This window comes from Salmo salar, chromosome 26 (assembly GCF_965601325.2).
Source record: "Salmo salar chromosome 26, fSalSal1, whole genome shotgun sequence".
Taxonomy (NCBI): Eukaryota; Metazoa; Chordata; class Actinopteri; order Salmoniformes; family Salmonidae; genus Salmo; species Salmo salar.
In genome coordinates, this window is record NC_138316.1 from 36547501 (window position 1) to 36785000 (window position 237500).

Below are 237500 nucleotides of genomic sequence, written 5' to 3' on the forward strand. Positions count from 1 at the left end.
CAACGAAGGTAGAAGTTCATTGCCCCTCACTCCTCCGCTGGCAAGAGTCGATTATGCAGGTCATCCAGAAAATAAATGAGCCTCTCTGTATTGTAGGGGCCAATGAGTGGTTTGTGTAACAGCAAACCATCATTGGACAGTGCTGCACACATTGTGATATTGCTCCTCTCTGGCCTGGGACATCCACGGTTGCTCTCTGTCCAATCACATTTCTTCCCCTGCGGTGTGTTTTTGACAGGTTGAATCCAGCTTCATCCACAAAGATGAATGTATGTGCAGTTTGCCTGACTTCCATCTCCATTACTCTCTAAAATACAGTAAATCCACAGTTTTACAGTACTTTACATTATGCATAGCTGTGTATGTACCCTGTTTGGTAACGAGACTAAAAACAGGACACTTGAGTAGGCTTTCAGCTAAAATTGCAATCAGCTGTGTTTGGAATGATTCAATATTATGCTGAGATTTTCTGTGTTTCAATCTGCAGAAAATTTGCCATCATTCTGTTTTGAATGTGTTTTTAACCGTTTTGGAAACAGTGTGTTAGGATTTGAAAAACAAGTGCTGAAAATATATAGTTTTGCAGGTGGTGGAGTATGAATGAGAAAATAGTTCATGAATTTCAGAGAATGTGTGTGAAAGCAATGAAAAATGATTCACAGTTTGGTCCACCTACACTTCTGTTTCGCTGACTGTGTGAAGAGTTTTGTCAATGTGACTTCAGTTTTGACCAATGCATCTTAGCAATTGAAAAAGACTAAGTTAAGCCGCCTACATATTTCTGTACTGAATGAAATATCACTACCTCTTTTAAAACCATGTTGATCTTTATTTCCCAAACACAATTCAACACAGGCACAATCGCTTGTCTTTTAATCATTTTAAGCATCTTTTAACACAGGCTTAACACCTAACAAACACTGTACCCTTTAACACAGGCTTAACACCTAACAAACACTGTACCCTTTTAACATAGGCCAGGCCCTGTTGTTACCTCATATCCCAGCGATAATGCTTTGCATTACTTTGCATTACACCTAGGAAGAAAACACGTACATTTGCTTAACTTGCCATTGGCTCAACTTACCCGAAGGCAAACATTTTAAATTTATTAGCCCACACAGATACAAGGATGCACTTTCATGCTAGGTTTAGGACCTCATATTGAAGCTTATAGAGAGGCCAACTGATGTATAGAACAATCTTTAAATTATCTACTTTAGTTTAGATACAAGCATCATAAAAATCTTATTTTTTGGACATAACTTGTTTACCGCTTTGTCCATGTTGTTTCTTCCTTCACAGACTCCATGAAATTATGACCCTCTTCCTAAATGTTTGGTCAAATTCTATATTTTGTGTATGGTTTCCTAGAAACAAGAGTGGCTCAACTTACCCCTTTGGCTCAACTTACCCCAGCCTGCCCTACCCACTGAAATCCCTGGGCAGAACATTGAGTCCTGATCATTGAGATATATGGCCTTATGCATTAAAGAGGCTAGTCAGGATCTAACACTACATGAGTTGTTTTATTCCTTCCTTCCCCCTGAGCCTGGTTCCTCTCTAGGTTTCTTCCTTCTAGGGAGTTTTTCCCAGCCAAAATGTTTTGACTTTTCCTTCTGCTTTGCTTGCTCTGTAGAGGTTTAGGTCAGGTAACTGTAAAGCACTTTGTGACATGTACTGATGTAAAAAGGAATATATATAATCAATGTTATTTAATTGATTGATTGTTCTCTCCCAGCTGGGTAGCATCCGTGTGGTCTAAGTGTTCCACTTCCTGTGGGCGGGGCTGGAGACAGCGGCAGGTGTCCTGTGGGCAGGTGGAGTCGGGGGGAGCGGTGAGGACGCTAGCGCCATCTGTCTGTGGGAGGAACACGCGGCCTGCAGACAGACAGGAGTGTACCTGCGACAACTGTCCAGCCTGGGTTACCAGCCCCTGGGGAAAGGTACAGACGCAGTCACAAACACACCCACACCCGCCCCCATACTCGCACACACACCCGCACAAACACACACAGACACTCATGGATAGACGCACACGAACAGACGCACCCACACCCGCACACACAGACCACACAGACACACACAGACACCACACAGACACACACAGACACCATACAGACACAGACACCACACACACACAGACGACACACACACACACACACACACACACACACACACACACACACACACACACACACACACACACACACACACACACACACACACACACACACACACACACACACACACACACACACAACACATACACACAGACACCACACAGACACACACAGACACCACAGACACACAGACACACACAGACATCATACACCACACACACACAGACACCACACACACACAGACGACACAGACACCACACAGACACCACACAGACACACACAGACACCACACACAGACACACACACAGACACCACACAACTATACTGCTCAAAAAAATAAAGGGAACACTTAAACAACACAATGTAACTCCAAGTCAATCACACTTCTGTGAAATCAAACTGTCCACTTAGGAAGCAACACTGATTGACAATAAATTTCACATGCTGTTGTGCAAATGGAATAGACAACAGGTGGAAATTATAGGCAATTAGCAAGACACCCCCAATAAAGGAGTGGTTCTGCAGGTGGGGACCACAGACCACTTCTCAGTTCCTATGCTTCCTGGCTGATGTTTTGGTCACTTTTGAATGCTGGCGGTGCTTTCACTCTAGTGGTAGCATGAGACGGAGTCTACAACCCACACAAGTGGCTCAGGTAGTGCAGCTCATCCAGGATGGCACATCAATGCGAGCTGTGGCAAGAAGGTTTGCTGTGTCTGTCAGCGTAGTGTCCAGAGCATGGAGGCGCTACCAGGAGACAGGCCAGTACATCAGGAGACGTGGAGGAGGCCGTAGGAGGGCAACAACCCAGCAGCAGGACCGCTACCTCCACCTTTGTGCAAGGAGGAGCAGGAGGAGCACTGCCAGAGCCCTGCAAAATGACCTCCAGCAGGCCACAAATGTGCATGTGTCTGCTCAAATGGTCAGAAACAGACTCCATGAGGGTGGTATGAGGGCCCGACGTCCACAGGTGCTTACAGCCCAACACCGTGCAGGACGTTTGGCATTTGCCAGAGAACACCAAGATTGGCAAATTCGCCACTGGCACCCTGTGCTCTTCACAGATGAAAGCAGGTTCACACTGAGCACATGTGACAGACGTGACAGAGTCTGGAGACGCCGTGGAGAACGTTCTGCTGCCTGCAACATCCTCCAGCATGAACGGTTTGGCGGCGGGTCAGTCATGGTGTGGGGTGGCATTTCTTTGGGGGGCCGCACAGCCCTCCATGTGCTTGCCAGAGGTAGCCTGACTGCCATTAGGTACCGAGTTGAGATCCTCAGACCCCTTGTGAGACCATATGCTGGTGCGGTTGGCCCTGGGTTCCTCCTAATGCAAGACAATGCTAGACCTCATGTGGCTGGAGTGTGTCAGCAGTTCCTGCAAGAGGAAGGTATTGATGCTATGGACTGGCCCGCCCGTTCCCCAGACCTGAATCCAATTGAGCACATCTGGGACATCATGTCTCGCTCCATCCACCAACGCCACGTTGCACCACAGACTGTCCAGGAGTTGGCGGATGCTTTAGTCCAGGTCTGGGAGGAGATCCCACAGGAGACCATCCGCCACCTCATCAGGAGCATGCCCAGGCCTTGTAGGGAGTTCATACAGGCACGTGGAGGCCACACACACTACTGAGCCTCATTTTGACTTGTTTTAAGGACATTACATCAAAGTTGGATCAGCCTCTACTTTGGTTTTCCACTTTAATTTTGAGTGTGACTCCAAATCCAGACCTCCATGGGTTGATAAATTGGATTTCCATTGATTATTTTTGTGTGATTTTGTTGTCAGCACATTCAACTATGTAAAGAAAAAAGTATTTAATAAGATTATTTCATTCATTCAGGATGTGTTATTTTAGGATGTGTTATTTTAGTGTTCCCTTTATTTTTTGGAGCAGTATATTTGTCACAACATTACCTTTGTTATCATTGACATACATGCATGATGTTTGCATACTGTGTAATTGATGTTCTGGGATGAAGTTTCCTCTATATGCAGACCTAGTATCAGCTTCTCCTTCCCCAACTTTAACCTTTAGTGGGGGGATATGCTAAACTGACCCAAAATCCCTGTCTAGGGCCAATTGGCTTCTACTTCAACCAACGCATTACTACAAAGAAGTCCTGAATAAAGTTGCAGGCTGTGAAACGTTCCTTGTTTCGTATTGTGAAAACATGTTAATTGCCCACAGTGCTCGGGGAAATGTTTGGGTCCCACCCTTACAGTCCAGAAGAGGTCGGTGATATGTAGACATTTCAACGGCACCACACACCCTGACTGTGACCCCAGAGAAAGGTAAACACACACCACAGGAGGTTGGTGGCACCTTAATTGGGGAGGACGGGCTCGTGGTAATGTATGGAGCGGAATCAGTGGAATGGTTTCCATTCCATTTGTGCCGTTCCGGCCATTATTATGAGCCATTCTCCCCTCAGCAGCCTCCTGTGACACACATACACACACACACACACACACACACACACACACACACACACACACACACACACACACACACACACACACACACACACACACACATACACACACACACATGCACACACACGCACACACACACACACGCACACACAAACACATGCACACACATATACACACACACACACAGTCTAATTTCCTCCTGTCTCGTTTAGCTGAATCTGGTCATGAATAGCGTGGTTGTTGAACAAGTTGAGGAGACTAAAATACTTGGTGTTACCTTAGATTGTAAACTGTCATGGTCAAAACATATTGATTGTAATGGTTGTAAGATGGGGTTGAGGTCTGTCCGTGATAAAGATATTTTTTGACACCACACTCCACAAAGCAAGTCCTGCAGGCTCTAGTTTTGTCTTATCTTGATTATTGTCCAGACATATGGTCGAGTGCTGCAAAGAAGGACCTAGTTTAGCTGCAGCTGGCCCAGAACAGAGCGGCATTTTTTGCTCTTCAATAATATGCATGACAGTCTCTCTCAGCTAAGAGTTGAGGAATAACTGACTGCATCGCTTCTTGTTTTTATAAGAAACAGGAATTTGTTGGACATTCCTAATTGTTTGGATAGTCAACTTACACACAGCACTGACACACACACTTACCCCACCAGACATGTCACCAGAGGTCTTTTCACAGTCCCCAGGTCCAGAATGAATTCAAGGAAACATACAGTATTATACAGAGCCATGAGTGCATGGAACTCCCATCCTATATAGTACAAGTGAACAGCAAACCTGGTTTAAAAAAAACGAATAAATCAACACCTCACGGCACAATGCCTCTCCCCATGTGACCTACTTATTGTGTGTATGTACTAACATGTATGTGGAAATGAACAAAAACACACACACACGTATGTATTGTAAAGTCTTTTGTCTGTAATGTATTTTTTGTTATATGTCAGATTCCAGTAAGACTCGCTGTCTCCATTGGTTCCGGCTAAATGGGATCCTAATAAAATCAAATCCTTCCCTCTATCTCTCTTTGTCTCCCTCAGGCCCGTCTCAGTGCGTAACTGTTCGTCGGAGCTATGTGACGTGCACTGGCGCGTGGGGCCGTGGCGAGCGTGCACGGCAGCCTGTGGCAGCGGGTTTCAGTCTCGCAGGGTGGACTGTGCCCACCGCAGGAGTGGCAGAACCCTGGCAGACCAACACTGCACCTGGCACAGACGCCCAGCCACCTGGCAGCACTGCAACGCCACCACCTGTGGAAGTGAGTGTGTAGTGTTTTTACCATGTTACCATGTTACTCTCACTGCCTTTCCTCTGACTTCTGAAGCTGTGGAATATGTCATTGGAGTGGCTTGGCATATTTTTGTCAAAAAAAACACCTATTACAAAAACGGTGACTTCGCACAAGTAAAATCGCACAAACCCTCTTTTTAAACTGTTAAACTGCTTTTTAACAGTCCAGACCCAAATCTATATGGACATTTACACTGATGTTGAATTTTAGCCCGAATTTGACGTAATGCCAGACTCTTTGCTTTCTGCTACTTTTTAATGGAAATATGGCAAGCATTCTATTCCCTATATAGTGCACTACTTTTTACCAGAGTCCTATAAGAGCCCTGGTTAAAGTAGTGCCCTATAAAGGAAATAGGGTGCCATTTGGGACATAACCATGTTCTTCTGTGGGGAGAATGAATGTTATTTTATGCCAAAATGTAGAGTTTCAGCATTTAACACTTTCTATGTTGTCTCTGTGTGTCTGTGTCTCTGTGTAGGTGAATGTAAAGACACCACCCACTACTGTGCCGTGGTGAAGAGGTTAAAGCTTTGCCCCATCGACATGTACAAGCAGAGGTGTTGTGAGTCCTGTTTACAGGAGGATGGCTCCACCTAGTGCTCTAGGAGGAAGTTGCCCCTAGATGCTGGTCTTGGGTTAGTTTTGCATTTCCTCCACTAGTGGTTAAGGCTGGGAATGGGGAGGAGAAGCTGATCTTAGATCTGTACCTAGAGGAAACTTCACCCCTGAGCTTTGAGACACCGTGTGGACAACATAACTCTTGGAATCATGGATGGAGGGATAGATGGATGGATGGATGGATGGAAGGAAGGAGAGATGGATTGAGGGAGGGATGCATGGAAGGAGGGATGGATTGAGGGAGGGATGGACGGAAGGAGGGATGGATTGAGGGAGGGAGGGATGGATGGATGGATAGAGGAATAGATTGAGGGAGGGATGGATGGATGGATGGAGGGATAGATTGAGGGAGGGACGAAGGCTTGGATTGAGGGAGGGATGGATGGAGGGATAGATTGAGGGAGGGATGGATGGAGGGATAGATTGAGGGAGGGATGGATGGATAGATTAAGGGAGGGATGGATGGATGGATGGATGGATGGATGGATGGATGGATGGAGGGATGGAGGGAGGGAGGGAGAGATAGATTGAGGAAGGGATGGATGGAGGGATAGATTGAGGGAGGGATGGACAGAGGGATAGATTGAGGGATAGATGGATGGATGGATGGATGGATGGATGGATGGATGGATGGATGGATGGATGGATGGATGGATGGAGGGAGGGATGGAGGGATGGAGGGATAGATTGAGGGAGGGATGGATGGAGGCTTGGATGGATGGAAGGAAGGAGAGATGGATTGAGGGAGGGATGCATGGAAGGAGGGATGGATTGAGGGAGGGATGGATGGACGGAAGGAGGGATGGAATGAGGGAGGGAGGGATGGATGGATGGATAGAGGAATAGATTGAGGGAGGGATGGATGGATGGATGGAGGGATAGATTGAGGGAGGGATGGATGGAGGCTTGGATTGAGGGAGGGATGGATGGAGGGATAGATTGAGGGAGGGATGGATGGAGGGATAGATTGAGGGAGGGATGGATGGATAGATTAAGGGAGGGATGGATGGATGGATGGATGGATGGATGGATGGATGGATGGATGGATGGATGGATGGATGGATGGAGGGATGGAGGGAGGGAGGGAGAGATAGATTGAGGAAGGGATGGATGGAGGGATAGATTGAGGGAGGGATGGACAGAGGGATAGATTGAGGGATAGATGGATGGATGGATGGATGGATGGATGGATGGATGGATGGAGGGAGGGATGGAGGGATAGATTGAGGGAGGGATGGATGGAGGCTTGGATGGATGGATGGATGGATGGATGGATGGATGGATGGAGGGATAGATTGAGGGAGGGAGGGAGGGATGGATGGAGGCTTAGATTGAGGGAGGGATGGATGTCGGGAGGGATGGATGGATGAATGGATTGAGGGAGGGAGGGATGGATGAATGGATTGAGGGAGGGATGGATGGATGGAGGGATAGATTGAGGGAGGGATGGATGGAGGCTTGGATTGAGGGAGGGATGGATGGAGGGATAGATTGAGGGATGGATGGCGGGATAGATTGAGGGAGGGATGGAGGCTTGGATGATGGAGAGAGATTGAGGGAGGGATGGATGGATGGATGGATGGATGGATGGAGGGATAGATTGAGGGAGGGATGAAGGCTTGGATTGAGGGAGGGATAGATGGAGGGATAGATTGAGGGATGGATGGATGGATGGATGGATGGAGGGATAGATTGAGGGAGGGATGGAGGCTTGGATTGAGGGAGGGAGGGAGGGACCATGTAACATGGTAGACTGGTCATAGCCTGAGACTGTTTGGAGTTCAAGTCTGCTTTAAAGACACTACCCCCACAACATTGAGGAAATCTTTCTCACTTCTTCGTCACAACCTAAATGGATATTCCTCCCAATAATGATGCCCCAATGACTTGATTAGACTGAGAAAGAGACACGGGGGGTGTTTGCCGGAGACCCTTTGGTGAAGACAAGCGTGCACAGATATGGAGTGAAGGAATTTTTCAGGTGGCCCAACCAATGTAATTTGATGCAAGCCTCAAATCTGGACCTATGGCCTTAGAAATGTAACACTTTACCAATACTAGCTATTATCCCAATGACACATGTAACAAGTGAGCGCAAAGGTGTGTGTAAAGTGTGTGTGCTGTTAACCCATTCCTAAAGGAGAGAGCAGTCTTTAAATGGCCTTGTCATTGTTTTCCACGGTAATGTGCACTGAATGGAAGAACAGAAAGAAAGAATGCTCTAGCAACAAAACACCAATAGAAGCAGTGGTTTATGGGTATCCTGTGTTTATTGTTTTTAATTTATAACAAATGAATGTATGATTATACTGTTCATGGTGGTGGAAAAAGTATCGAATTGTCATACTTGCGTAAAAGTAAAGATCCTTAATAGAAAATGACTCAAGTAAAAGTGAAAGTCACCCAGTAAAATACTACTTTAGTAAAAGTCTAAAAGTATTTGGTTTTAAATATACTTAGGTATCAAAAATAAAAGTATAAATCATTTCAAGTTCCTTTTATTAAGCAAACCAGATGACACCATTTTTTTTATTTTTTATTTAAAACACACTCAGACATAATTTACAAACTAAGCATTTGTGTTTAGTGAGTCCGCCAAATCAGAGACAGTAGGGATGACCAGGGATGTTGTCTTGATAAGTGCGTGAATTGTTAACATTTTCCTGTCTCGCTAATAAGCATTCAAAATGTAACAAGTACTTTTAGGTGTCAAGGAAAATGTATGGAGTAAAAAGTACATTGTTTTCTTTAGGAATGTTGTGAGGTACATGTAAAGTACAGATACACAGAGTATTTTTAAGTATTTTTACTTAAGTACTTTACACCACTGACTGTACATGTACATACAGTATACAGTAGGAACTGGTCTGGATGTGTGATGCAGAATCCTATAAGACCATTCACATGCGTGAAGGCAAAGGGATGTCAGATTGTAGTGGAACGTCATTGACATAAGAAAACAACAATCTGAACCAAATCATTTGCATTAGAACCTACTAGTCAGACAGTAGGAGGAAAAGCGGTTTCAAAATTATTTATTGGATTTTGCATATTTGCCATAACAGTTAACATTCAATGTGTACATACATTTTAAACATATTCATCAGAGTACAGTGCATACAGTAGTATGTATTTTGTGAGATAATAATTGTCCACAGAAATGATCACTGTTTGGAATAAATAGGCCCTGCAGTGACTGAGAGAGGTATGGGTTGTGTTCCCAATGGCACCCAATCGTATTCCCTACATCAGGGGTCGGAAACAGGTGGACGCCGGGCCAAAATCTATTCCCATTAATAACAAGAGAGACATATGTGATCGTATCTCAATGTAATCAAGGTATGAACTTATTATTTTCCAATTCAATCTATTTTTCTGCTTGCTTGTGGTCCATTTGCATTGTACACATTTCTATAATGATGTTCCGGGCCCCGCCCACCACCACTGCCCTACATACTGCAGTACTGGTCAAAAGTAGTGCACTATGTAGGGAATACAGTGCCATTTAGAATGGGCCCCGAGAGAAAACATGACTGTCATATTTCTCTGTTTGAAAAATGGGGTCTGTTCCTTTTTACTATTGTTTTGGTTATCCAACCAATGTGCTGCATTGTAAAATGTCTTGTAAATACTGTGTTTTTAAGTGCAATATTGTACATTGAGAGTATGTAGATTTTCTGTGGGACTTTATTTTCTTACCTTATGTAGTTGTCTTAACTCCTGTTTAAAAGACTGGATATAAACCGTACAGTACATTAATAAACACTTGCTGTTGTTGGGTCACAGGTATGTTTAATACCTTTCCCTTCTGGTTTTATTCTCATGCATTTACCTGCAATCACCAATGATTTGTAGAGACATGTCATGTGTTTTGCAGATACATTATCAAGTGCCACTCACTCAAACAAATGCATACTGACAATAATCAATGCTACTGATATTTACGACAACATATCGATAACGTTACCATAACATTGGGTGTTGACATGGATACCGTTTGTAGAATCCTAACTGGATTGAAGGAACATCATGAAGATGTTTATGGAACAAAACATTTAAGTGCTCTAGAAAGACAACATACTAAGATAATAAAGACAGTTTGATCACCTGACATTTTGTTTGGTAATACTCATTATAACACACAGAGGGAGACATGTTCCTAGATTAAAAGCATTGAGCAAAAATTACCATAAGACTCGATCTGTCAGTGTGATTTTATATGAAACTTTTTTCCAACAATGTGCATTATAAAGAGGCCACTATTCTTCTATAGCTTTTTCTAAACTCTAGTTTAAAAATCGCCCCCTTCAAATTAAATCACACTGCAAGATTATAATGAAGTTTTCGGTATGTCTTTTGCACTTTGAACAATTATTTTGGACTATGAAAATTTCCCCTGAAAGTTCTGCATTATGTTTGTGAATTTCAATAAATGTGTGACTGTGGTGACTTTATGCAGCATTTGGCACATGGATACACAAGGATAATTAATTGATTAAGAAATGAAGTGCTTGTTTTAATTACTAATGATTTGCAAATTTGTAAAACAAAGATTAGCAACTATTCAATCGAAACCATCAACCAGAATACAGGGAAGTTTATTTTATAATGGCCTGTTTGTGACTTGTTCATAATTGTTGGTTCCATTTTGATTATCACATCATTGATACTTACTATCAATTACTATACAGGTAGTAGGAAAATAAAATGAAAAACATAACAGACCAAACAAAAGTAGTTTTGCCTTCACACGCTCTTTTTAAGATTAAAAGCATTGGTCACCAAATATCATGGTCATACGTTATGACACCACAGCAACCGCCATGCCGGCGGCCATCTTGTTCATGTCCTTAGATGGCAACTTCCTGTAGAACCTATGTCCCCTGTCGTCGCTGTCCTCAAACACGAAGCCCGGCGGGGAGTCGTAGCTAGCTGGACAAACGCTAATCCTATAACACAAAATCATACCATTACCTGAATGATATACGATAAAATACCACAAAATGATCTATACAATACCTTTATTGTTCGCTCGTGGAAAATAATCTTGCTGCAAGTTCAGCACATCATAATCATCCACAAATTCACAACACTAGCACTTATTAAGCTTGAGGTTATAAAAGTGATTTAGTTTTACATCAGTCATTCATTTCATTCAGGTAGTAAAACAGCTTCACTTTTGTTTGATGTCCCTCCTGGGATGTAACGGCTGATTCCAGGGGACTCCAGACTAAATGCTTGTGGGTTAACTTTGTGTGTGTGTCAAATCAAAATCAAATGTTATTCGTCACGTACACAGTTTACAGCAGGTATAAACAGTGCAGCGAAATGCTCAGCGTGTGTGTGCGCATCTCTGCTGGGTAACTGTGTGTGTGTGTGTGTGTGTGTGTGTGTGTGTGTGTGTGTGTGTGTGTGTTACCTCTTGGGGGTGAACTCTGTGCTGTACATGGTGCCGCCCTCCAATGGGGCATCAGCCCTCATGGGGGCGTGAGCTGGCTTGAAGCTCACATTGGGCTGCAGTTCGTGGGGTGTAAAATGGGCCTGGATAATAGAATACAATCAAATAGAATAGAATTTCTAATAATGGCTTATAAGAATGTGGCCTATAGCCAGAGAGACAGGGGCTCTGCTACACTCTTAGAAAAAAAGGTGCTATTTAGAACCTAAAATGGTTATTCGGCTCCGCCCATAGGATAACCCTTTGAAGAACCCATTTTGGTTCCAGATAGAACCCTTTCCACAGAGGATTCTAAATGGAACCCAAAAGGTTTCTACCGGGAACCAAAAAAAGGGTACTCCTACGGGGACTGCCGAAGAACACTCTTGAAACACTTTTTTCTAAGAGTGTATATGTGTAGATACTTGAGCAGTGTCTCAAAGAACACCCTAAACCCACCCATATCTGGCCAAAACTAGTGCACTTCATGGAGGCGGTACTGAGAACTGGCCGGTGATTTCAGATGGTAGGTACTATAGTATCTCCTATTGTTGTGTCCGTCCACAGGGCACTTAGCCCCTAAAACAGCTCCATAGGTGCTACAATGTAGCTGATCCTGTGCTCCTCCCAAAAGTATTTTTCTATAGGCAGGGTGTGATTTGAGAATTGCCCTGGCATGCCAATGGAAACAAGAGTCTTGAATTGCCTTGAAGGTGGTGAGGTGGTCCATCCGTCCGGTGGCTCTCTGCATCTCCTCAGGCTTCTTGATCATGGCCTGTCTCTTGACCTCCCAAGGCTGGTAGTCGTCCCTCATGGTGGTGCAGACCTGGAGGTAGTGGGGTGGGAACGTTCATTTTGATGCTACGATAAACGTACCCCAAAAAATCCCAACTGACCCGGTTACAGGACAAAATGAGAACGCACCGTTTTGAATGTAATAAAACATGTATATTCAATCATATAATCTCCCAAGAATTTAACAGCATACACTTTAGTGAACAATATAACTAGAATATTACATCAGAACATCGACATCAGTAAGACACGATATCAGTATGGCAATACATATAAGTACAACAACATAACCGTTAAACGATATATCAGCCCAGCAATATATTAATAGGTGCAGTGCATTCGGAAAGTATTCAGACCCCGTCACTTAAAAAAAAAAAAAAAAAATACGTTACAGCCTTATTCTAAAATGGATTAAATACATGTTTTTCCTCATCAATCTACACACAATACCCCATAATGGCAAAGGAAAAACAAGTAAAAAAACCAACTAAAATACCACATTTACATAAGTATTCACACACTTTACTCAGTACTTTGTTGAATTTACAGTCTTGTGTATGACGATACAAGCTCGGCACACGTGTATTTGGGGTGGCAGGTAGCCTAGTGGTTAGAGTGTTAAGCCAGTAAGGTTGCTGGATCGAATCCCTGAGCTGACAAGGTAAAAATCTGTCGTTCTGCCCCTGAACAAGGCAGTTAACCCACTGTTCCCCGGTAGGCTGTCATTGTAAAAAATAATTTTTTCTTAACTGACTTGCCTAGTTTAAATAAAGGTTAAATAAATAAATAAAATAAACTGGGGAGTTTCTCCCATTCTTCTCTGCAGATCCTCTCAAGCTCTGTCAGGTTGGATGGGGAGTGTCGCTGCAAAGACATTCAGAGAATTGTCACGAAGCCACTCCTTCAATGTCTTGGCTGTGTACTTAGGGTCATTGTCCTGTTGGAAGGTGAACCGTCGCTCCAGTCGGAGGTCCTGAGTGCTCTGGAACAGGTTTTCATCAAGGATCTCTCTGTACTTTGCTCCGTTCATCTTTCCCTCAATCCTGTCTAGTCTCCCAGTCCCTGCCGCTGAATAACATCCCCACAGCATGATGCTGCAACCACCATGCTTGGGATGGTGCCAGGTTTCCTCCAGACTTGATGCTTGGCATTCAGGCCAAAGAGTTAAATCTTGGTTTCATCAGCAGAGAATCTGTCCACTCTACCATAAAAGCCTAATTGGTAGAGTTCTGCAGAGATGGTTGTCCTTCTGGAAGGTTCTCCCATCTCCACAGAGGAACTCTGGAGCTCTGTCAGAATGACCATCTATACAGGTAGTAGCAAAATCAAATCAAAAACATAACACCTCCCTGACAAAGCCCCTTCTGACCCGATTTCTCAGTTTGGCTGGGCGACCAGATCTAGGAAGAGTCCTAGTGGTTCCAAACTTCTTCCATTTAAGAATGATGGAGACCACTGTGTTCTTGGTGACCTTCAATGCTGCAAAAAATGTTTGGTACCCTTCCTCAGATCTGTGCCTCGACACAATCCTGTCTCGCAGTTCTACCGACAATTCCTTCGACCTCATGGCTTGGTTTTTGCTCTGACATGCACTGTCAACTGTGGGTTCTTATATAGACAGATATGTGCCTTTCCAATCATGTCCAATCAATTGAATTTACCACAGGTGTACTCCAATCAAGTTGTAGGAACATCTCAAGGATGATCAATGGAAACAGGATGCACCTGAGCTCAATTTTGAATCTCATAGCAAAAAGTATTTTTACTTGTATACATTTATTTTTACTTGTTTTTATAAATTAGCAAAAATGTCTAAATACCTGTTTTCACTTTGTCATTATGAGGTATCATGTGTAGATTCATGAGGATTTGTTTTTATTTAATCCATTTTAGAATAAGGCTGTAATATAACAAAAAGTGGAAAAAGTCAAAGGGTCTGAATACTTTCCGAATGCACTGTAAATATTCAGACCATTTGCTTGGAGACTTGGAATTGAGCTCAGGTGGATCCTCAGATCACTCTGACAGAATGACATTTCACCAATCAGGCCTTTATGGTAGATTTGCCAGACGGACGCCACTCCTCAGTAAAAGGCAGCCCACTTGGAGTTTGCCAAAAGGCACCTAAAGGACTCTGACCATGAGAAACAAGATTCTCTGGTCTGATGAAACCAAGATTGGATGCTTTGGCCTGAATGCCAAGCGTCACATCTGGTGGAAACCTGGCACCATCCCTATGGTGAAGCATGGGGGTGGCAACATCATGCTGTAGGGATGTTTTTCAGTGGCAGGCCCTGGAAGACTAGTCAGGATCGAGGGCAAGATGAACGGAGCAAAGTACAGAGATCCTTGATGAAAACCTGCTCCAGAGCGCTCAGGACCTCAGACTGGGATGAAGGTTCACCTTCCAACAGGACAACGACCCTAAGAACATAGCCAAGACAATGCAGGAGTGGCTTCGGGACAAGTCTCTGAATGTCCTTGAGTGGCCCAGCCAGTCTGGATTTGAACCTGATCGAACCTGACATTTGCCAAAGTTTCTTTGATTCGTTGTTATGGGGTATTGTGTGGAGATTGAGGGAAAAAAAACATTTAATCCACTTTAGAATAAGGCTGTAACGTAACAAAATGTGGAAAAAGTCAACAGGTCTGAATACTTTCCGAAATGCCTGTATCGTCTCATCCATACCTGGAAGGGAGCTGATGACTTGGTGGGCCGATTGAAGGGCTTGGCAGAGATGAAGGGCTGGATGTTGTGTTGGACGTAGTCTGCACCAGACGTGGTGCTCATATCCATGTGCTCTGTGGGGCTGACGTACTGCAGGCTCTTGTGCAGCTGAGGCAGGGACACGGGCCACTGCTGGAAATGCTCCTTAAACTCTGTGCTGCTCTGAAAGGGAACGTCAGACGTCACCTAGGAACAGAGTAGAGTGGAATAGAGGTTTATTGTTCACCCTCAGATGGACATTTGACTTTGGTTTCACCTCAGTAACATACATCAACTCACCAGATAATCACATTCAAAATAAAAACACATGGGACATTCAAACAAAACTACACGTCTATCTTGAATCTGCACTTCAATATAGAGATTTTTTTTAAAACATTTTAGTCATTTAGCAGACGCTCTTATCCAGAGCAACTTAACTCTAATTGCTCTTGTAAGTGCCTTGCTCAAGGGCACATCAACAGATTTCCCCTAGTCAGCTCGGTTACTGGCCCAACCTCTTAACCGCTAGGCTACCACCCAGAGATATTTCATCAGCCACTGTCTACTAATGATCAAATATCAGTTGACGTTGTCACTGGCCAGAAAAGGTAAGTGGAGTTAGTGAGATATTAATCTGGGTTAACCCAGAACTAAAATCATGTGTAATTTGATCAGATGCTCAATTACATAGTCTGTGACTAGTGAGATGTCATTAAACACAGCGTTACCTTTCCAGGGTTAGGCTTATAGCTCTGGGGCAGCTGTCCTTGCAGGCCCTGATAGTCTCTTCGGTTGGTGGTGAGGTCTTGAAGGGGCTGGCTACTGGGTTTATAGGGCTCTGGAACCGTCACCCAGCGTGCCTCCAGAGGGTGGGACACATAGCACTGCTGGTTACTGGTCACCCCATCGAAGGGGGTATCGGACATTTTGGGGATACTGGAGGGTTTGAAGCTCTGTCTGGGGGCAAGGCCTCGGGGGAGGAAGTCGTCCTGGAAGGTGGTGTGGCCGTCGAACTTGGCGTCTGGCGGGTGGTAGGTCAGGTCGGGTTTCTTCAGCTCCCGCTTGCACATCTCCCACTGTCGGAAATCCTCTTGAAACATTAAAAGAGTTGAAACATTAAAAGATTTGTATGTGTTAGTTTTGGTAATAACCATCGTTTATTTATAGAGCGCATTTGTTATTGTTATGATGTAATTTTGATATATAAAATATTCCATAGAAATTGCAACGTATTAACTTTAAATGCCAATATTTCTTATATAATACTAAAATAAGGATCACTGTGTGGTACCCCTTGTAGAAATGTGTCATGTGTAATATGTCATCAAACAACGCAGAATAGCTCACCTTTGTAAGTAGGCACTGTATCCATTTTGTGCCCTGTTGCGTATACCCTCTCACTGGGTCTGGAAGGGGCGAAGGGTTGGACCTCATAAAGGCTGTAGTCCTGTTTGTAGGTGGTCCCCAGATCTATGTCTCCAGGTTTGGGTTTGTACTCCGCCTGCTGTTTCCCCGGTCGTCGAGTCACCACGTAGGGAATAAAGTCAGTCCTAGGGAGAGCGAGAGAGTAACCAGTCTTTTTCATTCATTTGGGATTGAGACCTCTGTGGATAACTCCTAATGAATATAGTTAGTGATATCTACATAAGAGGTTGACTGTGGAATATGGAATCGGCTCGACTTTTAGAGACCACTTAAAAAGGTACATTTTCCATAATCCCCTCAAAACCGCATGGCTTGCATGAGGGGTGTGTGTGTGTGTGTGTGTGTGTGTGTGTGTGTGTGTGTGTGTGTGTGTGTGTGTGTGTGTGTGCGTGTGTGCGCGCCTCAAAGGGCTTTGCATTAAATGAGAGTGGTTGAATAGCAGAAGATTGACACAGTCTCAAATAGCACCCTATTCCCTTACTTTTGGTTGTACACTACTTTTGTCCCCTGCCCTATGTGGCATTCTTGGCCAAAAGTAGTGTACTTGAAAGGGATTGGTGTTTCATTAGGGTGTGATCCATGACTAAGGTGTTTACTTGAATGTAGTAGTTCCATCCATTCTCCCCCGGTCACCGTGGTTAACAGGCTTGGGTTTCAGGCCCTGGGGCGGGTTGTATCCTCCATAGGCGGGGTACTTCTCTGTGTACTCTGTCAGGACACATGTCATATTGGGCTTTCCATACAGAGCTGTGGGTCGGTGGGGGCAGCGATGGCGTCTAGACAGAGGGCAAAGTTCCAAACTTTATTTTACTGAAAGTGCTCTATCTTGAAAACTTGACAGCTGTGCTGACGTGCATTAACAGTGGACATGAACACTATACCAATAGAGTGTAGTATTAATTTACAATGCAATTATGGTGACTGGCAGTGAGTTAGGCTAGTTACGTGGCATGCCAACCTACACAGAGCATCCTCTGAATGAAATAACAGACTAGTCATCTTAATCTTTAATTAAGTGCAGAATGGAAACCAGCAGGCTGGGTGTGAGCAATTATCTACCTGGTTATCCAATGCAATGAATGTGTACTGACTGAGCTTGGTGTGAATTCTTTAAAAGAATGCCAGACTTGTATTTAATCTTAGATTAACAGACATTTAACTCAATATGATGTATCAGCCATGCATTTCTATTGCATCTATGGTGACTTAACAGGCATAGTAGCATAATTAATTCACATGGTCAGACTCAGATTTTTTTTTTATTGTATTCACTGACCTATTTGAAAGGCTTATCAAAGCATTGTGCAACAATCACATGATAATAAACCAAACAAGATAATACCTTACATTGGAGTATTGTGCTAACATAGTATACTTAGGTGGGGGTAAAATGAAGAATAGAAGAAAAAAAACTGAACTTGAATAAACGGACAACTTTAATCAATAGGATACCAATGTCAGAAATAACGGGCTACATTTTCACAATGATTGCTGTGGATTTAACATAGGCTGATATCGTTTCAGGGCAATAAGAAATGCACTAGTGTCTATATAACCAAGGGCGTTGTCTTCACTCAGGACAGGGAGTGTCTGTGTGCAAGTGATAATAGAGACATAGCTAGCTACACAGCATTGTGAGTTATGATAGGCCTACAGATCTAAATAAAACCAGACAAGTCTCCTTGTATTGGTGAAATGACAAATGTAGCTGGACTACGCAAAAAAGCAAATCGCAGCTATGTTCGCACCTATCTAGGATACTTTTAATTCAGTCGGTCATTAGTGCAACAATGTTTTTCTGGGCAAGAAATGTTTTTCCATGACTAGCCATTGGACAACTTGACAAAATTGTCTATTTATTTTGCCACTGAATAGTCATATTATTGTGACAGTCAATTTACAATGCCATATGTTCTAATAATACGTTCTAATACGTTCTAATAATTTCAGCATTGTAGTTTCTAGCTAAAGGAATGCCAAATGGATTGGATAGAGTTTTTACAACAGTGATTCATAATGAATGTCAGTCAATAATATAAATACAGCATTTGCCATTTTAATGTCAACTCCATGCACTACTTGGCATAGGCGTGTCAATTCACTGGTTAGTCAAGCCTAAATTAACGCACGAAAATAATTTCTTCAAACACAAACTTGTAGAAACACTGGTAATCTCATGAATGTCAACATACCTTTTTACTACACTAAATCAATACATCCTCCTTACCCACAGCTGCAGATCTCACATATGCACAGCCGTTTCATGTCTTTGAAGGGGGGGATAGCGTGTTCCGTGGCTCTTTCCCCTGCAATCCCACAAACACCGCCCGACAGCTCCGTTATTTTATACCTCAGTGACAGCTCGAGCTAAAGTGTGCAGTTTTGTTTCTATGGAAGCAGCACGTTACTCTAGCAACCGCTGAGCTTCCTAGTAACGACGTAACGTACCACGTCATTTAAACAGCGGCGTCAACATTTTACGTATTGTTCCGGGCAAACAACGTGAGTGAGTTGTGTCCACGTTTGTGTTTTATGAGACTTTTGTCGCATAATATTGAGATTTCTTATATGATATGAGAATTTATTTTAGGTTATGAATCATATATATATATATATAGTAATATACTACTTTGTATAGAACGCTAACATTGTTGTCCACATTTCTTTTAGCTGAGTGCAGCATATTGTAAAATACTATAAGTTGCAGCTACATATCACGCACCTTTTGTATTGCTGTCATTCAGAATGGTGTGTTGTCTTACTAACTAACTTTGCTGTGTTGAGTGCACTGGCGCTGATCAGTATTTATAGCAGTAGCTAACTAGCTAGGTAATAGTGACATTACTAGATGATATCTCCTAAAGTTTGTTTCCTCGCCTGATGTATTAGCTAGTCCAAAGCAGTCAAACATGGGACACACCAGTTTGGATAAGATCAAAGCACTACAGAAGAATCCTGCCAACGTCAGGAACCTGTGCATTCTGGCACACGTGGACCATGGTAGGTTCCATTGACTTGATTATTGAGAATGTTGCACGGGATAATACTGTACAGGGCCATGATGACAGTTGTTTGCATGCATGACCATTTGTATTGACACTCCATTCATATCCACCACTATCTCTTTTGCAGGCAAAACAACTCTGGCAGATAGCTTGGTGGCGAGCAATGGCATTATATCAAGTCGCTTAACCGGAAAGGTTAGTATGACTTGATCTCAATCATCTGTAGTGGTATTATCCTTGTCATACTACTGTAGCCAGACTTTGTTATTTGGCCCTTTTACTAATCTAGTTGTGTGTCCCTGATCTACACATTGATCTGTGATATGGTCATGTATACATCTGTGTTCTGATGTTTATGAATTAGCTGAGGTACCTGGACAGCCGGGAGGATGAGCAGATCCGAGGGATCACCATGAAGTCCAGCGCTATCTCACTGCACTATGCTGCTGGTAAGACACCACAGTAGGAACATGTTGAGACCTGTTGTGAGGCGGACCGCTTGTTTCCGTCTAAATGACCCTTGCGTGTGTGTGTGTGTGTGTGTGTGTGTGTGTGTGTGTGTGTGTGTGTGTGTGTGTGTGTTTCAGGGGAGAAGGACTACCTGATAAACTTGATTGACTCTCCGGGCCATGTGGACTTTTCGTCTGAGGTGTCCACCGCCGTCAGACTATGTGACGGGGCCATTGTCATCGTAGATGCTGTGGAGGGAGTTTGTCCACAGGTAAGGCAATTACAGTCAATGTCTGGGTCCCAAATGGCACCCTATTTCATTTCTAGGGACCTGGTCAAAAGTAGTGCACTATTTAGTGAATAGAATGGGATTTTGGACACATGCGTACTTAGGTTATAGCCTTGGGGCTCCCGAGTGGTGCAGTGGTCTAAGGCACTGCATTTGTGCTAGAGGCGTCACTACAGACCCTGGTTCGATTCCAGGCTGTATCACAACCAGCTGTGATTAGGAGTCCCATAGGGCGGTACACAATTGGCCCAGTGTCGTCCGGGGTAGGCCATCATTGTAAATAAGAATTTGTTCTTAACTGACTTGCCTAGTTAAATAAAGGTTCAATAAATAACTACCTGTTCTCCACTGGTTCTGCATTAAACAGTGTTTCATGGAAATGGGGCACCAAGCTCACCCACACTTTATCATTGATTGAGTTACTTTTTGCATTTTTAAGCAAATTTCCTTAAATTCTACACATTTCTCAATAGAGCTGAAATATATTTTCTGCAGTTTTAAAGCTAATTTCCAGCAATTCTACTCATTTTGCCTTAGAGCTGAGAGAAATGTGGCAGTTTTAAAGCTAATTTCCTGCAAGTTTATGCGTTTTGCGGTGTTTTTCAAGACTGCCTAATTCATTGTTTTGGGAATTTTCTCCCTTACTGTCTAGCTTTTATTTTCTCAAAGATTATATTATTTGAAAAAAAATCTCTACATACTTTATATCTGGCTTTAGATGTTTCAGTTTACACAAGGTGTTTTTCATCCCGAAAATTACTAATCATTTTTTTTTATATATAAAACATTTTTTATTCGCTGTTTGGACTTAGGCGACCCGACAAAGGCATAGGTGGCCTGTGCAAGGATTTCAATTGCAAAAAACCCTGTCATTGTTTTGGAATGTAATATATTTGTCGCTCTACTTTCTCAACTTCATGGCATTTTCATTTTGTCTTTGTTGACGTGAGACTTGGCCATTTACTCAGAGTATCAGTTTGTGTGTGTGTCCGCCCATCCGTCCGTAGACCCAAGCAGTGCTGCGTCAGGCGTGGCTGGAGAACATCAGGCCTGTGCTGGTTATCAACAAGATTGACCGGCTCATCATGGAGCTGAAGCTCACCTCTCAGGAAGCCTACACACACCTGCAGAAGATTCTAGAACAGGTGAGTCCCTGACCTCTAAAGACAAGTGTCATTAGTCAAAAAACACAAGACAGAAACAGTATACCTGCCATATAAGTAGTACACAATTAATTGCTCCTGAGTGTAAGTTGAATTGAACTGAATGTACTGTTTTTGGTTAAGGAATCGGTTATAACAGAGACATGTTCTGGAACGTATATGATTCTTAATACAGAAGTGGACTATATTCTAACAGTCCCTTTTCCCTCCTCACAGGTGAATGCAGTGACAGGCTCTTTGTTTACCTCCAAAGTGCTGGAGGACCGCGCGGTGAAAGAGGAGCGGGCGGAGGAAGATAAGGAGGAGGGGGACATCGAGCCTGCTGAGTGTCCCGGGTCAGAACAGGTGTACGACTGGAGCGCCGGGCTAGAGGATTCAGATGACTCCCAGCTCTACTTCTCTCCAGACCAGGGGAATGTGGTCTTCGCCAGTGCCATAGACGGATGGGGCTTCAGGTGGGTCCTGGGTTATATGCATTAGTGCACACCGTAGCAAAACGTTTTGCAACTGAAAACAAAAACCAGCGTTTCTTATTGGACATGTTCAGGAGGTAGTCTCTCCCTTTTTGGGCATGTTTGCTCCTGTTTGGTTCCTAGTGAATATGACCCTGGTCCTCTTAAGGTCTTGGGAGTCTGTAGACTTGGGTCTGTTCAGAAGGGCATTATTTTGAATATATATATTTTTTAAATCACATTTACATAAGTGTTCAGACCCTTTACTCAGTACTTTGTTGAAGCACCTTTGGCAACTGGGCCACTCAAGGACATTCGGAGACTTGTCCCGAAGCCACTCCTGCGTTGTCTTAGCTGTGTGCTTAGGGTCGTTGTCCTGTTGGAAGTTGAACCTTCGCCCCAGTCTGAGGTCCTGAGCGCTCTGGAGCAGGTTTTCATCAATGATCTCTCTGTACTTTGCTCCATTCATCTTTCCCTTAATCCTGACATCCCCACAGCATGATGCTGCCACCCCCATGCTTCACCATAGGGATGGTGCCAGGTTTCCTCCAGATGTGACGCTTGGCATTCAAGCCAAAGAGTTCATTCTTGGTTACATCAGATCAGAGAATCTTGTTTCTTATGGTCAGAGTCATTTAGGTGTCTTTTGGCGAACTCCAAGCGGCTGTCATGAGCCTCTTACTGAGGAGTGGCTTCCGTCTGGCCACTCCACCATAAAGGCCTGATTGATGGAGTGCTGCAGAGATGGTTGTCCTTCTGGAAGGTTCTCCCATCTCCATGAACTCTAGCTATGTCAGAGTGACCATTGGGTTCTTGGTCACTTACCTGACTAAGGCCCTTCTCCCCCAATTACTCAGTTTGACTGTGCGGCCAGCTCTAGGAAGAGTCTTGGTGGTTCCAAACTTCTTCCATTTAAGAATGATGGAGACTACTGTGTTCTTGGGGACCTTCAATGCTTGGGGACCTTCCCCAGATCTGTGCCTTGACACAATCCTGTCTCGGAGCTCTACAGACAATTCCTTCAGCCACATGGTTTGGTTTTTGCTCTGACAAGCACTGTCAACTGTGAAACCTTATATAGACAGGTGTGTGCCTTTCCAAATCATGTCCAATCAATTGAATTTACCACAGGTGGACTCCAATCAAGTTGTAGAAACATCTCAGGAATGATCATTGGAAACAGGATGCATCTGAGCTTAATTTTGAGTCTCATAGTTAAGGGTCTGAATACTTATATAAATAAGGTATTTTGGTTGTACATTTTTTTTTTACATTTGCACAAATTTCTAAAAACCTCTTGTCACTGACATTATGGGGTATTGTGTGTAGCTTAATGAGAATTGTCTTTTTTTTAAAATGAATTTTAGAATAAGGCTGTAACGTAACAAAATGTGGGGGAAAAACCAATGTGTCTGAAACTTTCAGAACGCGCTGTATGTGGGGCCATCAATACATGTCTGGGGAGTTGGTCAGGTATTTGGTTATTGATGAAATATCCACTAGGTGGGGCTTTTGCCTTAGCTTTCAGAGAAGGAACAGAGGGTAGAATTCTGCATGACTAACTGATGTAGAATTCTAAATAACCAGCTGAGTAGGAAGAGAACTTTAGCTCTTGTTCACATAACAGTCAAAACATCTCAAACCCAATGTAATGGTATTTCATCCTAGCCAGCCTGCACATTCTTATGTCCCTCAAATCAGGTCAGTGCTCTGCTAGCAAGGTGTTTAATGTTCTCCCCCATGCTACAGAGCAGTCACATAGTAACTACTACAGACAGACTAGACTGTGTGCATTATAGTCATTGTATGTCATTAGTGTGTCTGTTTTATACAGGTGTGTACACAGGACACAGATACCTTGTTTTGAGGGCAGCTGTGGCTTTAGGATCGATGAAAATAACCAATGAAGTCACTGTTATTCAGTGGAAGCCAAGTGTTTTACAAGCGGTGTTGACCAACACCCATTCAAGTGACGCATTGCTATTTTCTTGCCTAAAAAGCTCTGTTTTGACAACTCAACACATCACTGAAACCACTGAGAATTACAAACATGCATAGATATCAAATGTTCAGTGCAGGCTATTGTCAGTGAAGGCCTCTGTCAAACTACAATCCAGAACAAAGATGCTGAAGCATAATGGAGAGGAAATATCAATCACTGTGTGTTTAGCTTTTCTGTCGTTGGTATTTTCCAGCGTTAGCAGCTTTGTGCGTTTTCTTGTAGTATCCAGCAGTTTGCCCAGATCCACAGCCAGAGGATGGGCATCAGGGCTGAGGTACTCCTGAAGACCCTCTGGGGAGACTTCTACCTCAACGCTAAAGCCAAGAAGATCATGAAGGGAGCTCACGTAAGACCAATGCTAACGTTCTACCACAGTAATGAATGCTAAGTGTTGCGTCCCGAATAGCACCCTATTCCCTTTATAGTGCACTACTTTTGACCAAGGCCCACAGTGCTCAACAGTAGTGCACTATATAGGGAATTTGGGACAGTAGCTGTGTCCAAAATCTGCCTTCTACTTACTAAAACTTCATACTGTGTGCTAATCATACCACATACTATTAAGAACGTAATGTTTAGTAAAAACGTATGCAGTAAGCAACAAATATCTACATACTAGGCTCATCATACTGAGAAGGCTTCATCTGATGCACAATTGGTTTGTTCCCTGCCGTTTGTTCATTTATGTTTTCTTCTCTGATTATCATCTGTTGTCAAACACACGTGGGTCTGAAAGGAGCATTCTGTTCCTCAATACTGTGCAGCGAATTCTTCTCCATGAAATGAGTATGACATCCTGGCATTTAAATCCTACTAAGTTTTCAAAATGTCATATACTATAAAACGTTCTGTTTTTGCATACCCAATCAGAGTACTATTTAAAACACAAGTATGGGTATTTGGACAGGCCCACGGACTAAGTGTTGCAGCTGTATGGTGCTAATGGGTTCACGTTATAATACTAAAGCCACTCTGTTGCAGACTCCCACTCCGAACCACACTAGCTTCTGACCCTTCTGGCTGCATTAGCCATTAGCCTTCAGCGCTAGCTAGTAGACTGTGTATAGAGAGGGCAGCACAATTTCCCTAAGTTATAGTGCTGTTTGTTACGTGTTGGCCCTTGAATTGTCCTTATGTTCATTATTAACATCCAGTAGGGACTCCGTCCAAAGAAACCTTTATTTTCAGCATTTGTAATTTGTTGTGTTCATTTGGTCGTGCGGTGGGACTCTGGGAGAGACTACCATAATGAACATGCATTACACACAGACTGTCACATTCTCAGACTATTCAAATATCTAATCAGTCATTAGACGGATCAATATAATCTTTCCTCCACTATAGAACAGAGTAGTCTCATCAAGACACTCACGCACACAGTCCAACCTTCAGTCTGTCCCATTGATTTTCAGTCCATAGAAAGTGGATAATAGAGCTTTTAGTGTAGCCAGTAGCCAGCCCTCTCAGAGAGATGAAGGCACCATATTCCCTTTATAGTGCACTACTTTTGACCAGGGCCCATAGGGAATAGAATGCTTGCATTCAGTGCTATGGAGGTTTGACTCAGTATTATATATTTCAGCTGTTGTTCTACATTCGGTGACACAGGGTCATATTTGGATTGGAGCACTTTTAGAAAGCGAGTTGTTTTACAGTACTGGAGCTGAGAGACTGGATGGGTTGACCTATGCACTGGTGTGTGTGTACATGACTGTGTGCACCTATGCACTGGTGTGTGTGTGTGCGTACATGACTGTGTGCACCTATGCACGGGGTGGTGTGTGTGTGTGTGTGTGTGTGTGTGTGTGTGTGTGTGTGTGTGTGTGTGTGTGTGTGTGTGTGTGTGTGTGTGTGTGTGTGTGTGTGTGTGTGTGTGTGTACATGACTGTGTACACCTATGCACTGGTGTGTGTGTGTGTACATGACTGTGTACACCTATGCACTTTGGTGTGTGTGCGTACATGACTGTGTGCACCTATGCACTGGTGTGTGTGTGTGCGTACATGACTGTGTGCACCTATGCACTGGTGTGTGTGCGTACATGACTGTGTGCACCTATGCACTGGTGTGTGTGTGTGTGTGTGTGTGTGTGTGTGTGTGTGTGTGTGTGTGTGTGTGTGTGTGTGTGTGTGTGTGTGTGTGTGTGTGTGTGTGTGTGGGTGTGTGTGTGTGTGTGTGTGTGTGTGTGTGTGTGTGTGTGTGTGTGTGTGTGTGTGTGTGTGTACATGACTGTGTGCACCTATGCACTGGTGTGTGTGTGTGTGTGTGTGTGTGTGTGCGTACATGACTGTGTGCACCTATGCACTGGTGTGTGTGTGCGTACATGACTGTGTGCACCTATGCACTTTGGTGTGTGTGCGTGCGTCCACTCAGTACGCTTGGTGAGAAACACAGCACTGTGTGTGCCTCTTTCATAATCCCACACTGCAGCCTATTTGTTGGAACAGCCAGCTATTAACGCCAGTACACCACGTCTGTAGTGCACTATATACAGGGTAGGGTGCCATTTGGGATGCATCCATAGTGAAGAAAATGGTGCATAAATCCAATCAATGATTCTCCATCTAGATAAGAACTAGCAATGGTTTGACTGTTTCTGAAAGATCCATTTTCTCACTCTTTCTTCCTGTAATTCTCTCTTCCCTCTCCAGGCCAAAGGAAAGAAGCCTCTGTTTGTTCAGCTCGTCCTGGACAACATATGGAGTTTATATGACGCTGTTGTTACCAGACGGTAAGGGATCTCTGAAGATGTGATCTCTATCTCTATGCTGTTATGGTTCCTTGCAGCACCTTTGTTAAATGTTGAAGTGTGTATGAAGATGGAGTGCTTTTGAGATGTGAATAATGACGTACGTGTGCTCTCTCTCCTCTCAGAGACAAGGAGAAGATAGAGAAGATGATGATGTCACTAGGTGTTAAGGTGATGACCAGAGACTTGCGTCACTCCGACCCCAAAGTCCTCCTCTCTGCCATCTGCAGCCAGTGGCTCCCCGTCTCACAGGCTGTACTGTGTATCCTACGTGTGTGTGTGTGTGTGTGTGTGTGTGTGTGTGTGTGTGTGTGTGTGTGTGTGTGTGTGTGTGTGTGTGTGTGTGTGTGTGTGTGTGTGTGTGTGTGTGTGTGTGTGTGTGTGTGTGTGTGTGTGCTTCCTTAACCCTGTGCCCCAGTCATGGTGTGTGATAAGCTGCCCAGTCCGTTGGACATGACCTCTGAGAGAATAGAGAGACTGATGAGTGTGGGAGCACGCAGGTTCCACTCACTACCCCTGCAGACCCAGGAGCTGAAGTCCGGTGAGACACACACACTCTGCAGTTGCAGAAAAGTTGTCTTGGTCTGCTGTATGTGGGTGGTTCAGTGTGTGGGGGAAGATGATGTCTGTGAGCTCTTCCAAAGCCCACCTGGCATGTTGTGCTTTTACGAAGGCATTTCTGTATCCTGTGAAGGTGTTAGTTTAGCAGACCTGCTAGTCGTTTCCTCCCTCCACCCAGCCCCAGTTCAAGGCTTGCTTCTTTCCCAGACCGCCTGGCTATGGAGAGGACAGTTGGCAGGGCTCGTCTCTTTCCAGCTCTCACCTCATGTTAACGAGATCAGTGTTGCTTTTAATGCACGAAACGGAGGGAATGTTTTTAACAAAATATGAAAAATGGATACATTCAGGTAGTACAGATCACAGTACCTCCAGATTTGACTACCTTGTTTAATGGATAATCAATGATATTCATATATCAATAAATTGCCAGGGAAGCTGTTTGGTGTCTTCACTTGGAAACAAACAGAAGCTAAATGGGCCAAAACGCGTAGATTAGTCCAATAAGAAACACGTGTTTTTGTTACGGTGTGCACTACTGAACATGTCCTAGGTGCCTTTAGAGCTTGGGCTAAAACGAGAGGCAATGTTTGAACATGTTCATGACAACCTCTATAGTATCTGGGTGGGTAAGGAGTAATACAGTATCTATGTTGAGAACAGAGACTTTCCTCCATTTAAAAGGCACATTTAAGCAAGAATGGAATATTATTTACTTTGAGTCAAACTGTTAAATCCTATATTTTACACAGAGCATATGCTGTGGTTTCTGTATATAGTGGTACTTGGTTCTCTTATTGAATTCTAACTATATGCTCAGAAACCTTGTCCTGTGTGTCCCCAGCCTTCATGCAGTGTTCCAGTGATGACACAGCCCCTGTCATTGTGTTTGTGTCCAAGATGTTTATGGTGGACGCCAAGGCCCTGCCTCAGAACAAACAGAGGTAAGTGTGTGTTTGTTGTGTTTGGTCAGACCCTAGACATCATGCAGAGGTACAGAAAGTGAGTGTGACTGTAGGAATGACACTAGATGGCACTCTTGTCTGTCTCTCTGTCTCTCTGTCTCTCTGTCTCTGTCTGTGTACACTCATACATATGTACATACATACGTACACTCACTCACTACTGGTCAAAAGTTTGGACACACCTACTCATTGAAGTGTTTTTTTCTTTATTTCTACATTGTAGAAAAGTAGTGAAGACATCAAAACTATGAAATAACACATGGAATCATGTAGTAATGAGAAAAGTGTTAAGCAAATCAAAATATTTGAGATTCTTCAAGTAGCCACCCTTTGGCTTGATGAAAGCTTTGCACAGTCTTGGCATTCTCTCAACCAGCTTCATGAGGTAGTCACCTGTAATGCATTTCAATTAGCAGGTGTGCCGGCTTAAAAGTTAATTTGTGTAATTTCTTTCCTTCTTAATTAGTTTGAGCCAATCAGTTGTGTTGTGCCAAGGTAGGGGGGTATACAGAAGATAGCCCTATTTGGTAAAATACCAGGTCCATATTATGGCAAGAACAGCTCAAATAAGCAAAGAGAAACAACAGTCCATCATTACTTTAAGACATAAAGGTCAGTCAATGTGGAACATTTCAAGAACTTTGAAAGTGCAGTCGCAAAAACCATTAAGCGGTATGATGAAACAGGCTCTCATGAAGACCGCCACAGGAAAGGAAGACCCAGAGTTACCTCTGCTGCAGAGGATATGTTCATTAGAGTTACCAGCCTCAGAAATTGCAGCCCAAATAAATGCTTCACAGAGTTCAAGTAACAGACACATCTCAACATCAACTGTTCAGAGGAGACTGTGTGAATCAGGCCTTCATGGTTGAGTTGCTGCAAAGAAACCACTACTAAAGGACACCAATAATAAGAAGAGACTTGGTTGGGCCAAGAAACACGAGCAATGGACATTAGACCAGTGGAATGTGTCTTTTGGTCTGGAGTCCAAATTGGAGATTTTTGGTTCCAACCTCTGTGTCTTTGTGAGACGCGGTGTCGGTGAACGGATTATCTCCGCATGTGTATTTCCCACCATAAAGCATGGAGGAGGGTGTGGTGGTGCTTTGCTGGCGACACTGACTGGGATTTATTTAGAATTCAGGGATCACTTAACCTGCTTGGCTTCCACAGCATTCTGCAGCGATACACCATCCCATCTGGTTAGCGCTTAGTGGGACTATCATTTGTTTTTCAACAGGACAATGACCCAACACACCTCCAGACTGTGTAAGGGCTATTACACCAAGGAGGAGAGTGATGACCTGCTGCATCAGATGACCTGGCCTCCACAATTCCCCGACCTCAACCCAATTGAGGTGGTTTGGGATGAGTTGGACGGCAGAGTGAAGGAAAAGCAGCCAACAAGTGCTCAGAATATGTGGGAACTCCTTCAAGACTGTTGGAAAAGCATTCCAGTTGAAGCTGGTTGATAGAATGCCAAGAGTATGCAAAGCTGTCATCAAGGCAAAGAGTGGCTATTTGAAGAATCTCAAATATAAAAAAAATATTTTAGATTTTGTTTAACACTTTTTTTTGTTGTTGGTTACTACATGATTCCATATGTGTTATTTCATAGTTTTGATGTCTTCATTATTATTCTTCAATGTAGGAAATAATCAAAATAAAAAACCCTTGAATGACACATACACAGAGTGCATTTGGAAAGTATTCAAACCTCCTTGGCTTTTTCCAAATTTTTTACGTTACAGCTATTCTACTGATATCATTAAAATACAACAAAGGGATGCTGCACTACAGTAGAGCCACCCCAGCACCACATTTGTTCCTCAGAAGCAGATTTTCGCAGCTCCCCAGTGTTATTTTAATGGCCGTGGCCTGTGAAGCACGTGTTGAGGAAAATGTATTGGCAGGATGGGTTATAAGCTTGCCTGGCTTAATAAACCAATAGAAAAGTCCCAAAACTGCAAATCCATCTAGCACTCCAGGCAGACTGAAACAAACACTCCGAGTATTGGAAGAGATGATTGAAGTATTTGAACCCAGGACTGGTTGTAGATATGGATAGTTGTAGGAATGACATATTATGTCACATTTTGGAAACAATTGTCTGACTTGTGATAACATTGTAGTACTATGGTGCCTTCTAACACATCATTTTGAAGGTTACACTTAAGATGATAGTGTTACGTGGTCGTTTCACCTTCCTCTGCTGAATGCACTTATTGTGTGCGTTTCCATAACAGCGTCTGCTAGGCTTAATGACCAGGATGCAAAGTGCTCCTGTGCTGTGCGGCTCCAGGAAGAGAGTGTGGCTACATCCCAAACGGCACCGTATTCCCTTCATAGTGCTCTACTTTGACCAGAGCGCTATGGGCCCTGGTTAAAAGTAGTGCGCTGAATAGGGTGCCATTTGGGATGTAGAATTAGTGTAGTCTTCTCCAGAAAGCTATTATAGTGTGTCCTCTACTGAAAGCTATTACAGCGCCCCCCTCAACAATACACTTGGATAATAGTCATGTTATAATGGGATGGTGACTGTGCAAATGGCTTTGACGGCATACCAAATGGCACCCTATTCCCTACATAGGGCCCTACTTTTGACCAGGGCTCGCTCACATAAAAAATCCTTGTGAAATGTGTATATATATATAATATATATATATTTTTTTTAAATATATATATATATATATATATATATATATATATATATATATATATTTTTTTTTTTTTTTCTGGCGTTAGTGCATAGCCTAAGTTTTAGGGCGCAACTGTACGCTGGCCAAATATACGCCAGTTGCCAAATGCTTTTGGGAACTTGGGCAGAAAAAGTTAACTTCGATCCACTGAGGCAAAAAGTACCATAGAAGAACATTAGCCTAAAGTTTGGGAAAGATTTGGGGAAGTGGTAAAGGAGGATGATGGCAGTGCCGGTTGTGCTGAGCGATTAACTGACAATTCGTTTTTTTACCCTGTTATTAGGCCTAAACAACTATTTGACCGACATCGGTTCAATTACTTGAATTAATTTTTTTATTTTTTTTGCCCAACGCAACATTTTTCTAGAGAGAAATCAAATAATTCAGGAGAGAAATCAAGTCAACTATGTGGGTGGAAGGAAGTTGTAGTTTTCATTAAGCAAATATTCAACCTAGTTCAGTGCAGAAATGTGGTAATTAACTACAATGACCATAATCCTTTTTTTTTTTATAATTAAAAAAATATATAATTATGGCTCCGACAGAGACTGATCAGAGCGGAAGAGGTGACGCGAGAGGTTTCACTCTTGCCAAAATCTGTCCAAAATAAGCCCAATTCGTTTCTACGGGCTTATTTTGGACTGAAGATTTTCTCCTGCCTTCCTGCCTTTGTTAGGGCGGAGACATGAGCATCTCAACATTATATACAGATCTCTGGACCGATACACTTTCACGCCTGCTTCGTTAGGTTAGATACACAAAGACTCCATGAGAGAGGAATCTACACAACGATGAGAGGGACAGAGACAGTTTGTGAAAGTATAACTTATCTACTTTGAAGAAGTAGTGAAATTATTTTTTTTAGACAGCTCTGCAGCATATTTAAGCAGGCTAGCTAAATAGGATGATTAAAGACAGTACAGTATTGGGAGAACAGAGATAATGTTAGATGGTCTGGCTGGCTGACTGCTACTGCCTGAGCAGAGATGAGATCATGACTTAAAGGAATGAAAAATAATACAATAAAATACAAATTAAGTAGTATACACAACTGAAATATTTTATTTCATAGTAATTGTCCATTTTTCTATTGATATCTACCTAGTGGTTCCCAACCTTTTTCAGGTTCTGTACCACCAACTGGATTTTGCTCTGCCAGGAGTACCCCTGCAATACCCCCTCATGTGCATTTTACCTGTAGACCTATGGTCTCATGAGTCTTCTCAAGTACCCCTTGTGGGTAGGCCATGTACCCCCCCGATGGATCCTACAGTAGTGTCCCTGGTTGTGAACCACTGGTCTACCCAATGAGGACCTGACAGAGACAATGGGATATTTTCTATGTTTTGGCAATTGGATGGTCACTATTTTTGGTTTTGGAATTTCTGTTACAAAGCTCTAAAATCATTGTAACGTCATCATTTCACAATGCAAAAATATCGAAACCAAAATCATGATTATTTGTTTAAATAATCTAACCAAAGCACTACTGTAGGCTACTGTTCAGATAGATGGGTTTAATGGGATAGTAGCCTGAAATCTGGACACTGACTGTAGGTCTGTAGCCTAATTATGTACTCCTACCGAAATGAAGTATTTCTTGCAGTAAAATTATTTACCAGATGTACATTTTGACTCGGGAATAGGAGTGGAGAAATATTTATTTATTTATTTAACTTCTATGGGCTAGGTGGGACGTTTGCGTCCCACTCTATTCAACAGCCAGTGGAATCGCGTGGCGCGAAATACAAATACCTCAAATGCTTTAACTTCAATTTCTCAAACATATCACTATTTTACACCATTTGAAAGATAAGACTCTCGTTAATCCAACCACATTGTCTGATTTCAAAAAGGCTTTACAGTGAAAGCAAAACATTAGATTATGTCAGAGTATCCAGCCCAAAATAATCACACAGCCATTTTCAAAGCAAGCATGTATGTCACAAAAACCCAAACCACAGCTAAATGCAGCACTAACCTTTGATGATCTTCATCAGATGACACTCCTAGGACATTGTTATACAATACATGCATGTTTTGTTCAATCAAGTTCATATTTATATCAAAAAACAGCTTTTTACATTAGCATGTGATGTTCAGAACTAGCATACCCACCGAAAACGTCCTGTGAATTTACTAAATTACTCATCATAAACGTTGACAAAATGCATAACAATTATTTTAAGAATTATAGATGCAGAACTCCTTTATGCAACCGCTATGTCAGATTTTAAAATAGCTTTTCGGCGAAAGCACATTTTGCAATATTCTGAGTACATAGCTCAGCCATCACAGGCTAGCTATTCAGACACCCGCCAACGTCGGGGCAACCTAAACTCAGAATTACTATTAGAAAAATTGGAATACCTTTGCTGTTCTTCGTCAGAATGCACTCCCAGGACTTCTACTTCAACAGCAAATGTTGTTTTGGGTCCAAATAATCCATAGTTATATCCAAATACCTCCGTTTTGTTCGCGTGTTCAGGTCACAAAATATTCCATTACCGTACTTAGCAGCATGTCAAGCGCTGTTTAAAATAAATTTTTATGCAATTTTTCTCGTAAAATAGTGATAATATTCCAACCGGACAATGTTGTAGTCATTCAAAGAGGGCAAGAAAAAAATGGCGGTCTCGTGAATGCGCATCTCCAGTCTCTCTGTCCCCAGGCAGACCACTCACAAACTCTGCTCCTGTTATCTGCCCAGAGACAGGAGACGCGTCAATCCGCTTTCTGAAGGCTTTAGAGAGCCAATGGAAGCCTTAGAAAGTGTCACGTAACAGCTCAGATGCTGTAATTTCGATAGAGATGCAACAGAAGGACTACAAATTGTCAGACAGGCCACTTCCTGCATGGAATCTTCTCAGGTTTTTGCCTGCCATATGAGTTCTGTTATACTCACAGACACCATTCAAACAGTTTTAGAAACTTTAGAGTGTTTTCTATCCAAATCTACTAATAATATGCATATTCTCGTTTCTGGGCAAGAGTAGTAACCAGTTTAAATTGGGTACGTTTTTTTATCCGGATGTGAAAATACTGCCTCCTAGCCCAGACAGGTTAAGCATTCTTGAGAGAATGACTGTGCGGTTAGGGACTGTATGTAAAGGTGTTATCTTTATCAGCATCATAAAAGCTGATAGTATTTCAACCACATAAAATATGCATCCAAGCCCAACTGAAATCCTATCATAAACATGTTGGGTAGTTTTCACAGCTTTTAATTCCCTTAAAACCGGTCAAACTGACGTCATTTGGAGATTTTGCACTGAAAATCGCAATTTTTTGGGGGTCAAATCAAAGTTTATTTGTCACGTGCGCCGAATACAACTGGTGTAGACCTTATAGTGAAATGCTTACTTACAGGCTCTAACCAATAGTGTGGGAAAAAAGGTGTGTGTGTGTGTGTGTGTGTGTGTGTGTGTGTGTGGGTAAGTAAAGAAATAAAACAACAGTAAAGACATTTTCAAATAACAGTGGCTTCTGGTTGGGGTATGTACGTACAGTCACTGTGGGGACGACGTCCTCGATGCACTTATTGATAAAGCCAGTGACTGATGTGGTGTATTCCTCAATGTCATCGGAAGAATCCCGGAACATGTTCCAGTCTGTGATAGCAAAACAGTCCTGTAGTTTAGCATCTGCTTCATCTGACCACTTTTTTATAGACTGAGTCACTGGTGCTTCCTGCTTTAATTTTTGCTTGTGAGCAGGAATCAGGAGGATAGAGTTGAGGTCGGATTTACCAAGTGGAGGACAAGGGAGAGCTTTGTACACGTCTCTGTGTGTGGAGTACAGGTGATCTAGAATTTTTTTCCCTCTGGTTGCACATTTAACATGTTGATAGAGATTTGGTAGAACTCATTTAAGTTTCCCTGTATTAAAGTCTCTGGCCACTAGGAGCGCTGCCTCTGGGTGAGTGGTTTCCTGTTTGCTTATTTCCTTATACAGCTGACTGAGTGCGGTCTTAGTGCGAGCATCTGTTTGTGGTGGTAAATAAACAGCCACGCAAAGTATAGTTGAGAACTTTGTAGGCAAGCAGTGTGGCCTGCCATTTATCACAATATACTCTACTTCGAGCGAGCAAAATCTAGAGACTTCACTGCCAGTGCAGCGTACATCCCGCTAGCTGAATATCCATGTCGTCATTCAGCCACGATTCCGTGAAACATAAGATATTACAGTTTTTGATGTCCCGTTGGTAGGATATTTGTGATCGTACCTCGTCTAATTTATTGTCCAATGATTGCACGTTGGCGAGTAATATTGACGGTAACGGCAGCTTTCCTACTCGCCTTCTGCGGGTCCTGACGAGGCATTCGGCTCTTCGTCCTCTGTACCTGCGTTGCTTCCTCTTGCGAATAACTGGGATGTCGGCCCTGCCGGGTGTTTGGAGAATATCATGTGAGTCTTGCTTGTTGTTGAAAAAATCTTTGTCTAATCCGAGGTGAGTGATCGCTGTCCTGATATCCAGAAGCTCTTTTCTGCCGTAAGATACGGTTGCAGAAACATTATGTACAAAATAAGTTACAAATAACGCGAAAAACTCCCACATAATAGCACAATTGGTTGGGCGCCCGTAAAACTGCTGCTATTTCTTCCAGCTCCATTTCCTTGCCTATTGCATTTTCTTCCTGGTCCCTAAATGTCTTTACTGCCCGAGAGAAAGAACTTTACTGACGTCAACTAGATTGAAGCGTTCATTCTACTGATTCATTACATTAGTTTGGTGAGCAAGGGTTTATTTCGTTTTATAAACTGGGTGGTTTGAATGCTGTTTGGCTAACAGCCATGGTATATCAGACCGTATGACAAAACATGTATTTTTACTGCCCTAATTACATTGGTAACCACTTTTTAATAGCAATAAGGCACCTTGGGGGTTTGTGGTATATGGCCAGTATACCACGGCTAAGGGCTGTGCCCAGGCACTCTGCAATGCGTTGTGCTTAAGAACAGCCCTTAGCCGTGGTATATTGGCCACATACCACACCCACTCATGCCTTACTGCTTAATTCTAGGGCAACAAGTAATGACAGAAGAGAAGCTGCATGTATCTAATTATAAGTTGACGGACAAATACCCTACCAAAATGTTGGAAATTATAAGCAGGAACATAAGCCTATCTAAAAGGCCTGTCCAAAAAATTGCTCTGCCATCTCTGCCTGTACAGCGCGTTTTCAAAAATTATTGGTTAGGGTCGGTTGTGGGCCTCAGATTTTCACTTAGCCGGGCGGTTGTGGATGGGTTATTAGCAGGTGCGGGTGAAAAAACAGCTGACCCGTGCATCACTAACACACACACACACACTGCATCGTTGGTATTTCACTCTAAAGTCTACAGTAGTTGTATTCGGCATGTGATAAATAATATTTGATTTGACACACACACATGCATAAACACACCCCCCTCTGTCTGTCAGTATTACTCCCTGTACTCTATCTGACCTGGTATGAGCCTGTCGGTATTACTCCCTGTTCTCTATCTGACCTGGTATGAGCCTGTCGGTATTACTCCCTGTTCTCTATCTGACCTGGTATGATCCTCGGTGACTCTGTGCCTCAGGTCTGTGGAGTAGAAAGAAACCCCCTTGGCAGGCAGACCTCATCTCTCCTCTCAATTCAATTCAAGGGGCTTTATTGTCATGGGAAACATGTTAACATTGCCAAAGCAAGTGAAGTAGATAATATACAAAAGTGAAATGAACAGTAAACATTACACTCACAGAAGTTCCAAAAGTATAAAGACATTACAAATGTCATATTATGTATATACAGTGTTATAACAATGTGCAAATGGTTAATGTACAAAAGGGAAAATAAATAAACATAAATATGGGTTGTATTTACAATGGTGTTTGTTCTTCACTGGTTGCCATTTTCTTGTGACTCAAAATCGGGTTTGTTTTCAAATTCTTTGTGGATCCGTGTAATCTGAGGGAAATATGTGCCTCTAATATGGTCATACATTTGGCAGGAGGTTAGAAAGTGCAGCTCAGTTTCCACCTCATTTTGTGGGCAGTGTGCACATAGCCTGTCTTCTCTTGAGAGCCAGGTCTGCCTACGACGGCCTTTTTCAATAGCAAGGCTATGCTCACTGAGTCTGTACATAGCTTTCCTTTAGTTTGGGTCAGTCACAGTGGTCAGGCATTCTGCCACTGTTTACTCTCTGTTTAGGGCCAAATAGCATTCTAGTTTGCTCAGTTTTTTTGGTCATTCTTTCCAATGTGTCAAGTAATTATCTGTTTATTTCTCATGATTTGGTTGGGTCTAATTGTGTTGCTGATCTGGGGCTCTGTGGGGTCTGTTTGAACAGGGCCCCAGGACCAGCTTGATTAGGGGACTCTTCTCCAGGTTCATCTCTCTGTAGGTGATGGCCTTGTTATGGAAGGTTTGGGAGTCGCTTCCTTTTAGGTGGTTGTCGAATTCAACCTCTCTTTTCTAAATTTTGATAATTAGCGGGTATCGGCCTAATTCTGCTCTGCATGCATTATTTGGTGTTTTACGTTGTACACGGAGGATCATTTTTGCTCTCTACATTCACTTTTTGTCACTCACTCACTCCCTCCTCTCCTCTGTCACGGTACCAACCTGTAATGGCTGATTCTGCCATTACACTGAGAGGAGGGAGGGAGGGAGAGAGAGACCTACCTATCTAGCCTGTATCAGTTCAGCGTGAGATGAGAGAGATAGAAAGGGGGAGAGTGAAGGATGTTAGGGAAGAGGAAACGTGTCATCCCACACACAGTATGCTACAGTAGAAAAGGCCTGGCCACCATCAGCCTAATGATCCAGCCAGGACCCCTTCCTTCCCCTGATGGCTGCCACCTGCTGCAGTAGCACACACACGCTGCTGGCAGATCCCAAGCCACCCATGGACTAGTTGGGGACAATTACTGTACATACCACAGCTTTTCACTCATCAGATCCATACCTTCTCAGCCCAGACATATCATTGGCCACCCATGGACTAGCAGGACCATTGAAACTACCTACCATAGCCTCTTATCTGATTTTTTAAAAAATGTTTAATTTTAAATCCATACTGTATCACCTCAGGCATATCTGTGGCCACCTGGGGGCTAGCATGGGTCATTGAAGCTGTGCACTTCAGGCGTATCTCTGATCCTAGTTTAGCACTCCTAATCTGAGAGACTTGATAAATACAGGCCCAGAGTTGTAACCTGATCAGGAAAACTCCTGATCCCTTATGTTAAGAACTACAAATACCACAGCATCTGTTTCTTGTTTCTCTTGACACACATTTGGGACAGATGTAGGATCACCTTCCCCTCTTCCTTTCCTAACCTTAACCATTAGTGTGGGAAACTGACCATAGATCGGCATCTAGGGGAAACTTCATCCTAGACTGTTCATATTGGAACAGTTGAGTTCAACTCCAGTGAGCCAGCCTGACCTAGATCTTTGTGTACATGCTACATAAGTAAAACTATGCATAATCATGTTCCGTTTACTTCGCCGACTGCTTGGCCATCTTAACGGCTTACAATCTTTCTGGATGTGTTCTAAATGGCACCTTATTCCCTATATAGTGCACTGCTTTTGACCAGAGTCCTATGGGCTAAGATCTGCCTTCTCTGCAAAGGAAAACATACCTTATTCAATGGCCTTTACTATCATCTGTGTCCCAAATGGCACCTATTCCCTACGTACAGTACCAGTCAAAAGTTTGGACACACTTACTCATTCAAGGATTTTTATTTATTTGTACTAGTTTCTACATTTCAGAATAACAGTGAAGACATCAAAACTATTAAATAACATATGGAATCATGTAGTATACAAACTGTTAAACAAATCAAAATATATTATATTTTTTAGATTCTTCGAAGTAGCCCCCCTTTGCCTTGATGACAGCTATACACACTCTTGGCATTCTCTCCACCAGCTTCACCTGGAATGCTTTTCCAACAGTCTTGAAAGAGTTCCCACATATACTGATCACTCATTGGCTGCTTTTCCTTCACTCTGCGGTCCAACTCATCCCATCTCAATTGAGTTGAGGTCGGGTGATTGTGGAGGCCAGGTCATCTGATGCAGCACTCCATCACTCTCCTTCTTGGTCAAATAGCCCTTACACAGCATGTTTTTTTGGAATGAGTAGGTGTGTCCAAACTTTTGACTGGTACTGTATATAGTGATCTACTTTTGACTGGGGGTGTTTGGTGTGTTGTATAGCGCCCAGTGTACAGTACAAATATCAGGTATATTATATGTTTATGAGTAGTCTGTTGCAGATGGTACATGTTTGTTTTACATGAATATCCTTCAATGCAGACACTTCTAAAAATTTCCTTTTGGCTGTTTTAGATACTACAGTATGTGTCTATTTCCCTTCTCGGTTCAACTTAAGGGGCTTTATAGGCATTGGAAACATGTTAACATTGCCAAAGAATAGATAATAAAAAAAGTGAAATAAACAAAATAAAATTTACACTCACAAAAGTTCCAAAATAATAGACATTTCAAATGTTATATGTCTATCTACAGTGTTGTAACGATGTGAAAATAGTACAAAAGGGAAAATGAGTAAACATAAATATGGGTTTACAATGGTGTTTGTTCTTCACTGGTTGCCTTTTTCTTGTGGCAACAGGTCACAAATCTTGCTGCTGTGATGGCACGCTGGTTCACCCAATAGAAATGGGAGTTTATCAAAATTCGATTTGTTTTTGTATTCTTTGTGGATCTGTGTAATCTGAGGGAAATATGTCTCTCTAATATGGTCATACATTGGGCAGGAGGTTAGGAAGTGCAGCTCAGTTTCCACCTCATTTTATGGGCAGTGTGCACATAGCCTGTCTCCTCTTGAGAGCCAGGTCTGCCTACGGCGGCCTTTCTCAGTATCAAGGCTATGTTCACTGAGTCTGTACATAGTCAAAGCTTTCCTTAATTTTGGGTCAGTCACAGTGGTCTCTCTGTCTCTCTCTGTTTCTCTTTCTGAATTAGCTTCAGGGGGTTCCTGGCTGACACTCCTACATGCCTCCACAGCTATGGTTATGCTTTGTTACCATGGCACCCACCATCAATTTAGGTCTCAGTAGTAGTTCTGAGACTGCTCGTAGGAGTGAGGGCAACCTCTCTGTTTCTACCTCTCTCTACACCCCGTTCTTTCTTTCTCCCTCTCTCACCCCTTCATTTCTGACTCTCTCTCTCTCTCTCTCTCTCCATCTGTCTGTGTCTCTGTCCGTCTGTCTGTGTCTCTTCACAAACAGTCTTGACCTGGTGTTTTAAATGTCCTCGCGTCTGATTGGCTGGTGATGTCAGTGGGTTTTATTAATGGCTCTGGGCAGTTGCTCGGCAGAATACACACACTGGCATGCACACAGCCACACACTGAAACATCCCTCTCCCCTAGATGTTCTGTTTCTTTTTATCAAAGCAGCAGTCGTCCTGTAAACTCATTGTTCTGTATGTTTTTAATTATTTCTAAGAGATAGCAAAACATCTATTACAGAACTTGGAAAGAGTTTCATTATGGAACAACAAGGCTGTTGAGTTAACAAATGAACCAGCGAACAAAAGAGTGAAACCAATGTGTTCTGTTTTCATGTCCTGTAGAATCTTGCAAGTGGGACGAAAGCAGAGTTCTAAGTTTATCAAGTGAGAATTCTCGAACAAATGTGACCCAAACATTTTTTTATCCCAACAACACAATAGCACGTGCAGCAAAGACTAAGAAGCAAAGTCAGACTTCAACCAACCATCTAAAGCGTTCCAGTATGGATGAAGGGCTGACGTCAAAGCAGAAAGCAAATACCCATTGTGCTCTCATGACATTTTTATGCACTCCGCCTAAAATGGAAAGACTGCAACCAAATCCTCAGCATGGTATGATGCTGATGAAGATGGTTTCATGAACAGCTTTAGTATCAATATCGTCTCGTTTTCCACATATTTAAACCAGATATATATCACACACACACGCACACAACCAGCTTATAACACACTTAAAAGGCTTGTGGTTTTGAGAGAATCCTACTTTAACGTTGAGAAGCTTGCGAAGCCATTACTTTATAACCACTGCAACGGAGGCCAGAGACCACAACGCATGGCTTTCCCGTTATTGCCCATGAGCGACTGATTTGACCTCATCAGGAAAAACACGGCAGCTCTGCTGTGGTCGCTTTGTTAAAGAATGTAGCTACGCAGTACGCTTATGAATGCAACGGCTTGGAATTGTTGAACGTCCAGGAAATAAGTGAATCTCGGGTGAAATGGAATAAAAGGGGGATGAGTGTTTGTGTTTGCATGAGCATGTGTGCAGTGCATGCAGGTATGTGTGTTGTTTGAAAGAGTGTGTGTGGTGTGACAAATTGCAGGAGTCACACCCCACACTAAAAGCAGAAGTCAGTGGTTAGCAGCATTCCACAAGTAGTCCTTCAGTACAATACATTGTTCCATTTCTCCCATGTTGCGCTCTTCATGGCAAGCCTGTGTTCGTTTAGGCCCGTTTCTGTCAAATTTTTACTAAATGTAATCAACCTACCCCCCCCCCCCCCCCCCCCCCCCCCCCCCCAATAGTCTTTGTGAATCAGCAGAGCTTGTTTTATTGTTTGTTTATATCCCAAATGGCACCCTATTCCCTGTGGGCCCTGGTCAAAAGTAGTAGTGCACTATATAGGGAATAGGGTGCCATTTGGGACGGAACCTAAATTATGGGATAGTTTAAGCGGTCGGTCGTCAGGGAGCTGAACTTGTGTGGATGGCCACTACTGTCAATCATGGCTTCCAGCTGTATCAATGTAGGCACTTTGAAGCACTTTGAAGCTCTCTCTCACACACACACACACGCACACATATACACACACACACACACACACACACATGCATACTCACCGCAATGACTGCAGTGTGCCATTTGAAACGACACACCCACGTGCCATGAGTTTGTGGTGGCCAGAGCAATTTTAGAGTAATTGTTATTCCGTTTTTCCAGCTTGGCCCGGAGACACCACCTATGTCGTCGTAATTGGTCAAATTTAACCTTTGCATATTTTCCATCGTCGGTAGGTAATTAGAACATAGTTTCTCAGTGAGGGAAGTTAGCAGCACAAATAACCATCATGCGATGACAGGACTTGGTAGGATGAGGTACAAACCTAACCTCTTGACTCCATTCTGCATACCAAATGGCACCCTATTGCCTAGTGTACTACTTTTGACCAGAGCCCTGGTTCCATATAACTACTGCTGTTCACACGCTGTCTGGACACACCATGTACACACACATACAGTACCAGTCAAAAATTTGGACACACCTTCTCATTCAAGGGTTTTTCTTTATTTTTACTATTTTCTGCATTGTAGAATAATAGTGAAGACATCAAAACTATGAAATAACCCATGGAATCATAAAGTAACTAAAAAAGTGTTCAACAAATCAAAATATATATTCTTCAAAGTAGCCACACTGCCTTGATGACAGCATTCTTGGCATTCTCTCAACCAGCTTCATGAGGAATGCTTTTCCAACATTCTTGAAGGAGTTCCCACATATGCTGAGCACTTGTTGGCAGCTTTTCCTTCACTTCTCACTTTTGGGTTGAGGTTGGGTGATTGTGGAGGCCAGGTCATCTGATGCAGATCTCCATCACTCTCCTTCTTGGTGAAATAGCCCTTACACAGCCTGGAAGTGTGTGTTGGGTCATTGTCCTGTTGAAAAACAAATGATTGTCCCACTAAGCGCAAACCAGATGGGATGGCGATCGCTGCAGAATGCTGTGGTAGCCATGCTGGTTAAGTGTGCCTTGAATTCTAAATAAATCACAGACAGTGTCACCAGCAAAGCACCCCCACACCATGATACCCCCTCCTCCATGCTTCAAGGTGGGTAATACACATGCAGAGATCATCCGTTCACCTACTCTGCGTCTCACAAAGACACATCGGTTGGAATCAAAAATCTCCAATTTGGACCAAAGGACAGATTTTCACTGGTCTAATGTCCATTCTTGTGTTTCTTGGCCCAAGCAAATCTCTTCTTCTTATTGGTGTCCTTTAGTAGTGGTTTATTTGCAGCAAAATCGACCATGAAGGCCTGATTCACACAGTCTCCTCTGAACTGTTGATTTTGAGATGTCTGTTACTTGAACTCTGTGAAGCATTTATTTGGGCTGCAGTTTCTGAGGCTGGTAACTAATGAACGTATCCTCTGCATCAGAGGTAACTTTGGGTCTTCCATTCCTCTGGCGGTCTTCATGAGAGCCTGTTTCATCATAGCGCTTGATGGTTTTTGCGACTGCACTTGAAGAAACTTTCGCATTGGGTGACCTTCATGTCTTAAAGTAATGATGGACTGTCGATTCTCTTTGCTTATTTGAGCTGTTCTTGACATAGTATGGACGTGGTCTTTTACCAAATAGGATATCTTCTGTATACCACCCCTACCTTGTCACAACACAACTGATTGTCTCAAACGCATTAAGAAGGAAATCAATTCCAATTAGCTTTCAACAAGGCACACATGTTAATTGAAATGCATTCCAGGTGACTACCTCATGAAGCTGGTTGAGAGAATGCCAAGAGCATGCAAAGCTGTAATCAAGGCAAAGGTTGGCTACTTTGAAGAATCTCAAATGTAAAATATATGTTTTTTGGTTGCTACATGATTCCATATGTGTTTATTTAATAGATTTGATATCTTCATTATTATTCTACAATGTAGAAAATAGTACAAATAAAGAAAAACCCCTGAACTAGTAGGTGTGTCCAAACTTTTTGACTTGTATTGTATATATTTAGGACTCTAAAATTGCTTGTGCTGATAGGTATTCATTTCTTTCTTTTTTTGTTATTATTATAATTTTGGGGATTGTGTGTATTGCAAGATATTGCTGCACTGTTGGAGCTGGAAGCACAAGTATTTCCCTGCACCTGCGATAACATCTGCAAAATTATGTACACGACCAGTACATTGATTTTAAGTAGTGTACCAAATATGGACTAGGGTTCCGTGTGGGACACATACTGTAGCGACAACCACAGGCTGATACTCGATCATTTTATTCCCATGAATTATTTTAAATCTCAGATTGGATAGCCGTTGACCATAGATTCCACCTTTTTTAAGGAGCATTTTGCTTGGAAACCTGCTCTTTTTAACTTATCTTATGCTCTTTGCGCTGTTTTAACTTCCATTCATTGTTATGTTGTGTTGTATTCTGTCTGTGTAACTACACAGTGCATTCATAAAGTATTCAGACCCCTTCACTTTTTCCACATTTTTCCCCATCAGTCTACACACAATACCGCATAATGACAAAGGAAAAACTGGTTTTTAGAAACTTTTGCAAATGTGTTTAATATTAAACCCGGAAATATCACATTTACATTAGTATTCAGACCCTTTACTCAGTACTTTGTTGAAGCACCTTTGGCAGCGATTACAGCCTTGAGTATTCTTGGGTATGACGCTACAAGCTTGTCACACCTGTATTTGGGGAGTTTCTCACATTTCTTCTCTGCAGATCCTCTCAAGCTCAGGGTGTATGGGGAGCGTCGCTGCACAGATATTTTCAGGTCTCTCCAGAGATACTCGATAGGGTTCAAGTCCGGACTCTGACTGGGCCACTCAAGGACATTCAGATAATTCTCCTGAAGCCACTCCTGTGTTGTCTTGTTGGATGGTGAACCTTCGCCCCAGTCTGAGGTCCTGAGCAATCTGGAGCATGTTAGCATCTAGGATCTTTCTGTACTTTGCTCTAGTCATCTTTCCCTCGATTCTGACTAGTCTCCCAGTCCCTGCCCCTGAAAAACATCCCCACAGTATGATGCTGCCACCACCATGCTTCACCATAGGGATGGTGCCATATTTCCTCCAGACGTGACGCTTGGCATTTAGGCTAAAGAGTTCAGTCTTGGTTTCAGAGAATCTTGTTCAGTCTTGGTCCAGAGAATCTTGTTTGTCATGGTCTGAGAGTCGTGCTGTCATGTGTCTTTTACTGAGGAGTGGCTTCCGTCTGGCGACTGTACCATAAAGGTTGGTAGAGTGCTGCAGAGATGGTTGTCCTTCTGGAAGGTTCTCCCATCAGCACAGAGGGACTCCATCGGGTTCTTGGTCACCTCCCTGACCAAGGCCTTTCTCTCCCGATTGCTCAGTTTAGCCAGGCGGCCAGCTCTGGGAAGAGTCTTGGTGATTCCAAACTTCTTCTATTTAAGAATGATTGAGGCCACTGTGTTCTTGGGGACTTTCAATGCTGTAAAAAATGTTTGGGTACACTTCCCCAGATCTGTGCCTCAACACAATCCTGTCTCGGAGCTCTACAGACAATTCCTTCGACCTCATGGCCTGGTTTTTGCTTTGACATGCACTGTCAACTGTGGGACCTTATATAGACAGGTGTGTGCCTTTCCAAATCATGTCTAATCAAATTAATTTACCACCGGTGGACTCCAAGTTGTAGAAACATCTCTAGTATGATCAGTGAACTGAGCTCAAATTCAAGTCTCATAGCAAAGGGTCTGAATACTTATGTAAATAAGGTATTTCTGTTTTTTATTTTTAAAACATTTGCAAATATTTGTAAAAACCTTTTTTCGCTTTATCATTATGGGGTATTGTGTGTAGATTTGATGAGGGGGGAAAAAATTATTTAATCCATTTTAGAGTAAGGCTGTAACATAACAAAATGTGTAAAAAGTCAAGGGGTCTTAATACTTTCCGAATGCACTGTATGATGGATTCTTGGCCAGGGCTCACTTGGAAAAAGAGATTTAAAAGTCTCTGTGACTTCTCTGGTTAAATAAAGGATGAATCAAATAAAACAGAGCGGTGCTAGTTGCTAGGCTATGTTACCCTGCTATAAAGACTTGGTTTAGTGGGTTGTTACATTTCTGTTTTGATGTGTCATGTCTAATATAATGTGTATTCATTGGCCCAAACAATGGACAGTGTTCAGTAGGGCACACAATAGCAAAACGTTTTGCAATGGAATATTCTCAAAACATTTTCTACCTACTGAACGTGTGTGTGTGTGTGTGTGTGTGTGTGTGTGTGTGTGTGTGTGTGTGTGTGTGTGTGTGTGTGTGTGTGTGCGCACACAGGCCGTTGACCCAGGAGGAGATGGCCCAGCGCAGGGAGCTGGCCAGACAGAGACACACTGAGAAACTGGCAGCCATTCAGCAGACAGAAAGTGGGGAGGGAAATGCCCAATCAGGAAGTACAACACTGGCAACCACTCCTGGTGGAGACAACACCATAGGCAAGTGTCTCTCACACACACACACCCACCCACCCACTCTTACCTTGCTAGAACCCCAACCCGGGCCTCTTTTCCCCCCCTAGTGGTTTGGAAGCTCTGGCCAGTTCCAATAACCAATATGTTCATGATGATACCACTGATACCAGTGTATGTCTCCATTGTCTTCCCTGACATGCAGGTAGTGAGGGTGTCTCAGGCCAGATGCAGGCCCTGTCTCTGAAGGCTAAACCGGAGGAGGGGAAGGAGACGTTCGTAGCCTTCGCCAGAGTCTACAGTGGGGTGGTCCGCAGAGGACAGAAGGTGTTTGTGATGGGGCCCAAATACGACCCTGCACAAGGCCTGCGCATTGTAAGGATGTACACACACACACACACACACACACAGGCATGTGGACACACACACACGTACACACACACTGCAGAGGCACAAAACACATTTTCTGCTCAATTTGCAATATTCACCAGACAAAACAATAACTGTTCTGAAGATGAACTCAAATGCTATTTGTTCAAAGAGCAACAATCATAAATGTTCTGCGTGTTTGTTTCCATCTCAAGATGTGTATTCCAAGGTTAAAGATAACATTGACTTCTATAATGAGGGCTGTGTTCCTCTGTGGCCTGGGCAACAGTAGTGCACTATATACTGTAGGGAATAGGGTGCCATTTGAGACGGACGAGTTGTTGTATTATTGTTGCCTCGTCCCTCCTGGCTTCAGTAGCAGTACTACTAACTAACAATTGCTTTTAGAATCCAATATCACACAACCAATGTACTGGATGATTGGCTCTGATGCTCTAGAGATCTAATGTTCTCTCTCTGTCTGTCAGCTCCCAGAGGGCAGTACTAGTGTGAGTGCCTGTCTCCCTCCCGTCCCTCACCTGGCCTGCTGCACCATGGACAGCCTCTACCTGCTGATGGGCAGAGAGCTGGAGGAACTAGAAGAGGTGCCATCAGGGAACGTACTGGGTACGTACTCTAACACCTACTTGAAGTGGTCTTTTGAAAGGTTCATGCATAATAGGATATTAACTTGTTATCCAATGTTCTTTTTACTGCACGAATAAAGGTGAAAGTTACATCTTTCAGAGTTCTTTGAAAGGCCCAGTGCAGTCAGTCGTGATTTTCCTGTGTTTTATATATATATATATTTCCACACTGAGGTTGGAATAATATTGTGAAAAAAGATGGTAATGCGTTAGTGTAAGCGCTGTTTGAAAAGATTTCGGCCTGTTTTGGTGGGATGAATTTTTGGCCTTCCATGGTGACATCACCATGCGATAAATTAGTTAATAGACCAATAAGAAAGAAAGTTCCAAACCTCTCTGCCAATAACAGATCGTTTTCACTTTTACCCTCCCCACTCATACCACTTCCAGACAGTCCAAGCAAAATTCTTGCTTGAGAAATTGCACTTTGCTAAGAAGCTATTGACTGTACAGCAGCTGTCTAGTGCCCTTATCATGGAGAAGATGATTTATCATGTAGTGGTCCTGTCAACACCAGGCTACACATCCAATTCATCATGTAGTGGTCCTGTCAACACCAGGCTACACATCCAGTTCATCATGTAGTGGTCCTGTCAACACCAGGCTACACATCCAATTCATCATGTAGTGGTCCTGTCAACACCAGGCTACACATCCAATTCATCATGTAGTGGTCCTGTCACCACCAGGCTACACATCCAATTCATCATGTAGTGGTCCTGTCAACACCAGGCTACACATCCAATTCATCATGTAGTGGTCCTGTCAACACCAGGCTACACATCCAGTTCATCATGTAGTGGTCCTGTCAACACCAGGCTACACATCCAGTTCATCATGTAGTGGTCCTGTCAACACCAGGCTACACATCCAATTCATCATGTAGTGGTCCTGTCAACACCAGGCTACACATCCAGTTCATCATGTAGTGGTCCTGTCAACACCAGGCTACACATCCAGTTCATCATGTAGTGGTCCTGTCAACACCAGGCTACACATCCAGTTCATCATGTAGTGGTCCTGTCAACACCAGGCTACACATCCAGTTCATCATGTAGTGGTCCTGTCAACACCAGGCTACACATCCAGTTCATCATGTAGTTGTCCTGTCAACAGGTCCTGTGTGGCTCAGTTGATAGAGCATGGTGTTTGCAACGCCAGGGTTGTGGGTTCGATTCCCACGGGGGACCAGTACGGAGAAAAATGTAAAATGTAAATATAAGACCAGGCTACACATCCAGTTCATCATGTAGTTGTCCTGTCACCACCAGGCTACACATCCAGTTCATCATGTAGTTGTCCTGTCAGCACAAGGCTACACATCCAGTTCATCATGTAGTGGTCCTGTCACCACCAGGCTACACATCCAGTTCATCATGTAGTTGTCCTGTCAGCACAAGGCTACACATCCAGTTCATCATGTAGTGGTCCTGTCACCACCAGGCTACACATCCAGTTCATCATGTAGTTGTCCTGTCAACACCAGACTACACATCCAGTTCATCGTGTAGTTGTCCTGTCAACACCAGGCTACACATCCAGTTCATCATGTAGTTGTCCTGTCATCACCACTCTACATATGAACATAACAAGTTTCAACAACTGAGACAAACTGAACAAGTTCCACAGACATGTTACTAACAGAAATGTAATAATGTGTCCCTGAACAAAGGGGGGTCAAAAGTAACAGTCGGTATCTGGTGTGGCCACCAGCTGCATTAAGTACTGCAGTGCATCTCCTCATGGACTGCACCAGATTTGCCAGTTCTTGCTGTGAGATGTTACCCCACTCTTCCACCAAGGCACCTGCAAGTTCCCGGACATTCCCTAGCCCTCATCTTCCGATCCAATAGTTCCCAGATGGGATTGAGGTCCGGGCTCTTCGCTGGCCACGGCAGGACACTGACATTCCTGTCTTGCAGGAAGTCACGCACAGAACGAGCAGTATGGCTGGTGGCATTGTCATGCTGGAGGGTCATGTCAGGATGAGCCTGCAGGAAGGGTACCACATGAGGGAGGAGGATGTCTTCCCTGTAACGCACAGCGTTGAGATTTCCTGCAATGACAACAAGCTCAGTCCGATGATGCTGTGACACACCATGACGGACCCTCCACCTCCATATCAATCCGGCACCAGAGTACAGGCCTCGGTGTAACGCTCATTCCTTTGACGATAAACGCGAATCCGACCATCACCCCTGGTGAGACAAAATCGCAACTCGTCAGTGAAGAGCACTTTTTGCCAGCCCTGTCTGGTCCAGCGACGGTGGGTTTGTGCCCATAGGCGACGTTGTTGCCGGTGATGTCTGGTAAGGACATGCCTTACAACAGGCCTACAAGCCCTCAGTCCAGCCTCTGTCCGCAATAGGCTGAGAGTCTTAGCACTGATGGAGGGATTGTGCGTTCCTGGTGTAACGCGGGCAGTTGTTGTTGCCATTCTGTACCTGTCCTGCAGGTGTGATGTTCGGATGTACCGATCCTGTGCAGGTGTTGTTACATGTGGTATGCCACTGCGAGGACGATCAGCTGTCCGTCCTGTCTCCCTGTAGCGCTGTCTTAGGCACGTTCACGCAGATGAGCAGGGACCCTGGGTATCTTTCTTTTGGTGTTTTTCAGAGTCAGTAGAAAGGCCTCTTTAGTGTCCTAAGTTTTCATAACTGTGACCTTAATTGCCTACCGTCTGTAAGCTGTTAGTGTCTTAACGACCGCTCCACAGGTGCATGTTAATTAATTGTTTATGGTTCATTGAACAAGCATGGGAAACGGTGTTTAAACCCTTTACAACGAAGATCTGTGAAGTTATTTGGATTTTTACGAATTATCTTTGAAAGACGGGGTCTTTTTTTTGCTGAGTTTAGTACACTACCGTTGGGCCACCATTGGTGAAGAGTAGTGTACTATGTTGGGAATAGGGTGCCTTTTCGGGACGCTACCCTAAGGCTCCGCTGAGTGCTGCTAGTATGAAGCTATCATCATGTTGTTTATGTGCCGGTCATTACAAGCCTATAAAGAGCAATCAGAGATTTATTTTGTCTGATGAAGAGCCACCCTGCGTCCCAAATAGTACCCGATCTCTTGTTTTCTGCACTGTTTTTGACTGGGCCCGTAGAGCTCTGGTCAAAAGCAGTGCACTATATAGGTAATAGGGATAATGGACTATGCATTTATCGTCCAGTTTAATCTGCTTGGATAATGGACGCTATAGAGATCTGACAATTCAATAATGCTTCTACAAATGCATTGTTTTGTTATGCATCTTAATGTCTGACCAGCTGATCAGCTTTTCCTGACCAAGATGAAGGATTTTCTATCATATTGCTAGGATACCAATGTCCATTCTAGTGTTTTATATGTAATTGTAAACTGAAATTGTAAACTGCTGATTTGGCTGACTGCCGTGGTATATCAGACCGTATATAACGGGTATGACAACATTTTATTTTTACTGCTCTAATTACGTTGGTAACCAGTTTATAATAGCAATAAGGCACCTCAGGGGTTTGTGATATATGGCCAATACCCTCAGGGCTGTATCCAGGCACTCCGCATTGCGTCATGGGTAAGAACAGCCCTTAGCCATGGTATATTGGCCATATACCACACCCCCTCGTGCCTTATTGCTTAATTCTATGATGGACACTATTTTCTTGGACATGGTGAAAATAAATGATCCTGCATTGTAGTATTGTGAGTAATACTGTTTAGTGTATAGAAAATCTAGCCAAGTGACTGATTTATAATAGGACAGTTGTCCATGTGGAAAAACACACACACACACCACAACACACAAGACACACACAGAGTTGGCCATGTGGGAACCATCATGTCCTCTCCTGGTAGTTGAGTGTGGGCGAGGGGAAGAAACCGTTGAAACGTCAGTGTGTAAACTCAGCCAGACTGTGGTCGTGCGCACACACACACACAGGCTGTGGTCCTGATTAGAACCTCCTTATTCTTTGACGGGTGGAAGAGTTCGCTGGAGAGGGGAAAGGACACATACCAGCTTGCCTGCGTCTGATATCGGAGACTAATAATCCCCACCTCATGACGAGACACACACAGTACGACCGCATGACAAAGCAAGCTCTGTGTGTGAGAGACCCACTCAAAGATATCTCCCCTAAACAGGAATCAGACCTATACCACCCGGGTAGAAATCACTACATCTCACACACACACACACACACACACAAAGGGAAAGTAGCGTGCTGTAGAGCCATTGTGTGGAGCTCTCTCCTCTGTTTCCTTCCAGCTGTTGGAGAAAACTGATTCAGGAAATGAAGACCTCCATCACTGTTTAACTCTGACATTACAGTCCACACACCACACCCCTTGCTGATATTATTTCACTAAGTGAGCTTTTATGTTCTGAGAACGTCTCCCTTTATGTCGATGCCATTTCAGAGATCAACGAGCGGAAAACTGCCTCTGATTCGTCTTTGATTTATATCGTGCCCTATATATATATATATATATATATATATATATATATATATATATATATATATATATATATATATATATTTATAGTTATATATATATATATATTAATATAGAAATATATATAAATATATATATATATATAGTTGAAGTCAGATGTTTACATACACTTAGGGTGGAGTCATTAAAACTAGTTTTTCTACCACTCCACAAATTTCTTGTTAACAAACTATAGTTTTGGCAAGTCGGTTAGGACATCTACTTTGTGCATGATCCAAGTAATTTTTCCAACATGTTCAGACAGATTATTTCACTGTATCTCAATTCCAGTGGGTCAGAAATGTACATACACTAAGTTGACTGTGCCTTTAAACAGCTTGGAAAATTCCAGAAAATGTCATGGCTTTAGAAACTTCTGATAGGCTAATTGACATCATTTGAGTCAATTGGAGGTAGTTTACGTACACCTTAGCCAAATACATTTAAACTCAGTTTTTCACAATTCCTGACATTTAATCCCAGTGGAGATTCCCTGTTTTCGGTGAGTTAGGATCACCGCTTTCTTTTAAGAATGTGAAATGTGAGAATAATAGTAGAGAGAATTATTTATTTCAGCTTTTATTTCTTTCATCACGTTCCCAGTGGGTCAGAAGTTTGCATACACTCAATTAGTATTTAGTAGCATTGCCTTTATTTTATTTATTTGTTTAACTTGAGTCAAACATTGCGGGTAGCCTTCCGCAAGCTTCCCACAATAAGTTGGGTGAATTCTGTCCCATTCCTCCTGACAGAGCTGGTGTAACTGAGTCAGGTTTGTAGGCCTCCTTGCTCGCACACGCTTTTTCAGTTCTGCCCACAAATTTTCTATAAGATTGAGGTCAGGGCTTTGTGATGGCCACTCCAATACCTTGACTTTGTTGTCCTTAAGCCATTTTGCCACAACTTTAGAAGTATGCTTGGGGTCATTGTCCACTTGGAAGACCCATTTGCGACCAAGCTTTAACTTCCTGACTGATGTCTTGAGATGTTGCTTCGTATTTCCACATAATTTACCCCCATCATGATGCCATCTATTTTGTAAAGTGCACCAGTCCTTCCTGTAGCAAAGCACACCCACAACATGATGCCGCCACCCCGTGCTTCACGGTTGGGATGGTGTTGTTCAGCTTGCAAGCCTCCCCTTTTTTCCTCCAAACATAACGATGGTCATTATGGCCAAACAGTTATATTTTTGTTTCATCAGACCAGAGGACATTTCTCCAAAACGTACGATCTTTGTCCCCATGTGCAGTTGCAAACCGTAGTCTGGCATTTTTATGGCAGTTGTGGAGCAGTTGCTTCTTCCTTGCTGAGCGGACTTTCAGGTTATGTCGACATAGGGCTTGTTTTACTGTGGATATAGACACTTTTGTATCTGTTTCTTTCAGCATCTTCACAAGGTCCTTTTGCTGTTGTTCTGGGATTGATTTGCACTTTTCGCACCAAAGTACGTTCATCTCTAGGAGACAGAACGCGTCTCCTTCCTGAGCGGTATGATGGCTGCGTGGTCCAATGGTGTTCATACTTGCGTACTATTGTTTGTACAGATGAACGTGGTACCTTCAGGCATTTGGAAATTGCTCCCAAGGATGAACCAGATTTGTGGAGGTCAACAATTTTTTTTTCTGAGGTCTTGGCTGATTTCTTTTGATTTTCCCATGATGTCAAGCAAAGAGGCACAGAGTTTGAAGGTAGGCCTTGAAATACATCCACAGGTACACCTCCAATTGACTCAAATGATGTCAATTAGCCTATCAGAAGCTTCTAAAGCCATGACATCATTTGCTGGAATTTTCCAAGCTGTTTAAAGGCACAGTCAACTTAGTGTATGTAAACTTCTGACCCACTAGAATTGTGATACAGTGAATTATAAGTGAAATAATCTGTCTGTAAACAATTGTTGGAAAAATTACTTGTCATGCACAAAGTAGATTACCTAACCGACTTGCAAAACTATAGTTTGTTAACAAGAAATGTGAGATGGTTGAAAAAATTTTTTTTTATGACTCCAACCTAAGTGTATGTAAACTTGTGTGTGTGTTACCCCCCCCCCCCCCCCCCACTTTCTCTCTCGCTCTCTTTCTCCCCCTCCTTTCCCTCTTCTTGTGGTGGGTGGGCCTGCTCTCGTCCTATCTGACCGTATGGTTCATCACCGTGCCCACTGAAATACTGCTGAGTCTCCTCCATCGGCCACACACAAAACATCCTCCTAATCATTCATGCCCCTGTCTGCTTTTTAATATCGTTCACATCGCAAATGGCACCCTATTCCCTACATCAAGACTCTCCAACCCTTTTCCTGGAGAACTACCCTGTAGGTATTTGCTCCAACCCCAGTTGTAACTAACCTGATTAAGTTTATCAACCAGCTAGTTATTAGAATCCAGAGGGCTAGATTACAGTTGGATTAGCAGCCAGCATATTATTTCATTACAATCCTCCTCACACTCCTCGATGCAACAGTCTCCCTCCAGACCCATTCATTTAATTAGATTTCTCAGCTTCAAAGACTCAGCCACAGTGCTTTGATATCCTGCTAGTATTATAGGATTATAGAAGAATTCAATTATAAGATCTTATACCAAACATACGCATGTATTCGCTCACATCATCGATGGGATTTCTGGCTCATGAATATTGAAACACTGAGGTGATATCTGCTAAATGACTTAAATGTAATGTAATAATGTAATGTAATATTTGAGTGGTAGTAGTAGAAATGCTGATGACCCCCCACAGATTTGAAATGTTTTTTTGCTTTTATAAATGCTTTAAGTTTATGAAGAGTGGATTGTTGTTTTATTCAGCACATTTTGGGGGGTGACACTGTTTTGGTCAAAAAGTTTTGATTAGTAGATCAAATACTGTAAATTGTTTTATTCATAGTTTCTGAGGCAACAAGACTTATTATGAAAAATAGATCTCTCACAGCTCTCAAAATCAAATCAAATCAAATGTATTTATATAGCCCTTCTTACATCAGCTGATATCTCAAAGTGCTGTACAGAAATCCAGCCTAAAACCCCAAACAGCAAGCAATGCAGGTGTAGAAGCATGGTGGCTAGGAAAAACTCCCTAGAAAGGACAAAACCTAGGAAGAAACCTAGAGAGGAACCAGGCTATGAGGGGTGGCCAGTCCTCTTCTGGCTGTGCCGGGTGGAGATTATAACAGAACATGGCCAAGATGTTCAAATGTTCATAAATGACCAGCATGGTCAAATAATAATAATCATAGTAGTTGTTGAGGGTGCAACAAGTCAGTAACACAAGAGTAAGTGTCAGTTGGCTTTTTCATAGCCGATCTTTGAGAGTATCTCTACCGCTCCTGCTGTCTCTAGAGAGTTGAAAACAGCAGGTCTGGGACAGGTAGCACGTCTGGTGAATAGGTCAGGGTTCCAGCAGGTCTGGGACAGCAGGTCTGGGACAGGTAGCACGTCCCAGACCTGCAATAGCCTACATTGAGAACAGGTTGCCTTTCTTCACTTGTATTTCACCATTGAGCAGTCTTTAGGCCTTTTGATCTGTTATATTCAGATTTTTTTGAATTATGCATTTATATTTGAGGAGATATTGCATTCAGTCTTAACCTTCTTGTAACAAAGAAAGTTTATTACCGTCAAGCACATGAACAGTAGCTCAGCCACTGCTAGTAGTACATTTAAACAGTCGTTACCAGCTTCACTCTCCACTGCTGTCAATACAAAACACACATGCATACTTTACTACATTTGACATTTTAGTCATTTAGCAGATGCTCTTATCCAGAGCGACTTACAGGAGCAATTATGGTTAAGTGCCTTGCTCAATGGCACGTAGATAGATTTCACCTAGTCAGCTCGGGGATTCGAACCAGCAACCTTTCAGTTACTGGCCCAACGCTCTTAACCACTTGACTACCACCCAGCCTGTACATTTGTCCAAAATAAATAAATAAACCTAGTTGTGGGATAACGCCATGATTACATCGGTGCCAAGTAGAAGATGGCTTGTGTGTTTAATGTTTATCTAGTTAACGCCAATAGTTTGTCGCTCCGGTTAGAGACGTGGGCAGAATCAAACTCAGACACACACAAACTTTCATCACACCACAATGGGACCCAGCTGTATAGAAAGCTAGCAAAGAAAGAGGGTTTGAAGTCGTCGTCCAAGTAGTCGCTCCACAGGGAAAGAAAAGAGGGAGAAAGCGGCAGTAGAAGGAATAAAGCTGATTCAATGCCAAGCAGCTTTAGGAAAACATTTGTCTTGCATTAGGCCTGAGCCACGCTGCCAGCGGTGAGGGGGGAGACGACTCAGATCTGTTGAGCAGTAGGGAGGGAGTGCACTGATCTGATCTCAACCACACCACATCACACCAGCACTCTGACACCATTAACCAGTATAGTCCAGTACACCCCGGTGTGGGCCAGTCCACTGTATAGCCCAGTACAGTCTAGTCCACTGTATAGCCCAGTACAGTCTAGTCTACTGTATAGCCCAGTACAGTCTAGTCCACTGTATAGCCCAGTACAGTCTAGTCCACTGTATAGCCCAGTACAGTCTAGTCCACTGTATAGCCCAGTACAGTCTAGTCTACTGTATAGCCCAGTCCACTGTATAGTCCAGTACAGTCTAGTCAGTGTATAGCCCAATACAGTCTAGTCCACTGTATAGCCCAGTCCACTGTATAGCCCAGTACACTCTAGTCAGTGTATAGCCCAGTACAGTCTAGTCAGTGTATAGCCCAGTACAGTCTAGTCCACTGTATAGCCCAGTCCACTGTATAGCCCAGAACATTCTAGTCCACTGTATAGCCCAGGACAGTCTAGTCCACTGTATAGCCCAGGACAGTCTAGTCCACTATATAGCCCAGTCCACTGTATAGCCCAGTACAGTCTAGTCAGTGTATAGCCCAGTATAGTCTAGTCCAGTGTATAGTATAGCCCAGTACAGTCTAGTCAATGTATAGTACAGTCTAGTCCAGTGTATAGTAGCTCATTATTAGACCGGTACATTCTAGTTCAGTATAGCTCATTATAGACCGGTTCAGTATAGCTCATAGGTCAATAGTTTAGTATAGCTCATTATAGACCGGTACAGTCTAGTTCAGTATAAACTAATAGTTTATTCTAGTTTAGTATAGCTCATTATAGGTCAGTACAGTCTAGTTCAGTATAAACTAATAGTTTATTCTAGTTTAGTATAGCTCATTATAGGTCAGTACAGTCTAGTTCAGTATAAACTAATAGTTTAGTATAGGTCAGTACAGTCTAGTTCAGTATAGATCATTATAAACCAGTAGTTTATTCTAGTTTAGTATAGCTCATTATAGACCGGTACAGTCTAGTCCAGTATAGCTCATTATAGACGGGTACAGTCTAGTTCAGTATAGCTCTATATAGGTCAGTACAGTCTAGTTCAGTATAGTTCATTATAAACCAATAGTTTATTCTAGTTCAGTATAGCTCATTATAAACCAGTAGTTTATTCTAGTTCAGTATAATTCGTTATAAACCAATAGTTTTTTCTAGTTCAGTATAGTTCATTATAAACCAATAGTTTATTCTAGTTCAGTATAGTTCATTATAAACCAATAGTTTATTCTAGTTTAGTATAGCTCATTATAAACCAGTAGTTTATTCTAGTTCCGTATAGTTCATTATAAACCAGTAGTTTATTCTAGTTTAGTATAGCTCATTATAAACCAGTAGTTTATTCTAGTTCAGTATAGTTCATTATAAACCAGTAGTTTATTCTAGTTCACTATAGTTCATTATAAACCAGTAGTTTATTCTAGTTTAGTATAGCTCATTATAGGTCAATAGTCTTTCAGTATAGTTAATTATAAACCAATAGTTTATTCTAGTTTAGTATAGTTCAGTTTAGTATAGCCCCATATACTACCCACCACTGCGACCTGTATGCTCTCGTTGGCTTAGCCTCGCTTCATATTCGTCGCCAAACCCACTGGCTCCAGGTCATCTATAACTCTTTGCTAGGTAAAGCCCCGCCTTATCTCAGCTCACTAGTCACGATAGCAGCACCCACCCGTAGCACGCGCTCCAGCAGGTATATTTCACTGGTCACCCCCAAAGCCAATTCCTCCTTTGGCCGCTCTGATGCCAATGACTGGAACGAATTGCAAAAATCACTGAAGCTGGAGACTCATATCTCCCTCACTAACTTTAAGCACCAGCTGTCGGAGCAGCTCACAGATCACTGCACCTGTACATAGCCCGTCTGTAAATAGCCTATCCAACTACCTCATCCCCATACTGTTATTTATTTATTTTTGCTCCTTTGCACCCTACTTGCACATTCATCTTCTGCACGTCTATCACTCCAGTGTTTAATTGCTAAATTGTAATTATTTCGCCACTATGGCCTATTTATTGCCTTACCTCCCTTATCTTACCTCATTTGTACACACTGTATATATACTTTTTTTCCTATTTTGTTATTGACTGTATGTTTGTTTATTCCATGTGTAACTCTGTTGTTGTTTGTGTCGCACTGCTTTGCTTTATCTTGGCCAGGTCGCAGTTGTAAATGAGAACTTGTTCTCAACTAGCCTACCTGGTTAAATAAAGGTGAAATAAATAAATACAAATTATTGGTCAGTACAGTCTAGTTCATTATAAACTAATAGTTTATTCTAGTTTAGTATAGTTCATTATGAATCAGTACAGTCTAGTTCAGTTTAGCTCATTATAAACCAATAGTTTATTCTAGTTTAGTATAGTTAATTATAAATCAGTACAGTCTAGTTCAGTTTAGCTCATTATAAACCAATAGTTTATTCTAGTTTAGTATAATTCATTATAAATCAGTACAGTCTAGTTCAGTTTATCTCATTATAGTTTCAGTCCTGGATGCTGAATGTTTATATCAGACAATAAATCACAGGTATGAAACAAAAATACTTTACTATTGTATATATGTTGGTTGCCAGTTTATAATAGCAATAAGGCACCTCAGGGGTTTGTGGTTTATGGCGAATATACCACCTTCTTGGGCCTTATTGCTTAATTATAGTTCAGTATAGCTCAGTACAGTACCGTTTTTACCTATGAATGTGATTATACAGAGAGAGTCAGCAGTTTTAAGTTCCTTGGTGTCCACCTCACCGAGGACTTGACATGGACCAACAACACCGCCACTCTTGCTAAGAAGGCACAACAGCATCTCTACTTCATAAGGCTTAAGAAATTTGGCGTGCCACCCCGAGTCCTCTCCAAATTCTACCGCTGCACCATCGAGAGCTTCCTGACGGGTTGCATCACGGCCTGACATGTAAATTGCTCTGTCCATGACTGCAAGCCCTCCAGCGAGTAGTGATGATGGCCCAGTACGTCCCAACCCATCCTGGACATCGACTCAAAATGGTGCCTGAGGAAGTCCCGCAGCATCTTCAAGGGCCCCACACAGCCCAGCCACGAGCTGTTCACTCCCATACCGTTGGGCAGACGGTATCGAAGCATCAATCAATCAAATGTATTTATAAACCCCACTTACATCAGCTGATGTCACAAAGTGCTGTACAGAAACCCAGCCTAAAACCCCAAACAGCAAGCAATGCAGGTGTAGAAGCACAGTGGCTATGAAAACCTCCCTAGAAAGGCCAGAACCTAGGAAGAAACCTAGAGGAACCAGGCTATGAGGGGTGGCCAGTCCTCTTCTGGCTGTGCCGGGTGGAGATTATAACAGAACCTGGCCAAGATGTTCAAATGTTCATAGATGAGCAGCAGGGTCAAATAATAATAATCACAGTGGTTGTCGAGGGTGCAACAGGTCAGCACCTCAGGAGTAAATGTCAGTTGGCTTTTCATAGCCGACCATTCAGAGTATCTCTACTGCTCCTGCTGTCTCTAGAGAGTTGAAAACAGCAGGTCTGGGACAGGTAGCACGTCCAGTGAACAGGTCAGGGTTCCATAGCCGCAGGCAGAACAGTTGAAACTGGAGCAACAGCACAGCCAGGTGGACTGGGGACAGTAAGGAGTCATCAGGCCAGGTAATCCTGAGGCATGGTCCTAGGGCTCAGGTCCTCCGAAAGAAAGAGAGGGAGAATCAGAGAGAGCATACTTACATTCACACAGGACACCGGATAAGACAGGAGAAATACTCAAGATATAACAGACTGACCCTAGCTCCCCGACACAAACTACTGCATCATAAATACTGGAGGCTGAGACAGGAGGGGTCAGGAGACCCTGTGGCCCCGTCCGACTATACACCCGGACAGGGCCAAACATGCAGGATATAACCCCACCCACTTTGCCAAAGCACAGCCCCCACACCACTAGAGGGATATCTTCAACCACCAACTTACCATCTTGAGACAAGGCCGAGTATAGCCCACAAAGATCTCCGCCACAGCACAACCCAAGGGGGGGCGCCAACCCGGACAGGAAGATCACGTCAGTGACTCAACCCACTCAAGTGACGCACCCCTTCTAGGGACGGCATTGAAGAGCACCAGTAACCCAGTGACTCAGCCCCCGTAATAGGGTTAGAGGCAGAGAATCCCAGTGGAGAGAGGGGAACCGGCCAGGCAGAGACAGCAAGGGCGGTTCGTTGCTCCAGTGCCTTTCCGTTCACCTTCACATTCCTGGGCCAGACTACACTCAATCATAGGACCTACTGAAGAGATGAGTCTTCAGTAATGACTTAAAGGTTGAGACAGAGTCTGCATGTCTCACATGGATAGGCAGACCATTCCATAAAAATAGAGCTCTATAGGAGAAAGCCCTGCCTCCAGCTGTTTGCTTAGAAATTCTAGGGACAGTAAGGAGGCCTGCGTCTTGTGACCGTAGCGTACGTGTAGGTATGTACGGCAGGACCAAATCGGAAAGATAGGTAGGAGCAAGCCCATGTAATGCTTTGTAGGTTAGCAGTAAAACCTTGAAATCAGCCATTGCCTTAACATGAAGCCAGTGTAGAGAGGCTAGCACTGGAGTAATATAATCACATTTTTTGGTTCTAGTCAAGGATCTAGCAGCCGTGTTTAGCACTAACTGAAATGTATTTAGTGCTTTATCCGGGTTGCCGGAAAGTAGAGCATTGCAGTAGTCTAACCTAGACGTGACAAAAGCATGGATGAATTTTTGTAAATCATTTTTGGACAGAAAGTTTCAGATTTTTGCAATATTACATAGATAGAAAAAAGCTTTCCTTGAAACAGTCTCGATATGAGTAACGCCGAGATCCTTCACAGTTTTATTTGAGACGACTGTACAACCATCAATATTAATTGTCAGATTCAACCGAAGATCTCTTTGTTTCTTGAGCTAGAACAAGCATCTCTGTTTTGTCCGAGTTTAAAAGTAGAACATTTGCCGCCATCCACTTCCTTATGTCTGAAACACAGGCTTCCAGGGAAGGCAATTTTGGGGCATCACCATGTTTCATCAAAATGTACAGGACAGGAGGTCTGATACGAACAGGCTCAGACAGCAATCAGACTGCTGAACATTTAAACTGGACTGACCATCTGCACTGACTCTCTGCACCTAAGCACACATGCACTCACTCACGCACACAGTTATGCATTCATCTCCACACACACATACACATTGCCTTCAGAAAGTATTCAAACCCTTTGATTTTTCCCCAGATTTTGTTAGGTTACAGCCTTACTCTAAAATTGATGAAATCGTTTCCCCCCCCCCCATCAATCTACACACAATACCCGACAATGACAAAGCAAAAACTGTTTTTTAGAAGATAAAAAAAGAAAAAAACTTAAATATCACATTTACATAAGTATTTTACTTAAGACACTTTACTCACTTTGTTGAAGCACCTTTGTGAGCAATTACAGCCTTGAGCCTGTAATGACATTACAAGCTAGGCACACCCTGAATTTGGGGAGTTTCTCCCATTCTTTGCAGATCCTCTCAATCTCTGTGGTTGGATGGGGTGCATTGCTGCACAGCTATTTTCAGGCCTCTCCAGAGATGTTCGATTGAGTTCAAGTTTGGGCTCTGGTTGGGCCACTTAAGGATATTCAGAGACTTGTCCTGGAGGCACTCCTGTGTTGTCTTTGCTGTGTGCTTAGAGTCGTTGTCCTGTTGGAAGGTGAACCTTCACCCTGGTCTGAGGTCTCTGGAGCAGGTTTTCATCAAGGATCTCTGTACTTTGCTCTCACCTTCCTTCAATCCTGATTAGTGTCCCTGTCCCTGAAAAACATCCCCACAGCATGATGCTGCCACCACCATGCTTCACTGTAGGGATGGTGCCAGGTTTCCTCCAGACGTGACACTTCGCATTCATGCCAATCTTGGTTTCATCAGATCAGAGAATGTTGTTTCTCATGGTCTGAGAGTCTTTAGGTGCCTTTTGGCAAACTCCAGTGGCTTCCGTCTGGCCACTATACAATAAAGGCCTGATTGATGGAGTGCTGCAGAGATAGTTGTCCTTCTGGAAGGTTCTCCCATCTCCACAGAGGAACTCTAGAGCTCTGTCAGTGACCACCAAGGCCATTCTCCCTCAATTACTCAGTTTGGCCGGGCACCTAGCTCTAGGAAGAGTCTTGGTGGTTCCAAACTTCTTTCATTTAAGAATGATAGATCCCACTGTGTTCTTCAAGACCTTCAACGCTGCAGACATTTTGTGGTACCCTTCCCCAGATCTGTGCCTTGACATAATCTTGTCTCGGAGTTCTATGGACAATTCCTTCGACCTCATGGCTTGGTTTTTGCTCTGACATGCACTGTCAACTGTGGGACCTTTTATATAGACAGGTGTGTGCCTTTCCAAATCATGTACGATCAATTGAATTTACCGCAGGTGTGGACTCCAAGTTGTAGAAACATCTCAATGATTATCAATGGAAACAGGATGCACCTGAGCTCAATTTTAAGTCCACGGCAAAGGGCCTGAATACTTGTGTAAATAAGGTACGTTTTTTTTGTATATAAATGTACAAACATTTATAAAAAACTATTTTTGCTTCGTCTTTATGGGGTTTTGTGTGTAGATTGATGAGGGAAACATTTTAATTCCATCCATTTTATAATAAGGAAGTAACGTAACAAAATGTGAAAAAGTCAAGGACCTGAATACTTTCCAAATGCACTGTAGGTTTTGGATGGCAGGGAGCTCAACCCCAATGATGTACTGTGACATACGCACTACCCTCTGTAACTCCTTGTGGTCGGATGCCAAGCAGTTGCAAAACCAAGCAGTGATGCAGCCTGTAAAGATGCTCTCAGTAATGCAGCTGTAGAACTTTTTGAAGATCTGAAGGCCCATGACATCTTTTCAGCATCCTGAGGGGGATGAGGTGTTATGTGTGTTGACCATGTTAATTCCTTAGTGATGTGTACACAAAGGAACTCGACCAGCTTCAGTACAGCTGTGTCGATGTGGCTCGGCCTTCACTTTCCTGTAGTCCACGATCAGTCCTTTGTCTTGCTGACGTTTTGGAAAGGTTGTTATCCTGGCAACACATTGTCAGGTCACTGACATTCTCCCTGATCTGGCCTACCACCGTCGTGTCGTCAGCAGACTTAATGGTGGTGTTGGAGTTGTGCACTGCCACGCAGTCGTGGGTGAACAGGGAGTACAGGAGGGGACTACGCACGCACGCCTGAGGGAGCCCTCGTGTTGAGGGTCAGCATGGCGGATGTGTTGTTGCCTACTCTCACCACCTGGGGGCAGCCCGTCAGGAAGTCCAGGATCCAGTTGCAGAGGGCTGTTCAGTCCCAGGGCCCTGAGCTTAGTTATGAGCTTGGAGGGCAATATGGTGTTGAATGCTGAGCTGTAGTCAATGAACAACATTCTCACATAGGTGTTCCTCTTATCCAGGTGGGAGAGGGCAGTGTGGAGTGCAGTAGAGATTGTGAATCTGATTGGGTGGTATGCAAATTGGAGTGGGTCCAGTGTGTCTAGGATGATGGTGTTGATAAGAGCCATGAACAGCCTTTCAAAGCATTTCATTGCTACCGATGTTGAGTGCTACAGGGCGATAGTCAATTAGGCAGGTTACCTTGGCGTTCTTGGGCACAGGGACTATGGTGATCTGCTTGAAACGTAGGTATTACAGACTGGGTTAGGGAGAGGTTAAAAATGTCAGTGAAGACACTTTGAGTACATGTCCTGGTAATCCATCTTGGCCCGCGGCCTTGTGAATGTTAACCTCTTACATCTAGATGTTCCGCTAGCGGAACACCTGCTCCAATATCCAATGATAGGCGTGGCGCGAATTACAAATTCCTCAAAAATACAAAAACTTCAATTTTTCAAACATATGACTATTTCACAGCATTTTAAAGACAAGACTCTCCTTTATCTAACCACACTGTCCGATTTCAAAAAGGCTTTACAGTGAAAGCAAAACATTAGATTATGTCAGCAGAGTACCCAGCCAGAAATAATCAGACACCCATTTTTCAAGCTAGCATATAATGTCACAAAAACCCAGAAGACAGCTAAATGCAGCACTAACCTTTGATGATCTTCATCAGATGACACACCTAGGACATTATGTTATACAATACATGCATGTTTTGTTCAATCAAGTTCATATTTATATCAAAAAACAGCTTTTTACATTAGCATGTGACGTTCAGAACTAGCATACCCCCCGCAAACTTCCGGGGAATTTACTAACAATTTACTAAATTACTCACGATAAACGTTCACAAAAAGCATAACAATTATTTTAAGAATTATAGATACAGAACTCCTCTATGCACTCTATGTCCGATTTTAAAATAGCTTTTTGGTGAAAGCACATTTTGCAATATTCTAAGTACATAGCCCAGCCATCATGGGCTAGCTATTTAGACACCCGGCAAGTTTAGCCTTCACCAAAATCAGATTTACTATAACAAAAATGTTATTACCTTTGTTGTCTTCGTCAGAATGCACTCCCAGGACTGCTACTTCAATAACAAATGTTGGTTTGGTCCCAAATAATCCATCGTTATATCCAAATAGCGGCGTTTTGTTCGTGCGTTCCAGAAACTATCCGAAATGGGGGTCGTGCGCATGGCGCAATTCGTGACAAGAAAATTCTAAATATTACATTACCGTACTTCGAAGCATGTCAACCGCTGTTTAAAATAAATTTTTATGCAATTTATCTCGTAAAAAAGCGATAATATTCCGACCGGGAATCTCCTTTTCGGCAAACAGAGGAAAAATCACAAAGACGGCGGCGACCAGTGCACGCGCCTAAGCCCACAGTCCCTTGATCGGCCACTTGAGAAAGGCGATAATGTGTTTCAGCCTGGGGCTGGGATGACGACATTCTGTTTTTTCCCGGGCTCTGAGAGCCTATGGAAGACGTAGGAAGTGTCACGTTAGAGCAGAGATCCTTTGTAATTGAATGAGATGGCAAAGAAGTTCAAGAAATGGTCAGACAGGCCACTTCCTGTAAAGGAATCTCTCAGGTTTTGACCTGCCATTTGAGTTCTGTTATACTCACAGACACCATTCAAACAGTTTTAGAAACTTTGGAGTGTTTTCTATCCAAAGCCAATAATTATATGCATATTCTAGTTACTGGGCAGGAGTAGTAACCAGAATAAATCGGGTACGTTTTTTATCCAGCCGTGAAAATACTGCCCCCTATCCATAACAGGTTAACCTGTTAAAAGGTCTTACTCACATCGGCTATGGAAAGCGAGATCACACAGTCGTCCGGAACAGCTGGTGCTCTCATGCATGGTTCAGTGCTGCTTGCCTCAAAGCGAGCATAGAAGCCATTTAGCTCATCTGGTAGGCTTGAGTCACTGGGCAGCACACGGCTGGGTTTCCCTTTGTAATCCGTGATAGTTTGCAAGCTCTGACACAGTTGACGAGTGTCATTAAAATAAGTCAAATTCTATCTTAGTCCTATATTGATGCTTTGCCTGTTTGATGGTTCATCGGAGGTCGTAGCAGGATTTCTAATGCTTCGATCACACCGACAGCTCCATTGCGTTTCGGTACACCAGAATTACATTAATTTCCAATGAAAGCCTGCAGCATTGCGTTGCAGAGGCAATTGCACTGAGTTCGGTGTGTTGCACATGTTGGATTTATCAAACGTATGCGTAAAACTGTATGCGTAGAAGGCTTGACAGAAATGGTAGCAGGAGGTGAATGTTGAACTTTTGTTGCATACGTATCCAGATCATGCTGCGTACTATTTTGCCCAGTGACGCTGTCGGTGTGTTCGAAGCGTTATAAGCGACCGGATTAGTGTTCTCCTTGAAAGCGGCAGCTTTAGCTCAGTGCAGATGTTGCCTGTAATCCGTGGATTCTATTTTTAATATGTACGTACAGTCACTGTGGGGACGACATCGTCGATTCCCTTATTAATAAAGTCAGTGACTGATGTGGTAAACTCCTCAATGTTATTGGATGAGTCCTGGAACATATTCCAGTCTGTGCTAGCGAAACAGTCCTGTAGCTTAGCGTCCGCTTCAACGGACCACTTCCGCATTGAGCGCATCACTGGTACTTCCTGTTTGAGTTTTTGTTTGTAAGCAGGATTCAGGAGGATAGAGTTGTAGTCAGATTTGCCAAAGTGAGGGCGAGGAAGAGCCTTGTGTGTGTGGAGTAAAGGTGATTTTGTTGCCTCTAGTTGCACAGGTGACATGCTGGTCAAACAGATTTCAGTTTCCCTGCATTAAAATTACCAGCCACGGAAACGCTGACTCTTGGTGTGCATTTTCTTGTTTGATTATGGCCTTATACAGCTCGTTGAGTGCGGTCTTAGTGCCAGCATCGGTTTGTGCTGGTAAATAGATAGCTGTGAAAATATAGATAAACTCTCTTGGTAAATAGTGTGGTCTGCAGCTTATCATGAGGTAGTCTAACTCAGGTGAGCAAAAACATGAGACTTCCTTAACATTTAGATATCTTGCACCTGCTGCTCTTAACAAGGAGACACACCCCTCCGTCTTAGTCTTACCCGAGGCTGCCGTCCTGTCTAGACGATGTATGAAGAAACCCGCGAGATATACTATATTGTCCTTGTCACACGGAGTTCATCCAATTTGTTCTCCAGTGTCTGCACATTCGCCAGCAGAACAGAGGGCAATGGCGGTCTATTTGTTCGCCGACGTAACCTCGTTAGGATGCCGCCTCGTACACAAAATAGCAGAATTGGTCAGGAGCCTGTAAAACGTCCGCTATCCACTTCAGCGCCATCTTCAGTGCGGGCCACCCTGGTGATCTATCCCTGGAGATGATGTCCCAGTGTGGACCATGTCACCCTGGTGATCTATCCCTGGAGATGATGTCCCAGTGTGGACCATGCCACCCTGGTGATCTATCCCTGGAGAGGATGTCCCAGTGTGGACCACGTCACCCTGGTGATCTATGTCTAGATGTCTCGGTTAGACCTTCGCAGGGGTTGAGTCAGGGGTGTGTGTGTGTGTGTGTGTGTGTGTGTGTGTGTGTGTGTCTGTAGCTGTCATAGAGGCATTGAGTCAGGGTGAGAGTAAGTTGTTTTGGCGTGTGAGATGGGCTTGGGGGGGGGGGGGCGCTGTGGGGGTGTGTATATTTCCGCCAGAGCCACTCAATCATCTCTTATTCTACCGTCCTTGATACACTTTCACGACCCAGTAGAAACCCTGCTGCTGCATTCAGACAGTCATCTAACACTTCTCTACTCCCCCCCAGAGTTTATTGACCAGCTCTCTTCTCATCCTCCCATGCACCTTCTCTCTTTACATCTTGCTCTCTTTCTTTCTAGCTCACTCACTCTCTCGCGGTTCCTTCCCCTCTTATTTTCCTCTCTCTCTCACCTTCTCCCTCCTCTCTTCTCACCATCTCCATCACCATCTCGCTCTTTCCCTCCTCTCTCTCCATCTCTCCTGTATAACCTAGATTTGAAACTTTCCTGAAAATGCAGCCTTTGAGGGAGTGTTGTTAAGGATTCTCTTTTTCTCTTTTTGGGAGAGAGATAGCAAGTGAGGGAGTCAGAGAGAGAGAGAGAGAGCAAGAGAAAGAGAGGGAGAGAGAGAAGTTACTGACATTTTTCAACCCTAGAGCTGTTAGTGTTTTTCTCTGCTCCTGGCGTCTTGACCATAGTTTATACACTGTTTTAATCAGTACACCTCTGGTGTGAATACATCATCCTGATGAAGGCACAGTGATGCCGAAACATTGCTGTTTTACCCAATAAATTACTGTGAGTTTATATATAGAGTGTGCAACTCTTGATTTTTATAGCTTACAGTTTATTTGCTGTTAGTCAGCACCTCTACACTAAATAATTTTCTCTGGCTGTGTGCCAGGTCATGCTTTTTATTGGAATACATTAAACCAACATATTTTGGGGGGTCTTGGGCAGCAGGTAGCCAAGCGGTTAGAGGGGCAAGCCAGCAGCAGGATGGTTGCCAGTTCGAATCCCGGGTCTAACCGGAAAAATCGTGCAGAAAGTGATCTGGCAGCTGGAGGGTTGCTGGTACCAAATTCTAAATGCCACCGCCTGTCGTTGTGCCCTTGAGCAAGGCACTTAAACCCACAACAGCTGCTCAACAGGTTCCGTAGTTTGGCAGCCCCCCTCTCCAACCTGTGTGTGAGTCTTTTAGAGAGGTTGGGGTAAAGCGGAAGTCAAATTTCCGTTGGACCTCTACAAATGGACAAATAAAGTGATCTTAGTCTTGGTGCCTAGGACATCTCTATATCTTAACCAGTACTAGAGGCCGACCGATTATGATTTTTCAACGCCGGTACCGATTATTGGAGGGCCACAAAATGCCGATACCGATTAATCGGCCGTTTTTTAATATATTGTTTTTACATGTATTTGTAATAATGACAATTACAACAATACTGAATGAACACTTATTTTAACTTAATATAATATATCAATAAAATCTATTTAGCCTCAAATAAATATTGAAACATGTTCAATTTGGTTTAAATAATGCAAAAACAAAGTGTTGGAGAAGAAAGTAAAAGTGCAATATGTGCCATGTAAGAAAGCTAACGTTTAAGTTCCTTGCTCAGAACATGAGAACATATGAAAGCTGGTGGTTCCTTTTAACATGAGTCTTCAATATTCCCAGGTAAGAAATTTTAGGTTGTAGGAATTATAGGACTATTTCTCTCTATACGATTTGTATTTCATATACCTTTGACTATTAAATGTTCTTATAGGCACTTTAGTATTGCCAGTGTAACAGTATAGCTTCCGTCCCTCTCCTCGCTCCTACCTGGGCTCGAACCAGGAACACATCGACAACAGCCACCCTCGAAGCAGCGTTACCCATGCAGAGCAAAGGGAACAACTACTCCAAGTCTCAGAGTGAGTGACGTTTGAAACATTATTAGCGTGCACCCCACTAACTAGCTAGCCATTTCACATCGGTTACACCAGCCTAATCTCGGGAGTTGATAGGCTTGAAGTCATAAACAGCGCAATGCTTGAAGCATTGCGAAGAGCTGCTGGCAAAATGCACGAAAGTGCTGTTTGAATGAATGCTTACGAGCCTGCTGGTGCCTACCACCGCTCAGTCAGACTGCTCTATCAAATCATAGACTTAATTATAACATAATAACACACAGACATATGAGCCTTAGGTCATTTATATGGTCAAATCCGGAAACTATCATCTCGAAAACAAAACGTTTATTCTTTCAGTGAAATACGGAACCGTTCCGTATTTTATCTAACGGGTGGCATCCATAAGTCTAAATATTCCTGTTACATAGCACAACCTTCAATGTTATGTCATAATTACGTAAAATTCTGGCAAATTAGTTCGCAACGAGCCAGGCGGCCCAAACTGTTGCATATACCCTGACTCTGCGTGCAATGAACACAAGAGAAGTGACACAATTTCACCTGGTTAATATTGCCTGCTAACCTGGATTTCTTTTAGCTAAATATGCAGGTTTAAAAATATATACTTCTGTGTATTGATTTTAAGAAAGCCATTGATGTTTATGGTTAGGTACAGTCGTGCAACGATTGTGCTTTTTTCGCAAATGCGCTTTTGTTAAATCATCCCCCGTTTGGCGAAGTTGGCTGTCTTTGTTAGGAAGAAATAGTCTTCACACGGTTCGCAAAAAGCCAGGCGGCCCAAACTGCTGCATATACCCTGACTCTGTTGCAAGAGAAGTGACGCAATTTTCCTAGTTAAAAGAAATTAATGTTCGCAGGCAATATTAACTAAATATGCAGGCTTAAAAATATATACTTGTGTATTGATTTTAAGAAAGGCATTGATGTTTATGGTTAGGTACACGTTGGAGCAACGTCCTTTTTCGCGAATGCGCACCGCATCGATTATATGCAACGCAGGACAGGCTAGATAAACTAGTAATATCATCAACCATGTGTAGTTAACTAGTGATTATGATTGATTTATTGTTTTTATAAGATAAGTTTAATGCTAGCTAGCAACTTACCTTGGCTTCTTACTGCATTCGCGTAACAGGCAGGCTCCTCGTGGAGTGCAATGTAAGGCAGGTGGCTATAGCGTTGGACTAGTTAACCGTAAGGTTGCAAGATTGAATCCCCGAGCTGACAAGGTAAAAATCTGTCGTTCTGTCCCTGAACAAGGCAGTTAACGCACTGTTCCTAGGCCGTCATTGAAAATAAGAATGTGTTCTTAACTGACTTGCCTAGTTAAATAAAAATACTGATGTCCGATTGTTATGAAAACTTGAAATCGTCCCTAATTAACTGGCCATTCCGATTAATCGGTCGACCTCTAACCACTACATCTCTGGTTGTCTTTCCAAATGCTGTGTTAAGACCCACTGATGGGTCATGGGTAATACCATTTGGATCTGGGAGCGACTTAGGATGGGACTGGATCCTAGTATCTAACATCTGTCTTGTGTACTTAGTCGGGTCACATGGACAACTAGCAGCTCTCGTGGGTCAGTTAAATGGGAGGGAACCACTGGCCTAGATAGCTGCTAGATACTTGCAGGACGAGTTGTTGTCATCTTAGCTACTAAGGCAGATCAGTGGTGTGTGTGTGTCCTTGTGATCTATTGTCTTTGTGTCAAGTTCTCAAGCTAGAAGTTGCCCTTAGCCACAGATCTGGGCTCTGCTTACCATCCCTCACAGCCTACCTTAACCATTAGGTGGTGGAGTACATACTGACTTTAGATCGGTGTGCAAGGCAAGGGTCATTGTACTCTGTATCCCTTCAGCTGTCTCTGCATGTTGCGTCAGCAGGCTAGTAGATAGTGTTGGAGCTGGGCTGGAACAAAGCCTGTACGTTATCGTATCCCCTATTGTGAGCTACAAGGTGCGCTAGGCTGCTCCCTCTGCCAATGTCTTCAACTGCATCCCAAATTGCACCCTGTTCCCTATATAGTGCACTAGTTTTGACCAGAGCCCTGTGGACCCTTAGTCAAAAATAGTCTACTAAAGATGGAAGGGTGCCATTTCAGACGAAGCCAGTGTCTTTGTCTCAGATGGTCTTTTACCGTAAGTGGCGTTTGCTGGCCAGTAGATGGAACCAGAGAGGTGAGTAAAGCCATGCCTCGCCAGGTGGTTGTCTGGCTCTCCCTTCTACATGTTCTGTCAGACAGAGAAAGGACAAATCACTGAGAAAGACAGACTGATAGCAGTTGCAGACATAGATTCGGTATCAAAGGTTTCCGTAGGCCCAGGTAGATAAAGATAGATATATACCGTACCAGTCAAAAGTTTGGATACACCTACTCATTCAAGGGTTATTCTTTATTTTTACTATTTTCTACATTGTATAATAATAGTGAAGAATTCAAAACTATGAATTAACACATATGGAATCATGTAGTAACCAGAAAAGTGTTAAACAAATCAAAATACATTTGAGTTTCTTCAAAGTAGCAACCCTTTGCCTTGATGACAGCTTCAGATCAAAGTGTATTTGTCATGTGCGCCGAATACAACAGGTGTAGACCTTAGAGTGAAATGCTTACTTACAGGCCCTAACCAACAGTGACATTTTTTATAAAAAAATAGGTATTAGGTGAACAATAGATAAGTAAAGAAATAAAAAAACAACAGTAAAAATACAGTGAAAAATAACAGTAGCGAGGCTATATACAGGCACCGGTTAGTCGGGCTAATTGAGGTAGTATGTACATGAATGTATAGTTAAAGTGACTATGCATATATGATAAAGAGAGCGTGGAAGGAGTGTAAAAGAGGGTTAGGGTGGGCGGGACAATGCAAATAGTTGATTACCTGTTTAGGAGTCTTATGGCTTTGCATACCCTTGGCATGCTCTCAACCAGCTTCATGAGGTAGTCACCTGGAATGCATTTCAATTAACAGGTATGCCTTGTTAAAAGTTAATTTGTGGAATTTCTTACCTTCTTAATGCGTTTGAGCCAATCAGTTGTGTTGTGACAAGGTAGGGGTGGTATACAGAAGATAGCCCTATTTGGTAAGAGACCAAGTCCATATTATGGGAAGAACAGCTCAAATAAGCAAAGAGAAATGACAGTCCATCATTACTTTAAGACATGAAGGTCAGGCAATCCTAAAAATGTCAAGACCTTTGAAAGTTTCTTCAAGTGCAGTTGCAAAACCATCAAGCGCTATGATGAAACTAACTCTCATGAGGATCGCTACAGGAAAGGAAGACCCAGAGTTCATTAGAAATACCAGCTTCAGAAATTGCAGCCCAAATAAATGCTTCACAGAGTTCAAGTAACAGACACATCTCAACATCAACTGTTCAGAGGAGACTGCGTGAATCAGGCCTTTGTGGTCGAATTGCTGCAAAGAAACTATTACTAAAGGACACCAATAAGAAGAAGAGGCTTGCTTGGGCCATGAAACACGAGCAATGGACATTAGACCGGTGGAAATCTGTCCTTTTGGTCTGATGAGTCCAAATTCGAGATTTTTGGTTCCAACCGCTGTGTCTTTGTGAGACGCAGAGTAGGTGAACGGATGATCTCCGCATGTGTGGTTCCCACCGTGAAGCATGGAGGAGGAGGTATGATGGTGTGGGGGTGCTTTGCTGGTGGCACTGTCAGTCATTTATTTAGAATTCAAGGCACACTTACCCAGCATGGCTACCACAGCATTCTGCAGCGATTTCCCATCTGGTTTGCGCTTAGTGGGACTATAATTTGTTTTTCAATAGGGCAATGGCCCAACACACCTCCAAGCTGTGTAAGGGCTATTTGACCAAGGAGAGTGATGGAGTGCTGCATCAGATGACCTGGCCTCCACAATCACCCGACCTCAACCCAATTGAGATGGTTTGGGAGGAGTTGGACCGCAGAGTGAAGGAAAAGCAGCCAAAAAGTGCTCAGCATATGTGGGAACTCCTTCAAGACTGTTGGAAAAGCATTCCAGGTGATGCTGGTTGAGAATGCGAAGAGTGTGCAAAGCTGTCATCAAGGCAAAAGGTGGCGACTTTGAAGAATCTAAAATATATTTTTGTTACTACATGATTCCATATGCATTATTTCACAGTTTTGATGTCTTCACTATTATTCTACAATGTAGAAAATAGTAAAAAATAAAGACCCTTGAATGAGAAGGTGTCCAAACTTTTGACTGGTACTACATACATACATACATACATACATACATACATACATACATACATACATACATACATACAGTTGAAGTCGGAAATGTACATACACCTTAGCCAAATACATTTAAACTTAGTTTTTCACAATTCCTGACATTTAATCCTAGTAAAAATTCCCTGTCTTAGGTCCGTTAGGATCACCACTTTATTTTAAGAATGTGAAATGTCAGAATAATAGTAGAGAGAATGATTGATTGATTTCAGCTTTTATTTCTTTCATCACATTCAGAAGTTTACATACACTCAATTAGTATTTGGTAGCATTGCCTTTAAATTGTTTAACTTGAGTGAAACGTTTCGGGTAGCCTTCCACAAGCTTTCCAAAATAAGTTGGGAGAATTTTGGTCCATTCCTCCTGACAGAGCTGGTGTAATTGAGTCAGGTTTGTAGGCCTCCTTGCTCGCACACGCCTTTTCAGTTCTGCCCACAAATGTTCTATAGGCTTGAGGTCAGGGCTTTGTGATGGCCACTCCAATACCTTGACTTTGTTGTCCTTAAGCCATTTTGCCACAACTTTGGAAGTATGCTTGGGGCCATTGTCCATCTGGAATACCCATTTATGACCAAGCTTTAACTTCCTGACTGATGTCTTGAGATGTTGCTTCAATATATCCACATAATGTTCCCCCATCATGATGCCATCTATTTTGTGAAGTGCACCAGTCCCTCCTGCAGCAAAGCACCCCCACAACATGATGCTGCCTCCCCCGTGCTTCACGGTTGGGATGGTGTTGTTCGGCTTGCAAGCCTCCCCCTTTTTCCTCCAAACATAACGATGGTCATTATGGCCAAACAGTTCTATTTTTGTTTCATCAGGCCAGAGGACATTGCTCCAAATAGTACGATCTTTGCAGGTGCAAACCGTAGTCTGGCTTTTTTATGGCGGTTTTGGAGCAGTGGCTTCTTCCTTCCTGAGCGGCCTTTCAGGTTATGTTGATATAGGACTCGTTTTACTGTGGCAATAGATACTTTTGTACCTGTTTCCTTCAGCATCTTCACAAGGTCCTTTGCTGTTGTTCTAAGATTGATTTGCACTTTTCGCACCAAAGTACGTTCATCTCTAGGAGACAGAACGCGTCTCTTTCCTGAGCAGTGTGACGGCTGCGTTCCCATGGTGTTCATACTTGCGTACTATTGTTTGTACAGATGAACGTGGTACCTTCAGGCGTTTGAAAATTGCTCCCAAGGATGAACCAGACTTGTGGAGGTCTACAAAAAAGATTTCTGATGTCTTGACTGATTTCTTTTGATTTTCCCATGATGTCAAGCAAAGAGGCACTGAGTTGGATGGTATGCCTTGAAATACATCCACAGGTACACCTCCAATTGACTCAAATGATGTCAATTAGCCTATCAGAAGCTTCTAAAGCCATAACATAATTTTCTGGAATTTTCCAAGCTGTTTAAAGGCACAGTCAACTTAGTATATGTAAACTTCTGATCCACTGGAATTGTGATATAGTGAATTATAAGTGAAATAATCTGTCTGTAAACAATTGTTGGAAAAATGACTTGTGTCATGCACAAAGTAGATGTCCTAACCGACTTGCCAAAACTATAGTTTGTTAACAAGAAATTTGTGGAGTGGTTGAAAAACGAGTTTTAATGACTCCAACCTAAGTGTATGTAAATTTCCGACTTCAACTGTACATACATTTGGGTATTATTATTTGTAGGTATTTTCTGACTTTGTTGAACCCATAGATACAGAGAGAGAGGGTGACAGTGGGGATAGATATAGGCTGTGTCAAAGGGCTGTCACGTCCTGACCAGTATAAGGGGTTATTTGTTATTGTAGTTTGGTCAGGGCGTGGCAGGGGTGTGTTTGTTTTGTGTTATCGGAGTTTTTGGGTATGGTTCTATGTTTTTGTATTTCTGTTTTTCTATGTTGTGTATTTCTTTGTGTTGGCCTGGTATGGCTCTCAATCAGGAACAGCTGTACATTGTTGTTGCTGATTGGGAGTCATACTTAGGTAGCCCTTTTTTCACCTGTCTTTTGTGGGAAGTTGGTTTTGCATTGCTAGTTGTGAGCCTGCAAACTGTCAAGCTGTCATTAGTTTTCTTGTTTTTTCGTTAAGCGTTAAATAAAAGTTTAAGATGAGCACTCAACCCGCTGCGCCTTGGTCTACTCCCTTCGACGGCCGTTACAAGGGCAGTATGTCACATTGGAACCTATGTTGACACTGTAGACACGTGTTCTGGAGGCTGTGGCATTACCGCTAGACCAGCCAGGCCACCCAGGGTAATGTCCTTGTTCCATACTGTACTGTATGTGCTGTAGCCAACTCTTCTGTCATTCATTGTCATGATACATGACATGTTGGCTTCAGCCCAGTGAGGGATGAGGCTACCTGACTACTATTTACCAGGGAAAAGGGTCCCAGACCTTCAACGAGGAGTCACACTCCAAACACAGATATTTAGTTTTTGTATGAAAGATGTTCTATTCATTGCTGATGGACCTCATCTAGGAGAATTCAATGCCTGGTTATTCTTGAGCAGGGTGAGAACTTCAGTGAGTCATGGTTTGCTATTTTGAGAACATCGGGGACCTGCGTTGACTCCCACACAACATGTGGCTTTGCTTCTGAGTCTGCTCGTTCTGTTCTGTTCATCAGTATGTGATAAAGGTCTTTAAGATTTGAACATCATAATGAAACAACGAACTACCAGAGTTGCTTGTCTCTGCAAACAAAAGAAGCGGCTGTACAAGACACCTGTTTGTAATCTACAGCAAAATGACAAAGACAGATGCCACATTACCATCGGTCAATGTGGTGTCCCTAGCTGACTCAGTGTGGTCTAAGGGAGGGGTTCTCACCTGATGGCCTGTCTCCACACCGTAATCTCTTCTCTCTGAGGAGGGAGGGGGAGAAACAAACAAACAAACAAACAGAGAGAGGAGAGAGGCAGAGAGGAGAGAGAGAAGTGAGACGAGAGAGAGACGAGAGAGAGAGAAGAGAGAGAGAGAGAGGAAGAGAGAGAAGAAGAGAGGAGAGACGAGAGAGATGAGAGAGAGATGAGAGAGAGAGAGAAGATCGAGAGAGAGAGAGAGAGAGAGAGAGAGAGAGATGAGAGAAGAGTGAGAGAGAGGAGAGAGAGAGAGAGAGAGAGAGAGAGAGAGAGAGAGAGAGAGAGAGAGAGAGAGAGATCTGATGATGTAGGTGGCAGGAGGCAGCAGTGTGAGAATGGTTGGCTGGGGAGCACATGCTGGACAGATGCTGATGCCATTAGGGCAACATCCCAAATGGAACCCTATTCTATATATAGTGCACTACTTTTTACCAGGACCCATACGACTCTGGTCAAAAGTAGTGCACTATATAGGGAATAGGGTGCCATTTGGGACGAAGCCAACAAGTAGCGGAGTGCTGAGCACAGCGGTTCATCTCTCTCTCTCCACATGGCTGTTCTGTTCACCAACCCTGTTCTTCCTTTAACTCAAAACAAACCCGCTACTCCAGGGCTCCGTACACACACATGTACGCAGAGACACACTCGTACAAAAGCATGCAAACACACACACACAGGCATGAACACACACACGCATGAATTTATACACACACACTCTGCCTCCTGTCTAGGAACATCTTTTCTAAATCATGTGTCCTGGTTTCCACGGCTCAAGATATATATGCTGGAGCTGTTATAGAAACCAGAGGAAAAAACATCCAGACGTCTTATACAAGGTGTGTGTGTGTGTGTGTGTGTGTGTGTGTGTGTGTGTGTGTGTGTGTGTGTACTGGTTTTCGGGTCTTAGTAGTCCTAAAATAACCCTGGCTGAGGGAGTGCTCCAGTATTCCCTAGGTGGAGAAATAAATGTGGCTCTGATGTTTCTGCCTGAGTGGAAAATACAGCAGGGCACTTAATGTCTGGAGACTTGACTCCAACCCACCGACCGACCTGTCTGTCAATCTATCTACAGTGCTACGTAACAGCCTTATTCTAAAATTGATGAAAAATATATTTTAAAAATCCCTCATCAATCTACACACAATACCCGATAATGACAAAGCAAAAATAAGTTTGTAGAAATGTTTGCAAATGTATTAAAAAGAAAAAAGAAATGTCCTTGTTTTTGAAAGAAAAAATAACATCAAATTGATCAGAAATACACTGTAGACATTGTTAATGTTGTAAATTACTATTGTAGCTGGAAACGGCAGATTTTTTATGGAATATCTACATAGGCGTACAGAGGCCCATTATCAGCAACCATCACTCCTGTGTTCCAATGACACGTTGTGTTAGCTAATCCAAGTTTATCATTTAAAAGGCTAATTGATCATTAGAAAAGCCTTTTGCAATTATTTCAGCACAGCTGAAAACTGTTGTTCTAATTAAAGAAGCAATAAAACTGGCCTTCTTTAGACTAGTTGAGTATCTGGAGCATCAGCATTTTTGAAGGCCAGCATCCCGGAGTTGCCTCCTAACTGTTGATGTTGAGACTGGTGTTTTGTGGGTACTATTTAATGAAGCTGCCAGTTGAGGACTTGTGAGGCATCTGTTTCTCAAACTACATACTCTAATGTAATCATTGCCCCAGTCTGAGAACCTGCTCCAGAGACCTCAGGACTTCATCAAGGATCTCTCTGTACTTTGCTCCGTTCATCTTTCCCTCGATCCTGACTAGTCTCCCAGTCCCTGCCGCTGAAAAACATCCCACCACCATGCTTCACTGTAGAGATGGTGCCATGTTTCCTCCAGACGTGACACTTGGCATTCAGGCCAAAGAGTTCAATCTTGGTTTCATCAGACCAGGGAATCTTGTTTCTCATGGTCTGAGTCCTTTTAGGTGCCTTTTGGTAAACTCTAAGCGGGCTGTCATGTGCCTTTTACTGAGGAGTGGCTTCCGCTGGCCACTCTACCATATAGGCCTGATTGATGGAGTGCTGCAGAGATGGTTGTCCTTCTGGAAGGTCCTCCCATCTCCACAGAGGAACTCTGGAGCTCTGTCAGAGTGACCATCGTGTTCTTGCTTACCTCCCTGATCAAGGCCCTTTCCCCCAATTATTCAGTTTGGCCGGGAGGCCAGCTCTAGGAAAAGTCTTAGTGCTTCCAAACTTCCATTTAAGAATGATAGAGGCCACTGTGTTCTTCAAGACCTTCAACGCTGCAGACATTTTTGGTACCCTTCCCCAGATCTGTGCCTCGACACTATCCTGTCTCGTAGCTCTCACATTTTCTTCGACCTCATGGCTTGGTTTTTGCTTTGACATGCACTGTCAACTGTGGGACCTTATATAGACAGTGTGTGCCGTTCCAAGTCATGTCCAATCAATTGAATTTACCACAGGTGGACTCCAAGTTGTAGAAACATCTCAAGGATGATCAATGGAAACAGGATGCACCTGAGCTCAATTTCGAGTCTCTTAGCAAAGGGTCCCTATATAAGGTATTTCTGAAAAGAATTCTAAACCTGTTTTCACTTTGTCATTATGGGGTATTCTGTGTAGATTGAGGTAAAAAAAAGAATGAATCCATTTTTAGAATAAGTCTGTAACGTAACAAAATGGTCTAAATACATGGTCCGAATGCACTGTATCTATCTGTCTGTCTGTCTGTTTCTGATCTATCGCTCACGCATAAAAACAGGAAATGGAGCCGCTAGGTCTCAGATATTCTAGGGTCAAGAATGTATTTATTAAAGGAAAACCAAAAGAAAGAAGATAAACAACAGGTTGTTGTCGTAGTTGTTGGCTCACTGGTGCTGTGGTGGAGCCCAGCTAATAGATGATAACCGTGGTGCATGTGTTTTCACATAGTTAAGAATGGACTGTTGTCTGTGTACTGGAACTCTACAAAAGTTGAAGAGCCATGAGCACACACATAATGTCGGGCTCATAAACCTTGCCTGTCACTACTCTGCTGTATGAGGGATCAAACTTCCTCCTGCACTCATTGTTCACAAATCATCCCCAGTGCAATCTACTAGTGTTATTTCAGACCTAAGACCCCGCTGTGCGCACACACACAACCGATGATCCAGCCCCCAACCCTTCCCATAGCTCATATGTCCCCAGCCAGCCCTCTCACACAGTGTTGTATGTAACATGATCCAGGGTAGGATTAATATATGAAGTGATTTTATGGTGGTGTTTGATTTAATGGTTAAAACCTCCTGCTTGTTATATCCTGTTTCCCCCTGATCTGATCATGTCCTATACACACACAGAGATCCTGTAATGACTTGACATTGTGTGCAGCCAGGGTTGTGTGCATGGGGTCTTGTAGTCGGTGTGTGTAGGCTTTTGCTCCAGCCCAACACACTAGGTTCAACAGTTCCTATAGTACATTTCCGTTTTGGTTCTGTTTCGTGCCTAATGAACACAGCCCAGGTGTTAGTGCTGTGTTAGTTCTGGGCTGAAATGAAGGCCAGTACTGCATACCTTCAGGACTGGAGTTGCCCACTGCTCTCCTGTTGTAAGCCGTTGTTCGATAAGAGATAAGGTTGCCTGATGCCCCCCTCATTCCCCCTTTATGCCAGGAAGATGATGTTTGCATCCCAAATTGTACACTAGTGCTTAGAGCGTTGGACCAGGAACTGAAAGGTTGCTGGTTCAAATCTCCAAGCTGACAAGGCTCTGTCAATGTGCCCTTGAGCAAGGCACTTAACACTAATAGCTCTGTAAGTCACTCTGGATAAGAGCGTCTGCTAAATGACTGAAATGGAAATGAAAATAGTGCACTGCTTTTGACCAGTGCCCACAAAATTGTTGGATCCCAAATGGCACCCTGAATCCTCATAGTGAACTACTTTGGATCGGAACACACACACACACACACACACACACACACACACACACACACACACACTGCATTTGAGATATGCCCATTGACCCTAAACAAACTTTTCTGTCTTTTTAGATGGTGCTTCAGTATCTGCTAGCTGACTGCCTCCTCTCTGAGCTAGAACAAAGCCCAGACTCTCTTCCTTATAGACTTAGTGTATTTAATAACCCCCCCCCCCAAAAAAAAAAATCAAAAGCTGCCAGTCGGTGTGTGGACAAGTCCTGGATTGGAACTATGCTAGTCAGTGTCTTTCTTTCTGAATTAGTCTTTGTAGGGCTCTGGTCAGAAGTCATATGCTCTGTAGGGAAAATGGAGCCATTTGGGACGCAGACATTGTCTACTTAAACTGAGTGATGTTCCCTGAAATGTCTCCTTCAGTTGTATGAAGAAAATATGCCTGGAGTTTCTGCTGAAAGTGAGGGAGTTTTCCTGAACTTATGTACTGCGTCCCAAATGGCACACTATACAGTGCCACTGACACGGCCCGCTACCAAAGCCTTTGGGCTCTCCTTCTCCGTGGCTAACATGAGTAAGACATTTTAAATGTGTTAACCCTCGCAAGCCTGCCGGCCCAGACGGTATCCCTAGCCCTGTCCTCAGAGCATGCTCAGACCAGCTGGCTGGTGTGTTTACGGGCATATTCAATCAATCCCTATCCCAGTCTGTTGTCCCCACATGCTTCAAGATGGCTGACATTGTTCCTGTTCCCAAGAATGCTAAGGTAACTGAACTAAATGACTATTGCACTGTTGCACTCACTTCTTGGGAACAGGAACAATGTCAAGGATCATATCACCTCCACCCTACCTGATACCCTAGACCCACTCCAATTTGCTTACCGCCCCAATAGGTCCACTGACGATGCAATCGCCATCACACTTGCACACTGCCCTATCCCATCTGGACAAGAGGAATACCTATGTGAGTGATGTTCATTGACTACAACCCGCCCTGTGCAACTGGGTCCTGGACTTTCTGACGGGCCGCCCACCCAGGTAGGAAGGTAGGAAACATGTCCACCCCGCTGATCCTCAATACTGAGGCCCCACAAGGGTGCGTTCTCAGCCCTCCTGTACTCCCTGTTCACCCATGACTCCGTGGCCATGCACGCTTCCAACTCTATCATCAAGTTTGCAGACGACACTACAGTGGTAGGCTTGATTACTAACAACGACGAGACGGCCTACAGGGAGGAGGTGAGGGCCCTCGGAGTGTGGTGTCAGGAAAATAACCTCGCACTCAATGTCAACAAAACAAAGGAGATGATCGTGGACTTCAGGAAACAGCAGAGGGAGCAGCCCCCTATCTACATCGACGGGATAGTAGTGGAGAGGGTGGAGAGTTTTAAGTTCCTCGGCGTACACATCACGGACAAACTGAAATGGTCCACCCCACAGACAGCGTGGTGAAGAAGGCGCAACAGCGCCTCTTCAACCTCAGGAGACTGAAGATATTTGGTTTGTCATCTAAAACACACAAACTTTTACAGATGCACAATCGAGAGCATCCTGTCGGGCTGTATCACCGCCTGGTACGGCAACTGCTCCTCCCTCAACCGCAAGGCTCCCCAGAGGGTAGTGCCACAACCAGCCACAACGCATCATCAGTACAGGTGCATCAAAGCTGGGACCAAGAGACGGATGGCCTTGAGAGAGAAGCTGTTTTTCCAGACTGTTTAACAGCCATCACTAACATAGAGAGGCTGCTGCCAACATACAGACTGAAATCTCTGGCCACTTAAATAAATGGACTTAATAAAGGTATCACTAGTCACTTTAAATAACGCCTCTTTAACAATGTTTACATATCCTACATTACTCATCTCATGTATATACTGTATTCTATGCCATCTACTGCATCTTGCCTATGCCGCACGGCCATCGCTCATCCACATATTTTTATGTGCATATTCTTATTTATTCCTTTGCATTTGTGTGTATAAGGTAGTCGTTGCGAATTTGTTAGATTACTTGTTAGATATTACTGCATTGTCAGAACTAGAAGCACAAGAATTTCGCTACACTCGCATTAACATCTGCTAACCATGTGTATGTGACCAATAAAATTTGATTTGATTTGATAGTGTGTAATGTAATGGCACCCTGTTCAGTGTTTCGTGTGGAATGTAATGGCACCCTGTTTAGTGTGGAATGTAATGGCACCCTGTTTAGTGTGGAATGTAATGGCACCCTATTCAGTATTTAGTGTGGAATGTAATGGCACCCTATTCAGTATTTAGTGTGGAATGTAATGGCACCCTGTTCAGTGTTTCGTGTGGAATGTAATGGCACCCTGTTTAGTGTGGAATGTAATGGCACCCTGTTCAGTGTTTAGTGTGGAATGTAATGGCACCCTGTTCAGTGTTTCGTGTGGAATGTAATGGCACCCTGTTCAGTGTTTAGTGTGGAATGTAATGGCACCCTGTTCAGTGTTTAGTGTGGAATGTAATGGCACCCTGTTCAGTGTTTCGTGTGGAATGTAATGGCACCGTGTTTCGTGTGGAATGTAATGGCACCCTGTTCAGTGTTTAGTGTGGAATGTAATGGCACCCTGTTCAGTGTTTCGTGTGGAATGTAATGGCACCCTGTTTAGTGTGGAATGCAATGGCACCCTGTTCAGTGTTTCATGTGGAATGTAATGGCACCCTGTTCAGTGTTTCGTGTGGAATGTAATGGCACCCTGTTTAGTGTTTAGTGTGGAATGTAATGGCACCCTGTTTAGTGTGGAATGTAATGGCACCCTGTTCAGTGTTTCGTGTGGGAATGTAATGGCACCCTGTTTAGTGTGGAATGTAATGGCACCCTGTTTAGTGTGGAATGTAATGGCACCCTGTTTTGTGTGGAATGTAATGGCACCCTGTTTAGTGTGGAATGTAATGGCACCCTGTTCAGTGTTTCGTGTGGAATGTAATGGCACCCTGTTTAGTGTGGAATGCAATGGCACCCTGTTCAGTGTTTCATGTGGAATGTAATGGCACCCTGTTCAGTGTTTCGTGTGGAATGTAATGGCACCCTGTTTAGTGTTTAGTGTGGAATGTAATGGCACCCTGTTTAGTGTGGAATGTAATGGCACCCTGTTCAGTGTTTCGTGTGGAATGTAATGGCACCCTGTTTAGTGTGGAATGTAATGGCACCCTGTTTAGTGTGGAATGTAATGGCACCCTGTTTCGTGTGGAATGTAATGGCACCCTGTTTAGTGTGGAATGTAATGGCACCCTGTTCAGTGTTTCGTGTGGAATGTAATGGCACCCTGTTCAGTGTTTCGTGTGGAATGTAATGGCACCCTGTTTAGTGTGGAATGTAATGGCACCCTGTTTAGTGTGGAATGTAATGGCACCCTGTTCAGTGTTTTTAGTGTGGAATGTAATGGCACCCTGTTCAGTGTTTCGTGTGGAATGTAATGGCACCCTGTTCAGTGTTTCGTGTGGAATGTAATGGCACCCTGTTTAGTGTGGAATGTAATGGCACCCTGTTTAGTGTGGAATGTAATGTCACCCTGTTTAGTGTGGAATGTAATGGCACCGTGTTTAGTGTGGAATGTAATGGCACCGTGTTTAGTGTGGAATGTAATGGCACCCTGTTCAGTGTTTCGTGTGGAATGTAATGGCACCCTGTTCAGTGTTTCGTGTGGAATGTAATGGCACCCTGTTTAGTGTGGAATGTAATGGCACCCTGTTTAGTGTGGAATGTAATGGCACCCTGTTTAGTGTGGAATGTAATGGGAGGCATTTTCTAAAGTACACATTAAATGAGTCATAATGATTGGAGTGGGCTGGTCCCCTCTATTAGTTAGAGCCAACACCTGGAGATGTTCTGTGTGTGTGTGTGTGTGTGTGTGTGTGTGTGTGTGTGTGTGTGTGTGTGTGTGTGTGTGTGTGTGTGTGTGTGTGTGTGTGTGTGTGTGTGTGTGTGTGTGTGTGTGTGTGTGTGTGTGTGTGTGTGTACGATTGCACGATTGCAGTGCACAACAGTGTGTGTGTGTGTGTGTGTGTGTGCCACCACGATGAAGAAAGTGGGGGGATGACTCAAGTGAGCAGAAAGGTGTCCGGGCAGCCCTTGCCTCATAGGATGCCTGTTGGAGCAGTGATATCACAATGGTTAGAGGGAGGGAGATGTGGGCAGTGACACGGCTTTAGGATCCAAAAGGATCCTGTTCCTCTTGTCTCTTAATACATTTTCACCTGAACTCAACCAGCTATTGTCTTGAAGACCATAGTTGTCTCGAAGACCATAGTTGTCTCGAAGACCATAGTTGAAGACCATAGTTGTCTCGAAGACCATAGTTGTCTTGAAGACCATAGTTGAAGACCATAGTTGTCTCGAAGACCATAGTTGTCTCGAAGACCATAGTTGTCTCGAAGACCATAGTTGAAGACCATAGTTGTCTCGAAGACCATAGTTGTCTCGAAGACCATAGTTGTCTCGAAGACCATAGTTGGTGGAGTACTAACATTAACCCTCTGACTTTTAATCCTCGTGGCCTACAGGCAAAGAACAGTGATGGTTCATTTTTGGGTAATTTCCCCCACTCAATTTTATTTTGCTTTGTTCTTGTAGATTTTTTGCAAAGATAATTCCTATTTGATTGAGAATGGAATGTTGTCCCTGTCTCATAGCGTCCAGAAATCTGTCTGTCCATTTGAATGTATATATTAAAGAGGTCTTTGTCAGTTCGCCCCCAACTACTCTCTCTAGCCGGAGGACAGAAGCTTTAATGTAATAATCAGTGTATTAGTTGGCTAGAGGTACATCCCCTCCTCTCCTGCCAATACACACACACACACACACACACACACACACACACACACACACACACACACACACACACACACACACACACACACACACTACAGAGTCAAATAGGGACTTTCCAGTGAAGGGAGATTTCCAAGGCTCTGGCCTTGTACTTAATAAAACCGAATATACACACATACACACACACACATTTTAGCTATCTCCAGCCGCACATCCAGTACAATACTCAGTGTTTTCCAGTCTGGCTTCTCTCTCCTCTTCAAATAAGACCCATTTCCTTCGTAAGGTGACTGGTACATTCTGCCATATTGTTAGCTTTGAAGTTCCATTTTAGCTTGGTAAAGAAATCCAATTTAGTCGCAAAAGTACATTTACTACTTTTATTTTAATTTTTTTGAGCCTCAGTGGAGCCTGGTGGAGTTCAGACAGGACTGTTCTACTCATGGGTTCACTAGAGCCTGGTAGAATTCAGACTGGACTGTTCTACTCATGGGTTCACTAGAGCCTGGTGGAGTTCAGACTGGACTGTTCTACTCATGGGTTCACTAGAGCCTGGTAGAGTTCAGACTGGGCTGTTCTACTCATGGGTTCACTAGAGCCTGGTAGAGTTCAGACTGGACTGTTCTACTCATGGGTTCACTAGAGCCTGGTAGAGTTCAGACTGGACTGTTCTACTCATGGGTTCACTAGAGCCTGGTAGAGTTCAGACTGGACTGTTCTACTCATGGGTTCAGTTCAGTAAATCTGCATTGTCCCAGGAGGGCAGTTTGTGTGCAGCTTTTAAAAGGAAAGTAGTAAAAAACCTACTTAATATAGAACAATGTGTTGAACCACTTACAAAACATACACAGTCACAGTTCAATGGAGTGTATTTGTCTTGCTATGAATCCCAGTTTGTCTTGTAATAATCAATAAGTGTTTTAATAAAACTACAGCCAACCAACTATCAATGTTTTTTGGGGTAAGGTTTTCCCGTACTGTCCATGGAAGATTGTACATGTTGAAACGGGACCAACTACAAGCAACTAGGTCCAGCAAATACCAACTGAAACTAGGTCCGGCAAGGACCAACTGAAACTAGGTCCGGCAAGGACCAACTGAAACTAGGTCCGGCAAGGACCAACTGAAACTAGGTCCGGCAAGGACCAACTGAAACTAGGTCCGGCAAGGACCAACTGAAACTAACTTACACACCTGGCCAATTAGTTTAACAACCGTCTGTAGACGGTGGGATTGGCTGTAGTTGGATAAATTTGTCTCTCACTCTCTCTCTCACACACACACACACACACACACACACACACACACACATGCACAGCATCTCAAAGCATTTAGGCTAGATCAGGTTCCTGTGCCCTCCACATGTCAGTCAGTTCCTTTCTTTAGCAAGGAAGGCTTTTGTTCCTTAGTTGTATTGTTCTTTGTGTGACTGAGTGGGCTGTGGGTTGGATCACAGGGAGTCAGCTCAACTTCTGAGTCATCAGCTTCTCTGGCTACGTACACATCACACACCAGACCCCCAGTTATATGTCCAGCATCTGTTCCGCTTGAACAAGACTGTGTGTGTGTGTGCGTGCGTGCGTGCGTGCGTGCGTGCGTGCGTGCGTATGTGCATGCTCGATCAACTTCTTATAATGGTGTGCACATATCCAGCTGTAAATCAGTTTCTAGGTAGAAATAAGACAAAGTTAATGCAGACAGTATTACATTTTTTTGTTCAATGTATTTTTTTAAACTATTTTTTTACCTCTTATTTTTATATATATTTTTATTATTATTATAGTTTTTTTTACCCCCCCAATTTGTAGTTAGTCTTGTCTCATCGTTGCAACTCCCGTACGGACATGGGAGAGGTGAAGGTCGAAATCCATGCGTCCTCCGAAACACGACCCTGCCAAGCTGCACTGCTTCGAGAGAGAATTTTAGTTAATGCCACTCCGATAATTTCAAAGATTTTACTGAGTTACGGTTCATATAAGGAAATCTGTTGGTCACAGATACCTTTAAAACAAATGGGCCTCACAATTCGCCTCAGGATCTCGTCTCGGTATTTCTGTGCATTCAAATTGACATCGATAAAATGCAATTGTGTTCATTGTCCGTAGCAAATGCCTGCCCACACCATCAAATCAAATCAAATGTATTTATATAGCCCTTCGTACATCAGCTGATATCTCAAAGTGCTGTACAGAAACCCAGCCTAAAACCCCAAACAGCAAGCAATGCATGTGAAAGAAGCACGGTGGCTAGGAAAAACTCCCTAGGAAAAACTCCCTAGAAAGGCCAAAAACCTAGGAAGAAACCTAGAGAGGAACCAGGCTATGAGGGGTGGCCAGTTCTCTTCTGGCTGTGCAGGGTGGATATTATAACAGAACATGGTCAAGATGTTAAAATGTTCATAAATGACCAGCATGGTCAAATAATAATAATCATAGTAGTTGTCGAGGGTGCAACAAGCATGTCCGGTGAACAGGTCAGGGTTCCATAGCCGCAGGCAGAACAGTTGAAACTGGAGCAGCAGCACGGCCAGGTGGACTGGGGACAGCAAGGAGTCATCATACCAGGTAGTCCTGAGGCATGGTCTTAGAGCTCAGGTCCTCCGAGAGAAAGAGAGAAAGAGAGAATTAGAGAGAGCATATTTAAATTCACACAGGACACCGGATAAGACAAGAGAAATACTCCAGATGTAACAGACTGACCCTAGCCCCCCGACACATAAACTACTGCAGCATAAATACTGGAGGCTGAGACAGGAGGGATCAGAAGACACTGTGGCCCCATCCGATGATACCCCCGGACAGGGCCAAACAGGCAGGATATAACCCCAACCCCACCATAACCCCACCACCATCATGGGGCACTCTGATCACAACGTTGACATCAGCAAACTGCTCGCCCACACTAGGCCGGTTTTGAGGCCCGGTTGGACGTAATGCCAAATTCTCTAAAATGACATTGGAGGCGGCTTATGGTAGAGAAATGAACATTCAACTCTCTGGCAACAGCTCTGGTGGACATTCCTGCAGTCAGCATGCCAATTGCAGGTGGATGGATTATCTTGGTAAAGAAGAAATGCTCACTAACAGGGATGTAAACTAATGTGTGCACAACATTTTAGACATTTCATTTATGCTCATGAAACATGTGACCAACACTTTACATGTTGCGTTTTATATTTTTGTTCAGTGTAGAAGGCATGTGTGACTGAGGTGAAAAGTTGAAGAGTGGCAGGATTTATGTAGTACTCATTCAAATACTATCTGAAGCTGTGGCTCACTGTTCAGCCTGCTGTTTTAAAGAGCCACGCTTAAATTTGCCAGTCTCCTGCCCTGCTGTGTGTGTGTGTGTGTGTGTGTGTGTGTGTGTGTGTGTGTGTGTGTGTGTGTGTGATCACAGGAAGTCATCATCGGTAGGATAAACATGGCGGTGTATTTGAGGCCGGCTGAGCCCCTTAAAATTGACACACAAAGAAGGCCTGTGTCCAGCCTCCATTCTCCATTACAGTCCTGGATTGTGTTCTTTGGGGCATGCGACCGAAAATGTTTTGCAACAGAAAAAGGAAAAACAATATTTCTCATTGGACGAAGTATCTTCCTGTTTCAGTCCGTTTTCTTCCGTTTGCTTCCTAATGAACATGACCCTGGCCTAGCCTGCTCATCCATTCAAGTTAGCTAATCCTAGCCTGGTTGCAGAGCTGTTGGTGCTGTCTGTCTTGCCAACTCCTATGGTCAATGTCATGCCAAACAACAATAGGCATTAGCCATACGAAACCTAGAGATCTGGGACCAGGCTCATCTTACCTCCCAGTTTAATTCATCCTAATCACTATTCAACATCAGACAGTTCAGTTGGAACAAAACATCATCAGAGAATTGAAAATACAGAATGACTAACTCTTTGGATACAGTCTGGTCTCTCAGCTCTGACACGGTAGAATGGACTCTAGAGAGAGAGAGAGAGATAAACAGAAAGGGAAGAAGGAGAGAGAGAGGAAGGGATATGTTCTCCCCTTTGTCAGGAGCCACCAGGCAACCTTCCCTACTCAGCTCTATGGGTAGGTTATGGATAGGGCCCTCTTCCTCTGGTACAGTACTAAACCATCTCCTCTTTCCTCCCCTCTATCTTCCCTTACCTCTTTCTTCCCCCCAGGCTACATTAGCCTCAGTGTTCCTCAGAGCACTGAACCTTCTGACAGCAGGGAAATTACTTTCTCTCCCTGCCTCTCTCTCTTCATCCCTCTCCCTATTTTCCTATCTGTCTCTCTCTTTCTCTCTCGTTCTCTCTCTCTCTTTCTTCATTTCTCTTTCTCTCTTGCAAATTTCTTGTCCTTTTCCTCTCACACAATTTCTGTCTCTCTCTCTGTGATTCTCTCTCTCTCTGTGTTTCTCTCTCACTCTGTTTCTCTCTCTCTGTGTTTCTCTCCCTCACTTGTGTCTGAAACAGAGACAAAGCTAGTCTTATTATTCTCTCCCCCTGGAGTGACTCTCCTCTCTTCTACAGAGAGACATTGCAGGCCTGCATCCTATATGGCACCCAATTCCCTACATACTCCACTACTTTTGACCAGACTACTATAGGGCTCTGGTCTAAAGTAGTGCACTGAAAAGGGAATAGGGTGCCATTTGGACACAGCCTATGAAGGTTAATTTTTAATGAACTGTTCACCATTGAAGTGGTAGCTGCCCTAATAATGACGTTATCTTATCTCCAGAGCCACACTCTGTTCATGTCTCTCCAGGTGTCTGAATTCTCGGAGCAGGAGTTCTGATCTAGGATCAGGTCCTCTGCTGTTCATATCGTCTTGTTCATTATGCCTCTCCTCTAATCTCCTCGTCCCAGCCAGAGCAGGTTCAACTCCCTCTCATGACTCTGGTTCCTCTCATGGTTTCTTCCTACCTAGGGACTGTTTCCTTGTCACTACTGTCTCTCTGATCACTCTTTGGAGGGTTTAGGCTCCAGCTGTTGTCAATCACTGTGACATATGTTTGTAGAAAGTGCTGAATTTATTGATTGATTGATGGATTGATTCCCTAGGTATTGGCGGTCTCGAGGAGTGTGTGTTGAAGTCTGCGACCCTCTCCACCTCCCCTGCCCTCCCCCCTTTCATCCCCCTCAACTTCGAAGCTACGCCCATCGTACGAGTGGCCATCGAACCCAAACACCCAAGTAAGTGTCAAACACACACGGTTACACACAAACACACTTACACCACATTGTGAATTTGTTGAGGTTGTTGCCTGTCAGTGATGTTTTGTTTTTGTCGTCTGTCATCTGTCATCTGAGGTAAGATGCTAATGTTGAGAAGCTAACGTTCCTCCAGCACCCCAGTCAGACGGCCATTCTGTCAACCAACCAGCTAGTCAAACAGTCAGCCACCTAGCCAGTCAGCCACCTAGCCAGTCAGCCACCTAGCCAGTCAGCCACCCAGCCAGTCAGCCACCCAGCCAGTCAGCCACCCAGCCAGTCAGCCACCCAGCCAGTCAGCCAGTCAGCTGGTCCACAGATAGTCAGACATTCCTGCAGCTCTTCTGTGGTGTTCGTTAGTATTATAGCTGAGGGCAACATTTTCCCCATATGGAGGGAGTTAGTCAGTTAACAGTCAGTCAGTTAGTTAGCTAGTCTTAGAAAGATGGCTGCTATTTTAGTTTCTCAACTGTTTTGAGAAGCTTCAAATAGTGTTTGTTTGTTTTCTTTTAAATAGTTGCACTTAGTACTTGAGCTGACCTCTAACCCTGAAAATGCAAACCTTTCCTGGGTTTTGTTCATCAGGGCACTCATCAGAAAGTGTTTGAAAATGTTTTGCGACAGAAAATGAAAATTAGCATTTATTTCTGGATAAATCCAAGTAGTCCCTCCCTATTTCGTGATTTTTTTCAGTTTGATGCCTAATGAACATGACCCAGGTAACGTCAGTCTAAGTTTTCTCAACGAAAGACAAATGTAGGTTGAATCCAGGGTGTATTATGTGCAGTAGGGCCCATACATGGAAATGATTCCTGCTTAGTCTACTAAGAAGTACTTTTCTACAATCTGGTGTGTGTGTGTGTGTGTGTGTGTGTGTGTGTCAAGGTGAGATGCCTAAGCTGGTACGGGGTATGAGGCTGTTGAACCAGGCTGACCCGTGTGCTGAGGTTCTGATCCAGGAGACAGGGGAACACGTACTGGTCACGGCCGGAGAGGTCCACCTGCAACGCTGTCTGGACGACCTCCGAGAGAGGTGAGCCTCTCGTTTTCCTCTTTTGATTGATGAGTTCGATGGTTTATTTAGACAGTTGGAAACAGAGGGGGAGAAACAATAGGAAGGTTGGACGCAGGGATTGAACCCCGGTCTCCGTTGGAGAGAAGTATATTATGAGACTGAAGCCGGGAGCGTCATCGCTAAAACATGAGCTCTGCACAGAGAGGTCTGTCAGTCAGTCTTTTTGGCTGTATCTAGTCAATAGTAGTGACATTTTGACCAGACGCCCTGTAACAGAGTGTAGATGAGCAGCAGACGGCTCAGTTTGAGATGACTCAGTTTTTACACTGTCTGGCCCAGTCTCACACACTGATGATTCTGTGTGTGTGTAATGTTTCTGACTGAGAGTAGGTCTCTCTTTCTCTCTCTCTCTCTCTCTCTCTCTCTCTCTCTCTCTCTCTCTCTCTCTCTCAAAAGTAATGTGTGATTATTGACTGGAGATGCTGTCTTTAGATGTCTCTTCTCCACTCTGATCATGTCATATTAGAAGAGATGGTGTGAGAGGAGGGGTTTAAGGAGTTCCATACAGAGATGTTAAATACAGCTAATTTCATTTTCATCCTAAGACCAGTTGCCCTCCACCCCGCCATAAACTAAACTCTCACCAGCCTCCCTCTGATGTTGAGCGATCAGGTCCCATGTATAGCTATTCATAATCAATACCTAAAGCTGTTGTTAGACCACCCACACATGTGAATGTAGCATTTATCAATCCAGTCCTGCTAAGATCCTGTATTAACTATGTTTATAGTACATATAGCAATCAGCATGTGTGTCATTGGAGGTGTGAGGTGGGGAGATTTCTGAACACATCAAAATAGATATTTCACAGCTTTATTTCAAATGGAGTTTTCATAACCCCATAAATCAAAGATTTCCATATGCTTTGATACTTTGAAAGTGATACAAAGTACAGAGTCTAGGCCTGTGTCCCACATGACATGCAGTGTGTTGCAGTGGGACAAATGTGCAGGCCTCAATCGTAAATATAGATGTATATAGATTTTCAGGTGCGTTATCTCTTTAACATGCATTAGTATGTTCAGATAAATCTTTGGGAGATTATTGAAATCATGAGGGAATAAGCAGGAAATCCAGAAATCCCAATTTCTGGAAAACTTGGGAATTTAATAACTGGAATTTTGCAACGCTAATGGTGAATATCCATAGCCCTAAAGCGTTAATTCCCCACAAGGATGAATGGGAATTAGAGATGACCTGTCCTTCAGTGTAACCTTGGTACTAACTAAATCTGAATCTATCTTCATACGTCGTCCTTGTCACTAAGTTAATCTGTATAACTTATCAATGTAGAAGACAGAGTATTGGTGAGAGGACCTTTCATTCAGCCAATCAGTCAAACTGGTAATCCTCCCACAACAGAAAGATCTATGGCTAAATTGGTTAACACGTTATGGATTGGGCCAAGGACACAGAAAGTTAGGGAAACGATCAACATGTACTTTATCAACATTGGACTACACTAAAACATCTTTTTCATGTTTCAATGAAACTTACTCTCAGTACAACCTTTGGAGGGATCAAAGTAATCAATTATATTACAGCATTACACGTGCAGGCACACACACACACACACACACACACACACACACACACACACACACACACACACACACACACACACACACACACACACACACACACACATTCATTTCCTGACTAACTTTCTTATAAGGAAGGTTATACAACATTATTATTGCTAACTCAAACACACTGACCAGATTTATAAAGAGTCTCAGGGATCTTTACAGCTTTCCACCTGGAAGATAACACAGGGTAATTTAGAAACAGTCCTAAACCAGCCAGTATGACAGGGCATCCAGGGACTGGATCCTGTCTAGTAAATGTAATTCTATGTTTACCAATAGCCCAGGTCAGCCTGATTAGGTCACCCAGGCAGGTGAAACACTTGAGTTACCTTGTATAAGAGCATGCTGCTGTTTGGTGAATGACAGTCCCAGCCGTAGAGAGAGAACCATTTTATTCTGTCTCTGTGTTCTATCTCTGTGGTCCCCACTGCATTTAATCAGGGGATGACAGCCAGTCAGTCAGCTAGTCGGGCAAAGAGCAGGGCAGGACAGAGGAAGGGGAACTGGGTTGGCTGTGAAAGCCGACTGACCCCATTGTGACATCACAACAACACACACAAGCAGACTGGCCCGTGGCCATTTACTCTCTAGCTCAGAAAGAGGTCAAGCCCGTTTTAGCCACTCATGTGGCACGTGGGACTGTGACGTCATAGCGCCGGGGTTCTGAAGCCAAAACAGCGCCGGGGTTGTCTCTCTGCCCTGGAAAATGGGTCAACTGATCCTGACCAAGTTAAGCTGGGGTGAACCAGGCAAACTTTTTTATTTGTGCTCACTAATGCACACACACACAAAACACAGCTTTTTTTTAACGTGCATTTTCTGGACCTTTTGGGTGTAAAAATGTATTCCCATTCAAAATCCAATTTTCCCTAACCCTTAAGGCTAAAAAGTCCTGAAAAAAAATATATATATCTTACCTTGTCAGGACATTCTGGTCCTGATAATGTAGGCAGCATGTACACACAAAAACACATTGACACACAAAACCACACACTACACACACACGCAGCCATAGTTATAGTGGCTCCAAATCACCTCTAGACTATAATGCCGCAGCAATAAAACAATTTCCTGTATGCACAGTTGTGGTTTTCCAATGATGCATTGGAGAAATGTCCAAATGATTAGAAGGAGAGGGTTCCTAAACGAGGCTGTAAAGCAACAGTGTTCAGGATGGAGTCTCATACATAGGCTGCGTCTCAACTGACACCATGTTCCCCAAGTGCACTACTTTTGAACAGGAGCAGCTATGGGCCGTTCTGGCTCAGACGAGACAGACTTATCCAAGGCTTGCTTGATTACTTACTTTTGACCAGGGCCCATAGGTTGCCATTTGGGGGACACCAAAATCTTCCTCCGTTTCAGCGCGGTGTGAGTTAGTGATGAAGATAATTCATGTCCTCAACTCTTTGATTTATTCAAGACACACAAACAGACAACAGGTACCTCCCAAATGTGACTCCATTCCCCATGTAGTGCACTACTTTTGCCCAGGGACAAGGTAGTAATCCACTACACATGGAATAGGGTGGTCTTCATCAGGTCAAGTTGGTCTGGTTATTTATTCGTTTTGTTTCTGTCTAGCACCGGATTACTGGATGTGTGTGTTTCTCCTCTCCCACTGAATAAGTAATATCTCCCTGCTTGAGGAGTTAACCATGTTTAGCTAAATTAGTGATAAGTCTGGAAGCATCGTTCAGAGTGCGTCTGCTCTGTTGGAAGAACACATTCTAATCCAAATGGCATCCTATTCCCTTCATAGTGCACTAGTTTTGACCAGGACCCATTTGGTATTTTATTTGGATCCCCATTAGCTGTTGCAAAAGCAGAAAGCAGAAAACATGAAACATGATACAGAACATCAATAGACAAGAACAGCTCAAGGACAGAACTACATACATTTAGAGCTCTGGTCTAAAGGAGTGCACTATATAGGTAGTGGGGTGCCATTTGGGATGCATTCCAAGTCTTAGTGAGATTTAAAGAAGCAACGAACACCCACAGCACCCAGAATAACCCCCATCTTCAAACAACCACACAGTCTGCTGTCTACATTGGATTCAGGGAACGCTCCAGCGCTTCTGAGATGCTTCTAGTAAACATCAGTGAGAGAGGAAGGAGAGAAAGAGGGAGAGAAAGAGGGAGGAATGGAGAGAGCGGAAGGGGGAGAGGATTACTTGTTTTTTGCCCTGTTTTTGTATGGACTGACTATAACTGTGTGAGAAGGAGAGCGCGCGTGTCTGTGTGCGTTTGCGAGAGTGTGTGTGTGTGTGTGTGTGTGTGTGTTTATAACGTCACACGCTGGGCAACGAGATGAGCTGGTTCTGGTTGTGTGGACGGAAGTCGTGACGTCTCTCAGCCCAAACACTGACACACACAGACAGTTTAGGATGGACCCAGTGGCCCAGGATCAGACAAGGGATTGCCTGTTTGTGTCAATAAACTTTGACAGTACTTGGCTGTTGGTCTTGGCTGTCGGAGAGATACATCAACTCTTCTTTCTCCACAGGTAGTGACAGACAGTGTACCTGTCCCAAATGGAACCATTTCCCCGATGTAATGCACTTCTTTTGACCAGAGCTTTATGGGTCCTGGTCTAAAGTAGTGCACTACAGGAATAGGGTGCCATTTGGGAAGCACACTTGTTTTCTTATCCTAAAGTGACCGTCTCTGTATCCCTCTGAGTGTTTCAGCAGTGATAACCTAATGATGTCATTTTATGGGAGAACCAGACCTGAAGCTTGGCCTCACCAGCGCAGGGTTGTGTTCATTAGGCAGAAAACGGAAGAAGTGAAGTTTCCCCAGGTACAGATCTAGGATCAGCTTCGCCTCCCCCAATCCTAACCTTAACCATTAGTGGTGAAAATGACCAAAGATCAGCGTTTAGGCGCAAGTTCACCCTCCACGTAATGTAACCATCTTGGTCGTTTTTTGTAATCTATATTTTTTAAATCATTTTAATCATTTAGCAGACATTATCTAGAGCGAGTTACAGGAGAAATTAGGGTTAAGTACCTTGCTCAAGGGCACATCAACAGATTTTTCACCTTGTCGGCTTGGGGATTCAAACCAGCAACCTTTCTGTTACTGGCCCAATGCTCTAACAGCTAGCCTACCTGCTGCCCTGCAGTTGTCATGTTGTGGCTTGAATGTCCTGACAAGATGTATCACAGTCATTTGTATCTGAGTAGAAGCTGCTATATTTCCCTCATCCTCCTCCTGTGTGGTTTAGAAAGATTGAAGAAGCAGATTTGAAGGGTGTGTGTGGTGTGTGTGTGTGTGTGTGTGTGTGTGTGTGTGGTGTGTGTGGTGTGGTGTGTGTGTGTGTGTGTGTGTGTGTGTGTGTGTGGTGTGTGTGTGTGTGTGTGTGTGTGTGTGTGTGTGTGTGTGTGCAAGGTGAGCTATGACAGATGATTTAAATATGCTGTGTTTGGCTCAGCATGGACGGGAGAGCCTAATAATATCTGACAGGTGTTATTGTTTTGGAAAATAAAACGGCAGACGTGAAAGTTTTCAGCACTCTCTTAAGATACCAATGTGCCTTTATGTATAGTATTCTGTTTAGTTTGTTCTGGCTCTCGTACCCAGTAATACAGCACATTTAAAATTCATGGGTTGTCCTACTTGCTCTTTTTTCATTTATTTTTTACTCCACCTTTATTTCACCAGGTAGGCCAACTGAGAACAAGTTCTCATTTACAACTGAGACCTGGCCAAGATAAAGCAAAGCAGGTCGACACATACAACAACACAGAGTTACACATGGAATAAACAAACGTACAGTCAATAAAACAATAGGAAAAAAAAGAAAGTCTATATACAGTGTGTGCAAATGGCATGAGGAGGTAAGGCAATAAATAGGCCATAGTAGCAAAGTAATTACAATTTACCAGATTAAGACTGGAGTGATAGATGAGTAAATGATGGTGTGTAAGTAGTGATACTGGTGTGCAAAAGAGCAGCAAAGTAAATAAAAACAATATGGGGATGAGGTAGGTAGATTGGATGGGCTATTTACAGATGGACTATGTACAGCTGCAGCCATCGGTTAGCTGCTCAGATAGCTGATGTTTAAAGTTAGTGAGGGAAATGTAAGTCTGCAGCTTCAGTGATTTTTGAAATTCGTTCCAGTCACTGGCAGCGGAGAACTGGAAGGAAAGGCGGCCAAAGGAGATGTTGGCTTTGGGGATGACCATTGAGATATACCTGCTGGAGCGCGTGCTACGGGTGGGTGTTGTTGTTGTGACCAGTGAGCTGAGATAAGGCGGAGCTTTACCTAGCATAGACTTATAGATGACCTGGAGCCAGTGGGTCTAGCGACGAATATGTAGCGAGGGCCAGCCGACTAGAGCATACAGGTCGCAGTGGTGGGTGGTATAAGGCGCTTTGGTAACAAAACAGATGGCACTGTGATAAACTGCATCCAATTTGCTGAGTAGAGTATTGGAAGCTATTTTGTAGATGACATCGCCGAAGTTGAGGATCGGTAGGATAGTCAGTTTTACTAGGGTAAGTTTGGCGGCGTGAGTGAAGGAGGCATTGTTACGAAATAGAAAGCCAATTCTAGATTTGATTTTGGATTGGAGATGTATGTTATAAGTCTGGAAGGAGAGTTTACAGTCTAGCCAGACACCTAGGTATTTGTAGTTGTCCACGTATTCTAGGTCAGAACTGTCCAGAGTAGTGATGCTAGTCGGGCGGGCGGGTGCGGGCAGCGAACGGTTGAAAAGCATGCATTTGGTTTTGCTAGTGTTTAAGAGCAGTTGGAGGCCACAGAAGGAGTGTTGTATGGCATTGAAGCTCGTTTGGAGGTTAGTTAACACAGTGTCCAAAGAAGGGCCAGTAGTATACAGAATGGTGTCGTCTGCGTAGAGGTGGATCAGAGAATCACCTGCAGCAAGAGCGACATCGTTGATAAAAACAGAGAAAAGAGTCAGCCCGAGAATTGAACCCTGTGGTACACCCATAGACTGCCAGAGGTCCGGACAACAGGTCCGGACAACAGGCCCTCCGATTTTACACACTGAACTCTATCTGCGAAGTAGTTGGTGAACCAGGCGAGGCAGTCATTTGAGAAACCAAGGCTATTGAGTCTGCTGATAAGAATACGGTGATTGACAGAGTCCAGCCTTGGCCAGGTCGATGAAGACTGCTGCACAGTACTGTCTTTTATCGATGGCAGTTATGATATCGTTTAGTACCTTGAGCGTGGCTGAGGTGCACCCGTGACCAGCGGAAACCGGATTGCACAGCGGAGAAAGTACGGTGGGATTCGAAATGGTCAGTGATCTGTTTATTAACTTGGCTTTCAAAGACTTTAGAAAGGCAGGGCAGGATGGATATAGGTATGTAACAGTTTGGGTCTAGAGTGTCACCCCCTCGGACGAAATGAGAGGTTGAACAGACTGGTAATAGGGGTTGCAACAATGGCGGCGGATAATTTTAGAAAGAGAGGGTCCAGATTGTCTAGCCCAGCTGATTTGTTTGGGTCCAGGTTTTGCAGCTCTTTCAGAACATCTGCGATCTGGATTTGGGTGAAGGAGAAGCTGGGGAGGCTCGGGCAAGTAGCTGCGAGGGGTGCGGAGCTGTTGGCCGGGGTTGCGGTAGCCAGGAGGAAAGCATGGCCAGCCGTAGAGAAATGCTTATTGAAATTATTGATTATCATGGATTTATCGTGGTGACCTTGTCGCCTAGCCTCAGTGCAGTGGGCAGCTGGGAGGAGGTGCTCTTGTTCTCCATGGACTTTACAGTGTCCCAAAACCTTTTGGAGTTAGAGCTACATGATGCAAATTTCTGTTTGAAAAAGCTAGCCTTTGTTTTCCTGACTGACTGTGTGTATTGGTTCCTGACTTCCCTGAACAGTTGCATATCGCCGGGACTATTCAATGCTATTGCAGTCCGCCACAGGATGTTTTTGTGCTGGTCAAGGGCAGTCAGGTCTGGAGTGAACCAAGGGCTATATCTGTTCTTAGTTTCACATTTTTTGAAAGGGGCATGCTTATTTAAGATGGTGAGGAAATTACTTTTAAAGAACGACCAGGCATCCTCGACTGACGGGATGAGGTCAATATCCTTCCAGGATACCTGGGCCAGGTCGATTAGAAAGGCCTGCTCGCAGAAGTGTTTTAGGGAGCGTTTGACAGTGATGAGGGGTGGTCATTTGACCACGGACCCATAGTGGATGCAGGCAATGAGGCAGTGATCGCTGAGATCCTGATTGAAAACAGCAGAGGTGTATTTGGAGGGCAAGTTGGTCAGGATAATATCTATGAGGGTGCCCATGTTTACGAATTCAGGGTTGTACCTGGTGGTTTCCTTGATAATTTGTGTAAGTTGAGGGCATCTAGCTTAGATTGTAGGACTGCTGGGGTGTTAAGCATATCCCAGTTTAGGTCACCTAACAGAACTAACTCTGAAGACAGATGGGGGGCAATCAATTCACATATGGTGTCCAGGGTACAGCTGGGAGCTGAGGGGGGTCTATAACAGGCAGCAACAGTGAGGGACTTATTTCTGGAGAGATTCATTTTTAAAATTAGAAGCTCGAACTGTTTGGGCATATACCTGGAAAGTATAGCAGAACTTTGCAAGCTATCTCTGCAGTAGATTGCAACTCCTCCCCCTTTGGCAGTTCTATCTTGACGGAAAATGTTGTAGTTGGGTATGGAAATCTCAGAGTTTTTGTTGGCCTTCCTAAGCCAGGATTCAGACACGGCAAGGACATCAGGGTTGGCGGAGTGTGCTAAAGCAGTGAGTAAAACAAACTTAGGGAGGAGGCTTCTGATGTTAACATGCATGAAACCAAGGCTTTTTCGATTACAGAAGTCAACAAATGAGAGTGCCTGGGGACACGCAGGGCCTGGGTTAACCTCCACATCACCCGAGGAACAGAGGAGGAGTAGGATGAGGGTACGGCTAACGGCTAGCAAAACTGGTCGTCTAGTGCGTTGGGGACAGAGAATAAAAGGAGCAGATCTCTGGGCGTGGTAGAATAGATTCAGGGCATAATGTGCAGACGGGTATGGTGGGGTGCGGGTACAGTGGAGGTAAGCCCAGGCACTGAGTGATGATAAGAGAGGTTGCATCTCTGGACATGCTGGTTATAATGGGTGAGGTCACCACATGTGTGGGAGGTGGGACAAAGGAGGTATCTAAGGCATGTACAGTGGGACTAGGGGCTCCGCAGTAAATTAAAACAATGATAATTATCCAAAACAACAGTATACAAGGCATATTGCCATTTGAGAGAGACATAAAGCGAGGCATAAAGCAATCACAGGTGTTGATTGGGAGAGCTAGCTAAGGCAACAACGGGTAAGACAGCAACGGCTAATCAGCTAAGACAACAACAACAGGTAAAATGGTGATGAATGGGCAGAGAGGGTCGGTTAACTACACACAGGGCCTGAGTTCGGGGCTAGGGCCGACAGATAAACAAAGGTAAACAAAGTGGAGTACCGTGATAAATTAACAGTCCAGCAGGCATCAGCTATGTAGCCAAGTGATCATAGGGTCCAGTGTACAGCAATAGATGGAACAGGGAAGCAGTCGTTACTGTGCTAGCACGCGGGAGACACAGCGTTTAAAGTTAGCAGTCCGGGATAAGTAGAAGCGTCTGCGCCGTCGTCCGGCAAAGTTTTGGGAACCCTACATCTGAGTCTCTGTGTTCTTCTCATCGTCCAGGTTTGCCAAGATTGAGATCAGTGCCTCCAAGCCTATCATCCCATTCAGAGAGACCGTGATCAGACCACCCAAAGTGGACATGGTCAATGAAGACCTGGGGAAACAACAGAAGGTGTGTGTGTACGTTGAGGGTGTGGTGTGTGTGTGTCTATCTTATAACTGATCTGTTGACATCTCAAACGACACCCCATATATTAGTAGTGTGCTACAATTGAAGATGCAGCAGCAATCTATGTGCAGTAGCTAACCCTACTCTGTGTGTGTGTGTGTGTGTGTGTGTGTGTGTGTGTGTGTGTGTGTGTGTGTGTGTGTGTGTGTGTGTGTGTGTGTGTGTGTGTGTGTGTGTGTGTGTGTGTGTGTGTGTGTGTGTTTAGGTGGCTGTGCTCCACCAGGTGAAAGAGTCAGACACCCTGCACCTGGACCCCAGCGGCCTGGTGACCCTCACCACCCCCAACAGACAGGCCACCGTGGGGGTACGGGCCATACCACTACCCGAAGGTGAGAGGGAGTTGGGTGGTTGAGTTGGTGAGGGTGTGTTTGTGTTGTCAGACTATAGGAAGCACTTAACCTTAAGGAGAAACATAAGAAACAGAGCAAGAACATTTCCAATAGCCTTTTTTGAGGAATAGCAACTTTGCTTAACTTTCTTCTTATGTCTATAGTTAAGGGAAAAAATGGCAGTTAAGAAAAAATGTCTTCTTAAGAAAGTTTTGTAAATCTGGGCTCTGATCCTGATCAAAAAGTGTCCTGTGTTGTGTAGAGGTGACTCTTCTACTGGAGGGTAGTGCTGACTTGATCCGGACCCTGGAGCAGGCATGTCAGGCCCAGAGGGAGGGGAGGACCCTGGACATGAGTACCTGGACCCTGGATGCCCTGATGGGGCTGAAGAGCAGGCTGGAGGTCCTGCTGCAGGGGAGGAAGTGGAGGAACGCTGTGGACCGGATATGGGCCTTTGGACCACGCAGGTATTTCAGGGTGTTTCATATGGGTTGGGATGAGAGGGTATGCAGGTATTTCAGGGTGTTTCATATGGGTTGGGATGAGAGGGTATGCAGGTATTTCAGGGTGTTTCATATAGGTTGGGATGAGAGGGTATGCAGGTATTTCATGGTATTTTATATGCTATGCAGGTATTTCATGGTAATTAATATGGCCATGTTGTTATTATTAGGTATGGACCAAACATCCTCCTTAACAGCGTAGAGGGGTACCAGAAACCATCCGTGTGGCACTGCCTCGAACGAAAGAAAGGAGAGAAAGAGGGAGGGGAAAAAGCTGATGCCAGCGCCATCCGAGACTTTGACAACAGCATTGTCAGCGGTTTCCAGCTCGCCACCCTCTCTGGTCCCATGTGCGAGGAGCCCCTCATGGGCGTCTGCTTCTCTATGGAGAGATGGGACATGAACTTCCCCACCCAGCGCACCCACCTGGACTCTGTGACTGAAGAAGACTCCAACTCCCGTGATGCATCTGTTTCCTCAGGCAAGGCAGGGGGAGTGGGTGAGACACCTTCCCAGGCAGAGGGTGCCGTGGCTGGGGAGAGCCAGGGGAGACGCAGGGCGGAGGTTGGGGCCGGGCTAGTGGACTGCTACGGGCCGTTCTCTGGCCAGCTCATAGCTGCTGTGAAGGAGGCTTGTCGGCACGCGTTCCAGGCCAAACCTCAGAGACTCATGGCTGCTATGTACACCTGTGAAATCATGGCTACAGCAGAGGTGTTAGGTAAGAGGCTTAGCAGTAGACACACGGCAGGACACACGGACACACGGCAGGACACACGGACACACGGCAGGACACACGGACACACGGCAGGACACACGGACACACGGCAGGACACACGGACACACGGCAGGACACACGGACACACGGCAGGACACACGGACACACGGCATGACACACGGATACACGGCAGGACACACGGACACACGGCAGAACACACGGACACACACACACATAATAACACATGGACACACACCCACGATAGAACACACGCTGGGCAAAACACAAACTAACCACTGAGGTCTTAGGTAAATAGCTGAAACAAACACACACCTTCAAGTCTGCTTCAATCTTTCCTGGAGGCATTACTGCATTCTAAACCACACAGGAGGAGGAGGAGGGAAATATAGCAGCTTCTATTCAGATACAAATGACTGTGATACATCTTGTCAGGACATTCAAGCCACAACATGACAACTAAACTACCGAGAATGTTACACCAGGTAGAGGGTGAAGTTGCTGCACAAAACTCACATTCTAGTGTGAGCCATTGGACTGGTATATTATCCCATCCCCGGTGTAGGGAACACATTCTAGTGTGATAGGAGCCATTGGACTGGTATATTATCCCATCCCCGGTGTAGGGAACACATTCTAGTGTGATAGTAGTCATTGGACTGGTATATTATCCCATCCCCGGTATAGGGAACACATTCTAGTGTGATAGGAGTCAATGGACTGGTATATTATCCCATCCCCGGTGTAGGGAACACATTCTAGTGTGATAGGAGTCATTGGACTGGTATATTATCCCATCCCCGGTGTAGGGAACACATTCTAGTGTGATAGGAGTCAATGGACTGGTATATTATCCCATCCCCGGTGTAGGAAACACATTCTAGTGTGATAGGAGTCATTGGACTGGTATATTATCCCATCCCCGGTATAGGGAACACATTCTAGTGTGATAGGAGTCAATAGACTGGTATATTATCCCATCCCCGGTGTAGGGAACACATTCTAGTGTGATAGGAGCCATTGGACTGGTATATTATCCCATCCCCGGTATAGGGAACACATTCTAGTGTGATAGGAGCCATTGGACTGGTATATTATCCCATCCCCGGTGTAGGGAACACATTCTAGTGTGACAGGAGCCATTGGACTGGTATATTATCCCATCCCCGGGATAGGGAACACATTCTAGTGTGATAGGAGCCATTGGACTGGTATATTATCCCATCCCCGGTGTAGGGAACACATTCTAGTGTGTGCCATTGGACTGGTATATTATCCCGTCCCCGGTGTAGGGAACACATTCTAGTGTGATAGGAGCCATTGGACTGGTATATTATCCCGTCCCCGGTGTAGGGAACACATTCTAGTGTGATAGGAGCCATTGGACTGGTATATTATCCCATCCCCGGTGTAGGGAACACATTCTAGTGTGATAGGAGCCATTGGACTGGTATATTATCCCATCCCCGGTGTAGGGAACACATTCTAGTGTGATAGTAGTCATTCGACTGGTATATTATCCCATCCCCGGTGTAGGGAACACATTCTAGTGTGATAGGAGCCATTGGACTGGTATATTATCCCATCCCCGGTGTAGGGAACACATTCTAGTGTGATAGGAGCCATTGGACTGGTATATTATCCCATCCCCGGTGTAGGGAACACATTCTAGTGTGATAGGAGCCATTGGACTGGTATATTATCCCATCCCCGGTGTAGGGAACACATTCTAGTGTGATAGGAGCCATTGGACTGATATATTATCCCATCCCCGGTGTAGGGAACACATTCTAGTGTGATAGGAGCCATTGGACTGTTATATTATCCCATCCCCGGTGTAGGGAACACATTCTAGTGTGATAGGAGCCATTGGACTGGTATATTATCCCATCCCCGGTGTAGGGAACACATTCTAGTGTGATAGGAGCCATTGGACTGGTATATTATCCCATCCCCGGTGTAGGGAACACATTCTAATGTGATAGGAGCCATTGGACTGGTATATTATCCCATCGCCGGTGTAGGGAACACATTCTAGTGTGATAGGAGCCATTGGACGTATATTATCCCATCCCCGGTGTAGGGAACACATTCTAGTGTGATAGGAGCCATTGGACTGGTATATTATCCCATCCCCAGTGTAGGGAACACATTTTAGTGTGATAGGAGTCATTGGACTGGTATATTATCCCATCCCCGGTGTAGGGAACACATTCCTTAACTCGTCCACTGAAACACAGAGAAAAGATTTATGATGGTACAGTATTGGTTGATATTTAAATAGCCATCACTAGCCGGCTACCACCCGGTTACTCAACCCTGCACCTTAGAGGCTGCTGCCCTATATACACTGGCCACTTTAGTAATGGAACACTAGTCACTTTAATCATGTTTACATACTGCTTTACTCATCTCATATGTATATACTGTATTCTATTCTACTGTATTTAGTCAATGCCACTCCGACATTGCTCGTCCTAATATTTATATATTTCTTAACTCTATTCTTTTACTTTAGATGTGTGTATTGTTGTGAATTGTTAGATATTACTGCACTGTTGGAGCTAGAAACGAACATTTCGCTACACCTGCAATACCATCTGCGTGTATGTGACCAATAAAATGTGATTTGACAACCCTCAATATTACTATCTATGCTCTAGAACTATTCTAATATTTGTCTTTGTAGTGTAAGTGATCACCAACTCTTATTTTCTAAGGTTGGTCCAAAATGGCACCCTATTCCCTGTATAGTGCACTACTTTTGGTCATCATTACGATTCAAATGAGCCTTGGCCAACTTCTGTTACGGATAATCAATAAACAGATAATAAACCATATCTAAACAGCACGTTTAGGATCGTTTACAGCCAGCCAAATCAACACCAGAATTAAGTGTGTTATTATGAGCCCATTTCAGAAACAATATGACTTTTTACTCACTTCTGCAACGCTAGCATCCCTTTAAATGGGGCGTTTGTCAAGCTCTTCTAATAACCTGTTGTGAATACCAATGCTATCCGCTCTATATACCCCCACTTAGTTTCATTAGTATCGATGAACGTGATCCATATTTTAATTCCATGATATATATTATAGTAGATGTTGGTTGCGTAACATTTAGTGTAGAAATAGACTTCATCAATACTTTCATTACATCGTGTCCATTATTTAGATCTAATCAATAGTTGGATTAGATCATGCATTTAAATAGATTGTATACATAGTTGGATTAGATTGTGTGTGTGAATCGATGTGGTCAATCATTTGATTAGATTGTATATAGCTGGCCACACTGTATATGTGGCCAGAGTACACGTTAAGCCACTTCTACTAATTATCGTGTGTGTGTGTCCAGGTCGTGTGTACGGGGTCCTGGGGAAGAGGGAGGGCCGAGTGTTACAGGAGGAGATGAAGGAGGGGACGGAGATGTTCATCATCAAGGCCGTCCTTCCTGTGGCCGAGAGCTTCGGATTCGCTGACGAGATACGCAAGAGAACCAGTGGATTGGCTAGTCCACAACTGGTCTTCAGCCACTGGGAGGTGAGGCGCGCACACACATACACCCTGTCGTGTGCAGACACACACACACACAGCAGGCATACAACACACACAGCAGGCATACAACTCACACACACACACACAGACATGCCAGGCTCACTCCATGGGGGGTTGTGAGCTGCAACTCATCAGTCTGAAAACAGGTGTTTGTATTTTTAGCTCTTAATAATTTAATGGTTTTTCATAAATGAAGGAATAAAGGAAATCACAATGCTGAACTAGGATCAGTGTTTATTTCACCCTTGTCTCTAGAACTCATAGCCCTGTTCCCTATTAGTTCCAGTATGAGGTGAATCCTAACTAGTCTCCCATTGACATCAATACATTTACATTTACGTCATTTAGCAGACGCTCTCATCCAGAGCGACTAACAACCACTTTACAATAGTACATCTATATCTTTTTTTTGGGGGGGGGGGGTTTAGAAGGATTACTATATCCTATCCCAGGTATTCCTTAAAGAGGTGAGGTTTCAGGTGTCTCCGGAAGGTGGTGATTGACTCCGCTGTCCTGGCGTCGTGAGGGAGCTTGTTCCACCATTGGGGTGCCAGAGCAGCGAACAGTTTTGACTGGGCTGAGCGGGAACTGTGCTTCCGCAGAGGTAGGGGGGCCAGCAGGCCAGAGGTGGATGAACGCAGTGCCCTTGTTTGGGTGTAGGGCCTGATCAGAGTCGGAAGGTACGGAGGTGCCGTTCCCCTCACAGCTCCGTAGGCAAGCACCATGGTCTTGTAGCAGATGCGAGCTTCTCATGACTTCTCTGACAATCTCTGGCTCATCCTTATTATACCTCTTTTATATACAGACAAAAATCCCACTTCTTTACCATACCACCTTCTGTATACCTTCTTGTTTTGGGGCGGCAGGTAGCCTAGTGCCAGTAACCGAAAGGTTTCTAGATCGAATCCCCGAGCTGACAAGGTAAAAATCTGTCGTTCTGCCCCTGAACAGTCTCTGTCTCTGTCTCTGTTTGTAGGCAGGCCAGTTCATTAGACCTTTTCTGAACTTGTGGACTGTAGACACTGAAACCTCAAACAACTGTCTTTTCAATGTGTGCATCCAAATTGGTACCCTATTCCCTACATAGAGCACTAGTTTGACCTGGGCACCCTATTCCCTACATAGAGCACTAGTTTGACCTGGGCACCCTATTCCCTATATAGAGCACTAGTTTGACCTGGGCACCCTATTCCCTATATAGAGCACTAGTTTTGACCTGGGCACCCTATTCCCTATAAAGAGCACTAGTTTGACCTGGGCACCCTATTCCCTATATAGAGCACTAGTTTGACCTGGGCACCCTATTCCCTACATAGAGCACTAGTTTGACCTGGGCACCCTATTCCCTATATAGAGCACCAGTTTTGACCTGGGCACCCTATTCCCTATAAAGAGCACCAGTTTGACCTGGGCACCCTATTCCCTATATAGAGCACTAGTTTGACCTGGGCACCCTATTCCCTATAAAGAGCACTAGTTTGACCTGGGCACCCTATTCCCTATATAGAGCACTAGTTTGACCTGGGCACCCTATTCCCTATATAGAGCACTAGTTTGACCTGGGCACCCTATTCCCTATAAAGAGCACTAGTTTGACCTGGGCACCCTATTCCCTATATAGAGCACTAGTTTGACCTGGGCACCCTATTCCCTATATAGAGCACTAGTTTGTCCTGGACACCCTATTCCCTATATCAAATCAAATCAAATCAAATTTATTTTTATATAGCCCTTCGTACATCAGCTGATATTCTCAAAGTGCTGTACAGAAACCCAGCCTAAAACCCCAAACAGCAAGCAAAGCATGTGAAAGAAGCACGGTGGCTAGGAAAAACTCCCTAGGAAAAACTCCCTAGAAAGGCCAAAAACCTAGGAAGAAACCTAGAGAGGAACCAGGCTATGAGGGGTGGCCAGTCCTCTTCTGGCTGTGCAGGGTGGATATTAAAACAGAACATGGTCAAAATGTTAAAATGTTAAAATGTTCATAAATGACCAGCATGGTCAAATAATAATAATCATAGTAGTTGTCGAGGGTGCAACAAGCACGTCCGGTGAACAGGTCAGGGTTCCATAGCCGCAGGCAGAACAGTTGAAACTGGAGCAGCAGCACGGCCAGGTGGACTGGGGACAGCAAGGAGTCATCATACCAGGTAGTCCTGAGGCATGGTCCTAGGGCTCAGGTCCTCCGAGAGAAAGACAGAAAGAGAGAAAGAGAGAATTAGAGAGAGCATATTTAAATACACACAGGACACCGGATAAGACAAGAGAAATACTCCAGATGTAACAGACTGACCCTAGCCCCCCGACACAAACTACTGCAGCATAAATACTGGAGGCTGAGACAGGAGGGATCAGAAGACACTGTGGCCCCATCCGATGATACCCCCGGACAGAGCACTATATAGAGCACTAGTTTTGACCTGGGCACCCTATTCCCTATATAGAGCACCAGTTTTGACCTGGGCACCCTATTCCCTATAAAGAGCACTAGTTTGACCTGGGCACCCTATTCCCTATAAAGAGCACTAGTTTGACCTGGGCACCCTATTCCCTATATAGAGCACTAGTTTGACCTGGGCACCCTATTCCCTATATAGAGCACCAGGTTTGACCTGGACACCCTATTCCCTATATAGAGCACTAGTTTTGACCTGGGCACCCTATTCCCTATATAGAGCACCAGTTTTGACCTGGGCACCCTATTCCCTATAAAGAGCACCAGTTTGACCTGGGCACCCTATTCCCTATATAGAGCACTAGTTTTGACCTGGGCACCCTATTCCCTATAAAGAGCACTAGTTTGACCTGGGCACCCTATTCCCTATATAGAGCACTAGTTTGACCTGGGCACCCTATTCCCTATATAGAGCACTAGTTTGTCCTGGACACCCTATTCCCTATATAGAGCACTAGTTTGACCTGGGCACCCTATTCCCTATATAGAGCACTAGTTTGACCTGGGCACCCTATTCCCTATAAAGAGCACTAGTTTGACCTGGGCACCCTATTCCCTATATAGAGCACTAGTTTGACCTGGGCACCCTATTCCCTATATAGAGCACTAGTTTGTCCTGGACACCCTATTCCCTATATAGAGCACTAGTTTTGACCTGGGCACCCTATTCCCTATATAGAGCACCAGTTTTGACCTGGGCACCCTATTCCCTATAAAGAGCACTAGTTTGACCTGGGCACCCTATTCCCTATAAAGAGCACTAGTTTGACCTGGGCACCCTATTCCCTATATAGAGCACCAGGTTTGACCTGGACACCCTATTCCCTATATAGAGCACTAGTTTTGACCTGGGCACCCTATTCCCTATATAGAGCACCAGTTTTGACCTGGGCACCCTATTCCCTATATAGAGCACTAGTTTGACCTGGGCACCCTATTCCCTATATAGAGCACTAGTTTGACCTGGGCACCCTATTCCCTATATAGGGCACTAGTTTTGACCTTGGCACCCTATTCCCTAGGGCGGCAGGGTAGCCTAGTGGTTAGAGCGTTGGACTAGTAACCGAAAGGTTGCAAGTTTGAATCCCCGAGCTGACAAGGTACAAATCTCTCGTTCTGCCCCTGAACAAGGCAGTTAACCCACTGTTCCTAGGCCGTCATTGAAAATAAGAATTTGTTCTTAATTGACTTGCCTGGTTAAATAAAGGTTAAATATAAAATAAATATAGAGCACTAGTTTTGACCTGGGCATCCTATTCCCAATATAGTACAATACTTTTGTCCAGGTAACTCTATTCTCTAATCCCTATATAGAGCACTACTTTTGACCAGAGCCCTTGCTAAAAGTAGTTTTGGGAGGCCTGAATCTGAGGTGCCCTTTCAATAAGCAACTGAACTGGCCTGGAGGTTTTTAGCACCCATATTTACATTTTTATTCAAATATCTGTGTCTGTCTTCAGTTATGTGTGAGCTCGTTGGCCACGCACACCAGTGTTTGGTGTTGAAATGAGAACGAATAAGCAGAACCCCATACCTACTGTAAAATATGGTGGTGGATCTTTGATGTTATAGGGATATTCTTCTTGCACTGGTCCTGGGGCCCTTGTTAAGGTCAACGGCATCATGAACTTTACCTAGTACCAGGACATTTTAGCCCAAAATCTGGTTGCCTCTGCCAGGAGGCTAAAACTTGGCCGCAAGTGGATCTTCCAGCAAGACAATAACCCCAAGCAGAAAATCAAAGTCCATGAAGAAATGGTCCATTGGCCCCAAAATCAACATTTTGCAATGGCCATCAGTTGCCTGACTTTAACCCCATTTAAAAAGCAGTGGTTTGAATTGAAGAGGACAGTCCATAAGCGCAGATGAAGGATATCAAGGATCTGGAAGGATTCTGTATGGAGGAATGGTCTAAGATCCCTCCCAATGTGTTCTCCAACTCCTCAAACATTTTAGAAATGGGCTCAGGGTCGTTATCCTCAGAAGGTGAGGTATTGAAAACAGGGTCTCTTTCTTTGACCTTTGGTATTAGTATAAAATAATATCATTTTACAATAATTGTTTTGCAAAAAAAGCCAGTGGATGGTTACTCAATACCTTGAAAAATAGTTATTTTGAGTTCTTCAATAAATGTGAATATTTGTAGCTACTTTTAAGTCAATACCTGCAGTCAACTTGTGCAATACGTTAGGAGATAAAGCAGATTGCGTTCTTCATTTCACCTGTCACATTATTTTACAGTTCCTAGAACAGTTGAGCCAGTCACGTGTTCGTTGTAAAGAGCGAAACAAGAGAAAGCGGAGCTGCTGAGTCCATAGCCTTCTATATCTATCAGAGTCTCTGTTGTGTGGCAGACATGAGGTGATGAAGTTACACTTGTATTCATTCACTACTAAATGTTTGCCATCAGATATATTATAACTGCTTTCTACCGTGTTTTAGAAGTCTGAGAGCTCTGTTATCGGAGTTCTGTACGGCTGCCATTTTTCCCCCTGTGCTTCCTACTAGTGGTTTTTCCATCCTCCATTCTTCTCCTCTCTGCTCCGTGTACACATTATGCTTTTCCTTCAGAAAAACATGCATCATAACATTTGGTTCATTTGCACAATTTCTCTCGTTCACATACGCTTGTAAATGTCCACATTCACCGAAAATGACATTCGGTAACTACTAGCTATACTTGTATAACTTTATGAGCTGGATTTGCTTGTCTTTGCAATTAGTTTGTTCATTTTTGCTTGTTAGCATTTACCTAACAAGGTATATGTGATTTCGCTATTACTTGTGCTAATTTTGTTAGCATTCCAATGGGCTTTTTGTTTTTAGCGCCCCTTTGTGTGCTATGCCGGTAATTACGTAAATCCCAGGATGGCAGAAGAACAGTATGACATTTTGAAAATCTGGGTACCTCTCAAGCCTAATACAATGTACTGTAGTTTTATAATTTATTTTATACAGTCATTTTTGCTCATCTTTATCAAGGGGGTCAATCATTTCAGAACCCACTATATCTATGTGATGGGTGTGTGTATTACGTGTTTCTTATTTGGTGTGTGTGAGTGAGTGTGTGTGTGTGCGCTCCTGTCTGTCTGGGGGTTTAAGTGGTAATTGTTCAAGGTCGGCTAATTTAATTGGCCGAGAGCTCCGCCCGGTGTCTCTCTCTCTCACACACACACACACACACACACACACACACACACACACACACACACACACACACACACACACACACACAAGCCTAGTGAACAGCTTTACGGTCTGACCTGATGTCACACTGCCAGGCAGAAGAGACACCACACACACACACACTGCTTTTATTTGTTATTATTATCTATATTATTATCATTATTATCTATATTATTATTTTTATTATAAATGCTGTTGGGAAAGAGCTCTCAAGGTAAGAATGTTACTGTATTGTTTTACACCTGTTGTATCCTCGGCACATGGCGAATAAACATTGAAACTAGATGCGACACACACGCTATGCAAATTCATTACAACACACAGCATGTCACTCAGTATTAGATTCCCCAGTTGCTCCACACACCCACCCCCTACCAGCACATTGTTGTCAGCCTTTGTGTGTGTGCTTCATTAAAACAGGTCTGTCCAGTTTAATTTACGTTACTCTGTCATTATCTGCAGCAGTTAGATAGATTGTTACTCCATAGACAGTCATGACAACATAGATAGTTACTCCATAGACAGTCATGAGAACATAGATAGTTACTCCATAGACAGTCATGACAACATAGATAGTTACTCCATAGACAATCATGACAACATAGATAGTTACTCCATAGACAATCATGACAACATAGATAGTTACTCCATAGACAATCATGACAACATAGATAGTTACTCCATAGACAATCATGACAACATAGATAGTTACTCTATAGACAATCATGACAACATAGATAGTTACTCCATAGACAGTCATGACAACATGGATGGTTACTCCATAGACAGTCATGACAACATGGATGGTTACTCCATAGACAGTCATGACAACATAGATAGTTACTCCATAGACAGTCATGACAACATAGATAGTTACTCCATAGACAATCATGACAACATGGATGGTTACTCCATAGACAATCATGACAACATGAATGATTACTCTAGACAATCATGACAACATAGATAGTTACTCTATAGACAATCATGACAACATAGATAGTTACTCCATAGACAGTCATGACAACATGGATGGTTACTCCATAGACAATCGTGACAACATGGATGGTTACTCCATAGACAATCGTGACAACATGGATGGTTACTCCATAGACAATCGTGACAACATGGATGGTTACTCCATAGACAATCGTGACAACATGGATGGTTACTCCATAGACAGTCATGACAACATGGATGGTTACTCCATAGACAGTCATGACAACATGGATGGTTACTCCATAGACAGTCATGACAACATAGATAGTTACTCCATAGACAGTCATGACAACATAGATAGTTACTCCATAGACAGTCATGACAACATAGATAGTTACTCCATAGACAGTCATGACAACATAGATAGTTACTCCATAGACAATGACAATGGGGTTTTAGTAGACTCCACCTTGCTTCTATCTGAATCTATTCTATACATCTAGTCTATTTAAATTAGATGCAAGCTACTGTTAGCATTGAGTTTATCATTGATTTGCTATGGACTTCATATTTATTTCACATATGAATAGTGTTTAGTGACAGAGAGAGAGCTCTTCTGTGAGTGTTGTATTGTTGTGTTAGCTATGTGTGTAATGTTATGGACTTACATTAGATTAGCATGAGAAAGAGGTTGTGACAAGAACTTTTTTCCTCCCATTGTGTTGTAGTTCAGGGACTAGCGTGTGTGTGTTTGTGTTCATTCAGGCTAATGTAGGTGAGGCCCACTGACACGCTTCATGGAGCGCGGTGACAAAAGCTCACTCACTCACTCACTCACTCACAAACACACACACAGCAGTGAGACAAAGGCCCCTGTAAAGATAAGTAACCGAAGGGATGCACACAGCAGGGGCCGCAGATAGCAGATTAAATCAAAGACCTGTGTGTGTCTTTGCTTGTGTGTGCTCGTGCGTACTAGTGTGTTCGTGGGTTTCAGCCCCCCTGTTGGTACAGTCCCCCCGTTACAGTTAGAGCTGAGAACCCGCCACTCTAACCCTGCACACGCACACACACAATGAAACACACACCCATTCGCCCTACTGGACCCAATTGTGCTGAAATATATGTTACTCACGTGGTTCCCCTGTGTGCGTGTGCGGTGTGTGTGTGTGTGTGTGTGTGTGCGTGTGTGTGTGTGTGTGTGTGCACGTGCGTGCGTGCAACCTCGTAATCTGTCTGGTGTTCTTCCTCCTCTACCATCTGTTGCCTGCAACCAGAGTCTGTCACTCGGGGCCCCTAACGGCCAGGTGCAGGGGCCCACGAAACACACTGGTACAGTAATTGTGGCATGGTGTGTGTGTGAAGCAGCAGAAGGCATTGCCTCATCTCCTCAGCAGGTTGCACATAGCCAGGCCCTCCTCAACAAACACACACAGTCTCTCCTCTAGAACACAGTGACACAGTGTTGATCTGGATGTCTGTGTGACTGACTGCTTTGGAAGAACACATGTATCTCTATAACCTCCCCTACTGTCAGAGCCTGATAGAGGGGGAGGGGGGTGGAGAGAGCCAGGTAGGGAGCTAGAGGGGGAGGTAGAGAGAGCGACAGGGAGCAGCTGAGTTGGATAACAGTAGTCATGTTCCCTTCCTTGTCTGCCACCACTGCTGAGCAAAGCTTAGCCAAGACCGGGTTCTTTGTCATGTGGGGTAGATTCCAGTGTCCGCTCCACAAAGTGTCTCAGCGTAGGAGTGCTGATCTAGGATCTGTTTAGCCTTTTCAGTCATAAAGAATAAGATAATATGGACAGGGTTGACCTGACTGAGATGTTTTGGGGATACAGGTCCTGATCTTTGTATCTATAGTCCATTTAATGAAGCATTATCCTGCTCAGTGGTGGACTTCAAACTAAATCTGTCTGTATGTATAAACTAAATCACTCTCTCTCTGTGTCTCTGTCTGTCTCTGTGTGTGTCTCAAGGTGATCTCCAGTGATCCGTCCTGGGTTCCTACCACAGAAGAGGAGTACCTCCACTTTGGAGAGAAGGCTGATTCCGCCAATCAGGCTCTGAAATACATGAACGCTGTTCGCCGGCGTAAAGGACTGTACGTGGAGGAGAAGATAGTGGAGCACGGCGAGAAACAGAGAACACTGAGCAAGAACAAATAGGCCCGTGTGTGTGTTTCCTGATTGACTCCTACCAACACACACCCGAGACAGACATCATTAAGAGCATCCAGGGTATACTGTCCCCCATCGCTCCACCATCATCACCCCCTCTAACTGTCACTGTCCCCCATCGCTCCACCATCATCACCCCCTCTAACTGTCACTGTCCCCCATCGCTCCACCATCATCACCCCCTCTAACTGTCAGTGTCCCCCATCGCTCCACCATCATCACCCCCTCTAACTGTCACTGTCCCCCATCGCTCCACCATCATCACCCCCTCTAACTGTCACTGTCCCCCATCGCTCCACCATCATCACCCCCTCTAACTGTCACTGTCCCCCATCGCTCCACCATCATCACCCCCTCTAACTGTCACTGTCCCCCATCGCTCCACCATCATCACCCCCTCTAACTGTCACTGTCCCCCATCGCTCCACCATCATCACCCCCCCTAACTGTCACTGTCCCCCATCGCTCCACCATCATCACCCCCTCTAACTGTCACTGTCCCCCATCGCTCCACCATCATCACCCCCTCTAACTGTCACTGTCCCCCATCGCTCCACCATCATCACCCCCTCTAACTGTCACTGTCCCCCATCGCTCCACCATCATCACCCCCTCTAACTGTCACTGTCCCCCATCGCTCCACCATCATCACCCCCTCTAACTGTCACTGTCCCCCATCGCTCCACCATCATCACCCCCTCTAACTGTCACTGTCCCCCATCGCTCCACCATCATCACCCCCTCTAACTGTCACTGTCCCCCATCGCTCCACCATCATCACCCCCTCTAACTGTCACTGTCCCCCATCGCTCCACCATCATCACCCCCTCTAACTGTCACTCAAAATGAGCCACTGATGCTTTTATATTACGGAGCAGTTTTGCTGAAATCCTCTTTAGAAAATGTTTTTTTTTAGTCCAGAACTAGACTTAATCTGTGTCTAGGAAACCGGCCCAATGGGTTTTAATAGCTGGACATGCAGCTGTGTCTTTACCCAGGAGAATCCCTTTCAGCTATGCATAATTGACGAGTGTTCCTGTTCAGATCCAGTTTTGCTGTTAAGTGAAGTGGCTTGAATTAATTTCTGCTCTCAACCTAATTGAATTGCAGTACCCAGCCCCCTGTAGAGCGGCATTTCATTTGGAAAAACAGAAATATGATGCAAAGTGGGATTGTACGTTTTTTAATTATTTGGGGACAGCGCTAGCGAGCTCTAGCCTTGTTGATATGCTATGTTGAGAGCTCTGGGTAAGGTATCTGTGTACAAGACATAAAGCAAAATGTGCAGTATTTACCAGAAAGCAATAAAGGAAGAAAATTGTGTGTTTTTTGTTTCATTAATCAGGAGTGATATGTGTGTGGGTCATTCTTGAGATGTGGTCGCATTTGGACATGGCATTTTGGAAAATAATTACTTAATGTTTCTAGATTGAATTTAATTTAAATGTATTTGGGTACATCTTCCCATTCTTAATCAAATAATGTGGCAGCTTAATGACGTTAAATATTTGTTACCATTATGATAACATGCCAGCAGTAGGAATAGCAACACAAAGGGCGGTAACTTGAGGATTTTACAAGATGGGGCCACAGATGTTCATTAACCCTTTTTAAAATAATTTACTAAAGTGATATAATTAATCATTTTGCTCACAATTTCCCTTAATTTACATTGAGTAATACCAATAACACTTTTTATTCAGACACACCAAATTAATAATGGAATCCTCAAATGTATCATTTTTGCAGATTAGAGGGTGTGTGTGTTCCCCTAAGACAATTATGAGACAGTTCGACATCACTGGGAAACTCCTTGCACTTCAATCAATGTACTAGAACAAATGTCTAGAATTGCTCTACAAGTTCTCCCTCTTCCTTCCCCTATTTCTACACTCCTCTCATAGACTTGTTCCCATTGTGTTGTCTGACCCCTCTCCTTCCCGCGCACACATCTCCCCTTTTTCCTCCCCTCCCCCACTACTTCCCCTCTCCCTGGGGTTGAGGAAGAAAGATCTCTTTCTCCACCAAGAAAACAAAGGAGATCAATGGTTTTATGTGTGTGTGCACACACGTGTAAAGTAACAGGAGACAGCACAAAATAGTTAAAACACACTGTCCCATGGCTGAGCTTGATTGTAATGGGTTGAATGATTGTGAGCTAGTATGTCCATCTATTGGTCGTTACACCAGGAAAGGGCTTCCTGGGGTGAAAAAGACGTTTTAAGATTCAAGTTGGCACGGGGTGCATCTCGATAGTCTAAAGTAGCCTCCTCTGCTTGTTTCCCTCCATCTGGACTGTTCAGCAAATTGACCAAAGCAATATGGAAGATGCCTTCCAGGACTTTGGTTTCACCTGACAAGTTCTTTCACATCAGTTCACATGACGGGAAGAAAATTGTGGCCATTCAATCTATTTTGTCTTGCGTATAACATGTATTTTTGTGATGGTGCAGCTATGATGTCCATATACAAATTTGTCCTTGTGGACCGTAACATCTATCTTGTCTTCCCATATCATTTAAATGGGTAGTTTACCCAGAAACCACATTTGCCCACTTTTCCTATTCTTGTAGATACTATACTTTAGATATGCTGATATCTTGAATTACTTCCTGAAGACCACGATTACTCTTCAAAAAAACATAATCATTGGTCAGGATAGTTGAGCTTGGCTTCTCTTCCAGGCCTTCAATTCTCACAAGTGTTATTCTTTCTTCAAACGCGCCTCACTTGGAAGCTAGGGAACGACGTTGCCAGTGCCACAAAGCATCTTCCCAGTGAGCACAGGATGTTAAAAAGAGTGGGCCGAGAGGACGGGGAGAGTAGAGAGAGTGAGCGGGAGGGAAAGACGGTAGACATGCATGCTGCTTGCCAGAGCTGTCACAACACAGTGAATGTATCCCTCGCCTTCTAGGAAGTTCCAACCACTGTAGACAGTGGTGAAAATTGTAATCCACAGACATATGTTTAAATAACATGAATCACAAACCAAGCGGTTATGAACAAGAATATCAAATGGTCCAACCTTTGTACATAATTGTAGAACCTTAGTGTGGATGTTTTTCTATGTGACCATGAGCCATTTTCTCAGGTGATGTTTGTTTAAAAGTTAGTGATCCATTTTAGAATCCTGCTGTGAAGCAGCATTCGGGAAAGTATTCAGACCTCTTGACATTTTCCACATTTTTGTTACATTACAGCCTGATTCTAAAATGGATTAAATTGTTTTAAGGCACACACCTGTCTATATAAGGTCCCACATTTGGCAGTGCATGTCAGAGCAAAAACCAAGCCATGAGGTCGAAGGAATTGTCTGTAGAGCTCCTAGTCAGGATTGTGTCGAGGCACAGATCTGGGGAAGGGAACCAAAACATTTCTGTAGCATTGAATATCCCCAACAACACATCATGCTTAAATGGAAGAAGTTTGGAACCACCAAGACTCTTCCTAGAGCTGAGCAATCTGAGCAATCCGGGGAGAAGGGCCTTGGTCAGGGAGGTGACAAAGAACTCGATGGTCACTCTGACAGAGAATGACAACCATCTCTGCAGCACTCCACCAATCAGGCCTTTACGGTAGAGTGGCCAGACGGAAGCCACTCCTCAGTAAAAGGCACATGACAACCCGCTTGGAGTTTGCCAAAAGGGACCAAAAGACTCTCAGACCACGAGAAACAAGATTCTCTGGTCTGATGAAACCAAGATTGGACTCTTTGGCCTGTATGTAAAGCGTCACGTCTGGAGGAACCCTGGCACCATCCCTACGGTGAAGCATGGTGGTGGCAGCATCATGCTGTGGGGATGTTTTTCAGCGGCAGGGACTGGGAGACTAGTCAGGATGGAGCAAAGCTGTACGGAGCAAAGTACAGAGAGATCCTTGATGAAAATCTGCTCCAGAGCTCTCAGGACCTCAGACTGGGGTGAAGGTTCTCCTTCCAACAGGACAACAACCCTAAGCACACAGCCAAGAGAATGCAGGAGTGGCTTTAGGACAAGTCTCTGTCCTTGAGTGGCCCAGCCAGAGCCCGGACTTGAACCCGATCAAACATCTCTGGAGAGACCTGAAAATGGCGTGCAGCAACGCTCCCCATCCAAACTGACAGAGCTTGAGAGGATCTGCAGAGCGGAATGGGAGAAACTCCCCAAATACAGGTGTGCCAAGCTTGTAGCATCATATCCAAGAAGACTCGAGTCTGTAATGGCTGCCAAAGGTGCTTCAACAAAGTACTGAGTAAAGGTTCTGAATACTTATGTAAATGTGATATTTCTGGGTTTCACTTTTTTTTTCTGCAAACCTGTTTTTGGTTTCTCATTATGGGGTATTGTGTGTAGATTGATGAGGGGAGAGAAAAAAACTATTCAATACATTTTAGAATAAGGCTGTAACAACAAAATATGGAAAAAACCTACTCATTCAAGGATTTTTCTTTATTTCTACTATTTTCTACATTGTAGAATAATAGTGAAGATATCAAATCTATTAAATAACACATATGGAATCATGTAGGAACAAAAAAAGTGTTTAACAAATCAAAATATATTCTATATTTGAGATTCTTTAAAGTAGCCACCCTTTGCCTTGATTTCAGCTTTGCACACTCTTGGCATTCTCTCAACCAGCTTCATGAGGTAGTCACCTGGAATGCATTTGAATTAGCAGATGTGCCTTGTTAAAAGTTAATTTGTGGAATTTCTTTCCTTCTTAATGTGTTTGAGCCAATCAGTTGTGTTGTGACAAGGTAGGGGTGGTATACAAAAGATAGCCCTATTTGGTAAGAGACCAAGTCCATATTATTGGAAATACAGCTCAAATAAGCAAAGAGAAATGACAGTCCATCATTACTTTAAGACATGAAGGTCAGTCAATCCAGAAAAGGTCAAAAACTTTGAAAGTGCAGTCGCAAAAACCATCAAGTGGTATGATGAAACTGGCTCTCATGAGAACCGCCACAGGAAAGGAAGACACAGAATTACCTCTGCTGCAGAGGATAAGTTCATTAGAGTTACCAGCCTCAGAAATTGCAGCCCAAATAAATGCTTCACAGAGTTCAAGTAACAGACACATCTCAACATCAACTGTTCAGAGGAGACTGTGTGAATCAGGCCTTCATGGTCAAATTGCTGCAAAGAAACCATTACTTAAGGACACCAATAATAAGATAGACTTGCTTGGGCAAAGAAACAGGATCAGTAAATCAAATGAAAGTGTATTTGTCACGTGCGCCGAATACAACAGGTGTAGACCTTACAGTGAAATGCTTACTTACAGGCTCTAACCAATAGTGCAAAAAAGGTATTAGGTGAACAATAGGTAAGTAAAGAAATAGAACGACAGTAAAAAGACAGGCTATATACAGTAGCGAGGCTATAAAAGTAGTGAGGCTACATACAGACACGGGTTAGTCAGGCTGATTGAGGTAGTATGTACAAGTAGATATGGTTAAAGTGACTATGCATATATGATGAACAGAGAGTAGCAGTAGCTACTTGGTGGGTGGGACACAATGCAGATAGCCCGGTTAGCCAATGTGCGGGAGCACTGGTTCGGTCGGCCCAATTGAGGTACTATGTACATCAATGTATAGTTAAAGTAACTATGCATTTATGTTAAACAGAGAGTAGCAGCAGCATAAAAAGAGGGGTTGGGGGGGCACACAATGCAAATAGTCCGGGTAGCCATTTGATTACCTGTTCAGGAGTCTTATGGCTTGGGGGTAAAAACTGTTCAGAAGCCTTTTTGTCCAAGACTTGGCACTCCGGTACCGCTTGCCATGCGGTAGTAGAGAGAACAGTCTAGGACTGGGGTGGCTGGGGTCTTTGACAATTTCTAGGGCCTTCCTCTGACACCGCCTGGTGTAGAGGTCTTGGATGGCTGGCAGCTTAGCCCCAGTGATGTACTGGGGCTAGACATTAGACATTAGACCGGTGGAAATCTGTCCTTTGGTCTGATGAGTCCAAATTTGAGATTTTTGGTTCCAACCGCCGTGTCTTTGTGAGACGCAGAGTAGGTGAACAGATGATCTCCGCATGTGTGGTTCCCACCGTGAAGAATGGAGGAGGAGGTGTGATGGTGTGGGGGTGATTTGCTGATGACACTGTCTGTGATTTATTTAGAATTAAAGGCACACTTAACCAGTGTCGTGTCTTTGGGGTACCATTAAACTGAAGACATGTTTATCAATTAACTCCCTGTAATTATTATCAGGCGATTAAAGTGATTAATCGTTTAATTGTAATTAACTAGGAGATCGGGGCACCAAGGAAAATATTCAGATTACAAAGTTATAATTTTCCTAATATAACTTTCCTATATTATAACATTATATATTATATTCTATTATAGTATAGGCCGATTATCTTCTGGTTTAAATGGTGTATTTTACCTCACGTCCAGTCACATTCCAAACGTCGTAAATTGTTGTATCTGCACAAACCCAGCCTTTACTAAGAGTCATCCATACATCAATTGTCTTAAAATCATTTATTTACTAAACTAAGTAATTCACAGAAAGCATACAAACAGTAATTATCATCACAAAGAATTGGTAGAGTAATGTGGCCTAGTGGCTAACAGGCATGGCTGGTGTCTTGTTCAACAATGGGTCATAAAAGTTCAGCTGAGGAGGGACACAGAGTTCATTAATATTAACAATTGACATGCTAATCCTTTGCACATGAACGCTCACTCATTTGGGAACAATTGCAATCAATATATATTTACGCTCAGTGTGTCGTCGGGATCCTTGTTGGAGCGTCGTTCTGTTGGAGAGTTTTGTCCGCGCTCTCTCTCTCTCTCTCTCTCTCGGTTAGAATGGATCTTTCAAAGCGACATTCATTAATGTCGTTATAGAATGGATGTTTCGTTGGTCTTCGCGTTCAATTATATAATTTCTAGCTGCAGACTATTAATTAATATCAAAGACTTGTTCTTATTCTGTCGGTATCAATAGTCTAAAAGTTAACCACGTGGTATAGTTCACGTTCAGTAAAGTACTTGGATGGTCAAACCTATTGGCCAACTCGCAATGGAGTGGAGGCCTGGTCTCTAGAAAGTAAATCAGGGTGGGGTGGTTTTATAGTGAACATAGAACAGGCTTGTCACATGACGCCTGGTCCTGTCTGTGTCCCTGGGGGCGTGCCGATGACTGAGTTAAGCTTGGTACAGAAATACAATTCTATCACATTAACATCAGTACATAGCATCTCAATGCACTACAAATAGCTTTATCCTTATTAATACATTTTATACAACCATGTGGATGCAAGTCCCATCGCTGAGGCTATTATATAAACAGTTTTATGGTAATATGGCTATATTGTCTCTTCTGAGTATCACAAAATTGTACCAAGTGGACCAGTTCGTAGCTGGATTCTTCACCAGTCTTCCATACCTTCTCCAGAACACAAATGTTGCTTGGCTCCCCAATTCTGTGAGTTGGAAGAATTTCCTGTGTCTCTCTATGGGCCATGTGGCAAGAGATTCTCCTCTTAGAGTTTTACAACCCTTTCACACAGGGCCTGGGTGGGGGGAGGTAGGTTGGGGGATGGTGCAAGGGGGGAGGGGGTCAACTGTCCTCTCTGTACTCAAAGAGGCCAACGTCATGACACCAGCATGGCTACCACAGCATTCTGCAGCGATACGCGATACATCTGGTTTGTGCTTAGTGGGACTATCATTTGTTTTACAACATGACAATGACCCAACACACCTCCAGGCTGTGTAAGGGCTATTTCACCAAGAAGGAGAGTGATGGAGTGCTGCATCCGATGACCTGGCCTCCACAATCACCCAACCTCAACCCAACTGAGATGGTTTGGGATGAGTTGGACCGCAGAGTGAAGGAAAAGCAGCCAACAAGTGCTCAGCATATGTGGGAACTCCTTCAAGACTGTTGGAAAAGCATTCCAGGTGAAGCTGGTTAAGAGAATGCCAAGAGTGTGCAAAGCTGTCAAGGCAAAGGGTGGCTATCTGAAGAATATAAAATATATTTTGACACTTTTTTGGCTACTACACTTTTTTAGTTACTACATGATTCCATATTCCATATACTTGTGTTGATGTCTTCACTATTATTCTACATTGTAGAAAATAGTAAAAAATAAAGCAAAACCCTTGAATGAGTAGGTGTATCCAAACTTTTGACTGGTACTGTATATATTTCGTGGCTTGGGGCTGACACAACTTTAGAAAGTGTGTGTGTGTGTAACATTGCCTCCGTGGGAGGGGGGGGGGGGGTGTGTGTGTGTGTGTGTGTGTGTGTGTGTGTGTGTGTGTGTGTGTGTGTGTGTGTGTGTGTGTGTGTGTGTGTGTGTGTGTGAGACAGACTCATGGGCGGGGGTCCATCCATATATTATTTATCAAGTTGCTGAGTGCTGCCTGAAGCAAAGGCTCATGGGTAATGGTTGAAATGCACACTTTTTGAAACATTAGTCAGGTGAGGTTTAGATCACTTGTGCGTGTGTGTGTGTGTGTCCGTCCGTCCATGTCCTTGTGCATGCGTTTGACTGGTGCCAGAATCTACTGTATAAAAATCCCCTTCTGTTAAACTAATAACGTTACATAAAGTTGGAGGAGATTGGAAACAGATTTCAAGGAGCTGCAGTTGGCCAGCAGTGTAATCGGTGGGGATGTATTTTTAATGAGTCCACTGACACAGAGAGAGAGAGAGAGAGAGAGAGAAAGAGTCCCAGACCTAAAGGGGACCTGTCTAGGCAAGCTAGCCCAGAAACACAGCCTGAACTAGGGCAGCAGCCAGACCAACCCCCCTCCCTACATGGTTCTGTCTGGATCTCCTGCCTCTGCTGTCTTACTGTACCTTCCGCTGTTTGGCCTTACTAGTAAAGGAACTAGCCTAACAATAGCCAGGACACAGGAGTTAGCTAAATAAGTAGAAAGAGACTGGCAACCAGGCTACAGAGAAAGCAGTGATTGTTTGTTGTGTACTTTACATTGGCAGTGAAATGTATCCCAGTGTTGTGCTAGTCTTGTATCAGGTTGTTTATCTACTATTGTTTGTATATGAGTATGGGGGACTATCTAGCTTTGTGTGTGTGGGTTTGTGTGTGTGTGAGTGAGAGAACGTACATTGTTTTGTTTTCTTTAGTCTGTGTGCGTGCATGCATGTGTGTACTGTATATGTGTGTGTGTCTGGGTGCTGTCTCTCTGTACGTTTATCTCTGGGGTGATGCAGCCTTGTGAGTCATGTCTGGTCACTGGTTGTCTATGAGCTTCTGTCAGCTCACAGGTTCTCAGGAGCATCTTAACGACCCGCAGAGCCTGTCCTGTGCTACACTCTGCTAGCTACAGTATCTGTGAGTTTACTACCATTTCTTTAGAATAACTGCTTACTCCCTACAGGTATACATTAGGCTTAAAACACAGACAGACAGACAGACAGACAGACAGACAGACAGACAGACAGACAGACAGACAGACAGACAGACAGACAGACAGACAGACAGACAGACAGACAGACAGACAGACAGACAGACAGACAGACAGACAGACAGACAGACAGACAGACAGACAGACAAAGGACAATCCCCCTAAAACAGAGAGAAAGCAACTCAGCGGAGGAAAATGTCAATTGAAACGTACAGCTACATATAATAACTAATACACACACACACAACTGTTTTTACAGTTTCCCCAGCATCAAGAACTGACAAAGAGATACTCATTTTGATAATTGTGAGGTAGACAGAATTATGGACGTTGTACACACTTTGTCTCACACTGTAATAACCTGCTCCTTCACCCTCTCTGATTTCAAAAGGGAAGCTCATCTGCAAACTGGAGCTCGGAAATTCATTGCCTTTGTTTCCTCCAAGCTGAGCTGGGCCACATCTAGCATTACCTCATCCATCTAACCCCCCCTCCTTCACCCACCTCCTCATTTACTGAAGTCACACACTCCATGAGGGTGGGAGGGAGGACAGGGGAGGCCTGAACGAGGGAGGGAGCTAGATGGAGGCAGGGGGAGATGGATGGAGAGGAGGGAGAGATGAGGGGTGACAGCCCCCATGAAACGGCTAACTTGGCAGGAGGATCAGTTGAGCAGCAGATGCTGCTTGCACACACATACACACATACACACGCATACAAATACACACACACACACACACACACACACACACACACACACACACACACACACACACACACACACGTAAAGAGACACACACAGACACAGACACACACACACAGACACGTACACACACACACACAGACATGTACACACAGACACGTGCACACACATATGACACGTACACACAAGCTCTTTTTGTCTGTTACTGTTCCAGCCCTGGGGGAGCTGAACCCTGACTTTTACCTCGGCTCAACAGGCTGGGGTTTCTGTTACTCTGCATATGGCTCAGTCTGGGGCTGCCTGTCTGCCGCGTCTGTCACTCTCTCTGCTCCACTCTCTGCTCCACTCTCTGCGCCTCTCTCTGTATCTCTTTCTCTGTCCCGCTCTCTCTATCTAGCTCTCTCTCTCGCCTGTCTCCGGTCCTCTCTGTCTCCCCTCGCCCTCCCTCCTACTCTCCATCTTCCTCTCTCCCTGTCTGTCCATCTTTTTCCTCTCTCCTTTGCTCCTTCCATCTCTCCCTTTGTCTCTCCCAGTCTCCTTTCTTCCTGTGTTAATGCATTACAGACGTCAGTGGCAGTGTGCTGAGACAATGGCAGGCTAATGGGTTTCACAGAGCTGTTGTGCTTTACTTTTGTGTTCACTTCAGGTTTTCCAGATAAAGGCCAGTTTGCAAAGGGTGAAGACTCCCTGTAGACTCACATACACAGAGACCGAAACACACACACACACACACACACACACACACACACACACACACACACACACACACACACACACACACACACACACACACACACACACACACACACACACACACACACACACACACACACACGCAGTCATGTGTAGAGGACAGGATGCATTATGTCATGGCTTGGGGTGCTTTGTCAATGTACTTCATATTGTTTGTTACATGGACCTAGCTCTGTTCCCTCACTGGCCAGTCAGAGGAGCGTGCTGTGAGTGTCTCTCTCTCTCTGTTTCTCTCTGTTCCCTCACTGGCCAGTCAGAGGAGCGTGCTGTGAGTGTCTCTCTCTCTGTTTCTCTCTGTTCCCTCACTGGCCAGTCAGAGGAGCGTGCTGTGAGTGTCTCTCTCTCTGTTTCTCTCTGTTCCCTCACTGGCCAGTCAGAGGAGCGTGCTGTGAGTGTCTCTCTCTCTGTTTCTCTCTGTTCCCTCACTGGCCAGTCAGAGGAGCGTGCTGTGAGTGTCTCTCTCTCTCTGTTTCTCTCTGTTCCCTCACTGGCCAGTCAGAGGAGCGTGCTGTGAGTGTCTCTCTCTCTGTTTCTCTCTGTTCCCTCACTGGCCAGTCAGAGGAGCGTGCTGTGAGTGTCTCTCTCTCTCTGTTTCTCTCTGTTCCCTCACTGGCCAGTCAGAGGAGCGTGCTGTGAGTGTCTCTCTCTCTGTTTCTCTCTGTTCCCTCACTGGCCAGTCAGAGGAGCGTGCTGTGAGTGTCTCTCTCTCTGTTTCTCTCTGTTCCCTCACTGGCCAGTCAGAGGAGCGTGCTGTGGGTGTTGTGAGTCAGAGGCTAATTGCCAGGTCAGTGTGCCAGCGAGTGCCAGCAGCCGTCTGTGCCCACTAGAATACATCTCTCACGCCTCCCCTCTAATACCACTCTTTCTCTTTCTCTTCACCCACCACCCCCTGTGTCTGCTCGCTCTAGGGGTGACTTCCCTGGCGGCGCTAACACAGCCGTTAGACACAGAAACACCTGGCCTCGGAACAAGGAACCGGCAGACACACTGGCTGCTTCACCTTAACAAGCTCTTGAATTTCACTTATGTTGTATAGACTGTCTGTATGTGATGTGGGACAATGGGCACAGTTCCATTGGCGCCACAAATGATCTGAACAAGGAGGCTGAGCAGACCCGTCTCAAAATGACATAGCCGCCATAGAACTAAGTCACAGCTAATAGGCATGGTGAGAAAAACATACTACATAGCACTTGCAAACTCATGTCAAAACATAGTCTTTAATGCATCCATCATTCTGTGTACAATCTCTGTGTAGAATCTGTATGACACTGCTATGTTTCCAGGTGTTTTCTAATGATAAAGAATGAGTCCCGTTGTAATAATCATTCTATAGGCTTCTCTCTCTGGGGTTACGTTGTAGCTGGTGCCAGAGAACTGAGTGTGGGTTCACTGCCCTGCATGTTAGTGTGGGTGTGAGTCCACTGCCCTGCATGTTAGTGTGGGTGTGAGTCCACTGCCCTGCATGTTAGTGTGGGTGTGAGTCCACTGCCCTGCATGTTAGTGTGGGTGTGAGTCCACTGCCCTGCATGTTAGTGTGGGTTCACTGCCCTGCATGTTAGTGTGGGTGTGAGTCCACTGCCCTGCATGTTAGTGTGGGTGTGGGTCCACTGCCCTGCATGTTAGTGTGGGTGTGAGTCCACTGCCCTGCATGTTAGTGTGGGTGTGAGTCTACTGCCCTGCATGTTAGTGTGGGTGTGGGTCCACTGCCCTGCATGTTAGTGTGGGTGTGAGTCCACTGCCCTGCATGTTAGTGTGGGTGTGGGTCCACTGCCCTGCATGTTAGTGTGGGTGTGAGTCCACTGCCCTGCATGTTAGTGTGGGTGTGAGTCCACTGCCCTGCATGTTAGTGTGGGTGTGAGTTCACTGCCCTGCATGTTAGTGTGGGTTCACTGCCCTGCATGTTAGTGTGGGTGTGAGTCCACTGCCCTGCATGTTAGTGTGGGTGTGAGTCCACTGCCCTGCATGTTAGTGTGGGTGTGGGTCCACTGCCCTGCATGTTAGTGTGGGTGTGAGTCCACTGCCCTGCATGTTAGTGTGGGTGTGAGTCCACTGCCCTGCATGTTAGTGTGGGTGTGGGTCCACTGCCCTGCATGTTAGTGTGGGTGTGAGTCCACTGCCCTGCATGTTAGTGTGGGTGTGGGTTCACTGCCCTGCATGTTAGTGTGGGTGTGGTTCCACTGCCGTGCATGTTAGTGTGGGTGTGGGTCCACTGCCCTGCATGTTAGTGTGGGTGTGGGTCCACTGCCCTGCATGTTAGTGTGGGTGTGGGTCCACTGCCCTGCATGTTAGTGTGGGTGTGGGTCCACTGCCCTGCATGTTAGTGTGGGTTCACTGCCCTGCATGTTAGTGTGGGTGTGGTTCCACTGCCCTGCATGTTAGTGTGGGTGTGGGTCCACTGCCCTGCATGTTAGTGTGGGCCCACTGCCCTGCATGTTAGTGTGGGTGTGGGTCCACTGCCCTGCATGTTAGTGTGGGTGTGGTTCCACTGCCCTGCATGTTAGTGTGGGTGTGGGTCCACTGCCCTGCATGTTAGTGTGGGTGTGGGTCCACTGCCCTGCATGTTAGTGTGGGTGTGGTTCCACTGCCCTGCATGTTAGTGTGGGTGTGGTTCCACTGCCCTGCATGTTAGTGTGGGTCCACTGCCCTGCATGTTAGTGTGGGTCCACTGCCCTGCATGTTAGTGTGGGTGTGGGTCCACTGCCCTGCATGTTGGTGTGGGTCCACTGCCCTGCATGTTGGTGTGGTTCCACTGCTCTGCATGTTAGTGTGGGTCCACTGCCCTGCATGTTGGTGTGGGTCCACTGCCCTGTATGTTAGTGTGGGCCCACTGCCCTGCATGTTGGTGTGGGTCCACTGCCCTGCATGTTAGTGTGGGTCCACTGCCCTGCATGTTAGTGTGGGTCCACTGCCCTGCATGTTGGTGTGGGTCCACTGCCCTGTATGTTAGTGTGGGTCCACTGCCGTGCATGTTAGTGTGGGTCCACTGCCCTGCATGTTAGTGTGGGTCCACTGCCCTGCATGTTAGTGTGGGTCCACTGCCCTGCATGCTAGTGTGGGTCCACTGCCCTGCATGTTAGTGTGGGCCCACTGCCCTGCATGTTAGTGTGGGTCCACTGCCCTGCATGTTAGTGTGGGTCCAATGCCCTGCATGTTAGTGTGGGTCCAATGCCCTGCATGTTGGTGTGGGTCCACTGCCCTGCATGTTAGTGTGGGTCCACTGCCCTGCATGTTAGTGTGGGTCCACTGCCCTGCATGTTGGTGTGGGTCCACTGCCCTGCATGTTAGTGTGGGTCCACTGCCCTGCATGTTAGTGTGGGTCCACTGCCCTGCATGTTAGTGTGGGCCCACTGCTGCATGTTAGTGTGGGTCCATTGCCCTGCATGTTAGTGTGGGTGTGGGTCCACTGCCCTGCATGTTAGTGTGGGTGTGGGTCCACTGCCCTGCATGTTTGCGTGGATGTGTGAACAAGTTGAAGACCTGTAATTTCCGTATTCTTCAGAAGCATCTCACAGGGGCACACCTACATCAGTGAGGAGTGTGTTTGTGTGTTTGTGCGTGTGTGTGTGTCTCCCAGTTCTGTAACAGTCTCATGAGAACACACATACAGTCAGGAAGGGACTGGTCCACCATCACTCTCCACCCGGACTGGGACTAAACCCAACCCATACAGGACCTTAGACCAACACACCACACAATGTTAGGACCGGAGCAGCGCTAGCCAGGGAATAGCTGTCCTCACACACACACACACACACACAGGGCTGTCTTCCCAGAGTGGCCGACAGAACATGGATCGCATCCCAGTCAAACACTTCAGCCCTAACACTGTATCTCTGCACCTCTGTCTAAAACAGTATGTTTTTCCATTCATTCACAGGAGAAGCCTTGTATTGTGTTTTGGTTTGAATTGAATACTCCCTTTATTCCCCCACATACCAGTGAGCAATTCTTTCTTGACATAATATTAGATATTTGGACATTTTCATTGGCATACATGCTTTCAGCAGATGATCTTGTCCGGGAGAGCTCAACCTATAAATTAAAACATTAGATTAGACTAGAAATAGTACATTTTCTGAAGCAGTCTAAAGTATGTTTCCTCGACTCCAGCCATTTCAAATTTCTGCAGGATGCCTGGATTCATTTGAATTTAGCCCACCCCTTTTAAGTTGGCAGTTTGAGTGATTGACAGGAAGGAATGTTCCACAGGATTTCACAACAGAAAGGCCAATGTTTGTGGGATTGTAAAACAGTCCTGTACAGAGAGCGAACAGTAGCTAGCAACATCACAACATATTGGTATCGCACTGTGATTCTGACCTGAGATAGAGCTTCTAGACGTCTTATTCAGAACTCAGTTAGGAGCTAACTACTGGAGGACTCCTGTTCTTCTACCCATTCAGAACTCAGTTAGGAGTACTCCTGTTCTACTACCCATTCAGAACTCAGTTAGGAGTACTCCTGTTCTACTGCCCATTCAGAACACAGTTAGGAGCTAACTCCTGTTGTACTACCCATTCAGAACTCAGTTAGGAGGACTCCTGTTCTACTACCCATTCAGAACTCAGTTAGGAGGACTCCTGTTCTACTACCCATTCGGAACTCAGTTAGGAGGACTCCTGTTCTACTACCCATTCAGAACTCAGTTAGGAGGACTCCTGTTCTACTACCCATTCAGAACTCAGTTAGGAGAACTCCTGTTCTACTACCCATTCAGAACTCAGTTAGGAGGACTCCTGTTCTACTACCCATTCAGAACTCCGTTAGGAGCTAAATGCTGGAGGACTCCTGTTCTACTGCCCATTCAGAACTCAGTTAGGAGGACTACTGTTCTACTACCCATTCAGAACTCAGTTAGGAGGACTCCTGTTCTACTACCCATTCAGAACTCAGTTAGGAGGACTCCTGTTCTACTACCCATTCAGAACTCAGTTAGGAGGACTCCTGTTCTACTACCCATTCAGAACTCAGTTAGGAGGTCTCCTGTTCTACTACCCATTCAGAACTCAGTTAGGAGGACTCCTGTTCTACTAGCCATTCAGAACTCAGTTAGGAGGACTCCTGTTCTACTGCCCATTCAGAACTCAGTTAGGAGGACACCTGTTCTACTACCCATTCAGAACTCAGTTAGGAGGACTCCTGTTCTACTACCCATTCAGAACTCCGTTAGGAGCTAAATGCTGGAGGACACCTGTTCTACTGCCCATTCAGAACTCAGTTAGGAGGACTCCTGTTCTACTACCCATTCAGAACTCAGTTAGGACGACTCCTGTTCTACTACCCATTCAGAACTCAGTTAGGAGGACTCCTGTTCTACTGCCCATTCAGAACTCAGTTCTGAGGACTCCTGTTCTACTACCCATTCAGAACTCAGTTAGGAAGACTCCTGTTCTACTACCCATTCAGAACTCAGTTAGGAGGACTCCTGTTCTACTACCCATTCAGAACTCAGTTAGGAGGAGTCCTGTTCTACTACCCATTCAGAACTCCGTTAGGAGCTAAATGCTGGAGGACTCCTGTTCTACTGCCCATTCAGAACTCAGTTAGGAGGACACCTGTTCTACTACCCATTCAGAACTCAGTTAGGAGGACTCCTGTTCTACTACCCATTCAGAACTCAGTTAGGAGGACTCCTGTTCTACTACCCATTCAGAACTCAGTTAGGAGGAGTCCTGTTCTACTACCCATTCAGAACTCCGTTAGGAGCTAAATGCTGGAGGACTCCTGTTCTACTGCCCATTCAGAACTCAGTTAGGACGTCTCCTGTTCTACTACCCATTCAGAACTCAGTTAGGAGGACTCCTGTTCTACTGCCCATTCAGAACTCAGTTCTGAGGACTCCTGTTCTACTGCCCATTCAGAACTCAGTTAGGCGGACTCCTGTTCAACTGTCCATTCAGAACTCAGTTAGGCGGACTCCTGTTCTACTACCCATTCAGAACTCAGTTAGGAGGACTCCTGTTCTACTACCCATTCAGAACTCTGTTAGGAGGACTCCTGTTCTACTACCCATTCAGAACTCAGTTAGGAGGTCTCCTGTTCTACTACCCATTCAGAACTCAGTTAGGAGGACTCCTGTTCTACTGCCCATTCAGAACTCTGTTAGGAGGACTCCTGTTCTACTGTCCATTCGGAACTCAGTTAGGAGGTCTCCTGTTCTACTACCCATTCGGAACTCAGTTAGGAGGACTCCTGTTCTACTACCCATTCAGAACTCAGTTAGGAGGACTCCTGTTCTACTACCCATTCAGAACTCAGTTAGGAGGACTCCTTTTCTACTGCCCATTCAGAACTCAGTTAGGAGGACTCCTGTTCTACTACCCATTCAGAACTCAGTTAGGAGGACTCCTGTTCTACTACCCATTCAGAACTCAGTTAGGAGGACTCCTTTTCTACTGCCCATTCAGATCTCAGTTAGGAGGACTCCTTTTCTACTGCCCATTCAGAACTCAGTTAGGAGGACTCCTGTTCTACTACCCATTCAGAACTCAGTTAGGAGGACTCTTGTTCTACTACCCATTCAGAACTCAGTTAGGAGGACTCCTGTTCTACTACCCATTCAGAACTCAGTTAGGAGGACTCCTGTTCTACTGTCCATTAAGAACTCAGTTAGGAGGACTCCTGTTCTACTACCCATTCAGAACTCAGTTAGGAGGACTCCTGTTCTACTGTCCATTCAGAACTCAGTTTGGACGACTCCTGTTCTACTACCCATTCAGAACTCAGTTAGGAGGACTCCTTTTCTACTGTCCATTCAGAACTCAGTTAGGATGACTCCTGTTCTACTACCCATTCAGAACTCAGTTAGGAGGACTCCTGTTCTACTACCCATTCAGAACTCAGTTCTGAGGACTCCTGTTCTACTGCCCATTCAGAACTCAGTTCTGAGGACTCCTGTTCTACTACCCATTCAGAACTCAGTTAGGAGGACTCCTGTTCTACTACCCATTCAGAACTCAGTTAGGAGGACTCTTGTTCTACTACCCATTCAGAACTCAGTTAGGAGGACTCCTGTTCTACTACCCATTCAGAACTCAGTTAGGAGGACTCCTGTTCTACTGTCCATTAAAAACTCAGTTAGGAGGACTCCTGTTCTACTACCCATTCAGAACTCAGTTAGGAGGACTCCTGTTCTACTGTCCATTCAGAACTCAGTTTGGACGACTCCTGTTCTACTACCCATTCAGAACTCAGTTAGGAAGACTCCTTTTCTACTGCCCATTCAGAACTCAGTTAGGATGACTCCTGTTCTACTACCCATTCAGAACTCAGTTAGGAGGACTCCTGTTCTACTACCCATTCAGAACTCAGTTAGGAGGACTCTTGTTCTACTACCCATTCAGAACTCAGTTAGGAGGACTCCTGTTCTACTACCCATTCATAACTCAGTTAGGAGGACTCCTGTTCTACTGTCCATTAAGAACTCAGTTAGGAGGACTCCTGTTCTACTACCCATTCAGAACTCAGTTAGGAGGACTCCTGTTCTACTACCCATTCAGAACACAGTTAGGACGACTCCTGTTCTACTACCCATTCAAAACTCAGTTAGGAGGACTCCTGTTCTACTGCCCATTCAGAACTCAGTTCTGAGGACTCCTGTTCTACTGCCCATTCAGAACTCAGTTCTGAGGACTCCTGTACTACTACCCATTCAGAACTCAGTTAGGAGGACTCCTTTTCTACTACCCATTCAGAACTCAGTTAGGAGGACTCCTGTTCTACTGTCAATTCAGAACTCAGTTTGGACGACTCCTGTTCTACTGTCCATTCAGAACTCAGTTAGGAGGACACCTGTTCTACTACCCATTCAGAACTCAGTTTGGACGACTCCTGTTCTACTGTCCATTCAGAACTCAGTTAGGAGGACTCCTGTTCTACTACCCATTCAGAACTAAGTTAGGAGGACTCCTGTTCTACTGTCCATTCAGAACTCAGTTAGGATGACTCCTGTTCTACTACCCATTCAGAACTCAGTTAGGATGACTCCTGTTCTACTGTCCATTAAGAACTCAGTTAGGAGGACTCCTGTTCTACTACCCATTCAGAACTCAGTTAGGAGGACTCCTGTTCTACTGTCCATTCAGGACTCAGTTTGGACGACTCCTGTTCTACTACCCATTCAGAACTCAGTTAGGAGGACTCCTGTTCTACTACCCATTCAGAACTCAGTTAGGAGGACTCCTGTTCTACTGCCCATTCAGAACTCAGTTCTGAGGACTCCTGTTCTACTGCCCATTCAGAACTCAGTTCTGAGGACTCCTGTTCTACTACCCATTCAGAACTCAGTTAGGAGGACTCCTGTTCTACTACCCATTCAGAACTCAGTTAGGAGGACTCCTGTTCTACTAGCCATTCAGAACTCAGTTAGGAGGACTCCTGTTCTACTGCCCATTCAGAACTCAGTTAGGAGGACACCTGTTCTACTACCCATTCAGAACTCAGTTAGGAGGACTCCTGTTCTACTACCCATTCAGAACTCAGTTAGGAGGACTCCTGTTCTACTGTCCATTCAGAACTCAGTTAGGAGGACTCCTGTTCTACTACCCATTCAGAACTCCGTTAGGAGCTAAATGCTGGAGGACACCTGTTCTACTGCCCATTCAGAACTCAGTTAGGAGGACTCCTGTTCTACTACCCATTCAGAACTCAGTTAGGAGGACTCCTGTTCTACTGTCCATTCAGAACTCAGTTAGGAGGACTCCTGTTCTACTGCCCATTCAGAACTCAGTTAGGAGGACTCCTGTTCTACTACCCATTCAGAACTCAGTTAGGATGACTCCTGTTCTACTACCCATTCAAAACTCAGTTAGGAGGACTCCTGTTCTACTACCCATTCAGAACTCAGTTAGGAGGACTCCTGTTCTACTACCCATTCAGAACTCAGTTAGGAGGACTCCTGTTCTACTGTCCATTCAGAACTCAGTTAGGAGGACTCCTGTTCTACTACCCATTCAGAACTCAGTTAGGACGACTCCTGTTCTACTACCCATTCAGAACTCAGTTAGGAGGACTCCTGTTCTACTGCCCATTCAGAACTCAGTTCTGAGGACTCCTGTTCTACTACCCATTCAGAACTCAGTTAGGAGGACTCCTGTTCTACTACCCATTCAGAACTCAGTTAGGAGGACTCCTGTTCTACTACCCATTCAGAACTCAGTTAGGAGGAGTCCTGTTCTACTACCCATTCAGAACTCCGTTAGGAGCTAAATGCTGGAGGACTCCTGTTCTACTGCCCATTCAGAACTCAGTTAGGAGGACACCTGTTCTACTACCCATTCAGAACTCAGTTAGGAGGACTCCTGTTCTACTACCCATTCAGAACTCAGTTAGGAGGACTCCTGTTCTACTACCCATTCAGAACTCAGTTAGGAGGAGTCCTGTTCTACTACCCATTCAGAACTCCGTTAGGAGCTAAATGCTGGAGGACTCCTGTTCTACTGCCCATTCAGAACTCAGTTAGGACGTCTCCTGTTCTACTGCCCATTCATAATTCAGTTAGGAGGACTCCTGTTCTACAGTCCATTCAGAACTCAGTTAGGAGGACTCCTGTTCTACTGCCCATTCAGAACTCAGTTAGGAGGACTCCTGTTCTACTACCCATTCAGAACTCAGTTAGGAGGACTCCTGTTCTACTACCCATTCAGAACTCTGTTAGGAGGACTCCTGTTCTACTGTCCATTCGGAACTCAGTTAGGAGGTCTCCTGTTCTACTACCCATTCGGAACTCAGTTAGGAGGACTCCTGTTCTACTACCCATTCAGAACTCAGTTAGGAGGACTCCTGTTCTACTACCCATTCAGAACTCAGTTAGGAGGACTCCTTTTCTACTGCCCATTCAGAACTCAGTTAGGAGGACTCCTGTTCTACTACCCATTCAGAACTCAGTTAGGAGGACTCTTGTTCTACTACCCATTCAGAACTCAGTTAGGAGGACTCCTGTTCTACTGTCCATTAAGAACTCAGTTAGGAGGACTCCTGTTCTACTGTCCATTAAGAACTCAGTTAGGAGGACTCCTGTTCTACTACCCATTCAGAACTCAGTTAGGAGGACTCCTGTTCTACTGTCCATTCAGAACTCAGTTTGGACGACTCCTGTTCTACTACCCATTCAGAACTCAGTTAGGAGGACTCCTTTTCTACTGTCCATTCAGAACTCAGTTAGGATGACTCCTGTTCTACTACCCATTCAGAACTCAGTTAGGAGGACTCCTGTTCTACTACCCATTCAGAACTCAGTTCTGAGGACTCCTGTTCTACTGCCCATTCAGAACTCAGTTCTGAGGACTCCTGTTCTACTACCCATTCAGAACTCAGTTAGGAGGACTCCTGTTCTACTACCCATTCAGAACTCAGTTAGGAGGACTCTTGTTCTACTACCCATTCAGAACTCAGTTAGGAGGACTCCTGTTCTACTACCCATTCAGAACTCAGTTAGGAGGACTCCTGTTCTACTGTCCATTAAAAACTCAGTTAGGAGGACTCCTGTTCTACTACCCATTCAGAACTCAGTTAGGAGGACTCCTGTTCTACTGTCCATTCAGAACTCAGTTTGGACGACTCCTGTTCTACTACCCATTCAGAACTCAGTTAGGAAGACTCCTTTTCTACTGCCCATTCAGAACTCAGTTAGGATGACTCCTGTTCTACTACCCATTCAGAACTCAGTTAGGAGGACTCCTGTTCTACTACCCATTCAGAACTCAGTTAGGAGGACTCTTGTTCTACTACCCATTCAGAACTCAGTTAGGAGGACTCCTGTTCTACTACCCATTCATAACTCAGTTAGGAGGACTCCTGTTCTACTGTCCATTAAGAACTCAGTTAGGAGGACTCCTGTTCTACTACCCATTCAGAACTCAGTTAGGAGGACTCCTGTTCTACTACCCATTCAGAACACAGTTAGGACGACTCCTGTTCTACTGCCCATTCAGAACTCAGTTCTGAGGACTCCTGTTCTACTGCCCATTCAGAACTCAGTTCTGAGGACTCCTGTACTACTACCCATTCAGAACTCAGTTAGGAGGACTCCTTTTCTACTACCCATTCAGAACTCAGTTAGGAGGACTCCTGTTCTACTGTCAATTCAGAACTCAGTTTGGACGACTCCTGTTCTACTACCCATTCAGAACTAAGTTAGGAGGACTCCTGTTCTACTGTCCATTCAGAACTCAGTTAGGATGACTCCTGTTCTACTACCCATTCAGAACTCAGTTAGGATGACTCCTGTTCTACTGTCCATTAAGAACTCAGTTAGGAGGACTCCTGTTCTACTACCCATTCAGAACTCAGTTAGGAGGACTCCTGTTCTACTGTCCATTCAGGACTCAGTTTGGACGACTCCTGTTCTACTACCCATTCAGAACTCAGTTAGGAGGACTCCTGTTCTACTGTCCATTCAGAACTCAGTTAGGAGGACTCCTGTTCTACTGCCCATTCAGAACTCAGTTCTGAGGACTCCTGTTCTACTGCCCATTCAGAACTCAGTTCTGAGGACTCCTGTTCTACTACCCATTCAGAACTCAGTTAGGAGGACTCCTGTTCTACTACCCATTCAGAACTCAGTTAGGAGGACTCCTGTTCTACTACCCATTCAGAACTCTGTTAGGAGGACTCCTGTTCTACTGTCCATTCAGAACTCAGTTAGGAGGACTCCTGTTCTACTACCCATTCAGAACTCAGTTAGGAGGACTCCTGTTCTACTGTCCGTTCGGAACTCAGTTAGGAGGTCTCCTGTTCTACTACCCATTCGGAACTCAGTTAGGAGGACTCCTGTTCTACTACCCATTCAGAACTCAGTTAGGAGGACTCCTGTTCTACTACCCATTCAGAACTCAGTTAGGAGGACTCCTGTTCTACTACCCATTCAGAACTCAGTTAGGAGGACTCCTGTTCTACTGTCCATTAAGAACTCAGTTAGGAGGACTCCTGTTCTACTACCCATTCAGAACTCAGTTAGGAGGACTCCTGTTCTACTGTCCATTCAGGACTCAGTTTGGACGACTCCTGTTCTACTACCCATTCAGAACTCAGTTAGGAGGACTCATGTTCTACTGTCCATTCAGAACTCAGTTTGGACGACTCCTGTTCTACTGCCAATTCAGAACTCAGTTAGGAGGACTCCTGTTCTACTACCCATTCAGAACTCAGTTAGGACGACTCCTGTTCTACTACCCATTCAAAACTCAGTTAGGAGGACTCCTGTTCTACTGCCCATTCAGAACTCAGTTCTGAGGACTCCTGTTCTACTACCCATTCAGAACTCAGTTAGGAGGACTCCTTTTCTACTGCCCATTCAGAACTCAGTTAGGAGGACTCCTGTTCTACTACCCATTCAGAACTCAGTTAGGAGGACTCTTGTTCTACTACCCATTCAGAACTCAGTTAGGAGGACTCCTGTTCTACTACCCATTCAGAACTCAGTTAGGAGGACTCCTGTTCTACTGTCCATTAAGAACTCAGTTAGGAGGACTCCTGTTCTACTACCCATTCAGAACTCAGTTAGGAGGACTCCTGTTCTACTGTCCATTCAGAACTCAGTTTGGACGACTCCTGTTCTACTACCCATTCAGAACTCAGTTAGGAGGACTCCTTTTCTACTGTCCATTCAGAACTCAGTTAGGATGACTCCTGTTCTACTACCCATTCAGAACTCAGTTAGGAGGACTCCTGTTCTACTACCCATTCAGAACTCAGTTAGGAGGACTCCTGTTCTACTGTCCATTAAAAACTCAGTTAGGAGGACTCCTGTTCTACTACCCATTCAGAACTCAGTTAGGAGGACTCCTGTTCTACTGTCCATTCAGAACTCAGTTTGGACGACTCCTGTTCTACTACCCATTCAGAACTCAGTTAGGAAGACTCCTTTTCTACTGCCCATTCAGAACTCAGTTAGGATGACTCCTGTTCTACTACCCATTCAGAACTCAGTTAGGAGGACTCCTGTTCTACTACCCATTCAGAACTCAGTTAGGAGGACTCCTGTTCTACTACCCATTCAGAACTCAGTTAGGAGGACTCCTGTTCTACTACCCATTCAGAACACAGTTAGGACGACTCCTGTTCTACTGCCCATTCAGAACTCAGTTCTGAGGACTCCTGTTCTACTGCCCATTCAGAACTCAGTTCTGAGGACTCCTGTACTACTACCCATTCAGAACTCAGTTAGGAGGACTCCTTTTCTACTACCCATTCAGAACTCAGTTAGGAGGACTCCTGTTCTACTGTCAATTCAGAACTCAGTTTGGACGACTCCTGTTCTACTACCCATTCAGAACTAAGTTAGGAGGACTCCTGTTCTACTGTCCATTCAGAACTCAGTTAGGATGACTCCTGTTCTACTACCCATTCAGAACTCAGTTAGGATGACTCCTGTTCTACTGTCCATTAAGAACTCAGTTAGGAGGACTCCTGTTCTACTACCCATTCAGAACTCAGTTAGGAGGACTCCTGTTCTACTGTCCATTCAGGACTCAGTTTGGACGACTCCTGTTCTACTACCCATTCAGAACTCAGTTAGGAGGACTCCTGTTCTACTACCCATTCAGAACTCAGTTAGGAGGACTCCTGTTCTACTGCCCATTCAGAACTCAGTTCTGAGGACTCCTGTTCTACTGCCCATTCAGAACTCAGTTCTGAGGACTCCTGTTCTACTACCCATTCAGAACTCAGTTAGGAGGACTCCTGTTCTACTACCCATTCAGAACTCAGTTAGGAGGACTCCTGTTCTACTGCCCATTCAGAACTCAGTTCTGAGGACTCCTGTTCTACTGCCCATTCAGAACTCAGTTCTGAGGACTCCTGTTCTACTACCCATTCAGAACTCAGTTAGGAGGACTCCTGTTCTACTACCCATTCAGAACTCAGTTAGGAGGACTCCTGTTCTACTACCCATTCAGAACTCTGTTAGGAGGACTCCTGTTCTACTGTCCATTCAGAACTCAGTTAGGAGGACTCCTGTTCTACTACCCATTCAGAACTCAGTTAGGAGGACTCCTGTTCTACTGTCCGTTCGGAACTCAGTTAGGAGGTCTCCTGTTCTACTACCCATTCGGAACTCAGTTAGGAGGACTCCTGTTCTACTACCCATTCAGAACTCAGTTAGGAGGACTCCTGTTCTACTACCCATTCAGAACTCAGTTAGGAGGACTCCTGTTCTACTACCCATTCAGAACTCAGTTAGGAGGACTCCTGTTCTACTGTCCATTAAGAACTCAGTTAGGAGGACTCCTGTTCTACTACCCATTCAGAACTCAGTTAGGAGGACTCCTGTTCTACTGTCCATTCAGGACTCAGTTTGGACGACTCCTGTTCTACTACCCATTCAGAACTCAGTTAGGAGGACTCATGTTCTACTGTCCATTCAGAACTCAGTTTGGACGACTCCTGTTCTACTGCCAATTCAGAACTCAGTTAGGAGGACTCCTGTTCTACTACCCATTCAGAACTCAGTTAGGACGACTCCTGTTCTACTACCCATTCAAAACTCAGTTAGGAGGACTCCTGTTCTACTGCCCATTCAGAACTCAGTTCTGAGGACTCCTGTTCTACTACCCATTCAAAACTCAGTTAGGAGGACTCCTGTTCTACTGTCCATTCGGAACTCAGTTAGGAGGTCTCCTGTTCTACTACCCATTCGGAACTCAGTTAGGAGGACTCCTGTTCTACTACCCATTCAGAACTCAGTTAGGATGACTCCTGTTCTACTGTCCATTCAGAACTCAGTTAGGATGACTCCTGTTCTACTACCCATTCAGAACTCAGTTAGGAGGACTCCTGTTCTACTACCCATTCAGAACTCAGTTAGGAGGACTCCTGTTCTACTACCCATTCAAAACTCAGTTAGGAGGACTCCTGTTCTACTGCCCATTCAGAACTCAGTTCTGAGGACTCCTGTTCTACTGCCCATTCAGAACTCAGTTCTGAGGACTCCTGTACTACTACCCATTCAGAACACAGTTAGGAGGACTCCTGTTCTACTACCCATTCAGAACTCAGTTAGGAGGACTCCTTTTCTACTACCCATTCAGAACTCAGTTAGGAGGACTCCTGTTCTACTGTCCATTCAGAACTCAGTTTGGACGACTCCTGTTCTACTACCCATTCAGAACTAAGTTAGGAGGACTCCTGTTCTACTGTCCATTCAGAACTCAGTTAGGATGACTCCTGTTCTACTACCCATTCAGAACTCAGTTAGGATGACTCCTGTTCTACTGTCCATTAAGAACTCAGTTAGGAGGACTCCTGTTCTACTACCCATTCAGAACTCAGTTAGGAGGACTCCTGTTGTACTGTCCATTCAGGACTCAGTTTGGACGACTCCTGTTCTACTACCCATTCAGAACTCAGTTAGGAGGACTCATGTTCTACTGTCCATTCAGAACTCAGTTTGGACGACTCCTGTTCTACTGCCCATTCAGAACTCAGTTAGGAGGACTCCTGTTCTACTACCCATTCAGAACTCAGTTAGGACGACTCCTGTTCTACTACCCATTCAAAACTCAGTTAGGAGGACTCCTGTTCTACTGCCCATTCAGAACTCAGTTCTGAGGACTCCTGTTCTACTGCCCATTCAGAACTCAGTTCTGAGGACTCCTGTTCTACTACCCATTCAGAACTCAGTTAGGAGGACTCCTGTTCTACTACCCATTCAGAACTCAGTTAGGATGACTCCTGTTCTACTGTCCATTAAGAACTCAGTTAGGAGGACTCCTGTTCTACTACCCATTCAGAACTCAGTTAGGAGGACTCCTGTTCTACTGTCCATTCAGGACTCAGTTTGGACGACTCCTGTTCTACTACCCATTCAGAACTCAGTTAGGAGGACTCCTGTTCTACTGCCCATTCAGAACTCAGTTAGGAGGACTCCTGTTCTACTACCCATTCAGAACTCAGTTAGGACGACTCCTGTTCTACTACCCATTCAAAACTCAGTTAGGAGGACTCCTGTTCTACTGCCCATTCAGAACTCAGTTCTGAGGACTCCTGTTCTACTGCCCATTCAGAACTCAGTTCTGAGGACTCCTGTTCTACTACCCATTCAGAACTCAGTTAGGAGGACTCCTGTTCTACTGCCCATTCAGAACTCAGTTCTGAGGACTCCTGTTCTACTGCCCATTCAGAACTCAGTTCTGAGGACTCCTGTTCTACTACCCATTCAGAACTCAGTTAGGAGGACTCCTGTTCTACTACCCATTCAGAACTCAGTTAGGAGGACTCCTGTTCTACTACCCATTCAGAACTCTGTTAGGAGGACTCCTGTTCTACTGTCCGTTCGGAACTCAGTTAGGAGGTCTCCTGTTCTACTACCCATTCGGAACTCAGTTAGGAGGACTCCTGTTCTACTACCCATTCAGAACTCAGTTAGGAGGACTCCTGTTCTACTACCCATTCAGAACTCAGTTAGGAGGACTCCTGTTCTACTACCCATTCAGAACTCAGTTAGGAGGACTCCTGTTCTACTGTCCATTAAGAACTCAGTTAGGAGGACTCCTGTTCTACTACCCATTCAGAACTCAGTTAGGAGGACTCCTGTTCTACTGTCCATTCAGGACTCAGTTTGGACGACTCCTGTTCTACTACCCATTCAGAACTCAGTTAGGAGGACTCATGTTCTACTGTCCATTCAGAACTCAGTTTGGACGACTCCTGTTCTACTGCCAATTCAGAACTCAGTTAGGAGGACTCCTGTTCTACTACCCATTCAGAACTCAGTTAGGACGACTCCTGTTCTACTACCCATTCAAAACTCAGTTAGGAGGACTCCTGTTCTACTGCCCATTCAGAACTCAGTTCTGAGGACTCCTGTTCTACTGCCCATTCAGAACTCAGTTCTGAGGACTCCTGTTCTACTACCCATTCAAAACTCAGTTAGGAGGACTCCTGTTCTACTGTCCATTCGGAACTCAGTTAGGAGGTCTCCTGTTCTACTACCCATTCGGAACTCAGTTAGGAGGACTCATGTTCTACTACCCATTCAGAACTCAGTTAGGAGGACTCCTGTTCTACTACCCATTCAGAACTCAGTTAGGACGACTCCTGTTCTACTACCCATTCAAAACTCAGTTAGGAGGACTCCTGTTCTACTGCCCATTCAGAACTCAGTTCTGAGGACTCCTGTTCTACTACCCATTCAGAACTCAGTTCTGAGGACTCCTGTACTACTACCCATTCAGAACTCAGTTAGGAGGACTCCTGTTCTACTACCCATTCAGAACTCAGTTAGGAGGACTCCTTTTCTACTACCCATTCAGAACTCAGTTAGGAGGACTCCTGTTCTACTGTCCATTCAGAACTCAGTTTGGACGACTCCTGTTCTACTACCCATTCAGAACTAAGTTAGGAGGACTCCTGTTCTACTGTCCATTCAGAACTCAGTTAGAATGACTCCTGTTCTACTACCCATTCAGAACTCAGTTAGGAGGACTCCTGTTCTACTACCCATTCAGAACACAGTTAGGACGACTCCTGTTCTACTACCCATTCAAAACTCAGTTAGGAGGACTCCTGTTCTACTGCCCATTCAGAACTCAGTTCTGAGGACTCCTGTTCTACTGCCCATTCAGAACTCAGTTCTGAGGACTCCTGTACTACTACCCATTCAGAACACAGTTAGGAGGACTCCTGTTCTACTACCCATTCAGAACTCAGTTAGGAGGACTCCTTTTCTACTACCCATTCAGAACTCAGTTAGGAGGACTCCTGTTCTACTGTCCATTCAGAACTCAGTTTGGACGACTCCTGTTCTACTACCCATTCAGAACTAAGTTAGGAGGACTCCTGTTCTACTGTCCATTCAGAACTCAGTTAGGATGACTCCTGTTCTACTACCCATTCAGAACTCAGTTAGGATGACTCCTGTTCTACTGTCCATTAAGAACTCAGTTAGGAGGACTCCTGTTCTACTACCCATTCAGAACTCAGTTAGGAGGACTCCTGTTGTACTGTCCATTCAGGACTCAGTTTGGACGACTCCTGTTCTACTACCCATTCAGAACTCAGTTAGGAGGACTCATGTTCTACTGTCCATTCAGAACTCAGTTTGGACGACTCCTGTTCTACTGCCCATTCAGAACTCAGTTAGGAGGACTCCTGTTCTACTACCCATTCAGAACTCAGTTAGGACGACTCCTGTTCTACTACCCATTCAAAACTCAGTTAGGAGGACTCCTGTTCTACTGCCCATTCAGAACTCAGTTCTGAGGACTCCTGTTCTACTGCCCATTCAGAACTCAGTTCTGAGGACTCCTGTTCTACTACCCATTCAGAACTCAGTTAGGAGGACTCCTGTTCTACTACCCATTCAGAACTCAGTTAGGAGGACTCCTGTTCTACTACCCATTCAGAACTCTGTTAGGAGGACTCCTGTTCTACTGTCCATTCGGAACTCAGTTAGGAGGTCTCCTGTTCTACTACCCATTCGGAACTCAGTTAGGAGGACTCCTGTTCTACTACCCATTCAGAACTCAGTTAGGAGGTCTCCTGTTCTACTACCCATTCGGAACTCAGTTAGGAGGACTCCTGTTCTACTACCCATTCGGAACTCAGTTAGGAGGACTCCTGTTCTACTACCCATTCAGAACTCAGTTAGGAGGACTCCTGTTCTACTACCCATTCAGAACTCAGTTAGGAGGACTCCTTTTCTACTGCCCATTCAGAACTCAGTTAGGAGGACTCCTGTTCTACTACCCATTCGGAACTCAGTTAGGAGGACTCCTGTTCTACTACCCATTCAGAACTCAGTTAGGAGGACTCCTGTTCTACTACCCATTCAGAACTCAGTTAGGAGGACTCCTTTTCTACTGCCCATTCAGAACTCAGTTAGGAGGACTCCTGTTCTACTACCCATTCAGAACTCAGTTAGGAGGACTCCTGTTCTACTACCCATTCAGAACTCAGTTAGGAGGACTCTTGTTCTACTACCCATTCAGAACTCAGTTAGGAGGACTCTTGTTCTACTACCCATTCAGAACTCAGTTAGGAGGACTCCTGTTCTACTACCCATTCAGAACTCAGTTAGGAGGACTCCTGTTCTACTGTCCATTAAAAACTCAGTTAGGAGGACTCCTGTTCTACTACCCATTCAGAACTCAGTTAGGAGGACTCCTTTTCTACTGCCCATTCAGAACTCAGTTAGGAGGACTCCTGTTCTACTACCCATTCAGAACTCAGTTAGGAGGACTCCTGTTCTACTACCCATTCAGAACTCTGTTAGGAGGACTCCTGTTCTACTGTCCATTCGGAACTCAGTTAGGAGGTCTCCTGTTCTACTACCCATTCGGAACTCAGTTAGGAGGACTCCTGTTCTACTACCCATTCAGAACTCAGTTAGGAGGTCTCCTGTTCTACTACCCATTCGGAACTCAGTTAGGAGGACTCCTGTTCTACTACCCATTCGGAACTCAGTTAGGAGGACTCCTGTTCTACTACCCATTCAGAACTCAGTTAGGAGGACTCCTGTTCTACTACCCATTCAGAACTCAGTTAGGAGGACTCCTTTTCTACTGCCCATTCAGAACTCAGTTAGGAGGACTCCTGTTCTACTACCCATTCGGAACTCAGTTAGGAGGACTCCTGTTCTACTACCCATTCAGAACTCAGTTAGGAGGACTCCTGTTCTACTACCCATTCAGAACTCAGTTAGGAGGACTCCTTTTCTACTGCCCATTCAGAACTCAGTTAGGAGGACTCCTGTTCTACTACCCATTCAGAACTCAGTTAGGAGGACTCCTGTTCTACTACCCATTCAGAACTCAGTTAGGAGGACTCTTGTTCTACTACCCATTCAGAACTCAGTTAGGAGGACTCCTGTTCTACTACCCATTCAGAACTCAGTTAGGAGGACTCCTGTTCTACTGTCCATTAAAAACTCAGTTAGGAGGACTCCTGTTCTACTACCCATTCAGAACTCAGTTAGGAGGACTCCTGTTCTACTGTCCATTCAGAACTCAGTTTGGACGACTCCTGTTCTACTACCCATTCAGAACTCAGTTAGGAGGACTCCTTTTCTACTGCCCATTCAGAACTCAGTTAGGATGACTCCTGTTCTACTACCCATTCAGAACTCAGTTAGGAGGACTCCTGTTCTACTACCCATTCAGAACTCAGTTAGGAGGACTCCTGTTCTACTACCCATTCAGAACTCAGTTAGGAGGACTCTTGTTCTACTACCCATTCAGAACTCAGTTAGGAGGACTCCTGTTCTACTACCCATTCATAACTCAGTTAGGAAGACTCCTGTTCTACTGTCCATTAAGAACTCAGTTAGGAGGACTCCTGTTCTACTACCCATTCAGAACTCAGTTAGGAGGACTCCTGTTCTACTACCCATTCAGAACACAGTTAGGACGACTCCTGTTCTACTACCCATTCAAAACTCAGTTAGGAGGACTCCTGTTCTACTGCCCATTCAGAACTCAGTTCTGAGGACTCCTGTTCTACTGCCCATTCAGAACTCAGTTCTGAGGACTCCTGTACTACTACCCATTCAGAACTCAGTTAGGAGGACTCCTGTTCTACTACCCATTCAGAACTCAGTTAGGAGGACTCCTTTTCTACTACCCATTCAGAACTCAGTTTGGAGGACTCCTGTTCTACTGTCCATTCAGAACTCAGTTTGGACGACTCCTGTTCTACTAGCCATTCAGAACTAAGTTAGGAGGACTCCTGTTCTACTGTCCATTCAGAACTTAGTTAGGATGACTCCTGTTCTACTACCCATTCAGAACTCAGTTAGGATGACTCCTGTTCTACTGTCCATTAAGAACTCAGTTAGGAGGACTCCTGTTCTACTACCCATTCAGAACTCAGTTAGGAGGACTCCTGTTCTACTGTCCATTCAGGACTCAGTTTGGACGACTCCTGTTCTACTACCCATTCAGAACTCAGTTAGGAGGACTCATGTTCTACTGTCCATTTAGAACTCAGTTTGGACGACTCCTGTTCTACTGCCCATTCAGAACTCAGTTAGGAGGACTCCTGTTCTACTACCCATTCAGAACTCAGTTAGGACGACTCCTGTTCTACTACCCATTCAAAACTCAGTTAGGAGGACTCCTGTTCTACTGCCCATTCAGAACTCAGTTCTGAGGACTCCTGTTCTACTGCCCATTCAGAACTCAGTTCTGAGGACTCCTGTTCTACTACCCATTCAGAACTCAGTTAGGAGGACTCCTGTTCTACTACCCATTCAGAACTCTGTTAGGAGGACTCCTGTTCTACTGTCCATTCGGAACTCAGTTAGGAGGTCTCCTGTTCTACTACCCATTCAGAACTCAGTTAGGAGGACTCCTGTTCTACTACCCATTCGGAACTCAGTTAGGAGGACTCCTGTTCTACTACCCATTCAGAACTCAGTTAGGAGGACTCCTGTTCTACTACCCATTCAGAACTCAGTTAGGAGGACTCCTGTTCTACTACCCATTCAGAACTCAGTTAGGAGGACTCTTGTTCTACTACCCATTCAGAACTCAGTTAGGAGGACTCCTGTTCTACTACCCATTCAGAACTCAGTTAGGAGGACTCCTGTTCTACTGTCCATTAAAAACTCAGTTAGGAGGACTCCTGTTCTACTACCCATTCAGAACTCAGTTAGGAGGACTCCTGTTCTACTGTCCATTCAGAACTCAGTTTGGACGACTCCTGTTCTACTACCCATTCAGAACTCAGTTAGGAGGACTCCTTTTCTACTGCCCATTCAGAACTCAGTTAGGATGACTCCTGTTCTACTACCCATTCAGAACTCAGTTAGGAGGACTCCTGTTCTACTACCCATTCAGAACTCAGTTAGGAGGACTCCTGTTCTACTACCCATTCAGAACTCAGTTAGGAGGACTCTTGTTCTACTACCCATTCAGAACTCAGTTAGGAGGACTCCTGTTCTACTACCCATTCATAACTCAGTTAGGAAGACTCCTGTTCTACTGTCCATTAAGAACTCAGTTAGGAGGACTCCTGTTCTACTACCCATTCAGAACTCAGTTAGGAGGACTCCTGTTCTACTACCCATTCAGAACACAGTTAGGACGACTCCTGTTCTACTACCCATTCAAAACTCAGTTAGGAGGACTCCTGTTCTACTGCCCATTCAGAACTCAGTTCTGAGGACTCCTGTTCTACTGCCCATTCAGAACTCAGTTCTGAGGACTCCTGTACTACTACCCATTCAGAACTCAGTTAGGAGGACTCCTGTTCTACTACCCATTCAGAACTCAGTTAGGAGGACTCCTTTTCTACTACCCATTCAGAACTCAGTTTGGAGGACTCCTGTTCTACTGTCCATTCAGAACTCAGTTTGGACGACTCCTGTTCTACTAGCCATTCAGAACTAAGTTAGGAGGACTCCTGTTCTACTGTCCATTCAGAACTTAGTTAGGATGACTCCTGTTCTACTACCCATTCAGAACTCAGTTAGGATGACTCCTGTTCTACTGTCCATTAAGAACTCAGTTAGGAGGACTCCTGTTCTACTACCCATTCAGAACTCAGTTAGGAGGACTCCTGTTCTACTGTCCATTCAGGACTCAGTTTGGACGACTCCTGTTCTACTACCCATTCAGAACTCAGTTAGGAGGACTCATGTTCTACTGTCCATTTAGAACTCAGTTTGGACGACTCCTGTTCTACTGCCCATTCAGAACTCAGTTAGGAGGACTCCTGTTCTACTACCCATTCAGAACTCAGTTAGGACGACTCCTGTTCTACTACCCATTCAAAACTCAGTTAGGAGGACTCCTGTTCTACTGCCCATTCAGAACTCAGTTCTGAGGACTCCTGTTCTACTGCCCATTCAGAACTCAGTTCTGAGGACTCCTGTTCTACTACCCATTCAGAACTCAGTTAGGAGGACTCCTGTTCTACTACCCATTCAGAACTCTGTTAGGAGGACTCCTGTTCTACTGTCCATTCGGAACTCAGTTAGGAGGTCTCCTGTTCTACTACCCATTCAGAACTCAGTTAGGAGGACTCCTGTTCTACTACCCATTCGGAACTCAGTTAGGAGGACTCCTGTTCTACTACCCATTCGGAACTCAGTTAGGAGGACTCCTGTTCTACTACCCATTCAGAACTCAGTTAGGAGGACTCCTGTTCTACTACCCATTCAGAACTCAGTTAGGAGGACTCCTGTTCTACTACCCATTCGGAACTCAGTTAGGAGGACTCCTGTTCTACTACCCATTCAGAACTCAGTTAGGAGGACTCCTGTTCTACTACCCATTCAGAACTCAGTTAGGAGGACTCCTTTTCTACTGCCCATTCAGAACTCAGTTAGGAGGACTCCTGTTCTACTACCCATTCAGAACTCAGTTAGGAGGACTCCTGTTCTACTACCCATTCAGAACTCAGTTAGGAGGACTCTTGTTCTACTACCCATTCAGAACTCAGTTAGGAGGACTCTTGTTCTACTACCCATTCAGAACTCAGTTAGGAGGACTCCTGTTCTACTGTCCATTAAAAACTCAGTTAGGAGGACTCCTGTTCTACTACCCATTCAGAACTCAGTTAGGAGGACTCCTGTTCTACTGTCCATTCAGAACTCAGTTTGGACGACTCCTGTTCTACTACCCATTCAGAACTCAGTTAGGAGGACTCCTTTTCTACTGCCCATTCAGAACTCAGTTAGGATGACTCCTGTTCTACTACCCATTCAGAACTCAGTTAGGAGGACTCCTGTTCTACTACCCATTCAGAACTCAGTTAGGAGGACTCTTGTTCTACTACCCATTCAGAACTCAGTTAGGAGGACTCCTGTTCTACTACCCATTCATAACTCAGTTAGGAGGACTCCTGTTCTACTGTCCATTAAGAACTCAGTTAGGATGACTCCTGTTCTACTACCCATTCAGAACTCAGTTAGGAGGACTCCTGTTCTACTACCCATTCAAAACTCAGTTAGGAGGACTCCTGTTCTACTGCCCATTCAGAACTCAGTTCTGAGGACTCCTGTTCTACTGCCCATTCAGAACTCAGTTCTGAGGACTCCTGTACTACTACCCATTCAGAACTCAGTTAGGAGGACTCCTGTTCTACTACCCATTCAGAACTCAGTTAGGAGGACTCCTTTTCTACTACCCATTCAGAACTCAGTTAGGAGGACTCCTGTTCTACTGTCCATTCAGAACTCAGTTTGGACGACTCCTGTTCTACTACCCATTCAGAACTAAGTTAGGAGGACTCCTGTTCTACTGTCCATTCAGAACTCAGTTAGGATGACTCCTGTTCTACTACCCATTCAGAACTCAGTTAGGAGGACTCCTGTTCTACTACCCATTCAGAACACAGTTAGGACGACTCCTGTTCTACTACCCATTCAAAACTCAGTTAGGAGGACTCCTGTTCTACTGCCCATTCAGAACTCAGTTCTGAGGACTCCTGTTCTACTGCCCATTCAGAACTCAGTTCTGAGGACTCCTGTACTACTACCCATTCAGAACTCAGTTAGGAGGACTCCTGTTCTACTACCCATTCAGAACTCAGTTAGGAGGACTCCTTTTCTACTACCCATTCAGAACTCAGTTAGGAGGACTCCTGTTCTACTGTCCATTCAGAACTCAGTTTGGACGACTCCTGTTCTACTACCCATTCAGAACTAAGTTAGGAGGACTCCTGTTCTACTGTCCATTCAGAACTCAGTTAGGATGACTCCTGTTCTACTACCCATTCAGAACTCAGTTAGGATGACTCCTGTTCTACTGTCAATTAAGAACTCAGTTAGGAGGACTCCTGTTCTACTACCCATTCAGAACTCAGTTAGGAGGACTCCTGTTGTACTGTCCATTCAGGACTCAGTTTGGACGACTCCTGTTCTACTACCCATTCAGAACTCAGTTAGGAGGACTCATGTTCTACTGTCCATTCAGAACTCAGTTTGGACGACTCCTGTTCTACTGCCCATTCAGAACTCAGTTAGGAGGACTCCTGTTCTACTACCCATTCAGAACTCAGTTAGGACGACTCCTGTTCTACTACCCATTCAAAACTCAGTTAGGAGGACTCCTGTTCTACTGCCCATTCAGAACTCAGTTCTGAGGACTCCTGTTCTACTGCCCATTCAGAACTCAGTTCTGAGGACTCCTGTTCTACTACCCATTCAGAACTCAGTTAGGAGGACTCCTGTTCTACTACCCATTCAGAACTCAGTTAGGAGGACTCCTGTTCTACTACCCATTCAGAACTCTGTTAGGAGGACTCCTGTTCTACTGTCCATTCGGAACTCAGTTAGGAGGTCTCCTGTTCTACTACCCATTCGGAACTCAGTTAGGAGGACTCCTGTTCTACTACCCATTCAGAACTCAGTTAGGAGGACTCCTGTTCTACTACCCATTCAGAACTCAGTTAGGAGGACTCCTTTTCTACTGCCCATTCAGAACTCAGTTAGGAGGACTCCTGTTCTACTACCCATTCAGAACTCAGTTAGGAGGACTCCTGTTCTACTACCCATTCAGAACTCAGTTAGGAGGACTCCTGTTCTACTACCCATTCAGAACTCAGTTAACGAGGACTCTTGTTCTACTACCCATTCAGAACTCAGTTAGGAGGACTCCTGTTCTACTGTCCATTAAAAACTCAAGTTAGGAGGACTCCTGTTCTACTACCCATTCAGAACTCAGTTAGGAGGACTCCTGTTCTACTGTCCATTCAGAACTCAGTTTGGACGACTCCTGTTCTACTACCCATTCAGAACTCAGTTAGGAGGACTCCTTTTCTACTGCCCATTCAGAACTCAGTTAGGATGACTCCTGTTCTACTACCCATTCAGAACTCAGTTAGGAGGACTCCTGTTCTACTACCCATTCAGAACTCAGTTAGGAGGACTCTTGTTCTACTACCCATTCAGAACTCAGTTAGGAGGACTCCTGTTCTACTACCCATTCATAACTCAGTTAGGAGGACTCCTGTTCTACTGTCCATTAAGAACTCAGTTAGGAGGACTCCTGTTCTACTACCCATTCAGAACTCAGTTAGGAGGACTCCTGTTCTACTACCCATTCAGAACACAGTTAGGACGACTCCTGTTCTACTACCCATTCAAAACTCAGTTAGGAGGACTCCTGTTCTACTGCCCATTCAGAACTCAGTTCTGAGGACTCCTGTTCTACTGCCCATTCAGAACTCAGTTCTGAGGACTCCTGTACTACTACCCATTCAGAACTCAGTTAGGAGGACTCCTGTTCTACTACCCATTCAGAAATGAGTTAGGAGGACTCCTTTTCTACTACCCATTCAGAACTCAGTTAGGAGGACTCCTGTTCTACTGTCCATTCAGAACTCAGTTTGGACGACTCCTGTTCTACTACCCATTCAGAACTAAGTTAGGAGGACTCCTGTTCTACTGTCCATTCAGAACTCAGTTAGGATGACTCCTGTTCTACTACCCATTCAGAACTCAGTTAGGATGACTCCTGTTCTACTGTCCATTCAGAACTCAGTTAGGAGGACTCCTGTTCTACTACCCATTCAGAACTCAGTTAGGAGGACTCCTGTTCTACTGCCCATTCAGAACTCAGTTCTGAGGACTCCTGTTCTACTACCCATTCAGAACTCAGTTAGGAGGACTCCTGTTCTACTACCCATTCAGAACTCAGTTAGGAGGACTCCTGTTCTACTACCCATTCAGAACTCTGTTAGGAGGACTCCTGTTCTACTGTCCGTTCGGAACTCAGTTAGGAGGTCTCCTGTTCTACTACCCATTCGGAACTCAGTTAGCAGGACTCCTGTTCTACTACCCATTCAGAACTCAGTTAGGAGGACTCCTGTTCTACTACCCATTCAGAACTCAGTTAGGAGGACTCCTGTTCTACTACCCATTCAGAACTCAGTTAGGAGGACTCCTGTTCTACTGTCCATTAAGAACTCAGTTAGGAGGACTCCTGTTCTACTACCCATTCAGAACTCAGTTAGGAGGACTCCTGTTCTACTGTCCATTCAGGACTCAGTTTGGACGACTCCTGTTCTACTACCCATTCAGAACTCAGTTAGGAGGACTCATGTTCTACTGTCCATTCAGAACTCAGTTTGGACGACTCCTGTTCTACTGCCCATTCAGAACTCAGTTAGGAGGACTCCTGTTCTACTGTCCATTCGGAACTCAGTTAGGAGGTCTCCTGTTCTACTACCCATTCGGAACTCAGTTAGGAGGACTCCTGTTCTACTACCCATTCAGAACTCAGTTAGGAGGACTCCTGTTCTACTGTCCATTAAGAACTCAGTTAGGAGGACTCCTGTTCTACTACCCATTCAGAACTCAGTTAGGAGGACTCCTGTTCTACTACCCATTCAGAACACAGTTAGGACGACTCCTGTTCTACTACCCATTCAAAACTCAGTTAGGAGGACTCCTGTTCTACTGCCCATTCAGAACTCAGTTCTGAGGACTCCTTTTCTACTGCCCATTCAGAACTCAGTTAGGAGGACTCCTGTTCTACTACCCATTCAGAACTCAGTTAGGAGGACTCCTGTTCTACTGTCCATTCAGAACTCAGTTTGGACGACTCCTGTTCTACTACCCATTCAGAACTAAGTTAGGAGGACTCCTGTTCTACTGTCCATTCAGAACTCAGTTAGGATGACTCCTGTTCTACTACCCATTCAGAACTCAGTTAGGATGACTCCTGTTCTACTGTCCATTCAGAACTCAGTTAGGAGGACTCCTGTTCTACTACCCATTCAGAACTCAATTAGGAGGACTCCTGTTCTACTACCCATTCAGAACTCAGTTAGGAGGACTCCTGTTCTACTACCCATTCAGAACTCAGTTAGGACGACTCCTGTTCTACTACCCATTCAAAACTCAGTTAGGAGGACTCCTGTTCTACTGCCCATTCAGAACTCAGTTCTGAGGACTCCTGTTCTACTGCCCATTCAGAACTCAGTTCTGAGGACTCCTGTTCTACTACCCATTCAGATCTCAGTTAGGAGGACTCCTGTTCTACTACCCATTCAGAACTCAGTTAGGAGGACTCCTGTTCTACTACCCATTCAGAACTCTGTTAGGAGGACTCCTTTTCTACTGTCCGTTCGGAACTCAGTTAGGAGGTCTCCTGTTCTACTACCCATTCGGAACTCAGTTAGGAGGACTCCTGTTCTACTACCCATTCAGAACTCAGTTAGGAGGACTCCTGTTCTACTGCCCATTCAGAACTCAGTTCTGAGGACTCCTGTACTACTACCCATTCAGAACTCAGTTAGGAGGACTCCTGTTCTACTACCCATTCAGAAATGAGTTAGGAGGACTCCTTTTCTACTACCCATTCAGAACTCAGTTAGGAGGACTCCTGTTCTACTGTCCATTCAGAACTCAGTTTGGACGACTCCTGTTCTACTACCCATTCAGAACTAAGTTAGGAGGACTCCTGTTCTACTGTCCATTCAGAACTCAGTTAGGATGACTCCTGTTCTACTACCCATTCAGAACTCAGTTAGGATGACTCCTGTTCTACTACCCATTCAGAACTCAGTTAGGAGGACTCCTGTTCTACTACCCATTCAGAACTCAGTTAGGAGGACTCCTGTTCTACTACCCATTCAGAACTCAGTTAGGAGGACTCCTGTTCTACTACCCATTCAGAACACAGTTAGGACGACTCCTGTTCTACTACCCATTCAAAACTCAGTTAGGAGGACTCCTGTTCTACTGCCCATTCAGAACTCAGTTCTGAGGACTCCTGTTCTACTGCCCATTCAGAACTCAGTTCTGAGGACTCCTGTACTACTACCCATTCAGAACTCAGTTAGGAGGACTCCTGTTCTACTACCCATTCAGAAATGAGTTAGGAGGACTCCTTTTCTACTACCCATTCAGAACTCAGTTAGGAGGACTCCTGTTCTACTGTCCATTCAGAACTCAGTTTGGACGACTCCTGTTCTACTACCCATTCAGAACTAAGTTAGGAGGACTCCTGTTCTACTGTCCATTCAGAACTCAGTTAGGATGACTCCTGTTCTACTACCCATTCAGAACTCAGTTAGGATGACTCCTGTTCTACTGTCCATTCAGAACTCAGTTAGGAGGACTCCTGTTCTACTACCCATTCAGAACTCAGTTAGGAGGACTCCTGTTCTACTGCCCATTCAGAACTCAGTTCTGAGGACTCCTGTTCTACTACCCATTCAGAACTCAGTTAGGAGGACTCCTGTTCTACTACCCATTCAGAACTCAGTTAGGAGGACTCCTGTTCTACTACCCATTCAGAACTCTGTTAGGAGGACTCCTGTTCTACTGTCCGTTCGGAACTCAGTTAGGAGGTCTCCTGTTCTACTACCCATTCGGAACTCAGTTAGCAGGACTCCTGTTCTACTACCCATTCAGAACTCAGTTAGGAGGACTCCTGTTCTACTACCCATTCAGAACTCAGTTAGGAGGACTCCTGTTCTACTACCCATTCAGAACTCAGTTAGGAGGACTCCTGTTCTACTGTCCATTAAGAACTCAGTTAGGAGGACTCCTGTTCTACTACCCATTCAGAACTCAGTTAGGAGGACTCCTGTTCTACTGTCCATTCAGGACTCAGTTTGGACGACTCCTGTTCTACTACCCATTCAGAACTCAGTTAGGAGGACTCATGTTCTACTGTCCATTCAGAACTCAGTTTGGACGACTCCTGTTCTACTGCCCATTCAGAACTCAGTTAGGAGGACTCCTGTTCTACTGTCCATTCGGAACTCAGTTAGGAGGTCTCCTGTTCTACTACCCATTCGGAACTCAGTTAGGAGGACTCCTGTTCTACTACCCATTCAGAACTCAGTTAGGAGGACTCCTGTTCTACTGTCCATTAAGAACTCAGTTAGGAGGACTCCTGTTCTACTACCCATTCAGAACTCAGTTAGGAGGACTCCTGTTCTACTACCCATTCAGAACACAGTTAGGACGACTCCTGTTCTACTACCCATTCAAAACTCAGTTAGGAGGACTCCTGTTCTACTGCCCATTCAGAACTCAGTTCTGAGGACTCCTTTTCTACTGCCCATTCAGAACTCAGTTAGGAGGACTCCTGTTCTACTACCCATTCAGAACTCAGTTAGGAGGACTCCTGTTCTACTGTCCATTCAGAACTCAGTTTGGACGACTCCTGTTCTACTACCCATTCAGAACTAAGTTAGGAGGACTCCTGTTCTACTGTCCATTCAGAACTCAGTTAGGATGACTCCTGTTCTACTACCCATTCAGAACTCAGTTAGGATGACTCCTGTTCTACTGTCCATTCAGAACTCAGTTAGGAGGACTCCTGTTCTACTACCCATTCAGAACTCAATTAGGAGGACTCCTGTTCTACTACCCATTCAGAACTCAGTTAGGAGGACTCCTGTTCTACTACCCATTCAGAACTCAGTTAGGACGACTCCTGTTCTACTACCCATTCAAAACTCAGTTAGGAGGACTCCTGTTCTACTGCCCATTCAGAACTCAGTTCTGAGGACTCCTGTTCTACTGCCCATTCAGAACTCAGTTCTGAGGACTCCTGTTCTACTACCCATTCAGATCTCAGTTAGGAGGACTCCTGTTCTACTACCCATTCAGAACTCAGTTAGGAGGACTCCTGTTCTACTACCCATTCAGAACTCTGTTAGGAGGACTCCTTTTCTACTGTCCGTTCGGAACTCAGTTAGGAGGTCTCCTGTTCTACTACCCATTCGGAACTCAGTTAGGAGGACTCCTGTTCTACTACCCATTCAGAACTCAGTTAGGAGGACTCCTGTTCTACTACCCATTCAGAACTCAGTTAGGAGGACTCCTGTTCTACTACCCATTCAGAACTCAGTTAGGAGGACTCCTGTTCTACTGTCCATTAAGAACTCAGTTAGGAGGACTCCTGTTCTACTACCCATTCAGAACTCAGTTAGGAGGACTCCTGTTCTACTACCCATTCAGAACTCAGTTAGGAGGACTCCTGTTCTACTACCCATTCAAAACTCAGTTAGGAGGACTCCTGTTCTACTACCCATTCAGAACTCAGTTACGAGGACTCCTGTTCTACTACCCATTCAGAACTCAGTTAGGAGGACTCCTGTTCTACTACCCATTCAGAACTCAGTTAGGAGAACTCCTGTTCTACTGCCCATTCAGAACTCAGTTCTGAGGACTCCTGTTCTACTACCCATTCAGAACTCAGTTAGGAGGACTCCTGTTCTACTACCCATTCAGAACTCAGTTAGGAGGACTCCTGTTCTACTACCCATTCAGAACTCTGTTAGGAGGACTCCTGTTCTACTGTCCGTTCGGAACTCAGTTAGGAGGTCTCCTGTTCTACTACCCATTCGGAACTCAGTTAGCAGGACTCCTGTTCTACTACCCATTCAGAACTCAGTTAGGAGGACTCCTGTTCTACTACCCATTCAGAACTCAGTTAGGAGGACTCCTGTTCTACTGTCCATTCAGGACTCAGTTTGGACGACACCTGTTCTACTACCCATTCAGAACTCAGTTAGGAGGACTCATGTTCTACTGTCCATTCAGAACTCAGTTTGGACGACTCCTGTTCTACTGCCCATTCAGAACTCAGTTAGGAGGACTCCTGTTCTACTGTCCATTAAGAACTCAGTTAGGAGGACTCCTGTTCTACTACCCATTCGGAACTCAGTTAGCAGGACTCCTGTTCTACTACCCATTCAGAACTCAGTTAGGAGGACTCCTGTTCTACTACCCATTCAGAACTCAGTTAGGAGGACTCCTGTTCTACTACCCATTCAGAACTCAGTTAGGAGGACTCCTGTTCTACTGTCCATTAAGAACTCAGTTAGGAGGACTCCTGTTCTACTACCCATTCAGAACTCAGTTAGGAGGACTCCTGTTCTACTGTCCATTCAGGACTCAGTTTGGACGACTCCTGTTCTACTACCCATTCAGAACTCAGTTAGGAGGACTCATGTTCTACTGTCCATTCAGAACTCAGTTTGGACGACTCCTGTTCTACTGCCCATTCAGAACTCAGTTAGGAGGACTCCTGTTCTACTGTCCATTCGGAACTCAGTTAGGAGGACTCCTGTTCTACTACCCATTCAGAACTCAGTTAGGAGGACTCCTGTTCTACTGTCCATTAAGAACTCAGTTAGGAGGACTCCTGTTCTACTACCCATTCAGAACTCAGTTAGGAGGACTCCTGTTCTACTACCCATTCAGAACACAGTTAGGACGACTCCTGTTCTACTACCCATTCAAAACTCAGTTAGGAGGACTCCTGTTCTACTGCCCATTCAGAACTCAGTTCTGAGGACTCCTTTTCTACTGCCCATTCAGAACTCAGTTTGGACGACTCCTGATCTACTACCCATTCAGAACTCAGTTAGGAGGACTCCTGTTCTACTACCCATTCAGAACTCAGTTAGGAGGACTCCTGTTCTACTACCCATTCAGAACTCAGTTAGGAGGACTCCTGTTCTACTACCCATTCAGAACTCAGTTAGGAGGACTCCTGTTCTACTACCCATTCAGAACTCAGTTCTGAGGACTCCTGTTCTACTACCCATTCAGAACTCAGTTAGGAGGACTCCTGTTCTACTACCCATTCAGAACTCAGTTAGGAGGACTCCTTTTCTACTACCCATTCAGAACTCAGTTAGGACGACTCCTGTTCTACTACCCATTCAGAACTAAGTTAGGAGGACTCCTGTTCTACTGTCCATTCAGAACTCAGTTTGGACGACTCCTGTTCTACTACCCATTCAGAACTAAGTTAGGAGGACTCCTGTTCTACTGTCCATTCAGAACTCAGTTAGGATGACTCCTGTTCTACTACCCATTCAGAACTCAGTTAGGATGACTCCTGTTCTACTGTCCATTCAGAACTCAGTTAGGAGGACTCCTGTTCTACTGTCCATTAAGAACTCAGTTAGGAGGACTCCTGTTCTACTACCCATTCAGAACTCCGTTAGGAGGACTCCTGTTCTACTACCCATTCAGAACTCAGTTAGGAGGACTCCTTTTCTACTACCCTTTCAGAACTCAGTTAGGAGGACTCCTGTTCTACTGTCCATTCAGAACTCAGTTTGGACGACTCCTGTTGTACTACCCATTCAGAACTCAGTTAGGATGACTCCTGTTCTACTGTCCATTCAGAACTCAGTTAGGAGGACTCCTGTTCTACTACCCATTCAGAACTCAGTTAGGAGGACTCCTGTTCTACTACCCATTCAGAACTCAGTTAGGAGGACTCCTGTTCTACTACCCATTCAGAACTCAGTTAGGACGACTCCTGTTCTACTCCCCATTCAGAACTCAGTTCTGAGGACTCCTGTTCTACTGCCCATTCAGAACTCAGTTCTGAGGACTCCTGTTCTACTGCCCATTCAGAACTCAGTTCTGAGGACTCCTGTTCTACTACCCATTCAGAACTCAGTTAGGAGGACTCCTGTTCTACTACCCATTCAGAACTCAGTTAGGAGGACTCCTGTTCTACTACCCATTCAGAACTCTGTTAGGAGGACTCCTGTTCTACTGTCCGTTCGGAACTCAGTTAGGAGGTCTCCTGTTCTTACTAGCCATTCGGAACTCAGTTAGGACGACTCCTGTTCTACTACCCATTCAGAACTCAGTTAGGAGGACTCCTGTTCTACTACCCATTCAGAACTCAGTTAGGAGGACTCCTGTTCTACTACCCATTCAGAACTCAGTTAGGAGGACTCCTGTTCTACTACCCATTCAGAACTCAGTTAGGAGGACTCCTGTTCTACTACCCATTCAGAACTCAGTTAGGAGGACTCCTGTTCTACTACCCATTCAGAACTCAGTTAGGAGGACTCCTGTTCTACTGTCCATTAAGAACTCAGTTAGGAGGACTCCTGTTCTACTGTCCATTAAGAACTCAGTTAGGAGGACTCCTGTTCTACTACCCATTCAGAACTCAGTTAGGAGGACTCCTGTTCTACTGTCCATTCAGGACTCAGTTTGGACGACTCCTGTTCTACTACCCATTCAGAACTCAGTTAGGAGGACTCATGTTCTACTGTCCATTCAGAACTCAGTTTGGACGACTCCTGTTCTACTGCCCATTCAGAACTCCGTTAGGAGGACTCCTGTTCTACTGTCCATTCGGAACTCAGTTAGGAGGTCTCCTGTTCTACTACCCATTCGGAACTCAGTTAGGAGGACTCCTGTTCTACTACCCATTCAGAACTCAGTTAGGAGGACTCCTGTTCTACTACCCATTCAGAACTCAGTTAGGAGGACTCCTGTTCTACTACCCATTCAGAACTCAGTTAGGAGGACTCCTGTTCTACTACCCATTCAGAACACAGTTAGGACGACTCCTGTTCTACTACCCATTCAGAACTCAGTTAGGAGGACTCCTGTTCTACTGTCCATTCAGGACTCAGTTTGGACGACTCCTGTTCTACTACCCATTCAGAACTCAGTTAGGAGGACTCATGTTCTACTGTCCATTCAGAACTCAGTTTGGACGACTCCTGTTCTACTGCCCATTCAGAACTCAGTTAGGAGGACTCCTGTTCTACTGTCCATTCGGAACTCAGTTAGGAGGTCTCCTGTTCTACTACCCATTCGGAACTCAGTTAGGAGGACTCCTGTTCTACTACCCATTCAGAACTCAGTTAGGAGGACTCCTGTTCTACTGTCCATTAAGAACTCAGTTAGGAGGACTCCTGTTCTACTACCCATTCAGAACTCAGTTAGGAGGACTCCTGTTCTACTACCCATTCAGAACACAGTTAGGACGACTCCTGTTCTACTACCCATTCAAAACTCAGTTAGGAGGACTCCTGTTCTACTGCCCATTCAGAACTCAGTTCTGAGGACTCCTTTTCTACTGCCCATTCAGAACTCAGTTCTGAGGACTCCTGTTCTACTACCCATTCAGAACTCAGTTAGGAGGACTCCTGTTCTACTACCCATTCAGAACTCAGTTAGGAGGACTCCTGTTCTACTGTCCATTCAGAACTCAGTTTGGACGACTCCTGTTCTACTACCCATTCAGAACTAAGTTAGGAGGACTCCTGTTCTACTGTCCATTCAGAACTCAGTTAGGATGACTCCTGTTCTACTACCCATTCAGAACTCAGTTAGGATGACTCCTGTTCTACTGTCCATTCAGAACTCAGTTAGGAGGACTCCTGTTCTACTACCCATTCAGAACTCAATTAGGAGGACTCCTGTTCTACTACCCATTCAGAACTCAGTTAGGAGGACTCCTGTTCTACTACCCATTCAGAACTCAGTTAGGACGACTCCTGTTCTACTACCCATTCAAAACTCAGTTAGGAGGACTCCTGTTCTACTGCCCATTCAGAACTCAGTTCTGAGGACTCCTGTTCTACTGCCCATTCAGAACTCAGTTAGGAGGACTCCTGTTCTACTACCCATTCAGATCTCAGTTAGGAGGACTCCTGTTCTACTACCCATTCAGAACTCAGTTAGGAGGACTCCTGTTCTACTACCCATTCAGAACTCTGTTAGGAGGACTCCTTTTCTACTGTCCGTTCGGAACTCAGTTAGGAGGTCTCCTGTTCTACTACCCATTCGGAACTCAGTTAGGAGGACTCCTGTTCTACTACCCATTCAGAACTCAGTTAGGAGGACTCCTGTTCTACTACCCATTCAGAACTCAGTTAGGAGGACTCCTGTTCTACTACCCATTCAGAACTCAGTTAGGAGGACTCCTGTTCTACTGTCCATTAAGAACTCAGTTAGGAGGACTCCTGTTCTACTACCCATTCAGAACTCAGTTAGGAGGACTCCTGTTCTACTACCCATTCAGAACTCAGTTAGGAGGACTCCTGTTCTACTACCCATTCAAAACTCAGTTAGGAGGACTCCTGTTCTACTACCCATTCAGAACTCAGTTACGAGGACTCCTGTTCTACTACCCATTCAGAACTCAGTTAGGAGGACTCCTGTTCTACTACCCATTCAGAACTCAGTTAGGAGAACTCCTGTTCTACTGCCCATTCAGAACTCAGTTCTGAGGACTCCTGTTCTACTACCCATTCAGAACTCAGTTAGGAGGACTCCTGTTCTACTACCCATTCAGAACTCAGTTAGGAGGACTCCTGTTCTACTACCCATTCAGAACTCTGTTAGGAGGACTCCTGTTCTACTGTCCGTTCGGAACTCAGTTAGGAGGTCTCCTGTTCTACTACCCATTCGGAACTCAGTTAGCAGGACTCCTGTTCTACTACCCATTCAGAACTCAGTTAGGAGGACTCCTGTTCTACTACCCATTAAGAACTCAGTTAGGAGGACTCCTGTTCTACTACCCATTCAGAACTCAGTTAGGAGGACTCCTGTTCTACTACCCATTCAGAACTCAGTTAGGGGACTCCTGTTCTACTGTCCATTAAGAACTCAGTTAGGAGGACTCCTGTTCTACTACCCATTCAGAACTCAGTTAGGAGGACTCCTGTTCTACTACCCATTCAGAACTCAGTTAGGAGGACTCCTGTTCTACTGTCCATTCAGGACTCAGTTTGGACGACACCTGTTCTACTACCCATTCAGAACTCAGTTAGGAGGACTCATGTTCTACTGTCCATTCAGAACTCAGTTTGGACGACTCCTGTTCTACTGCCCATTCAGAACTCAGTTAGGAGGACTCCTGTTCTACTGTCCATTCGGAACTCAGTTAGGAGGTCTCCTGTTCTACTACCCATTCGGAACTCAGTTAGGAGGACTCCTGTTCTACTACCCATTCAGAACTCAGTTAGGAGGACTCCTGTTCTACTGTCCATTAAGAACTCAGTTAGGAGGACTCCTGTTCTACTGTCCATTAAGAACTCAGTTAGGAGGACTCCTGTTCTACTACCCATTCAGAACTCAGTTAGGAGGACTCCTGTTCTACTACCCATTCAGAACACAGTTAGGACGACTCCTGTTCTACTACCCATTCAAAACTCAGTTAGGAGGACTCCTGTTCTACTGCCCATTCAGAACTCAGTTCTGAGGACTCCTTTTCTACTGCCCATTCAGAACTCAGTTCTGAGGACTCCTGTTCTACTACCCATTCAGAACTCAGTTAGGAGGACTCCTGTTCTACTACCCATTCAGAACTCAGTTAGGAGGACTCCTGTTCTACTGTCCATTCAGAACTCAGTTTGGACGACTCCTGTTCTACTACCCATTCAGAACTAAGTTAGGAGGACTCCTGTTCTACTGTCCATTCAGAACTCAGTTAGGATGACTCCTGTTCTACTACCCATTCAGAACTCAGTTAGGATGACTCCTGTTCTACTGTCCATTCAGAACTCAGTTAGGAGGACTCCTGTTCTACTACCCATTCAGAACTCAATTAGGAGGACTCCTGTTCTACTACCCATTCAGAACTCAGTTAGGAGGACTCCTGTTCTACTACCCATTCAGAACTCAGTTAGGACGACTCCTGTTCTACTACCCATTCAAAACTCAGTTAGGAGGACTCCTGTTCTACTGCCCATTCAGAACTCAGTTCTGAGGACTCCTGTTCTACTGCCCATTCAGAACTCAGTTAGGAGGACTCCTGTTCTACTACCCATTCAGATCTCAGTTAGGAGGACTCCTGTTCTACTACCCATTCAGAACTCAGTTAGGAGGACTCCTGTTCTACTACCCATTCAGAACTCTGTTAGGAGGACTCCTTTTCTACTGTCCGTTCGGAACTCAGTTAGGAGGTCTCCTGTTCTACTACCCATTCGGAACTCAGTTAGGAGGACTCCTGTTCTACTACCCATTCAGAACTCAGTTAGGAGGACTCCTGTTCTACTACCCATTCAGAACTCAGTTAGGAGGACTCCTGTTCTACTACCCATTCAGAACTCAGTTAGGAGGACTCCTGTTCTACTGTCCATTAAGAACTCAGTTAGGAGGACTCCTGTTCTACTACCCATTCAGAACTCAGTTAGGAGGACTCCTGTTCTACTACCCATTCAGAACTCAGTTAGGAGGACTCCTGTTCTACTACCCATTCAAAACTCAGTTAGGAGGACTCCTGTTCTACTACCCATTCAGAACTCAGTTACGAGGACTCCTGTTCTACTACCCATTCAGAACTCAGTTAGGAGGACTCCTGTTCTACTACCCATTCAGAACTCAGTTAGGAGAACTCCTGTTCTACTGCCCATTCAGAACTCAGTTCTGAGGACTCCTGTTCTACTACCCATTCAGAACTCAGTTAGGAGGACTCCTGTTCTACTACCCATTCAGAACTCAGTTAGGAGGACTCCTGTTCTACTACCCATTCAGAACTCTGTTAGGAGGACTCCTGTTCTACTGTCCGTTCGGAACTCAGTTAGGAGGTCTCCTGTTCTACTACCCATTCGGAACTCAGTTAGCAGGACTCCTGTTCTACTACCCATTCAGAACTCAGTTAGGAGGACTCCTGTTCTACTGTCCATTAAGAACTCAGTTAGGAGGACTCCTGTTCTACTACCCATTCAGAACTCAGTTAGGAGGACTCCTGTTCTACTACCCATTCAGAACTCAGTTAGGAGGACTCCTGTTCTACTGTCCATTCAGGACTCAGTTTGGACGACACCTGTTCTACTACCCATTCAGAACTCAGTTAGGAGGACTCATGTTCTACTGTCCATTCAGAACTCAGTTTGGACGACTCCTGTTCTACTGCCCATTCAGAACTCAGTTAGGAGGACTCCTGTTCTACTGTCCATTAAGAACTCAGTTAGGAGGACTCCTGTTCTACTACCCATTCGGAACTCAGTTAGCAGGACTCCTGTTCTACTACCCATTCAGAACTCAGTTAGGAGGACTCCTGTTCTACTACCCATTCAGAACTCAGTTAGGAGGACTCCTGTTCTACTACCCATTCAGAACTCAGTTAGGAGGACTCCTGTTCTACTGTCCATTAAGAACTCAGTTAGGAGGACTCCTGTTCTACTACCCATTCAGAACTCAGTTAGGAGGACTCCTGTTCTACTGTCCATTCAGGACTCAGTTTGGACGACTCCTGTTCTACTACCCATTCAGAACTCAGTTAGGAGGACTCATGTTCTACTGTCCATTCAGAACTCAGTTTGGACGACTCCTGTTCTACTGCCCATTCAGAACTCAGTTAGGAGGACTCCTGTTCTACTGTCCATTCGGAACTCAGTTAGGAGGACTCCTGTTCTACTACCCATTCAGAACTCAGTTAGGAGGACTCCTGTTCTACTGTCCATTAAGAACTCAGTTAGGAGGACTCCTGTTCTACTACCCATTCAGAACTCAGTTAGGAGGACTCCTGTTCTACTACCCATTCAGAACACAGTTAGGACGACTCCTGTTCTACTACCCATTCAAAACTCAGTTAGGAGGACTCCTGTTCTACTGCCCATTCAGAACTCAGTTCTGAGGACTCCTTTTCTACTGCCCATTCAGAACTCAGTTTGGACGACTCCTGATCTACTACCCATTCAGAACTCAGTTAGGAGGACTCCTGTTCTACTACCCATTCAGAACTCAGTTAGGAGGACTCCTGTTCTACTACCCATTCAGAACTCAGTTAGGAGGACTCCTGTTCTACTACCCATTCAGAACTCAGTTAGGAGGACTCCTGTTCTACTACCCATTCAGAACTCAGTTCTGAGGACTCCTGTTCTACTACCCATTCAGAACTCAGTTAGGAGGACTCCTGTTCTACTACCCATTCAGAACTCAGTTAGGAGGACTCCTTTTCTACTACCCATTCAGAACTCAGTTAGGACGACTCCTGTTCTACTACCCATTCAGAACTAAGTTAGGAGGACTCCTGTTCTACTGTCCATTCAGAACTCAGTTTGGACGACTCCTGTTCTACTACCCATTCAGAACTAAGTTAGGAGGACTCCTGTTCTACTGTCCATTCAGAACTCAGTTAGGATGACTCCTGTTCTACTACCCATTCAGAACTCAGTTAGGATGACTCCTGTTCTACTGTCCATTCAGAACTCAGTTAGGAGGACTCCTGTTCTACTGTCCATTAAGAACTCAGTTAGGAGGACTCCTGTTCTACTACCCATTCAGAACTCCGTTAGGAGGACTCCTGTTCTACTACCCATTCAGAACTCAGTTAGGAGGACTCCTTTTCTACTACCCTTTCAGAACTCAGTTAGGAGGACTCCTGTTCTACTGTCCATTCAGAACTCAGTTTGGACGACTCCTGTTCTACTACCCATTCAGAACTCAGTTAGGATGACTCCTGTTCTACTGTCCATTCAGAACTCAGTTAGGAGGACTCCTGTTCTACTACCCATTCAGAACTCAGTTAGGAGGACTCCTGTTCTACTACCCATTCAGAACTCAGTTAGGAGGACTCCTGTTCTACTACCCATTCAGAACTCAGTTAGGACGACTCCTGTTCTACTACCCATTCAAAACTCAGTTAGGAGGACTCCTGTTCTACTCCCCATTCAGAACTCAGTTCTGAGGACTCCTGTTCTACTGCCCATTCAGAACTCAGTTCTGAGGACTCCTGTTCTACTACCCATTCAGAACTCAGTTAGGAGGACTCCTGTTCTACTACCCATTCAGAACTCAGTTAGGAGGACTCCTGTTCTACTACCCATTCAGAACTCTGTTAGGAGGACTCCTGTTCTACTGTCCGTTCGGAACTCAGTTAGGAGGTCTCCTGTTCTACTAGCCATTCGGAACTCAGTTAGGACGACTCCTGTTCTACTGTCCATTCAGAACTCAGTTAGGAGGACTCCTGTTCTACTGTCCATTCAGAACTCAGTTAGGAGGACTCCTGTTCTACTACCCATTCAGAACTCAGTTAGGAGGACTCCTGTTCTACTACCCATTCAGAACTCAGTTAGGAGGACTCCTGTTCTACTACCCATTCAGAACTCAGTTAGGAGGACTCCTGTTCTACTACCCATTCAGAACTCAGTTAGGAGGACTCCTGTTCTACTGTCCATTAAGAACTCAGTTAGGAGGACTCCTGTTCTACTACCCATTCAGAACTCAGTTAGGAGGACTCCTGTTCTACTGTCCATTCAGGACTCAGTTTGGACGACTCCTGTTCTACTACCCATTCAGAACTCAGTTAGGAGGACTCATGTTCTACTGTCCATTCAGAACTCAGTTTGGACGACTCCTGTTCTACTGCCCATTCAGAACTCCGTTAGGAGGACTCCTGTTCTACTGTCCATTCGGAACTCAGTTAGGAGGTCTCCTGTTCTACTACCCATTCGGAACTCAGTTAGGAGGACTCCTGTTCTACTACCCATTCAGAACTCAGTTAGGAGGACTCCTGTTCTACTGTCCATTAAGAACTCAGTTAGGAGGACTCCTGTTCTACTACCCATTCAGAACTCAGTTAGGAGGACTCCTGTTCTACTACCCATTCAGAACTCAGTTAGGAGGACTCCTGTTCTACTACCCATTCAGAACTCAGTTAGGAGGACTCCTGTTCTACTACCCATTCAGAACACAGTTAGGACGACTCCTGTTCTACTACCCATTCAAAACTCAGTTAGGAGGACTCCTGTTCTACTGCCCATTCAGAACTCAGTTCTGAGGACTCCTGTTCTACTGCCCATTCAGAACTCAGTTCTGAGGACTCCTGTTCTACTACCCATTCAGAACTCAGTTAGGATGACTCCTGTTCTACTGTCCATTCAGAACTCAGTTAGGAGGACTCCTGTTCTACTACCCATTCAGAACTCAGTTAGGAGGACTCCTGTTCTACTACCCATTCAGAACTCAGTTAGGAGGACTCCTGTTCTACTACCCATTCAGAACTCAGTTAGGACGACTCCTGTTCTACTACCCATTCAAAACTCAGTTAGGAGGACTCCTGTTCTACTGCCCATTCAGAACTCAGTTCTGAGGACTCCTGTTCTACTGCCCATTCAGAACTCAGTTCTGAGGACTCCTGTTCTACTACCCATTCAGAACTCAGTTAGGAGGACTCCTGTTCTACTACCCATTCAGAACTCAGTTAGGAGGACTCCTGTTCTACTACCCATTCAGAACTCTGTTAGGAGGACTCCTGTTCTACTACCCATTCGGAACTCAGTTAGGAGGACTCCTGTTCTACTGCCCATTCAGAACTCAGTTAGGAGGACTCCTGTTCTACTGTCCATTCAGAACTCAGTTAGGAGGACTCCTGTTCTACTACCCATTCAGAACTCAGTTAGGAGGACTCCTGTTCTACTACCCATTTAGAACTCAGTTAGGAGGACTCCTTTTCTACTGCCCATTCAGAACTCAGTTAGGAGGACTCCTGTTCTACTACCCATTCAGAACTCAGTTAGGAGGACTCCTGTTCTACTGTCCATTCAGAACTCAGTTAGGATGACTCCTGTTCTACTGTCCATTAAGAACTCAGTTAGGAGGACTCCTGTTCTACTACCCATTCAGAACTCAGTTAGGAGGACTCCTGTTCTACTGTCCATTCAGGACTCAGTTTGGACGACTCCTGTTCTACTACCCATTCAGAACTCAGTTAGGAGGTCTCCTGTTCTACTACCCATTCGGAACTCAGTTAGGAGGACTCCTGTTCTACTACCCATTCAGAACTCAGTTAGGAGGACTCCTGTTCTACTGTCCATTAAGAACTCAGTTAGGAGGACTCCTGTTCTACTACCCATTCAGAACTCAGTTCTGAGGACTCCTGTTCTACTGCCCATTCAGAACTCAGTTCTGAGGACTCCTGTTCTACTACCCATTCAGAACTCAGTTAGGAGGACTCCTGTTCTACTACCCATTCAGAACTCAGTTAGGAGGACTCCTTTTCTACTACCCATTCAGAACTCAGTTAGGAGGACTCCTTTTCTACTGTCCATTCAGAACTCAGTTTGGACGACTCCTGTTCTACTACCCATTCAGAATTAAGTTAGGAGGACTCCTGTTCTACTGTCCATTCAGAACTCAGTTAGGATGACTCCTGTTCTACTACCCATTCAGAACTCAGTTAGGATGACTCCTGTTCTACTGTCCATTCAGAACTCAGTTAGGAGAACTCCTGTTCTACTACCCATTCAGAACTCAGTTCTGAGGACTCCTGTTCTACTACCCATTCAGAACTCAGTTAGGAGGACTCCTGTTCTACTACCCATTCAGAACTCAGTTAGGAGGACTCCTGTTCTACTACCCTTTCAGAACTCAGTTAGGAGGACTCCTGTTCTACTGTCCATTCAGAACTCAGTTAGGAGGACTCCTGTTCTACTGTCCATTCAGAACTCAGTTAGGAGGACTCCTGTTCTACTGCCCATTCAGAACTCAGTTATCAGGACTCCTTTTCTACTGCCCATTCAGGACTCAGTTAGGAGGACTCCTGTTCTACTACCCATTCAGAACTCAGTTAGAAGGACTCCTGTTCTACTACCCATTCAGACCTCAGTTAGGAGGACTCCTGTTCTACTACCCATTCAGAACTCAGTTAGGAGGACTCCTGTTCTACTACCCATTCAGAACTCAGTTAGGAGGACTCCTGTTCTACTACCCATTCAGAACTCAGTTAGGACTCCTGTTCTACTACCCATTCAGAACTCAGTTAGGAGGACTCCTGTTCTACTACCCATTCAGAACTCAGTTAGGAGGACTCTTGTTCTACTACCCATTCAGAACTCAGTTAGGACAACTCCTGTTCTACTACCCATTCAGAACTCAGTTAGGAGGACTCCTGTTCTACTGTCCATTCAGAACTCAGTTATCAGGACTCCTTTTCTACTGCCCATTCAGAACTCAGTTAGGAGGCCTCCTGTTCTACTCCCCATTCAGAACTCAGTTAGAAGGACTCCTGTTCTACTACCCATTCAGAACTCAGTTAGGAGGACTCCTGTTCTACTACCCATTCAGAACTCAGTTAGGAGGACTCCTGTTCTACTACCCATTCAGAACTCAGTTAGGAGGACTCCTGTTCTACTACCCATTCAGAACTCAGTTAGGACAACTCCTGTTCTACTACCCATTCAGAACTCAGTTAGGAGGACTCCTGTTCTACTGCCCATTCAGAACTCAGTTCTGAGGACTCCTGTTCTACTGCCCATTCAGAACTCAGTTCTGAGGACTCCTGTTCTACTACCCATTCAGAACTCAGTTAGGAGGACTCCTTTTCTACTACCCATTCAGAACTCTGTTAGGAGGACTACTGTTCTACTGTCCATTCGGAACTCAGTTAGGAGGACTCCTGTTCTACTGTCCATTCAGAACTCAGTTTGGACGACTCCTGTTCTACTACCCATTTAGAACTCAGTTAGGAGGACTCCTGTTCTACTACCCATTCAGAACTCAGTTAGGAGGACTCTTGTTCTACTACCCATTCAGAACTCGGTGAGGAGGACTCCTGTTCTACTACCCATTCAGAACTCAGTTAGGAGGACTCCTGTTCTACTGTCCATTAAGAACTCAGTTAGGAGGACTCCTGTTCTACTACCCATTCAGAACTCAGTTAGGAGGACTCCTGTTCTACTTCCCATTCAGAACTGAGGAGGACTCCTGTTCTACTGTCCATTCAGAACTCAGTTAGGAGGACTCCTGTTCTACTACCCATTCAGAACTCAGTTAGGAGGACTCCTGTTCTACTACCCATTCAGACCTCAGTTAGGAGCTAACTACTGGAGGACTCCTGTTCTACTACCCATTCAGAACTCAGTTAGGAGGACTCCTGTTCTACTACCCATTCAGAACTCAGTTAGGAGGACTCCTGTTCTACTACCCATTCAGAACTCAGTTAGGAGGACTCCTGTTCTACTGCCCATTCAGAACTCAGTTAGGAGGACTCCTGTTCTACTACCCATTCAGAACTCAGTTAGGAGGACTCCTGTTCTACTACCCATTCAGAACTCAGTTAGAAGGACTCCTGTTCTACTACCCATTCAGAACTCAGTTAGGAGGACTCCTGTTCTACTACCCATTCAGAACTCAGTTAGGACTCCTGTTCTACTACCCATTCAGAACTCAGTTAGGAGGACTCCTGTTCTACTACCCATTCAGAACTCAGTTAGGAGGACTCCTGTTCTACTGTCCATTCAGAACTCAGTTAGGAGGACTCCTGTTCTACTACCCATTCAGAACTGAGGAGGACTCCTGTTCTACTGTCCATTCAGAACTCAATTAGGAGGACTCCTGTTCTACTACCCATTCAGAACTCAGTTAGGAGGACTCCTGTTCTACTACCCATTCAGAACTCAGTTAGGAGGACTCCTGTTCTACTACCCATTCAGAACTCAGTTAGGAGGACTCCTGTTCTCCTGCCCATTTCTATGATGCCTGTGTTTTCGTTATGTGTTGTATGTTATACTATGCTTATATTTCTAGGTTTATTTTGGAACCTTTCCAGATGAGTCGTCCCTCATGGGAAAAATGACGTTATTCACTTAAATAAAAAAATCTGAGATAGCTGAGGAAGATGTGAAGCAATAGAGCTGATCTGCCTCAAAATATGTCAGTGCGAAAATAAAGTGTGAACATTGGAAGCGGGGATATTTTCTATGGAGGTCAATGAGAGTGTTGAATTTGGTCATCATAAAATGTAATTGCTAATTTGCTATGTGAGGCCTTGATCGAGTAGAAGTATCAAATAAGATCTGATGGTGATTTAATCTGAACTGCATTACAGTTGTTTGCAAATACGATGACATTTATAAATGACCTATTGTTTGGAGAAATTGAGTTACAATAACTGGCTAGCTAGCTAGCGTCAGTGACGTTTTCATAGGTAGTCAACGAGAACTAGCTAAAGTATAACCAGCTAGCAAACAATGCAACAAAACTATAATTTTGAGTTTGAAAAATACTCCATAAACAAGCTTTGCATTTTAGGAATCATTGTCGCAAGAAACCCTGGTGGACTGATCAACTATTTAGCCAAATAAAAAATTATTAACTCTGTATTTGCCATGGCTTCCGTGTGTTTGAAACTAGAGTTTGTTCGAGGCAGGTCAAACATAAGCTTTGTTAGCGACAGTTGCTATCCGTCGGAGTACTGCAATTGGTTGCCCAAAATTCTGGGATGGGACATAGCAAAGGGTCGTTTTCAGGAAGTAGTCTTGTATTTTTTTTAAAACTTTTGTTGGCTTTTTGAATGGTATTCAATGGGCAAAAACGTAGCACGATGGTCTTCAGCACAAAAACGTCATAAAAGGCATCTGACAAAAGTAAATCCACAAACACATAATTTTATATATCTATCTTAAATGAACGCGTTTTCATCAATTTGATGATATGATCTTCAAGCCCATTGAAAAGATTAGGTATGACCTGTAAGTATGACTTAGGACTTTAGGACGATGTCACTTGCACATCATATTCCGAAACACAATCCGGTTTATAAATGTAGAATGTAGATTTCACGCATTGCTGATACTCCGTTCTTCATAAGCACTAGCCTATACATGATGTTGGCTTGCAGTATGATTTGGATTTGGGGGGGTGGAAGCATCTAACAATTGGATTTAATTCTTTCCTGGGCACTCCTCAGCGATGCAAACAACGCATTCCTTATCAGACTACGGGTAAGCCTCAACATTCCCCTGTTGTTTTACCAGACATAAACCTCAGTAATAGTTAAACATTGAATTTGGGAGGTATTTCATTTGTTACATTAGTCAATAATTATTCAGTGAGGAGAAGGGGCTTGTGGGTAACTTTCAGTTTAAGAGCTGAGCTGGACTGGCCTGGGAAGGCTCACTGCTCTAAATGAGCTCCAGTGCCTGTCACCACAAATATACACAGCCAGTGAGACATTCACTTTTGATTCAACTCCATCCTCTCACTCTGTGGTGTGTGTGTGTGTGTGTGTGTGTGTGTGTGTGTGTGTGTGTGTGTGTGTGTGTGTGTGTTTGCCTGTCTCGCAACTAATCCCACAACTAATTGAATCAACATGACAGAGTTGGCTGGTGTGAGTGGAGCTCCCAGACCATCTGACCAATAAATCATACAGGGATTGAGGGAGTGCTGGAGGGTGCAACACAGGAAATTCATGTAGAAATATGTTGTGTAGAACATAAATGATTCAGTTCCATGTAGAATAGGGAATCCTCCTTCTTTATGCATTGTATTTCTGTCTGCAACGTTGTATCGTTGCACCCCACCCGAGGATGTCTCTCAGTATAAGTCTGACCCTTATAGACAGAGCATACAGTATATAATCTCAGCTTGTTACCTGTATAAAATACACCTGTCCACAGAAGCAATCAATCAATCAGATTACAAACTCTCCACTATGGCCAAGACCAAAGAGCTCTCCAAGTATGTCAGTGACAAGATTGTAGACCTACACAAGGCTGGAATGGGCTACAAGACCATCGCCAAGCAGCTTGGTGAGAAGGTGACAACAGTTGGTGCGATTATTCGCAAATGGAAGAAACACAAAATAACTGTCAATCTCCCTCGGCCTGGGGCTCCATGCAAGTTCGCACCTCGTGGAGTTGCAATGATCATGAGAACGGTGAGGAATCAGCCCAGAACTACACGGGAGGATCTTGTCAATGATCTCAAGGCAGCTGGGACCACAGTCACCAAGAAAACAATTGGTAACACACTACGCCTGAAGGTCTGAAATCCTGCAGCGCCCGCAAGGTCCCCCTGCTCAAGAAAGCACATATACATGCCCATTGAAGTTTGAAAATGAACATCTGACTGATTCAGAGGACAACTGGGTGAAAGTGTTGTGGTCAGATGAGACCAAAATGGAGCTCTTTGGCATCAACTCAACTCGCCGTGTTTGGAGGAGGAGGAATGCTGCCTATGACCCCAAGAACACCACCCCCACTGTCAAACATGGAGGTGGAAACATTATGCTTTGGGGGTGTTTTTCTGTTAAGGGGACAGGACAACTTCACCGCATCAAAGGCGACGATGGACGGGGCCATGTACCGTCAAATCTTGGGTGAGAACCTCCTTCCCTCAGCCAGGGCATTGAACATGGGTCGTGGCTGGGTATTCCAGCATGACAATGACCCAAAACACACTGCCAAGGCAACAAAGGAGTGGCTCAAGAAGAAGCACATTAAGGTCCTGGAGTGGCCTAGCCAGTCTCCAGACCTTAATCCCATAGAAAATCTGTGGAGGGAGCTGAAGGTTTGAGTTGCCAAACGTCAGCCTCGAAACCTTAATGACTTGGAGAAGATCTGCAAAGAGGAGTGGGCCAAAATCCCTCCTGAGATGTGTGCAAACCTGGTGGCCAACTACAAGAAACGTCTGACCTCTGTGATTGCCAACAAGGGTTTTGCCACCAAGTACTAAGTCATGTTTTGCAGAGGGGTCAAATACTTATTTCCCTCATTAAAATGCAAATCATTTTATAACATTTTTGACATGCGTTTTTCTGGATTTTTTTGTTGTTATTCTGTCCCTCACTGTTCAAATAAACCTACCATTAAAATTATAGACTGATCATTTCTTTGTCAGTGGGCAAACGTACAAAATCAGCAGGGGATCAAATATTTTTTTCCCTCACTGTACAGTATATACGAGGATGTCGCTCAGTATAAGTCTGACCCTTATAGACAGAGCATACAGTATATACGAGAAAGCCTATATTCCCTGGCAATAGTCTTAATTGAATTCATGCTCTGCAACAGTCTTTGATAGTGTTTCCAGTAGAGTACTAGTCTGAAGGTCCGTCAGAGCAAGAAGAACAACGCATTCACACATTGGAACACATAAAACTAGACATTTATATCAGTTATGTTCATGACAGTTTGGTGTTTATTTCAGTTGATGTTTTACTGTGTAAAAGTACAATAAAACCTAGCGAACGCCATTGACATCATTAGTCGTCCCCAGTCAGCTTTCCTTGACTGCACCAAGCTGTGTGTGCGTATGTACAGTACGCGCGTCAGTGGAGGCTGCTGAGGGGAGGACGGCTCATAATAATGGCTGGAATGGAGCAAATGGAATGGCATGTATGAATGGATGTATTTTGATACAATTCCACTAATTCTGCTCCAGCCATTACCACGAGGCCATCCTCCCCAATTAAGGTGCCACCAACCTCCTGTGACGTGCGTGTGTGATTTGTGTGTAAACGCGGGCACCTCACTGTGTAAAAATTCATAGGCTCAGTCAACTCTGTCTCAGCCCTAGCTGTGAATTCAGCTTACCAGTAGACATGATTTGTCATCAGAATGGGCCTGCTTCCTGTTTCGATGTGTGTGTGTGTTTTCTCTGGCCATGCCATTATTGACCTGGCAGCTAGCCCAGACCCATTCAAAGTGGGTTGTTGTTGGTCTGCCCCAGGGGCATTAGGTATATGAGCACTGATGGGGTACAGCGGAGAGGTCAAGAAAAGAAACATCAGGATTAGGTTGAGTTCACTTAGTCCCAAGTCTGTGGCAGGCTGCATTCAGGCCTATGTCAGCAATGATCACGTTATAGAACTTTATAGGCGGTACGTGTAGACCAAACACTTATCAGTCCAGACATGCATATTGACAGGCTGGCAGATAATGGTCGTGTTCCCCTGCTCAGACGTTGCTGACGCATGCCAGACCTTACAACACCTGGATAGGTATTTTACATATCAGCTAATCACATTATATGTTATAGGAATCTGTTGCCCGACTGCACAGTAGATGATGTGGCACGCAAACATTGGTTGTTGCATGCAACCATAAACAAGCCTGGCCAATTGCAACCAACGGGCAGAATTTAACATGCAGCTAGCTGGACCTCTTGATAATAGAAAGTCATGCTTTATTAGACAAATTAATAGACAAGGTAATGGGTTACATCAATTGGAAATGAAAAAGTAATTAGTGCACTAAAATGAGTTTTCCATTCATATAATCTGAATGATATATTGATATAATCTGTATGATGATATTGATATAACCTGTATGATATATTGATATAATCTGTATGATATATTGATATAACCTGTATGATATATTGATATAACCTGTATGATATATTGATATAATCTGTATGATATATTGATATAACCTGTATGATATATTGATATAACCTGTATGATATATTGATATAACCTGTATGATATATTGATATAATCTGTATGATATATTGATATAATCTGTATGATGATATTGATATAATCTGTATGATATTGATATAATCTGTATGATATATTGATATAATCTGTATGATATATTGATATAACCTGTATGATATATTGATATAACCTGTATGATATATTGATATAATCTGTATGATATATTGATATAACCTGTATGATATATTGATATAATCTGTATGATATATTGATATAACCTGTATGATATACTGATATAATCTGTATGATATATTGATATAATCTGTATGATGATATTGATATAATCTGTATGATGATATTGATTTAATCTGTATGATATATTGATATAACCTGTATGATATATTGATTTAACCTGTATGATATATTGATATAACCTGTATGATATATTGATATAACCTGTATGATATATTGATTTAATCTGTATGATATATTGATATAACCTGTATGATATATTGATATAATCTGTATGATATATTGATATAATCTGTATGATGATATTGATTTAATCTGTATGATATATTGATATAACCTGTATGATATATTGATATAACCTGTATGATATATTGATATAACCTGTATGATATATTGATATAACCTGTATGATATATTGACATAACCTGTATGATATATTGACATAACCTGTATGATATACTGATATAACCTGTATGATATATTGATATAACCTGTATAATATATTGATATAATCTATATGAGATATTGATATAACCTGTATGATGATATTGCCACAGTATAATTGCTGTCTTATAGGAGAAATTACTTTTTTTCAGTTGTACTGAATGATTGTTAAATAGTTCAATCAACCCTTAGTCTGCTCGATTACCAGGTTTTATTTCAACTGAAGATAACACCCTGTAGGGAGGGTGAATATGTTTTAGAAATTTTGGGGTTGAGAGGAGGACTAAGTTTACACCTCAAATGAAGCTCAGATTTTAGGGAGCGGTTGAGATCAGCTGTGCGGGTGATCTTAACGTGTATTGATGGTTAAATGCGAGATCACCTGAAGATAATGGCTGTGTTCCACTGCTCAGACATTGATGGTTAAATACGAGATCACCTGAAGATAATGGCTGTGTTCCACTGCTCAGACATTGATGGTTAAATACGAGATCACCTGAAGATAATGGCTGTGTTCCACTGCTCAGACATTGATGGTTAAATATGAGATCACCTGAAGATAATGGCTGTGTTCCACTGCTCAGACATTGATGGTTAAATACGAGATCACCTGAAGATAATGGCTGTGTTCCACTGCTCAGACATTGATGGTTAAATACGAGATCACCTGAAGATAATGGCTGTGTTCCACTGCTCAGACGTTGATGGTTAAATACGAGATCACCTGAAGATAATGGCTGTGTTCCACTTCTCAGACGTTGATGGTTAAATACGAGATCACCTGAAAATAATGGCTGTGTTCCACTGCTCAGACGTTGATGGTTAAATACGAGATCACCTGAAGATAATGGCTGTGTTCCACTGCTCAGACGTTGATGGTTAAATACGAGATCACTTGAAGATAATGGCTGTGTTCCACTGCTCAGACATTGATGGTTAAATACGAGATCACCTGAAGATAATGGCTGTGTTCCACTACTCAGACGTTGATGGTTAAATACGAGATCACCTGAAGATAATGGCTGTGTTCCACTGCTCAGATGTTGCTGACACATGTAAGATCTTACAATGCCTGGATAGGTATTGTACGAATCAGCTTACCACATTATATTCTAGCAATCTGTTGCCTTACTTCACAGTCAATGAGGTGGTGCGCGACCATTAGTTGATGCATACAACGTCTGAGCAGGGAAACACGACCAACCGTGGTTGCAACGAGGACCTATATTTTCTTGTTTTGTTACCTGGATTCTGTTGGATGTCCTCCATCGCTCGCCTTTAATTAACACCATAAAGTTGTTGGTGTGGAGTTCTTGAAAAATGTAGTCTTCATCCATCTCTGTCCCGTCACTCTCAAATACGCTAAGAAAATGGAGACACCATAGAACGTGAAAAAGTCAACATTACTGGAGATACCTTGCACCTCTGGAGGTGGGTTACGTTTGCTAATAAAGAGATTTGCAGTGGCTAATTAACAGTAAATGAGTGAATTATTTTGCCCCGAAGTTAGCCATGATGATAAGCTAGCCATCTAAAATTGTTTACAATTACAGAACGTGTTCATATGAACCGATAAAACGCTTGATTGATCACCATGTGGGTGCTAGCAAGCCGACAGCATGCTTGGTAGTGCGAGGTATCAACAGCCATCCAGCACAGGCTGGAAGCTATCGTGAGCCTCGATTTGTTAATCATGCCGCAATATCACCTAGTAATTTCATAATATTCAGCTTTCCCCAACTTAAGTCCCGCCATGTTCACCGAGTTTCTCTCGCCATACTCGCCTCCTTCTGTTGAAAATGAATGGGCTCCGTCATTTTGTCGGAGGGCATCATTGGGTCTTAGTTAGCAATCGCTCCTACAATATTTTGCTAGCTACAGTAGCGCTGCTGTGTCAATAACCTGTCTCCATAAATTGCCGAGCTTCTCTCTTCTTGCTAACTTAGGCACGAGGAATTTCCTTTTGTTGAAAATGAATGGGCTACGTCATTTTGTCGGAGGCCCTCGCACAGCCTAAGTGGACATTAGGTCTTAGTTAGCAATCGCTTCTACACTATTTTTCTAGCTACTGTAGCGCTGCCATTTCGATAACCTGTGTTCATTTTGTTAACATTTTACCATTGTGACGCTGATATATGCACATCCACTTTCTAGGCACATACTAACAATTATTCTGGCTTTGGGAGACCAAGCTTCACAGTTCCTACAGTTTGAATGCGGCAATACATTTGGCATGAGTATTAATTGTTAATATGTACCTGACCCTACCTTTCTCTAGAGCCTCTTGAAATGTAGATTGCACCACTATCTTCCCTGTTTTCCCATTCTGGATCCACAGCTTGAGGACTGACATTTTTTCTGGGGTGTTATAACTTGAAATATATGTTGTTGCTTTTTTACGAAAAATCTAATCAAAGAGACCATACTTTTAAATGTGTTAAAGGTAGGCACTGCAGATATTGAAATGAGCGTGATGCAATACTTTGCTCTCACACAGTTACACTTAGTATCTGCGTATCTGACTAAAACAGCGGAGAAGTTTAGCCTCGCTCGTCAACGCTCTTAGTTGTTGTCTTAATTGATCCACTACTGCTGTTTATTTTGTGCAACTATGTCATCTTGCCGAGTCTACCATTAAGCAACAGTCACCATACAAGTGACTGAAGGCAAAGATTGTCTATTCGAGTGACCGCTCTAAAAATGGAAATACATGTCCAGAGAGGGTTGATACACATGTGAACAACATGCAATAGGGATAGATAGGGGACTGATCTTTGTATCTGTGCCATTATAGCATCTGTGACAGCATGGGCAGTGCCATCTTCATTTCAAAGTAGTAAATGTTCTTCTTCTTCATTGGCTGATTGCTCCAAACCCATAGGAATCCCCACCAAGTTGACTACTTTAAAATGGTGGAAGCCCTCAATGGCGATGTCTGTGCTAAAATGGGTTATATCCATGATGAGTCCTCTATCTATGACAACAGGCACAACTCCGATATAAAGTCGTTTTGGGGTAAGTTGCTGAAATGCCACGTGCATCCAACAACCTAACCATTATGAAACTTCTATTCGATCAAATAAGCCTCACATAGCAAATTAGCAATAACATTTTTTGTTGACCAAATTCAATACTCTTATTGACCTCCATACAAAAAGTTAGCACTCTGACTACTGCTATGATATGGGTGGGGGGGTTAGGCACACAGTTAGGCAACACTCTACCAGGATACACCTCCACACTCCATCCCCAAGCTTGAAGAGAACATGTTTCTGACATTCTGTTTGTCACGTCCTGACCAGTAAAAGGGGTTATTTGTCATTGTAGTTTGGTCAGGGCGTGGCAGGGGGTGTTTGTTTTGTGTGGTTCGGTGTTTTTGGTTTATGTTCTATATTTTCTATTTCTATGTGTATATCTAGTTTTCTATTTCTATGTTGGGTTTTTGGCAATGACCTCCAATTAGAGGCAGCTGGTTGTCGTTGTCTCTAATTGGAGCCCATATTTAGTTGGGTATGTTTTCACTTGTGTTTTGTGGGTGGTTATTTTCCTGTATAGCCTGTGTTGCCTTACGGAACTGTTTTGTTTATTTTTGTTTAAGTGTTTTTTTTAAAAATAAATTAAGATGATGAGCACTTTACCCGCTGCGCTTTGGTCCAGTCCTTACGACGACTATGACACTGTTGCTATGACATACATCATTATCAAAGGCTGTATAGTGTGTGAACATATTGGGAGACCAAGCTTCACAATTCCTACAATTCAATGTTCAGTAGTTGGTTAAAGGTTGAACTGAAACAATGGTCTATCAAGAGTTCTGTAAAGGGGACGTTTTCTCTGGATCAATAGTCCATGCGTTCCCCGCTATCACCATGATGTGTCTCAGCAAACAAACAGGTTTCTCATAGGGCTCTGTTCAAAAGTAGTAAGATGCACTGTGTAATGTTTGACCAGAGTTTAGAGAGTGGGGGGGAGTGCGGTAAGTTGAGCCATTTTTTACATTCAGCATCACTACGTCAAGGGAAATATAGTAGTCTTTCTAACAAAGATATCTACACATATTTCAGGAGGTTGATTATCCCGGGAAATAAACAGAATGTATGTAAACATTACAGTTTTGAAAACACAGCCTGTCCAAAAAGTGGCCTCTTGGCACAGTTTACCCCGGGTAAGGGGAAAGATGAGCCTCCTTGGGGTAAGCAGCAGAGCCGGGATGATACCAGTATTGTGATACTCGTTAGTATCGTGGAAAGGAATCTAAGCAAGAAGCGGATTTAACTTCTTTAGGAAAACAGTCCTAATGTTGGAAACAAACATTAGTTTGTCATCCAGTCACATTTATTTATTTTCTAAGCTATAGCTCACACTATTTTACAAACAGCAGGTTTTTAAAGGACTAAAGAGTTTTGTCTGCTTTCTGTTGTAATTGTTGCCATGGAAAACATATACTATGTGATACTGGTATCGTCCCGGCCCTAGTAAGTAGGTGATGGTGTCCTGTGACAGTGGGTGATGGTGCTGGGAGGTCAAAGTTTAATTCATGGAATGGGGGTGTGGTATATTGTATATATTAAATGTATGCCTACATTCAGATATAGATCTCTCTGTTCAACATCACTTATCCATTTCTTAGCCAGTTGTCTGGGACAGGGATGTTGTTTCGATATACTGATTCGTAGGCAAGTTCTCTGCATTAGAGGCAACTCAGCCCATGAAACTGGTCTGCGAGATTCTTGATATGTTTAGCAAACTCAGACTCCATATCATCAGATAAGACCTCGTGTTCCTCTGCTAATCTATCACAGCCTTCCTTTCACACAGGTACATTTTATTTTTTGTCAGTGTGTCATTCAGTCAATGTTTTCATCCCTTGCTGCTGCTTGAATGGACTTCTTCCCTTTTCTCACTTCCTTGGCTGCTCTCTCAAGAACCTCATTATCTCAACTTACCCCAACGCAAACATTTGGACTATACAGTATTAGCCCACACAGCTACAAGGATGCACTTTCATGCTAGGTTTAGGACCTCATATTGTATCTTATAGACCCAAACTGATGTACAAAACAATCTTAGAACTATCTACTTTGGTTTAGATACAATCATCATGAAACTTATGAAACACAGTACATTTATTTGACTTTGTGAAAATCAGTTTTTTGGACCTAACTTGCTCACCACTTTTTCCATGTGGTTTCTTCCTTCACAAACTCCATGAAATTATGACGTCTTCCTAAAAGTTAGGTCAAATGATATATTTTGAGCATGGTTTCCTAGAAACAAGGGGTGGCTCAACTAACCATTTTGCTCAACTTACCCCACTCTACCCTACAGGATGCAATCTAGGAAACATGGCATTTTGGCAACAGTAGGCTTCACAGGATTAACGTCCTGCACCTCGATGTGTTATAGCCGCTACCTGCTGGGTGCTGGTGAATGCTGGAGGTGTGGGCTGATTCAACATGTAGAATCATCGTGAAATGAACTGGAAATGGGGGCCAATATTCTGGTCAGAGGCACTCGGCTGTCTCTTCTTTGTGGATCGTCTCGGCACAGTGGCTTTCAGAAGGCTGATTTACCAAATGGATTATGACATTAGCTGGCAAAAAGCGCGTCTGAAATAAAACAAAACAGGGGACAAAAAGATCTTCTGAAGAGGAACTGCAGTTAGCATGCAGACGTATAAACAGAATATTTATTTAGGTTGATTTGACGATGTATCCCACATTTTGCCACAAAAAAATTGTTCAAAGCTTACGCCAAACGTTGTGAATTTGGGGAAACTACCAACCAATAGCTAGCTCCGTAGCTATACTAGCTAGCTAGCTACATTACTTTTGTTGCATTTTGAGTTTTTATACAGGCACAGCCAACCCCACAGATGGCATAAATGCCTGATGGGTGTGGAGGTCCGTAAACGCTTTAAGCATAATTAAGGTTTTAGTCTTCATCGAGGCATGTCCATAATTTGCCGTTCTAATGATGCAGTATGTTGATGAGATCATGTTGTGTGCGATACATGATGAAGCCGAACTTGATGTCAGAGTGATGTCATCCTGACCTGTTGGGCTATAAGTGAGCCCTGAGTCTGTCTGACATGTCGCTTTGTGATGGTGTCATCACTTCCACATCTCATATATCCCTATGTTTATATTAACTGTGTGAAGGCAGCAGTGAGAAGATATGCTCAGATGTCACTGTCTGTCTCTCTCTCTCTCTCCCTCTCTCTCTCTCTCTCTCTCTCTCTCTCTCTCTCTCTCTCTCTCTGTCTCTCTCTTCATCTCTCGCTCCGCGATTTCCTGGTTGCTAAAGTTCTAATAGTTTGCCTAATTTCAGTTTGTGACAAAACAAGCGATGTATAGTGTAGAGAATCATTGTAACATCTGTGAAATATATTTTCAATAACCAAAAAGATGGTATTTTCAGCTGTTTGAAGCTGGTGTACAAAACCGAAAGTAAAAAATGCAAAAGCAAAACGTAAGAACGGAAAGCATAGAAATAGCGCACATAGAACAAGTCTACCACTTCTTGGACTTACTTTAAATACGAAAGATAGATCTATAACTCACATTTCTATGTGAATTTGTCCGGGTCGACCAAAAAGTTACATATTGCAGCTCTAAAAGCTGGTAGTGATCTATAACTGTGAAACAATACTGCAATCTGCAGCCTCATTCTCCCCCTTATAGCCTGGCTTTACTGCTTCTCCTGTGGAAATTAGATTCCATAGATGCACCCCACTAGTTCCTGCACCTAATCTGTAATCATTTTGTTTGCAGTTGCCTACAGTCCAAGGCGAGTCGGAGGGGTGATTGTGTGACTGAGCTTGCCTCAGAGCCAAGATAAATGCCTTCTGGACTTGAATAAATGAGTTCCCCTGACCATGGTCATATAAGTGGTTCACGAAAAAAGGAAAATATTTTCCATCTTACTCACGCTCTCTTCATTACACAGCCCACCCCCCATCCCATGCCTCTAGCGTATTGCTTATTTGGATTCTACCTTCCATTTGTTGCTACAGATGGTACTATTCTTGACCTTATCTGTCTATAAACTCACAGACAACTACATTTATGCAAGTTCCCTGCCCTTCTTTGTCAAGTGGAGAGAATGTGTTATTGAAACGACCATTGCATAAGTTACATGTCTCTGTCTTTTTGCTGCTTACACATGTAAAGTGGGAGCGGGCTGGGTATTTTAAAGAGCAGATTATTCCGAGTGCCATTGAGCTTTTTGCTCATTTTCTCTGAAAGCGGCAATAAAAAAAAAATCACGTGCTTAACGAACTGTCATTTGAATAATTGCATCAAATTCTTGTTTTCACAACATTCGGTATGCAGACTCTGTCTGTTGTTGAATGGGAGATCATTAGATATGGGCAGACAGTTTGCATGTAGGATGACAGCAGTGTCCTCCATTGGGTTTGCATGTAGGATGACAGCAGTGTCCTCCATTGGGTTTGCATGTAGGATGACAGTAGTGTCCTCCATTGGGTTTGCATGTAGGATGACAGCAGTGTCCTCCATTGGGTTTGCATGTAGGATGACAGCAGTGTCCTCCATTGGGTTTGCATGTAGGATGACAGCAGTGTCCTCCATTGGGTTTGCATGTAGGATGACAGCAGTGTCCTCCATTGGGTTTGCATGTAGGATGACAGCAGTGTCCTCCATTGGGTTTGCATGTAGGATGACAGCAGTGTCCTCCATTGGGTTTGCTCCTGCCATGTTTGACATTAAAGAAAGTATGTTGATGCGTATTCAGTAATGTCAAAAGTTCTTAACATTGTGGATAGAAATAGACTGAATCCCTGTTCTACAACATAGACAATCATATCTGTCATAATACATTTCTTTCTGAATGTTTTCTAACATTGCACCCCTCTGAACAGACCCATGGACTCTTCCTCAGGTGAATGTGGGGATGTTAAAAGAGAGTCACTTGGAAATGGGAACCTCTCTGCTTCTCTGGACGTATATTTCAAGATATAGACTAGACCAGAGAAAGGGATATGATAAGGAAATAGTTCAAACACTGATTGAACTGTGATAAAAGGATTCCTGTCTAATCATGTTTTCCATCAGTTAATAGTATTGTTAGTGTTATACACCAGTAACAATACTGAATGTTATCTGTACATGAAACTTGTTCTATGAAGTGTGACCATCTGATTGTATCCTAACAAGTGTGCAGTGCAGCACATTGGTTCAGAGTTCACATGTATCCCTCCAGAACATGTACCAGTTACTGCTCTTCTCATCGTCTCACAGAGTGTGTGTGGGAGTGTGTCAGCAAGCATCTCTCCCCTGCGACTAAGCTAAGAGCTCCTGCACAGAGCAGACCTGACTGCTTTAAACGGGCTCTTAACAGGCATCTCGTAGATGGCTCTGCCTCCTGCCTCCACCCCAAAGGACACCTTCCCTCCGCCAACACATTTCCCCATTGTGCCTGAAAAAAAAAAGTAAAACTGTGGAGAAATTTCAAAATGTCTTTCTCTCTTCTTTTCCAGTGATATAATGCTTACCATTGGTCTGATGGATCGGTCTCTCTCTCTCTCTCTCTCACTCTCTCCCTCCCTCTCTCCCTCTGTACTCGCTCTCCCGCCCTCTCTCTCTCTCTTCCTTTCTCTCGCTCTCGCTCTCTCGTTCTCTCGCTCTCTCCCCCTGTACTCGCTCCTCTCTTCCCCTCTCGCTCTCTTCCTCTATCTCTCTCTCCCTCTCTCTCTTTCTCTCTCTTTCTCTCTGTATCCGCCTATAAATCAACCTAAATAAATATTTTGTTTATACGTCTGCATGCTAACTGCAGTTCCTCTTCAGAAGATCTTTTTGTCCCGTTTTGTTTTATTTCAGACTCGCTTGTTGCCAGCTAATGTCATAATCCATTTGGTAAATAAGTCTTCTGAAAGCCACTGTGCCGAGACGATCCACGGATAGGACAGAGAGACATAAACAACAAGCAACATCTGATCCTGCGGTGTGTGTGTGTGTAATTTCCACTGGGAAAGAAACACAAAGCAGAAAGTCACTCCAAAATGGGCCTGGTCTGTGGTTCCTCAGGGGAAGGTCTGGAGTTCAGAACCCCACAGAGTGCCTGGAGTGGGGCTATGAGACAGGCCAGTGGTGGATGATGGAGCCCTGGTGCTCCAGGGTTAGGTCTGAACACACAGCCCCAGAGTGCCTGAAGTGGAGCAAGGAAGCAGGCACTATGGGCCACGCATGGGGTAGTGGGCAACTGATGACTACATTTAGAGGGAGGGAGGGCGGGAGGGAGAGAGAGAGAGAGGGAGAGAGAGAGGGAGAGAGAGAGAGAGAGGGGAATTAGAATGGGGCGATTAAGGAGCCCCCATCCTTAGAGGACCATTTATTCCAGGTTACATTTATTATGTGGCGAGTCAGTTCTGTTCGTGCGTGTCACCGGCTGATTGACCTAATGGAGTGAAAGTGTTAGGTCTGTTCAGTCTCAATGTCACAATCTGTCGGCCGTGACACTGTCCCTATGTGTCTGCTGCGGGCACAACTCCAGACGCTTTCTGTTAGTCAGCCAATAAATAACTCAGGAAATCAAGGGCACAGAAAGGCGGCCTCTTTTACGGCAATCCACAGATAAAAATGTAGTGAAGGTAAAGAAATAAAATATGGGTTAGTTCAGTTGACCACCACTAGTCCGGGTTTAGAGTTGACCACCACTACTCTGGGTTTAGAGTTGACCACCACTAGTCTGGGTTTAGAGTTGACCACCACTACTCTGGGTTTAGAGTTGACCACCACTACTCTGGGTTTAGAGTTGACCACCACTACTCCGGGTTTAGAGTTGACCACCACTACTCTGGGTTGACCTCCACTACTCTGGTTTTATAGTTGACCACCACTACTCTGGGTTTATAGTTGACCACCACTACTGTGGGTTTAGAGTTGACCACCACTACTCTGGGTTGACCACCACAAGTCTGGGTTTAGAGTTGACCACCACTACTCTGGGTTTAGAGTTGACCACCACTACTGTGGGTTTAGAGTTGACCACCACTACTCTGGGTTGACCACCACTAATCTGGGTTTAGAGTTGACCACCACTACTCTGGGTTTAGAGTTGACCACCACTACTCTGGGCTTAGAGTTGACCACCACTACTCTGGGTTGACCACCACTTCTCCGGGTTTAGAGTTTACCACCACTACTCTGGGTTTAGAGTTGACCACCACTACTCTGGGTTGACCACCACTACTCTGGGTTTAGAGTTGACCACCACTACTCTGGGTTTAGAGTTGACAACCACTACTCTGGGTTTAGAGTTGACCACCACTACTCTGTGTTGACCACCACTACTCCAGGTTTAGAGTTGACCACCACTACTCTGGGTTTAGAGTTGACCACCACTACTCTGGGTTTCGAGTTGACCACCACTACTCTGGGTTTAGAGTTAACACCACTCTGGGTTTAGAGTTAACACTACTCTGGGTTTAGAGTTAACACTACTCTGGGTTTAGAGTTAACACTACTCTGGGTTGACCACCACAACTCCGGGTTTAGAGTTGACCACCACTACTCTGGGTTTAGAGTTGACCACCACTACTCCAGGTTTAGAGGTGACCACCACTACTCTGGGTTTAAAGTTGGCCACCACTACTCTGGGTTTAGAGTTGACCACCACTACTCTGGGTTTAGAGTTGACCACCGCTACTCTGGGTTGACCACCACTACTCTGGGTTTAGAGGTGACCACCACTGCTCCAGGTTTAGAGGTGACCACCACTACTCTGGGTTTAAAGTTGGCCACCACTACTCTGGGTTGACCACCACTACTCTGGGTTTAAAGTTGGCCAGCACTACTCTGGGTTGACCACCACTACTCTGGGTTTAGAGGTGACTACCACTACTCTGGGTTTAGAGTTGATCCCAGATCTGTATCTAGGGAAACTTCACCACAGAGCCTTTGAAATATCCACATTGAGGTTGCAGTAACATTGCAGGTTGAATGGGTTTAGTTCTCTAAACTGAATGGACATGAGTTGAGACTTCAGATAACATGGTACTGAGATAAGGGGATTTTACTATATCAAATGATATTCCATTTTCATCTGAGCACCACACACTGAGCACATCCGGCCAGAACATTGAATTTGCTGTAGCCCCCCCTCTCCCTGGTTACAATCCATATTCTCTCTCTCTCTAAGTGTAGATTATTTTATCAATATATGACTAATGCTAAGCCTAATTTATATGTACAGTAGCAAGAATATTCCAATTTGTCATTTGTATCTTGACACAAATAGCTTTCTTGCGTTGCATACTTGCGTAGGGTATAAAGTAGGCTTTATAACTACTTTGAATCTAGAGTTGAGTTGTCAGCCCAATAAGGTCATTGTATCTAAGTATACCTTAGTTAACCTTGAAACAAAATAGTATTTTTCGGCCAGTTAATGAATCAGTAAATAGGCAGCCAATGTTGGATTAGTGTTAATTTACCTGTCAATTAAACCTGTGTGACAGATACAGATAGAAAGGGACAGGTAATGGTAGAGCTGAGAGAGAGAAAAGCAGAGAGACAAGCAGAGAGAGGGAGACCATGAGAGAGAGAGTGAAGCAGAGAGAGAAAAAGAAACAATTAGTAACAGTTAGAATGTATTGATTATTGCTCCCTATTTTTATTTTTTGACAAGCTGACAGCAATAGGTAGAGAGACCAGTTGAGAAATACAAGTAGAGAGAGATGGTGCTTAAACAGATCTCACTCTCCTCTGGCCTCTCTCTCCCTCCTCTCTCTCCCCTGGCCTCTCTCTCTCCCTCCTCGCTCTCCCCTGCCCACTCTCTCTCCCTCCTCTCTCTCCACTGCCCTCTCTCTCCCCCTCTCTCTCCCCTGCCCTCTCTCCCTCCTCGCTCTCCCCTGCCCACTCTCTCTCTCTCCTCTCTCTCCACTGCCCTCTCTCTCCCCCCTCTCTCTCCCCTGCCCTCTCTCTCCCTCCTCTCTCTCCCCTGCCCTCTCTCTCTCCCTCCTCTCTCCCCTGCCCTCTCTCTCTCCCTCCTCTCTCTCCCCTGCCCCCTCTCTCCCCTGCCCTCTCTCTCCCCTGCCCTGTCTCTCTCCCTCCTCTCTCTCCCCTGCCCTCTCTCTCTCCCTCCTCTCTCTCCCCTGCCCTCTCTCTCTCTCTCCCCTGCCCTCTCTCCCCTGCCCTCTCTCTCTCTCTCTCTCTCTCTTTCTCTCTCTCCCTCTCTCCCCCTCTCTCTCTCTCTCTCTCTCTCTCTCTCTTCTCTTGCTGAGTCTAATGTGTTATCAGATGTACAGTGGTAGCAGAGAGGGAGTGACACACATGTAGAGAACAGACCCAGCATTGAGCTCCGACTATCCACACTGAGGCAGCCTCTCGCTGGGGGAGCGGAGGCCCGGGAGCTGCCTGTCCTGGAAGTCAGCCAACCGCCCAATCAATTGAACCTGGAGTCAATAGAACCAAGGGGAAAAATGGTTCTAACTCCTTGAAGGAATCTTAACTTTAGTCGGTCTAACAGAAAGTGGAAAGATCTCCTACGAGATCTTCAGTTCCCTCACAACTTCTCTATCTCTCCCCCTTTCACCCCTCACCCCTCGTTACTTCATACACAACCTCTACCTGTCCCTCTTTCCCCTCTTTTAAACTCGCCCATCCATCATTACTTTCCTCTATCCTCTGGTGCTCCAATACGTGGAAGGATTATGTCCGTTTTCTTTCTTTCTTTCTGAAAGGAGCATTTGCGTCAGCCAGCCAATCAACTGATTTACGGCACTTCTGAAGGGGGGGTGCTCGGTTCATTGCGTCAGCCAGCCAGCCAACTGAATCACGGCACTTCTGAAGGAGGGTGCTCAGTTAATTTTAGTGGCTGACCCACTTCCATGTGAATGAACGAAAAACATATACAACGTCCTATTTATTTATACTCTCTGTAGAAGGGCCGGGGCCCGAATCAGTTGGAGGGAACCTTAACCTACTAGTGTGAGAGCACCTCCTGCACCATACTGTGATTAAAAAGGAGGAAGCCCTCCTTAAAACAGCAAACGCAGGTTTCCAGTGTTGTTAGCTTTCGGTTAAACTTTACCTTGAATGTATACGGTGTTATACTTACATTAGATTAGAAGAAGATTTTTTCTGCACAAAAATAACTACAAATGCGTTGTGGAGACACTGAGCAATGGTTGTGTAAAAGTCTTTGTGCAGACATGTCAGTTGTATCATAACCCATTGTGTCAAATTCTTACATCAGTTGTACAACCTGAGTGTGTACAGGGCCCTAGTCAATGGCTACTGTGCTTTTTACAACACCTGTACAGTATAATAGTTTCTCTGTACTAAGGCCAAATCCCCTTGATGAGTAGCTATATTCTAAACTTTATGTAAAGGAGTTATGTGCAATTAGTTTAACATTTTAAACTTCTAAACTTCTTCCATTACAATAAAAATACTTTTGGACAGCTGAAGTTAGCACAACATTTTTCTTCAGGAAAATGACTCTTTCTGATATTCTGTTTTATCACATAAGTGTGTGTGTGTGTGTGTGTGTGTGTGTGTGTGTGTGTGTGTGTGTGTGTGTGTGTGTGTGTGTGTGTGTGTGAACGTGCTGAGCACCATTTGTCCCCCAAAGAAGAGGGTTTCACTTCCCCCTTCCTGTTGCGGCTGGAGACACACACACATACAAACACTACACACACACACACACAGTTCAAAGCGACGACCTGGAGCAGTCTTACGGCATCAGTGGAACAAAGGCAGGATTCATACTACTAAACTTGCTAAGGTCAGCTTCTAAAAAAAACTCTCAGCCGAGCTACTGTTTTGGTGCCGATCTCGGCTCTGGCCGCTCTGGGGAGAAGTTGCCCTCAGCATTGATCTATGACCAGCTTACCACTTTTTAGAATTCTAACCGTAACCATTAGGGGAGAAGCAGCTAACATGACCATAGATCAGTGGGGAAACTTCATCCTACTCCACTCTGAATCAGCAACTGTAACTCTACATGGCAGCATAACCCGCCTGTGCTTTTGAAAAATAGTTTTTTTTAATTTAGCCTTTAACTATAGGCAAGTCAGTTAAGAACAAATTCTTATTTACAATGACGGCCTACCTTGGCCAAACCCGGACAACGCTGGGCCAATTGTGCGCCGCCCTATGGGACTCCCAATCACAGCCAGATGTGAACCAGCCTGGATTCGAACCAGGGTGTCACGTCCTGACCAGTAAAGAGGTTATTTGTTATTGTAGTTTGGTCAGGACGTGGCAGGGGGTGTTTGTTTTATGTGTTTCGGGGTTTTTTGGTTAATGTTCTATGTTAGTATATTAATATGTTCTTTCTAGGTCTTCTATTTCTATGTGTAGTTTATTGGGTTGCCCTTCAATTGGAGGCAGCTGTTCCTCGTTGCCTCTAATTGAAGGTCCTATTTAGTAAGGGTGTTTTTTCATGGGTTTTTGTGGGTAGTTGTTCCTTGTGTAGTTGTGTTCCTTACAGGACTGTTTCTCGTCGTTGTTTTTTTGTATTAAGTGTTTTGTTTCATTTTCTTCTCATTAAATAAAAGAAGATGAGCATACACATTCCCGCTGCGCCTTGGTCCCATCTTTACGACGAACGTGACAGAACTACCCACCACCAACACCAAGCAGCGGAGGAAGGAGCAGCAGAGGTATCTGGAATCATGGACATGGGAGGAGATTTTGGACGGGGCAGGACCATGGCACCAGGCTGGGGAATACCAACGCCCTAAGGAGGAGCTGGAGGCAGCCAAGGCGGAGCGGCACCGTTACGAGGCATTATACGCGCCGATTGGCAAACCCGAGAGGCACCCCCAAGACATTTTTTTGGGGGGGCACACGGGGAGTGTGGCTAAGTCAGGCAATAGACCTGAGCCAACACCCCGTGCTTATTATGGGGAGCAGCGGATCAGAAGAGCGCCGGTCTATGCGGAAGTGCGCACGATCTTGCCCATGCGCACGCACAGTCCGGTGCGAGCGATTCCAGCCCCTCGCAAGTGCCGTGCTAGAGTGGGCATACAGCCAGGTAGGAGTATGCCTGCGCAGTACATCTGGCCACCAGTACGTCTCCTAGGCCCAGGCTACTCTACGCCTGCTCTACGCACGGCAGCCATCAGGCCTCTGCACAGCCCAGTTTGCCCTGTGCCAGCACTCCGCCCGTGCAGGGCTACTGTTACCACCCAGCCAGGACGGGTTTTGCAGGCTGTGCGCTCCAGATCTCCAGTGCGTGTTCATGGCCTGGTGTATCCAGTGCCTGCTCCTCGCACTAGCCCTGAGGTGCGTGTCTCTAGTTTGGCGCCTCCAAAGCCAGCACCACGCACCAGGCCTCCAGTGCGTCAGCCCAGTCCAGTACGTCCTGTTCCTGCTCCTCGCACTAGCCTTGAGGTGCGTGTCTCCAGTCTGGTACCTCCAGTACCAGCCCCACGCACTAGGCCTTCAGTGTGTCAGCCCAGTCCAGTTCGTCCTGCTCCTACTCCTCGCACTGGCCTTGAGGTGCGTGTTACCAGTCTGGCGCCTCCAAAGCCAGCCCCATGCACTAGGCCTGTACTGCGCCTGTCCAGTCCAGAGCTTCTGGAGACAGTTCCCCATCCAGAGCTTCTGGAGACAGTTCCCCGTCCAGAGGTTCCGGCGACAGTTCCCCGTCCAGAGCTTCCGGCGACAGTTCCCCGTCTAGAGCTTCCGGCGACAGTTCCCCGTCCAATGCTTCCGGCGACGTCCTACAGTCCGGAGCCTGCAAAGATGGCCCACAGTCCGGAGCCTGCAAAGACGGCCCACAGTCCGGAACCGGCAGAGACGGCCCACAGTCCGGAACCGGCAGAGACGGCCCACAGTCCGGAGCCTGCAGAGACGGCCCACAGTCCGGAGCCTGCAGAGACGGCCCACAGTCCGGAGCCTGCAGAGACGGCCCACAGTCCGGAGCCTGCAGAGACGGCCCACAGTCCGGAGCCTGCAGAGACGGCCCACAGTCCGGAGCCTGCAGAGACGGCCCACAGTCCGGAGCCTGCAGAGTCGCCCTCCAGTCCGGAGCTCGCAGAGTCGCCCTCCAGTCCGGAGCTCCCAGAGTCGCCCTCCAGTCCGGAGCTCCCAGAGTCGCCCTCCAGTCCGGAGCTCCCAGAGTGGCCCTCCAGTCCGGAACTCCCAGAGTGGCCCTCCAGTCCGGAGCTCCCAGAGTGGCCCTCCAGTCCGGAGCTCCCAGAGTGGCCCTCCAGTCCGGAGCTCCCAGAGTCGCCCTCCAGTCCGGAGCTCCCAGAGTCGCCCTCCAGTCCGGAGCTCCCAGAGTCGCCCTCCAGTCCGGAGCTCCCAGAGTCGCCCTCCAGTCCGGAGCTCCCAGAGTCGCCCTCCAGTCCGGAGCACCCAGAGTCGCCCTCCAGTCCGAGGTCTCCAGCGACGCTCCTCAGCCCGAGGTCTCCAGCGATGCGCCTCAGCCCGAGGTCTCCAGTGACGTGCTTTAGCCCTGAGCCTTCAGCGGGGGTGGACAGGTTAAGTTGGGGACTAAGGCCAGAGCCTGAGCCACCTCCATAGTAGGAGGATTGGGGAGGGGGGGTGTAGCACAAGAACCGTCGGTGACGGTGGCCACCCTCCCTTCCCTCCCTTTAGTTTGGGATGATTTCTGTTTTGGGGTTTATTTATGTGCTATTTTTGTGTTTTTTTGCTTGAGGTGCATCCAGGGGGGGTACTGTCACATCCTGACCAGTAAAGAGGTTATTTGTTATTGTAGTTTGGTCAGGACGTGGCAGGGGGTGTTTGTTTTATGTGTTTCGGGGTTTTTGGTTAATGTTCTATGTTAGTATATTTCTATGTTCTTTCTAGGTCTTCTATTTCTATGTGTAGTTTATTGGGTTGACCTTCAATTGGAGGCAGCTGTTCCTCGTTGCCTCTAATTGAAGGTCCTATTTAGTAGGGGTGTTTTTTCATGGGTTTTTGTGGGTAGTTGTTCCTTGTGTAGTTGTGTTCCTTACAGGACTGTTTCTCGTAGTAGTTTTTTTGTATTAAGTGTTTTGTTTCGTTTTCTTCTCATTAAATAAAAGAAGATGAGCATACAAATTCCCGCTGCGCCTTGGTCCCATCTTTACGACGAACGTGACACAGGGACTGTAGTGACACCTCTTGCACTAAGATGCAGTGCGTTAGACCTCTGCGTCACTCGGGGGGGTCCAGACCCCTTGGTATAGGCTGTAATACACTTCAGATACATCCCAAATTGCAACTTATTCCCTACAGAGTGCACTTAGCCATAGGGCCCAGCCCCATTGGTCATTAGGGTCCTATTACAGCCAGTGGACTCATCATCGTCACTCAGAGTCCATCAGAGCTCTTCCTGTCTGTAAGGCATATAATTAACCTATCATAATCCCCATCAACACTGCTCTGTCTGCCTGACAGTTTGTCTTCGTCCCAAATGGCATCCTATTTCTTATGTAGTGCACTACTTTTGACCAAGGGTTTCCCATAGGGCTCTGGTCAAATGTAGTGCACTATATCAGGAACAGTGTGCCATTTGGGCCACATCCTGTCTGTCTGTCAGGCTATTCATCCATGCCTGTTTGTCTCCCCTAGGGCTTAAGGGCCCTTCACGCAAACTACAGAAACGCAGTGACAGAAGTGTCGTTTTTTACACTTAGTTTTACGCAATTTTGTGTGGCAACATTTTTGGAGTGGACCATATACGTCGCTCCGTCGCTCTGTTTGCGTGAAGTGCGTAGTGGTCTTTAGACTGAGAGGATGACCTAATGCTGATAGAGAGAGAGAAGTGAGTGCCTCTGGGATTGCGGGCTGAGGGGGGGTTGATTTAAGTTGATTTTAGAACACTCAAGAATGGAACATTCCAATTGGTGATGTCATAAAGGGCTGCCAACTGACTAGAGTTCATTTGACCTGGAACGTCAGAATAGAAGACTTGGATAACGGTAAGGAAATACAACTCATGTCAAAGGTCTAACCCTGGTTAGCAAGCACACACACAAAAACACACACACGCACCCTAGTTAACCTTTGAACGGTGTGTTTTTGACAGCACTCACTCACACCCTCACTCCTGACTGCGGCCAGTAAATTCTGCTGAGCCAGGAAGAAGCAAGCGTTTTTTCTTCTTTCTCTTCTCCCCTTCCACCAAATCCCCAGTCCTCCAGTGGGTTTATAGGCAGTCCTTGTGTATTCATTCACCAGAGAGTAGGGTTTTTTTCCCTGTATAGGAATAGAGGAAGAGGGACGTCTTTATGAGGGGGAATTCTATCTGACTGTGGAGGGGAAAGGAGAGGAGGGGAGACGAGGGGAGAGGGGAGAGGGGAGGAGAGGAGGGGAGAAGAGGGGGGAGAGGAGAGAGGAGGGGAGAGGGGAGAGCTGAAAGCTGATGGTTTGCGAGAGAGAAGGAAAAGGAGTAGGGGGTGCTGTGTACACAGGGAGTACACAATGGCAGAATACATGACCACTGTGACTGACTAAATTTAAAAAATCCTTGACTATGTACAGATTCAGTGAGCATAGCCTTGTTATTGAGAGAGGCCGCAGTAGACAGACTATGTGCCCACTGCACACAAAGTGAGGTGGAAACTGAGATACACTTCCTAACTTCCTGCTAAATGTATGATCACATTAGAGACACATATTTCCCACAGATAACAGACCCACAACAAATTTGAAAACAAATCAAACATTGATAAACTCCCATATCTGTTAGGCGAAATACCACAGTGTGCAGTCACAGCAGCAAGATCTGTGGCTCATTGTCATGAGAAAGGGGAACCATTGGAGCACAAACAACATTGTAAATACAACCTATATTTATCTGTTTTATTTATTTTCCCTTTCATACTTCAACTACTTGCACATTGTTACAACACTGTACTTAGCCAATAATATAGCATTTGAAATGTCTATATTATTTTAAAACTTTTGTGATGTTAACTAAGGTTTCCCTTGTTAATTTCCCTTTTGTTTATTGTCTATTCTATTTGCTTTGGCAACGTAATGTTATGGCATGTACTGGAGGCGAAGTCAGGTGCAGGAGAGCAGAGTACAGTTAACAGGCGCACATTTATTTTCCGTTCCAAAACGAGACCACTACAATAGTCAAACGTGCTCAAAACACGGAACATAAATAAAAGTCAAGCGCATAAATCAAACACCACATAACATGTAACAATTACACACAAAGACATGATGGGAAACAGAGGGTTAAATACATGTAGATTGATTGGGGAAATGAAAACCAGGTGTGTATGGAACAAGACAAGACAAATGGACATATGAAAAATGGAGCGGCGATGGCTAGAAAGCTGGTGACATCGATCGCCGAACGTCGCCCGGTCAAGGAGAGGAGCCGACTTCGGCAGAAGTCGTGACAGTACCCCACCTTGACGCGGAGCTCCAGCGGCGCGCCGACACCGGCCTCGGGGATGACCCGGAGGATGAGGCGCAGGGCGATCCGGCCGGCGACGGTGAAACTCACGCAGCAGTTCAGGATCCAGAACATCTACAACCGGAACCCAGCACCTCTCCTCCGGCCCGTACCCCTCCCACTCCACGAGGTACTGAAGGCCCCCCACCCGACGGCTCGAATCCACGATGGAACGAATTATGTATGCCGGGGCCCCCTCAATGTCCAAAGGGGGCGGAGGGACCTCCCGCACCTCAGATTCCTGGAGCGGACCAGCCACCACCGTCCTGAGGAGAGACACATGGAACAAGGGGTTAATACGATAATCAGAGGGAAGCTGTAATCTATAACATACCTCGTTCACCCTCTTCAGGACTTTAAATGGCCCCACAAACCGTGGACCCAGCTTCCTGCAGGGCAGGCGGAGGGGCAGGTTACGGATCGAGAGCCAGACCCGGTCACCCGGTGCGAACACCGGGGTCTCACTGCGGTGACGGTCGCGCTGGTTGTCTGGCAACGCGCGGCTCGCTGGAGATGGGCACGGGCGTCTCATGTCTCCTCTGCGCTCCTAAACCAGTCGTCAACTGCAGGCTTCTCGGTCTGACCCTGATGCCACGATGCCAGAACCGGCTGGTACCCAAATATGCACTAAAAGGGGGAGAGGTTAGTGGAGGAGTGGCGAAGCGAGTTCTGTGCCATCTCGGCCCAGGGCAGGAACGCCGCCCACTCCCTCGGCCGGTCCTGGCAATAGGACCGCAGAAACCTGCCCACATCCTGGTTAACTCTCTCTACCTGCCCGTTACTCTCAGGGTGAAAACCTGAGGTAAGGCTGATCGAGACTCCCAGACGTTCCATGAACGCCTTCCAAACTCTCGACGTGAACTGGGGACCCCGATCCAACGCTATATCCTCTGGCACCCCGTAGTACCGGAAGACGTGAGTAAACAGGGCTTCCGCAGTCTGTAGGGCCGTAGGAAGACAGGACAGAGGGAGGAGATGGCAGGACTTTGAAAAACGATCCACAACGACCAGGATCGTAGTGTTTCCCTGTGAAAGAGGAAGATCTGTTAAGAAATCCACTGACAGATGTGACCAAGGTCGTTGTGGAACGGGTAAGGGATGTAACTTACCTCTGGGCAGGTGTCTCGGAGCCTTACACTGGGCACACCGAGCAGGTGGAAACATAAACCCTCACGTCCTTAGCCAAGGTGGGCCACCAGTACTTCCCAGTCAGACAGCACACCGTCCGACCGATCCCCGGATGACCAGAGGAGGGAGACGTGTGGGCCCAATAGATCAACTGGTCACGGACAACAGACGGAACATACAGTGAGGGGAAAAAGTATTTGATCCACTGCTGATTTTGTACGTTTGCCCACTGACAAAGAAATGATCAGTCTAAATTTTAATGGTAGGTTTATTTGAACAGTGAGAGACAGAATAACAACAAAAAAATCCAGAAAACGCATGTCAAAAATGTTATAAATTGATTTGCATTTTAATGAGGGAAATAAGTATTTGAAAGAAAATCTGAAAGATTTCTGGCTCCCAGGTGTCTTTTATACAGGTAACGAGCTGAGATTAGGAGCACACTCTTAAATGGAGTGCTCCTAATCTCAGCTTGTTACCTGTATAAAAGATACCTGTCCACAGAAGCAATCAATCAATCAGATTCCAAACTCTCCACTATGGCCAAGACCAAAGAGCTCTCCAAGGATGTCAGTGACAAGATTGTAGACCTACACAAGGCTGGAATGGGCTACAAGACCATCGCCAAGCAGCTTGGTGAGAAGGTGAAAACAGTTGGTGCGATTATTCGCAAATGGAAGAAACACAAAATAACTGTCAATCTCCCTTGGCCTGGGGCTCCATGCAAAATCTCACCTCGTGGAGTTGCAATGATCATGAGAACGGTGAGAAATCAGCCCAGAACTACACGGGAGGATCTAGTCAATGACCTCAAAGCAGCTGGGACCATAGTCACCAAGAAAACAATTGGTAACACACTATGCCGTGAAGGACTGAAATCCTGCAGCGCCCGCAAGGTCCCCCTGCTCAAGAAAGCACATATACATGCCCGTCTGAAGTTTGCCAATGAACATCTGACTGATTCAGAGGACAACTGGGTGAAAGTGTTGTGGTCAGATGAGACCAAAATGGAGCTCTTTGGCATCAACTCAACTCGCCGTGTTTGGAGGAGGAGGAATGCTGCCTATGACCCCAAGAACACCATCCCCACCGTCAAACATGGAGGTGGAAACATTATGCTTTGGGGGTGTTTTTCTGCCAAGGGGACAGGACAACTTCACCGCATCAAAGGGACGATGGACGGGGCCATGTACCGTCAAATCTTGGGTGAGAACCTCCTTCCCTCTACCAGGGCATTGAAAATGGGTCGTGGATGGGTATTCCAGCATGACAATGACCCAAAACACATGGCCAAGGCAACAAAGGAGTGGCTCAAGAAGAAGCACATTGAGGTCCTGGAGTGGCCTAGCCAGTCTCCAGACCTTAATCCCATAGAAAATCTGTGGAGGGAGCTGAAGGTTCGAGTTGCCAAACCTCAGCCTTGAAACCTTAATGACTTGGAGAAGATCTGCTAAGAGGAGTGGGACAAAATCCATCCTGAGATGTGTGCAAACCTGGTGGCCAACTACAAGAAATGTCTGACCTCTGTGATTGCCAACAAGGGTTTTGCCACCAAGTACTAAGTCATGTTTTGCAGAGGGGTCAAATACTTACTTCCCTCATTAAAATGCTAATCATTTTATAACATTTTTGACATGCGTTTTTCTGGATTTCTTTGTTGTTATTCTGTCCCTCATTGTTCAAATAAACTTACCATTAAAATTATAGACTGATAATTTCTTTGTCAGTGGGCAAACGTACAGAATCAGCAGGGGATCAAATACTTTTTTCCCTCACTGTTCATACGCCCAACGGAACACTGGAGGGGAGCGGGCTCTGTACGCAACGCCTCCTCAATGTCCACATCCAGCTCCCGCACGACCGGCGCTACCAGGTAGAAGGCCGGCAGTATGGGAGTCTGCTCCATGGGCTGCTCCTCTGTGTCATACAGCCGGGACAGTGCGTCTGCCTTCTTATTCTGGGAACCCGGTCTGTAGGATAGAGTAAACACAAAATGGGTAAAGAACATGGCCCACCTTGTCTGACAAGGATTCAGTCGCCTCGCTGCCTGGATGTACTCCAGGTTGCGGTGGTCAGTCCAGATGAGGAAAGGGTGTTTAGCCCCCTCAAACCAATGTGTCCACGCCTTCAATGCTTTAACCACAGCCAACAACTCCCGGTCCCCCACATCATAGTTACGCTGAGCTGAGCTTCTTCGAGAAGAAAGCACAGGGGCGGAGTTTCGGTGGCGTACCCGAGCGCTGTGAGAGCACGGCTCCTATCCCAGCCTTGGACGCGTCCACCTCCACTATGAATGCCAAAGAGGGATCCGGATGGGCCAGCACGGGAGCTGAAGTAAACAGAGCTCTTAACTGCCCAAAAGCCCTGTCCGCCTCAGCCGACCACTGCAACCGTACAGGACCCCCCTTCAGCAGTGAGGTAATGGGCGCAGCAACCTGGCCAAAACCCCGGATAAATCTCCGGTAGTAATTGGAAAACCCTAAAAATAGCTGCACCTCCTCTACCGTGGTGGGAGTCAGCCAATTACGCACAGCTGCAATGCGGTCAGTGTCCATCTCCACCCCTGATGTGGAAATGCGATACCCTAGGAAGGAAACGGCCTGCTGAAAGAACAGGCATTTCTCAGCCTTAACATACAGGTCATGCTTCAACAGTCATCCAAGTACCATGGCGCACCAAGGACACATGCTCGGCGCGTGTAGCGGAGTATATCAGAATGTCATCGATATACACCACTACACCCTGCCCGTGCAGGTCCCTGAAAATCTTGTCTACAAAGGATTGGAAAACTGATGGAGCATTCATCAACCTGTACGGCATGACGAGGTACTCATAATGCCCTGTGGTGGTACTAAACGCTGTCTTCCAATCGTCTCCCTCCCGGATACGCACCAGGTTATACACACTCCTGAGATCCAGTTTCATGAAGAAGCGAGCCCTATGCATTGACTCAATCACCGTGGCGATAAGAGGTAGTGGATAACTGTACCTCACCGTGATTTGATTGAGACCTCTATAGTCAATGCACGGGCGTAAACCTCCATCCTTCTTCTTCACAAAAAAGAAACTCGAGGAGGCGGGTGAAGTAGAGGGCCGAATGTACCCCTGACCCAGGGATTCAGAGACATTTGTATCCATAGCCACCATCTCCGCTTGCGACAGGGGATACACGTGACTCCTGGGAAGTGCAGCGTCTGCCAGGAGATTTATCGCACAGTTCCCCCGTCGATGAGGTGGTAATTGAGTTGCCCCGATAGCCAAATCGGCATATTCTGGGGGGATGTGCGTGGTGGAGACCTGGTCTGGACTTTACACCGTGATAGCACCAACGGCAACCCCTACACACCTCTCTGAGCACTCTCGCGACCACCCCGTGAGAGCCCTCTGTTGCCAGGAAATAGTGAGGTTATGCAGAGCCAACCAGGGAAGGCCTAGTACCACAGGAAACCCAGGAGATTCAATGAGGAAGAGGCTGATTCTCTCCTCATGATCCCCCTGCGTAACCATGGCCAAGGAGATGGTGGCTTCCCTGATTTAGCCCGGACCCTAATGGTCGACTATCTAGAGCATGTACCGGGAAGGGTTTAACTATAGGAATAATGGGGATCCCTAACCTAATTGCAAATGCTCTGTCGATAAAATTCCCAGCTGCGCCTGAATCGACGAGTGTCTTATGCTGGGAATGTGGGAAAAACTCAGGGAAACAAACAGGCACAAACAGTTGATCAACAGAGGACTCTGGATGAGTGTGGTGCAAACTCACCTGGGGTGATGCCAGAGTGTCCTGCCTGTTGCCTCGACTCCCAGAGGAACCAACACGGCACCGACCGGCAGTGTGTCCTCTGCGGCCACAGATGGTGCACGTGAATGCTCCTCCTCCAGTCTCCCTATGAGCATTCCCTCCTAACTCGATGGGCACCGGAGTGGGGGTGCTGGAAGATGGAACCGACAGAGCCCCCTCTGGACGTCCGCGGGTGACCAGCAGGTTATCTAACCGGATGGACAAATCCACCAGTTGGTCAAAGAAAATGGTGGCATCCCTGCAGGCCAGCTCACGTCGGACGTCCTCTCGTAGGCTGCATCAATAGTCATTCCAGCCTGCTCCGGCGGCCAAGGTCCGGAATTCCAGGGCGAAGTCCTGGGCGCTCCTCGTCCCCTGCCTCAAATGGAAGAGCCTTTCCCCCGCCACTCTACCTTTCGGTGGATGGTCGAAGACGGCTCAGAAGCGACGGGTGAACTCCTCGAAGTGGTCCAACTCCGTGTCTCCTTCTCTAGTCACAAGAAGGCCAGTTTTATTGCTTCTTTAACCAGATCAACAGGTTTCAGCTGTGCTAACATAATTGCAAAAGGGTTTTCTAATGATCAATTAGCCTTTTAAAATGATAAACTTGGATTAGCTAACACAACGTGCCATTGGAACACGGGAGTGATGGTTGCTGATAATGGGCCTCTGTATGCCTACGTAGATATCCCATTAAAAATCAGCCATTTCCAGCTACAATAGTCATTTCCAACATTAACAATGTCTACACTGTCAGGCGGTGGTTAACTGGTGCAGTGAATCAGGCGCAGGAGAGCAGAAATGAATGTACAAGGTATTTCATTCCACGACAGCACCAGTATATAGACAATACTCAAAGTGCAGAGAAATACCGGTCACTCGAAAATAACGAGCGTAAATACATAACCTGGCAAACATAACCAGCCGACAAGTACTGCCATCAACAATCAATAAACACGCACACTAACATGTGGAAAACAGAGGGTTAAATAATGAACATGTAACTGGGGAATAGAAACCAGGTGTGTAGAAAACAAAGACAAAACAAATGGAAAATGAAAAGTGGATCGGCGATGGCTAAAAGACCGGTGACGTCAACCGCCAAACGCCGCCCGAACAAGGAGAGGGACCGACTTCGGCGGAAGTCGTGACAGTACCCCCCTTTGACGCACGGCTCCAGCAGCGCGCCGACACCGGCCTCGGGGACGACCCGGAGGACGAGGCGCAGGGCGATCTGGATGGAGACGGTGGAACTCCCGCAGCATCGTAGGGTCCAATACGTCCTCACACGGCACCCAGCGTCTCTCCTCCGGACCATACCCCTCCCACTCCATGAGGTACTGAAGGCCACTCGCCCGACGCCTCGAGTCCAGTATGGCTTGAACAGCATACGCCGGGGCCCCCTCGATGTCCAGAGGGGGCGAAGGAACCTCCCGCACCTCAGACTCCTGGAGTGGACCAGCTACCACTGGCCTGAGGAGAGACACATGGAACGAGGGGTTAATACGGTATTCGGGGGAAGCTGTAACCTGTAACAAACCTCGTTCAGTCTCCTCAGGACTTTGAATGGCCCCACAAACCGCGGACCCAGCTTCCAGCAGGGCAGGCGGAGGGGCAGGTTTCGGGTCGAGAGCCAGTCTCACTGCGGTGGCGGTCTGCGCTAGCTTTCTGACGCCTCACAGCCCGCTGAAGGTGCACGTGAGTGGCGTCTCATGTCTCCTCCGAGCGCCTAAACCAGTCGTCCACTGCAGGCGCCTCAATCTGGCTCTGATGCCAAGGCGCCAGAACCGGCTGGTATCCCAGTACGCACTGGAAGGGGGAGAGGTTAGTGGAGGAGTGGCGGAGCGAGTTTTGGGCCATCTCTGCCCAGGGTATGAGCGCCGCTCACTCCCTCGGGCCGGTCCTGGCAAGAAGACCGCAGAAACCTACCCACATCCTGGTTCACTCTCTCCACCTGCCCGTTACTCTCGGGGTGAAAACCTGACGTAAGGCTGACCGAGACCCCAAGACGTTCCATGAACGCCGTCCAGACCCTTGACGTGAACTGGGGACCTCGATCAGATACTATGTCCTCAGGTACCCCATAGTGCCGGAAGACGTGTGTGAACAGGGCCTCCGCAGTCTGTAGGGCCGTAGGGAGACCGGGCAAAGGGAAGAGACGGCAGGACTTAGAGAACTGATCCACAATGACCAGGATCGTCCGTTGTGGAACAGGTAAGGGTTGTAACTTCCCTCTGGGCAGGTGCCTAAGAGCCTTGCATTGGGCGCACACCGAGCAGGAGGAAACATAAACCCTCACGTCCTTAGCCAAGGTGGACCACCAGTACTTCCCACTAAGACAGTGCACTGTCCGACCGATGCCCGGATGACCAGAGGAGGGTGACGTGTGGGCCCAATACAGTGAGGGAAAAAAGTATTTGATCCCCTGCTGATTTTGTACGTTTGCCCACTGACAAAGAAATGATCAGTCTATAATTTTAATGGTAGGTTTATTCGAACAGTGAGAGACAGAATAACAACATAAAAATCCAGAAAACGCATGTCAAAAATCTTATAAATTGATTTGCATTTTAATGAGGGAAATAAGTATTTGACCCCCTCTCAATCAGAAAAGTTTCTGGCTCCCAGGTGTCTTTTATACAGGTAACAAGCTGAGATTAGGAGCACAGGAGCGATCAATCAATCAGATTCCAAACTCTCCACTATGGCCAAGACCAAAGAGCTCTCCAAAGAGCTCTCCAATTATCGCACCAACTGTTGTCACCTTCTCACCAAGCTGCTTGGCGATGGTCTTGTAGCCCATTCCAGCCTTGTGTAGGTCTACAATCTTGTCACTGACATCCTTGGAGAGCTCTTTGGTCTTGGCCATAGTGGAGAGTTTGGAATCTGATTGATTGATTGCTTCTGTGGACAGGTGTCTTTTATACAGGTAACAAACTGAGATTAGCAGCACACTCTTAAAGGGAGTGCTCCTAATCTCAGTTTGTTACCTGTATAAAAGACACCTGGGAGCCAGAAACTTTTCTGATTAAGAGGGGGTCAAATACTTATTTCCCTCATTAAAATGCAAATCATTTTATAACATTTTTGACATAAGTTTTCTGGATTTTTTTGTTGTTATTTTGTCCGTCACTTTTCAAATAAACCTACAATTAAAATTATAGACTGATCATTTCTTTGTCAGTGGGCAAACGAACAAAATCACCAGGGGATCAAATACTTTTTTCCCTCACTGTAGATCAAACGGTCGCGGACAGCAGACGGAACGTACAGAAGCCCAGCTGGACACTGGAGGGGAGTGGGAACTGTACGCCACGCCCGCTCGATGTCCACGTCCAGCTCCCACACTACCGGTGCCACCAGGCAAGAGGCCGGGAGTATGGGAGTGTGATCCATGGACCGCTCCTCTGTGTCATTGTAACGCCCTGGCCATAGAGAGGGTTTTTTGTTTTCTATTTTTGGTTAGGCCAGGGTGTGACATGGGTGGGTGTTCTAGGTTTCTTTTTCTATGTTGGTGGTTTTCTTTGTTTCGACCGTATATGGCTCTCAATCAGGAACAGGTGTAGATACATAGGCAGCCGGTTTTTCCTTTGGGGTTTGTGGGTGAATGTTTTCTGTCTAGGTTTGTTAATCCTGACAGGACTGTTTGGCTGTCATTCCTTGTCGTGTTTTCTTTTTGTATAGTGTTCATTCGTTTATTAAAATCCTTAATATGAACACATCCGCTGCACCTTGGTCTCAATCTGACGACGGCCGTTACAGTCATACAGCCGGGACAATGCGTCTACCTTCACGTTCTGGGAGCCTGGTCTGTAGGACGGGGTGAAGACAAAACGGGTAAAGAACATAGCCCACCTTGCCTGGCGAGGGTTCAGTCTCCTCGCCGCCCTGATGTACTCCAGATTGCGGTGGTCAGTCCAGATGAGAAAGGGTGTTTAGCCCCCTCAAGCCAATGTCTCCACGCCCTCAAGGCCTTGACGACAGCCAACAGCTCCCGGTCCCCCATGTCATAGTTTCGCTCCGCCGGGCTGAGCTTCTTCGAAAAGAAGGCACAGGGGCGGAGCTTTGGTGGTGTACCCGAGCGCTGAGAGAGCACGGCTCCTATCCCAGCCTCAGACGCGTCCACCTCCACTATGAATGCCAAAGAGGGATCCGGATGAGCCAGCATGGGAGCCGAGGTAAACAGAGCCCTCAGGTGACCAAAAGCCCTGTCCGCCTCAGCCGACCACTGCAAACGCACCGGTCCCCCCTTCAGCAGTGTGGTAATGGGAGCCGCTACCTGACCAAAGCCCGGATAAACCTCCGGTCGTAGTTGACAAACCCTAGAAACCGCTGCACTTCCTTTACCATGGTGGGAGTCGGCCAATTACGCACGGCTGAAATGCGGTCACTGTCCATCTCCATCCCTGAAGTGGAAATGCGGTACCCTAGGAAGGAGACGGACTGTTTAAAGAACAGACATTTCTCAGCCTTGACATACAGGTCATGCTCCAACAGTCGACCGAGCACCCTGCGCAACAGGGACACATGCTCGGCGCATGTAGCGGAGTATATCAGAATGTCATCAATATAGACCACTACACCCTGCCCGTGCAAGTCTCTGAAAATCTTGTCTACAAAGGCCTGGAAGACTGATGGAGCATTCATCAACCCATACGGCATGACGAGGTACTCATAGTGCCCAGAGGTGGTACTAAAAGCTGTCTTCCACTCGTCTCCCTCCCGGATACACACCAGGTTGTAAGCGCTCCTGAGATCCAATTTTGTGAAGAAGTGCACCCCGTGCATTGACTCAATCGCACTGGCTATGAGAGGTAGCGGGTAACTGTACCTCACTGTGATCTGGTTGATGCCTTGATAGTCAATACACGGGTGCAGACCTCCATCCTTCTTCTTCACAAAAAAAGAAACTCGAGGAGGCAGGTGAAGTGGAGAGCCGAATGTACCCCTGCCCCAGGGATTCGGAGACATATATTTCCATAGCCGCCGTCTCCTCTTGCGACAGGGGATACACGTGACTCCTGGGAAGTGCTGCGTCTACCAGGAGATTTATCGCACAATCCCCCCGTCGATTGGTGGTAATTGACTCGCCTTCTTTTTACAGAAGGCGAGAGCCAAATCGGCATATTCAGAGGGGATGCACACGGTGGAGACCTGGTCTGGACTTTCCACCGTAGTAGCACCGACAGAAACCCCTAAACACCTCCCCGAGCACTCTCGTGACGACCGTGATAGCCCTCTGTTTCCACGAAATAGTGGGGTCATGACAAACCAACCAGGGTAGACCCAGCACCACGGGAAACACAGGAGAATCAGTAAGGAAGAGACTGATCCTCTCCTTGTGACCCTCCTGCGTAACCATGCTCAGTGGAGCAGTGGCCTCCCTAATTAGCCCCGACCCTACTGGTCGACTATCTAGGGCGTGCACAGGGAAGGGCATATCCACTGGAACAATAGGGATCCCTAAACTATGGGCAAATGATCTGTCAATAAAATTCCCAGCTGCACCTGAATCTACGAGCGCCTTATGCTGGGAATGCGGGGAAGACTCAGGAAAATTGATAAACAAAAACATGTGAGCAACAGAGGGCTCTCGGTGAGCCTGGAGCCGACTCACCTGGGGTGACACGAGAGTCCCCTGCCTGCTGCCTCGACTCCTAGAGGAACCTCCCCAGCAGCGACCGTCAGTGTGCCCTCTGCGGCCACAGATTGTGCCCTCCGGTCGCCCTAAGATCAGCACCTCCCAGCTCCATGGACATCGGAGCGGTGGCGCTGGGGGATGGAATCAACAGCACCCGATCTGGACGTCCGCGGGTAGCCAGCAGGTTATCCAACTGGATGGACATGTCCACCAGCTGGTCAAAGGTCAGATTGGTGTCCCTGCAGGCCAACTCTCGTCGGACATCCTCGGTAGTGATCGATCAGGGCCCTGTCGTTCCATCCCGTGCCGGTGGCCAGGGTCCGAAACTCCAATGCGAACTCCTGTGCGCTCCTCGTCCCCTGCCTCAGGTGGACGAGACGTTCACCCGCCACTCTACCCTCAGGCGGGTGGTCGAATACTGCCCGGAAGCGGCAGATGAACTCCTCGTATTGGTCCAGCACCGCTTCTCCTTCCCCCCATATGGCATTGGCCCACTCCAGGGGATTCCCTGAAAGACAGGAGATGAGGGCGGACACGCTCTCACGGCCCGAAGGAGCCGGGTGGACGGTTGCCAGGTAGAGCTCCAGCTGGAGTAGAAACCCCTGACATCCGGCAGCCGTCCCATCATACTCCCTCGGAAGAGCGAGCCGAATCCCACTGGGACCGGGTGAAGGAGGGGTGAGTGGTGGTGCCTGTGGTGGTGCTGGTGGAGGCGCTGGAGGAACTCCTCTTCTCTCCCAACAATCCATCATTTGCAGAACGCGATCCATGGCGGTGCCGAGATGCTGTAACATGGCAGCGTGCTGCTGGACGCGCTTTTCAACCTCTAATACTGGGGAACCTACTCCTGCTGACTCCATTTCGTGGTGCGTGTTTCTGTCAGGCGGTGGTTAACTGGTGCAGTGAATCAGGCGCAGGAGAGCAGAAATGAGTGTACAAGGTATTTAATTCCACGACAGCACCAGTATACAGACAATACAATAGTGCAATAGTGCACTAGTAAGTTAAGAGATGTGGAGAGAAGGAGGAGGAAGTTGGTATGGTGATGTATTGAGAGACTGAAGGAAGACGAGGAGACAGAGAGAGGTGGCAGTGGGGGAGAGAAGAAGGAAAAATAGGGTTGGTGTTGTGGTGCATTGTGGGGCAGCTGTCCTGACTACACTGTCCAACGGCACTCTATTCCCTACATAGTGCACTAATTTTGACCTGAGCTCTATGGGTGCACTGATGTGCACTATATAGACAATATGGTGTCATTTGGGACGCAGTTCTGACTCCTGATGCGCGCTGCATGGCTTTCAGGGCCGTCTGGCTGTCAGCCAATCACAGGCTACAGAATCAGTGCCACTTCAGTTCAGTGTGTCAGTGCGCACAGGGAGGAGGGAGAGAGAGAGAGCGAAGGAGGGGGCAGACAGGGAGAGAGGAGATAGAGAGCAGGAGGGAGGGAGGAGATGCAGCTAGGAAGGGAAGGATTGAGAAGAGAGAGCGAGAGAGAGAGAGAGAGAGAGAGAGAGAGAGAGAGAGAGCGAGAAAGCGAAGGAGGCAGGCAGACAGGCAGGCATGGAGAGGAGAGAAGGAGGAAGCTGGAGGAGAGACAAGAACCAGCATTGCATCTACCTGCAAACACAGTACTACCCTGCACCACTCCCTACTGCCACTGCAGCATTTATCAATGACATTCTCACAGAGACACAGACGAAGAAACAGCCCTTTCCCCACCCTATCATACATACAGTGTTTGGTTTTCTTCTATCTTATACACAATATATTACAATAATATTGAAATAATACACTGTATTCTCTTTGACAGATACAATACAATTTACAAGACATAATATGAAGCCTAATATGGAATATAGAAATGCACCTCACATATTTGTATTTTATTTTGCCCGGACACATTTTATATCAGATAGAAGAGTTGAATAAATACATATTGATGAGGCAGCTGTCAAAATCTATAACGCCACCTTTCTCATCACTTCCCAGAGAGCTGTGCCTCTGGCTATCATCCTGTGTTCCAAATGGCACCATATTCACTATATAGTGCACTACCCTATGGGCCCTGGTGAAAAGTACTGCACTATGTAGGGAATATGGTTCCATTTGGGACACATCATATATCATCACTTCACACTGTACTTCACAACACTGTAGACCTAAACACTATCTTGTTGTCTTGTTTTCCATTTCATTTAAGCTGTCGTGTTTGTCTCCATAGAAATAAATGGATAAGAAAAAATATAAAGCTTACTGTGAAATAAATAGTGTTGTATCACCTAGCATTGGATTTCAATTGAGAACATAGCGATAGTACTAGAATTGCTCATTAAATGTTTTCCTTTATGTAACCTTGAATAAGGCTAGTATGTCTGGGTCAGAGACTGGTGTCTGGTGATATGGCTGCAACACATACACACATACACACACATACACACACACACACACACACAGCATGTAATGTATTACAATTCAGCCAGTCCGGCTATTATGTTACGTTAAGTAAAGTTGATCATAAACTAAGGCTCTACCTATAACCTAGTTTTACTACGGCTATAACCCACAGCCATCAAATAATATTCAATTATGTCACAGCAGCATACCAGCCCTGTTTGTGTGTCTTCTGTGCGTCAGACAAAGTATCTCTGCCAGTCCATCTTTCCTCCTCTCTCTCTCTTTATCTCTTTATGTATTTCTCTCTCTCTGTCTCTCTCTGTCTGCCTCTCTGTCTCTCTCTCTATCCTGTGACATAATGATTCCTCTGACATGACGTTTCCTGTGACCTGAGGCATCTGCTGCCCTTTAAGATGTAACTGCAGCCAACTGTGTCACTATGTCACTATGTCACTAAGCAGGTGGTTGAGAGGACTGATTAAGCCCTGTCCAGCTAGGTCACTCTCTCTCTCTCTCTCTCTCTCTCTCTCTCTCTCTTTGTTTAACTCTCCCTCACCTATCTCTTTTTTCTGTCTTTCTTTACACTCTGCCTTTCTCTATTATTTTTCTGTCCTTGTCGCACTCACCTTTTTTTCTCTCCTTCGCCCCTCTCTCTCTCTTTCTTTCTCTCTCTCTCTCTCTCTCTCTCTCTCTCTCTCTCTCTGTCAATTCAATTTCAATTAAATTAAATTCTCTCTCTCTTTCTCTCTCTTTTTATATTTTCTCTGTCCCTCACTCTCTCTCTTTTTCACTCTCTTTCCCCCTCTATCTCTCTCTATCCCCACCCCCGCCCTCTATCTCACTCTACCCCCTCCCCCACCTCTCTCTCTATCCCCACCCCCGCCCTCTATCTCACTCTACCCCCTCCCCCACCTCTCTCTCTATCCCCACCCCCGCCCTCTATCTCACTCTACCCCCTCCCCCACCTCTCTCTCTCTATCCCCCCACCCTGCCCTCTCTCTCTCTATGCCCCCAACCCCACCCTCTCTCTCTCTCTCTCTGCAGCAATCAGCCAGTCAGTCAGTCAGACAGTCAGTCAGACAGTGCAGTAGCTTAAAGTCCAGCCTATGTGCTACAGACAGCTCTGTTCTGGGTCAGCTTGGGCTAATCTCATCTTCCTCTCATTAAAAGACCAACGGCTAACGGCTAACAGCTAACCACCACTAAGCAGCTGGGTGGCTTTGAGTGCCGAACAGCACAACGAATATCAGTAGCATTACACCAGGAACTGTCTGTCTGTCTATTGGTCTATTGAGGCTAGAAAGAGGAACACAGGTGTCTTAGCTCCAGAGAGAGGGCTGAATAGGCGCAAACAAATCAACAATTCAGTTCAGTACAATATAGAATAGAAAAGAATATCACAAAGATCCCACTTATAATGAATTACATCTTGTAAGGCTTGATGAAGCCTTCATAAACCCTTTTATAAGGCCTATATGTTTAAAAATATATACAGTGACAGTCAAAAGTTTGGACACACCTACTCATTCAAGGATTTTTCTTTATTTTTACTCTTTTCTACATTGTAGAATAGCAGTGAAGACATCAAAATTATGAAATAACACACATGGAATCATGTACTAACCCAAAATGTGTTAAACAAATCAAAATATATTTTATATTTGAGATTCTTCAAAGTAGCCACCCTTTGCCTTGATGACAGCTTTGCACACTCTTGGCATTCTCTCAACCAGCTTCATGAGGTAGTCACCTGGAATGCATTTCAATTAACAGGTGTGCCTTGTTAAGTTCATTTGTGGAATTTCTTTCATTCTTAATTCGTTTGACCCAATCAGTTGTGTTGTGACAGGGGTGGAAATACAGAAGATAGCCCTATTTAGTAAAAGAACAAGTCCATATTATTGCAAGTACAGTTCAAATAAGCAAAGAGAAACGACAGTCCATCATTACTTGAAGACATGAAGGTCAGTCAATCCGGAAAAATCAAAGAGCTTTTAAAGTTTCTTCAAGTGCAGTCGCAAAAAACATCAAGCGCTATGATGAAACTGGCTCTCATGAGGACCACCACAGGAAAGGAAGACTCAGAGTTACCTCTGGTGCAGGGGATACGTTCATTCGAGTTAACTGCACCTGAGATTGCAGCCCAAATAAACTCAGCAAAAAAAGAAATGTCCCTTTTTCAGGACCCTGTCTTTCAAAGATAATTCATAAAAAATCAAAATAACTTCACAGATCTTCATTGTAAAGGGTTTAAACACGGTTTCCCATGCTTGTTCAATGAACCATAAACAATTAATGCACATGCACCTGTGGAACGGTAGTTAAGACACTAACAACTTACAGACAGTAGGCAATTAAGGTCACAGTTATGAAAACTTCGGACACCAAAGAGGCCTTTCTACTGAAAAACACCAAAAGAAAGAGGGTCCCTGCTCATCTGCGTGAAAGTGCCTTAGGCATGCTGCAAGGAGGCATGAGGACTGCAGATGTGGCCAGGGCAATAAATTGCAATGTCCGTACTGTGAGACGCCTAAGACAGCGCTACAGGGAGACAGGACGGACAGCGGATCGGTACATCCGAACATCACACCTGCGGGACAGGTACAGGATGGCAACAACAACTGCCCGAGTTACACCAGGAACGCACAATCCCTCCATCAGTACTCAGACTGTGCGCAATAGGCTGAGAGAGGCTGGAGTGAGGGCCTGTAGGCCTGTTGTAACCAGACACCAGACATCACTGGCAACAACGTCACCTATGGGCACAAACCCACCGTCGCTGGACCAGACTGGACTGGCAAAAAGTGCTCTTCACTGACGAGTCGCGGTTTTGTCTCACCAGGGGTGATGGTCGGATTTGCGTTTATCGTCGAAGGAATGAGCATTACACCGTAGCCTGTACTCTGGAGCGAGATTGGGGTGGAGGATCCGTCCTGGTCTGGGGCGGTGTGTCACAGCATCATTGGACTGAGCTTGTTGTCATTGCAGGCAATCTCAACGCTGTGCATTACAGGGAAGACATCCTCCTCCCTCATGTTGTACCCTTCCTGCAGGCTCATCCTGACATGACACTCCAGCATGACAATGCTACCAGCCATACTGCTCGTTCTGTGCGTAATTTCCTGCAAGACAGGAATGTCAATGTTCTGCCATGGCCAGCGAAGAGCTCGGATCTCAATCCCATTGAACACGTCTGGGACTTGTTGGATTGGAGGGTGAGGGCTAGGGCCATTCCCCCAGAAATGTCCGGGAACTTGCAGGTGCATTGGTGGAAGAGTGGGGTAACATCTCACAGCAAGAACTGGCAAATCTGGTGCAGTTCATGAGGAGATGCACTGCAGTACTTAATGCAGCTGATGGCCACGCTAGATACTGACTGTTACTTTTTTGACCCCCCCTTTGTTCAGGGACACATTATTCCATGTCTGTAGTCACATGTCTGTGTAACTTGTTCAATTTATGTCTCAGTTGTTGAATCTTGTTATGTTCATACAAATGTTTACCCATGTTAAGGTTGCTGAAAATAAACGCAGTTGACAGTGAGAGGACGTTTCTTTATTTGCTGAGTTTAAATGCTTCACAGAGTTCAAGTAACAGGCACATCTCAACATCAACTGTTCAGAGGAGACTACGTGAATCAGGCCTTCATGGTCGAATTGCTGCAAATAAACCACTACTAATGACACCAATAATAAGAAGAGACTTGCTTGTGCCAAGAAACACGAGCAATGGACATTAGATTGGAGGAAATCTGTCCTTTGGTCTGATGAGTCCAAATTTGAGATTTTTGGTTCCAACCACTGTGTCTTTGTGAGAATCAAAGTAGGTGAACGGATGATCTCTACATGTTTGGTTCCCACCGTGAAGCATGGAGGAGGAGGTGTGATGGTGTGGGGGTGCTTTGCTGGTGACACTGTCTGTAATTTATTTAGAATTCAAGGCACACTTAACCAGTATGGCTACCACAGCATTCTGCAGCGTTCCTATCTGGTTTGCGCTTAGTGGGACTATAATTTGTTTTTCAACAGGACAATGACCCAAAACACACCTCCAGGCTTTGTAAGGGCTATTTGACCAAGAAGGAGAGTGATGGAGTGCTGCATTATATGACCTGGCCTCCACAATCACCCAAACCCAACCCAATTGAGATGGTTTGGGATGAGTTGGACTGCAGAGTGAAGAAAAAGCAGCCAACAAGTGCTCAGCTTATGTGGGAACTCCTTCAAGACTGTTGAAAAAGCATTCCAGGTTACTACCTCATGAAGCTGGTTGAGAGAATGCAATGCTGTCATCAAGGCAAAGGGTGGCTACTTTGAAGAATCTTAAGTATAAAATATATTTTGAATTGTTTAACACTTTTTTGGTTACTACATGATTCCATATGTGTTATTTCATAGTTTTGATGTCTTCACTATTATTCTACAATGTAGAAAATAGTTAAAATAAAGAAAAATGAGTGGTGTGTCCAAACTTTTGACTGGTACTGCATATCTTAAAAGGTAACATCAAGCTACAGAGCCTATATACTATGGGTGGAAAATGAATCATGCCACATTTGGCAAAGACCAGATGTAATTACTTTTACCCTGTATATGGTCTGACTTATATTTTTTTGTGAAGCATTTGTGTCGTACTTATGAAGACATTATGAATGCTATGTAAGCCTTTACACATTTTTATTTGTTTAAAGTGCGACCCGTTCAGAGTCATTATTATGTAAAGACATTCAATTTGGCCTTGGAAATGGTACATTGTCGCTACCCCAGTTTATAATGCTGCCGTATTCATGATGAGGGGTATAGGTGTTTGGTGAAGTTGCCCTAGACGCTGATCCTGGGTCAGGTTTGCATTTCCCCCACTAATGGTTAAGGTTACCTGAAACTGATCCTAGATCGGTTTCACCTAACCTAGGGGACTAGAGGTGAATGGGTCGACGACTGCTTTGTTTACCTAACAAACTGACATCCATGGGTTGTTTGATCCTGGGGACATACACCACATGGTGTTGTGGTAAAACAGGTTTTCTTAGTGGTAAAATATGCAGTGTGAAGTATATAAGAAACACAATGAACCACTTAGCCACCATGTAGGCTGAACAGAACACTAAAGCTCTCATCACTTTTTATCATCATGTTAATGAAGAAGCACCTTTAATTGGAATCATATTTCCCTCTTGACTGGATATCCAGTTTGTTCTTTATTCCCACCTTGATTGGATTGTGGTGGCAGCAAAATACCTTTTCTTTACCATTAAAATACTCAGATCAGCCCATAGACCTATACTCATACAATTATAATCTATTTCTATGTCTATATTATTCCAGACCGTGAATGGAGCAGGTGAAAGGACAATATATAATGTGTTGTAACAAACCAAATCCTATATAACTAAATTATTATTAATATACAGTAGTATGGGACTTGTGATTTCTGACAGATGGAAAAAGCTATTATTTTAATGTAATTTTATATTCCTGTAACAATAGCTATTTCTGCCATGTGGAAAAAGCTATTATTTTCATTTAGTTTTACATTCCATACAATACATGGTCCTTTCCATATCTTCAAGTGGGTCAGATATCACGCACCGCGCGTCTATAATTAAATTCCAGATGTTTTAAAGCCAGCATTCAAACCCCCTAATACAAGACAATGTGACAATGCAACAAAAAAAAGAGAGAGGGGGTTGGAGGGAGGGGGTTTCCAATAACAAGAGGTTCCCATCCCGCGTTCTCAGTTTCGGAGCCGTTGATTTTAGCATAGCAATTGTGAGCGCAGAGTGAGGTGACAAAGACGAGTGTTTCTCGTCTCAATGGCTCTGAATTGGTTTGAAATTTCCTTTGTTTTGAAAGAAGCGGCTCCCCCGCTGTCCCCCCTCCCCGCGGGGTCCTTGCCTGGCCAGAAAGGGCACGTTGGTCGCTGGATGCAGAAAGACCTCTCACCCGCCCCTCCTCCCCTCCCAGCTCTCCACCATGCGGCTAACGTTTACATTATGCCCCGCAATAAACGGAAATATGCAAACTGACAATAGCTATTGTCAATAGGACTGTATTGTTGGATGATATAGGACCTGTAGAAAAAATATATATGTGAATCTGTTGTGTTCTGTCTCATTGCATAATGTTTTATGGGGGAAATTATATTCTAGAATCGAAATAACACTGCGCCTTGAATTTGGGGACCTTAATCAGTAGTTTAGCTACGTTACATTTTAGTAATTTAGCAGACGCTCTTATCCAGAGCAATTATGGTTAAATTAAGGGCACATTGACAGATCTTTCACCTATTCAGCACGAACCAGCGACCTTTCGGATGCTTGCCCAACACTCTTAACCGCTAGGCTACCTGCCGCCTTTATGAATGTTTAGGCTATTACCATCTTAACTCAATCATTCAAACAATAAACACTGTTAATAGCCGTTTACTAGACCTGATATAGCCTATAGCCTACATCACGTATTATATATAGTAGGGTATCCTAGCACTAAGCTTTAATATCTGGGCCAGTAGATCTAATTATGTATTGGGTTTTCCCCTAGGTTAGGTCTCGGAGTGGCAACTCTCTCTGTCGTCGCGCTCTTCACTGGTGTAAACATCCTCAGAAATGAGTGGTGTTTGAACGCAACAATTAATTACCTGCAAGCTGTTGGTTTCAAGTCCCAAGCAAATAGGCAGAGGGACACTGATGTCACGGAGGCAAATGCCTGTCACGATGAGCGTGCCAATTCAGTGCGAGGATGTTTCGAAAATCCTTCTACAGCTACAGTTATTGTTAATGATCATTAAATACATGTGTCATGAGTCATGATAGGCTTCAATGCCAAGAGCAGGCCGACATTTGCAGAGAGAGGAGAGAGGGGAGGGAGAGAGGGGTCTTGCCAGAGAAAAACCAAACAAAAAGCTCATGTCTGGGCATGCCCTGCAACACACATATTTTTATTAATTGATTTAAAAAGCTTATCTTTTGGCATATGACAGTAATATAATGTCTGGGTGTTGGCTTCATAGCATTGAACACTTATAAGTAAACCATTTACATGTTTTATGTTTTATATACAATTACGCGCTATGTTTTTTTAAAGATACTGTCAACTGTTAAGAACTGCTCTCATTTTGACGCATAGACCTATGTGTAAGTTGGGTAGTTTGCATATTTATTTTAAAAATAACAAAGCGACGCATGCAATGAGCCGACAAAGCTTTTTTGATTGACAATGCGCTATTTGACACACAAAGAAAAGCCACATGGGGTTATAATAACCGCATGACCTCATTTATTTACATGCGCTTGTAATAAACATGCGCGCGCTCAGGAAGAAATCCACTATTTATTACACAGTAGCCATAAACAACAAAGCTCCTCATGAGGAAGTCGGAATATAAACGCATTTCTTTTCTTATCAAAAAAGACTGCGTTTTGATGTAGGGTGACAACAAAGGAGGGGAGTATAGGCTATTTCTTTCAGGGACTGGGGAAGCGCTTCTGTGACCTCCCATTCCACGGCGCCTGTCCAATCGGTTCCGGCTATGCAAATTCACCAAGCAGCGCCGCACCGACCCTGCCCTGGTGGGTGACGTCATTCGCACATATCCCCCAGTAGTGCTGTCTGGCTCTGCAGCAAGTCAGACAGAAACAGAAAAGAGCTGAGTGTGTGAGTCCAGTTGGGAGGGGCTCTGTGAAGGAATATTACCACCGCCGGCGTTCCAGCAAAGCCAACCTACAACTCTGGAATAGGCATTTCTGTGCCCTTCTCAAGGCACATTTCAGGAGTCTGGCTCATCAACAACAAAATAGGTCCCTTTCTGGTAGGGCGGATTGCTTGCACTGATTTTGTAACTGCGAGAGGAGAAAGAGAAATAAAAATAAAAAAGCGCACTGATTTGCACCATTGGCTTGAAACCGGTCGGGTGCCCCATTTTCCCATCATCACTCCTTTTCCTACCCAGCTTCCGTGTTTTCCCTCTTTGTCTGCGCTCACTGCTCCAGACTGCAAAAACGCAAAGATGCCTAGCTCACTGTTCGCCGAGATGGAGAGGAATGGGAGCAACCAGGAGAACGCCCTGGACGACCAGAGAGCCCTGCAGTTAGCTCTGGACCAGCTCTCCTTGCTCGGCTTGGACAACGACGAGAACGGGCTATATGACAACGAGTCTAGCCGGAAAAAGAGTGTCAATATGACCGAATGTGTCCCTGTGCCTAGTTCGGAGCATGTAGCTGAAATCGTCGGCAGACAAGGTGAGTAGGTTACTGTATTTGCTTTTCATTTTCGCTGTTTCTTTGTTAGGATACAATCTTGCAGCTATAGCCAGCAGCTGGCCAGAGTCAATGTTACACTGACTGACTGTAGGTTAGTATAGTCTGGGCGTTAGTTTGCTGTTACACATACATGCAGAATATGGGTTTCCACTGCAAGATGTCAGTTGTTATCCTCGGCAAAACAAAGGCAAGTGAAGGAATAGTTTGGCTGCTACCGTAGGGCTCATACATATAGACAGGCAGCGCTCTGACAGGAACTGTTATATTACCACAAGGGATTCACTCCCTTTGTCATGTTATAACACTCTTGTCCCAGATAGGCTTCTGCCTCAGCCCACGACGCCAGGGATTTTTCATTCCTCGGCTGCTTTCCTCTACAGTTTCCCCATTTTCTTTCAATTGTAAAATAGTTACACCTGGAGGCGGTTGGAATAGAACTTTATGCATTTATGCCCGGAAATTGAATCAACCAAGTAGAATTATCCGTGTTCGTATAATCCCAAAATACATTTTAATTAAATAAAATGTATCTTGACAGTTAGTGGATGTTTCCTTTGCATTTCTCCTATCATATGTTGCTGTGCTAAGGGGAAATCATGGATTCTGCACGCATCCCCCCACCCCTTTACTTGTGCTATTTTTGACCTCATCTGGCATATGGACATGATAGTCGTAGAGCATGTGGTTTGAATTTATCCCGGATAAGATAGGGTGAATTGTTTTTCTAGCCTTTCTGAAATAGCTGAGAATAAAAAACCCAAATCACACATCCCAGCTGTTTCAAGCAGCACATAGACCACATTTCCACCCCAGTCACATGATGTTTTTTGTCCCTCAACATTTTGACATGCACTTACTGTCACCTTTTCCTGTGTAACCACAGGATGCAAAATCAAAGCGCTACGAGCCAAGACCAACACCTACATCAAGACACCCGTGCGTGGCGAGGAGCCGGTGTTCGTGGTGACCGGGAGGAGGGAGGACGTCGCTATGGCCAGGAGAGAGATCATCTCTGCGGCTGAGCACTTCTCCATGATCCGGGCCTCCCGGAACAAGAACACAAGCATCAACGGAACGACGGGAGGTGGTACCCCGGCCCCTGGACCCCCCAACCTACCGGGCCAGACCACCATCCAAGTCCGGGTTCCTTACAGGGTGGTTGGGCTGGTCGTGGGTCCCAAGGGGGCCACCATCAAGCGCATCCAGCAGACAACCCACACCTACATCGTGACTCCCAGCAGGGACAAGGAGCCTGTGTTCGAGGTGACGGGCATGCCTGAGAACGTGGACCGTGCTCGGGAGGAGATCGAGGCCCACATCACCATGCGGACTGGTGGCCTCATTGAGCTCCAGGACGAGAACGACTTCCATGCCAATGGCACGGACGTCGGGTTTGACATCCATGGCCACCCCACCCTATGGTCCAAGCCCAGTAACCCGCAGAGCGCTGCCTCCACGTCGGGACGCAAACCTTTCTCCAACTACCGCAACGACTCATCATCCTCCCTGGGCAGCGCGTCCACAGACTCCTACTTCGGCACCAACAGCGGCTCGCGCATGGCGGACTACAGCCCCCCCTCCCCGGCGCTCAGCTACACCGCCAGCAACGGCAACAACAACAACAACCTGAACATCAACAGCAACGGGAATGGCTTTGTCTATGGCGGCGACATCATCTCGCCCGACTGCACTGACATGACCTTCAGCGACACCTCGCCTGGGTTCAACCCCACGCCGGCCCCGCCCGGCCTCCTCTGGTCCCAGTACGAGCGGGGGATGACTCCCTCCTCCTCATCCTCCAGCTCCCCTACCTCCACCTCCTCTGCCATCTACCCATCAGCCAATGCTTCCACGAACGCCAACGGGATGGCGACGAGCCAGAGTAGGATGAACGGCGGCTGTACCCCCCAGCCCCGCTTGTCCCCACCCCTCCAAAACAACCACGCCAGTGGACCCACCGATCACCCCCTGGCCCGGAGAGTCCGCAGCGACCCAGGAGGAGGCCCCCGGTGCTTCCACGGGTACCCCAGCTCCAACGGCATGGCCTCTCTGCCCGGGCCCCACCTCCCCGGGGTGCCCTGCGACTCCTCAGCCTCCTCTTCATCCTCTTCCTCCTCCACCAGCCGAAAGGGCAGCCGCGACTGCTCCTTGTGCTTTGAGAGCGAAGTAATTGCAGCTCTGGTGCCCTGTGGCCACAACCTCTTCTGTATGGAGTGTGCCAACCGCATCTGCCAGAGGAGTGAGCCCAAATGCCCCGTGTGCCACACAGGGGTCACTCAGGCCATACGTATATTTTCATAAGACGTTGTCTCTATGACTCACTGACTATGATGTTATTACCAAGATGAACATTGATTACCAAGATGACCAAGTCTTTCTTGACTGACAATATTACCACGATGACTGGGTCTTGACTACGATAGCAACAACCACAACTAAAACAAGACTCTTGTTCTGTTTGAAAGGATCCTATACCGTATTGTATGGGGATATATGTTTGTGTATATACATATGTATGTATAGGCTTATGTATAAGCTGCAGTATCCAAAAAAGGGATAGACAACCCTCATCAGGGCTCTGTCGGAATAGTTTATAACATACTGTAGCTTGAGGGAGAAAGATATTTTCAACATCTACAAATGCATGTTTAAAATACTCCAGCATAGTAATCAGTAGTCATAGTAATGAATTGTACACAACATTTATGAAGTTAGGAGAAAGGCAGAAAGGTCTTGGACTGAGGTACTTAAGAGTTGTTTGGTCAGACTGTTAGCAGAGAAAAGCCTTCCAGTTTCACTGATCGAATGTAAGAGGGAGACAAGTTTGTCAGGACATCGACTTCTTAAGTTCTTGTAAGGTGAAGATACTGCAGTTTAAGGTCAGCCAACCATGTGAGGGAGTACAACAACATATCCTGCTTATATATGTATAGAATGGGAAAATATTCCACGTCGATGAAAAAGTTGTAATATTAATTACGTTAATACAGATTGAAGTATGTTATTCTTTTTTGACTTGAAAGATTATATTTCGTATTGCAAAGATGTTTACAAATATTTTTTATTTAAGTTCAGTGAACTTTTTTTGTAGCTGGGTTCAAATATTGTTTATTTTTTAGTATGACCTTATGGCAATGATCACTGTATTATTTTAGTATCACACAGACTGTGGGTGGAAATACAAGAGCCACAAGGATGTGTATTTACATTTGACAGTATTCTGTTGGGATGGAGTTTTTATAGGTTCAGCAAAAAATGTCTTTTAAATCGCTTCACCCAGCATATTTTCTATTCAGTAATATAAAGCATATTTTATTCTATATTATTACGAAATGTTGAAATGTATAAAACTTAGTAAGTCAAACAAAAAAGAACAAAAAAATGTTTATGCTTTCTAAAAATTTGTATGAATTAGATTCCAGTGGGACTTACAGACTTCTGTTGCACCACTATAGTTTTAATATTTCTATTTTAATACATTTGTTTACCACTTGTTTATGTATATGTAGGTGCTGTTACTTGAGTGTAAATGTACTTTATTGAGCAAAGTTTAAGAACAAAGTATATTTTATTTTATGATAAAGGGCCTTTAACCTCGCGTCAAATACTAATGTTATATTTGCAGAGACAAGATTTGAAAATGTATCGAGAGTTTTATTTTTCTGACAGTTCTACATGGTAAAGTAAAACTTAAGTAACGGTGCTACTTTGTTTAGAAAAATTATTTCTATATAAGTCCAATAAAAAAAGGGTACATTCATGAGTTGTCTGCTTCATGTCTTGTTTATATCATGGATTACTTGTCATTTAGATCTATGTTAATGTACTACTGTTCTGATGGTTCAGTTTGTTGGAGCATGGGGCTGGCAACACCAGCCGTATTCAGGAAGGTGAAATGTTTAGAGCATTGCAGACAGAAAAGTTACAAATAGAGCTGATTTAATTTACTTTATTATCTCACCGTGGGTTAAAATTCATTTGATCATTTGCTTAATAAGGAGGCAGGACATAACACACAGTACAAACATAGTGAAATACTGATCCATAATAACAGTGAACCTGATTGCAAACCCTCTACCTTACAGATATCTATCTGAACGTTCTATAACACTACAGTACATCCTCCTGAACAGGCCCCAGTGTTCAATCAATGTCTGCATGGGTCTCACACTGAACACACACACAGATACCTTAAGTCACTTTGCGTAAAGGCATTTGCTATGCTAATGACCATATTGTTTAGCTGAAACAGACTGTACAAAGCTACACTGAGAAAGGGAAGGGTCCTCCACACTGTTTCAGTTGAATGGTTTTCTGCACATTTGACCCCTCTCTCTTCCCTAATGAAGTCAGCCAGAGTGTTGGAGGGACCAACATTATTAGCTTTGGCCTAATTATTTCTCTTGAAGGCAGAGTGAAAGAGAGAGAGGAGGCATAAAGAGAGCAGGCAGAGAGAGCAAGAAGAGGGAGAGAGGAGGAAGACAGGAGAGAGAGGGCTGAGTGCGCTGCTCTGTAGCTAATTAGAAATCTTACTGTACTGTATGTGACCTATTCTGGTACAAATTAAGTTGCTAATAGATCACCATCTATGGCCCCTTCTAGGTCTCCTTTGTCAAACACGTCAGTCTTTAAGCTAATTTTAGTTTGTGAAGTATTTTCTTTGATTATAGAAAACATGTTTGTACCCATCATTGAGTATAAGGGTGTATAACATAGGAGTATGTTTTGTATAGGTAAACCTGTATAACATAAGAGTATGTTCATATAGGTAGACCAGTATAACATAAGAGTATGTTCGTATAGGTAGACCAGTATAACATAATAGTATGTTTTGTATAGGTAGACCAGTATAACATAATAGTATGTTTTGTATAGGTAGACCAGTATAACATAAGAGTATGTTCATATAGGTAGACCAGTATAACATAAGAGTATGTTTTGTATAGGTAGACCAGTATAATATATGAGTATGTTTTGTATAGGCAGACCAGTATAACATAAGAGTATGTTTGTATAGGTAGACCAGTATAACATAAGAGTATGTTTCATATAGGTAAACCAGTTTAACATAAGAGTATGTTTTGTACAGGCAGACCTGTGCTGTTGTTGACAATTCATTCAACAAGGCAAAGTGACTGGTGTGAGACTGCATGACATGAGAAAACTAGTATGAGACTGTTGAAAGGGCAAGAGAAGAAGTGAGACAGTGACACAGTACTTCTGTAGCAGTTTGCCCTCCCTCTTCATCCTTTTCCTGGTCCCGTATCATGTGTTCAGCTCCGGAGTGAAGTTTACGCCTAGACGCTGATCTTGGATCGCTTCTCTTCCTCCAATCCTAACCTTTACCAGTAATGGGAGAAATGCATAAGTGACCCAAAATTAGCGTTCAGGGGCAACTTCACCGAACTTCACCCTACAACCATGTGCTCATGTTGGAAAGACTGAAGTTGGAACACATGCTCGGCTGCTAGATACTACCACATCTAAGTGGAGCTAGCGAGAGAAACAGGGCTCTAATGATAAGTTTAAAATGGAAACATCCAAGCCCGGCCCGGCAGAAATTGGCCACGTAAACCATTCTATTAGGTAACAATTCCAAGCTCTGTCGAGAAAAGAGCTGACAAGTGTTTTATTCTCGAATGCAGAACACATGGGCAGGCACAGAGCAGTGCACAGACACAGTCGCTCTGGACGTTGACACGGTGGGGTTCTAACTGAACAAAAAGGTTCTGTCCCAAATGGCACCCTATTCCCTTTATAGCGCACTACTTTTGACCCGGGAACATAAGGCTCTGGTCAAAACTAGTACAGATATAGTCAATAGGGTGCCCGAAAAGACAGACAGGAGAGATTTGGATAAAGGAAAGTAAACATATGAACACTAATAAAGACAGTGGACATTCATGTTTTTCTTTCTTTCTTCACAAATGTATGTTTTAGAATAAGAACATATTCTCTTGACCTGAAACAATTTAGTAAAAATGTGAGCATGCCGCCACTTACTGCTGTAGCTTCTGCGGTGACTCGGCAGGAGAAGCAGGTCATTCATTACACTATCTATTTTTAAAATGCAGCTTAGAGGCCCTCTGACTGACCTGTCTGTGTTCCTGCCTCTGTTAGCAGGAGAAAGGCTCCAGAACTTGTCTAGTAGCCCTGACCTAAATGTAACTGGGTATTTAATGGACTTCCCTCTGACACACACACACACATGTTTTTTTTTTACTATCATTGTGGGGACCAAACAATTAATTCACATTCAAAATCTTATTTTCCCTAACCCCTAACCTTAACCCTAAACCCTAACTCCTAAACCTAAACCTTACCCAAACCCTAATTCTAACCCTAAAACTAACCCCCAAGTCTAAAATAGCTTTTTCCCTTGTGGGGACTGGCAAAATGTCCCCATTGTCTGAATTTTACTTATTTCACTTCTGGTCTTCACAAGGATAGTAAAACCAAAAGCACACAGACAATCTACATTTCTTACAGACATAGTCAAGAAGAAGACAAAAAGGAGGCCAGTTCGATTACCTGCCGCTACGGGGACTACCTTCCACTGACCTTACACACACACACACACACACACACACACACACACACACACACACACACACACACACACACACACACACACACACACACACACACACACACACACACACACACACACACACACACACACACACACACACACACACACACACACACACACACACACCCCTTTCTTTCCTGGCCCCTCTCTCTCTCTCCACCCCTTCTATCCCTCCCCCTGACTGAACAAGTCATCAAGAACAGGCTGTGTGTGTTTTTCCCTGGTAGAGAAAAAGAGTGAAAGACAGAAAGAGGGAGAGGCATGGCTAATACTTCCAACCATAGGTAATACTGTGTTCTCATTCTATTACAATGTGTCCAACAACTATAGACTACAGACCAGGAGTTGAATTCACCCCCTGAATGGACAAACCTGCTGTGAACAGTGCTTCAGGGTGAAGTTTCTAGGGTCAGCTTCCCCTCCCCAATCCCAACCTTAACCATTATTGGGGATAATGCAAAACTGACCCAAGATCAGCGTCTTGAGGCTAAGGCAACCTCAACCTACACCATAGTATAAACTTTAAGGTGGACCAATGACACCACTCTGCCATGTCAACGAGTTCCCTGGCTGGAAGTCTTCTAGAGTTCACAGGTCCATTAAGATAACGTGTGATGGATGTTTCAGAGACAGCTGATAGTTAGTCAATCAGACAAAACACAGTCTGATTATAGTCTGACATGAATAATCGTACTGTGCCCCTTGACATACGCACGTACACAAAAAACCTATCATACCAAAACATGTGTTATAATGACATAATAATAGGTTGAAGACTGTGCCTTGGGGTTTCTTCATTGTATGAATCAAAGCAGTGAAATCACTATGCAGAGCATTGCCACTGAACAAGCCACAACTTATGTTTCCCTGTAAAACGCTGAGCCACATAGTGGGAAAACAGTTTAGTCATAAAAGAATGAACAGAGACCATCCGTGGGCATACATCATGTGCATCAGCGCAAAACATTTTTTGAGGGGAGTGATACGCATATGAACTGTTGAAAATTCTGTACTTTTTCAGTAAGTGTAGGGATGGATGTATAAGAAAGATCAATGAATACTTTGAACATTTGTAAAAAATAAATAAAAAAATAAACATGAATATAGCTTGATTAGAAAAGTTTTCAACCCCCCTGAGTCAATACATGTTAGAATCACCCTTAGCAGCTATTACAGCTGTGAACCTTTCTGGGTAAGTTTCTAATAGCTTTGCACACCTGGATTGTACAATATTTGCACATTATTAAAAAAAATTATTCCAGCTCTGTCCGGAAGGTTGTTGATCATTGCTAGACAGCCATTTTCATGTCTTGCCATAGATTTTCATGCCAATTTAAGTAAAAACTGTAACTAGGCCACTCAGGAACATGCAATGTCGTCTTGGTAAGCAACTCCACTGTATATTTAGCCTTGTGTTTTAGGTTATTGTCCCGCTGAAAGGTGAACGTGTCTCCTAGTGTCTGTTGGAATGCAAATTAACCAGGATTTCCTCTAGGATTTTGCTTAGTGTTTAGCTCTATTCTGTTTCTTTTCACCCTAATTCTTGGCGATGACAAGCACACCCATAACATGATGCAGCCACCACCATGCTGTAAAATATGAAGAATGGTACTCAGTGATGTTTTGTTTTGGATTTGCCCCAAACATAACGCTTTGTATTCAGGACATAAAGTTTTACTTTAGTGCCTTATTGCAAACAGGATGCTTGTTTTGGAATATTTATATTCTCTGCAGCAGGGTTCCCAAACTGGCGGCCCGAATTTGGCCCGAGGGTGGTTTAATTTGGCATCCCATGTTTTCTGCTAAGTTTTTTTTAATGTATTATTGTATTTTTCTTGTTGGATATAAAGACTGTAAAAACACAAGGAAATCAGCTCCAAGTGATTTCTACTTGGGAAATCTGTTCCCAAGTCGAAATCAGCCGCGGGCCAAATTGACCGCAATTCAGCCGGCCCATCAGGCTTCTCCGCTGCAGCGGGATGGATCGTCAGGCTTTCACGCCTCAGCCGGATCGTCAGGCTCCCACGCCTCAACCGGTGGGACCGTGTGGCGCCCCTGGGGGGGGGGGGGGGGGGGGGTACTGTCACGCCTGCTCCCACTCCCCCTCCCTGGTGCTCCTGGGCGCCAGGCTACCCTTCTTTACACGCACCTGTCACCATCACTACACTCAGCAACGCTCATTGGACTCACCTGGACTCCTTCACGTTGTTTATTACCCCCTGTATATCTGTCTGTTCCTCGGTAGTGTTCCCTGTGTCTGAATTAATTGTTGTTATGTGTTCCTTTCCAGACGCTGTTCCTGTTCTGTTTCGTCTCCGTCAGTTATTAAACCTTCACTCCTTGTACCTGCTTTTCATCTCCTGCGTCAATCCTTACAGAATGAGGACACCATTACAAGAAGCATCAGGGAGTTTTTTGAGGTTTTGTTTTGTTGGTGACGTCGGACACGGGGGCCGCCGCCTATGGAACCGGGGGTGCCTAAGCTGGCTCGTCGGGCTGTCATGCCCTAGCTGGCTCGAGGGGTTTCCTTGCCCCGGGTTGGCTTGGCAGGTTCCCATCCAACGTCATGCTATAGCCTGCTTGTCGGACTCCTATGCCTCAGCCGGCTCATGAGTTTTTTGTTTTGTTCGTGACGTTGGGCTTGGAATCCGCTGCTGATGGAACCGAGGGTGCCTAAGCTGGCTCATTGGGCTGTCACGCCCTAGCTGGCTCGAAAGGTTTCCTTGCCTCGGTTGACTCGGCAGGTTCCCATATCACGTCATGCTTCAGCCGGCCCATCGGGCTTCTCCGCTGCAGCGGGATGGATCGTCAGGCTTTCACGCCTCAGCCGGATCGTCAGACTCCCACGCCTCAACCGGTGGGACCGTGTGGCGCCCCTGGGGGGGGGGGGGGGGGGGGGGTACTGTCACGCCTGCTCCCACTCCCCCTCCCTGGTGCTCCTGGGCGCCAGGCTACCCTTCTTTACACGCACCTGTCACCATCACTACACTCAGCAACGCTCATTGGACTCACCTGGACTCCTTCACGTTGTTTATTACCCCCTGTATATCTGTCTGTTCCTCGGTAGTGTTCCCTGTGTCTGAATTAATTGTTGTTATGTGTTCCTTTCCAGACGCTGTTCCTGTTCTGTTTCGTCTCCGTCAGTTATTAAACCTTCACTCCTTGTACCTGCTTTTCATCTCCTGCGTCAATCCTTACAGAATGAGGACACCATTACAAGAAGCATCAGGGAGTTTTTTGAGGTTTTGTTTTGTTGGTGACGTCGGACACGGGGGCCGCCGCCTATGGAACCGGGGGTGCCTAAGCTGGCTCGTCGGGCTGTCATGCCCTAGCTGGCTCGAGGGGTTTCCTTGCCCCGGGTTGGCTTGGCAGGTTCCCATCCAACGTCATGCTATAGCCTGCTTGTCGGACTCCTATGCCTCAGCCGGCTCATGAGTTTTTTGTTTTGTTCGTGACGTTGGGCTTGGAATCCGCTGCTGATGGAACCGAGGGTGCCTAAGCTGGCTCATTGGGCTGTCACGCCCTAGCTGGCTCGAAAGGTTTCCTTGCCTCGGTTGACTCGGCAGGTTCCCATATCACGTCATGCTTCAGCCGGCCCATCGGGCTTCTCCGCTGCAGCGGGATGGATCGTCAGGCTTTCACGCCTCAGCCGGATCGTCAGACTCCCACGCCTCAACCGGTGGGACCGTGTGGCGCCCCTAGGGGGGTGGGTACTGTCACGCCTGCTCCCACTCCCCCTCCCTGGTGCTCCAGGGCGCCAGGCTACCCTTCTTTACACGCACCTGTCACCATCATTACGCGCAGCAGCACTTATTGGATTCACCTGGACTCCTTCACATTGTTGATTACCTCCTGTATATCTGTCTGTTCCTCGGTAGTGTTCCCTGTGTCCACATTAATTGTTGTTATGTGTTCCTGTCCAGACGCTGTTCCTGTTCTGTTTCATGTCCGTCAGTTATTAAATCTTCACTCCCTGTACCTGCTTCTCATCTTCTGCGTTGATCCTTACAGAATGAAAAAGAAGGAGGTTACTGTCACACCTGCTCCCGCTTTGCTCACCCAGGACACTCCGGCCACCATCAGTACGCACACCTGCCTTTCCCCGTCACGCGCATCAGTGTATTATTGGTTTCACCTGGAGTCAATCACCTGTTCATTACCTCCCCTATATTTGTCAGTTCCCCATCTCTGTTCCCCGCTGCTGCATTGATTGTCGAATGTCGTTGTGTTGCCCGTGTGCTGACGCTGTGCCTGTCTTGTTTCATGTCTGTTCCATGTTAAATGTTGATTCCCCGTACCTGCTTCTGTCTCTAGCATCGGACCTTACAGAATGCAGCAGTCACCAAACGAAGCATCGGGAGTGCTGGCTTTCCGAGTGGTGGTGACGTCGGGTCCAGGGGCCGCCACCGATGGAACCGGGGTGCCTAAGTCAGCTCGTTAGCTGTCATGCCCTAGCTGGCTCGAGAGGTTTCTTGCCCCGGTTGGCTTGGAAGGCGCTCATCCCACATCAGGCCTCAGCCGGATCGTCATGTTTTTACGCCTGGCCGTCTCGTCAGGCTGCTATGCCTCAGCCAGATCATCAGGTTCCTATGCCTCAGCTGACTCGCCAGGCTCTCATGCCTCTGCCGGTTCGTCGGGATTTCACGCCCAGCCGGCTTGTCCAGCGCCCGTGCCTCGGCTGGCCCGTCAGGCTCACCCAGGTGCGACGCCGGGTGGTGCCCCTGGGGGGGGGGGGGGGGGGGGTACTGTCACGCCTGCTCCCGCTACCTGGCGCCAAGGCTCCCCAGCATTACGCACTCCAGCCACCATCAGTATGCACACCTGCCTTTCCCCTTCATGCGCATCAGCGTATTATTGGACTCACCTGGACTCAATCACCTGTTCATTACCTCCCTATATTTGTCAGTTCCTCATCTCTGTTCCCCGCTGCTGCATTGATTGTCGAATATTGTTGTGTTGCCCGTGTGCCGACGTTGTGCCGGTCTTGTTTCATGTCTGTTCCTTATTAAATGTTGACTCCCCGTGCCTGCTTCTCATCTCCATCGTCGGTCCTTACACCTTATTTTCACTCTGTCAATTAGGTTAGCATTGTGTAGTAACTACAAATCAAATTTCAAATCAAATCAAATTTATTTTTATATAGCCCTTCGTACATCAGCTGATATTCTCAAAGTGCTGTACAGAAACCCAGCCTAAAACCCCAAACAGCAAGCAAAGCATGTGAAAGAAGCACGGTGGCTAGGAAAAACTCCCTAGGAAAAACTCCCTAGAAAGGCCGAAAACCTAGGAAGAAACCTAGAGAGGAACCAGGCTATGAGGGGTGGCCAGTCCTCTTCTGGCTGTGCAGGGTGGATATTATAACAGAACATGGTCAAGATGTTAAAATGTTAAAATGTTCATAAATGACCAGCATGGTCAAATAATAATAATCATAGTAGTTGTCGAGGGTGCAACAAGCACGTCCGGTGAACAGGTCAGGGTTCCATAGCCGCAGGCAGAACAGTTGAAACTGGAGCAGCAGCACGGCCAGGTGGACTGGGGACAGCAAGGAGTCATCATACCAGGTAGTCCTGAGGCATGGTCCTAGGGCTCAGGTCCTCTGAGAGAAAGACAGAAAGAGAGAAAGAGAGAATTAGAGAGAGCATATTTAAATACACACAGGACACCGGATAAGACAAGAGAAATACTCCAGATGTAACAGACTGACCCTAGCCCCTCGACACATAAACTACTGCAGCATAAATACTGGAGGCTGAGACAGGAGGGATCAGAAGACACTGTGGCCCCATCCGATGATACCCCCGGACAGGGCCAAACAGGCAGGATATAACCCCACCCACTTTGCCAAAGCACAGCCCCCACACCACTAGAGGGATGTCTCCAACCACCAACTTACCGTCCTAAGACAAGGCCGAGTATAGCCCACAACGATCTCCGCCATGGCACAACCCAAGGGGGGGGCGCCAACCCAGACAGGAAGACCACGTCAGTGACTCAACCCACTCAAGTGACGCACCCCTCCCATGGACGGCATGGAAGAACACCAGTAGGCCAGTGACTCAGCCCCTGTAAAAGGGTTAGAGGCAGAGAATCCCAGTGGAAAGAGGGGAACCGGCAAGGCAGAGACAGCAAGGGCAGTTCGTTGCTCCAGCCTTTCTGTTCACCTTCACACTCCTGGGCCAGACTATACTTAATCATAGGACCTACTGAAGAGATAAGTCTTCAGTAAAGACTTAAAGGTTGAGACTGAGTCTGCGTCTCTCACATTGGTAGGCAGACCATTCCATAAAAATGGAGCTCTATAGGAGAAAGCCCTACCTCCAGCCGTTTGCTTAGAAATTCTAGGGACAATTAGGAGGCCTGCGTCTTGTGACCGTAGCGTACGTGTAGGTATGTACGGCAGGACCAAATCGGAAAGATAGGTAGGAGCAAGCCCATGTAATGCTTTGTAGGTTAGCAGTAAAACCTTGATATCAGCCCTTGCCTTAACAGGAAGCCAGTGTAGGGAGGCTAGCAGTGGAGTAATAGGATCAAATTTTTTGGTTCTAGTTAGGATTCTAGCAGCCGTATTTAGCACTAACTGAAGTTTATTTAGTGCTTTATCCGGGTAGCCGGAAAGTAGAGCATTGCAGTAGTCCAGCCTAGAAGTAACAAAAGCATGGATTAATTTTTCTGCGTCATTTTTGGACAGAAAATTTCTGATTTTTGCAATGTTACGTAGATGGAAAAAAGCTGTCCTTGAAACAGTCTTGATATGTTCTTCAAAAGAGAGATCAGGGTCCAGAGTAACGCCGAGGTCCTTCACAGTTTTATTTGAGACGACTGTACAACCATCCAGATTAATTGTCAGATTCAACAGAAGATCTCTTTGTTTCTTGGGACCTAGAACAAGCATCTCTGTTTTGTCCGAGTTTAAAAGTAGAAAGTTTGCAGCCATCCACTTCTTTATGTCTGAAACACAGGCTTCTAGCGAGGACAATTTTGGGGCTTCACCATGTTTCATTGAAATGTACAGCTGTGTGTCATCCGCATAGCAGTGAAATTTAACATTATGTTTTCGAATGACATCCCCAAGAGGTAAAATATATAGTGAAAACAATAGTGGTCCTAAAACGGAACCTTGAGGAACACCGAAATTTACAATTGATTTGTCAGAGGACAAACCATTCACAGAGACAAACTGATATCTTTCCGACAGATAAGATCTAAACCAGGCCAGAACTTGTCCATGTAGACCAATTTGGGTTTCCAATCTCTCCAAAAGAATGTGGTGATCGATGGTATCAAAAGCGATACTAAGATCTAGGAGCACGAGGACAGATGCAGAGCCTCGGTCTGACGTCATTAAAAGGTCATTTACCACCTTCACAAGTGCAGTCTCAGTGCTATGATGGGGTCTAAAACCAGACTGAAGCGTTTCGTATACATTGTTTGTCTTCAGGAAGGCAGTGAGTTGCTGTGCAACAGCTTTTTCAATTTTTTTTGAGAGGAATGGAAGATTCGATATAGGCCGATAGTTTTTTATAATTTCTGGATCAAGATTCGGCTTTTTCAAGAGAGGCTTTATTACTGCCACTTTTAGTGAGCTTGGTACACATCCGGTGGATAGAGAGCCGTTTATTATGTTCAACATAGGAGGGCCAAGCACAGGAAGCAGCTCTTTCAGTAGTTTAGTTGGAATAGGGTCTAGTATGCAGCTTGAGGGTTTGGAGGCCATGATTATTTTCATCATTGCGTCAAGAGATATAGTACTAAAACACTTTAGTATCTCCCTTGATCCTAGGTCCTGGCAGAGTTGTGTAGACTCAGGACAATGGAGCTTTGGAGGAATACCTAGATTTAAAGAGGAGTCTGTAATTTGCTTTCTAATGATCATGATCTTTTCCTCAAAGAAGTTCATAAATTTATTACTGCTGAAGTGAAAGCCATCCTCCATTTGCGAAGGCTGCTTTTTAGTTAGCTTTGCGACAGTATCAAAAAGAAATTTCGGATTGTTCTTATTTTCCTCAATTAAGTTGGAAAAATAGGATGATCGAGCAGCAGTAAGGGCTCTTCGATACTGCACGGTACTGTCTTTCCAAGCTAGTCGGAAGACTTCCAGTTTGGTGTGGCGCCATTTCCGTTCCAATTTTCTGGAAGCTTGCTTCAGAGCTCGTGTATTTTCTGTATACCAGGGAGCTAGTTTCTTATGACAGATGTTTTTAGTTTTTAGGGGTGCAACTGCATCTAGGGTATTGCGCAAGGTTAAATTGAGTTCCTCGGTTAGGTGGTTAACTGATTTTTGTCCTCTGACGTCCTTAGGTAGGCAGAGGCAGTCTGGAAGGGCATCAAGGAATCTTTGGGTTGTCTGAGAATTTATAGCACGACTTTTAATGCTCCTTGGTTGGGGTCTGAGCAGATTATTTGTTGCAATTGCAAACGTAATAAAATGGTGGTCCGATAGTCCAGGATTATGAGGAAAAACATTTAGATCCACAACATTTATTCCATGGGACAAAACTAGGTCCAGAGTATGACTGTGGCAGTGAGTAGGTCCAGAGACATGTTGGACAAAACCCACTGAGTCGATGATGGCGCCAAAAACCTTTTGGAGTGGGTCTGTGGACTTTTCCATGTGAATGTTAAAGTCACCAAAAATTAGAATATTATCTGCTATGACTACAAGATCCGATAGGAATTCAGGGAACTCAGTGAGGAACACTGCATATGGCCCAGGAGGCCTGTAAACAGTATCTATAAAAAGTGATTGAGTAGGCTGCATAGATTTCATGACTAGAAGCTCAAAAGACGAAAACGTCATTGTTTTTTTTTTGTAAATTGAAATTTGCTATCGTAAATGTTAGCAACACCTCCGCCTTTGCCGGATGCACGGGGGGTATGGTCACTAGTGTAACCAGGGGGTGAGGCCTCATTTAACACAGTAAATTCATCAGGCTTAAGCCATGTTTCAGTCAGGCCAATCACATCAAGATTATTATCAGTGATTAGTTCATTGACTATAACTGCCTTGGAAGTGAGGGATCTAACATTAAGTAACCCAATTTTGAGATGTGAGGTATCACAATCTCTTTCAATAATGGCAGGAATGGAGGAGGTCTTTATACTAGTGAGATTGCTAAAGCGAACACCGCCATTTTTAATTTTGCCCAACCTAGATCGAGGCACAGACACTTTCTCAATAGGGAAAGCTGAGCTGACTACGCTGACTGTGCTAGTGGCAGACTCCACTAAGCTGGCAGGCTGGCTAACAGCCTGCTGCCTGGCCTGCACCCTATTTCATTGTGGAGCTAGAGGAGTTAGAGCCCTGTCTATGTTCGTAGATAAGATGAGAGCACCCCTCCAGCTAGGATGGAGTCCGTCACTCCTCAACAGGCCAGGCTTGGTCCTGTTTGTGGGTGAGTCCCAGAAAGAGGGCCAATTATCTACAAATTCTATCTTTTGGGAGGGGCAGAAAACAGTTTTCAACCAGCGATTGAGTTGTGAGACTCTGCTGTAGAGCTCATCACTCCCCCTAACTGGGAGGGGGCCAGAGACAATTAATCGATGCCGACACATCTTTCTAGCTGATTTACACGCTGAAGCTATGTTGCGCTTGGTGACCTCTGACTGTTTCATCCTAACATCGTTGGTGCCGACGTGGATAACAATATCTCTATCCTCTCTACACTCGCCAGTTTTAGCTTTAGCCAGCACCGTCTTTAGATTAGCCTTAACGTCGGTAGCCCTGCCCCCTGGTAAACAGTGTATGATCGCTGGATGATTCGTTTTAAGTCTAATACTGCGGGTAATGGAGTCGCCAATGACTAGGGTTTTCAATTTGTCAGAGCTAATGGTGGGAGCCGTCGGCGACTCAGACCCCACAACGGGAGGAGTAGAGACCAGAGAAGTCTCGGCCTTCGACTCCGACTCGCTTAATGGGGAGAACCGGTTGAAAGTTTCTGTCGGCTGAATAAGCGACACCGGTTGAGCATTCCTACAGCGTTTCCCTCCAGAAGCCATGAGAAAGATGTCCGGCTGCGGGGACCGTGCGAGGGGGTTTATACTAACGTTACTATCTGTACTTACTGGTGGCACAGACGCTGTTTCATCCTTTCCTACACTGAAATTACCCTTGCCTAACGATCGCGTCTGAAGCTGGGCTTGCAGCACAGCTATCCTTGCCGTAAGGCGATCGTTCTCCTGTATATTATAAGTACAACGACTGCAATTAGAAGGCATCATGTTAATGTTACTTAGCTTCGGCTGTTTGAAGTCCTGACGAACCATGTCCAGATAAAACCTCCGGGGTGAAAAAGTTGAATGAAAAAAGTTGAGTGAGGGAAAAAGTAAAAATATACGGTAATGAAAAAGTAAAAAACCGTCAGGTAGCAAAGTAAGATCGGCAACAAAATGCACAGCAGCGTAAACAAGTCTGCAAGTTGTGACCGGAAACAGGAAACAGGAATGGCCGAATGAATTGTGTGGTTGATTCATCCTCAGTTTTCTCCTATCACAGCCATTAAACTCTGTAACTGTTTTAAAGTAATCATTCCCTGAGGGGTTTCCTTCCTCACCGGCAACTGAGTTAGGAAGGACGCCTGTATCTTTGTAGTGACTGGGAGTGTTGATACACTATCCAAAGTGTAATTAATAACTTGACCATGCTAAAAGGGATATTCAATGTCTGCCAAAAGACCTAGGTGTCTGGTTAGACTGTAAACTCTCCTTCCTGACTCACATTAAGCATCTCCAATCCAAAATTAAATCTAGAATCGGCATCCTATTACGCAACAAAGCATCCTTTACTCATGCTGCCAAACATACCCTCGTAAAACTGACTATCCTACCGATCCTTGACTTTGGCGAAAATAGCCTCCAACACTCTACTCAGCAAATTGGATGTAGTCTATCACAGTGCCATCCATTTTGTCACCAAAGCCCCATATACTACCCGCCACTGCGACCTGTATGCTCTCGTTGGCTGGCCCTCACTTCATATTCGTCGCCAAACCCACTGGCTCCAGGTCATCTATAAGTCTTTGCTAGGTAAAGCCCCACCATATCTCAGCTCACTGGTCACCATAGCAGCACCCACCCGTAGGACGCGCTCCAGCAGGTATATTTCACTGGTCATCCCCAAAGCCAACAGTTCTCTGTTGCCAATGACTGGAACGAATTGCAAAAATCACTGAAGCTGGAGTCTTATATCTCCCTCACTAACTTTAAGCATCAGCTGTCAGAGCAGCTTACAGATCATTGCACCTGTACACAGCCCATCTGTAAATAGCCCACCCAACTACCTCATCCCCATATTGTTATTTATTTTTTTGCTCCTTTGCACCCCAGTATATCTACATACATTCATCTTCTGCACTATCACTCCAGTGTTTAATTGCCAAATTGTAATTATTTAGCCACTATGGCCTATTTATTGCCTTACCTCCCTAGTCTTACTTCATTTGCACACACTGTATATAGATTTTTCCATTGCGTTATTGACTTTACGTTTGTTTATCCCATGTGTTTTTGTTTATGTCGCACTGCTTTGCTTTATCTTGGCCAGGTTGCAGTTGTAAATGAGAACATGTTCTCAACTGGCCTACCTGGTTAAATAAAGGTGATAAAAATAAAGAAAATACGCCCTTCTTTGCGAGGCATTGGAAAACCTCCCTGGTCTTTGTGGTTGAATCTGTGTTTTAAATTCACTGCTCGACTGAGGGACCTTACATATAATTGTGTGTGTGGGGTACAGAGATGAGGTAGTCATTCAAAAATCATGTTTAACACTACTATCGCATACATAGTCCATGGAACTTATTATGTGACTTGTTAAACACATTTTTACTGCTGAACTTATTTAGGCTTGCCATAACAAAGAGGTTGAATTTTATTTATTTTATTTTTTATTTATTTCACCTTTATTTAACCAGGTAGGCAAGTTGAGAACAAGTTCTCATTTACAATTGCGACCTGGCCAAGATAAAGCAAAGCAGTTTGACAACATACAAAAACACAGAGTTACACATGGAGTAAAACAACATACAATCAATGATGCAGTAGAAAAAAATAAGACTATATACAATGTGAGCAAATTATGCGAGATAAGGGAGGTAAAGGCAAAAAAGGCCATGGTGGCAAAGTAAATAAAGTATAGCAAGTAAAACACTGGAATGGTAGATTTGTAGTTTGAAGAAAGTTCAAAGTTAAAATATAAATAATATGGTGCAAAGGAGCAAAATAAATAAATACAGTAGGGGAAGAGGTAGTAGTTTGGGCTAAATTATAGATGGGCTATGTACAGGTGCAGTGATCTGGGAGCTGCTCTGATAGCTGGTGCTTAAAGCTAGTGAGGGAGATAAGTGTTTCCAGTTTCAGAGATTTTTGTAGTTCGTTCCAGTCATTGGCAGCAGAGAACTGGAAGGAGAGACGACCAAAGGAGGAGTTGGCTTTAGGGGTGACCAGAGAGATATACCTGCTGGAGCACGTGCTACAGGTGGGTGCTGCTATGGTGACCAGTGAGCGGAGATAAGGGGGGACTTTACCTAGCAGGGTCTTGTAGATGACCTGGAGCCAATGTGTTTGGCGACGATTATGAAGCGAAGGCCAGCCAATGAGAGCGTACAGGTCGCAGTGGTGGGTAGTATATGGAATACATTTCAGCTTTTCATTTTTTATTAATTTGTAAAAATTCCGAAAAACTTAATTGCACTTTGACATTATGGGTATTGTGTGTAAGCCAGTAACCATTTTAAATTCAGGCTGTAACACAAAAAAATGTGGAAAGATTCAAGGGGTGTGAATACTTTCTGAAGGCACTGTATGAATCTATAGTTCATTTAAAAATAAAAAAATCGATGGACAAATCGCAGATTGCGCCTTTAATGAACAAAAAGTGGAGATACACTTAAGCTGCTTGATGCAGCCTACACACAGATCCAGCTGCCAATCAAGCCAGTGATACATGGTGGGTAAAGAGTGGCAATAATGACATTTGAGTGCATTAACACAGTGAATTGGCTCCATTAGAGAAACCCTCGTCCATGTCTCGAGAACACACTTACCTCCCCCGTCTGGCGGCTGGTGACACCTTGCCAGGAGCGATAGAGATAGAGTCGAGAGGAGTGAGAGAGAGAACAGCAAGAGAGAGGAGAGAGAGCAAGAGAGAGAGAGAGGAGAGAGAGTGAGAGAGAGAGGAGAGAGAAAGCGAGAGAGGGGAGACAGAGATGTGTTAGTGTGTACTGTACGAATCTGTACAGACTGGAATGTGTTAAATGAAGCATTAAAAAAGCATCATTCTTGTGCTTGTAAGAATACACATTTAGATTAATTTATTCAACAATACAATGTTAGCTGTGTGATGTCTCAAATGCTTTACATTTTTAACTAGGGTTATCTTACCTCATGCAGCTTACATTCTGTCTGGCATAATACAGCTCTTTTGGAGTCAGATATGCTGTGATCGTTGTGCTATCTGAAGGATAAAAATTCATTATGCGCACGCACGCACGCACACACACACACACACACACACACACACACACACACACACACACACACACACACACACACACACACACACACACACACACACACACACACACACACACACACACACACACACACACACACACACACACACACACACACACCACCCCCATACACAGAGATGTCTAAAAAGCCTGCTCATCTATAATACATACACCATGCTTTTGCTTTGAACAATAAACTCAGTACTCTCCCTCTCTGACATCTCCATTGAAAATGATTCTTATTCCAAGGCTTTCACTCAGGTGAGACAACACCACCCACTGCAGAGATTCAGATCAAATCTGCAGTGAGTGAAAGAAGGCCTCATAAAATCCCATCTACATCCTCTAAAACCAACAGCAAAACGACGGCCATTTTCTCAAATTTCTCTTTCAACATGGTTGAACACTCCACCGCAATTAATTGGCTTTGGCCTGTGGCTCAGGAGGGAAATACACTGGCAACACTTTCTTGGTTAAAAGCACCAGGCGTTGCTAAGACAAAGCTTTCAGTTCCTCCCACGCCACACAGCAGAGGCTCTATGGAGTCGATTGGCTCAGGTCGCTGATTAAGAGTGAATGGGAGTGACTGGGAGTTAATGGCTTATGAAGGTGAATTCAGAGACTTGTCATATTCTCTCCGGGATGCCGACTTGAAAAACAACTCCAGAGAGATTCTACAGGGAACCTTTTATATGTAATGTTCTGTCTTAAGCACATATGTCCAAGACAAGAGAAAAGGGAGAAGAGATGAGGGTGGAGGAGAGGAGGGGGTGAGGGGAAGAGGAGAGGAGGAGGGAGGAGAGGAGGAAGTGAGGGGAAGAGGAGTGGAGGGGGGAGGAGCAGATGGGAGAGGAGAAGAGAAGGACTGTGCTTATCACATAGTGACATCTACACAGCTACCACCAAGAGCTGCAGTGAATCAGGAGTAACGTTCCAAGAAGATAATGTTGTTGGAAGACAGAATTTTTCTCCCACTGAGCGCTAGGATTCTACTTAATTCCATCATTATTTT

General features: G+C 44.9%; 4 protein-coding genes and 2 long non-coding RNA genes across 8 annotated transcripts in view; 3 read left to right on the forward strand and 3 right to left on the reverse strand.

Moving 5' to 3' along the window:
• The window catches only part of LOC106591065 (ADAMTS-like protein 3), a 70830-nt gene extending 63913 nt beyond the window's left edge, over nt 1-6917 (forward strand). The window contains exons 19-22 of the mRNA XM_045708304.2: nt 1742-1946; nt 4319-4422; nt 5615-5829; nt 6344-6917. Of these exons, the coding sequence (XP_045564260.2) occupies nt 1742-1946; nt 4319-4422; nt 5615-5829; nt 6344-6462 (643 nt within the window). The 3' untranslated portion in view covers nt 6463-6917. The remainder of the gene's footprint in view (nt 1-1741; nt 1947-4318; nt 4423-5614; nt 5830-6343) is intronic.
• Nucleotides 6918-10253: 3336 nt separating this feature from the next.
• LOC106587795 (stabilizer of axonemal microtubules 2) lies at nt 10254-19254 on the reverse strand. 2 transcript variants are annotated; one of them, XM_014176439.3, is made up of 8 exons: nt 19078-19254; nt 17447-17626; nt 16773-16975; nt 16154-16515; nt 15405-15629; nt 12627-12746; nt 11903-12024; nt 10254-11432 (listed from the first exon to the last, which is right to left on the reverse strand). In XM_014176439.3, the coding sequence occupies exons 1-8, from the start codon at nt 19113-19115 to the stop codon at nt 11285-11287; spliced, it is 1398 nt and encodes a 465-aa protein (XP_014031914.1). In that variant the 5' UTR covers nt 19116-19254; the 3' UTR covers nt 10254-11284. The 2 variants fall into 2 exon arrangements, with proteins under 2 accessions (XP_014031914.1, XP_014031915.1); XM_014176440.3 differs by having other exon boundaries at nt 19043-19237.
• Nucleotides 19255-19321: 67 nt separating this feature from the next.
• On the forward strand, nt 19322-115813 carry LOC106587851 (elongation factor-like GTPase 1). Its single transcript, XM_082969678.1, has 23 exons — nt 19322-19352; nt 19740-19850; nt 19983-20050; nt 20220-20304; nt 20443-20576; nt 21602-21739; nt 21974-22212; nt 24434-24557; nt 26863-26942; nt 27086-27222; nt 27379-27501; nt 28363-28462; nt 46251-46412; nt 46591-46756; nt 47239-47377; nt 89942-90073; nt 90977-91124; nt 100439-100550; nt 100813-100936; nt 101199-101403; nt 101610-102157; nt 105531-105715; nt 114290-115813. Exons 2-23 carry the CDS (start codon nt 19760-19762, stop codon nt 114476-114478), a joined length of 3429 nt encoding a protein of 1142 aa, XP_082825804.1. The 5' UTR covers nt 19322-19352; nt 19740-19759; the 3' UTR covers nt 114479-115813.
• Nucleotides 106079-178757, reverse strand: LOC145864259 (uncharacterized). Of its 2 annotated transcripts, none has more exons than XR_014382855.1 (3): nt 178085-178757; nt 177061-177178; nt 106079-107913 (listed from the first exon to the last, which is right to left on the reverse strand). It is a non-coding gene; the product is annotated as an uncharacterized LOC145864259 (long non-coding RNA). The 2 variants fall into 2 exon arrangements; XR_014382854.1 differs by lacking the exon at nt 178085-178757 and adding an exon at nt 177578-177948.
• A 16047-nt stretch (nt 178758-194804) lies between these two features.
• LOC145864308 (uncharacterized) lies at nt 194805-196515 on the reverse strand. Its single transcript, XR_014382885.1, has 2 exons — nt 196297-196515; nt 194805-196213 (listed from the first exon to the last, which is right to left on the reverse strand). It is a non-coding gene; the product is annotated as an uncharacterized LOC145864308 (long non-coding RNA).
• Nucleotides 196516-215717: 19202 nt separating this feature from the next.
• Nucleotides 215718-220148, forward strand: LOC106562684 (RNA-binding protein MEX3B). Its single transcript, XM_014127668.3, has 2 exons — nt 215718-216367; nt 217272-220148. The coding sequence occupies exons 1-2, from the start codon at nt 216136-216138 to the stop codon at nt 218687-218689; spliced, it is 1650 nt and encodes a 549-aa protein (XP_013983143.1). The 5' UTR covers nt 215718-216135; the 3' UTR covers nt 218690-220148.
• Nucleotides 220149-237500: the final 17352 nt, after the last annotated feature.

Coding starts and splice junctions, on each gene's coding strand:
- LOC106587851 (XM_082969678.1), top strand. CDS start 19,760: ATGGGACACACCAGTTTGGATAAGATCAAAGCACTACAGAAGAATCCT. Junction 47,378..89,941: donor GCCATCAGGGAACGTACTGG/GTACGTACTCTA, acceptor TTGATTCCCTAG/GTATTGGCGGTCTCGAGGAG. Junction 90,074..90,976: donor CATCGAACCCAAACACCCAA/GTAAGTGTCAAA, acceptor GTGTGTGTCAAG/GTGAGATGCCTAAGCTGGTA.
- LOC106587795 (XM_014176439.3), bottom strand. CDS start 19,115: ATGAAACGGCTGTGCATATGTGAGATCTGCAGCTGTGG. Junction 12,747..15,404: donor AGTCATCAGCTCCCTTCCAG/GTATGGATGAGA, acceptor CACTACCTCCAG/GTCTGCACCACCATGAGGGA. Junction 11,433..11,902: donor ACAGAGTTCACCCCCAAGAG/GTAACACACACA, acceptor TTTGTGTTATAG/GATTAGCGTTTGTCCAGCTA.
- LOC106562684 (XM_014127668.3), top strand. CDS start 216,136: ATGCCTAGCTCACTGTTCGCCGAGATGGAGAGGAATGGGAGCAACCAG. Junction 216,368..217,271: donor TGAAATCGTCGGCAGACAAG/GTGAGTAGGTTA, acceptor GTGTAACCACAG/GATGCAAAATCAAAGCGCTA.